The sequence below is a fragment of the Lagenorhynchus albirostris genome, chromosome 2, assembly GCF_949774975.1.
Source record: "Lagenorhynchus albirostris chromosome 2, mLagAlb1.1, whole genome shotgun sequence".
Taxonomy (NCBI): Eukaryota; Metazoa; Chordata; class Mammalia; order Artiodactyla; family Delphinidae; genus Lagenorhynchus; species Lagenorhynchus albirostris.
The window spans coordinates 97781700-98070057 of NC_083096.1; the positions used below are offsets into that span (position 1 = coordinate 97781700).

Genomic DNA, 288358 nt, shown 5'->3' on the forward strand with positions numbered 1-288358 from the left:
TTATTCTGGGTCTTTTGCATTTCCATGTAAACTTGATAGTTTTTGTCAGTATTCACAAAATAACGTGCCTGGGATTTTGATTGGGATTACATTGAATCTATAGACCAAGCTGGGAAGAACTGACATCTTGAGTTTTCACATCCATGAACATGGACTATCTTTCCATTTACTTAGATCTTTTTAAATTTCTTTCATCAAAGTTTTGTAGTTTTCCTCATATAGATCTTGTGTATATTTTGCTACATTTATACCTAAGAATTTGTCTTTTTTTGTATTAATATAAATGGTGTTCTGTTTTTAATTTCAAGTTCCAACTGCTCATTTTTGGTACATAGGAAAGCAATTGACTTTTGTATATTAACCTTGTATCCTACAACCTTGGTATAATCCTTTTTAGTTTCAGGAGGTTTTTATTTGTTTGTGGTGAGGGGTTGTCAATCTATGAGATTTTCTGCATAAACAATCATGTCATCTGCAAACAAAAACAGTTTTGTTTCTTCTTGCCCAATCTGTATATATTTTATTTCCTTTTCTTGTGTTATTGCACATCATATTCATGTATTGTTTACTTCTTTCTGAATATTTTTAATAGCCATGTCTTTATTTTGATTATTGGTTACTGTCTATGAACAATTTGATTTAATTCAATTTGACTTGATTTAATGTGTTTAGTTTGACTTAATGGGTTTATAAAGCTACTCTTACACTTTAGTAACTGAGTTTCAATAACTGTAGTAAACCAGCATCTCTGAGGGTGAGTGATGTGCCAGGAAAATTACAAACTGAAATTCTCACATTCCTGTAAGATTGGTCCAAAAGATAGCTGGAGAGGCACATTTGTAAAAGAGATTCAGTTCTATGAGAAACATTTTATACTTTATCGAGATAAATAATTTATTGTTTATTTATTCTAAATATGGGGTTGGCCAAAAAGTTCATTCTGGCTTTTCCATAAGATGTTACAGAACTTTTGGCCAACCCAGCATATAATCTGATAACTAATGATATCTGATAATCACTTTCTGCAGGTGAAAATCCCAGAACACAATGTCTCCCCTTTAAAAATAATTGCAAATTTTACTTTTACTTATATGATAAAATTCAACAAAATTGTATTCATGTGAATGAAATACCACATGTCTACAGGCAACAATCAAAAGTCAACTTTTCCATATTAGAGGAAGTGAGTGTTCTTAAGGTCCAGCAAGATCTGGTATAGGCAACTGCTTAATCTGCTTTAACCTAGGACTGCCTCTGTGTGTGTGTGTGTGTGTGTGTGTGTGTGTGTGTGTGTGTGTGTGTGTGTGTGTGTGTGTAGCCATCTTAATAAACTTCTCTATAAGACTCTTCCTCTACACAGAGAATCTGACTAACCTTCTGCATCCTTCAAAGCTACAAGCTAATGCTTATTTTTATACATCTGTAAAATGCACAAATTTTCTCTTCCTAAAGTGAGATAGTTAATAGAGGCATTTTACTACTAAGGCTGTATGTAAGACAGAACTTATGATAAACAGCACAGTTGAAAAAAATGCATGTAGTTGTTAAGGAGAGTACAGCTACTCCTGAAATCAGAAAAAGGAAGTAAACTGTGTTTCTTCCTCAAAGGGACAGATCTGGAGAGTCCTGCTACTATCTCAAATAATCTACTTGCAAATTTCAAAACAAAGGACACAAGGAAATTACAGGCTGTCTCTTTGATTTACAACTTCCCCCCAACCAGAGCTGGTACTTACACTGCTACGTCTGAAATTGATCTGTGTGGGAAGGTTTCAGAGGGATGGCCAGCCAACTGGTACACTGCTGCCAAGTCAGCTGATGCCACAGCCTGGTATGGGACCCTGGCCAAGTAACCCATAGTGTCTACCTGAAGGAGTTATTGTGCAGAGGTGGAGAGCAGTGCGGGGAGAAGGGGGGAGGAGGAGAAAGTTATGGAAATACATTTTGAAAATCCAAAGTGCAGTTGAAATTCCAGTCTTAATGAAAAACAGTAACAGGCTCCGCTAAATACCCACAAAGCCCTGCTAAAAATATGTGAAGTTCATCCAGAGTTCAAACCTCAGAATTATTTTTATTTCCCAGTTTAGGCCTATCAAAACTGCCATGAAGCCTTTAGCTGTTTTAGTGAGAAAACAGTCTGTCCTTGCAAACTAACCAACATGTTCTTACATCACAAAATGAAGCCAGAAGTGAAAGAAACTTGACAAATCTCTCCTTGCCGTTTTACTGAGGTTTAAGAGCACTGAGTTTGGAGTCAGCGAATATAAATTTGAACTTATTAGCTTCTTGACAACCTCACTGAGCTTCAATTTCTTAACCTTTAAAGTGGATTAGGCATAGGCCACTATGCTGCGTGGAATAGGAAAAATTCAAAATCTCTTTCTTTCCACTGTTACGTTACTGATTTGAATCATGTGTAAGTCCTCTCTATGGTCAGAATTACAATGTAGCTGAACCATAGCTGCTTCCCACTGACCCACAACACACGAAAGCTAAGACATTGAAAGGGAAGAATATGTTTAATTTGGAAACCAAATATCTTTGAGACACTAATCCAGATGTAAACTGAAATCACACTGTCCTCTGAAGTTGATATGAAAGTATGTCGAGCCCTGCCCCTCATTCAGTGGGAAGTTTATTGCTCTACTTCACATTTCTACAGAAGCTCAGGGGCTTGTGTTTATTTCTGGCTTCAAGTCCCTGCTTTCGCCACACATCGAAACTCACTTGAGGCTCACCTCCCCTCCTCTTCACCCATCCCCAATGAAACTACCCCACACACACTCCCCCATTCAGAGTTCTTAAACAAAACCACTCACATAAACAATTGAGTAGATGGCAAACGTTACTGAAAGTTTGAAGATGCAGAAAATTTTACAGTAACAAAAGCAACTGAATGTACACTACAAGGCATCCTGTGCTGAAAGGCATCTTGCCCCTTGCCTTTTCCCAAAGGAACCAGCCTCCTTCCTACAGCCCAGCTCACTCTCCCTGTCCATACCCTCCTGCATCAAGAGTCCCCTCACCTGATTTGCAGAGAGATTTCTCTCTCTACACCCTACTTGGTGCTGGTCCTTCTTTGGCTCATCCAGAGACACCGTGATGGGCTCTGTTAGGCAGAGAGCCATCCACTTGGAGCCCCAGTGCCACTAGTAGAGGCTGTGAGATTTTATTCTTTCCTTCTCTGCACTGCTCCCTCCAGCAGTCTCTGTAAATTGAAGGAAGTAGTATAGAGATTTATTTTCCCACTAATACATGTTATTATTCCCCAAACACCTAAGACAGACCTGACAATTTAAGGATTTTTTTAATGAGTATGTACTTTGAGCAGCTTTAGGTTTATAGAAAAGTTAATCAGAGTGTACAGAGAGTTTACATACACCCCTCCACCCTCTCCCCTTCACACAACCACACTTTCTTGTTCTTAACGTCTTGCATTAGTGTGCGAAACATGTTACAATTGATGAACCAATACTGATACATTATTATTAACTGAAGTCTATAGTTTACATTAGGGTTTACTTTGTTTTATACATTCTATGAGTTTTCACAATGTACAATGACATGTGTCCATCAATACTGTATCACACTCTCCTACATTTCATTGTCCTAAAAATACCTTGTGCTCCATCTATCCATCCCTTCCTTCCTTCCCCACAAAGCCCCTGACAAACACTGATAACAAGGTAACATAGCTAGTAAGGGGTGAAGTCAGTGACTATTGGACTCAAAAGTTAGTGCTTTTAACCACTGTCCCACCTGTCCTTTTTCTTTAGGCATCCCTCACAGAAGAAAGGAAAATGGCTTTCTCAAATTCAATTTTAACTTGCATTTCATATGAAACCATTCTGTGTTAATTATCTTCACTGTCAGACATGGTATCTTTATGTGCTGAGGCAGTTTGTGCTAATCAGTGTCAAAAGGAATAAATGATAGCAACTTTGCTCAATGAAGTATTATTTTCTGGTCACCAGTGCTCAGAAAGAACCCTTGAGATCAACAACCAAATAAATGTACAAAAGTTGTAAACATTCAGAAAAGATTATGTTTGAAATTTAACCCACTATCTGGGGGGTGGGGTGGAAAGCATATAAGACTTTAACTCCACATTAATATAAACTACAAATAAAGCACATTAAATTAGAATTTCCAGTTCAATAGTAGATACGAATGGTAAATAAGGGAGAGTAAGTAACTGTAAATAAAGAAAGCCCTCCACTGCATACCACTTGCTTGGTACAGCCAGATGCCTCCAATCATCATCTTTAATTTTTGAGAGCAAATTTCTGCTGCCCTATCAATCATTGACTGTAATGTTTGCATGTGGCTGGCTTGGTTACTCTTTGGGCATTTGTTTTCCTACTTCTCAGTCATTATTTTGCAGAGATGATCTGCAAATGGTGCACCCAGTCAAGTCTGGTCTCTGAGGATTGCAGTCTACAGGGCCCAGCACTGACCATGGAAACTTTGACAAGAGTGGTATTAGAGGAATAGTGGAGGCCAGACTGGAAAGGGTTAGGAGAGGTAAAGGACTGAGAAAATAGGTTCATGGAGGACAGACTGTTTAATGAATAAATTTGGCTGTGAAGGACCTGAGCGTGTCTGTAGAACAGAAGCCAGTAAACAAAAGCCAGTAAGTTTTTCAGCCAGTAAAATTCTGTAGAACAGAGCCAGTAAGAGAGAGCAACAAAAGGTAAAGGAGTAAGAAAAAAATAGCTACAGTTCCTGGGGTCCAAGGAGGTGGGAGGGAATGTTGCTCTTAGGGCGCTGCTGAAAACCCATCGCAGCTGGAGAAGGTTATAGGAAAACTCTCTACTCCAGGGGGAAGGGAAGGGATACATGATGGAGCTAGAACTACAACTGGGGGGGGGGGGGGAGGAGCCCTGGAAAGGAGACATCCCGAGACCCAGGGATATAGTACCTGCTGAGACTGAAGCTGAATCAGAGGAACAGAAAGCTCCCCTCACCTTCCCTACAAGGCTGGCAAATACTGAATAACAAGGAAACAGGCCCTCTGTGAGTACAGTACAAAGGGAAAACCTAAGGCAGAGGTTGGAGCAGACATTGTGAAAACCCTCTGACAAACCAGTCCCACCAGAAACACAAGGGATCCCTAGAGGCATTTGAAACCTGGTGCAGAGGGTAACTATAGCAAAAGCAAACCTCAAATCTTAATTCCTAACTAGATTAATTCAAATCTCCACACTAAAGGCCCAGCAGAAGAAAAGATATGCCCATTTCCAGGTATAAAACTCTCTGCCTCAGCATCTTCTGTCTTGTAGCTTTCAACAGAAAATTATAGAAAAGGCATGAGAAAAACAACACACTGCCAAGAGACAAGCAGTATTGGAACTGGAAATTTAACGATTAAGATGTTAAAACCTCTACTAGAAAAGATGGTAAACATGCAAGATCAGATGGGGACTTCACTGGAGACGTAGAAACCATAAAAAATAAAAGAGAGAATTCTGGGGGGCGTGGGGGGCATAAATCCTGGGGATTGTTTGTAGGAACAAAAGTAAAAGGTGAGGAAGAACAAGAAGTCAGATGACTGACTTCCGGGACGATGGTGAAGAGTAAGACGTGGAGATCACCTTCCTCCCCACAGATACACCAGAAATACATCTGCACGTGAAACAACTCCTACAGAACACCTACTGAACACTGGCAGAAGACCTCAGACCTCCCAAAAGGCAAGAAACCCCCCACGTACCTGGGTAGGGCAAAAGAAAAAAGAAAACACAGAGACAAAAGAATAGGGACGGGGCCTGCACCAGTGGGAGGGAGCTGTGAAGAAGGAAAGCTTTCCACACACTAGGAAGCCCCTTCGCGGGCGGAGACTGCGGGTGGCGGAGGCGGAAAGCTTCAGAGCCACGGAGGAGAGCACAGCAACAGGGGTTCGGAGGGCAAAGCGGGGAGATTCCCGCACAGAGGATCAGGGCCGACCAGCACTCACCAGCCGAGAGGCTTGTCTGCTTACCCACCGGGCCGGGCGGGGCTGGGAGCTGAGGCTCGGGCTTCGGTCGGAGCGCAGGGAGAGGACTGGGGTTGGCGGCGTGAACACAGCCTGCAGGGGGCTAGTGCGCCACGGCTGGCCGGGAGGGAGTCCGAGGAAAAGTCTGGAACTGCCGAAGAGGCAAGAGACTTTTTCTTCCCTCTTTGTTTCCTGCTGCGCGATGAGAGGGGATTCAGAGCGCTGCTTAAAGGAGCTCCAGAGACAGGCGCGAGCCGCGGCTAAAACTGCGGACCCCAGAGACAGGCATGAGACGCTAAGGCTGTTGCTGCCGCCACCAAGAAGCCTGTGTGCGAACACAGCTCACTATCCACACCCCCTTCCGGGGAGCCTGTGCAGCCCACCACTGCCAGGGTCCCGGGATCCAGGGACAACTCCCCCGGGAGAACGCACGGCACGCCTCAGGCTGCTGCAACATCACGCCGGCCTCTGCCGCCGCAGGCCCGCCCCGCACTCCGTGCCCCTCCCTCCCCCCTGGCCTGAGTGAGCCAGAGCCCCCGAATCAGCGGCTCCTTTAACCCCATCCTGTCTGAGCGAAGAACAAACGCCCTCCAGCGACCTACATGCAGAGGCGGGGCCAAATCCAAAGCTGAGCCCCTGGGAGCTGTGAGAACGAAGAAGAGAAAGGGAAATTTCTCCCAGCAGCCTCAGAAGCAGCGGATTAAAGCTCTACAATCAACTTGATGTACCCTGCATCTGTGGAATACATGAATAGACAACGAATCATCCCAAATTAAGGAGCCATGTGGATGAAAGGCTCTTGGTGCTCCAGCCAGGAGTCAGGGCTCTGCCTCTGAGGTGGGAGAGCCAACTTCAGAACACTGGTCAACAAGAGACCTCCCAGCTCCACATAATATCAAACAGCGAAAATCTCCCAGAGATCTCCATCTCAACACCAGCACCCAGCTTCACTCAACTACCAGCAAGCATTAGTGCTGGACAACCTATGCCAAACAACTAGCAAAACAGGAACACAACCCCACCCATTAGCAGAGAGGCTGCCTAAAATCATAATAAGGCCACAGACACCCCAAAACACACCACCAGACGTGGACCTGCCCACCAGAAAGACAAGACCAGCCTCATCCACCAAAACACAGGCACTAGTCCCCCCCACCAGGAAACCTACACAACCCACTGAACCAACCTTAGCCACTGGGGACAGACACCAAAAACAATGGGAACTATGAACCATCAGCCTGCAAAAAGGAGACCCCAAACACAGTAAGATAAGCAAAATGAGAAGACAGAAAAACACACAGCAGATGAAGGAGCAAGATAAAAACTCACCAGACTTAACAAATGAAAAGGAAATAGGCAGTCCACCTGAAAAAGAATTCAGAATAATGATAGTAAAGATGATCCAAATCTTGGAAATAGAATGGAGAAAATACAAGAAGCATTTAACAAGGACCTAGAAGAACTAAAGATGAAACAAACAATGATGAACAAAACAATAAATGAAATGAAAAATGCTCTAGATAGGATCAATAGCAGAATAAATGAGGCAGAAGAACGGATAAGTGACCTGGAAGATAAAATAGTGGAAATAACTACTGCAGAGCAGAACAAAGAAAAAAGAATGAAAAGAACTGAGGACAGTCTCAGAGACCTCTGGGACAACATTAAACGCACCAACGTTCAAATTATAGGGGTTCCAGAAGAAGAAGAGAAAAAGAAAGGGACTGAGAAAATATATGAAGAGATTATAGTTGAAAACTTCCCTAATATGGGAAAGGAAATAGTTAATCAAGTCCAGGAAGCACAGAGAGTCCCATACAGGATAAATCCAAGGAGAAATACGCCAAGACACATATTAATCAAACTGTCAAAAATTCAATACAAACAAAACATATTAAAAGCAGCAAGGGAACAAATAACACACAAGGGAATCCCCATAAGGTTAACAGCTGATCTTTCAGCAGAAACTCTGCAAGCCAGAAGGGAGTGGCAGGACATATTTAAAGTGATGAAGGAGAAAAACCTGCAACCAAGACTACTCTACCCAGCAAGGATCTCATTCAGATTTGATGGAGAAATTAAAACCTTTACAGACAAGCAAAAGCTGAGAGAGTTCAGCACCACCAAACCAGCTCTACAACAACTGCTAAAGGAAATTCTCTAGGCAAGAAAGACAAGAGAAGGAAAAGACCTACAATAACGAACCCAAAACAATTAAGAAAATGGGAATAGGAACATATGTATCGATAATTACCTTAAATGTAAATGGACTAAATGCTCCCACCAAAACACACAGATTGGCTGAATGGATACAAAAGCAGGACCCATATATTTGCTGTCTACAAGAGACCCACTTCAGACCTAGAGACACATACAGACTGAAAGTAAGGGGATGGAAAAAGATATTTCATGCAAATGGAAACCAAAAGAAAGCTGGAGTAGCAATTCTCGTATCAGACAAAATATACTTTAAAATAAAGACTATTAGAAGAGACAAAGAAGGACACTACATAATGAACAAGGGATCGATCCAAGAAGAAGATATAACAATTGTAAATATTTATGCACCCAACATAGGAGCACCTCAATACATAAGGCAAATACTAACAGCCGTAAAAGGGGAAATCGACAGTAACACATTCATAGTAGGGGACTTTAACAGCCCACTTTCACCAATGGACAGATCATCCAAAATGAAAATAAATAAGGAAACACAAGCTTTAAATGATATGTTAAACAAGGTAGACTTAATTGATATTTATAGGACATTCCATTCAAAAACAACAGAATACACATTTTTCTCTAGTGCTCATGGAACATTCTCCAGGATAGATCATATCTTGGGTCACAAATCAAGCCTTGGTAAATTTAAGAAAATTGAAATTGTATCAAGTATCTTTTCTGACCACAACACTATAAGACTAGATATCAATTACGGGAAAAGATCTGTAAAAAATACAAAAACATGGAGGCTAAACAATACACTACTTAATAACGAAGTGATCACTGAAGAAATCAAAGAAGAAATTAAAAAATACCTAGAAACAAGTGACAATGGAGACACGACGACCCAAAATGTATGGGATGCAGCAAAAGCAGTTCTAAGAGGGAAGTTTATAGCAATACAATCCTACCTTAAGAAACAGGAAACATCTCAAATAAACAACTTAACCCTACACCTAAAGCAATTAGAGAAAGAAGAACAAAAAACCCCCAAAGTTAGCAGAAGGAAAGCAATCATAAAAATCAGATCAGAAATAAATGAAAAAGAAATGAAGGAAATGATAGCAAAGATCAATAAAACTAAAAGCTGGTTCTTTGAGAAGATAAACAAAATTGATAAACCATTAGCCAGACTCATCAAGATAAAAAGGGAGAAGACTCAAATCAATAGAATTAGAAATAAGGAGAAGTAACAACTGACACTGCAGAAATACAAAACATCATGAGAGATTACTACAAGCAACTCTGTGCCAATAAAATGGACAACCTGAAAGAAATGGACAAATTCTTAGAAATGCACAACCTGCCAAGACTGAATCAGGAAGAAATAGAAAATATGAACAGACCAATCACAAGAACTGAAATTGAAACTGTGATTAAAAATCTTCCAACAGGGCTTCCCTGGTGGCGCAGTGGTTGAGAGTCCGCCTGCCGTTGCAGAGGATGTGGGTACATGCCCCGGTCCATGCCGCGGAGCGGCTGGGCCTGTGAGCCATGGCCGCTGAGCCTGTGCATCCAGAGCTTGTGCTCCGCCACGGGAGAGGCCACAGCAGTGAGAGGCCCGCGTACCGCAAAAAAAAAAAAAAAAAAGAAATCTTCCAACAAACAAAAGCCCAGGACCAGATGGCTTCACAGGCGAATTCCATCAAACATTTAGAGAAGAGCTAACACCTATCCTTCTCAAACTCTTCCAACATATAGCAGAGGGAGGAACACTCCCAAACTCATTCTATGAGGCCACTGTCACCCTGATACCAAAACCAGACAGGGATGTCACAAAGAAAGAAAACTACAGGCCAATATCACTGATGAACATAGATGCAAAAATCCTCAACAAAATACTAGCAAACAGAATCCAACAGCACATTAAACATATCATACACCATGATCAAGTGGGGTTTATTCCAGGAATGCAAGGATTCTTCAATATATGCAAATCAATCAACGTGATACACCATATTAACAAATTGAAGGAGAAAAACCATATGATCATCTCAATAGATGCAGAGAAAGCTTTCGACAAAACTCAACGCCCATTTATGATAAAAACCCTCCTGAAAGCAGGCATAGAGGGAACTTTCCTCAACATAATAAAGGCCATATATGACAAACCCACAGCCAACATCGTCCTCAATGGTGAAAAACTGAAAGCATTTCCACTAAGATCAGGAACAAGACAAGGTTGCCCACTCTCACCACTCTTATTCAACATAGTTTTGGAAGTTTTAGCCACAGCAATCAGAGAAGAAAAGGAAATAAAAGGAATCCAAATCAGAAAAGAAGAAGTAAAGCTGTCACTGTGTGCAGATGACATGATACTATACATAGAGCATCCTAAAAATGCTACCAGAACACTACTAGAGCTAATCAATGAATTTGGTAAAGTAGCAGGATACAAAATTAATGCACAGAAATCTCTGGCATTCCTATACACTAATGATGAAAAATCTGAAATGGAAATCAAGAAAACACTCCCATTTACCATTGCAACAAAAAGAATAAAATATCTAGGAATAAACCTACCTAAGGACACAAAAGACCTGAATGCAGAAAATTATAAAACACTAATGAAAGAAATTAAAGATGATACAAATAGATGGAGATATATACCATGTTCTTGGATTGGAAGAATCAACATTGTGAAAATGACTCTACTACCCAAAGCAATCTACAGATTCAGTGCAATCCCTATCAAACTACCACTGGCGTTTTTCACAGAACTAGAACAAAAAATTTCACAATTTGTCTGGAAACACAAAAGATCCCAAATAGCCAAAGCAATCTTGAGAATGAAAAACGGAGCTGGAGGAATCAGGCTCCCTGACTTCAGGCTATACTACAAAGCTACAGTAATCAAGACAGTATGGTACTGGCACAAAAACAGAAAGATAGATCAATGGAACAGGATAGAAAGCCCAGAGATAAACCCACGCACATATGGTCACCTTATCTTTGATAAAGGAGGCAGGAATATACAGTGGAAAAAGGACAGCCTCTTCAATAAGTGGTGCTGAGAAAACTGGGCAGGCACATGTAAAAGTATGAGATTAGATCACTCCCTAACACCATACACAAAAATAAGCTCAAAATGGATTAAAGACCTAAATATAAGGCCAGAAACTATCAAACTCTTAGAGGACAACATAGGCAGGACACTCTATGACATAAATCACAGCAAGATCCTTTTTGACCCACCTCCTAGAGAAAAGGAAATAAAAACAAACAAATGGGACCTAATGAAACTTAAAAGCTTTTGCACAGCAAAGGAAACCATAAGCAAGACCAAAAGAGAACCCTCAGAATGGGAGAAAATATTTGCAAATGAAGCAACTGACAAAGGATTATTCTCCAAAATTTATAAGCAGCTCATGCAGCTTAATAACAAAAAAACAAACAATCCAATCCAAAAATGGGCCGAAGACCTAAATAGACATTTCTCCAAAGAATATATACAGACTGCCAGCAAACACATGAAAGAATGCTCAACATCACTTATCATTAGAGAAATGCAAATCAAAACTACAATGAGATATCATCTCACACCAGTCAGAATGGCCATCATCAAAAAATCTACAAACAATAAATGCTGGAGAGGGTGTGGAGAAAAGGGAACCCTCCTTCATTGTTGGTGGGAATGTAAATTGATACAGCCACTGTGGAGAACGCTATGGAGGTTCCTTAAAAATCTACAAATAGAACTACCATATGACCCAGCAATCCCACTACTGGGCATATACCCTGAGAAAACCATAATTCAAAAAGAGTCATGTACCAAAATGTTCATTGCAGCTCTATTTACAATAGCTCGGAGATGGAAACAACCTAAGTGTCCATCATCGGATGAATGGATAAAGAAGATATGGCACATATATACAATGGAATATTACTCAGCCATAAAAAGAAACGAAATTGAGCTATTTGTAATGAGGTGGATAGACCTAGAGTCTGTCATACAGAGTGAAGTAAGTCAGAAAGAGAGAGACAAATACCGTATGCTAACACATATATATGGAATTTAAGGGGAAAAAATGTCATGAAGAACCTAGGGGTAAAACAGGAATAAAGACATAGACCTACTAGAGAATGGACTTGAGGATATGGGGAGGGGGAAGGGTAAGCTGTGACAAAGCGAGAGAGGCATGGACATATATACACTACCAAACGTAAGGTAGATAGCTAGTGGGAAGCAGCCGCATAGCACAGGGAGATCAGCTCGGTGCTTTGTGACCGCCTGGAGTGGTGGGATAGGGAGGGTGGGAGGGGCGGAGACGCAAGAGGGAAGAGATTTGGGAACATATGTGTATATATAACTGATTGATTTTGTTGTAAAGCAGAAATTAACACACCATTGTAAAGCAATTATACTCCAATAAAGATGTTTTTAAAAAATAAAATAAATAAACAAATAAGAAGTCAGATGACTGTGATACTATTTACTGAGGTAGAAAACATAGAAATTGTAATTTGGGGAGGAATGTTCATTATTTCAGATTTGGACAATTTGAGTTGAAGGAATTGGTGGAACATCCACGTGTGTATATTCAATCAAGGGTAAACAGAGATGTAGAGTTCATGAGAGACATCTGGGCTGGATCAGCAGGATACAGATTGTTGTTTGAATCATTGGAATGGATAACCTCTCTCAAACAGATTGTGTGCATTGAGAATAGAAGAGAGTCAAGACTGAAAACACTGGGAAAACCAGCCTTTGAGGAGTGGGCAGAGGAAGAGGAGCCCACCAAGGAGACCAGGAATGAGCAGGAAGAACAGCAACGAAGGATGCCCACAGTGCAAAATGCTGCAGAGAAGTCAGTAAGATAAGAGACTACTCTATCTGGCAACAGCGATGTCACTGATAAGCTAGAGAGTGTGGTAAAATGAGAGATAGAAAGTGAGTTGGGTGAACAAATGGAAGTAGAGACAGCAAGAGAAAATACCTCTTTCAAGAAGCTGGGCTATAAAGGTAAGGAGAGAAATAAGGTGGTACCTGGATGGAGATAGCTCATCCTCCATAGGGAGGATTTCTTTGCAGAGGAATCAGCTTGAACATATTGAAGTGCTGATGTGAAGGATCCAGTTTGAAGAAACAGGGGAAAGAGAGGGAACTTAACTGATAAATGGCTTCACTGAAGAGATCAGTGTCAACTGGCTCATTTTCACACTCTCAGCATTTATCTGGTGTATATTATGTAGTAGGAAATATGTCACTGAATAAGACACTGTCCTTGCCTTTAAGGAATTTATGGCCTACATAGGCATACAGACCAAAAACTAAACAAAACAATTGCTATATCGCGAGATACGAGCTACAGGTTAATCATAAGGGGTTATGAGAGCATGTAGGGAGGCTACCTAATTCAGTTTTAGGAGGTCAAAGACAATTTCCAAAAGCCAGAAAAATGTAAGGTAGTAGGAAGGAATCACCTGATTTCTAAACAAAGGACACAGTTTATGATGTTCAAGAGGCTACAGAGAGCACTGATCATTCTAGAAAACAAATTTAGTGCTTCCTTTCATAAGTGTTCATTGCACTTACCATTTTTGCTTCTTGTCAATTATCCCAACTGTAATGAATGAATAATGTGTGTAATCATTTGTTTGATGTTTCTCTCCCCTATGGACCTAAGTCCCCAAAAGGCAGGGACCACAACTTTATTTTTTGCACAGGTATATAGTAGTCTTACGATAAACGATTGGAACCAAAAATGTAATAAGTATGTCTCCCCTTATCTCTGTGGGGAGAGTCAGAAGAAGAAATCATTGGAATGTGTTCCACTTGGAAGCAAAGCACGTTAAAACCAACTGTATCTGATTCTGACTGCAGGCTCTGACATGGTCTCTTTGCAGATGAAGGCTGGACCCGCTGCCAACAACCCACGTGATGCAAATGCATCAAGGTGGGGTCTATTTTTAGCTACAGCAAATTACCATTCCTTTATGCTTTTAGATTTTTATCTCTGCAAATGAGTTCTCTTGTTCTTACATTTTTTCAGCATCAAGACTGACTTCTTTCATGAAGAGAGAAGATAGTCTTTAAGACAAAGAGCATTTCTCCTTTCATCACCCCAGCTTGGAAGTTCAAAGAGATTTTGGAGAGCTGCTTGTTGCTATTCCTGAGAGTAAGGATGGTCCTTCCATACTTTTTGTAATGACACTGCAGACTCAAACTGGGGTGGGGGAAACTCAGTCCAAAGAAAATAATTGAAGATTTGACTGTGAGTCTAGTCAGAGACATAGTGTTCCATGCAATTCTATCCAACTGGTTAATAAGAAACTGACATTGTATAATTATAGATTGTAAGGTCGGGTCTTAACAAACGGCACCACGAAACAGAGGAAAGCTTCAAGTGAGCTTTATTAGGGAGTGCTCCCGGGCGAGGTTCACTGGTCCGAGAGAAAGGGGCCAGAGAAGTCGCACCCGGGAGAGGGTTGGGCAAGATTTTATAGGGGAAGAAGGGAAAGGGGTGTGGTGAATCTGGGAGGATGCAGGGTATTCCTTATTTGGTGGTCTTTTCGGGTATCCTGGGGGACCGTTGGTCCCGCCCCTCGAAAGGCGGGAAGGCTGGGCTGGGTTCAAAGTCCCCAAGTCAGTTCCTGGAACTGGGTGGTCCGGAATGTCTCCAGGGCAGTTTCTGGAACTGGGTGGTCTGGAGAATTTCGGTCTGATGCAACCTGTGAATCTGATTGTGTTCCCCTGCCTCGGGCCAGTTGGCCTTACATAGATTTTTTTACTTTATTTGTAAAAAGGTCATGTCATATAAAAATGAGCTACAAGCTCCCACAAACAAATACAGTTTATATAATGTCTTGAAGATGTCTTCAAGGTCAGGTAGCTTTCTGGGTTAACAGATGCAGTGCTGTTGGCAAAATTGTCAGCTGAAAGGTGGTGTCAGCACAGAGGAGGGATCTCATTGTGAGAATCCCGTTTCTTGTGGGGGGCAGGGAGTAGAAGACAACAGGGGACCTGAATATCAGGTAGGCTGAGGTGGGGAGAGGACATGTAGCTTTTTAAGTATTTTTGAGGTATAATTTTATATTTTTAAAAATATTGTTTTGTAATACAACATTAAAAATTAAAACTTGGTATACATTTCTTGATTAATAAGCATATGGAGAAAAGGTTTTGGAATCACTAAGAGGCCAAAGATTTTTATCTTTGGTCAAGGAGGGCAAAAGTCTAAAAAACCCAGTCATAAGATTGGCCCCAGGCTTCCCTGGTGGCACAGTTGTTGGGAGTCCACCTGCCAATGCGGGGTATGCGGGTTCATGCCCCAGGCCGGGAGGATCCCACATGCCACGGAGCGGATTGACCTGTGAGCCATGGCCGCTGGGCCTGCACGTCCGGAACCTGTGCTCTGCAACGGGAGAGGCCACATCAGTGAGAGGCCCGCGTACCGCAAAAAAACAAAAACAAAACAAAACAAAAGAAGATTGGTCCCAAGTAAGAAAAGAAATATGTTTGGTTCAGTACCACCTTCCCTTCGTTTTTTACCTCGCTTTACCTTACCTTGTCTCCTTTTCCCTATGTTAATTTTTTCTTTGTAGTCAAACACACCATACACAGTCCTGCTTCCATGTCTGTGGTAGGCAGAATAATGCCCCCTCCAAATATGTCATGTCCTAATCCCCAGAACCTATGATCATGTTACTTTATGTGATAAAAAGGACTTTGTATTAAGGTTAAAATTAAGGACCTTGAGATGGGCGATTATCCTGGATTATCTGGATGGATCCAATCTAGTCTCATAAATCCTTGAAAAGTGCAAGAAGGCTGAAAGGTCAGAAGACACAGAAAAGATTCACCCCACCATTGATGGCTTTGAAGTTGGAGGGAGAAGACCATGAGCCTGGAAATGCAGCAGATTCTACGAGCTGGGAATCATCCTTAATTTATAGCCAGCAAGAAAACATGGACCCCAGTCCTACAACCAAACGGAGCTGAATCCTGCCAACAACCCAAATAAGCAGGAAATAGATACTCCCTTACAACCTCCAGAAAGAAACACAGCCTGCCAACGTTTTGGAGGATCCGGTTTGAAGAAACAGGGGAGAGAGAGGGAACTTAACTGATAAATGGTGAAAGACCATAATGAACTTCTGACCTACAGAACTGTAAAATAATAAATTTTTGTTACTTTAAGCCATAAATTTTCTTGCAATTTATGATACAACAATAAAAACCTAATACAATGTCTTTGCTCCTATCTTTCTCTGTGTTTACAATGCCCTTTCCTCTCCTACATTCTTCCAAATCCCACATCCTCAGTGAAGCAATCCTGACTTCACTCCCTACTCTGTTCTATGTGTTGGCACATATATTTATGTAGGGCAACTAGTTATTTCTTCATGCTTATGCTCTAACTCTATAATGAGATTGTAAGAACCTTAGGAACATGAATGATGTATTAATAATTGCAGTCCATTGCAAAAATGACCACAAATCCTTTCCTTCCACAGTCTTACAATGTGACTTTGAAGATATTCCCATCAAAAGATGGATTACATTCCTCCACACCTTGAATCTGGGTTGGTCCTGTAACCTGCTTTGATCAATGTAGATTAGCAAATGTAGAAGAAGAAAGTTGACTCTGAGACCACCATCAAATGAATGAGCCTGGACTAGCCCAGTCAACTAATCCAACTGCTAGCCCAGCCAAGAGCTGATCAAATGTCAGACAGGTGTGTATGAACCATGGACCACCACTCACTGCAGACTCAAGGGTGGGTTCAGCAGAAATCAGCAGAAGAACCATCCAGATGACCCCATCCAAATTTCTGACCCACTGATTCCTGAGCTAATTAATGATTGTTGTTTAAAGTCAATGGTTGGGGGTAGTTTATTAAACAGCAAAAGCTAATACATATAACTCAGTGCTCTGCATTGACCTATTTGTGAATAATTTTTGATGGTACTCACAATGATGATGATGATAATGACAATGACAATAACAACAATGACAAAGATTAAAGAAAGCCACGTTCATTCCTAGTAAAACAAGAAGGTAAGTGGCATCGTTTCCATATCTCAATACCAGGAAATTTCAGTGCTTATAAATTGAGTTTCAAAATTTTTTTTCAAGTAAATTGGAAAACACAGTGTCTATAGATTTTAGGTTTATTGGTCTGTTATTGATCTCCAACAAATCCAAAAGAGCTCTTAACTTAGCTTTTGTATTGGTAACTTTTAGTGTTTCAATCTATTTCCCATTTTGTCAGAACATTGGAAGGGGCCATAGAGTCACTTTGCTGCCCCAGTTCTGAACGTACAAGCAGACTTTGGTTAAAATCTGCAGGGGACTTTGTCACATGAGAAAAACTCAACCAGGAATTTTCATCAAAGGTAGCTTTTACCCAGTAGACAATAAATAGCTTATTTCTCATCCAAGTAGTGTTCTCTAAAATCTGTTCAACTCCCAACAAAGTCTTCGAAAGTATTGTGTTTATAAAAGTTCTTAAGTGAATTAGGTAGTACATAAAACTCTAATATTTAGCCTAAGAAATCTTAAATATGATGCACTTCTTTCAGCCTATATTCCATTAAAAAAATGTTTGGGAATGAAGTGGGAACAAAAAAGAAACAAACAAAAAAAGCATCAGAAAGGAGATGGGTTAAAGATGGCGGACTAGAAGGATGTGCTCTCACTGCCTCCTGTGAGAACAACAGAATCACAACTAACTGCTGAACAATCGTTGACAGGAAGACATTGGAACTCACCAAAAAACATACCCCACACCCAAAGACAAAGGAGAAGCCACAGTGAGATGGTAGGAGGGGCACAATCACAATAAAATCAAATCCCATGACTGCTGGGTGGGTGACTCACAAACTGGAATATACTTATCCCACAGAAGTCCACTCACTTGAGTGAAGGTTCTGAGCCCCACGTCAGGCTTCCGAACCTGGGGGTCTGGCAACAGGAGGAGGAATTCCTAGAGAATCAGACTTTGAAGGCTGGGGGATATGATTGCAGGACTTTGACAGGACTGGGGGAAACAGCGACTCCACTCTTGGAGGGTACACACAAAGTAGTGTGCAATTCAGGACCCAGGGGAAGGAACAGTGACCCCATAGGAGACTGAACCAGACCTACCTGCTAGAGTTAGAGGGTCTCCTGCAGAGGTGGGGGGTGGCTCTGTCTCACAGTGAGGACAAGGACACTGGCAGCAGAAGTTCTGGGAAGTACTCCTTGGTGTGAGCCCTCCCAGAGTCCACCATTAGCACCGCCAAAGATTACAGGTAGGCTCCAGTGTTGGGTTGCCTCAGGCCAAACAACGAACAGGAAGTGAATGCAGCCCCACCCATTAGCAGTCAAGTAGATTAAAGTTTTACTGAGCTATGCCCACCAGAGCAACAGCCAACTCTACCCACCACCAGTCCCTCCCAGCAGAAAACTTGCACAAGCCTCTTACATAACCTCATCCACCAGAGGGCAGACAGCAGAAGCAAGAAGAACTACAATCCTGCAGCCTGTTGAACAAAACCCACATTCACAGAAAGATAGACAAAATGAAAAGGCAGAGAACTATGTACCAGATGAAGGAACAAGCCAAAACCCCAGAAAAACAACTAAATGAAGTGGAGATAGGGAACCTTCCGGGAAAAGAATTGAGAATAATGATAGTGAAGATGATCTAGGACCTCGGAAAAAGAATGGAGGCAAAGATCGAGAAGATGCAAGAAATGTTTAACAAAGACCTAGAAGAATTAAACAACAATCAAACAGAGATGAACAATATGATAACTGAAATGAAAACTACACTAGAAGGAATCAATAGCAGAATAACTGAGGCAGAAGAATGGATAAGTGACCTGGAAGACAGAATGGTGGAATTCACTGCTGCGAAACAGAATAACGAAAAAAGAATGAGAGGAGATGAAGACAGCCTAAGAGACTTCTGGGACAACATTAAATGCAACAACATTCTCATTATAGGGGTCCCAGAAGGAGAACAGAGAGAGAAAGGACCAGAGAAAATATTTGAAGAGATTATAGTCAAAAACTTCCCTAACATGGGAAAGGAAATAGCCACTCAAGTCCAGGAAGTGCAGAGAGTCCCATACAGGATAAATCCAAGGAGAAACATACCGAGACACATAGAAATCAAATTGGCAAAAATTAAAGACAAAGAAAAATTATTGAAAGCAACAAGGGAAAAAAAACAAATAACATATAAGGGAACTCCCATAAGGTTAACAGCTAATTTCTCAGCAGAAACTCTACAAGCCAGAAGGGAGTGGCATGATAGACTTAAAGTGATGAAAGGGAAGATCCTACAACCAAGATTACTCTACCCAGCAAGGATCTCATTCAGATTTGATGGAGAAATCAAAAGCTTTACAGACAAGCAAAAGCTAAGAGAATTCAGCATCACCAAACCACTTCTACAACAAATGCTAAAGGAACTTCTCTAAGTGAGAAACACAAGAGAAGAAAAGGACCTACAAAAAAAAACCCCAAAACAATTAAGGAAATGGTAATAGGAACATACATATTGATAATTACCTTAAACGTGAATGGATTAAATGCTCCAACCAAAAGACACAGCCTTGCTGAATGGATACAAAAACAAGACCTAGGGCTTCCTTGGTGGCGCAGTGGTTCAGAATCCACCTGCCGATGCAGGGGAAACGGGTTCGTGCCCCAGTCCAGGAAGATCCCATGTGCCATGGAGCGGCTAAGCCCATGAGCCATGGCTGTTGAGCCTGCGCAGCTGGAGCCTGTGCTCCGCAACGGGAGAGGCCACAACAGTGAGAGGCCCACAACCCAAAAAAAAAAAAAAAAATCAAGACCTATATATATGCTGTGTACAAGAGACCCATTTCAGACCTAGGGACACATACAGACTGAAAGTGAGGGGATGGAAAAAGATATTCTATGCAAATGGAAATCAAAAGAAAGCTGGAGTAGCAATACTCATATCAGATAAAATAGATGTTAAAATAAAGAATGTTACAAGAGACAAGGGGGGACACTACATAATGATCAAGGGATCGATCCAAGAAGAAGATATAACAATTATAAATGTATATGCACCCAACACAGGAGCACTTCAATACATAAGGCAACTGTTAACAGCTATAAAAGAGGATATTGACAGTAACACAATAATAGTGGAGGACTTTAACACCTAAATTACACCAATCGACAGATCATTCAAACAGATAATTAATAAGGAAACACAAGCTTTAAATGACACAATAGACCAGAGAGATTTAATTGACATTTATAGGACATTTCATCCAAAAACAGCAGATTACACTTTCTTCTCAAGTGTGCACAGAACATTCTCCAGGATAGATCACCTCTTGGGCCACAAATCAAGCCTCAGTAAATTTAAGAAAGTTGAAATCATAACAAGCATCTTTGCAGACCACAATGCTAAGAGATTAGAAATCAACTACAGGGAAAAAAAAACGTAAAAAGCACAAACATATGGAGGCTAAACAATACATTACTAAATAACCAAGAGATCCCTGAAGAAATCAAAGAGGAAATCAAAAAATACCTAGAGACAAATGACAAAGAAAATACTATGATCCAAAACCTATGGGATGCAGCAAAAGCAGTTCTAAGAGGGAAGTTTATAGCTATACAAGCCTACCTCAAGAAACAAGAAAAACCCCAAATAAACAATGTAACCTTACACCAAAAGGAACTAGAGAAAGAAGAACAAATAAAACTCAAAGTTAGCAGAAGGAAAGAAATCATAAAGATCAGAGCAGAAATAAATGAAATAGAAACAAAGAAAACAATAGCACAGAGCAATAAAACTAAAAGCTTGTTCTTAGACAAGATAAACAAAATTGATAAACCATTAGCCAGACTCACCAAGAAAAAGGGGGGAGAGAACTCAAATCAATAAAATTAGAAATGAAAAAGAAGTTACAACAGACACTGCAGAAATACAAAGCATCTTAAGAGACTACTATAAGCAACTCTATGCCAATAAAATGGACAACCTGGAAGAAATGGACAAATTCTTAGAAAGGTATAGCCTCCTAAGACTGAACCAGTAAGAAATAGAAAATATGAACTGACAAATCACAAGTAATGAAATTGAAACTGTGATAAAAATCTTCCAACAAACAAAAGTCCAGGACCAGATGGCTTCACAGGTGAATTCTATCAAACATTTAGAGAAGAGCTAACACCCATCCTTCTCAAACTCTTCCAAAAAATTGCAGAGGAAGGCACACTCCCAAACTCATTCTATGAGACCACCATTACCCTGATACCAAACCCAGACAAAGATACTACAAAAAAGGAAAGTTACAGACCAATATCACTCATGAATATAGATGCAAAAGTCCTCAACAAAATACTAGCAAACAGAATCCAACAACACATTAAAAGGATTATACACCATGATCAAGTGGGATTTATCCCAGAGATGCAAGGATTCTGCAATACACACAAACCAATCAATGTGATACACCATATTAACAAATTGAAGAAGAAAAATCATATGATCATCTCAATAGATGCAGACAAAGCTTTTGACAAAATTCAACACCGATTTATGATAAAAACTCTCCAGAAAGTGGGCATAGAGGGAACCTACCTCAACATAACAAAGGCCATATATGAGAAATACACAGCAAACATTATTCTCAATAGTGAAAATCTGAAAGCATTTCCTCTAAGATCAGGAACAAGACAAGGATGTCCACTCTCACCACTATTATTCAACATAGTTTTGGAAGTCCTAGCCATGGCAATGAGAGAAGAAAAAAGAAATAAAAGGAATACAAATTGGAAAGAAGAAGTAAAACTGTCACTGTTTGCAGATGACATGATACTATATACATAGAGAATCCTAAAGATGCCACCAGAATACTACTAGAGCTAATCAATGAATTTGGTAATGTTGCAGGATACAAAATTAATACACAGAAATCTCTTGCATTCCTATATACTAATGATGAAAAATCTGAAAGAGAAATTAAGGAAACACTTTCATTTACCATTGCAACAAAAAATATAAAATACCTAGGAATAAACCTACCTAGGGAGACCAAAGAACTGTACGCAGAGAACTATAAGACAGTGATGAAAGAAATTAAAGATGAGACCAACAGATGGAGAGATATACTATGTTCTTGGATTGGAAGAATCAATATTGTGAAAATGACTATACTCCCCAAAGCAATCTACAGAGCCAATGCAATCCCTATCAAATTACCAATGGCATTTTTTACAGAACTAGAACAAAGAATCTTAAAATTTGTATGGAGACACAAAAGACCCCTAATAGCCAAAGCAGTCTTGAGGGAAAAAGTAGGAGCTGGAGGAATCAGACTCCCTGACTTCAAACTATACTACAAAGCTACAGTCATCAAGACAATATGGTACTGGCACAAAAACAGAAATATAGATCAATGGAACAAGATAGAAAGCCCAGAGATAAACCCACACACCTATGAACAACTAGTCTATGACAAATGAGGCAATGGAGAAAAGATAGTCTCTTCAATAAGTGATGCTGGGAAAACTGGACAGCTACATGTAAAAGAATGAAATTAGAGCACTCCCTAACCCCATACACAAAACTAAACTCAAACTGGATTAGAGACCTTAATGTAAGACTGGACACTATAAAGTTCTTAGAGGAAAATATAGGAAGAACACTCTTTGACATAAATCACAGCAAGATCTTTTTTGATCCACCTCCTGCAGTAATGGAAATAAAAACGAAAGTAAACAAATGGGACCTAATGAAACTTAAAAGCTTTTGCACAACAAAGGAAACCATAAACAAGACCAAAAGACAACCCTCAGAATGGGAGAAAGTATTTGCAAAAGAATCAACGGACAAAGGATTAATCTCTAAAATATATAAATAGCGCAGGCAGCTCAATATTAAAGAAACAAACAACCCAATCCAAAAATGGGCAGAAGACCTAAGTAAACATTTCTCCAAAGAAGACATACAGATGGCCAAGAAGCACATGAATATCTGCTCAACATCACTAATTTTTAGAGAAATGCAAATCAAAACCACAATGAGGTATCACCTCACACCAGTTAGAATGTGCATCATCAGAAAATCTGCAAACAAGAAATGCTGGAGAGGGTGTGCAGAAAAGGGAACCCTCTTGTACTGTTGGTGGGAATGTAAATTGATACAGCCACTATGGAGAACAGTATGTAGGTTCCTTAAAAAACTAAAAATAGAACCACCACATGACCCAGGAATCCCACCACTGGGCATATACCCAGAGAAAAGCATAATTCAAAAAGACACATGCACCCCAATGTTCATTTCAGCACTATTTACAATAGCCAGGTCATGGAAGCAACCTAAATACCTATCGACAGACAACTGGATAAAGAAGATTTGGTACATATATACAATGGAATATTACTCAGACATAAAAAGGAACGAAATTGGGTCATTTGTAGAGATGTGGATGGGTCTAGAGACTGTCATACAGAGTGAAGTAAGTCAGAAAGAGAAAAACGAATATCACATATTAACGCATATATGTGGAACCTAGAAAAATGGTACAGATGAACCGGTTTGCAGGGCAGAAATTGAGACACAGATGTAGAGAACAGACGTATGGACACCAAGGGGGGAAAGCGGTGTGCGGGTGGGGGTGGGGGTGTGATGAATTGGAAGATTGAGATTGACATGTAAACACTGATGTGTATAAAATGGATGACAAATAAGAACCTGCTGTATAAAAAAATAAATTCAAAAAATTCAAAAAATAAATAAAGTGAGACTGAAAAAAAAAAAACAACCAAGTAGGACTTGCACTTTTTTAAGAAACATTATATTTGTGAGGGAAATCTCTGTTTGTAAGGGCATCTCCCTCTCTGACTCTGGAATAGGTGGATGACCAAACCTCTAGAAACTTATCAATGGAATAGGCAAAGATTTAAATCTGTAACAAAATCATCCTTGTTTACTGTGCTTTTCCTGCAACCTCTCTTAACCAACTCTCCTCATGCTTGACTTCCTTTTATCTTTAGCTGAGTATGGTATTTAAGGTAAGGGCTTCAGCCATTTTGACAGGTTACTCAGTTTTCCTAGGTCTATCCCATGTACGTATACATGTTAGTAAACTTTGATCTTCTCATGTTTAAAAAAAAAAAAGCATCAGAAACAAGGCAGAAACACCAAGAATGTCTTTGTTGCATATTGTTGCATAGAGGCAAAGAATGTTGCATATTCATGTCCCTGTGCCCAAGGAGGGACATCCCTGGTCACCTAGGCTTGCTTCTCTGCTAGCTGGTGTGGGTAAGGTTTTTGGCAAAGGCAGTCCTTCTCACTAATTATTTAAAATGTTATAAGCCCAGAGCAAGAAAGATTTTGTCACCTCCAAGTAGAAGAAGAGATATTATATAATCTTAGAAATTAGATTTCAAGGCAATCTCAGAGTTGCTCTGATAAAACTTCCCACACAGTACAGACATTCTTTCCAGAGCTAGTCCTCCACACCCTACTTGAATTCCTCAAGTGTTAAGAAAGTCACAATTTCCTGAGACAGCCCATTCTATTTTAAGCACCTATTGAGACAAAGTTCTTTCTCATAATAAGCTGAAATCTATCTCCCACCCACTGAGCCAGATTTTCCCTCTAGAACCACACCCCTCACCTGTTTTCTCCTTCCTCTACGGTTGGGTGCTGTGTTTGTTTACAAGGCCAGGCTTTAGAATCAGCTGGACTTGAATTCAACTGTCAGCTGTTTCCCTTGCCAGCTGCATAAACTTAGGCAAGCCTAACTCTCGAAGAATCAAAATTTTCAACTATAATACTGGAGTCATCGTACCTGCCTTATAGGGTTGTGAAAATCAGAGAAGGTAATATACATAAAGTGCATGGCACAGCGTCTGACACATAGTATGTTACCAATAAATGGGATCTGGCTTTATTATTTTGCTTGACAGCCTTTCAGACATTTGCAAGCATCTAATTTTTCCGTATAGTCTTCTCCAAGCTGAGCATCTCCTTCAACTGTACTTCAGAATATGGCAAAAATTATTCTTTCCCAGATCTGGATACTGCATTGGTTTACAGCTTAAGTTTGCATTTAGGGGCTAGTTTAAATTATACCTGGTTAACACTTCCTGATACAACTGGCAGTTTACCTATTCTCAGAAACTGGGAGCCATTTCCTCTAATAAATAAAACTGGATAGAAAAGCAGCTCATCTGAGCAACTCTACCGGAAGTCTGCCTGTTCCTCCTGACTGCACCCTGGTTCAATATCACAGGTCTACACTTTTAGAAGAGAACGCCTTTTTCTCATTCGTCTGGTCTCCAGAGAAGTCACTTTTGCTAGTATTGCCCCATCTTTTAGTCTACCTCTTGGAGGTGAAGTGAGTTACCTAGTGGATAGGCAACATCCACTAGCCAAGTTTCTCATCAGAGTGGAACTAATCTAGCAAGGTCTTGAGCCCAAGAGATGTGGTATCTTTCTCCTTCCTCTCCACTTGGACTAGAGAGAGCCAGTTGACCTGCTTATTCCAAGGACTAGACTGGTAGGGAGGGCATTAGTAAGCCCATCTCGGCCCTCACATTAAGTTACATCCTCTAACTTAGCCTTTATCAATATAGAAGTGGTATTGTGGTTCACCGTTTGCACACTTTATGTTCTTATGTATCACATGGTCCAAAACTCAGTGAGTGAAGAGGGGAGCTATTTCCTGGCCACCTCCAGACCTCAGTATGTTCTGACCATGATCTGGAAATAGTCCTACCGCATGAGTGCTGATGTGCAAGGAAGACTGAGGGCTGCTCTCACCTCTGCCCGCTCCACCCGCAGCAGGAGTTCTCTTTCTACAACCAACCAGAGAGCAACTATGAGAGGGACAGAAACAGAAAGAGACCTGGTAGATTGTAGATTTTTACATGCTCCATCTTTTCACTGTCAAGAAGCTAAGTAATAGGGGTCAGAGGAGATCCTATTTCAGTGCAACAGACTTAACAATAAATGACTTGTAGACACTAGAAATTGCACAAGGACCTACTCATTTTAACCTGCAGTCCAGCTGTAAGTTCTGAAAAAGAGATAAAATCCACCAAGTAAGTAGAGAGCAGCACAAATGGCAAACAATGAATCCTGTACATTGACAAGCACTGGATAGATTTCTCATGATAATATTTTTTTAATGCCAGATGTTCACAGCTCAGCTTCCTTTAGGGGTAGCTATGTGACCTACTTCTGACCTATGAGATGGGAGACATCTTTAGGGGAGTTCTTAGACTTTCCTCTCTCATGAAAAAGAGAGGCAAGCAAGCAGAAGCTTTTTCCCTCTCTTCTGCTCTGGGTGCTGTCGTGTGATTATAGCAGACATCTTGGAACTATCACCCAACAACATTGAGGCTGATGAAGCAGAAGGATGCAAAGAACCTGGGCACTTGATGACATCAAGATGCTACTGAACAGGGATTCCCTGGTGGCGCAGTGGTTGAGAGTCCCCCTGCCGATGCAGGGGACACGGGTTCGTGCCCTGGTCCGGGAGGATCCCACATGCCGTGGAGCGGCTAAGCCCGTGAGCCATGGCCGCTGAGCCTGCGCGTCCGGAGCTTGTGCTCCGCAACGGGAGAGGCCACAGCAGTGAGAGGCCTGCATACCGCAAAAAAAAAAAAAAAAAAAAGATGCTACTGAACAAATTCTGGAAACTACCTACAGACTTCTCAATTGTGTGATGATGAAACGTCATCATTGTTTAAGCATTTTTAGTTAGGTAGTCTATTACTTGTAGTTGAACATATTCTAATTGTTACAAGGCCTAGGCCCCTCTTTGTAACATCTTTCTTTTGCTTACACTTTTTAAATATAGGTGAGTGTACTATTTACAATAGCCAGGACATGGAAGCAACCTAAGTGTCCAGATGAATGGATAAAGAAGATGTGGCACATATATACAATGGAATATTACTCAACCATAAAAAGAAACGAAATTGAGTTATTTGTAGTGAGGTGGATGGACCTGGAGTCCGTCATACATAGTGAAGTAAGTCAGAAAGAGAAAAACAAATACTGTATGGTAACACACATATATGGAATCTAAAAAAAAATTAAAAATGGTTCTGAAGAACCTAGGGGCAGGATAGGAATAAATACATAGACATAGATAATGAACTTGAGGACATGGGGAGGGGGAAGTGTAAGCTGGGACGAAGTGAGAGATTGGCATGGACATACATACACTACCAAATGTCAAATAGATAGCTAGTGGGAAGCAGCTGCATAGCACAGGGAGATCAGCTCAGTGCTTCGTGACCACCTAGAGGGGTGGGATAGGGAGGGTGGGAGGGAGATACAAGAGGGAGGGGATATGAGGATACATGTATACGTATAGCTGATTCACTTTGTTATACAAGCAACTAACACAACAATGTAAAGCAATTATACTCCAATAAAGATGTTTCAAAAATTAAAAAAAAAAACATAGGTGATGTATAAATACACATACATATAAATGTATGTCAATATATACTTTCTGGCTATAATTATGTACAATCAAATATACATAGGAAAAGAAATTTTTAAAAGTAGATGAGTACAGTAAAATGCTAAGAGTGGTAATGAATGATATAATTTCTTCTACGTTTCTATATTTTACAAATTTGCTATGAAAACAGACATTAATCTGCACATAGAAAAACACCCTTTATTTTCAAGAAATAAAACTTTCATAGGGGCAGATTTTTTTGTAGTAATACCAGAATTCAACCATGCCAACATTTCATAGAACTTTCATTTGGCTAAAAGCAGAGTATCCACTATAGCATTACTATACAAAGGAGGCTATGTACTTATCTACTACATGAGAATAGAAAAATGGGAAGGGGGCCTAATTTATACCAGGAAAGATTAAAAACTAAAGCACTTTCTGTTGAATAAAAATAGCAGGGGGCTGGGCTGGCTAGCTGATCTTCAGGGCTACCATCCAGTGAACTGACCCGAAGTAAAGACATTCCCACAGTTGTTCCTCCCAGGATTTTAGCAAAATTGCATGACCATTGATTAGCAGTTTAAGGCTTTTAGAAATCAAAATCACACAGCTTTACTATACAAGACCCTGACCAAAAAAGTATATGTGTAATTACTGAATATATGTTCAGTAATTTGACCTTGAATTTAAAGTAGTATTTAGGACTGAAACTTATTGTTGCTTTTGTCAGTGTGAACAGAGCTTGGATAACAGGAATATAAATCTCCCCCAAATGACAGCCTGTGATTTATACACATGGCTCATAATCCCATACATTAGTACTCTGGGATATCCTTTAGCAAGATATGAGTTGGGAGATAGGATTTATTCTCAGTCTGTTTCATTAAGAGGAAAATATATGTGCAAGGAAAGGATCAAATATTTTTTCTCTCAAAATTACTGTCTTCAACTATAAACATATATTAATTATTTAGTATATTTCAGGTAACTGGTTACTAAAAGATAAAAGGCAGTATTTGCTCTACAAAAATAAAGAAATAAACCAAAAAAATCTTTCCTATCTAGTTTTGAAGATGACACACACAGTAAAACAGAGGGAATACAAGGGAGTATGTGGTACGATCAAAGAGGTGCAGTTCTGGGCTTCACTGGTGGCGCAGTGGTTGAGAGTCCACCTGCCGATGCAGGGGACACGGGGCCCCGGTCTGGGAAGATCCCACATGCTGCGGAGCGGCTGGGCCCGTGAGCCATGGCTGCTGAGCCTGCGCGTCCAGAGCCTGTGCTCCTGTGCAACAGGAGAGGCCACAACAGTGAGAGGCCCGCGTACCACAAAAAAAAAAAAAAAAAAAAAAAAGAGGCGCAGTTCTATTGGGGCAGAGCTTATGGCTGGGGGAGCTCTGATGAGCAGGGGAGAAACAAAGTGAGCCTTTCTGGAAGGAAGGATGAGGGTTGGGTAAGTGATGAGACACGAAGGGACTCCAGGAAGGTCCTTGAATGAACAAATTACAGACACAGAACATGGGCCATGTTTAGAAGGCAGTGTAGAGACCAACTAGGCTATAGTGAAGGATGCAAGTAGGGGAGAGAGAGATTGGGGAAATTAGGGAACAGTCCCGTCATGGAGGGAATTCCACACTTAACTAAAAACTCCGATTTTGTCCTACAGTACAGTAGTTACCATCTCATTCTCTGGAGTCAGACAAAGGTTTGAATCCCAGCCCCACCATTTAAGTTGCCACATGACCTTAGGCACATTAATTACGTTTTTTCCTTTACTTTTTCTCTTCCTTCTTTCTTTCCTTCCTTCTCTCCTTCCTTCCTTCTCTCCTCCCTTCCTTCTTTTCTTTTCAAGTTTGACTTCACTTTTTTTAACTTTTCATTGTGATAAATTTCAAAGATACGTACAAGTGAAATGTGCAATACATCCCATGTACCCATTGTTCCCCTTCAATAACCTTCGACATCTGACCTCCCTTCTCTCATCTACACCCTTCCCACTCCCTCCCCACTATCCTCCTTACCTATAGCACTAGGCCTGATGTGATTAAGCATCTGGGGAAACTCTATGTGTGGCGCCTGTTTAAGGAGTCCTGCAGGTGGGAAGAGTTAGGAAAGGATACCCAACGAGGACCCATGTGAAAGCAGCATTGCCCTTAGGTTGGAGATACTGGGGTCCCAAGCTGTGTCTCATGCTTCAAAGGGCCTGCTCCCACCTGCCTCTGGTGTCTCCCCTTCCCACACAAAAATGGGTCCCAAGGAAATGTGCAAATCCAAAGTCTGTGACTCCTTCAACAGGCCTGGTTCCTGGATCGCCAGAATTCCCTGCCTAAATGGCTTGAGGTCACTACCAGGACATGCTCTACCCTCTACGTGCACCACTAGGCACTGGCAAGGTGGCTGGTTGAGAGGTGGATGTGGGCAGAGCTTGGACCTGTGGGCTGAGTCCACGCACACATGTGGAGGCCCCTCAGCACGCTGACTGCGAGAGGAAAGGCAGAAAGGCCTTGTTTCTGCAGACCAAGAGCTCTCGTCCGGAGATCCATTCTTGCCCCCATGCCCCACAAACAATAAGGGCAGCGCTTTAAAAGTGAGGAACGTCTATAATTTTCCTCAACGTTCTTGAATTTAAATTTATGCTACTGATGCCCTTTGTCAGGTCAGCCCCTAAGACTGCCAAAGACCCAGACGAGCAGCGTCTGAGTACCTGGAAGAATGGAATAAATGGTCACATGTGAAACAAGAAAGTTGGCCAATACAGTTGTCATCAGAAGAACAGAGTTGCATTAAACCAGGGGGCCAGGGCAGACCAACATTTCCTTGGTAAGCAGATCTTTTCAAGGGCTTTCTCTATTAGAGAGTCAAAACCCTATAGTATTTAAAAAACAAAACAAAACAAACAAACCTGTGGATGCTTCTGTACCTCTGTACAAAACAGAATTATTGTTTAAGCACATATTTCATTTTGGAAGAAGGAAAGTGCTACAAGTAATACCTATTACTTCCTAGAATTTAGCCATTAAAGTACAAGGGTGGTGCAGGGGGAGAGTGTGCTATATGTCTTAACAGGCATATACCTAAAGAAAAAAAGTAGAAAAGGCAAAGTAGGGCAGCCCAAAACAGCAATTAGGATTTTTCTTGAGTGGATAATGTGTAGTTTCATTTAAATAGGAACACAATCTTCATTAACTTAATCTGTAAAAGCAGTAACTCCAACTCCCAGCTATTGCCCGAGTAAGGCAGTTTTATTGTTTTCTTTTTTTTTTTTTGCGGTACGTGGGCCTCTCACCGTTGTGGCCTCTCCCGTTGCGGAGCACAGGCTCCGGACGCGCAGGCTCAGTGGCCATGGCTCACGGGCTCACGGGCTCAGCCGCTCCGCGGCATGTGGGATCCTCCCAGACCGGGGTACAAACCCGTGTCCCCTGCATCGGCAGGCGGACTCTCAGCCACTGCGCCACCAGGGAAGCCCGCGAGTAAGGCATTTTTAGAAACATCATTGCTACTTCGAAATTTAAAGTGAATCAGTCCTGTGGAGTTAATTACCGGTAAATACAACCTGAAGTAGGTCTCCCACTTGGCACTGAACCAGCATAAGGTGTTCTCAGTGTTAGCCAGAAACACTGCAAGGTATCAGATGCTTGAAAAGCTAAGTCTATAAGCTTGGCAACAGTTTATAGGAATAGCGGGAAAAATCGTCAGTAGCATCCACAGTGAGAAACATGGATAAAGGCCTAATTAAAAGAAGACCTTTTTGATAGAGATTTTGATAGAGATTTAGACAAGCGTCCCCTAGCCCCCCCAAAATAAATTCAGCTCTCTGTTGTTGCAGCCTATTCCCCAAATCAGTTATACTTACAAAAAGGAAATTACACCTATTTCTTTTCAATGCTGGCATGTGGATCCTATTTAGTTATAAAAGGTAGAAATAATTTTAGAAACTAAAAGTAAAATTAAATAAAGCCAGAACAAAGAAATTACTTTCATCACCAATGCTTCGGGATACAGTGTCATCTGCTTCAGCGTTCTCGAGGAGGTATGCAAGAAGATCAGAGACCGAAGAAAAAAACTCGGAGGAATAGTTGTCTGAACTTTAATTAAATATTTGAATCAAGAAAAATGGGAACAGATGAAACCTTAGTAAGAGAGAAATGGTGCATGCACAAAGGGGATAGATTAATAAAATGACTGCTGATCTATTATTGGTAATAAACACATTTGTTTTGTTTTGTTTTTCTACAAACATGTCAAAGTTTCCTGCAACTCCCATAATTATTCAAACACACAAGTGTTCCCACTATCCTGGCTTACAAATGTCCAGGAGGCCAACAAAGCAAGCTGTTTTGGTTCCTGAATTACACAGTTAATTGAGGCTGTTCAGCCCCAGATCTGATGTAGTGAACAGTCAGAATTGCTGATAGCTGAGTATCTTATTACTTTACTCTCATTTTTATTTGCTAAAGTGATTTCACACAATTTTGCATTTCAAATATTTCTAAATAAATTTAGTAAACCAGAGATGAAAATGGCAAGCCTCAAATCATATGTTTTAGAACGGATTCCCATTTGAACTGTTCATTTTATATAACCGAGTTTATTACACCTTCTTTAACAGATATTATATTAATGGTAAGTGTCGTGGTAATACATAAAAAAAACACTGTTACTTTCTAATGTGTGACTTGTCTAAACCCTAAAAAGAGCACAGTTGGCTTTGCAGAGCCAAATCATATTATTGATCCATCTTGACTGTGGTTCATTTGCAAGATAAAGTCCCACCTGGGAGTCTTCTCATAAATTGGGTCAAGACAAGAAGAACTCTAGGTAGCCAGAGGTGTCTCTGTGTCTCTTTTCAAATAATTGATGGCCACTTCTTCTGGTGTGTGGAAGAAGTAAAATGTCCTTGTCAAATGGGTATTGCTTTAGTACCACATGCCCAATAAGTTCTAGCATCTAGGAGAGCATGCAATAGAGGTTAATATTAGCTATGCAGTCATGGTATTATTAGTGTTTAATTATTTCATGTGCATTGAGATATTTTAAATGTTAAAGAGAAAACAGAAGGACTTATTCTCCTTAGCAACCATTAGAGTACAGAATGTTCACAGCTGCAATCACACTCATAAGGCAGGTAAATTGATGACAAAATGAGGGTAGCAACTAATGTGCATGCTATAGAAAACCTGAAAGTGGTACCTAAAATAGATAGCCCCCTTATGTTTTCCAAAATTCCATAGCTGGCTCAGACCATCAATCAGCACAATGGAAATCTGTCACTTTAACACTCAATGCCGATTTTCAGTCTTAGAAGTGCAAAGGGCGGGGGGGGGGTGTAAAATAATAAATCTGGGGGTTTTCCCCCTCACTGGCTAAGATGCTATCTCATTCGCGAATGATTTTACTTTATAAAAACCCTTTTAAAAATAAAGGGCTTAAGGTCTTAATGGCAACTCATACTGGTGTGCACATCTGTGGCTTCATTCTTCAGGTTAATATACAAAGGCTAAGTTATAGCAGAAGCATTATCGAAGGTAGGTTACTTTCTAAAATGCTTCATAAATATTATTTCCTTCAATATTATTTCCTTTGGCTCATGCACACTCAACGCGCTTCATATATATTATAAGATGATGAAGGTGGGAATGGTAATTATGTTATCAAAGCTGTTTTTCCAAAACTGTGTTGAAAGAAATTAACCGGTTCTTTCAAAATGTCAGTGTGCAAGTTCCTGAAGTTTCCCGGTGTTCTGACTTTAGGATTTCTCCAAAACACGCAAACAAAGGGTAAAAATCAGGTGGCCGTCGAAAATGACTTCGCGGACCCCATGTATACGGAAACCTCGGTTCAGGTATCCCACTGGGGTCGAAGGCGAAATCTTCGCACCGATATATTATTGAGCTTCACCCGCAGGAGTCTTCGTTCAGGCAGGGGATGCTTTCCAAGATCAGGAGGCGGTGGTGCCCAAGGGCAATGGAAGCTGGGAATCTCCGCTTCCCGCCCGCCCTGCCCGGGTCACCAGTGCTGGCCTGCGGCGCGAGTGCCCAGCTGCGCCTGGGACACCGCAGGCATAGCCGTGGCGGCGGCGGCGGCAGCAGCCGCCGCGTCGCCGATGCCGGGCAGGACGGAGCGCACGGAGCGGCGGAACTCCTCGTTCCTCCACGTGTAGAGCAGCGGGTTGAGCGCGGACAGAGCGCAGCACAGGAGCCAGCTGGCCGCCTGCACACCCCAGGGCACGGGCAGCGAGAAGCCGCTGGCCAGGCTCACCCACACCAGCGGCTGCGTGGCCAGCAAGAAGACGCAGCAGAGCAGCAGCACCGACAGGCCGCTGAGACGCCGCTGCGCCCGCCGCGGGTGCAGCGCTGGGGGCAGCGGCTGGGCCTGAGCCGGGTGCGCGGCACCACCCGGGCCTGGCGCGTGAGGGGCTCCCGGGAAGGCGGCGGCGGCGGCGCAGCCGGGCAGCTGGTGCAGTAGGTGGAAGTTGAGGACGCTGACCCGCTTGACGCTGACGCGCACGCGGCGCACGATGCCCAGGTAGCAGTGCAGCAGCAGCGCCGTCTGCGCCAGCAGCGCCGCGGCGGCCAGCAGCGCCGGGTAGTGGACGCGCGGGGGCGCGGCGCCGGGACGCGGCGCCCAGGGCGGGAGCAGCAGCACGAGGCCCAGGGCTAGTGCCCAGGACAGCGCCAGCATGCCCGCCGTGTGGCGCCGCTGGTACAGCGCCTGGTAGGTGGCGGGCGCCCGGGTGATGAGTAGGTAGCGGTTCAGGGCCACCAGGCAGTGGGACAAGAGGGACACGGTGAGCCCGAGGCCCAGCAGCCCGCCCCGCAGCAGACGGTAGCTCCCCCCGGCGCCGTCCCAGTCCCCAGGGGGCTCCGCAGAGCCCGCGGGCAGGAGCCCGAGCACCGCCTCCTGCGGCATCCAGAGGGCGCAGACGCTGAGGTCGGCGGCACAGCCGTTCACGATGAAGGCGTTGCTCGTAGTCTGCAGCTTTCGGAAGGACGACACGAGATAGATGACCATGCCGTTGGCCAGCGTGCCCCCGATGGCCAGGCCTGAGTACAGGAGGGACACGGGGATGCGCCGGCCCGCCCACGACTCCTCTTCCTCGCAGAGCAGCAACAGCGATCCCCCGGTGGCGGAGGAAGTGGACGTGGAAGAGTTGGTCATTCTGGCCAACTCTTCACACCTCTCTGGCTAGCGTCGGCTTCTCGCAGCGCGGCGCATCCTGACACCCGCCTGCAGAGAGGGCAGAGACATCCCTTCAGCCCTCTGCCACCGACACAAAAGGCTGAAGCAGAATAATGGGCTGGGGGAGGGGGAGAGAGGGAGCTCTAGGAGAACGGGGGTGGCAAACGACAGGTGCCTGCCTGGGAAGTGTCTCTAGTGCCAGGCGAAGGGCCTCTTTACATTCAGCAAGCACCAGGGAAGCCCTAGGACAGAGCAATACAGAGAACAGTTTCCTCTTCTCCCCCTAAACACACACATAGACACACACACGGGAATAGCAGATGGAGCCCCCAGTTTCCAGGAGAAAGCAGAGATATCCCACCTGAGGAAAATACCAGGGGAAAGGGGTTGGGGGTATCTTACTTTCGGGCTGGTCCTTAGCTGGCAGTAGCAGAGGGAGGGATGCCAGGAAATACCTCCTCAGCAGCAGCATCTGTGGTCCCGAAATCAATAGGAGAAACTCATCTGGGATCAGTGCCAGGAGCCAAGTGCCTCCTTCTCCAATGCAGCATCCACGCACATGGCCCTAGGCAGAAACCAGCAGCTGCAGGGAGACTTCTCAGCTGGCAGCAGGGCTGGAGAAAGTGAAGTGGCAGGCTGCAAGCCCAGGCAGGTGGGCAGGTAGTCAGGCGGCAGCAGCAAGGATGCTTGGCTGCAAAAGCAGAAGCTCAGCTCAAGAGGAGAGCAAGCACTCCGTGCTCAGAAGCAAGAGTGGTGGCTGATGAGGGGAACCCACTCGAAGCGCTCTCCTGCTCAGTTATACATCACGCAGGGAAAAGGCAGCCTTTCCACACTTGCATGAATTATTCAATAGCTTCTAACTTGTGAAAGGGAAGAAAAATATCTTGCTCAGAAAGTGCTGTCATTAAACAAGTTTCTCTGTTTTTTCTCAGTCTCTCAATCACCCTATTTTTCACTTTGCTTCGTTTTTCTTTTCTTCTTTTTTTTTTCCTTCCATCAATGCTAGAATTAAATTTAATATACCCCCAATGTATTTCATCCCAGTCTGATGCATCCTGGGGGTGAGTTTTTCTGAGAGATACATATACTCCTAATACCTACGACTGATCTCTTCCATCCCACATTTTCAGGGAGAACTTACATTCTAATTGAAATTCACTTTTTCTTCGGTAAGGTGGAACATGGGTCATTATCCACACAAAATCTCCAAGTCTTAATTTCAATCATAATTTCAGTTTTTTCTCATCACCAAACTCCTTTCTAGAGGGTGGCTTCTGTTTCAGTAATGAAATAGAGGGTAAAAATGAAATGGTCAGAAGTTTAAATGCAAGTGGGTATCTGGGGGAAAGCAAGCGCCCTGAATGATATACAGTTTAAGGGGCAAAGTTGTCTCTTTACTGCAGAACTTTTAATCTTGTGGTCTGTCTTAGATAGAGATTTGCAGTCTGAAGTTGGAATCTTCCACATGGGAAATTTTTCATAAAAGTCATCACCTCCCACAAATCATTTTTCACTGGGAAAATCATTTATTTGAAAGTGTAACTCAATATAGAATATGGTAATATGGCATAATAGAAGAAAATGCTGGGTGGGGTTTCAGGACACCTGGGTTCTAAGCTGGATGTCCACCGAATAAATGGCCTTGGGATGGATCATTTCACTCTTGTCAAATAAGAAGTTTCACTCAGTGACTTCCAAGGCCCTTTCTGTTCGAACTTTCTATGAATCCTCATGCATAAATGTGACATTTCTCCACCCTAGTCTGACACCTGAAATATACCTACTCTGTCTAACATGTAATGTAGTCAGTCTCAGGTCACACGGCAGCAGTTTTTTTCCAGTCTGTCCCTAAGGGTGTCTATTCAGGATGAAGCACAAAGCGCACCTCCTCTGCTCTCTGCTTCCCTCTCTCTCTTTCAGAAACAGGGTTAGTTAATGACAACTCTGAGGAGGTAGGACTAAAGCAGGACTTGATGGATTTGGTCCATTTAAGTGGTATCTGATAGTTGAGTCGGGGGATTTTTTGCCAGTGTCTTTTATCTGTTGTTATTTGTCTTAAGGCTTTGAGTACATCAAGCACAGCAAGCCTGCAAGAGATCCCTCTAATCATTTATAGTTAAAACTTGTTGAAATAAAAATTTCCTCTCACGTGGTGGGGGAGGATTCAAGTTTCAGGTCCTTGGTCCCAGCTGCTGCCTTGCGTGGAATGAGCGAAGCCCCTGCTGGGGAACTCCGATGCCTTGCAGTCAGACACTTCTGCCAAGACCCTCCCTTCTTTAGCCCTGGCCTGGAAAGGGACAAACTTTTGTTTGTTTGGGGGTTTGTTTTTGTTTTAAGCTACTGCATTTACATAATATAGGGTGGGAATTTTTTCTATCTTATTCCCAGCATCAAAACAGTACTCAATTATAATTAATATACTTGTTAGTGAATCAACGAATGGATGTGTGTATAAATGGTTTCATTTCTTTCCATGGTGAGTCAGTAAATAGTTTTCATTAGCATCTCTTTCCTCCTACCCCCGCAGGAACTTGCTCTGTGAACTATGCCCTCTGATGCTGAGCCAATCTCTCTACTCTCCACTGCTTGCTTTCCATTGGCCTTACAAAAATGCTGATTTCACTGCAATCCGATAAAGTTTCCCTGCACTTCACCTCCTTCTCAAGGTGCCTACACAGCTCACTCCCTTTCCTGGCAAAAGTGCTCGCTTTCTGTTTCTACTTCCTTTGCTCGCATTGAATGCCCACCCCACACTGCTTTTGGCTCTCACCACTGAGACACTTTCCACCTGATCAAAGGTCTGCCCATATATAAAACTGCCTACTGGACATCTCCACATGGCTATCCTATGGGTATCTCAAACCCCAGATGTCCAAAACTGATCCCTTCCTCTTCTTTCCAAATCAGTTCCTCCTTCTCCTGTGTTCTCAGTGACCAGTATCGCCAGTATCCTGGTGCCTAAGTCAGAATCCTAGCTATTACCCTTGATTCCTTATTTTCTCTCTTACTCCTGATATCCATCAATCACCAAGTGTCATCATTCTACCATATTAATTTTTTTTTATCTTTTCACTGATCTCTATTCACTTTGCCACTACCTGGCATCAGACAAACATCATCTCTTCTTTAAATTATCCCAACAAGGGCTTCCCTGGTGGCACAGTGGTTGAGAGTCCGCCTGCCGATTCAGGGGACATGGGTTCGTGCCCTGGTCCAGGAGGATCCCACATGCCGCAGAGCGGCTGGGTCCATGAGCCATGGCCGCTGAGCCTGCGTGTCCAGAGCCTGTGCTCCGCAATGGGAGAGGCCACAGCAGTGAGAGGCCCGCGTACCAAAAAAAAAAAAAAAAAAAAAAAAAAATTATTCCAACAAGCTCTAACTCTATGTGCAATCTTACCTTCCTCCAGACAATATGATCTTTCTAAAACCAAAAGACATCACTTGACATATTAAATATATTTATTTTTATCTGTTTCCTACCCTCTACTCTAATATACATTCCTTGGAAAAAGGAGGTTTACTTTGTTCACTACTATTATTGGCAGCTCCCAGAACAGTACCAGGCACATAGTAGACCCTTAATCAATATTTGTAGGAAAACTAGCAAGAAAATGTCACATTCTGCTTAAAACCTTTCACTGGGTCACCTGTTGCCCTCAGGAGACTCATAAATATCATCATTGCTAATGATGTACACATACCATATGTACCAAGCATTGTTTTGAGTATTTTTCATCTCTTGTTTTATTCAGTCCTCGTGCCAGACCTACAAGGTAGCCAGGCCAGGGCAGGAGTCCAGATAAAAGTCCATAGGTCACATGTCTAAATATTTTAAAATCATAAATCAAGCTATCAAACTGTTAAATAAAACATGTTCTATTCCCCTATCTTGACAAATATGCTAGAAAGCCAGGCTCAAATTTAGAATTCTCAGATTTATAAATTGTTTCATGCCACTGGAATGTGACAACTCAGAGAGTTTGCCTCTGGCCCACAGTTCACCCCAGTTTTTCCCCACTCTCTGTTCGACCATCACATGCCAGAGGGGCCTTATTTTAACATAGGACACGCCAGCCTGCCCTTTCAAGTTTCATTCACATCCTTGTCACACAGCCACTCCTTGGCAACACCTCAGACCTAGGGTGGTACCTGGAAAGCATAGTCGGTCATCAGAAGGGCAAAGCCAGAGAGGAGGTCCACACAGGTCATGGAAGTGCGTTCATGGCCACCAGGCACAGAATTCTGGGTTCCTGGTAATGAACATGGTCTAGAAAGGGATGTAAGGTGTAGGGAAACTTGTCCCCTTAAATCCATTTAATAGATAAGAAAACAGAGTCACAAAGGGGTTAAATAACTTGCCCAAGTTCAGCTAGGAAGTGACATAACTAAGATTCAAACCCACTAGCCCATACTCAACCACTACACTATACCACCTCCTTTGGTGAAGTTTAATGTTCTTAACGTGGATTAGCTGAGGTAGATTAAGCTATGTAACAAGGAGACCCAAAACTATAGAGGTTTAAAAAGATAATGAGCAGTCCAGATGGAAGACAGATCAACCGCCCAGGACCACTGAGAAACCCAGGTATCTTCTCAGTGCTCTACCACCCCTTAGGGTGATGATAGTATTCAAGGTGTGCTCCCTGGCCAGCAGTATTAGCATCACTTAGAAACTTGTGAATCACCAGGAATCATAATTCCTGGTGATGGGGCCCAGTGATCTGTGTTTTAACGAGCCCTCCAGGTAACTCTGATGCATGCTACAGTACAAGAGCCAGTGCCCTGGGATGTTATCCTTGTCTACATGGCTGACATTGTTTCCCTGCTACCGTGTCCACATTCCAGCTGGCAGGGACTGGATAAAAAGAAAGCGGGGTAGCCAGCTTTCTACATAAGGATGTGAACTGAAAATTCCACTTATCACTTTTGCATACACCCCAGTGGCCAAAACCCCAGCAGTCACATGGCTGCTCCTTGCTGCAAGAGAAGCTGGGACCACTCTAGCTCACGTGCCCTACTAAAACTCGGGAGGGGCAGGAGAACGGAGAGAATGGACGCTGGGCAGTGGAGGGGGGCAGTTCTCAGGTTTACGCAGGTTTAAACCTGCAAGTTTAAAGCAAGACATTATGATTAGGGCCCCATAAACACAGTGCCTAGAGCATACCAGCTTTTTAGTTTTTTCATTTTTATTTTATTTTATTGTTTATTGAAGTACAGTTGATTTACAATGTTGTATTAATTTCTCCTGTACAGAAAATTTTATTTGGCTATACATACATTCTTTTTTATGTTCTTTTCCATTATGGTTTATCTCAGGATATTGAATACTGCTGCCTGTGTTATACAGTAGGACCTTGTTGTTTATCCATTCTATATGTAGTAATTTGCATCTGCTGACCCCAACCTCCCATTCCCTCCCTCTCCCCCCGCCCCACAACCACAGGTCTGTTCTCTATGTCTGTGAGTCTGTTTCTATTTCATAGTTAGGTTCATTTGTGTCGTATTTTAGATTCCACATATTGGTGATGTCGTATGGTATTTGTCTTTCTCTTTCTGACTTACTTCACTTAGTATGATAATCTCTAGGTCCATCCACGTTGCTGTATATGGCATTATTTCATTCTTCTTTATGGCTGAGTAGTATTCCATTGTGTATATGTACCACATCTTCTTTATCCACTCATCTGTCGATGGACATTTAGGTTGTTTCTGTGTCTTGGCTATTGTGAATAGTGCTGCTATGAACATAGGGGTGCATGTATCTTTTTGAATTATAGTTTCATGCCAGCTTTTTAATACCCTTTGAAAAGGTTTGGTATCTGAAAGAAAGAATTACTGGCTCTGAAAAACAAAAAGGAAACTTTGAAATAGAAAGGGACATGCTATTAAATAGTCAACTGCAATTCAATTCATTGTTATTCATAACTTAGTTTAAGGTGGAATCAGGATACATTTTCATGTTTGATATGACCTGTGATGGGGCCTCCAAAAGTGTTGAGGTCTGCAGAAGTCTTAAAATGGTCCCACATAAATCCCCATGTGACCTCATACATCCACACCTCTCCACCGCATCCTCACTCCTCACCTGTGCTCCAGCCATGCTGTGGGCGTGCCCTTCCTGAGTGTGGCCCAGCCTCTCCTCTCCTTCCCATCCGGGCATCTCTATTTGTTCAGCACATGCTTTCCTCATGGCTGTCTCTCCACAATCTGCCCCCCTCCTGCCCAGCTAAGTCCTACGCAGCTTCCAGGTATGAGCTCAGGCTTCACCTCGTGCAAGGAGTCTTTCTTGATCTCCACAAGCGAGTGTCCAGCCTGGGTGCCCCCAAAGCCCCCGAGTGTATCCCAGCCACAGCCAGGCTTCCCGGCTGTGTTTATTCCCTCTCCAAACCGTAAGCTAGTCCAGGGCCAGGCTCTGTTTTTGATCAGAGTGCCTGACACATTGGAAATACTTAAACATTTGTTGACTGAATAGGTCCCTTGGGAACCTTTGATATGTGGGATCAAAATTTCTATCTCAATTTGCTTCTCAAGAGATACAACCAGCCTCAGTCATGCTGCAAAGCGTTGCGATTTTTCTCAAACACTTTAAAAGCTTCATGTAACCATATCTTCATGCTTTATGCCACCAGATTTTCTTTAAATAGAACTTTTGTTCCTAACAACCCCTCCTCATATAACCCCACCCGTGACAGGATCCAGTGTGGACTTTTCTAGTACTCAATTTCATAATCCACCAAAACAAGATCTAGCAACTGTCTCAAGTGCTTTGCGAAATCAAGGGGTAAGTGGCAGAACTGACAAAGTGCTCATTTCCTGTGGTCTGCCGTCAGCCAAGCCACAGAGCAGCTTCTCTAAGCACAACACTGAGGCAGTCTAAAATCCCATTTCAAATCCCAGCTGTACTTCCTCAGATCTTGGTCTCTCAGAAGTAACACAACTGGGAATCGTGGGGTATGGGCCAGTTTGGACCATAGAAGAGCAACAGCTTTTGATGTTTCACAGCCAAACTTAGGAATAATTCAACTGCGTGTGAGCATTCTACCATTACCACAAAGCTCAATGGTCGAGTTTTTAGAAATTGAGAATTTAGAGAATTATGAAGCTGAAAACGACCTATAGTTTGTTCTATCCTGAAGCCCTTTACCTGGGGTCCGTGAGACCTTGCCATGATGGCCCTCAACTTTTCTCCTGCCTTCAGAAAGATTCTCTATTTCCTCCTCAGTGACGTCAGCTCACTATAGTAAAGTGATCAAGGGGGTGTACCGTGGAGCATGGTTCTCAGCTAGGGGCTAGTTTGCCCGCCAGGGTACATTTGGCAATGTCTAGAGACATTTTTGGTTGTCACAACTTGGGTGGGGCAATGTTATTGGCATCTAATGGGTAGAGCCAGGGATGCTGCTAAACATCTCCCAAGGCACAGGACAGACCCCCCCTGCGACAAAGAATTATCCAGCCAGAGAGGTTAAGAGCTCAGGGTCAAATCCAAAGCCTGTTTGTTATTAGCATGTGACCTCAGGCAAGTGATTGCACCTTTACAAACCTCAGTTTTCTCATTTGTAAATTGAAGATCCTGTCAACTGCCTCTGAGGAGTCACATAATGATTAAATGTATGCCAACAGCTTCATGAAGTGGTCATCTTATAAGTGTGCCACACCTATTGGTGACAAAGGTGGTTCCCTGCAGGGGGCGGAGAGTGGAGGATGCCCCTTAATGGAACAAATCTGAATGGGAGGGGGTATGAAACATAGTTTAGATGAGCCAGTTCTCTAGCTCTGAGCGTCACTGCCATAGGAAGTCCCTGTGAGGTTGTTAAGGGAACTGTCACCCTCCCTAAATTTGTGTGCAAACATGTATGTGTATATTTGTGTATTTTTCTGGAGAAAAGATAAAAGAATTTTATTAGCTGCTCAAAGGAGACTGTAATCTCAAAATGGTTAAGGACCATTGATGTCATCCAGTCTCCTCACTTTACAAAAAAGAAAATTGAAACCCAAAGAGGGTGAATGACTTACACACATAGTGACGGATCTGTGCCTCAAGCCAAGTTGTCCCATGACACGAAGACAGGTGGCTCCACTGAGGGGCGCCAAGAGATAAATTGTGTTTACCTCATAACAAAATAACTTCATAGCAAAACAACATAATAAACACAATTCCTCCTTCTAGTCCTATCAACTTATAATTCTCTCTGTTTGTCTTTTCAGTTAATTGAACTGTGACCTTCAAATCTCCTGTACCAAAACCACCCGGGTCTGGGTCAGAGTTACCGTCTGGGCCCGGAAATCTGCATTTTAACAAGCTCCCCAGGAGATTCTTTCCTACACCAGTATTTGAGAATCACTGCAGTGGAGGATATGTAGACTGATCTTGTTAGTTTCTGAGTGTTGATTTGTAAAGTTGCCAAGGCATTGCTTTTCTGAACTACATTTTCAGCTTTTCCAGGAAAACCAATTTGAGCTAAAATTGCTTTGGCTTGGTCTCTGTCCAGAAGTGACTTTTTTCCAGTAAGCGGTTTAATATAGTTTATTTTTTAAATCTGCTTAAAAAATATTTCTGTCTGAAAGAGATAGGAACTGGATGGAGAGAGTTTCATGTTGTCAAGTGTTTAGGAATTATTTTAGGTAGTTTTAGTGATGAGATCAAATTACTTTAAGAGAGCGCTGTGTGTGTGTGTTTTCACATATCACTGAAAAGAAAAAAAAATCATACACTTTTGGATGTCTGATCACAATTATCACCATCCTTAATGATGACGGTAAGCAAGATTGACAAGATCAGGAAAGAAATAACAAGAAAAATCTAAGAAATTTCCTTATAATTTTAAAGTCTAAATTAGATTAGGGAGCAAGATGACCAGAAGCTGCTACCCTATTTCTGCCTCATCTAGGCAATCAGTGGTGGTTAGAAAAACTAATATTTTCTATTTTCCTCATCTCAGAAATAAGGCACCCAATCCCCATCAATTTCCAGAAGCCCTTTTCTCAGCATATTCCTTTATTTTCTAATCCTTGAAGAATTCCTCTGGATACCGGGCCAGCCCTGTGAGCCCTGGTGAAAGCAGCTGCTAAGTATTAGTGAGAAGCCTCCCTGTTCTGGAATTTAAAAGTCGGGGACTTTGCCCCATTTCTGACTGTAACACACACATCTCCACTTAGGTGTCCCTCAAACACTGTAGATAAAACTAACCCCTCCCGTGTTGCTGTCCATTGGGTGTGGAGTAGGTGGCGATTCCCTGCGCGCAAACACCCTATTGCACCGCCTCGTTTCTTCCCAAACACCTCCATACCCCACACGCAGTGGGGAACCTAAGCGTGTACATGGACCCAACCCTGCCAAGAGGCTGCTCCAAAGGTCCGGCTTTTCTTCAGGTGGGGCTAGCAGTACTCGGTACTATTCCTTTGCTCATTACATCTGCACCACACTGTCCTTCAGGGTTGTCCTGTAACTTTCTTGTCCTGTAACAGTGTAGTGGACGCTTGTTTTGATGGCCACTCCCTCCACCTGCTCTTCTGGGACTAGAACACCCGTTGTTCAGAAATCTATCCTTCACTTGATTTCAACGGGAGGTGACCTGTTCTTCTGTGAGCCCAATCCCAACCGACTAGATATGGTTTGTAAGTCCAGAGGTGAATGTGAGTCCCTCCCCAGAGGTGTGGGCTTGAGTCTGAGAGGCAGCCAGTATCTCTCCGGGTGACTGAAGCTGAACTTGCGATAAAGCAGCAGCTCCCAGCAGCCCTGTTGTCTGCCGTGCAGAGAAAGGGATAGGGCACACCTGCTGGTTACCAGATCCTGGGTCCAGCTTTACCTTAAGTCCAGCCACTTCCTAGTCCTTGGGCTCTATAAGCTCCTTGTGTCCTAAGCTGGTTAAAGTTGGGTATCTCTCACAATCCAAAAAACAAACAAACAAACAAAAAACCCAACCAATACATGATTAGATAATTTCCCCAACTGTATTGTGAACGCCTTGAAGACTTAGATAAAGGCGGGGAGAAGATACCTTCTTACCCTTTTCCCCCTTGTTTTTATTCCCTTATTCCCTTGGGTTCTGAGCACAAGCCCTTGAGCAACATATTTGTTAACTGATAGATGGGGGAGGGGCCCTATTTAGCTTATTATTTCTCAATCTAAATCTTGAGTTTGAAAGCCACTCTGAACAATTAAATATCTTATTTTAAAAAGACAGTGTTAAATATTTGGAAATGTTGGCTTTCTCCCCTCAATTCCTTAATCCTACTGTGTACCAGTAATTAATGAAGAAGTTTTTGTTTTTGTTTAATTTTAAAGCCTAAAAAAGCAATTTCAGGCCCCATGCACCACTTTCTGGTATAATTACTCTGAGGTAAGACCTTGGCGTCACTGGTTTTAAAACACTCCCCAAGTGATTCTCACGCAGCCAGAATTTAGAATCACAGTTCCATATGAATCTCACTTTACAGTCATTTTAATGTTACATTTATATACATCCTTTAAAGCAGCCAGTTGAGGAAATTGAGTGTCAGGAAAGTCACATTCCAATAAAGTTAAAGTGTTTTCATGCCTCTATTCCTGCAGTCCCTCTATGACCCCCTCCAACACACAACCCTGCCCCCCTCCCTTAGTCGATTTTGTACATTTGTGGAAAAGCAGGAAGGATGGAGCAGGCAGTTCATTTGTCCCACAGACCACTTCATCTCCTCTGGGGCCCACCTTAAAGTCTCAAAAGTATGGATCCTGCTAGGGCAGAGAGCTGGTGGGAATCACCACAGCAGGTGACTCCACCGGTCTCAAGATTATTGTTTCTTTGAGTTCCTTGCTGGGTGAACACATTCAGGTTTTTAACTAGGAAAAAAAAGACCAACATTAATTCTACACCTCCTGCTGTCCTCAAAACCATCTCAACAAATGCTTGCTGCTCTGGGAAGCCTCCTCTTTTACCCACACACTCTCCTCGGGACTACCAGCATTTCCCAAGAAAAAGGTGTCATCACACTGCATGGGCATTATTTAGGTGTCTGTGTTCTTCCCAAGACTGTGAACTTGAGCACAGGGACTTTTACTTTATATCTGTAGCTGCTTGGCAGCCTCTCATAAACTTTGTTGAATGAATGAATGAAATATTAATTTACGGTCAACTTTCCAATCTCTGTGGGTCAGTATGAGTTATTTTTTTTTATGCCTTTCTCATCATCTCCATTCTTTCTAGACCAGCAAAGACACCAGAGCCAGCAGCACATTAAACTTTCCTAAATCTTTTCTGATAAAGCCTCTTCAAAGTTCTGCTCCCAGCAGGAAGACGTCCTGAACCAGATTTCACTCAAACTTCTGGATCTAATGACTAAGAGTCTCCCCTAGAAAATAAAACCTATGTAGCACTTAATTTCTGAAGCACTCAGAGAAAATATGAAAAAAAGCAAAGTGAAATAAAAGGGTCCAAACTATCCTATTATGAGTCGGGTACCTGGGATAAGCAACAAAGGGCCTACAGACTTAATCAAAGATGTCACAGCGCAGTGAGGGGCAAAAAAATGACAGTTCGCCGAATCCAAAGTAGGAAAAGGCTTTTTGAAGAAGGTAAAAAGTATGCTAACCACTAAAAGGGTTGACTGTATGTGGCACGTAAAAATATGTAAGAAGAAGCCTTAAAGCATAACTCACAAGAGGGGACAGGGCCTACTTTTATCCAGCACATGGTTTGGAACACTGAGTATATTTGTGCAGGAACAAGAAAACACATAACATTTTGGGTGTTCGGATAGAGTCATTATTTAAGTACAGAACATGCTTTAGAAAAATATTCTGGAAGTCTAATCTGTGATCACAATTACTTCAGGTTAGCAGATTTGAGGGAAAGGAGGATTTGAATCTTTTACTCTGTACAGCTCTGATTGTTTTTACAAGAATCATATATTTTTTTAATTAATTATTTTATTTTTGGCTGCTTTGGGTCTTTGTTGCTGTGCAAGGGCTTTCTCTAGTTGTGGCGAGTGGGGGCTACCCTTTGTTGCGGTGCATGGGCTTCTCATTGCAATGGCTTCTCTTGTTGCGGAGCACAGGCTCTAGGCGCGTGGCCTCCAGTAGTTGTGGCTCGCGGGCTCTAGAGTGCAGGCTCCGTAGTTGTGGCGCACGGGCTTAGTTGCTCCGGGGCATGTGGGATCTCCCCGGACCAGGGCTTGAACCCGTGTCCCCTACACTGGCAGGCGTATTCTTAACCACTGTGCCACCAGGGAAGCCCTACTTTTTATTTTTTATTTTTCAGGGAAGCCCTACTTTTAAAAATAACATATTAACTTAAATCTACAATGTATGCTTTCAATGAAATATTTTATTAAACAGGACTCTAATTCTGATATGTCAGGTATATTAATGCACAGTGTTTGAGCCCATTAAAACCAAGAGAACAATATGTTTTGGAAAAGAATTGCCCAGGGTTTGTTATTAGGACAATGTAAAAATTTATATTAAAAATTCCTTAAATGGCCTGTTTATTAGACATCGCTCATTGTTGTGTGAGATTTCACTCAGGCATGTCAAAAAGATGCACAGCCACGTGGCTGTGGAAACTTCAAGCCTGAACCCTCTGCTTTTTGGCCAGCTAATTTTTTCAACACTGTATTAAAACAACTTTTTAAAATTTCAAGAATTTAATTTTCATCCATTAGATTCCAGCGCATGAATTCTTAGCCTTTTTAGATTTTTCATGCCAGTTGAGACTCAGCAAGAGATGATTAATTTATATACGTGTCTCTGACTCCCTGCCTCGAAACATGCTCTATTTTCAAAGTAATAATACCTGGTGTGTCTGGTATTTTATTTTGATGTGTTCTTTCACAGCAATCAGGCCATATTTAAAAGAGGCTCTTTGGCTACGTGTAATATAGCAAAAAAGCTTACGTGATGGGCTTCGGCATTAATTAAGTCTGTGTCTAAATCTGGGCTGTCCCTCTTGCTAGCCATATGACCTTGGACAAGTCACTTCACTTCTCCACCTCTGTTTTGTCCACCTAAAACCTCTCAGGTCTACATAGTAAGATAGCTTATAGATTTACTTATAGATTTATGGCACTTAGCACAATGTCTGGCTTAAAGCAATGACTCAATAAAAATAATGTATTCTTAATATTCCCCCAAGGCTTAACAGCTTTTGCAGGTCTGCACACACCAGCCTGGAAATCTAACTGAGAGAATCTGAGCCGACAAAACGTCTTGTTCGTAAGTCTTTTCCTTGGAATATTCTGCCTGGGGCTTTTGACTCTCACACCTGTCCAGGGTAGCACAACCTTGGGATAAGGCTTAATGGGAGGCCTGTGGGCATCTGTAAATCTCTCTGCTCAAGCAGCCCTGTTGCTTTGTTAAGAGTGTTTTAAATTTATCTTTATTTTTTATGTTTTGATTTTTTTCAATCCAGGTCATTTTTGTTTGATTTATTTTTAATTTATTTTAGATTATTCTCCTCATTCTTTTAAATCTTCAGTTCCTTAATGGTATTATTCCACTGCATATTTTATTATTTAGATTTGCCTTTTATTTTAAGCAGTTTATCAACTTATATAAATCTTTTATCATTTTTATTTAATTATATTTTATATTTAATTTTTCAATACTTTTTATCTTACTATTGTAAAACTTGCAATATTTTAAAATTATATTTCTGGGGTTTTTTTCATACTAGGTGAAGTAAGTCAGACAGAGAAAGACAAATATCATATGATTTCGCTTATATGTGGAATCTAAGAAAATGACACAAATAAACTTATTTACAAAACAGAAATAGAGTCACAGATGTAGATAATAAACTTATGGTTATGGGGTGGGGGAAGGCAGGGAGAGGGATATTTTGGGAGATCGGGAATGACATATACACACTACTATACATAAAATAGATAACTAATAAGGACCTACTGTATAGCACAGGGAACTCTACTCAATACTCTGTAATGACCTATATGGGAAAAGAATCTAAAAAAGAGTGGATATATGTATATCTATAACTGATTCACTTTGCTATACAGCAGAAACTAACACAACATTGTAAATCAAGTATACTCCAATAAAATTTTTTTTTAAAAAAGGAAAGAAAAAAATATTAACCCATATTTTTATTTCTTTTTACATATTAAATAATGGGTAAATATTAGGAGAAAAAATTAGACTAGTTCATCTCTTAAAGCAAAGAAACTCAGAGAGTTTTTCCTACTCTAGTTTGCCCTGAAAGGGATTAGAATATTGGAGACATTGGGTGGTGGCATGTCTACTATAACCAGTAGTGTTTAGGAAGGGGAAGCTGTAGCACTTCCAAATTTATCCATTTAAAAACAAAGCAGAAACAGGAACTCTGGCCCATCTGGAGCAGTGGAGACTCCAAGGATAGATCCCCTGTCTCCTGGATCACAACTCCTCCCCTCCACAAAGAAGTCTTTTGAAAACAGGGATTTTGGGTCAGTCCTGTTAAGATAAAGCTAACTGCACATTAATTTAAATGTGCTTTAGTTACTACAAATCAGTTGGCTAAGATACAGTGTGCAAAAAAGGGTTTATGTAGCAGGCCTGAGACAGGTGTCCTAGGAAAAGCCTGCTTTCAAGGTTGGCCTTGGCTTGCACCTGGGAACTTGACTGGTAAACAGATCCCTGGGCTGTTATCAGACTTCCCCTAATGATAAGGGTGGTTCACTGTCCTTAGACCATGCAAACAATAAAGTTTATGCAGAATGCCTGCTTTCCTTCTTCGAGCCTGGAATTTTGGTTCATGCTGGGTGGTGGGTGCTTACATGACCAGCCCCGATAAAAAAAACCTTGGGTGCTTAGGGTCTAATGAGCTTCACTGGGAGACAACACTTCACATGTGTTGCCACTACTGGTTGCTGGAGAATTAAGCATATCCTGTGTGACTTTCTGGGAGAGGACTCTTGGAAGCTTGCACCTGGTTTCCTCCAGACCTCACTCCATGCAACTTTGCTGATTTTGCTTTGCATCAAACTGTAATAAGTCTTAGCTGTCAGTGCAAACATGTGCTGAGTCTTATGAGTCCTTCTAGCAAACATCAAACCTGGGGGTGGTCCTGGGGACACCGACAAACAGGGCTTCTCCTATCTCCAGACTGGCTGATAAATAATTAGTTCCTGGTTTAGTTCCTATCTTGGTATCTCTCCTCCAGACCAGATGGATGAACTTCCCTCTTTCGGTTTACTCTAAAAATTAACAATCCTAACCACCTGTCACTTAAACTGGAATCCTTAATTAAGGATAATTTTCCCCATGACTTGACTTTAAAAAGGAGATCAAACTTTCTAAAGTCTCAGTTTGTCAGCTTGGTGGATGATCAAGGTCTCTCTCAGCAGTTCCACTTCTTGTCGTGACAGTACAGTCATCTCAGGACCAGCGTCCCTCTTTCGGCCACTGGTGCAGTATCTGAGAAAGAGAACTCCATGGAGGTGCTCTCTGGTGAGGGGACACGAAAATCTCTGAGTACAGTGATTCTGCCACCTGTGTCTCTGCTCTGTCTTATGGTTTCTGCAGTGTTCCCCTTCAACATGGCCCTGGGCATTTATTCTTTGATCATTGAAGGCCTGTGATCTAAGTGGTAATGTAAGCTCCTGGCTAGGCCTCAAGCAGCAGGAAAAGTCTGGAATCGGCTGCTATGCTTGTGAAAGAAATTGGTATGGAAAGTGGCCAAGGGAGAAAGAGGAAGTGCATTTTATATATTTCCTCACATCAGGAAAAACTAGGTCTATCCAACCCTGCTGGTCACTGTCAGCAGATGCCATATTACTTTACAACCCAAGCTACATGAGAGGTGAATTTGTTACACCCTTCTAGAATTGAAAAAAAAAAAACTGCGTGGAACTTGCCTCTTGGAGTATGGGATCTCTCTTAGTATGTGCAGTATGGTGCTAAAATTCTCTCTGCCTGCAAGGAACCTAGATTTTTAAAAATGGTTCCATTTCCTCCAGAGTTTTAATTTTTTTTGTTTTTTTTAAAACAAAGACAAAATGAACGGGGCTTCCCTGGTGGCTCAGTGGTTAAGAATCCGCCTGCCAATGCAGGGGACATGGGTTCAAGCCTTGGTCCAGGACGATCCCACATGCTGTGGAGCAACTAAGCCCGTGCACCACAACTACTGAGCCTGCATGCTGCAACTACTGAAGCCCACACGCCCAGAGCACCCACAACAAGAGAAGCCACAGCAATAAGAAGCCCGCACACCACAAGGAAGAGTAGCCCCCAGCTTGCCGCAACTAGAGAAAGCCCACGCGCAGCAATGAAGACCCAACAAATCCAAAAATAAATTAAGACAAAATGGACTGGCTTCTTTAATCTCAAGGCTCTGGGACCCCTGTATCCTCCAAATTTTACTTCTCAAGACAAAAAGGCACAAGTTACATTTTACAGCTTAGTGTACACTAGCTCTCAGTAAAGGTCAGATAAATTCTAGATAGATGATAGATAGATAGATAGATGATAGATGATAGATAGACAGATACTTACATAGACTATTATTATCCTATTCTGATCTCTGGTTTCAATTTGTCCTTTGAACTTCCTATGCCATGTACCTGACGTAATCATTTTGGGGGATCTGGATATCAAGACTGACAATCTCACTTGGAGATAACCTCTTCTTTAAAAAAAATTTTGAACTACTTTATTGAGGTATGACTGACATACAAAAAGCTGTACATATTTAATGTATACAACTTGATGAGTTTGGAGGTAAGTATACTTCCATGAAAACATCACCACAATCCATGCCATAAACATATCCATCACCTCTAAAAGTTTCCTCCCATCTTCTTTATTATTATCATTATTATTTTGTGATAACTTAAGATCTACCCTCTTAGCACATTAGTCAAACAAATAACAAAGTTTCAGTTCCACAAGATGAGTTCTAGAGATCCACTGTACAGCATAGAGCTTATAACTAACAATCATGTATTATATTATTCTTAAAGTTTTGAGTAAAATAAATACCAATAAGGAGCTCTGGAACCGACCAGAGGTGTGCATTTAGTATAAATGTGCCCAACCTAAGAGTAGACCATACCCTATGACATCTGAGAGGCTGTTCATCTCAGCTTTAAGTCTCAGCATCAGTTTCCTCAAAATTTGGTGTCCAAAGCCCCTTCCTTCTCACTCCTCTATGATATGCCCTCTCCAATCTTTGAAGCCACCTTAAATCCTTTTGGAAGAGAACCATAATATAAATAAACAAAACACATTTGATAGATCGTTACCCCTGATTCTGAAGTTTAATGTAAATGTAAACGTTTGCAGTCCAGCTTCTCATAAAAGCTTTGATCAACTTGATTCAAACCAAAGTAGGCTTTGTGAGTCATCTCCATTTTGGTGGTATGCAGGTTAAATAAAGCGAGGTATGGTGAGTGAAAAGTCAATTTATGTTCGTCCATTTAAAACCAATTCCAAATAATTTGAATTTTGTATTAAAAGCAGTCTTCCAATATAAGTTTCTACTTGTACTCACCAAAAAAAGTTTTAAATTCTCTAGAAAAGCTATTTTTCTCCTTCTTGAGATGATTATCATAATTCAATCCATAGAGAAGGAACTGGGTGGGAATATATTAACATATCAATCCAGCTCAAAATAACTTAATGCAGTTATTTTCTGCTTTCCTTTCTCTGCCAGAGGTGCCACCTCTACACAACCTATGTGTAAATAAAAAAGTTTTCTGTTATGCTGTAGATTGTGTCTCGCTGTAATTGGAAACCTCCCTAATTAATCTTCTGAGCAGATACACAGCGAGCAGTCTTGCTGTGCTGAGTGTTGCGAAGAGGACTGCAAGGCTTTCGCAGGCAACTCTGCCTTAGGAGGGCACTTTGGGAAAGAGCACAGTCTTCTTATATGATATGAAACACCACAGAGTACTGTTCAGCTTACACACTGACAACTGGTTTAAGTAGAAACTTTTTAACACAGTGATGGTTTAACACATGTCACCAAGGAAAGCATACAAGTGAGAACAATTTTGAAAACACATTTGTAGAGCTTACCGTTGGTCAACTCATGTTCCTGCTGTTATTTGAATCACAGCTGAATACATACATAGGGTAGCCTCTCCAGGTGTGTTTGGAGATCTAGAAATCATTTGACAGGGACTTCCCTGGTGGCGCAGTCGTTAAGAATCGCCTGCCAATGCAGGGGACACGGCTTCGAACCCTCATCCGGGAAGATCCCACATGCTGCAGAGCAACTAAGCCTGTGCGCCACAGCTACTGAGCCTGCACTCTAGAGCCCACAGGCCACAACTACAGAGCCGGCACGCTGCAACTACTGAAGCCCACGCGCCTAGAGCCCGTGCTCCACAGCAAGAGAAGCCACCACAAGGAGAAGCCCGCGCACCGCGACGAAGAGTAGCCCCTGCTCGCCACAACTAGAGAGAAAGCCCACGCGCAGCAACAAAGACCCAGTGCAGCCAAAAAAAAAAAAGAAAGAAAGAAAGAAATCATTTGACATCTAAGGGTAACAAAACCATGTGAACTCAATGACTGGTAGGTGAGAAATTTATTGGAACTAGTTAACTGATTTTTCTACTATGTTTTTTGTAAGAACTAAATCTGATTTTCTGCCCTTCTAGACAGGTTGATGAATTCATAAGAAATCTCCTTCTCTAAGATGTGGTCCCATGACAACCTCGGTACTCCAACTGTCTCATGCAGTGTTGTGAGAACAGCTAATTGGCAGATTCCCAACTCAAGAAGTGAAACTATCTTCCCACCCACAATCTTTCCTATGTGTTCTGAAAAATTTCAGAAGACAAAAGAGAAGGGGAAAACCTCAGAAACATCACAACCCAAAGAGATCTAGTTGAATACATAAAATATCTCCAATAAATAATGCAGCTTCTCCCTCCCACGCCAGCTCTTCAGGGCATAGATCCAACAGTGGCGAGGTTTGTGCCATCGGATTTATTTCTATAATTTCTCCTTTAAAAAAAAGCAGCTATTCTTTCTCAAAAGGAACTGATGACCAGTGTATCATACAATAGTCATAAATGATCAAGCAGGCCCAAAACACTGATATGAACAGTATTTTATTAACAAAAAGGAAAATTATATAGCGAGGAAGACAGTAAGAGCCTGACATTACCTGACTCTTGTGAAATTCAAAGTATAAGATTTCTTTGTGCTCACTGTCACTTATTTCAGGAAATGACCACAACCTGGAAAGTCTATAAACTAAAAACCTGCAACAGAGAATTTCAGAAGCTCGAAAGGCACCAACCAGAGTGGATTAAATATAAAATTATAAAAATACTTCAGTACATTGATAACTCCAAATCCAAATTACAAAAGCCAGGGAGAATATAAATTGCATAAAACTTTTATTATTTATTAGCAGTGTATTATTCTACACTTTAAAATAGAACAAAATATCTTTTTGAAGGTAAACTATTCATAACAAAATACATGTCAAACAATTTTTATTATTGGAGTAGAATCACTTTGCTATATACTTTCTATATTATACACATATACTTCTCGGTTTGTCTATGTATGCACATGTGTATAAATAATTTTAAGACATACCCATGTAGATACATATGACTAAATACACACATAATTATGAAAAATTTACAGTAGTCAATTTTACAATCATTTAGTAGCTGCACATAAGTTAGTATTCACAGAACTAAAACTGTCAATATGGTTCCCTTTCCCCCACTTCTCAAATATCATCTGAATTACTCTTCACTGATAATTTTGAAAAAATACATCATTTTCCTATACAATTAACCAATCATTTTTTACAATAACTCATAATAAAATATTTTACTATTTTAGCTTTAGAAAAGGTATACAGTTTAATTCCACTTAGTTTAAGTTTTGATTCCTAAAACATACAATTCCTTTTTTTCATCAGTTTAGTGCAATTGTTTGGTACTTCAGTTTTTGAAGGTTAAATTAACGAACCTGAGTCAAACATTCATTCAAATGCCTTTTTTAAAATGTAAAACATAAACAAGATGTTTTGATGAAGCATGTATAATAGTCTCAATGTACCCCCTTCTAATAAATATATGATAAATAACTCAATGGTTGAGAGTAAAGCGCTTCATATGAATCCACTGAACTGTCTCTGAGTAGTCCATTCTTAAGCAGCATGGAAAACAAACAGGATCAAAGACTCCCCAACTCCCCAAGGAAAAGAAGCTTACAGGCTTCTGGAGCCTAAATATAAGATTACATTTACATGAAAGGGCTGTGAAGTACCTAGGAGTCCTTTCATTTTCATGTTAGGTTTCAGATATGCCAGCTTGTGTGTCAGGGGTTTGTGATCTGTTTTAAACTTATCTCCTCTATTAATACATTGAACTACTTAGCAGCATCTTTTTCAGTTTTTTTTTCTCTTCATTGATTTAGAACTGGTGCCAGACCATGTGTGAATACAGGCAAAAACCTCGTACCAAAAACCAGAATACTCTAATTGGGTTACAAACTCTTTTGAGAGGAGGAAAGAAAAGCATTTGGACTGTAGAGTCATTTCATAGAGCAAAACCATTCTTTCAGAAGAAATATTCGATGAATTCTGATCTTCAGCTGGATGTTAAATTTTGTTAAAACCCCCAAAGATGCAAAACTAAATGGCTCAGCAACAAAAACAAAGGGAAATGAAATGGTCTAAATAAGCCATATCAAATGACTGTACTCTTGCTAGAGATAAACTCGGATAAACTTAAGTTAGACTGACTTCCCAAAAGAATGAACTGTTCTGCCATATTCATAGTGGGAACAGAAAAATCACTTTCTAAAAACTTTCTCCCGTACTTTTTCTTAATAAAGAGGAATTATTTATTCATTGTAGATAAAACCATACTAAACAAATTCAAAATACAAATTTTTGGTAGCAAACAGGAAGAAAACCTAAGTCAAAATATAGTCTAGTTTTTACATAATTTTATATATTTATAAATTTATCAAAATAGTCTTTTAAAGTTCACAATACATACATAACATAACACTGTACATGTAAATGTAATAACAAATGTATTATGAAATACATTAAAAAATAACCTTTCAAAATACCAAATTCAACATGAAAACTGTCTTAAAAAGGGTTGACATCTTCATAAACATAGTTTCAGTGCATTTATAGTAGTCATTAACCAGAGTTTTCTGGTTTCAAGTCTCATGAAGGTGTTATCTTAGTGCTCTCTTTAATTTAAGGTAAGAAGGCAGAGATATTCTTCTGGCAAAAGCAGCTGCTTTCTCTCTACATTGCTCGTCCAGATGAAGCAATTGTGTCTAAGAGTAGAACAGCTTTCACCGGAGTGGCAAGGCCTTAGTAATGAACATATTCAGACTGAAGGGACTGTGCAGGGGAGAGACATAAACTGAGGTTAAATTCCATCACACACAAAATTTCTTGTACATTATGCAGCTTCTTCCTTCAACACAAGGCAATTTGGGTCTATTATGTAAAAGATAAATGAATAAACTAGAAAAGAATAGAAAAAGATGAGGGAAACAAAGTATTTGCTAAGAATGAGATATTCCATTAGGTAAAGTAATTGCAAGAAAACTTTATATTTTAAAAGGCTTACTAATTTAATACTAGTGATTAAAAATTAAGTATTATTTGGAAATTGGTAGGTAGAACTAAACTTGCTTTTAAGCTTTTGTACAATACTATTGAGTTTTACTCAAAAGTACTAAATGACATTTGTCACTAAATAGAAGATTATTAGAGTATACTTTAAGGAATATATATACTTTTTATTTAATGCAATGCATAGCAAATGAATGTTAATGCTTCTAATGCAGGAGAATTAGCCGTCATTTAAATAGATTCCTTAAGGATGTATGGATATAATAAATACCTTATAAATCCTTTCCACTTAGGGGGGACACAAAGCACTTACAGCTTTGAAATCTGATCTTAAGACCCAAAAAGCTTTTGTGTAGAAGAGTCTTGCAGTCATAACATAATAAACAGTGGGCAACTTTCAAGAAAAATAAATAATGCAACATCCCACATCACATTAGATAAGAACATATAAAAGGAGCATGCTTCAGATATGTAATCAGAATGCATTGACAATAGACATAAACCAGGAAAAGATAAAGACAGGTAGAGAAAATCTGCCAAACAGTTATTTTTGAGCAGCAAACAGCAGTTAGAAAGAAGAAACATAAATCAGCCTAAACATTAACAATTTCTTTGCATAATTCTTCTAGTCAAATACCTTAGAAAAATAAAGTTTACTTGATTTGCTACCAAATGCCCTTTTCTCTTCCTCCAATAATTATTTTTCAGATTTATCTGCAGCATTTTATTAATAGGTCATCAATTCTGAGAATGGTCCATTTTATTGATAGTATGGGTATCAGTAAAAAAGAATCTGTCCATTTTGCATATAATTTACAAAAGGATTCAAACTATCTTTGAACAGCTTCAAAATCCCAGTGAACTTTATACCCTATCAACAGCCATTTACTACATAAGTATCTATCAACACCGTGAGTCAAAAGTTATGGTCCTTGCCCTCAAAGGGCAAAAGACCACACTGTCACACAGACACAAAGTGAAAAGACAAAGGTGCCAACATTAAATAATAATATACATAGGGTGAGAGTAACATTGTGCACAAGCAAAAGATTAGGCAAGGGGCGGAAAAGGAAGGTCGTGGCAGGGAGGTGCGTTCTTGAGGCTGCAAGTTTCAAGGAAGAGGTTAAATGTTAAGAGCAGGAAGAAAAAAGGAAAAGGTTTGGCAAACTGGCTTTCTCACTATAGGATGTAGTTTATGTCAAGGCTTCAAAACAGGAGAGATGATCAAGACTTAGGGTACTATAATGTAAATATACCTGAACTCACAGAGAGAATAAGAGGTAAAACTCTGAGAAAGTCCAGTGAAACTGGTCCAGTGCCTTGAAGCCCATTTAACTTGTGGGACATCAGCTACCATCCTAGCAGTTAGAGCTTGAAAGTGGACTATCATTTTTCTAGGTGGTTTTTCCCAGTTTCTTCTGAAATCTCTGCAGAGAGGGCAGAGCCACGAGGTCTCCCCAGCAGCAAAAATGCCACACATGCATGCTATACACTGGCCAATGCTTTCTTGGGAATATTTTAACTTTCGCTTTTGTTCTAATTAGAAAAGTTATTCATACTAACATAAATTATAAAGCTCCTCTGATTGCTTGAAAATTCACAACAAAGTTGTTTTTGCAAGCACCTCTAAAGTTCCATCAACTCTCAATAAACAGAAATACAGCAGATGAACAGACACTAGACAAGCGACCTTTGTTAAACTAACTTTCTTCCAGGTTGAAGTGTTTTACATTATGCATCAATATATAGGGGGTAAATATGTGTGTACATGTATTTATTTATTTTATGGAATCATGATACCCACTGAACTAGAAAATGGAAATAGTTTAGAATATTAGACTAAGGATTTCAATCATTCATGTGAAGTATATATTCATTAGTCTCTGGCAGACAGCCTTTCCTTGCACACAGCAGAGGTCAGAAACTCTGGCTGGTGTTTAATCCAGCCTTCAGATTCAGAGGACCACAGTCTTTACTGCTTCCTCTGCCACTCACCCAGTTTGCTCACTTACATTGCCTAATTCTCTCTGCAGGCCTCTGTAAACGAATGAAGACATGATTTGGCCAAAGAATGAAACTTCTGTCATGCTGATTAATTCATTCAACAATTATTGAACATCAATAGTATGTATATATTAGGTACTGTGGGATAAAAATATGATACCAAAGTTCTCGAAACCAAACATGTCCCATGGTTTCTTTATATGGTGTAAAGAAAATTAAAGAAAATAAGAGATCAGTAAAACGGGTTTAGCAAATTATTCCGACATCAGTGTTTTGTAACAAATTAACCCCTTTTCATTTTCAGTCTAAAACAAAAATCTTAATGTAACTGGACTTAGGGAAGAAAGAGAATTGTTAAAATCTACAAGACCTATCATTTTTGAAAAGTATAACTAATATTTCGAGGTCTTTTCACTGGGGAAACAATAGTGACAGAAATTCAGATTTCAGGCACCACGTGTTTATATAATGGGGTTGTACTCAGGGTATCTGGTTCATTTGTTTTCCAAATGTACATGTATCCTCAAGTTATTAATATCCCAGTTATTGGCACTTTTAATTTTTATAGTAAAAATGAAAATGCACTGTGTACTCCATAAACAATATCATTATTGCTATTGATTTTATTATTCAAAAAATAGATTAACTGAAGTACAACTAACTGGAATTTTTGTTACATTAGATATACTACTTAACAGGTCAATTATTCTGTAAAAGATGCTTATTGAGTACTTTCTACATACCGGGCACAGTTGTAAACATCTTATATGTATTAACTCATTAAACGCTCTGAACAACTCATTTTACAGATGGGGAAATTGAGGCACAAAGCAGTAAAGTTACTTGCCCAAGATCATGCAACTAGAAAGGAATTTGAACTCCAGCAGTCTGGCTGTAAAGCCCAAACTCTTAGCCACCACAATATAATGCCTCAAGACGCTTCCAGCATTTGTCCTGTGATTCACTACATATTCAAATAAACATTCTCTACCACATGACACAGACAAATAATGAGCAGGGTATGATCCTGAGCGAGCAAAGAAATACTAACATACAAAAGAGAGTGTACTATTTATTACTGCAAAGGAGATATGATTTTTAAATGATTTTCAATAGAACTGAATCCAAAAGAATTTTCAGGAATATTCTATAAGGAAATTTTCTTTATAAGAACACCCATGTTTAAATATTCTGATTAAAGTTTTAATTCTGCTTAGCCAATTTGTTTTATCATTACCATAGAATTGATACCTAATGTATCTGAAAAAAGAAACAAAAAAAACCCTCAGCAATGACAATGATATGGTTATGAAGGAAGCGAGACCTGAGGTGTAAATATTATTTTACAAAGTAGCACTTATTTATATAACCAAGAGATTTTAATTTCTTTAATAGAAAATTCAAGTTCATGTGGCCATTAGGTTCAACTGGGTCACAGTGAGTTAAGACCAGATCAAGTTTATCATGATCATACGGTATTTTTACAGTATGAATACCCTAAACTAGTAACACAGCAATATTCAGCCTGCAAATGAAGGATAAAATTACCTTACATTGCAGCCCCCAAAATTTTTATGTCAAAATATAAGCTTCCAGCAAGAATTCTTGCTCTGAAAGCAGCTGGATTTGACACAAAACACAGTGTTAGGTAAGGAGATCAAGACAATTTGTTCTGTTCTGGAAATGTGCTACTAATCTGTTTTGGCAGATGTAGGTAGTGACATTAAAAATTTAGGTATTCTGGGGGTGTTTCTTTTTTAAACAGCCCAGTTACCTAATCATGATAGAAAAATGTCTAATAATTATTGATATAAATACTGTACAAATAGTTAATAAATAAAACTATAAACTGACTATCAGAAACAGCAAATTGTAAAGAATAATGAAAGTTAAGGTCTTTGCGAGCAAATGAATGCAATAATGTCTTAGTGTTCAAACAACTTGGACCAAAGGACTCTACGATCTGGAGTGTTGGTTTCCTAGTAGGTCAAAATCACCGTGTGCTTTTGTCACACTGACTTTTTCTTTCCTGCATTTCCCCATTTTCCCAAGTCCCTTAGGAAGAAAAAAATAGTCTACTAGTTACCTTGGTTTGAGTTCTAACTACAGAAGCAAAAAGCACCTACAGAGGCAAAAAGTGATTTGTTTTACACTTTGCTGTACATCTGAAACTAACACAATATTGTAAATTAACTATACTTCAATTTTTAAAAAGTGATTTGTTTTAATGGCATCACTGATAGTTAAAGGAAAGAAACACATGTTTGGTAATATGGTATCTTATATATAACTCCAGTGTTTTTAAGTTTTAATGAACAAATGAGGAAAAAATAAACACTGGGGAAAAATAAATTTATCTATAACTGCCTCTATACTCCTGGGTCTTTTATGGCTTTGCAATGGAGTCTCCAGTTGTAATGTTTGTAAGTTAAAAACACACAAACTGCGTGCATTGATACATACTTCCACAAATGTGGTTTCACAATACTATTGAAAGTATCTGCCTCTGCTAACATGATAATACTTCTGCAATAACACTAGTAGAAGCATAGCTGGATAAGGTTTTATTGGCATCATATTAGGTTAAGGTTTGTGATAAAATCAGGTTTGTGATAAAATCAGCTTCAAAAGAGGTATAAGCATTTTTCTACAGTGCTCTCTAAGCATTTCAGGGACCCTAAGATTTAACAATGCAATTTTGGTTAACTAAAATGCTATACAAACTATTCTTTCACCTTCCTGCATAACTTTTAATAGATTCTTTTTTCTAGGGGAACTTAATATGTGCTCTTCAACAATCACAAAGAGCTCAATTGTTAGATGACAGATTGTTGACACTCAATTTGACTCAGCCAACCATTACATGCGTGTTTTCAGTTCATCTGAACACCAAACTTATACTGATGCAAGCTTGGTTGAAATGTATTTTCTTTTATTTTAGTAAAGCCACATTTGTAGAAAAAAACAAAACAAAACTCTCAGATTGCTGTATATTAAAGTTAAAGCTGAGAAGTTGTTTGCTTTTTATTAGTGCTTCCTGCACTTGCAATGATTATGGGCCCCTAATTAGCCATTTGCTTAACTTTCATGAACCTAGATAGATTATACAACGTTTAGTTCAATAAATATTTATTAGGTGCTTTCCACACTTTGGAACCTGAGAAAACAAAGATGCCTCTGAGGAGCTTAAAAGCCAGCAGAGGAGAGGGAGAATCACATACAGCTGACTATACTATGAGAGAAACCAGAGGGTGAGAACAAAGTCCCACGAGAGATGAGAAGGACAAGGCTTTCTGCCTGGATGGGTCACAAATGCCTCATCAAAAAGATAACTAGTGAGCCAGGCCAGGAAATAAAAAACCAAGCAGAAACAGGAGGAAAAGCAGAGTAAACTGCTTGTGCTAGAGGCTCGGCACGAGGCAGAACGCCAGTCAGGATGCCGGGTGGAGCTGCTGGAGAAGACAGGGCGGGAGGCACGTGGTCTGATGGGGAAGGGCGCTGAGGGGCGGGGAAGGGATCCAGACCAGACCCTGTGTGCAAAGTGGAGACGATGAATGACTCTTAACACAGGAATGATTTAATCAGCTGTGCCTTAGACATCCAGCGCTGGCAGCAGTACAGAGGAAAGTTTAAAGGCAAGAGATACTGAGGGCAGGGAGGAAATTTAAAATGCTAACCCAATAGTCCACGAAGACCTCAATGAAGGCAGCAGTGATAAGAATGGAGAAACAAAATACGGACATTTCAAAGGGAAAACTGCTAGGACTTAGTGGCTGGATGTGGCACAGGGAAGGCAGAAGTAACGTCAAAGACCATTCCAAATTTCTAGCTTGGATGACTGGATGTATAAAGATCGCAATCAGTAAGCCAGGAAACAAAAGGAGGAGTAGACAACTGAAAAAGCATGTATTCTTTCCCAGGACTGCCCACAGGAAGTTAGAAATGCAAGTTCAATGCTCAGGAGATGATTACCCAGAGAGAGAAGTAGACCAAGATCAGAGCCTTAGGAAAAATCATTAAGGGGCGGGTGGAGGAAGACAAACAGGTAACTATTTAATGGGGGGAAAAAGAGAAATGGGAAAATAATATTCCAAAACTCAAGAGACCAAAAATAACAGGAGAAAACAGTGGTCAACAGAGTCAAATGCTGTAGGAAGACTAAGAAGAGTGAAGACTAACAAGAGATCATCAGATCTGGCTGAAGGAAGTCAGTGGCAGCCTGTGCGACAGACTTTCACCATACTGTGGTGCCACCTCCCTTGTCCAAGTTTGTCCATAAAGGAGACACTATGATAGGTGACAGAACTGAGGGGAGAAATTGGTAAGACCACTCTGTACCTGTTCACAGGTGAGGAGATAGCCAAATGGACGGTAAGACACTGAAGATCTAGCAGAGAAAGGATGTGGATGGGGCAACTCCCAGGAACAGTTTGGAAAGAATAGTTCAGGCAGGTAGGGTTACCACTGGAAAACAGTAGGCCTCCTTTTTTAAAAAAGGAATAAAAGGACACGTCAGATGCAGATACACTCTGAGGTAGAGAAGAGGACAGTGAAGAGGAATTATTCCTGAAAAATTCTATGTTCTCAGGAGAACTCAGGACCAGGTTAACTAAGGTTGGAGGAGCTGTGTTGATGAAGAGCGTGAAAAAGCTTCGGAACAGCCAATGTGGGGAAGAGAAAGGGAGCCAAAATGGGATAAGTAAACTACTTATGAGCACTTAAGGGTCAGGGTAAATTAGAAATTCATTTGAAATGGAGTCAGTTGGCAAAATTGGGATTTTCTCCAGCAGAGCTCAGAAGAGAGAGACTAGAAACAGACATGAGATGGCTGAACTGATCTAATTTGGGAGGCTAGTGATAAAGTGGCTACAGAAAAAAGGTCCAAGTGGAACAGAGAAAGTTGGAAAAGGAAGCAGAAATGACTATGGGGCTACAGAAGGAAGTAAACTGTGAAGGGAAACAGGCAAGGGTCATAAAGAGGTCACGGGGAAGAGTCAGTAGGGTGCGGGGGCGGGCGGGGGCGGTATGTTTGATATGGGCCTTATAGAATTCAAGACATCAGAAGCAATGCTCTAAGCAATAAGAAGATCCATGAAATGGATTTCCATGTGAATAAAAGCAAAGATCACTGAAGTTAAGGAAGTTTAAAATACAGTAGCTGTGAGACTGAGCAAGTCACTGCCTCTCTGAGTCTTAATTTCCTCATCTGTCAATTACGGATTAAATAAATAAGATGATGTATAAATATTGCACCTGATACAATGTGAGGCACATAGGAGGTATTCAGTAAATCATTGATGAGGATGATGATAAGGATTAGAAAAATGTTACAGTTGTCACACATGCGGGCAGTAGCTTGGTAGCTAAAAAGTAAAGCCAAAGTCCTCAGTATAATGGTATTAGGCGGCAGATGCTTTGGGAGGTAATTAGGTCATGAGAGTAGAGACTTCATGAATGAGATTGGTGTTCCTTTTTTTTTTTAATTTATTTATTTTATTTATTTATGTTTGGCTGTGTTGGGTCTTCATTGCTGCTCATGGGCTTTCTCTAGTTGTGGCGAGCGAGGGCTACTCCTTGTTGTGGTGCGCGGGCTTCTCATTGCAATGGCTTCTCTTGTTGAGGAGCACAGGCTCTAGGCACATGGGCTTCAGTAGTTGTGGCATGCGGGCTCTAGAGTACAGGCTCAGTAGTTGTGGCGCACAGGCTTAGTTGCTCCACGGCATGTGGGATCTTCCCAGACCAGGGCTCAAACCCATGTCCCCTGCATTGGCAGGTGGATTCTTAACCACTGTGCCACCAGGGAAGCCCCAGGATTGGTATTCTTATAAAAGGGACCCAGAGAGCTCTCTCGCCCTCTTACAGCTATGTGAGGATACAATGAGAAGATGGCAGCCTGCAACCCGGAAGACAGCCCTCACCTGAACCTGACCATGCTGGCACCTGATCTCTGGCTTCCAGCCCCCAGAATGGTGAGAAATAAATTTGTTGTTTATAAGCTGCTAGTCTAGGGTATTTTGTTATAGCAGCTGAGCTCACTAACATACTGTTTTTTTATGTCCTTTCTTTTCACTCTAATAACTTTCAATCAGAGACTGAACCTGAGGATGCCAAAGCCCACACAGATGATGAACTCATTAATATTACGGAACTGAGGGTTTCACAATAGTCTGACCAAGAGAGAGAAATATCTGCTTCTATGGATAAACAGTTCTCTCACACACATATCAGCCCTGTGGGTTCAGATATTCAACAGCAAACAGCCTGTGTTGTTTACCAAAGATTTCTTCCGTGAGGGGCAGATTCAATGACTTTACAAGTAACATGCATGGGGCATCTGTGCTTGTTTGCACATGCATGCACACCTGCATGTACGTGTGTCTGTGTGTAATAGGGGGTTGCAATAAAAACATGCCTTTCTGGGTTAAACGCCTTACACACATACAGTAAATTTCAAATTTTTGGAAGAAATAAATGACCTACTCAATATTAGAAAAGACAAAAACATGGAATAAATAAACCAATAATCAAATAAGTAAGCAGAATCCAATGCTAGATACTATGAAGTTAATAAAAGTAAGATGCCACGGTTTCTAACCTCAAGTTTACCAACCAACTCAGTGGGGATCCAAGGCGTATACCCATGGGAAAGGTGACTCTCAATACGAAACAGAAATGATAAAGGCCAAATGACCAATACAGAGAGGACAAATTAAGAAAAAGTCAAGACTGCTATAGTTGGGTGAGGCCAAGGAAGGCTTCACAGAGGAGGAAGTAGGATTTAGGCTAACTTCTGAAGGGAAGGAGTCTGAAAGCAAAGGTGAACCAGGTTGGGAGCATAGCATGTAAGAAAAGGATGAAGGCCCTTGGAGCAGGGAATATTCAAGTTCCACATAGAAGAAGTAAAAGGATCATGCTCAGGAGTGAAGGGAAATGAGTTTGAAATGAGGGTGGGGGGAAGACTCAAAAAGACCCTGAATGGTTAACCCCAGAGACTGAACCTACTTCATATCAAGATGGAGCTGAAAGTTATGCTCCAAATGACCACTCTGGGTATAAATCAAATATTTTTAAAATGTGAGGAAGAAAAGCACAACAGGACACAAAAGTAAGATCAACATGTTCATGGCCCAGAAACGAACTAAGACACAGTGGCAGGCCACTGGCTACAGAGCTGGAAGCTGGCAGAGGTGGCCAGGTATCCCATTCCTGGGGGTACACAGGCTAAAAGCTGCTGGCCTGAATCTGAGGCTGGGGTCAGGCTCTCCCACCTGTGAAAGGGGCCAAGGGAAGCCACAAACAATGCCTTGGGCCAGGTTTGTGCACAGCTGCATCCTTGCCTGAGAAGTCAGCCTCCCGAGCTCACCACAGGAGAAGAAGCTGGGACATGAAGAATCTGTTTCTAGACTGGAACACCTAGGGCGTCAAGTGGAGCCAAGAAGAAAGCCAATAGGTGAGGCAGGGAAAACAAAGAGAGAGGGGAGAGAAACAAAAACCTCTCATCCAGAGTGAATCTACAAATGAAAATTCTAAAGCACACAAGGAACGTGAACACCAAGAGAACTGACAAAGTCTGCAATCAGGAGACAAATTCTCACAGGCTGAAGCAACAGGCAAATCACAAAGCAATCTCAAAACAACTTATCATCTGAGATCCTCAAGGTGAGAAAATGAAGAATAGCCATAAAAAGAATAAGAATTTATTAAATGAAATAGGCAGAAGGAGAACATTAAAGTAGTACACAATATTTCATTTCAATCTTCCTTTCACCTTTAAACCAAATGAGTATTTTTAATACTTTTCTGTGTTTAGAACTGCATTGGAAACCGTAAGATAGAAAAGAATTTTACAAAATGTCTACACAAAGTTTAAAATTTGGAGACTTGCAAATAAAAATTGCATGTATAAAGTCTTGCATGTATAGACAATATGTAAACAAATACAGATGCTTGTGTATGCAAAGCAACACTACATATTGATAAAGTAGTAAATAGTCATCATGAATAGAAACAGAGGTTAAAAAGTAAAACATTTGGTGGGTTCGATTTCTTGAGAAGAGTTTCAGAGCGTATATGGAAGATGATATGTCTTCTCATAATGAGAAATTAGTGAAGAAGGAAGGGGGCTTCCAAGAAAGAGCTTCCCAAAGGCCAAGAGGTAGGGGAGGAAACCACCCTCAGGGTCAAGCAGGGGAAAGCTGGTACAAAGATACAATAAGGAGAACAAAGGACAGAGAGCCTGAAAGCTCAGCAAAGGAATTCAGGATCAATGTTCTACAATTAGGGGATCACTGGTCACTTTCAAATGATGATGAGATCAGTATCTATTGCCTGGCTATGCTCTCAAGCGGGGATCGGCAAACTATAGCCCAGGGGACAAATCCAGCTCACCACCTGTTTCCGTAAATAAAGCTTCATTGGAACACAGCCACACCCTCCATACACATATATAAAAGAGTTGGGACACAGAGCCAAAAATTTACTCTCTGGTCCTTTACAGAAAGAGTTTGTGACTCCAGTTTAATGTATAAATTAAGATTGAGTTAAGAAGATTATCAACAAGGCTAACACAACAAAGAAGATGAGAAAGCAGCAGAATAGAGAAGAATGGGGAAATTCCAAGAGACAATGAATGGCCTCACTGACATAACCTGCAACATCACTAAGAGAATATTCTTGAAAATGTTTGAAGATCAATATATGAGTGAATAACAAAGCTTAGTATAAGCTACTACTTAATAATTTTAAAAGTCACAAAAAAGATTTTAATAGGTGATACCTGAAGAAGCTTTCAGAAGAACCTTATTACAGGACTGCTTGTCTTATTTATGTTTATATTCCCCACAGGTCAATACAATAAAATCTTGTTATAAAAGGCTGTTCCCATCAAGCAAAGATTAATTTCTGACACAGAAGTCACAAAAAATTCTTTGTAGCCAACCTGGCTATATATATGTATTTTTATAATAAAGCACATTATTTTACAACTCCTCATATCAAATGTTGTAAAAAATATGTTTTCTAAGGACCATATTTTTTTTCAATAGCTAAGTTTCCATTTATAAAAATAAATATATCATTTAAAATTTCAGAGTAAAAATATGTTAGAGCTATTGGTCATATACGATTATTTAATAGTATCTATACTACTACGTATGTGCATTGAAACACGGCGTAATTGTTGAAAAGCATAGAATTTACCGAAAGAAACCTGCTGAGGTAGGGTTGGGAGACAGCAGACAGGGCTCAAACTGGTCTCCTGCCTTCAGGGTTTCTAGCAAGAGCTCCCATCCCCATGAATGCCAGGATTATCTTCATCAAATCAGATCTGATCAAGCCACTCCTGCTGACAAGATTCCAGTAGTCACACTGCACCTCCTAGTTTGGCTTCAGCTTAATTTTCCAGCCTTATCTTTAGGTAACCACCCTGGCTTTAGCTACACTGGAACACTCACTGCTCTTAAAACAATAATAGCTAAAATTATTGAGCATTATCTATAGGCACTGTGTAAACTATTTCATATGATTTATCTCAATTAATCATCACAACCACCCTATTACAAAGATTATTATCATTACCACATAGGCTTTAAGGCCTCACAGTCACACAAATCCCTTTCAAAGCACACAGTCATATGTTTGTATACAATTTACAAAAATAGTTTGTACTCTTTATCTTAAACAGATCCCACCAAACTGTATAAGTTTCAGGTGCACAAAACCTAAATATGCTCCTGAAAATTATTATTCCCACCTCCTGAGGCTTGGAGAGGTTAAATAACTTGCCAAAGTACTCACCACAAGGAAATGGTTGAGACAGTATTTGAACCCAGGTCTACTCGTCTTTAGAAACTAAGAACTTAACTATGGTACTAAGGCTGTACCTCTGTTCTTGTAGCTCCCATTGTCTGAAATGACCATTCCCCATCTTCCTATTTTCATCACTAGATTTCTAGAAGGCTCCTATTCATCCTCCAAAGCCCAACTAAAATGTTATGCCTTCTTCACAGCTTTCCCTAACCCTTCTTGGAAAAAAAGGCACATCCTTTAGATATCCCTCTATTTTAAACACATATCACAGCATATCTATGACATGATGTAATCAAAAGAATATGCTTTCTTGGAGTCAAACTGACCCAGGTACAAATTATGGCTCTGCTACATATTTGTGGTACAATCTAAGGCAAAATATTTAAACTCTCAAACCCTCAAGTTATTTATCTTTAAAATGGAAGCAATAATTCTTACCACATTCATTCATTTAAATACCCAGCCATCCATAATATACCCATTCAAGAAATACTTAATGAATGCCTACTACATGCAAGGCACAGAGCATACAACCGTGAAAAACAGACACTGGTCCTGCCGCCACAGAGCTTACAGTCTAGCGGAGGATACAGACTAGTGAACTGATGATTAAAATGCAGAGCGAGAATCTGAGTATTGCAATTAAGACCAAGGCAGGGTGTAGAAGAGCTTATGGGGGAAGCATTGTGACCTAACCCAGACTTGCAGGGTCAGGTAAGGACAATGCAGATGAATAGCAATTCAGTGGTAAGTCTCTTAAAAATAACACAGAGCAAATATTCAAGACAGATACCGCAAGTAATTTCAATTTAATAAAATACTTCCACCCCACCCACGCCGTAATCACACGTCCCTCATCTCTTAAGATTTGAAAACGCCTCTGAATGTCAGGGAGGGAAAACTGATTTTTTACAGTAGGTGGGTCGGCCAAAATGAAACCTGGTGCATTGCACTGGTCAGTAGAAACCTCAAGGTTAACAGAACAGTCCAATTAAAAATAAAATCTGCTTCTCAGAATTCTGTCACAACCATAAGGATTCCTTAACATCTGTTCTTGTTATCTGTGTTAAAGCATTTAATGACAGAACAAGGAAATCATTTCCACATTTTTCTGGGGGCTGAACTGCTGCACAAAGTGAGAAGCAATTGCAGCTTTCAAGAGAGATGCTAATTGCAGCTTTTAAAATATTAGACGCCCTCTAAACACCCAGCAACCCCCGTCCCCTAGGAGTTTCTGGGCCTTTCTTAAAGGTGCGAGGAGGATATTGCCATCTAGACTTCATTCCCTACCTAAGGATTTAAAAACATTTTTGTTGAGTGATTTATTCCTAGTTCTTCAAGGATCATATGTCTCACATCTTCAGAAGCATTGGGAAAAAAGGACCATCTTATTTAGACAAGAAACCTGTAACAATTAGAAAAGCTTCATTGAACCGATAAAGGAAAAAACTCCCAACCTCCTACTTTATTCCACATAAAACGGGAATTTCCATCTTAATTTAGACCTTCTGCCGGCGAGCCAGCAGGGGTAAGGACTTGGAACCCTCCCTCTCACAGACGTTGTCTAGGCAAAGATGAAGGAGGGAAAATCGGCTACAAGACACCTGGCTATTCTTACTTCCTGGGAGGGTGAGAGGGAGGAAAATGTTGTCTTGATGGCAATTCTATTTATAAATGCTTTTCTTTACAATAAGATGACAAATTTAAGGAGAAGGGGAAGAAGCAGCAGCTGCCCACACAGAGTATTACTTTAAATTTAATTATTGGAAAATCACTGTATTCAGGCCAGGAGAGGGAAAATATGGAAGGAAACCAAAATCAAGTTACATAAACATGGTGGCCAGGGGACTAACAATCATCTAAAGGAAGCTCCCATGCTGCCACTAGCAAAGAGGAAAACTGAGATCCAGAACAAGTAGAATGTCATTCTTATCAAGCTACCAATCCTTCTGGTATTGAGCTATAAATGTGGATCACACAAAACCTTTAGCCATGAAATCTACAAGGTATTCATATAATTATCTATCTATATATATAACACTTTTTCTGAAAATGGAGAGATCTGTACTCTGGTCTAAAAAAGAGGCTGACCCACAATCAGTATATGAAAATATTGACTGAACTCAATTCCTGCTGTGAAGTATAATGACTTGTAAAACTAGTTATAAAAATGTATAATAAATACACTTCATTTTCCATCTAATCCCAGTTACTAGGATTTAAGTTTTACTGATACATATGTACCCATAACTTAGTGGGATTAGAGTCAAATTAAGGGGTAGAGTGGGCCTAGGCTATAATCTCTACAGGAATCTAAAATAATGTTGAGAAACATCACTGGGAACAAAATCAGATTGGGGGAAATCATAGGTGCCAGAAAGGACTGTGTGTGGATAGAGCGGAAAAAAAACTTTGAAAGAGGCCTGAGGTAGGGATGGGAGTAGTAATGAGTCCAACCAACACACACACACACACACACACACGCTGCATCTTCACATCCACAAAGTGGTTTCTAAACTGCCTTCTAGGGAAAGTGGGTCCCATTAGCTTTTACCATGGGGTATGGATTTGCTGAGAGGCGGTGAGAGGCACGCTGCCACCCGCACTCCTCCTCCCCTCCCCTCCCCTGCAGAGACCTGCTTCTTCCAGGATAATGGCTGAGGAAGTGTTTGAAGAACAGTGGACATGAAGGGGTGCCAGACCACAGCCTTCCCAGAACACCTGGGGCTTGCTTGTGCCTGAGTGGAGTCAATGTCGCGTTTTAACCTTGACTGACATTGCCTTGATCTGTGGCATCTATTTCTATTTCTCCTTCCTATTTTGTCCTTGTTCTCTCACATCAAAACTCACATTCCCATAGATCTCAATTCCTTTTGAGGCAATCAAAATATGTGATTAAAGTGATTCACGGTGCGGGGGGGGGGGTGGACCAACAAGATTTTACCCTAATAGGGATTACTGGTCACAAAGGGGGCTTGGTAACCAAAATGAAGCGCTCATGGGTAAAATGTGTTTGGAGATCTTCCATCCTGTCTCTAGAAGAGTGACAGCTAATTTTAAATGTCTTCCTGTTACCCTGCCTTCCTGTCCCCTACATCCCGAGTACCTACCATAAACCTGCCATATAAGCACCCTCCATTTGCCATTTAATAATTCTGGGTCAGTTCCCTGCAGGTGACCTAGTCAAGGGCTTGATGGTTAGTTCTGAGAAGACACTATTCATTCAACACCTTCCACATTTAAATACTCCAAATTCATCCACTGATAAATGATGTAGAAAAAGCCAGGATAAAAAAAAGCCACTACAACCAAAGCAGATGCTGTCTGTCGTATGACTCGACCCCTGACTTTGCTGAGTGATTCGAAACTTCAGTGAAAAGTAACTGAAGACAACGGTGTCCATGATGAAGGGAACGAAAGCTGCTACCCTTCCTAGAGAAATCATTTTAAAAGGAGTGGGAAAAGGAGAAGAAAAAGAAGGAAGGAAGAAAACTGGGTCGACACTTGGCATTTACTTGAAGAAGAGCCAGCAGATGTACGTGCAGAGACAGTTTCACAGCACAGAGGGAAGGCATCGATCAGAAGGCTTCCTTGGCGCAATTAAATTTCTTTGGTGGCAGCCTCGGCTGGGAAGGCAAGGCACAAAAGTTGTGTTCAGGGTTCTGAGGGCCAAGAGGTGGTGTCTGTGAACTTACAGGGATTGATCGGCTCAGGAATCTCGCTGAGGAAGAAGAAAGGCCGGTGTAGGAGGGCCGCAGGGCGGTGGCGTGATCCTCGGTCTTGGCGCTGTGAGGGCCTGGCTGACTGTTCAGGGCACTCCCACTGCTGCTGTTGCTTCTGCTGTACTGGTTGTTGTTGAGCTCAGGGTAATTTCTGGCAGGCAGCTGGGAGCTGCCATTCAAGAGGCTGGTGAACGGGTTGCCTACGAAACCCACCTTGGAGGGTGAGGCAGTCTTTTTGTTCTCTGGATCGTCTGCTGCAGCGTTCAAGTTCCCTAGAGAACTGGCTAGCCGGGAGTTCATGGAAAAGCTGAACGAAAAACACAGGTGGGGCGGGGGGGGAACATAGACAGCCATGTATACTCACACAGGGTTCACGTTTCTAAAACACATGATTACGACATTAGGGGAATGGGATGAAGACAGTTCTGATCAACGCAAATGGTGACAGAATTGCTCTTGGTGATATTATAATATGTGGCCTTTAGTTATACATGGTAAGTTCCTCTGTCAAAAGTAGTTAAGACTCAAGAAGCTGGCTAAAACAGTTTGACCAGAGATCCTGAAATAGAATATGTGCGGGTTTCTACTTGCCCTGTGGCAGGAAGTAAATGAAAAGGACTATATAAGGGGAGAGTACAAACCAGACCTAAGTACAAGATTTAACTTCTATATATTCGATCATATGACTACATCAAACATCCCTACCCATTTTAGTTCGGCCCATACACATCAGGGGAGAAAATGACTATGTCGTATATTATTAGTCTGCGCCACTGAGCTCTGTTCCCTGGATCATGTTGGGCAAGCTCTGGAAAGGGATGCCGTACAGCATTCCCTCCATGGCCATGTCCCCACAATTCAAGACAGGAACAGAAGCCTAGAGGGTCGCAGTGCTTTTTGTGGTTTCTCCCCTTCCCCCAGTCCCCTCCTCTCACAAACTTCAGCCAAACCCATTGTCTGCTGCTGCCTTCCTTTACCTCCTGCCAGTGCCTCAGAAGGAGGAGAGAAAAATTACCTTCTTACACTGGTGCCTGAGGACAAAGAGCCTCTGTTTATCCTCTTGGCCATCACCGAAGGGGACAAAGCCACTTTTGAGGTCTTCAAAGGAGATGCAGATCCTTGTGGGGAAGAACTCAATCTTTGTGGAGAAAAATGGGCAAAGCGTCACACAAAAGCTGTGTTATCTTAATATTCACCAATAGACTAGGACAAGATAAACTAATAAACGTTAAAGAGATCATGGCAGGTCCTAGTAACAGTAGCCAACACGGCCGCAGCCCTCACTCTGTGCTGAGCGCTCATCTAAGAACCTGACGGGCATTAACTCAGCTTCTCCTCACAGCAACCCCACGAGGTAGCGAAGACTGCACTTGCAAGTGAGCAAATGGAGGCACAAAGGAAAAGCTCCTCGTCCAAAGTCACTCAGCGAGCGAGAGGCAAAGCTGGGATTCAAATCCAGGATCCAAAGTCCTGGGGGTGACTACCATCCTGCCATCCTTGATCACTTCCCTTCCTTGACACTGGCATTCATTCCTTCCAAGTCCTGAGATTCTACCTCTCTATATTTCAAATCTATCCTTACCTTTCCACTCTGCAACTGCCCTAGGAGAGGCCATCATTATTTCTTATCCTTGACACCTAGCAGCACCTTTTAATCTGGTCCCTTAAAACTCACATTCCGAATAGCCTCCAACAAAATCTAAAATATCTAATTATGTTGCTTCACTGTTTAAACCATCTAATTTGTCTTCAGTGCCCAGAAAGCCTAAACTTCTTGGCTTGGCTTTAAAACCCTCCAAAATCTGGCATTTGCCAATTCTCCACATTTTCCCACCAGACACCTCTTCTCCAGCTACAGAAAATGCCCTGAGATGCCTGGATAGACGGCGTCCACACCTCTGTCCAGTTTGCATACGCTATTTTTCCTGCCAAGGCATCTTCTCCTGTCCTTACCTCACCTCTACACACACCTTTTTCTTCCACCTCCATCTGACTCACTCCCATTGCTTATCCTTTAATGGTCCAATCAGCTGTTACCTCTTACAGCAAGCCTTCACTGAATTCCCAGGCGGGGTAAGCATCAAGTTTCATCATATATTCTCATAGTAAATCACAGCTCTTGTACCACATTTCATTGTCTAATATTGTCTACTTCCCTCGAAATTAGCTCCATTACGAGCAAAGAACTGCTTCTCATTTCAATTCCCAGACTAGCACAGTGCCAGACTCAGAGTAGGTGTTCAGGAAATATTTGCTGAGTGAACAAAAAGGGAAAAGTGACTCAAATCTGGACTACCAGGGCCCAGTCATGGTTTTAATACCAAATGTGTTTTGTCCTGGATAAATCTTTTGATGTAGCTGGACCCTGTTTTCCTATCTGCTATAGAAAAGCTGATTTACTTGTAGACTCTTTTCTTCATCATCTTCCCTCCAAACAGCAGCTTACAACATGGTTTGCCTCTAAATCAAGAACAGGAAAAGTTGTACAAGGAAGCAGCTCAAGCTTCTGGAGAAGTCTGGGCCATCTCAGAGCTGCCCTCACTAAACAACCCTAAAACCTAGAGCTGAATAAGAACAGAGCTGAGGAATGACTCAGCTTTTTTTCCCCATCTGTTGATGACAGTTTTGGGCAAACATTTCTACAGCCCTCACTAAGACCTACCCTTGATCCTGATATCACTTAGACCACCAGGGAGTGTTCAGGGAACATTTTTCCAGAGAAAAACACTAATGTTTCCTCCTCAAATGGAGAATAGGGGAGGAAATAAAACTAGAAAACAAAGGAAGGGAACAAATACATGCAAAAATAGGAGGAAAGAAGAATAACAGAAATGTTAAAAATTCAAGGCAAAATCTATCACTGGCTTGAAAGGCATGTTGCAGAGCCACTGTAGTTTATTAGAGATCCCACCATGCACTGGGCACACCAAGTACATTGGCATCATTCCCACAGCCATACGGCCCTGTAGACACCTCAGGAAAATAACATTTTTGCAGGGTGAGCATTAAATACAAAGCATATTGTAACAATCTAGAACAGAAAGGAAGGAATTTTAAAAGTGAAAAGCTGTGGGCAGTTTATTTCTATGGGCTTAAGGGTTGGGAAATGTATCTAAAGGGTAGCATTTGTTTATAAGCTACTGGAAATTCAACCTGGTTGACAGTACCTGGAAGGCTGGGACACTGCTCTTGGATGCCCTTTCATATCCTCCAACCTACAGAAACCAAAGACAAATGTTCACACAACACCAGGGTCACACATTTAAGCCAAGACCAAAAGTCACATCATCTGGAGTCAGACCAGCAAAATTATTAAACGGGCAAGAGGGATAAACCTTGCAAATGGATATTAGTATTTATTCACTTCATAAAATAAATCCTAGAATCAGCAGGAAATCTATTTTAGTCATTTTGTTTCCTCTTGAATTTCATTTACAGCAAAATGCTTTTTCATCAGAAGGTGGTATTGCATCTACTCAGGTTAAAAATGTTTGATCATGGTGCCATGATGCTTTTAAGAAAAACTAAATTCCAAAAAATGAGAATATTTCTGAGGATAAAAAGAAAAAGAAAAACACCATGTTGGAACGAACCTTCAAAAGTTTTGTGTAGTGAAGATTCTCTGGCTTCTTTCGCCTTTTTATTTGTCAAGTTACACCCCAACTTACCCTTTCCTCCCCCTATGATTTCTTAAAAATCAAACATAAATCTGCTTGAAGTTAATTTTAATCAATATGATGCAATTTCTTAGAGTTTCAAACAAAAAATGGTGAATAAAAAAAAAAAAATATTGGTGGGCTTCCCTGGTGGTGCAGTGGTTGAGAGTCCGCCTGCCGATGCAGGGGACGTGGGTTCGTGTCCCAGTCCGGGAAGATCCCACATGCCATGGAGTGGCTGGGCCCGTGAGCCATGGCCGCTGAGCCTGCGCGTCCGGAGACTGTGCTCCGCAACAGGAGAGGCCACAACAGTGAGAGGCCCACGTACCGCAAAAAAAAAAAAAAAAAATTGGTAATGTAAACTGATCTTGAAGAAACTTCCACTGACTTAGACAATATATATAGTGAAAAGAGCATGAACTTTGAACAGTGCTGGGTTTGAATAACAGCTAGGGAGTGATTTAACCTCTCTGACCTCAAGCAACCAACACAAATGTGGGTAATGGTGCACACCTTTTGTGTTAACTCGGTTAATCCTCATGTCCAAACTAGGCACCTAACAAGATTCCTGGCCCATAGCAGCTGCTCAGTAAATGGTACATTTCCTCAACTTCCTAGTGGTAGTTGGTGATTATTACTAAGTACCAAACTTGCTATCCCACCTTTCCATTTTACTATAGAAAACAATCACCTCAACTTTGAGCTATACGAACCTTCATTTTTCAGGGCAGGAAACCAGTACCCAAGGCACAGATAATGGTATGACCAGACCCAACCTGACTTAAGTGTTATAATCCTCCCAGATAATACATGAAACTAAATTCCCTGTGAGGAGTCTGTTTGACATTTATCACAGTAGCAAAACATCTCTCTTGCTATGCATTTCTCTCACTTAAAAATCAAAGGAAAGTAGCCACTTCTGGTTATATTCATTTGTGGACTTGCCATTCCTTATATTACAATAAAGAATCTTGATATTTACAGATTTTTGTACCTACACTGATTCTGAAGTCTTTTTTTTTCACTTAATCTGAATTATCAGAAGATTTCAAAGGTTGTGGTCAGAAGTTAAGTCCCATCAATTGATTCTGATGAGTAATTTCAGACCTCCAAACCAAGATGGTTTATAACTTTACAGGCAAGAATTGCTTATTCAATTCTCAAAAATAGAAAGTAAGGCTAAGGAGTTAGGATATAACAAAAGCTTGGCATACTATACTTATCTGCACACTCTAGATTAAATACAAATGCTTGGCACATCTCTGAGAATTCACCATAGGACAGGAAACCCATTCACAGGAGAAGAGTCCATTCCAAGTGGAATTTTGAAGAGTCCCAAAGACAACCAACTGCTTAGCAGTTTAAGGTGGAATTCCAGAGATTAAGATGCAGCAGCTGCTTTCAATAAGCTTCTAAAATTTAGCTACTCCCCGCAGTGATAAAATAATTTAAAAAATGACACAAAATAGTAATAAACCAAAAAATGAGAGGTAAACATAGTACTTGTAGAATGATATTCAAAAGAGAAGATTAAATATTCTATCCACAAATGGAGGTACAATATAAATTTAAAAGTTTCAAACAGATCTACCTAAATGCACACGATGGTGAGGAGCGTGGCTGTCTCTGACTTTTTAAGGCACGTAGTTTGTCTCCCTGGGTTATATTATTTTTCATTTCCACATCTTCATCCTCTTCTAAATTATTCTGGAAAAAAATTCATGTTCCACAGAAAGGTCATTACGAGTAGTTCTACTTTATATAGATTTCTTAACAGTTTATAGATTATCTCGGTATATGGATATGTTTTATACAGATTATCTTAAATAGTTTTAACGCACTATGAATTCAGCATTGGCCACATATATACTAAAGAACGCTGGACTAATCACCAATTAAATATACTGGTCGAATTCCAAATCAAAGAAGCATGGGTATGGATGTGGTAGAATTTATTAAAAGGAGCTCTGTTACAACGGACCACAACCATGGAGACGTTCTTGCAGACAAAATTATGCTTTTGAATATAGCTTAGACATAGGTTGGCTCAATAGATACAGTACAAATATTTTTCCAGTAGCTACCAGCACCCATCACTGCAAATTCCATAGCTTGTTTACATAAGTGAAAGATAAAACAATTTAGGATATCTATACAGTAACTTATTAACATCATTTAACACTATTAAAAGAACTCAAGATTTTTCCAAGCTTACTAGACTGGGAAAGTGTGTTTCCTGCTGAACCAAGTCTTATAGTTGGAAAAATATATATAAGTACCACACCAGGTCTTTTTTGCATACCAGGTCACATTTAATTCTCACAACCCAGGGAGCGGTGGTGGGGAGGGCACCATTACCCTTAATTTAAAGATGAAAAAAGAGGTGCTTGTGGAAGATAAGACTATTGCCTAAGCTCCCCTAAACTCTTCATGACAGAGCTATGATTTTAAAACTGATTTTGTCCTCAGATACAATGTTCTTTCTAAAATATATGCCACGGCACACTAACATTCCACCATAAAGATTGTATTTTTCCTCACCTGAAAATAAATCAAAAGGTTTGAATTTGCTAAGATCATTTCTAGCAGTAAGAGTCTCCTCTCTTCTTTAAAGCCAGAAGTCTTATTTGATGAAGAATGTACAAAAACGCACTTCCCTCAGTGACCTTTTAGTCATTTTTGACAGCCATTCCTGAATCAAAACACTTTTTTGTTCCTTGCCATCTATTTTGGGGTCCATGGATTCATCTGGGGCTCAGTAGGCATGTCCTGGGTAAAAAGACCACACCTCACCACTACAGCTCTGATTTAAAAAAAAATAAAAGACATACAAAATACACAGCTAATAGGAAAGAAAAAGAAATGAAGATGAACGCTTCCCAGAGGAGACAATCCCTTAGCTGAGTCTTAAAGAATGAGTACAAGTGAAGCAAGCCAAGCCAAGGTCACAGGAAGGGCCATGCCGGCAAAGAACTCCGATCTAACAGTCACAGGATCGTGGAACCCCAAAGTCAGGCGTTCTCTTAGAGTTATTAAGAGATGCCCACCTATAAAGTCCCGAGGAATCAATTATATCATTCATCTTTGTCCATACAATCCCAGTGGGGGGAAATCTACTACCACCCAAGGAAGCCTGTAGGAACAGAAATCAGGCACGCCTGAAGGCTAGGCTTGCAAGCAGGATAGTAACACCTGAGAAGCTGAGCTTAGCTTCATCTAGCACCCAACGTGCTGGGTTGGTCGCAGTTACGTGTGCCTGACAGAAGGACAAGCACATAGCCAAGAGGCTCCAAAATATGAGGGGGTCTCAAGAAGTATATAAGCCTTCATAAGGTTGGCAAGGAGAGCTTCTTGAAGGTCGGACCGGATCCACACCACAATCCGTTTCACTGTCTAATGAGTGCCTTAGTGAGAAAGCCAGGAAAGCATGTTTGTCTATTCAACTAGGAGGATCTTTGCGTTCTCAGCTCTAAAATGCCTTCAAAATTCTAAGGAAAAGTAATTCTCAACTTGAAATTGCAATATTCAACCTATCTGTCAAGTGTAAAAGTAGAATAAAAGTACAAAAATTTACCTCTCTGACAATCTTTCTGCGAAAACTATTATAGGATATGCTTCAAGAGAAGGAAAGAAGACAACATGAGATCCAGGAAAATTAGGGATCCAACTGAGAAGTGTGAAGAGAAGGCCTTGGGTCAGAACTCTATATTTGGGCTGTAGAACAATTAGTTCAGGTTGGAAGGCAGAAGTGTCTTCAGGAAAACAACGGACTTGGTAAGATTTTTTTGCTGTGTTGAGATTTTGAAAAAAATTTTAATTGCTTGGCACAATTTGGGGAGGAGGGGAGAGTAGCATTCTCTTTTCCCAGATATGTAGAAAACTACACGAATAATCCCAGATATGTAGAAAACTACACGAATAAAAAGAGCAAATAACTCTAGGGGGAAAAAAGGAGCTTCAACAAAGAAATCAGTCATAGTGGGCTACTAAGCTCAACAGTGAGCAATATTTGTAATAATGTATACGTTATTTGGGTTTAACCAAAAATTATAATATAGCTATATTGGGAAGCTAGGGGAAGTAGAGGTGATAGCAAGGTAGGAGAACTAATCCTATCTACCATAACCAGGAGGCAATAGAAAAATGTCCGAAATTGATAAGCTTTTAAAAGTAGCATTATAGCAAGATATTTAGGGCTTCCCTGGTGGCGCAGTGGTTGAGAGTCTGCCTGCCAATGCAGGGGACACGGGTTTGTGCCCCCGTCCGGGAAGATCCCACATGCCGCGGAGCGGCTAAGCCCGTGAGCCATGGCCGCTGAGCCTGCGAATCCAGAGCCTGTGCTCCGCAGCGGGAGAGGCCACAACAGTGAGAGGCCCGCATACCGCAAAAAAAGATATTTAGAAATTTGGCAGTTAATTTGCTTACACGTTTCTCCCGTTTGAGAATGGGTCTGGGGATACAGAAAGGTGGGATAGGGAACTGATTTTTTATTAGAATTCAATACTTTTGCTATTTCTAAAACTGCGGTCATATATTATTTTCTAAAATAAAAATTAATTTTAAAATATACAGTTAAAGAAAGTAACAGTATATTTATATTATAGTTACTTTACATGTGTTTATTTCTCCCACTTTATTGTAAATCTTAAAGGTGAAAAAATTTTAAATTATAATACATTTCAAACACGTAGAAAACAACAAAATGATGTAACAGCCAGCCACGTACCTAACTACCCAGAATTAATATATTTTTTCTTAAGCTCCTTAAGGAGTTTACTTAGGTACACTGGCTCTCAAAGAAAATGAAAACATTATATATTAAGTCCCAGCTCTCAACCTCTGGAGAAGGAAACCATGTCTTTTCCAAAGAAAAAATATATATATTTTACCATATAATACTTGTTTGTCATAGGTAACAACAAACTACAGAAAAGAGATAAAAAAAAATATTAAAGCCACCTACATACTTACCATCAAAGTAAAACACATTAGCATTCTGTCATATAGTCTTCCAGACTTTCCCCTGTGCTATCTATACATACCCCACCAACACATTTCTTCCTCTCAAAAGGAGGTTGAATTATACATGCTGCTTTGTAACCTACTTTTTCACTTAAATATACTACAGAAGTGTTTCAGGGTAAATTTTAAAAATCTTCTACATTATCATGTTTTATTGCTCCATAAAATTCCATTGTTGAGATGTATCAAATTTTATATATTTTGCCCTAAGTCAGGCTGTTTGCTGTCTTTCATCACTATAAACAGTTCCAACAAACATCCTTCTATAAACACATGGTTTCTGAGCACTGTCCTATTATTATTGCCTTAAGATAAATGCATAGAAGTGGAATTGCTAGATTAAAGTCTCCTGCTACATGTTATCAAACCGCCCTCCAGAAAGGCTACACCATTTTAAACTCCAACTAGCAATGTTTAAGAGCTTTTTAATCCCCAAACCCTTGCTAATACTGCATACATTTCTTTAATCTCATACAAGTTGATAGGCATAAATAGCATCTGTGTTTCTTTCATTCCTAGAGAAGTAGCACATTTTTTTATATTTACCAACCATAAGGGCCCCCATTTTGTTTTATTTGTGTACATGGAGTTTTCACATTGTTTTTTTTTATAAATTTATTTATTTTCTTTCTTTATTTTTGGGTGCATTGGGTCTTCATTGCCGTGCACGGGCTTTCTCTAGTTGAGGCAAGCAGGGGCTACTCTTCGTTGTGGTGCGCGGTCTTCTCATTGCGGTAGCTTCTCTTGTGGAGCACAGGCTCTCGGCATGTGGGCTCAGTAGTTGTGGCTCGTGGGCTCTAGAGCACAAGCTCAGTAGTTGTGGCACACGGGCTTACTTGCTCCACGGCATGTGGGATCTTCCCGGACCAGGGCTCAAACCCATGTCCCCTGCATTGGTAGGTGGATTCTTAACCACTGAGCCACCAGGGAAGCCGCACATTGATTTCTTAAGAGCTCTTTACATTAAAATAAAAAAAACTTTCATTTGAATGTGTTGTAAATATTTCCTCCCAGTTGATTAATGTGAGGAGAATAACTCAGAGAGATCAAGACTGGGGGCGGGGGGCACAGCAGTGGTCTGGTGAGAGAGGACAGATTGGATTAAGGTAGGAGAAACTGCCTGGAACTCAGGACCTGGGGAAGGAGGAGGGAGGGGAAAAGATCTGGACACACAGTACAGGTCTGAAGAATATCTGCTAAAATATAAATCATGGGTTTTTTTGTCTCAACCTATCTCCCTATATTTTATTTCTGTGGCTACTGTAAGAAGTTTTAGCCATTTTTAGGACTAAGAATATAAAATATATGAGTTATAAAATTCTTAGTAAATGATTAACAGCCTTCAAACTCTTGACAAAAATAGTTATATACAATGTTATTCAAAACACATTTAAATTACAAAATTAAGAAACAAAAAGCCCCACACACCTATGGTCAATTAACCTTTGACAAAGGAGGCAAGAATATACAATGGGAAAGAGACAGTCTCTTCAGCAAGTGGTGTTGGAAAAGTTGGATAGCCGCATGTAAATCAATGAACACACCCTCTCACCACACACAAAAATAAACTCAAAATGGCTTAAAGACTTAAACATAAGACAGGGCACCATAAAACTCCTAGAAAAGACCACAGGCAAAACATTCTCTGACAGAAATCATACCAATGTTTTCTTAGATCAGTCTCCCAAGGCAACAGAAATAAAAACAAAAATAAACAAGTGGGACCTAATCAAACTTACAAGCTTTTGCACAGCAAAGGAAACCATAAAAAGAAAAGACAACCTACAGAATGGGAGAAAACATTTGCAAATGATGAACCAACATGGGCTTAATTTCCAAAATACACAGCTCATACAACTCAACAACAAAAAAACAAACAACCCAATCGAAAAATGGGCAGAAGACCTAAATACACATTTCTCCAAAGAAGAAATACAGATGGCCAATAGGCACAGGAAAAGGTGCTCAACATCACTAATTATTAGAGAAATGCAAATCAAAACTACAATGAGGTTCCACCTCACACTGGTCAGAATGGCCATCATTAAAAAGTCTACAAATAACAAATGCTAGAGAGGATGTGGAGAAAAGGGAACCCTCCTACACTGTTGGTGGGAATGTAAGTTGGTGCAGCCACGGTGGAAAACAGTATGGAGGTTCCTCAGAAAACTAAAAATAGAATTACCATATGATCCAGCGAGCCCACTCCTGGGCATATATCAACAAAACTATAATTCAAAAAGATACATGCACCCCTATGTTCACAGTAGCACTATTCACAATAGCTAAGACATGGAAACAACCTAGATGTCCATCAACAGATGAATGAATAAAGAAAATGTGGTACATATATACAATGGAATACTACTCAGTCATAAAAAAAGAACAAAATAATGCCATTTGCAGCAACATGGATGCAACTAGAGCTTATCACACTAAATGAAGTCAGAAAGAGAAAGACAAATACCATATGATATCACTTATGTGTGGAATCTAAAATGTGACACAAATGAACCTATCTATGAAATAGAAACAGACTCACAGACATAGAGAACAGACTGGTGGTTGCCAAGTGAGAGGGGGTTGGGGAGGGATGGAATGGGAAGTTGGGGTTAGCAGATGCAAGCTTTTATATATAGAATGGATAAACAACGAGGTCCTACTGTATAGCACAGGGAACTATATTCAATATCCTATGATAAACCATAATAGAAAAGAATATTAAAAAAAGAATGTGTATATATATATATATATATATATAACTGAATCACTTTTCTGTACAGCAGAAATTAACACAACATTGTAAATCAACTATACTTCAATAAAAAATATTTTTATAAAAAGAAAAAAAACTATATAGAAGAGGACTTTGGTCTCCTGGGATCCTGAATAAGTCACGCAGACAGGAATATAACCAACCCCTGTATTTATTAGGGCACTTATAATATATACTAGGTCACAAGCGCCTGCGTGGGGAAAAGTATATTAGAAAATAGAGTTCCATTTGTCATGAGGCATAAATCAATCCCAAGAACTGGGGGACCGAGGGCAGTCTGAAGATGTTTCTCATCAGGTACTGTTATACCGCATTCTTTATACCAAATTCATTCCTCATGATGACTAACGATGAACAAAGTCACAAACGATAAATGCCGAGAATTTAACCCAGGCCTCCGTGTGCTCTTGGGCTCCAGCCCCTTTCCCCAGAGTCCCAGCGTAGCCCCCCTCTTGCTCTCAGCTACTCTGGAAGCAGCAGATCCCCTGAAACAAAGCCACACGATTGCTGGCAATGGTGAAGAAGCCTAGTTCAGGGAAGACCCTGATATCTTGGCTCCCCCAAGGACGGGGGTCTGTTCTCAGACACCCTGTCGCCCTCTGGAGGGTCTGAGCATCAGTGCGTTTTCTTCTGGATACAAGCCTGCCCTACATAAAGACAGGAAAATAGAGCCAACTAAAACACATAAAGAAGGAGAATTTTTAAAGATATTGTTATTTATAGGTGATGGTCTAGCTAAAGAACAAATAGCATAAAATATGAAGATGTATTTTATTCCACCAGTTGTTCTCTATATGCAGACAAGATGAAAACCAAAATCAAATAAATTAAATTGTGCCCACAGATTTCAGTTGGATAAATTACTGACCAACACATTAATAAATTTATTTACTAATGTTACCATTAATAAAATGGTAACAGAGAAAACTACTAGGGAGGCCATTGTGTATGCCATTAAGAAAAGATATTTTAGATGAAATATAGCACACTATGGAATAAAGATGGAAGAGTTATAATAGAAAAATGACATAAAAGGAGAGTTTGAAATAGAAACAAGTAAAAATAGAAGTCTAAGGACTGAAAGAAAAAGACAAAAATGGAATTTTTAGCAGATTTAAATGATTTGGCAAGGAAAAATGACTGGGTCATCTCTAAAATTCTTTTCATCTCTCAGATGTTAAACCTATGAGATGTAAAAGTTGGAGAAAGGCAAAGAGGTCACCTTCATAAATTGTTTCTGATCAATAAAAAGTTTGGATTTATCAGAGCTCCCCAAATTCGTCTCCTCTTCCTTTTCCCTGCCACTGGTTCAGACCTCGTCACCTGGACCACTGCCTCATGACCAACTCCCTGGCCTTCCAACCCCGGGCCACACACAGACACCAGCACCCCTTCCACAGCATAGCCAGGGTGAGCTCCTCAAAGGGTGAATCTGTGTACTGTCACTCCCCTTACTGATAGCCTCTGGTGGATTCCTGCGGCTTTCAGATTGGACCTGGAATGCCTTAGTGGGCCTAAGAGTGGAAAGAAAGGTGCTTAAAAGTAGGGCCTTAGAGATTTAATTTTTACTTCATAGATTTTTTTAAGGATGTACCCTGCTCATGGGCAAAGGATTTTATAAATCATGGTAACTCATGGCTAAACGTCAGCAGCACCTGTATCTAATTAATATCTCTAACTCAAGAGTACACACTGACTGGTGTGCTAATACTGGACTATCACCCTAGAGTAGGAAAAAGATAAAAGCAATTGCAGTTCCAGGAGAAATTTATGAGGACACATTGGCTAAGGTTATGTCCAAAATGACTGTATGCAATGCACTAGAGCCACAAAGAGGACCCAGTGGAGAGGCAGCATAGTACAGTGAGAGGCCTCAGGGTCAGAGGCCAACGCTGGAGCCAGAGTGCCTGGATTCAAATGACAACTCCACTCTGTACTTTGTGATCTTGGGCAGGCAGCTTAACTTCCTCTACCTCAGTTATGTCATCTGTGAAATGGACCTTGTAAAGGTGCCTATTTCATACAGCTCTTCTAGGGCCTAAAATTAATCCATGTAATAAAGTGCTTAGGACAGTGCCGGGCACATAGTAGGTGCCATTTAGGTGGTTGTTGTTGCCCCGTAAGCTCCTCATTTAACTCCTTATACATCTGGCACTTTAAATAAAGTGCATTCGATTCCATTTAAAGCCATTTTTTAATAACCCCAATACAGAATGGATCCTAAGGCCACTCAATGTCAAAATGAGCACTTATTGCTGGTACTATTTTATATTTGAGCATATGCTACCCTTGGATAGCTTGGATTATTACCAGTTTCATGTCTGTATTCTCGTTTGTTTTCTGTGAAACTGTCAGCCTTCACTCATTCAGGTAATATTTACGAAGGCCCTGTGGGCTAGGAATAGACTTATGATGAGGGCAGATAGAAGCCTCCATCCTTACAAAGCGTATTGCCCAGCAAGGAAGGCGAGGTAAGGACCATGGAGGAAAAGGACAGTGCAAGGCAGGGCCGTGAAGCAGGGAGCCCCCTCCAGACCCACAGGATGGGCTGTGTACATTTCATAGTTCCTAGCCCAGCACTGAAGACCAGGTTCAATAAAGGAAAAGCCTCTATTTTTAAAAGATTTCTCATAACTCTAAGTGGGCGAAGAGAATTCATTACAGCCACAACCTACTCCATTACTATGGCCTGAATCATTCTGGTTCGTACTTTTGATTATTTTCCTTTTACCCACCCCGTAAGCACTGAAAAACTATACATTCAAGCTCCCCAAATCAGGTAACTACAGAGCTTCCCAAGCTTCCTAATAACCAATCACAGGAAAATTCCTATAGGCATAGAAATCAAAAACTAATTTGCTATCTCTGCTTTTGACTTAAAAAAAAAAAAACTACCTCTAGAAGAACACTGGCTTTTTGCACTTTCTCTGTATATAAACTAAATAAATCCAGGATTTCCATGGGCTTCTATCCTGAACATTGGTATAGAACTTGAAACATTAAAACCCTTGCAGCATTCTTGACGTATTTTCCCAACTGGAATTCACAAGAATGATAAAGGAATCACTAACTCTGTTATACTCACTTGAGTAAACTAACTCCCCATATTCATGGAGACAGCACCAGATAAGCATAGCAATAAAAAGGCTCAGAATCAGAAGAGGTACTTGCACAAAGCATCACCTAACTATAAAGTCGTCCAAAACCCATAGATATGTCACTGTCTACAATCTTAACCACACCATCATTCTCTAGTATTTCTGAACTCTTTCATTTCTGTCCTCTAATTTCAAAAATAATAGCACTTCTGAATGAGAGCTAAGTAATTAATTTGGGGGGTGGGAAATAGGAACGAGGTAAAACAGCCAACATCTGAATATATGCTCATGTTTCAAACTGACTTATTTTAAATTTCAATCATATTGCATTCATCACCCTTCCAGTGATAAATAAATGTTAATCAGTCTCAAGTTCAACAAACTGGGATCTAAAAAAGTATGAGAATGAAATGTTCTAAATACCAGATGTTAATTTAATACAGATTATGATATAAAAAGCATTATGTTCCTGCAAGATAAATATATTTCTCAGATAGATGGATGGGTTTCATATGTGTCTCTTCAGAGGTCATAACTCAAAAGCCTTATTTACTTGAACTCAAACCTGGGGAGGAAATGCTGACCAGAGCAACAAAGTGTTCTTGTTTAGCTACATTATCTCATTAAAATGTCAGTCCAGATCCTTTTTGTTTGCTTTGAAAAGGCCAAACCATAACACAGAGACAAGAAAAGGTCTACAAGGGCTCTGAACATCAACACGACCTTGGCTAATAAGATTTATGCTTGGTCTGGACAGATGACTCAAACCAGTAAACTTAGCCACTTCATCAGTGGCTGTCCTGCAGAACATACCACAGGGTTGAAAACTCAGTTCCTCCAGCAGTCCCCATCCTTCCTCTTGAAGAAAACACTCCCTATCTCCGAGCACTCTTGTTATCTTTCCTGGTGAAAAAAAATCTGTTTGGGATGCCAATTGTTGACCTAACAGAGCTATGATGCATTCTTTCCATCCTTGAGGGCTAAGCTTGTTCAAGGTCCTTGTCCATGTCTAATGGGTCACTGCCTAATTGAATGTAAACCTACACTTGCTACTTAAATATTTTAATAGCTTTTTTGCCCCTTTAGTGACATAAAAATATAAATATAAACTAGGTGCTTAGCTTCACCTCACGCATATTGTGGTAGACCAGAGCTAAACTAGGAGTCAGAATACCAGCTCTTAAGGTGGCCCCACTACTTGAAAACACTGCAAACTTGGGCAAGTAAAAAATTTTGTGCGACCCGGGTTTCTGATCCACATAAGAGAGGAAACTAGAACAAATTATTTCAAGGTTGCTTCTACCTCCAAAAATGCCCATGATCTTAATTCTTAGTGAATCACTGTCATTTTTATTGAGGTAGCAAGTATAATAGAAAAAAATATGGGTTTGAAATCAGATAGACCTGGACTGAATCATGTTTCTGACACTGAGAACTTCTCTAATATTCAATTTCCTTATTATAAAATAGAGATAATATTGACTAACTCACCAGGTAGTTATGGAGATTAAATCAGACGATGTATGTCAATTGTTTAAAGTGGTTTGTTTATAATGGAGTCTCAATTTAAAAAAAAAAAAAAGTTGCCCCTGATTATGTTTTCAACTCTGGACTTACTTTAGAAATCATGAATTTGAGGCTTCAATGTACCACTTGTGGTATATAATATCCAACTGTCCCATTAAGATTTTTCTTGTTGATATCTATTTCCATTTTAAAAGAGAAAGTTTGCTTTTCTATTTCTTTTTTGTAAGTATTTTCCAAACCAGAGTAGACTCCTTTATAATTGTACTCTTTAAATTACAGCTTTTTTCTTTTTAAGGATAATTGCTTTCTTTGCTTTTATTATTGCTTTATAGGTGTTGACTCCATGCCTAAAAATTTAGTACTGCAGCATTCAGAGAAGAGATGTGGCTATGTTATATGTGTTCAATTGGGAAACAAAGAAATGCAGAACGTTAGTCTTAAGGAGACACGAAAATCTTCCTGGAAAAAACTCACCTCTCCAAATCTCTCCACGTTTTGTATTTTAGATAAGTTTCCACCAATAGACATATCATCCAAGCTAGAAAGAATTTTATTAATACTTCCTTCACTGGATGGTCTATTTTTCAGTTTGGATCGGAAAATGTCTCCTTGGACCCACAACGATGCCTGTTTCCTGTATAAAGGAGAAAAAAACAAAATAATCTTTGAAATAAATGAGTATCACCTCCTCAAAAGTATATCTTATAGACAAAAAGATTAGCAGATAGACATTTGCAGATCAGACTAGAAAGATTATGAAGTCTTAAAGAAAAATAAAGTCATTTTCTGAATGCCAAAATAAATTATTTAAAGTTGTACAGATGAACTGGTTTGCAGGGCAGAAATTGAGACACAGATGTAGAGAACAACCAAGGCGGGAAAGCCGCAGGGGGGTGGGGATGGTGGTGTGCTGAATTGGGCGATTGGGATTATAAAATGGATAACTAATAAGAACCTGCTGTATAAGAAAATAAAATAAAATTCAAAAAATAAATAAATAAAGTTATATATTAAATACAAAACCCTTCTTCCAATATATGTCTATATAGCCCTACATAGGTTGACTATTAAGGTTCCCAGTGCTTAAGACAAATTCCACAGCCATAAAGACAGTGAGCCAATTTGTCTTTTAAACATGAATTTGAAATCTGTAATATAGTTCTCAAATAGCAATTTGATACATCTGTAAAAATAGCTGGAGTGAAATGGACTCAAAGATGTAGGTGAATAAACTTAAGTTAGATGGAGATAGTACCTTAAAAAAGTACCAAACACCTAATTGTATGTGGTATCATGAAAAGCCATGAACATATAACTTTACAAACCCACTCTTATAACCTAAAAATAACGTTTATAGCCTCAATTAGATGATCCTTTTGGAAAAAGAAAATGTATTTGACGTTCATCTATAAGCTTTCCTTTATTCAAACGACATATTTACAACTGTTTTCAAGGTTATAAGAAAAGAACTTAAATGTGTAAGTAAAATGACAATCTGGGGCTACTATTTTTATTGATCGAGTCACCTTCATGTATTTCTTTTAAGATAAATTACCCCACAGAACAGTTTTTGTTCTGTACTATACCATACTGTACAGATTAGAATTCAACCAAAAACAGTATTGTTCATCAGAAGGAATACCAACATGCAATGAAATAATAGCATTATCAGGGAGATGCCACCAATAAGAACATAGATTTCTTTTGTAAAGCAGCAGGGAGACCGAGTAATACTTTCTCTCAAAGGTTTTACATATCACAGATAATCCAGGTTAAAACATGAGGAGAAAAACAAATAACCCTCCCTGAAATGTACTGTCTCATTGAGCCCTCAGGAAAGGAATCCATCTTTCCTCTTAAACAGGAATCCGTCTTTCCTTTTAAACCATGTTTATTCTCAAATCAGAACTTTATTGTTTACAGTTAAAAATTGTTGAAAGTCTTGAAGAAGAGTTTATCCTTTAAATTACAGCAAAACTTTACATATGCAATCCCTCCAACCAAGCAAATCCATATCTAGGTATTACACTACAGAAATACACGCTTGTGTACAAGATACAAACATGCTTGTTACAATGTTATTTCTAATAGCAAAATAATGGAGACACCCTAATGGACAACAGCTTATTAAATTACAGTAGCTCTATTCCGTGAAATATTATGTAGTCAGTAAAAAGCCTGGGATGGACTCACATGTGGTGACAGGGAAGAGTAGCTATGAAATAAAGCATTAGTGAATGAATAATATAAGTGACAGAGTGTGGAAAGTGTGACCCTGTTATTAAAAAACAAAAACAAAAGGGAAAAAGGTTACAATTCACAGTTCACAGTTATTTAGAAGATTATATGCCAAAATATTAATGAGTTACCCCGAAGAACAGTGACAAAGGAAAATTTTGCTTTCTACTACATAATGTCTACACTTTTTTACTCTTTTTAAAAACAATGTGCTTTGGGCTTCCCTGGTGGCGCAGTGGTTGAGAGTCCGCCTGCCAATGCAGGGGACACGGGTTCGTGCCCCAGTCCAGGAAGATGCCACATGCCATGCCGCGGAGCGGCTGGGCCCGTGAGCCATGGCCGCTGAGCCTGCGCGTCCAGAGCCTGTGCTCCACAAACGGGAGAGGCCACAACAGTGAGAGGCCCACATACCACAAAAAAAAAAAAAAAAAAAAATGTGCTTTGTTTGCTTTTGTAAAAAATAAATGATCTCAAAATAAATAAATACAAATATAGCTCAAAGCAGAACAAAGATAGAGTAATTCTGAAAAGGAACCTTTAAAGTTGCTATCATAAAAGATAGCATGCAGCACATGACTACACTGTGTTAACAAGAGCATCTTTAGAAGTCAGGAGAAGAAGTGCCCAAATGTTAACAGCATAGGGTAGAAATGAATGGTTGAGGGGCTTTCTTTATTTTAAATATAATATCCTACCCTACTTTCAAATAAGAAACTTTGTTTTTCTTTTACTTTTTGCTCATTTTTCAATATTTTCCAAATAAAGCAAAAGAGAAAAAGAAATACCTTTAGATATAATTTCTGAGACAGCCTGTATGGATACAGATATATAGATATAGATGGAGAGATAGATATGATACAGAAAAGATAGCCACTATAGATATAAAACGCTGTCCACATACAAGACTGACTTTTCATTCCTAACATTGTTCTAAAATTGAAACTAGATTAAAGAATGTTTCTAAATACATTAAATTTTAAAATAAAAATTTGGTGAATTTTTAAATATATGAATAAAATTAAAATTCCAGAAATCCACACACACCAATTCACTAAGGAGTATGGCAGTATCTACCTTCTATCATGGCAGATTTTTTTTGCTTCTTGGAAGCAAACTACTGAGGAGTGTTTTCTGAGCTTAGGATACATAAATTGATGAGGTAATTTTTCTATACCAGTTGTAAAAATATGTATTCAAAACGAACTCTTCTTAACTTTTTCTCCCCTTGTGGAAATCTTCATAAAACAATGGAATAGCCTTCCTGATACTTTGTATCTTCAAAAATACTTGCTTTAATTTTTTGCTCCTCCAAACTTTTTTCACTTACTGTTACATCTAGCATAACCTTTTATATGATGCTTGAATCTATACCCTTCCAGTAGTAGTAAACAAAAGCACAGCCCTTGGCACAGTATGGATACTTCAAAAAAATAACTGTTAAATTTATAAATAATAGAGGTCTTGGGCCTCTGGTCAAAACCCCCCAGTAATAAAGAACTACTTTTTCACAAGGAAAGAAAACTCAGCCCTGTCACAGATAATGAAAAAATCAGCTACATGAAACACCCAGAAAGGACAGGGATAAACAGATAAGACAGAATTCCTGTCCCTCAAGAAATTCCCAGGACTTCTCTGGTGGCGCAGTGGTTAAGAATCCACCTGCCAGTGCAGGGGACACAGGTTCGATCCCTGGTCCAGGAAGGTTCCACATGCCGTGGAGCAACTAACCCTGTGCACCACAACTACTGAGCCTGTGCTCTAGAGCCCACGAGCCACAACTACTGAAGCCCGTGTGCCTAGGGCCTGTGCTCTGCAACAAGAGAAGCCACCACAATGAGAAGCCCATGCACCGCAATGAAGAGCAGCCCCCACTCGCTGCAACTAGAGAAAGCCCACGAGCAGCAACGAAGACCCAATGCAGCCAAAAATAAATAAATGAATAAAAAATAAATAAATAAAATAAAAATAAATTAAAAAAAAAGAAATTCCCAGGTTAGTATGAGAAAAGTAAACAACTGAAATCCAATATTAAAGCCCTATGACCAAGATTTGCTTAGGAGCCTAGGAGAAGGGGCCCTTAACTCAAACTGAAAGAATCAGACTGAAGTTGTCTGAGAAGCCAGACATTATCTAGAAAGATGAGCAGGGCTTAGTCAGCAAGAGTATTCCCCAACAAAAAAAACAATGTGGGCTTGAAGAAACCGTGATATCAAAGAACACAGCATGTATGGAAAACTGTTGTTTGGCTTGGCTGAAGCCCTTCTGCTTCATAGAAGAGGAGAAGGGAAGCAGCTCCTGGCAAGCTCTGCGCACCATGCTAAGGGGCTTACCTTAGATCTCAGGACTGAAGAGAAGACCCTGTAAGGATATTTAGGTATAAAAAACATGAAGAGGGAACAGAAGCTGAGAAGCTGGAGGCCCAAGAGGATAAATTGAAAAAAATTCTAAATCCAAAATGTTATAAGCTTGCTGCCAACCTAAAGATGAAGATGACAACATGACACCTTTCACTTGTTCAGTTTAAAAGACTCAATCTGTCCCATCACTGGAAAGACTTCATTTAAACCTGAATATACAGATGATAAGGTGTCAAAGTTGATTTATGTGTTGCTGAGCGACGCTGTACTCAAGTGCTCCTTAAGAAAAAGCAACACTTCACGCAAATACCTTTTTTAATGACAGTGGAAACCACGTTAGCTTTTATTGTGGTGTCTATTACTCCTTAAAAGCCTCATCTCAAACAGAAGAAGTAAAACATGTATTTTAAAGTATTCAGCATTTAAAAATCAAATCCTGTGACGCTAACACACCAACTCAAAGTAAATCCCCCAGTAAAGTAGTGCATTTTCTAAGAGAGCGTGACATAACTGACCCTCTACCAAAAAAGAACAAGTGCTTTGAAGTAACTTTGAACGGAGTCTTGTTGAGAAAAGTAGCCTGTGCTAGGGTCATTATTTTTGGCCATGTCCTGGCCCTAGGTTAGTCAGGTTTGGGCTAGCCAAGCCTGGGACATAAGAAAAAAACTAATTAACTTCGCCTCATTACGAGCCAAGTCATAGCTAATTCTGACATAAAACCTTCATGAGTCTTTAAAAAAAAAAAAAAAACTGCTTTTAAAATTCCTCTAAAGAAAGTCAGGTCAGTTGCATTGTTACAAATATTCCTGGTTTTGAATTCAGAACACAGTGGCAGCCACAGTGCAGCAGCTTCTGTTTGCGGCTGATCTCTTCTCTCTCACTTTCCTGACTGTAACCGAATCCCATCTCCACACCATCCTAACTCTTCCTCTTCATCACTTCTTCCATCCTCAACGCATATTTTTTCTAGTATGACCTAATCCTGACCCCAGTGTCCATCCAAAGCCACCATTTGGTCATTTCATATAGAAACCCAACCAACTCTCTAGCTCAACCTAGGCCTCCTCTAGCTGTGACTTGAGCACCAATCTGCCCTGTGTGCCTCCTTCCACTGCCCCAGGGCTCTTTCGGAAACAGAGTAGTTCCTGGTTTAAAGAACTGGACTAATGAAATGGTCTAACCTGATATCAAAGGAAGACAGACTAGACAGCAGTACCCAAGATTCAGGGGGTGGGAAGGAGACAGGTATTCAAGGAGTTCTACTCTTTCTTTGGAGAGTAAGAATGGAAGATTTAATAGGAAGATGCTTAGAAAGAATTTATGAGGGTGTAGGGAAAAGTTCTTGATTCTGAAATACACAAGGAGAGAAAAAAATGACTTAGGGAATTCCCAAAAAGATTCAACTAGCTAATTCTCATTTAGGGATAGAACCCCACAATTAGGACCTAGATCACTGGTATCATACCAAAGTACAAACTTTATAAGTAAACCTAATGCTTTATGGCTTACATTTTGTTTTTCCAACTCTAACCCTTTTACACAGGAAACATAGAACTAGCATTATTCAGTAAACAAATAACACATTTTAATAAGAAAAAAAAGGAAACAAAACAAAAACCATTCAATCTTCTATATTCAGTAACTGATATGAGTATTTCAAGATAAATTTCTGATGCCATCATTGCCAAAAATTCTTACATATACCTTATCCTTTTTACTTAGACCCATATTAGAATTTTATTTTTGCTTAGCCAATAGATTCAATGCCAACTGAGAGTCAATAAATGGATCAAATGATGCAACAGTAAATACTGAAAAGCAATATAACTGAGTGTTACTGCAAAAATATGACTGTCAAATAAACAGTGCAAACTCAAAACCTATGCAATGTGCTTGTTAGTTTAATAAACAAATCACAATATTGTCTATTATTAAGTTCTTTTGTTCACAATATTTCAAAATTTAAGTACTGTATTTTAGGAAAGACAAGTTCTTAAATCTTCAAAAAAGATTATTAAAAAAATTTAATCCGTATTTCTTGACCTAGCCCATGTATCTTAAAAAAAATACTATAAATAAATTATAATTTAAAACCCAAGCAGTTATTGTTAGACATTTTTAAGCACTTTTCCATTTTCTTGAACAGGTTTTCTTCATCTTATTTTTAGTAATTTCCTGAAATAAAAACCAGTGGTTGAACTATTAATTTCTATTGTTGTTCAATCCAATTGTGAAACTAACCAAATGCCATAAGCACCAAACTAAATGTTGTATAAGCTGATATCTACAAGTAAAAATGAGCCACAGACTCTTGTTACACAGTGTGATTGGTGGACCAGTAGCATAGTTATCACCTGGGAGCTTGTTGGAAAGTGCATTTCACAAAATCCCCAAATGAATGTTACACACTTTAATAGCTGAGAAGTACTGCAGATAACCGAAGGCTTATAACTAAATTATAATGCTGAAAAATATCCAACTTACTGGAAGTTGATGAAAAGATCTACGATAATAAAGCAGAATGGGGCAATTTCTGATTTATGGGTTTAGGAACAAAAGAGTTCAGCCACAACACTGCTTTCTTAAAGATAACTTCGAAGTGAAAGCTCTACTTTGCAAATACAGAACTCCCTGCAGAATCCAGATTTAAGCTCTGAGTTCTTACTGCCTCAGGAGGATTTTAAAAAATAAAAACAATAACAACATCATATCAGTTCCCGTAAGTAAAGGATCTCTGTGAGCTGAAAGTCCCCATGGGAACTGCATACCTGTCCCTCAAGGATCCCTTTCTAATGAATGAAAGCTTCAATGGATCATGATCCAGAGGTCAGCATAGTATCACACAGTGAATATTCAATAAAACAAATCATAAAAGCAGCCCGGGGCTTCCCTGGTGGCGCAGTGGTTGAGAGTCCGCCTGCCGATGCCAGGGACACAGGTTCGTGCCCCGGTCCGGGAAGATCCCACATGCTGCGGAGCGGCTAGGCCCATAAGCCATGGCCGCTGAGCCTGGGCGTCCGGAGCCTGTGCTCCGCAATGGGAGAGGCCACAACAGCAAGAGGCCCGCGTACTGCAAAAAAAAAAAAAAAAAAAAAAAAAAAAAGCAGCCTGATCCCGTCTATATACTATATATATTCTACAGGCTCTCTCTGAGAAGGATGAGTTTAGACTTGCCTCAGTAATAAAAGAGGCATGGTTGTGCAGCATTTTAAGAACTTTGAGGATATTTGGTAGAAGACATATTTTGGGTGCAGAATGGTATTTTTAGCTTAAGAATATGAATTTCAAGTAGAAGAAAAACACCTGATGGTTGTTTTGCAAATAGCTTTATTTATATCCTAGAAAAAATGTAAATATAAAATGTCAGTCCGTTATAAAAGAGATGTCTTGATCAGCCAATACATAAATTCATCAGCTCACAAGGATTTTAATAAACATCTCTCTTACTGCTGGTGACATTAAGAGGAAGATTTCTTCAAGGCATAGAAATCAACACCTGGGTACACTTTGGTGTTCAAGGACTAGCACGATGTGACGAACCAGCTTTCCTAAAGTCACAGATTTAGAATTAACATTATCTAAAAAGCACTGACTGGATTTTTCACTTCTGAAAGAATGCAATCCCTCTAACTTGTTCAGTCATTTTCGACAGATGAAAACCTATTAGAAAACTTTTTAATCCTCTTTCTTTCCTAATGAACCTGTTACTTATTCATGCTTCTACGTCATCACTGACATCACGCTCTTCATTTCTCATATCATTAGTCAGTCTTCAAAGCCTGAGATTTATTTCCTTGAAATGACCTGGTGTCCATCTCTAATTCTTCGGTCTAACTTCCAGCCCCTTTGACAAGTCCCCGTCCCCTAGATTTTAGTAGTAGTCTCCTTTTTAGCCTCTCTGACTACAATCTCCCTCCATTCTATTCATCTTATACATTGCTGCAGCCCAATCTTCCTTAAATAACATGTCAATCATGCAACTCTACTACATCAAATACTCCAAAGTAGAAATATGATGAATAAGAGAAGTCTGGAATATACATGTTCAAATTAGGATCTGTGTATCTTACTGTACATATTTACTGACTATCTACCCAAATGTATACAATGTACACAGATGTATTAGTTTCTTCTCTAAACAAAGCTGCTATCACAAATTACCACAAGCTTAGTGGCTTAGAAGAACACATATTTACTTTCATACAGCTGTGGAGGTCAGGAGTCCATCATCAGCTTCACTGAGCTAAAGTCAAATTGTTGGCAGGGTTGGTTCGTTCTGGAGGCTATGAAGGGAGAATCTGTTTCCTTGCCTTTTTCAGCCACCAGTGGCTGCCCATACTCCTTGGTGTATGGTCCCGTCCTCCAGCTTCAATCCAATCTCTGTTTCTATCATCACATCACCTTCTTGTCTAGTTGACTCCTCCTGTGTCCCTGTGATTACACTGAACCCACCAGAATAATCCAGAATAATCTCTTCACTCTGAGATCTTTTACTTGATCATATTTGCAAACTTCCCATTTATAAGATCAAGTGGGGTTTATTCCAGAGATGTAGGTCTCATTCAATATTTTTTAAAAAATCAGTGTAATCCACCATATTAACAGGCTAAAGAAGAAAATCACATGATCATATCAATCAGTGCAGAAAAAGCATTTGACAAAATTCAACACCTGCTCATAATAAGAACTCTCAGAAATACAGAAATAGAGGGGAACTTCCTCAACTTGATAAACCTCCAATTAATATTTCATGGTGAATGCCTGGATATTTTCCCCCACCAAGCCTGGGAACAAGGGAAGTGTGTCTATTTTCACCACAATTATTCAAGTTCTAGCTGGTGCACCAAGGGAAAAAAGGGAAGTAAAAGACATAGAGACTGGAAAGGTAACAAAATTTTCCCTATTTGTAGATGACATGATTGTCTATGCAGCAATCCCCAGGAATTCACACACATTTCTTTCTCTCTCTCTCTTAAATTTCAGGATACAAAATAAGTATAGATAGAAAGTCAATTGTATTTCTACGTATGAGCAATTAATACATGGACACTGAAATTTAAAGAACACTCAAAAAATTTGAAATACTTAGGTATAAATCTAACAAAACAGGACTTATATGATGAAAGCTAAACAATGATGATGAAAGAAATCAAAGAAGATATAAATAAATGAAAAGACATATTGTGTTTATGGATTAGAAGACTCAACAACAGTAAAGACGTCAATTCTCCCAAAACTGATATAGCGATTTAACACATTTGCATCAAAATTGCAGAATGATATTTTTGTAGATGTGGACAAGATTATTCTAAAATTTATATGGAAAAGAAAATAAACTGGCATTGCTAAGACAATTTTGTTAAAGAATGAAAAATGGGAGGAGTCATTCTTCTGTTAAGGCTCTCTACATAAGCACAGTATCAAGAGAGTACAGTATTGGAGGAAGAATAGAAAAATACATCAATGGAACAGAATAAAGAACAAAGAAATATGCCCATCTAATTGTTGACAGAGATGTAAAAGTAATTCAATGGAGAAAAAATAACTTTTTCAACAAATGGTGCCACAGCAACTGGACATCTATAGGCAAAAAAAAAAAAGAACCTTGACCTAAGTCTCACATCTTACACAAAAGTAACTCAAAAGGAGTCACAAACTTATGGGGATCTATGGCTAAGCAAAGAGATCTTAGATCTGATACTAAAAGCATGATCTAAAAAAGGAAAAAACTGATAAATTTGACTTCATCAAAATTTAAAACTTTTGCTCTGTGAAAGATTCTATTAAGAGGATGAAAGACAAGTTACAGACTGAGAGAAAATATCTGCAAACCATTTATCAGACAAAGGACTAGTATCTAGAACATTAAAGAACTCTCAAAACTCAATAATAAGAAAACAAATCACTCAAAGAATAAACAAAAGATTTGAACAGATGCTTCATCAAAAAGTTATAGGGATGGCAAATAAGTACATGAAAAGTTGTTCATTATTACTTACAATTACAATTTCAATGTAAACCAAACCCACAAAAATATATCATTACACACCTAGCAGAATGGCTGAAAAAAAATGCTGGCAAATATGAAGAGAAACTCTACCACTCAAACACTGCTGGTGAAAATGTAAAATGGTACAGCCACTCTGGAAAACAGTTTGACATTTCTTATAAAACTAAACACGTACCATACAATCCAGCAATTGCACTTTTGGGCACTTAACCCACAGAAATGAAAACTTATGTTTGAACAAACCTGTACATGAACATTTATAGCATCTTTATTCATAATAGCTGAAAACTGGAAACAGTTCAGCTGTCCTTCAACAGGTGAATGGTTAACAAACAGCAGTACATTCATACCTTGGAATGCTACTCAGCCACAAAAAGGAACAATTATTGCTACATGCAACACCCTGGAGGAATCTCCAGAGAATTATACTGAGTGAAAAACACCAAGCCCGAAAGGTTACATGCTCTATAATTCCATATATATAACACTCTTGAAATGACAAAATATATAAAGGAAGGACAGATTGGCAGTTGTCAGGAGTCAAGGAGGGGATGTGGGCAGGGAGGAAGTGAGAGTAGCTATAAAAAGGCAATGTGAGGGATTCTTGCAGTGATGGAAATGCTATATCTTAACTGTATCAATGTCAATATCCTGATTGTGATATTATACTATAGTTTTGCTAGATGGTAGCATTAGGAGAAAGTGGGTAGAGGGTACACAAGAGTTCTTTCTGTCATTTCTTACAACTGCATGTTAATCTACAATTATCCCAAAGTAAAAATTTTAATTAAAAAAGTGTGTGTGTGTGTGTGTGTGTGTGTGTGTGTGTGTGTGTGTATTATAGTTGGATCACTTCACTCCTCTGCTCAAAACCCTCTGCTGACTTTTCATCTCATGCAAAGAAAAGCCAAACTCCTACAAAGGCCTAGAAGGATGCCTGATCTGACCTTTTTCCTCTTGGTCTCACCTCCCTTGCTCTCCCCATCAGCCATGGTGTCCTCAGGCACATTCCCACTCAGAGCCTCAGCAGCTGTTCCCTCAGAGGAAAACCCTCTTCTCCAAAACACCCACGATTTATTCTATCAGTTCTTCGAGATCTTTGCTCAAAAGTCTTCAATGAGCCCCACCACTACCATGCTATTTAAAACTGCCTTCTCTTCCTTCCCCTATTCTTCTGTGCTTCATTTTTCTGCATCACACCAATCATGGTCAGATAAACTATATAATTTATGCATTTGTTTATTAACCACACAACCAATCAACCCTCCCGCACCTTCTTCTTCCTCCCCTCCCCCTTCCCCCCTCCTCCTCCTCTTTCTTTTTCTTCCATCTCTGTAGGTCAGAAATTACTCTTTCACTGCAGCTTACCAGGTGCAAAGAACACTGCCTACCAGTGGCTTTCAACAAATAGTTGCTGAAGGAAGGAAGGCAGGAAATGAGAAAAGGAGGCATCCCTGCAATCTGGGACAAGAATGATATGGACAGGTATATTAAAGACCACTGAAAAAAACTTAAAACCAACAGAAAATTGTAACAGTAATGTTCAAGATGGAAAATTATTTTAAAGTTTTATCATTAGGAGCTTGTTAAAAGAAAGTAGAACCATAAATGAACCCTTTCCCTCTCACGGTTTATATGTAACAGAGGAAGTAAATTTTTATCAGCTAATAGGAGCAACATGAGAAAGGTAAGAGAAAAATCATTACTGGCATAAAATGTAGCTTGGAAGAAGGCTTGAGGTCATGTTTGGAATGGTTAGAGAAAGGCATGTTAAATAATCTTGCCCAGCAGGATGGTTAGAAAAAGTCAGGGAAGGAACTGAGCAGAAGTGCTTGACCACCAGAGCCCCCCAGGCTCCCTGTGACCCAGCACCTCCTCCAGCAGACCACAGCACCGCTCTGCAGAGGAGCAGAGACTACCTTGGCATCTCATGCTACCCACCTAAGCAAGTGGTCCCTCATCCCCTTGGTTACCATACCCCAGAAGTTGCTGGGTAGAAAGTCATCAGAGGACTCGTACCCTCTGGCCTCTACTGATGACCCACCTGGCTCTAAAAGCTTTTCAGAACAAAACCCATCATGGCTCACATCCTGGGCTACCAGACGATCAACACTTCCAGGTAGTCCAACGATCAACACTTCCAGGTAATCCAACATCAACCAGGCCCTTACTTCCAAATGACTCTCTTGCCCCCTAATTTCCCATCCCACCCCCTCAAATCCAATATTGTCTAATACATAGATTCTTTGTAGAAAATAGAAAAGGAAATGCTTCACAACTTGTTTTATGAAGCCAGCATAACCCTGATACCAAAACTTAACCAAAGTATTACAAGAAAAGAAAATTACATACCAATGTCCTTCATGAATACAGACACAGAAATCCTTAACAAATATTAGCATATTGAATCCAGCCATATGAAAAAATAATAGCACATCATGCACATCATAGCTCCACATTCAAAAATCAATGTAATTCACATTAGAAGATTATGATTATCTTGATAAATGTAGGAAAAAACTGACACAATTCAATACCCATTATTAATAAAAATTCTCAAACTAAAAAGAGAAGGTAATTTCCTCATTCAGATAAAGGTCATCTATGAAAACCCCACAGCTAACGTCATACTTAACGATGAAAGACTGAATGCCTTCCCCCTAAGACTGAGAACAAGACAAGGATGTCCATTTTCACCACTTCTAACTAACACTGTAATGGAAATCTTAGCAACGAGGAAAAAGGAAAAAAAAAAATTACCAGAACTAATGAATGAAAATAGTAAGGTTGCAGGATAAGAAGTTAATTTTTAAAAATCAGTTTCAGCAAAAATTTTAATTTTGCTCATTAAAAAACATACAGCACATACATCTGACAAAGAACTCATATCTAAAATATATATACAAATGTTGAATCATTATGTTGTATACCTGAAACTAATATAATGTTTTATGTCCATCATGCCTCAATTAAAAAAAAAATCTCACTGAAAAGCAAAAGTGCTCTTGTAAAGCTGCCAGATACAACCTTAACTGCTTTCCCTAATATTAAATAATTTGTAGAATAACAACATCAGCTCTGTACATAGTACTGTGAAAAATAATGGTTTTATATTAACTTCAACAAATATTTTTAATTAAAAAATAAAGAACTACCACAGAAAAAATTTTTTACTGGGTAAAGACTTGGTCCAAACACCTCACAAAGGACATACATATATAAAAGGTGTTCAAGATCATGAGTCATCAGGAAAATACAAATTAAGATACTATTTCACACCAACCAGAACGGCTTTCCCCCACCAGTCATCCCCCTCCCCTGCTGCTGGCCTCTATTGTCATGTCTCTGTCAGAAATCATCTTGTATATAAATTTATACACTTGTTTATTGTGTGTTCCTTCCACTAGAGATACTGACACCCTGGGAGGAAAGGACCTTATCTGTTGCATTCACTGTTGCAGCCCCAGGATCAGGAGCATTGCCTGGCAGAGAGTGTGCACCTGACATACATCTGTTGAAAGAATGAATGTCACTAACACAGTAAAGTATGTCTTCTGCCATGAGGTACATCAAGACATAGTCTCTTTTTACTTTTTTAGTGAGTTGGGCTTTTTTTAATCTTTATTGGAATATAATTGCTTCACAATACTGTGTTAGTTTCTGTTGTACAACAAATCAGCCATATGCATACATATGTCCCCACATCCCCTCCCTCTTGAGCCGCCCTCCCACCCTCCTTATCCCACCCCTCTAGGTCATCGCAAAGCATGAAAAGACAGCCCTCAGAATGGGAGAAAATATTTGCAAAAGACATAGTCTTGAATAAGGAAAATAGGAGAGAAGGAGAAAACAAAATAAGTGTACACAATTAAGTAAAGCAAAATACTACGTCTGGTGCCACTTAGAGGCATAAAGTAAATTAGGCCATAGGCCGATACCTAGAAGGAGGCAATCAGAAAAGCCTGTGAAAGCCCATGAGTAATGCAGACATTTCTCCATAGAAATGGCTCTATAGGAAATACTGCAAAATGTAGAAGGTATAGTGCCTCAGATCGAGAACCTGCCTTCAGGAAGGTTCTGACCTAAACATCAGTAATAACTGATTTTAATATCTCGTTATATAAGGAAGTCATTCCTGCACCTCAGATTCACAGATAGTAGAAAACTACAGTATTGACTCACACCTAAGTAAATAACCTAAGTTTTGCCGCTTAAGTATCTATAAATGAAAAAGCCTTCAACTTAGAATGCCTTTGCCTCATAACCCTAATTTCTTCTGTTATTATTTTGAGACATGGCAGAGAGAGAAGGCAGAGTAGGGAGTAGGAAGGAGGAGTATGCAGGCATGAAGTGGGAGAGTTGTGGCATCTGGTGGCCTGAGACATTTAGGTGAATTTGACCAGTGGTGTTCTCAGGAAAATCTCCTCACCTTGTGAACTGTACCTAGCAGAGAGCCAGGGGCAAGGTGAGTATTCGGTAGGTACCTAATGAATGAACATTCTTCCAAACAATGATCTTAAGAGATGGCTTAAAGACCCAGGTTTAGGAATGTTTTTTGTTTTCTAACCCTAAGGCCATTTATCCAACTTTAGTAAGTAATTAGTACAACAAGCCCCTGGCAGATACACAGCACAAAGTCCCATGCTGTAGGCACACATAATGCAAAATAATGGAAACCTCTGGCAGAGAATCTGACAAGAAGAAAGCTCTAAAATAATATAATTATTTTATTTGTATCTCACAGGACAAAAACCTAGGAACTTGTCTTCTTAATGATCCTGTTCTTGGGTATTTTTTCCTTGTGTATTCATTACACTTCCACCTCATTCTTTTAAGCTAAGGTATAACTGCACATATTTCAGCATGTCTTTTCCTATCACTTATTCCCTCTGGGATTGACAATTAAAGTAGCTGCTCAGTAGGCTCAAATTCTTTCACCCATTTCAGATGCTTAAAGCTTGCTTACAGCATCTTTCTATGAAATTCATGATCATTTGTTTCTCACCGACATAAAATGATTTAAATGGGAAAGGAATTATCTGGAAAAGAATGCTATTCCATATAGATCCACACCAGAATAAAAAGAAAGAAGTGAAATTTCAGTATAAAACATCACCAATTGATTTTAGAGCTGGGCCTAAATCAGCTAGTGCTTATTTCATCTCTTCATTTTCTTAATGGGTAAATTAATGGTAATTTCTGAAATTTTAAGGGGAAATCAGAAAGGATTGTACTCTTACAGGTTAAACCTCTCCGCCTTGCGGGCTGGGGTTTGACAAACAGTTAATGAATGAGTACGTGAACAGATGAAGGAAGGAATTTATAAGTATTCTTCTAAATAATGGTCATAAAGCTAGTTAGCGGTATAGCCAGGACTAAAACCCAGTCTTCTTTATTTCTTCCTTGGTAACTCATAAGCTGCAGCTACATGAGCAGCTTAGTTAGTTGTCAGAGGAGCAGCAATGTCATCGAAATCCTGGACTGACCTCTGTAGTGTGTTTTTTCTCATTCTGCTTTTAGATGTGCAAACAAAAAAAAAGAATGAAAAGTGCCAAGTGGGCTGACATAAGAAAATTGCACTGTAGCCAGATCACACATAGAAAATGACAGAAAAAAGGTAGGCAGAGATGGCTCTGTGATTTTCTCCTCACTCTCACCTGATCTAAGAAATATAAAAGGTACAAAGTTAGAATGCATTAGCTGTCAAATCAACAACGTTCCATTAGAGGTACAGCCTTCTCTAACAATGCAGCCATTTCACAACCACGGGCTTGACATAGTCCACAACCAGGGAACAAGCGGCAGAAATAATCAGGAACAAGAACATCATGTGATAATGGAGACACTATACTTACTCTTCCAGGAAGTGCTGCTGGGGTCCTATAATAGAGCCGGGCCGGCATATTCTGATCCAAGCAATTATTTCTGCGTGTGTAAACCTGTAGTGTTTCATGACATAACAGGCTATCAAGGTCCCTGTTCTTCCAAGACCAGCTGTAAGAGAGGGAAACACAACAAGAAATACAAAATACAGCAAATGTACCCACAAAAACTCTGAAATTAAACCCTGTCCAGAAGATGCTATGGTTTCAAATATAATACAAAATTTTTAAACCCAGGCAATAAGGTAATGCTTTTTCATGATGGTGGGGGGGGGGGGTTGAAAGATAATTCTAACTCAAGAAATTTTTAAAAAATAGATCATAGGATCAAAATAAACATATGTAAAAATATATATAAATATCAGAGCAAGTATCTTGAAAATTATGGAGAGTTCAACCCCCGAGGGCCTTTGAGAATGACCGTCACTGTGAACATTGTTAAGGCAATACTGGTTCTAGACAAGCACTTGCAAAATATCAGCTGTCAGGGACTTCCCTGGCAGTCCAGTGGTTAAGACTCCACGCTCCCAATGCAGGGGGGCCCGGGTTCGATCCCTGGTTGGGGAACTAAGATCCCACATTTCGCTGCAACTAAGTCCACGTACCGCAACTAGAGAAGCCCGTGCACCACACCAAAGAGCCAGTTCAGCCAAAAGTAAATAAATAAATTTTTTTAAATATATAAACTAACTTAAAAAAAAAAACCAGCTGTCAGGTGTCCCCATGCTCCCCATCCTTAGCTCCAGCCCAGGCTGAGATGAACCTTCAGTTAACAGTTTGTGGACTTCCCTGGTAGTGCAGTGGTTAAGAATCTGCCTTCCAACGCAGGGGACGTGGGCTCAAGCCCTGGCCTGGGAAGATCCCACATGCCGCGGAGCAACTAAGCCCATGCACCACAACTACTGAGCCCACGTGCCACAACTACTGAAGCCCATGCGCCTAGAGCCTGTGCTCTGCTACAAGGGAAGCCACCTCAACAAGAAGCCTGTGCACTGCAACAAAGAGTAGCCCCCGCTCGCTGCAACTAGATAAAGCCCACACACAGCAAGACCCAAGGCAACAAAAAATGAATTAATTAATTTAAAAAAAAACACTTTGTGTGTGTGACTCTGAGTCAGTAGCGTAACTGATTATATTATCATGGTCATTCTTTTAAGCCTATGTAAATGGTGAGGTTTTTTTAAACTTATCGTAGAATAAGGAATTATAGAATCAAAGTAAGAAGACACCATAAGTATCATCAGGCCCCATTAGCTGCCTAACTCATGACTGTTTCAATACTATCTCCACCAGGTGGTCCTAACCTCTATGTAACTCCTTCAGAGACCAGGATTTCATTATTTCCTCAGCCAATGGGTATTGATGGAGCAGCTACTACCTGCCAGGTACTGTGCTAGAAGCTGGGGATAAGGTGACGAATAAAACAGACATGGTCCTGGCCCTTATGAGAACACACAATCCACTAAGAACCAAGCCAACAGAAGTGCTCAAGTTTCCTTTCTTGAGGCTCTTAAATTTTTTGGAAACTTTTGTGTGAACATATTTCTTATGTTGAACCCAATTTCTGTTATGTAGGAGAAATTAATATAATTAGAAATGATTTTCAAGGATGTATTGGTTACTATCATGATCAAAATGTTCTTCAAAGGGTTTTTACAAATGGCGATTTCTTTTTCCTCTCTCCACAGAAACAAAAGTGATAGGATGAAGATGGCAGTGTGGGAAGACGCGGAGTTAGCATCTCCCCACGATTAGGGCACCTGCCAGCCACCAGTGGGGGACTCTGACGCCCAAGGAGATGGGAGGAACCCCCAAGTGAACCAGTAGGATGTGAGGGGACTGAGGGGGGAGCAGAAGTGGAGGCCAGACAGGATCGGTGCCCCTGAGGCCAGGGAGATCAGGAGAGGCAGGCAGGAGGGACTCTCCAGGAAGAGCAGGAGAGGAGTGGAGGGCGATCGCCTGGCCCTCCAGGGAGCCTGCTGAGCTCCCAAGCCGGTACCCCCTCTCCAAAGCCCCATCAAGGCCACGTGGGTCCTGGGGCCATAAGAAGGAGGCTGGGGAGATCAAGAGAGGCAGGTGGGAGGAGGCATCCGGGAGGAGTGGGAGAGGTGCAGAGGGCAATTGCCCTGCCCACTCGGGCCTGGGGAGCCTGCTGAGCTCCTAGGCCGGTTCCCTGCACTCCAAGGCTGCCCCCCACCACTGGGGGCATAGGAGGGAGGCCAGGGAGATCAGGAGAGGCAGGCAGGAGGAGCCCTCCCAGACCGGAGGAGCAGGAGAGGAGAGGAGGGCGTTTGCCCCACCCACTGAGGCCCAGGAAGCCTGCTGGCCTCCCAGGTGAGGTCCCCTGCTCTCTGAGACCAGGGATGGGGGGCACACCTGGGCCCCTTCTGTTCCTTGAGCCTAAGCCCCACCCTCCACAGCCCCCAGGGCCTTTTCCAGCCCTGTGGGTCCTGAGCATTGGCCCTACCCACCACCCAAACCTTGCCCTTGCTTAGGCCCTGCCCTCCACAGCCAAGGCCTTTTCCTTTATTTATTTTTTTCTCTTTTCCCTCCTCCTCTTTTTTACTATTGTGGTACTGATGTACCTTCCGGTTGTTGATTCATCTCTATTTTTATTTTTATATTCTTTCTAACATATCTGTCAGTTTCCTAATCTATTTTTTTTTTACTTTGTTATTGTTCTATTTTTTTTTTTTTTTGCCATCCCACGCAACTTGCAGGATCTTAGTTCACGAGCCGGGGGTCAGGCTGAAGCTCCTGCGGTGGGAGCTCCGAGTCCGAACCACTGGACAAACAGAGAACCTCAGAGCCCAAGGAATAGTCATCAGAATGAGGTCTCACAAAGTTCCTCATCTCAGCACCAAAACTTAGCTCTACACAATAGCCTACAAACTCCACTGTTGGAAGCCTCAGCCCAAACAATCAGTAAGACAGGAACAAAATCTCACTCATAACAAAAAAAAAGAGACAGAAAAAAGGATGTCACAGATGAAGGAGCAAGGTAGAAACCTACAAGACTAAATAAATGAAGAGAAAATAGGCAATCTACCTGAAAAAGAATTCAGAGCAATGATAGTAAAGATGATCCAGAATCTTGGAAATAGAATGGAGGCACGGATTGAGAAAATACAAGAAATGTTTAACAAGATCTAGAAGAACTAAAGAACAAACAAACAGAGATAAACAACACAATGACTGAAATGAAAAATACACTAGAAGGAATCAATAGCAGAATAACTGAGGCAGAAGAACGGATAAGTGAGCTGGAAGACAAAATGATGGAAATACCTGCAAGGAGCAGAATAAAGAAAAAAGGATGAAAAGAATTGAGGACAATCTCAGAGACCTCTAAGCAGCACTAGATGCACGAACATTTGAACTAGAGGGGTCCCAGAAGAAGAAGAGAAAAAGAAAGGGTCTGAGAAAATATTTGAAGAGATTATAGTTGAAAACTTCCCTAACATGGGAAAGGAAATAGTCACCCAAGTCCAGGGAGCACAGAGAGTCCCATACAGGATAAACCCTAGGAAAAACACACCAAGACACATACTAATCAAACTAACAAAAATTAAATTCAAAGAAAAACTATTAAAAGCAGAAAGGGAAAAACAAAAAATAACACACAAAGGAATTCCCATAGGTTATCAACCAATTTTTCAAAGGAAACTCTGCAGTCCAGAAGGCAGTGGCAGAATATACGTAAGGAGAATGAGGAGAGGAGCTTCAAGATGGCCCAAGAGTAAGATGCGGAGATCACCTTCCTCCCCACAGATACATCAGAAATACATCTACACGTGGAACAACTCCTACAGAACACCTACTGAACGCTGGCAGAAGACCTCAGACCTCCCAAAAGGCAAGAAACTCCCCACATACCTGAGTAGGGCAAAAGAAAAAAGAATAAACAGAGACAAAAGGATAGGGATGGGACCTGCACCAGTGGGAGGGAGCTGTGAAGGTGGAAAGGTTTCCACACACTAGGAAGCCCCTTCGCGGGCGGAGACTGTGGGTGGCAGAGGGGGAAAGCTTCAGAGCCATGGAGGGCAACGCAGCAACAGGGGTGCTGAGGGCAAAGCGGAGAGATTCCTGCACAGACGATCGGTGCTGACCGGCACTCACCAGCCCGAGAGGCTTGTCTGCTCACCCGCCAGGATGGACGGGGGCTGGGAGCTGAGGCTCGGGCTTCAGTTGGATACCAGGGAGAGGATTGGGGCTGGCGGCGTGAAGACAGCCTAAAGGGGGCTAGTGCACCACAGCTAGCAGGGAGGGAGTCCGGAAAATGTCTGGAGCTGCTGAAGAGGCAAGAGACTTTCTCTTTCCTCTTTGTTTCCTGGTGCGTGAGGAGAGGGGATTAAGAGCGCCGCTTAAAGGAGCTCCAGAGATGGGCGCGAGCCGCGGCTAACAGCAAGGACCCCAGAGACGGGCATGAGACGCTCAGGCTGCTGCTGCCGCCACCAAGAAGCCTGTGTGCAAGCACAGGTCATTATCCATACCTCCACTCCCAGGAGCCTGTGCAGCCCGCCACTGCCAGGGTCCCGTGATCCAGGGACAACTTCCCCGGGAGAACACACGGCACGCCTCGGGCTGGTGCAACATCACGCCGGCCTCTGCTGCCGCAGGCTCGCCCAACATTGCGTACCCTTCCCTCCCCCCGGCTTGAGTGAGCCAGAGCCCCCGAATCAGCGGCTCCTTTAACGCTGTCCTGTCTGAGCGAAGAACAGACTCCCTCAGGCGACCTACACGCAGAGGCAGGTCCAAATCCAAGGCTGAACCCCAGGAACTGTGTGAACAAAGGAGAGAAAGGGAAATTTCTCCCAGCAGCCTCAGAAGCAGTGGATTAAACCTCCACATTCAACTTGATATACCCTGCATCTGTGGAATACCTGAATAGACAACAAATCATTCCAAATTGAGGAGATAGACTTTGGGAGAAATGATATACGTATTTTTTTCCCCTTTTTCTCTTTTTGTGAGGGTGTATGTGTATGCTTCTGTCCGTGATTTTGTCTGTATAGCTTTGTTTTTACCATTTGTCCTGGGTTCTGTGTGTCCATTTCTTTTTTTTTTAGTATAGTTTTTAGCACTTGTTATCATTGGTGGATTTGTTTTTTGGTTTGGTTGCTCTCTACTTTCTTTTTTTATGTTTTTATTACTTAACAAAATTATTTTAATAATTATTTTTTATTTTAATTATTTTATTTTATTTTATTTTATTTTATCTTCTTCTTTCTTTCTCTTTTTTCCCCCTTTTATTCTGAGCCGTGTGGATGACAGGCTCTTGGTGCTCCAGCCAGACGTCAGGGCTGTGTCTCTGAGGTGGGAGAGCCAAGTTCAGGACACTGGTCCACAACAGACCTCCCAGCTCCACATAATATCAAACCGCAGAAATCTCCAAGAGATCTCCATCTCAACACCAAGACCGAGCTCCACTCAATGACCAACAAGCTACAGTGCTGGACCCTATGCCAAACAACTAGCTAGACAGGAACACAACCCCATCCATTAGCAGACAGGCTGCCTAAAATCATACTAAGGCCACAGACACCCCAAAACACACCACCAGACGTGGACCTGCCCACCAGAAAGACAAGATCCAGCCTCATCCACCAGAACACAGGCACTAGTCCCCTCCACAAGGAAGCCTACAAAACCCACTAAACCAACCTTAGCCACTGGGGACAGACACCAAAAACAACAGGAACTACGAACTTGCAGCCTGCCAAAAGGAGACCCCAAACACAGTCAGTTAAGCAAAATGAGAAGACAGAGAAACACACAGAAGATGAAGGAGCAAGGTAAAAACCCACCAGACCTAACAAGTAAAGAGGAAATAAGCAGTGTACCTGAAAAAGAATTCAGAATAATGATAGTAAAGATGATCCAAATCTTGGAAATACAATGGAGAAAATACAAGACACGTATAACAAAGACCTAGAAGAACTACAGAGCAAACAAACAGTGATGAACAACAAAATACATGAAATTAAAAATTCTCTAGAAGTGATCAATAGCAGAATAACTGAGGCAGAAAAACGGATAAGTGACCTGGAAAGTAAAATAGTGGAAATAACTACTGCAGAGCAGAATAAAGAAAAAAGAATGAAAAGAATTGATGACAGTCTCAGAGACCTCTGGGACAACATAAACGCACCAACATTCGAATTATACGGGTCTGAGAAGAAGAGAAAAAGAAAGGGACTGAGAAAATATTTGAAGAGAGTATAGTTGAAAATTTCCCTAACGCGAAAGGAAATAGTTAATCAAGTCCATGAAGCATAGAGAGTCCCATGCAGGATAAATACAAGGAGAAACATGCCAAGACACATATTAATCAAACTATCAAAAATTAAATACAAATAAAACATGCTAAAAGCAGCAAGGGAAAAACTACAAATTGCATACAAGGGAATCCCCATAAGGTTAACAGCTGATCTTTCAGCAGAAACTCTACAAGCCAGACGGAGTGGTATGACATATTTAAAGGGATGAAGGAGAAAAACCTACCACCAAGATTACTCTACCCAGCAAGGATCTCATTCAGATTTGACGGAGAAATTAAAACATTTACAGACAAGCAAAAGCTGAGAGAATTCAGCACCACCAAACCAGCTTTACAACAAATGCTAAAGGAACTTCTCTAGGCAGGAAACAAAAGAGAAGGAAAAGACCTACAATAACAAAGCCAAAACAATTAAGAAAATAGTAATAGGAACGTACATATCGACAATTACCTTAGATGTAAATGGATTAAATCCTCCAACCAAAAGACATACACTGGCTGAATGAATACAAAAACAAGACCTCTATATATGCTGTCTACAAGAGACCCACTTCAGACCTAGAGACACATACAGACTGAAAGTGAGGGGATGGAAAAAGATAATCAATGCAAATGGAAATCAAAGAAAGCTGGAGTAGCAATTCTCATATCAGACAAAATAGACTTTAAAACAAAGACTATTACAAGAGACAAAGAAGGACATTACATAATGATCATGGGATAAATCTAAGAAGATATAACAATTGTAAATATTTATGCACCCAACATAGGGGCACCTCAGTACATAAGGCATGTACAAACAGCCGTAAAAGGGAAAATCGACAGTAACATAATCATAGTAGGGGACTGTAACACCCATTTTCACCAATCGACAGATCATCCGAAATGAAAATAAATAAGGAAACACAAGCTTTAAATGATACATTAAACAACATGGACTTAATTGATATTTATAGGACATTCCATCCAAAAACAACAGAATACACAATCTTCTCAAGTGCTCCTGAAACATTCTCTAGGATAGATCATATCTTGGGTCACAAATCAAGCCTTGGCAAATTTAAGAAAATTGAAATCGTATCAAGTATCTTTTCCAAACACACCCTATGAGACTAGATATCAATTACTGGAAAAAATCTGTAAAAACTACAAACACATGGAGGCTAAACAATACACTACTTAATAACCAAGAGATCACTGAAGAAATCAAAGAGGAAATCAGAAAATACCTAGAAACAAATGACAATGAAAACATGATGACCCAATACCTATAGGATGCAGCAAAAGCAGTTCTAAGAGGGAAATTTATAGCAATACAATCCTACCTTAAGAAACAAGAAATGTCTCAAATAAACAACTTAACCTTACCCCTAAAGCAAACAGAGAAAGAAGAACAAAAAAAACCCAAAGTTAGCAGAAGGAAAGAAATCATAAAGATCAAATCAGAAATAAATGAAAAAGAAATGAAGAAAACAACAGCAAAGATCAATAAAACTAAAAGCTGGTTCTTTGAGAAGACAAACAAAATTAATAAACCATTAGCCAGACTCATAAAGAAAAAAGGGAGACTCAAATCAATAGAATTAGAAATAAAAAAGGAGAAGTAACAACGGACACTGCAGAAATACAAACGACCATGAGAGATTACTACAAGTAAGTATATGCCAATAAAATGGACAACCTGGAAGAAATGGACAAATTCTTAGAAATGCACAACCTTCCGAGATTGAACCAGGAAGAAATAGAAAGTGTGAACAGACCAATCACAAGCACTGAAATTGAAACTGTGATTTAAAGTCTTCCAACAAACAAAAGCCCAGGACCAGATGGCTTCACAGGCGAATTCTATCAAACATTTAGAGAAGAGCTAACACCTATCCTTCTCAAACTCTTCCAAAATATAGCAGAGGGAGGAACACTCCCAAACTCTTTCTACAAGGCCACCATCACCCTGATACCAAAACCAGACACAGATGTCACAAAGAAAGAAAACTACAGGCCAATATCACTGATGAACATAGATGTAAAAATCCTCAACAAAATACTAGCAAACAGAATATCCAACAGCACATTAAAAGGATCATACACCATGATCAAGTGGGGTTTATCCCAGGAATGCAAGGTTTCTTCAACATACACAAATCAATCAATGTGATATACCATATTAACAAATTGAAGGAGAAAAACCATATGATCATCTCAATAGATGCAGAGAAAGCTTTTGACAAAATTCAACACTCATTTATGATAAAAAACCTCCAGAAAACAGTCATAGAGGGAACTTTCCTCAACATAATAAAGGTCATATATGACAAACCTACAGCCAACATCATCCTCAATGGTGAGAAACTGAAACCATTTCTTCTAAGATCAGGAACAAGACAAGGTTGCCCACTCTCACCGCTATTATTCAACATAGTTTTGGAAGTTTTAGCCACAGCAATCAGAGAAGAAAAAGAAATAAAAGGAATCCAAATCGGAAAAGAAGAGGTAAAGCTGTCACTGTTTGCAGATGACATGATACTATACATAGAGAATCCTAAAGATGCTACCAGAAAACTACTAGAGCTAATCAATGAATCTGGTAAAGTAGCGGGATACAAAATTAATGCACAGAAATATTTTGCATTCCTATACACTAAGGATGAAAAATCTGAAAGGGAAATTAAGAAAACACTCCCATTTACCACTGCAACAAAAATAATAAAATATCTAGGAATAAACCTACCTAAGGAGACAAAAGACCTCTATGCAGAAAATTATAAGACACTGATGAAAGAAATTAAAGATGATACAAATAGATGGACAGATATACCATGTTCTTGTAGTGGAATAATCAACATTGTGAAAATGACTCTACTACCTAAAGCAATCTACAGATTCAGTGCAATCCCTATCAAACTACCACTGGCATTTTTCACAGAACTAAAACAAAAAATTTCACAATTTGTATAGAAACACAAAAGACCACGAATAGCCAAAGCAATCTTGAGAACAAAAAATGGAGCTGGAGGAATCAGGCTCCCTGACTTCAGACTATACTACAAAGCTACAGTAATCAAGACAGTATGGTACTGTCACAAAAACAGAAATATAGATCAATGGAACAGGATAGAAAGCCCAGAGATAAACCCACACACATATGGTCACCTTATCTTTGATAAAGGAGGCAGGAATGTACAGTGGAGAAAGGACAGCCTCTTCAATAAGTGGTGCTGGGAAAACTGGACAGGTACATGTAAAAGTAGGGAATTAGAACACTCCCTAACACCATATACAAAAATAAACTCAAAATGGATTAAAGACCTAAATATAAGGCCAGACACTATCAAAATCTTAGAGGAAAACATAGGCAGGACACTCTATGACATAAATCACAGCAAGATCCTTTTTGACCCACCTCCTAGAGAAGTGTAAATAAGAACAAAAATAAACAAATGGGGCCTAATGAAACTTAAAATCTTTTGCACAGCAAAGGAAACCATAAACAAGACCAAAAGACAACCCTCAGAATGGGAGAAAATATTTGCAAATGAAGCAACCGACAAAGGATTATTCTCCAAAATTTACAAGCAGCTCATGCAGCTCAATAACAAAAAAACAAACAACCCAATCCAAAAATGGGCAGAAGACCTAAATAGACATTTCTCTAAAGAAGGTATACAGATTGCCAACAAACACATGAAAGAATGCTCAACATCACTTATCATTAGAAAAATGCAAATCAAAACTACAATGAGATATCATCTCACACCAGTCAGAATGGCCATCATCAAAAAATCTACAAACAATAAATGCTGGAGAGGGTGTGGAGAAAACGGAACACTCTTGCACTGTTGGTGGGAATGTAAATTGATACAGCCACTGTAGAGAATGGTATGGAGTTTCCTTAAAAAACTAAAAACAGAACTACCATACTACCCAGCAATCCCACTACTGGGCATATACCCTGAGAAAACCATAATTCAAAAAGAGACATGTACCAAAATGTTCATTGCAGCTCTATTTACAATAGCCAGAACATGGAAGAAACCTAAGTGTCCATCAACAGATGAATGGATAAAGAAGATATGGCACATATATACAATGGAACATTACTCAGCCATGAAAAGAAACAAAATTGAGTTATTTGTAGTGAGGTGGATGGACCTAGAGTCCATTATACAGAGTGAAGTAAATCAGAAAGAGAAAAAGAAATACTGTATGCTGACACATATATATGGAATCTAAGAAAAAAAAAATAGGTCATGAAGAACCTAGGGGCAAGATGGGAATAAAGACACGGACCTACTAGAGAATGGACTTGAGGATATAGGGAGGGGGAAGGGTAAGCTGTGACAAAGTGAAAGGTGGCATGGACATATATACACTACCAAACGTAAAATAGATAGCTAGTGGGAAACAGCCGCATAGCACAGGGAGATCAGCTCGGTGCTTTGTGACCACCTAGAGAGGTGGGATAGGGAGGGTGGGAGGGAGGGATACGCAAGAGGGAAGACTATGGGGACATATGCATATGTATATCTGATTCACTTTGTTAAAAAGCAGAAACTAACACACCAGTGTAAAGCAATTAAACTGCAATAAAGATGTTAAAAAAAAAATGAATGCAGTTCTCTCTTAGCCTGTTCATTGAAACAAATTCTCCCAAAACGTAAATTAAGGAAGATTTGCTTGAAATTTTCATTAATAGGTTTATAGCTTTAATATGTTAATAAATCACACAGTTTTTTTTCACTTAAGTAAAACAAAAAGAATATACTTAAGGTGAGGAAAGAGAAAAACCTACAATCAAGATTACTCTACCCAGCAAGGATCTCATTCAGATTTGATGGAGAAGTCAAAAGCTATTCAGACAAGCAAAAGCTAAGAGAAATCAGCACCACCAAACCAGCTTTACAACAAATGGTAAAGAAACTTCTCTAGGCAGGTAACACAAGAGAAGAAAAAGACCCACAAAAACAAACCCAAAAGAATTAAGAAAATGGTAATAGGAACATACGTATCGATAATAACCTTGAATGTGAATGGATTAAATGCCCCAACCAAAAGACACAGACTGGCTGAATGGATACAAAAACAAGACACATATATATGCTGTCTACAAGAGATCCACTTCAGACCTAGAGACTCATACGACTGAAAGTGAAGTGATAAAAAAAGATATTCCAGGCAAATGGAAATCAAAAGAAAGCTGGAGTAGCAATACTTGTATCAGATAAAATAGACTTTAAAATAAAAACTGTTACCAGAGATAAGGAGGGACACTGCATAATGATCAAAGGATCAATCCAAGAAAAAGATATAACAATTATAAATGTTTATGCACCCAACATAGGAGCACCTCAATACATAAGGCAAATGCTAACACCATGAAAGGAGAAATCAACACTAACACAATAATAGTAGGGGACTTTAACACCCCACTTAAACCAATGGACAGATCATCCAGACAGAAAATAAATAAGGAAACACAAGCTTTACATTATACAATAAACCAGATAGATTTAATTGATATTTATAGAACAATCCACCCAAAAGTGACAGAATACACTTTCTTCTTAAGTGCACACAGAACATTATCCAGGATAGATCACATCCTGGGTCACAAATCAAGCCTCAGAAAATTTAAGAGAACTGAAATCATATCAAACATCTTTTCTGACCACAGCGCTATGAGATTGGAAATCAACTGCAGGAAATAAACTGTAAAAAACACAAATACGTGGAGGCTAAACAATGCACTACTAAATAATCAAGAGATCGCTGAAGAAATCAAAGAAGAAATTTAAAAATACATAGAAACAAATGACAACAAAACAAAATGAACAAAACCTACAGGACGCAGCAAAAGCAGTTCTAAGAGAGACGTTTATAGCAATTCAATCTCACCTCAAGAAACAAGAAAAATCTCAAATAAACAATCAAACCCTACACTTAAAACCACTAGAGAAAGAAGAACAAAGAAAACCCAAAGTCAGTGGAAGGAAAGAAATCATAAAGATCAAATCAGAAATAAATGAGAAAGAAATGAAGAAAACAATAGCAAAGATCAATAAAACTAAAAGCTGGTTCTTTTTGATAAAGAACTGATAAAGCCTTAGCCAGACTCATCAAGAAAAAAAGGGAGAGGATGCAAATCAACAAAATTAGAAATGAAAAAGGAGAAATCACAACAGACACTGCAGAAATACAAAGGATTATACGAGACTACTACAAACAACAATATGCCAATAAAATGGACAACCATGAAGAAATGGACAAATTCTTGGAAAGGTACAAGTTTCCAAGACTGAACCAGGAAGAATTAGAAAATATAAACAGACCTATCACAAATAATGAAATTGAAACCGTAATTAAAAATCTTCCAACAAACAAAAGTCCAGGACCAGATGGCTTCACAGGTGAATTCTATCAAACATTTACAGAAGAGCTAACACTGATCCTTCTCAAACGCTTCCAAAAAATTGCAGAGGGAGAAACACTCCCAAATTCTTTCTACAAAGCCACCATCACCCTGATACCAAAACCAGAAAAAGGTATCACAAAAAAAAGAAAATTATAGACCAGTATCACTGATGAACGTAGATGCAAAAATCCTGAACAAAATACTAGAAAACAGAATCCAACAGCACATTAAAAAGATCATACACCATGATCAAGTGGGATTTATCCCAGGGATGAAAGGATTCTTCAACATACACAAATCAATCAATGTGACACACCATATTAACAAGTTAAGCAATAAAAACCATATGATCATCTCAATAGATGCAAAAGAAGCTTTCAACAAAATTCAACACCCATTTATGATAAAAACTCTCCAGAAAATGGGCAGAGAGGGAACCTACCTCAACATAATAAAGGCCATATATGATAAACCCACAGCAAGCATCATACTCAATGGTGAAAAACTGAAAGCATTTCCACTAAGATCAGGAACAAGGCAAGTATGTCCACTCTCACCACTCTTATTCAACATAGTTTTGGAAGTCCTAGCCACAGCAATCAGAAAAGAAAAAGACATAAAAGGAATACAAATTGGAAAAGAAGAAGTAAAACTGTCACTGTTTGCAGATGACATGATACTATACATAGAAAAACCTAAAGATGCCACCAGGAAACTACTAGAACTAATCAATGAATTTGGTAAGGTTGCAGGATAAAAAATTAATGCACAGAAATCTCTGGCATTCCTACACACCAACAACGAAAAATCAGAAAGAGAAATTAAGGAAACACTCCCATTTACCATTGCAACAAAAAGAATAAAATACCTAGGAATAAACCTGCCTAAGGAGGCAAAAGACTTGTACTCAGAAAACTATAAAACACTGATGAAAGAAATCAAAGATGACGTAAACAGATGGAGAAATATACCATGTTCTTGGATTGGAAGAATCAATATTGTGAAAATGACTATACTACCCAAAGCAATCTACAAATTCAGTGCAATCCCTAGCAAACTACCAATGGCATTCTTCACAGAATTAGAACAAAATATTTTACAATTCGTATGGAAACACAGAAGACCCCGAAGAGCCAAAGCAATCTTGAGAAAGAAAAACAGAGTTGGAGGAATCAGGCTCCCTGATTTCAATCTATACTACAAAGCTACAGTAATGAAGGCAGTATGGTACTGGCACAAAAACAGAAATATAGATCAATGGAACAGGATAGAAAGCCCAGAGTTAAACCCATGCACATATGGGCACCTAATTTACGACAAAGAAGGTGAGAATATACAATGGAGAAAAGACATCCTCTTCAAAAAGTTGTGCTGGGAAAGCTGAACAGCTACATGTAAAAGAATGAAATTAGAACACTCCCTAACATCATACACAAAAATAAACTCCAAAAGGATTAAAGACTTAAATGTAAGACCAGACACTATAAAACTCTTAGAGGAAAACATAGGAAAAACACTCTTTGACATAAACCACAGGAAGATCTTTTTTGACCCACCTCCTAGAGTAACGGAAATAAAAACAAAAATAAACAGATGGGACTTAATTAAACTTAAAAGCTTTTGCACAGCAAAGGAAGCCATAAAAAAGGCAACCCTCAGAATGGGAAATAATATTTGCAAATGAAACAACAAACAAAGGATTAATCTCCAAATATACAAACAGCTCATGGAGCTCATTATCAAAGAAACAAACAATCCAGTTAAAAATGGGCAGACGACCTAAACAGACATTTCACCAAGGAAGACATAGAGATGGCCAAGAGGTACATGAAAAAATGCTCAACATCACTAATTATTAGAGAAAGGCAAATCAAAACTACAATGAGGTATCACCTCACACCAGTCAGAATGGCCATTATCAAAAGATCTAGACACAATAACTGCTGGAAAGGGTGTGGTGAAAAGGGAACCCTCCTGCACTGTAGGTGGGAATGTAAATTGATACAGCCACTATGGAAAACAGTATGGAGGTTCCTTAAAAAACTAAAAGTAGAACTACCATATGACCCAGCAATCCCACTACTCAGCATATACCCTGAGAAAACCATAATTCAAAAAGAGACATGTACCACAATGTTCATTGCAGCAGTATTTACAATAGCCAGGACATGGAAGCAACCTAAGTGTCCATCGACAGATGAATGGATAAAGAAGATGTGGCATGTATATACAATGGACTATTTCTCAGACATAAAAAAAAACTGAAATTGAGTTATTTGCAGTGAGGTGGATGGACCTAGAGTCTGCCATACAGAGTGAAGTAAGTCAGAAAGAGAAAAACAAATACCGTATGCTAACGCATATATATGGAATCTAAAAAAAAAAAAAAAAAAGGTTATGAATAACCTAGGGGCAGGACAGGAATAAAGACGCAGATGTCGAGAATGGACTTGAGGACACGGGGAAGGGGAAGGATAAGCTGGGACAAAGTAAGAGAGTGGCATGGACATATATACACTACCAAATGTAAAACAGATAGCTAGTGGGAAGCAGCCGCATAGCACAGGGAGATCAGCTCGGTGCTTTGTGACCACCTAGAAGGGTGGGATAGGGAGGGTGCGAGGGAGGCTCAAGAGGGTGGGGATATGGGGACATATGTATGCATATGGCTGATTCACTTTGTTGTACAACAGAAACTAACACGGTATTGTGAAGCAATTATATTGCAATAAAAATCTATTTTTAAAAAGTGATAGGATTTTACATTTTAGACATTTTTTTAAAATCTACACTGGCTTCCTCTTTTCCCAAAATATTCAAAAATTTGATCAAGCTGTAGGGTCTTCAAATATGGTGATTGTTGTTCACACACCAGAACTGAAGCCCAAAGATACTAACCAGTTCACTCACATTAGCATAACAAGTGAATATGGAATTCAGGACTAAAATCCCCAGGGGTCCTGTGAGTGTCCCAGAGTTCTTTCCAGTCTCGGCTCATCCATTCAGTCACTCCATTCTACAAATACTAAGACCAGCTGAACATGCGGTGCTGTGACAGACGCTGGGGCCAGAAACATGAAGACAAGCAGGACGCCTGCCCTCATGAGATATACAGTACTGAGCCACTAATGCTTATTTACAAGCATTTTCTAAATCTTTCCATATCTGCCTTCTTGGAATTAAATTCAGTACTATAAACTTTTATTTGTTAAGTACCACCCATGAGCAAGGCACTGTGCTGAGTTATTTTTCCACTACTTAATCTCTTCCTATCGTATACTCTTCTTCTTAGAAACGACAAAGTGGCTCTTTGCTTTTAATCCTTTGATTCAGCTAGTCCAATGTTTATTTGCTGTCTACAAGCTACCCAGGACAGGGTTTTGCTCAGAGGATAAGGAGATAAGCAAGTAGAGGATATAATTTTGACCAGGATACGTTATCAAAGAAGTTGTAGACACAAGAATATTAACCAAGAAGCAAAGAAATTAGGTTTAAACTGAAACTGGGCTCTCAAAGAAAGGGACTGTGTGAGCTGTTGGTGTCTTCAAAGAATGTGTCATTGATGACAAGGACTACAACAGACTCTAAAGAATAGGAAGGTCACGGAACATTTTCAGCAAAGGGTCCAGTGATGGAAAGCCTGGCTGGTCTGGAGAATGTGTCAGTGTGTGCTGAGTAGAAAATAAGAGCAGATGGGTGTAGAGGAGGCAGATTAAAGGGCACCTCTGATTTAAGTGGAGGAACCTGTACTTAGCAGAAGCAGGTTATCAACTGTGGGCCAAAGACACCAAAGACTGCTGAGTTATTTGGGAATCCCCAAACCCAGATGCAAAGTTCTCTGAGCACTGATTAGGGCACATCTCCTGCATATATGTGTTATTACTCCTCAAACATGTAGATGAGCCTCTGATGAACGAAATTCAACTCATTTTAAGAGTATTATGGGGGCTTCCCTGGTGGCGCAGTGGTTGAGAGTCCGCCTGCCGATGCAGGGGACGCGGGTTCGTGCCCCAATCCGGGAGGATCCTACATGCCGCAGAGCGGCTGGGCCCGTGAGCCATGGCCGCTGACCCTGTGCGTCCGGAGCCTGTGCTCCACAACGGGAAAGGCCACAACAGTGAGAGGTCCCGCGTACCGCAAAAAAAAAAAAAAAAAAAGTATTATGAAATTCATGATATTATCAACAACTAATAAACATACAATTGGTATCATGCAAAAATCTGATTTTGCCTTTAATCAATGTAAAGGGCAAAATAAAGCTGTCATGTATTTGGGATCAAAGAATGTGACATGATAAAGCATGTGGATGAGGCAGCAGCATACCTCTGGATTGGAAAGGACAGAGACGGGAGCCAGAGAGAGGAGCTGGAAGGCTGGGGCAGGAGCAAGGCTGGCTGACAGGCATGGACGGGGGAGACAGTGGTAACAATGAAGAGCTGAATTAGAAAGACATTTTGATTGGGTCACAGAGAAAGCTAAAGACAACGGATATTTCTAGCCTGGAAAATTGGTACAATGTCATCCATGAAAACATTTAGTTAGAAAAGGACATAGGAAAGTGTTGGTGCCTTTGTTTTTTATATGTTTTGGAATCTCCCCCCTCCCTCAAAAGGAGGAGGCCTTTTGTCAGCTTTTTCTAGTCAAATAATAAAGAGAATCTTCTCTAATTTCCTCACTACTTGGAAATACACAATTTTTCAGCAAATCTAAGATACCATGTCATCTAACGGTGTAACATACACCATTATTTAAGTTCCACTAAGAAAAAATTAAACTATGGTATGCGATCAATTTTAAGATCCATCCTAGTTTCATAAATGTGAAAATTTTAAAAACGCACGTCTCTAAGTCAGTGTTTCTCAACCTTCTCTTCATTATTGTCCTCCCCCCCAACCAAGAGCCCCTCTAGGCATTTTCTTCCTAACTGTCCCCCATGAAATTTTACTGTCACAGACAGACCACATATTTCTTTATGTGCCGTGTATAAATCTACACTGTATACAGAAAAAGAAAATGTTTTTTACCACCCAAAAACAATTTTTCCCCCTTGAGGGCAGTATCACCTGAGGTTGAGAATACATACCAAAAATGTAAATGAAATTACAATCAAGCTCATGTTTACGGATGCCTGGCATTTCCTTCCCATTCACTCTTCCTTTTTAAAAATTATATTTACACTATTTTATTAGATGAGGGGTGTGTGTGTGTGTGTGTGTGTGTGTGTGTGTGTGTCCTGTTTTCATCTGAAGTACATTTTACCCCAGATAAAACATCGACATTCTTTAGAAAAGAGTGAAGCTTAATCATGGTCTCAGTAGGACTCTCTTCCTTTAATACGAGTTATTTGCCTTCATGTTTGTGCCCAGAGCAAATATTTTCTGTTTCTGCAGAGCTGTTAAGTCCTTAGACATCTGAGGAGACTACAGGCAATCATGTTGATACAACACAGCTGGACAGCCTGAAGCAGGAAGCCCAGTTGGTTTCCAGTGTCCTCCTTCAAGTCACAAATTTGGGTCTCTATCTGGGAAGAAAACGGCCTTCCCTACGGAGACAACACTGTCTCTCCCTGAACCCCTCCCTGTGCAGGAGGCTGCCCGTTCCCTTGGTTGCGTTCCTCATCACACACACTCACCACCAAGGAAAAAAGGTGGTGCAGAAATTTTTCAACTTTCTCTAAAACTAAAGTTGCTTCCCCCTTTTAAAAAGAGTCTATAATTTAGATCTATAAAAAGAACCTACTTAGCACTCAATAGTTAGGAGCTCTTACCACAGTTCAACAGAATAGGAACAGTTCACTAAGTTTCTATAAAAACTTTAACAAATTTTTTAAAGCATTCATAATTAAAGGGCTCCCTGGCACAGCAAGAGAAGACTTTGAAACGTCTTCTATTTATACCAAGTTAAGCACTGATTGCCTTACAGTTCCAGGCGTTTTCTGAAACTCCCATAGAACATCAAAAATCACATACTGGAACATCACAATGTTGCTGTTGTTTAATGATTATTTGTGCTAGAGAATGTCACGAAATCATAGCCATTCCTTTTATCAACCAGAAGGCAAACTGCAGATATTGAATCATTGTAAGATTTCACACATTCCCAGAAAATTAGTTTCCAGTTTGTCTCTATTTTTAGCACTTTAGGTTGAGGCAGGAAATAGTCATTTTTTTCAGCAGCTACCAAAGTTCATTTGACATTGGATAAGGGTCTCTCTCCCTCCTCCTTATAGTTCAATTAAAATGCTCAGTGCTGTTAATTCCCAGGAAACTAAGCTGACTTAATTAGCGCAGATGTCGAAATAATTAACAGGCCTATAGTAGCTAACCACGCTATTTAAAACAATACAGCTGTAATTAAATCAAAAGTGTAATCCTTATGAAAGAATCCTACATGTGTGTACAAGTGGAAGCAAATGAAATAACACTCTCAAAAAGATGTCACCACCTGTAATTGTGACCTTCCTATAAAAGAACTGACTTCGATGCTAAAGGTTCTGATTAAAATATAAAAACCTTTGCAACATAAAATATATGAATTTCTTAAAATATTCTTTACAAGGTCAACATTCACAAGTCAAGGATATAATAAACAGAATACCCGTAACAAGAATGTTTAACACCAGAGCGGTTCATTTTCCCAATGTTTGTCAGGTGAGGAATAATATCAAGAGAGATGCTGAGCTTCAGGGAAAGCTTTGCATTTCTCCTCCCCTGAATTTGTCAATCCAAGACAATGACAGGCAGAGAAACTATATGCCTTGGTAACCATAAAACTAATTGATTAGGAAATAAGGCCAAATTAATCCCAGGAAAAATACTGATTTTTATGACACAAAAATAAGCTTTGAAACAGAACATACGAATAGCTCCTACTAAACGTTAGCAGCTGCCATATTCCCATTAGCTTTCAAGTTCCACTTATAGCTGAAATACAATGGTCTCTTGGTATGCGCGAGGGATTGGTTCCAGGACCCCAGCGTATTCCAAAATCTGGGGATACTCAAGTCCCTTATAGTCACTTCGGCGGATGCGGAAACCCCGGATACCACGGAGGGCCGACTGCGTGTGAAATGCAGGCTTTTCCTTGGGTCTGGGCAATCTTTAACAAAATGGGATGGAGAGGCAAAGCCAGGGCGCCTACGGATCGCTCGGGGGCAAGGCAGACACCGCCAACCCCACAGTGACCTGGGCAGAACCGAAAGCAGCAGTCCTTCCTAACAGACCCACGCCCCCCACACCCCCAAGACAGGAAGTCCAGGAAGTCGGGGCCCCGTCCTGCTGAGAAACGCGGAGGGGCGGGAGGGGGCTCTGTCAACGTGGACGAAGCTTGACTGAGGAGCCCTCCGCTGAACCAGGGGCCACGTGCAGCTCGTTTCCCTCGCCGGGGCTCCCGCAAAATGCAGCTTCCAGTTACTGCTCACATGTTCAGCAAAGTACCTCCACCTACTCAAATCTTAAACATAGAAACAAGGGCCTACAAAATGGTATTTTAATTTCTGTTAGAACCAAAGCCACCTCGTCTGAGTAAGTCAGTTACAGCAGCACTAGGCACATGAAAAGAACAGTACAATTCCCAACACCTACCAGACAATTAGCATAAAACGCGACAGAAACCGGTTCTCAGACTCAACACCGGAGAACAGCACCACCCAGTGGCGATATGAAAAGCTGCATGTGAGGAACTAGAGGCTCCATCCCTGGTGGCCAAAGTGATTTCTGCTCACTGAAAAGAAAGACCCCTGTAAAATACCTTCCACCGTGCTGGAAAATCTTACCATGCGAGCCTCCTCAGAGTCTATAACAACTAGGCTTAGAGCAAATGGTATTTCATATTTTCTGAGTAGCTGACGCAAGGTTGCCAGGTAAAATACAGAATGTATGTTTGGTGCACTATTTGAGACATGCTAAAAAAGTACTCACTGTTTATCTAAAATTCAAATTTAACTGGGCATCTTGTATTTTTATTTGCTAAATCTGGCGACTCCTGTTCCAAAGTACCCACTCCTGGAGACCACAGATGCATTTACATAAGTCTTTCAATCTTTCAAAGAGGCAGTAACAGACCTGTGGCAAGGAAGCTAGCGATGAGCCGGGTATGCTGCCGCCCCTAGGGTTAGGGTCAGGGTTAGGGTTAGGTATGCTGCCGCCCCCTTGCAATGGTCAAGTAAGACACTCTGTTCCACGATGCAAATGGCTAATAGGGGAGAGGAAGGGGGGGTGCGAAATGGGGCTCCAGATAGCTGGGTCACGAAATAGGAGCATTAAATATCAGATGGGTGGAGGAGGATGGAAAAAGGATGGGCAGTTATGGAAGAGAAGGAGAAAGGGGAACAAACAACCCTTGCCTCCTGACAACTGTGCCAGCCTACCGACGGTCCTGCTGCGATTTCCCCTCCTCATGGCACCTGGTGTCAGCGATTGTGAATTGGGGAAGGTAAGGCCAGAACAACTGCCTTGTCCAGAAAGCCGCACACCACCGACTGTCCACATCCAAGCGATCCTTTCTTTAGGAAGGGGTCATTTAAATGGGTTTGTGTTCCAGTTTTCTCAAACTAAAAACAACTCATCTGTTTCCTAAGCCGCTAACTGGTTTTGTTTCATGTTTTGCTGTCTTTTGGCTCACCCCCTCTCAGAAACCCAGTGCCCACCGAGGCCTCCTCGCTCGCACCTTTGCAGTGAACCGCGATCGCCCCCTCCGTGTTCTCGCAGATATTCAGGAACCTTCGCACGATGTTGTCGCTGGGTGTGCTGCCATCGATGAAGAAGAGGTCATAGTGCTCGAAGCCAGCATCGGTGAAGCGCTTCGCCTCGTAAATCTTTTTGTTCAGCCTCACGATTGCAGTCACGTTATGCTTTTTGAAATAAGGAAAGTAGGCTTCGGGGGCATGAAGAGGATAACCTAAAGGAAAGCAGGGGCTGTAAGCAAAAGGCACGCATTTTGTCTTACGTAACCCAGGAACACGAAAACCCTTCACAATAAAGACGATCAATCTCAACAGAGCTTAGGAGAAAAGCACATTTCAGGAGAGAGTAAGGTCGAAGCAATGTTCCTAAAAGCAGCAGTCTGAAAAACTGAGAAAAACACCATAGGAGGGGGAAAAAAAAACCTCTTCTGAGTATTGGAAATAGCTCGTGAACGTTCAAAACCTCAAGCTTTAGGCTTCAAATCCTGGGAGCACACTCCTCCCACGCCAAAACAAAGGCATTCCTGAGGCCCTCAGATGTGTACAGTAGGCCTGGAAGGACTCTGTCCTTTTTACTCCTCTTGACAAATACTTTTGAAACACAGCCTTTTTGCCAGGTGTACAGTTTTAATCTACAATGCAGTCCCCCACAAGAGAGACTGATTATTAAGCACCTACCATGTACAAGTCACAATTGCATAAATTTCTTTTAATTCTCAAAACAGCCTATTAAGATAAAAATAGTAAACCCCATGTAACAGTTAAGAAACTACAGAGGGCTTCCCTGGTGGCACAGTGGTTGAGAGTCCGCCTGCCGATGCAGGGGACACGGGTTCGTGCCCCGGTCCGGGAGGATCCCACATGCCGCGGAGCAGCTGGGCCCATGAGCCATGGCCGCTGAGCCTGCGCGTCCGGAGCCTGCGCTCCGCAACGGGAGAGGCCACAACAGTGAGAGGCCCGCGTACCGCAAAAAAAAAAAAAAAAAAGAAACTAGAGGTTGAGCGGTCACTTTTGTAGACATTTTCTTTTTTGAGAAGAACAAGTAGTCGGGCTCTAACCACCGTTCTACTGTGAGTGGGTCCAGCATCACGTGGAGCTGCAGTCAGCTGGGTTACAGACATATGACCTCGACTTGGCCAATCAACCAAGGTGACCACTGGGGGCTTTGACCACTGCAAGCCTTGCCTAGTGGCCCCAGGGTTTAAAAGGACTAATTTCTCAGTCCGTTGATTACCACATCTGTAAGCCATTCAGGGCATACCAGGTGAGGGGATCTCGCTCAGAACTCGTGCATGATGGTGGGCTCCGAGTGGGGCGGGCAGCAGCAGCCAGCAAAGTGAACCAGCAGTTTCTGCACTGTGGCTGTACTTCCTGCTGCCTCGAATCTTGCATAGCCTGGTCATTTCCTATTTTCTCTCAGTTGCAAGCCAACTCATATGCCGGGGCTGGGGTGTACATACAACATTTCCCAAGCTACCTTTCCCACTGGGTTCCCGTCCATCTGAAAAGTGGGAGTCACTAAAGCACTGCCGGAGCAACTGGAGGCCAGAAGAGGGAGAAGGGATGTCTTCTGTTTTCCTGCCAGCATGGCTTCAGCAGCAGAAGAGAGGAATTCCCAGCTTAGTTTGGCACTCCTGGCACCAGCCTGCAGCCCAGCCTCAGGGTCCCCACTCCTCAGGCTCCAGATGCAAGCACCAGCCCTTCGGAGCTCCCAGCACCTGCCAAGGTCCCAGGTCCTGCTAACCCCACGTTTTCCTTTCTGTCCCTCGTTGCCTTAAAGGCAATAGCTATTTCTTCCTTAATATGCTGTTTTTTTCAGAGGTGCCCTTTTACTTTTTAGCCTTCTTTCTAACAAATTCCTTATATTGCATTCCCTCTGTTTGAAATAAAGTGGTTTCCGTTCCTGCCTGGATCCTGCTGATACATGACCTCCCTTAGACCCTGTTCATTTTCTAAGCCTCATTTTCCAGCCTTCGCTTGGAGACTGTGAGCTCCCCAGCATAATTCCAATATCTGCTGCGTGCAACCAAGAACCCTCACTGGCAGCCTTAGCCAAGGTCGCACAAGGGGTGAAGGCAGCATTGGCAGGCGGGCCTAACTAATCCGCAGCCCACATACACGATTTCCACAAGCCAGGCTGCTTTTGAGCAAACAGGTAAGACAGAGCTTACTTACGATCTTCTGTGTAGAAACAGTGACTTATACACATTTAGAGAAAACAGATCCTTTCCACTTGGAAAAAAATCAAATCTGTTTTCCTAGTTGGTTTGTGTGCTCAAATCATTTTCCAGCCTAAAGGGGAAAAGAACTGTGGTTGGCATAAGGAAACAAGAGCTTTTCTATCATGTAAGGAGTGGGAAGGAGAGGGCTTAGGGACACATGGGATGGGGCGTGGTGTGACAGTCTGACAGGCACTTCTAACCCTGGGCTCCTAGTGATCACTGGCACCTGTATGATGGCACCTGTCAGGAAGCACGCTCATGGTTCTTTTGGTGTCTGTCCCTTCCCTCCTCCACCAAGGCTGTAAGAGCTTCTCTTTACGTATATGAATTCCCATCATGAGTAAATGGCATTACAGATAATATACCTAAATCTACTATCAAGAGAAACTGCTTATATCTTTTGAGAAAAGAACACTGAACAGTTATCCAAATATGGTAATAGGGCACTGAAATAATAACAGTAATGGTAATCATAGCACCTAACATTTATTGAGCGCTTACTATGTGCCAGGCACTAAGCTAAGTGTTTCATGTATATCATCTCATTAAACCTTACAATTATCAGTCACTGATGCCTGGGAAAGTGAACTGGCCCAGGCACACACTGCTGGGAAGAGACAGAGGCAGCATTTGAACCCTGACAGTCAGATTCTAGGGCCAGTGCTGGGGATGATTTAAGGTAAAATCCAACTCAATTCTATTTGTTAGATCTCCAAAACAGGGACATTACGTGAACACTAGGGGCTGCACTTCCTGGATTTGTGAGGAAGTTTCTTAAAAATCCTCAAAAGCGTTTCAAATGAGTTATAACCAACAATGACAATATCTTCTGACCTCTGAACAACTGTTTTCGATGTATTTGGTTGCTTCTGATGGAGGACTGGTTTTAGCAACGTGCACGGAGCTGACCGAGCTTTCATGCGACCCTTACTCCATCTGGCCACTAGATGGTGCCCTGGCATCAGTAAAGCACAGGCAGAGCCCTGGCGCTGACCAATTTCAAAGCAAAGAGAGATTGTAAAATTCATCTCTTCCCAGAACCTCATTTAAAGGAAACAGAAGAACAGCAGAGTCAAATGATTAGCCCACCCATTCATTATTAAAAGTAAAAACTGCAAAACAGGCAGGCAAATGTGGAAAGCAATAAAATATGTTTATCAGGTTCATTAATGATAAAAATGTAATCAGAATATCTGCTACCTAATAAGCACCTACTAATGTGCCCGACACTGTGCAAGGCACTCACTTCCTATATTATCCCTAATCTTCACCAAATGCCTGCAATGTGCATCCTATTTCCCCGTTTGATGATGAGAGAAGTTGAGGAACTCAACGAAGTTCACACAGCCAGTTAGGGGCAGAGCCAGACTTCAAGCAGCCCAGGCTCTTCACACCTAGCTTCTCTCATTAAATTTGAGCAGGCTGATGCTTCAAACTGTTTGGATTCCCTGTCTCAAGCTGTCTTTCCCTGTTCTTTCTTTCCTTTTTCTTTCTGAAGTAGAGATGAGGACATTGCCACCTAAGAGTTTGAGGGTTTTTGGGGAAAATCTGAAATCCAATTTGTTCTGCTGTATTATTCATTTATCAAGTCACACTTGTTTAATCAAAAAAGGGTTAGGGCTCCTCTTCTCCCCCCTGTCAAAACAATGTGAACAAAGATGGCTGAAAGGAACTCCTAGTTGGTCTCTGTTGACAACACACACTTAAGACTGCTATAATGCATTCTGCCAGACCCCAAGGTTTTAGTGCTTCCTTTTGCTACATCCTAGCAACAGCTATCTCAGTGCTAACTCCTTAAAAAATCTACCTTTTTCTACTAACAGACCCCTAAAATGACTTTCAGCCACCTCAGAAAATACAGGGGTTTCTCAACTAAAAAAAAAAAAAAAAGTCTTAAGTTCAAAAAGAATTTACAGAGTTAAACCACTTTACAAAAAAAATGACACTTCTAGTGAATATCAGATCTTAAAATGGGGATTCCAGTAAAATATCAATATTTTACCAACAACAGCCTTAAATGAAATTATTCTAGACATAAAAACTGGCAAGTATTAGGTAAGCAGCACTTTCACACCTTTTTTTCTCAATGTGAGAGGGCACAGTATATGCATAGAAAAAAAAGATATAGAGAGAACGATATCTCAACAGTGGTTATTTCTAGATTATATAATTACAGGTGACTTTTTATCTAGATTGCTTACAGTTCTGTAGTGAACATGTTCTTTCTCTGCAGTAAAATTAAAAAGGACACAGAATTTGGAATCAAAGAGACCTGTGTTTGAATCCACACACTGCCACTTTCTGGCTATGTCAACCTGGGCAAGTTAGGTTACCAAGTCTCCATCTTCTCTTCCACAAAATAACTACCACCTGTTCCAGGGGGTGTTTCTGCTTATTAAATAGATGAGGTGTGCACAAAAGGCTTATTAGCACCACTCCCAGCATATAAGCAAATGGTGGATAATTATTTCCCTATATTGTAATATAGGACCAAAAATAATTTTTTTAAGACTTTTGACAAGTAACAATTGACACACAAAATATGTCCTTTTATCTTGTGATTCTACTTCCAAGAATTTAGAAAAGAAACCAGGGCTGCAAAACAGATGTATGGACATGTATACCAACCACTGTAGTTTTTAAAAAGTGAAAAATTGAACAACTTAGATCTCATTCAAAAATTAAGTGATTGATTAGTAAAATTATGGCATAGTCATTGAATGCAGTCATGGAAAATTATAACGAAGATCTACATTTATTGCCATGGAAAGGAGTATGTGATATATTAAGTGAAAAAAAAGCTGCTATAAGACAGTAATCATGTTATGACTCCATGCTAGTTAAAAAAAAAGGAATATTTTTGTAAGTCTGTGTGTGTGTATATATATATTCTTTAAGAGAGAAAAAAATATGTGCAAATAAAAAATACAGAGAAGCAGATGGAAAGAAAATTAAAATTCCCAATAATCCCACCACCAATTAGTAAACCTAGAAAACGTGGGTAGAATTATAGGTCACTTTAATGCTGTTTTTATGAATTCATCTGCATTTTCTTTTTTAAAAAAAAATCATGCATTACCTCTATAAAAATATTTTAAATGGGTTTTTTAAATTACACCTCTCATCTTCTCTTTAAGAAAATTTCATTTAAAAAGTGAATCCTATATGGCAAATTTCTTTCAGTTTCACCAAATGAACACCCAACAACAAAGCCACTACTGAAACCATACACCTACTAAGGTTTTCTGGGTCTGAGTCAGATCATTTTGCACAGAAGGCTAAAGGGAGGTTTAATCAATCCTGTCTTGAAAGACCAACGGTAGAAAGCAGTTTCCTCAGGCACTTAACAAGTTATTCCTAACAAGCCAACATAACAGGTTATTCAGTCAATGTCTGTAGTGAACCGGATTCATGAGCAAATGTGTAAATGAGAAGATCTAATTATGGCTTCAGTACAGAGACATCCTATTTGTTAGGGTAACTCTGTAGACCTGGATTACCCATCCCCAGAGCGGATGATTCAATCCCCATGATTTAAGCAGAGTTCCCTGTGAGATATGTCATAGGTATAAAATGATAAGCACATGTGTGGAAACTCAAAAAAAATTATCAAATCTAAATGCATGAATAACCATATACAATGACACTAGATTTTAGAATAAATACTTATGATGATGATGATGATGGTTATGAAAGAATAATAAACTTATAAATCTAGACTAAGGGTTTCAAATTATGTTCCTCCAAGGACTAGTGCTCCAGCTCTAAGACTAGAGAGGGAGCAAAAAGGAGCTATTATGTTCATGGGTGATATTTTTTTAATTTTATGTACTTCTCCCATAAACCTTTGGTACCTATCATTACTTGTCTTCTGGGAATCTGAGGTTAAAAAAAATAATTAAGTAAAAAATATATGTTAATGGGAAAACACACATAGCCTATCATGTTTCATTCAAGAGGCTTATTTTTTTGTCATGCTTTTTTTTCCTGAATATGTATGCCCCTGGCTCTACATATACTGCAAGTAAGTAATTTAATTATTGTCAGCTAGAAAATTGTTCCTAGTTGCCATGATGGAACTAAACAGATCAGTGTAGTGGCAACGCTTAGGAGCCCCGCTCTTGGCTGGAGTATCACCAGTTCTGCATATTACTTTGTGAACTTGGGCAAATCTCCTACTTATATGCCTCGGTTTCCTCCTCTGTGAAACAGAGGTAATAGTTCCTACACCTCATAGAGTTGTGTGTGCACTAAATGAGATGATGCTGTGATTAGCTAGTAACTAGCACTTAATAAATGACACCTGTTGTCACCATCATCGTCATTATTCAACATGGTGTTACCAAAGAATACCTTGAGGTATAGCATGCCACCACCACCAAATAAATCTGAGAACCACTGATAGAATTCAGCAATCTGCTTACTGTTTTGACCAGTTGGTTTCTCAGATTCTTCTTTAATAATTGGGTCAAGGTAAAGTGAACACCCTATTTATGGCAACCTAAAAATTTGATAGTCTTAAAACAGTGATTATAGTTCCACTTACTAAACTCTAATATTTAACACACTAATTACTGTTCAATTAGTAATTTAACAATTGAAATACTGTTCAATTTTTTTAATTAATAAATATTCTTTGGAGAATATTACCAATAGAAAGGATTATCTGAGGATATTAAGAACTCAAAGAAGATGAATTGAAATAAATTTTTGGAGGGTAAAGTAAATAAAAACCTACCATTTTCAATTTTGCTTTTTGGATGTGGTCCACTAAATGCTAAAAATTTTCCTGGAACAATCCAGTTGAAGTCACCATTTTCAACTCGCTGGGAGAATTTTGTGAGAAAAGAGAAGAAAAATATTTTATAATTCTTATACAATTTAGGAAACCCTTACAAATATAACCGTTTTTCACTCTATTAGTACTAGACTAGTTGGACATACATGAAGACAAAATAATATAGCTTAAAATAAAAACATGCATCTGATTCTCAAAATGGTTATGAATTCAATCCACTTCAAAAAATTTTTATCTAGACCATAAGAAAAGTTTAGAAAACTTTACTTAAAGTGGAGGTACTTTGCTGAAAATAATTTTGTCTCTTGGCCACTCTGCAATGGAATGAAATGAAAACAAACATTGCTTGCCCCAGCAAGAAATAATGGGAAATAAGAGAAGACAGAAAATATAAGCACTTTCCATGAACATGGTAAACATACTTTAAACAATGAAAAAATCTATAAATATCAGGGTCATGATGAACACACCTCCATTTTTTGTTTGTTTTTACAGGTTTCTATCTGTTGTCGGTGCTGATTTTTAGACGGGGAAACAGAAGACAGGAGTGAGGAATAGAGGCTCATCAAACCCTCAGGGTGTACCACAAACTGGAGACTGCCACAGTCTCCTGCAGGAGCTGCAAACCAAACAGCTACAAGGGTCAGGCAAGAGACATAAATAAAGGCAAATGCTCCTCAGCTCTGGCCAACTGACCACAGGAAAACTTGACTGAATGTAGCTGATCTTCCAATTGGATGTTCATGTAAAATCTCTCTATATTTGAAATGTTGACTGTTTTAAATTGTTTTTTAATACTAGGAAAGCAAATAAAACACATCTGTGGGCTGACTTTGATCACCAGCCGTCAGCCTCTGGTCCACACACTCCAGGATCCTCAGAGAAGGCCTGAAGACCAGGCAAGGGGCCAAGCATCCTCCCACTGCTCCATTACCTTCTTCATTTCCTTCCCTTCCTGGTGTGCCTCTGAATCCAGGGAACACTGGGGCAGGGCTGAGGGGACCCAAACTTTGCAGGCGACTGGGACACAGCTGTGCAATGCATCACAAACTATATGCATCTCTTCTTCCCCTAAGCATTCTTTCACCCACCCCCAACACCAGTCCTACTCCCATCCTCCACCACCAGGCACAGCTTTTAGTCTCCAAGTCTCCACCCTCTATAGCACTGCATAGATACCTCCCCAGGCAGGGAAGGAAGGCAGTTCTCTTTGCTGGGCCAAGGTTATCCACAGAAAAGGCTCTCTGCTCCACTACATGGCACAGACCTCAGTGGTAGGAATCTGTGTCAATACGGAGTCTGCACTCTGCTGTAAGAGCTCGTAAGTATTTGTTAAAATAAACTGGAGTAATCCCACCAAGGAAACCTGGAGCCTCTACTTTAATTACTTATACTACCCATTAGATTTGATTTCCACAAAAATCATAACTTGGCTGTATAATTTTCATGTTTAAAATGCAGATGTTTCTTCCCAGTTATAAAAAGTTACAAATGAAACTTGACATGACACCTTGTAAATGTCTGAATTGCATTAATCTAATCATAATAAACATAAAATCTCCATAATGCCCTAAATAGAATCTTAGAGATGCCGAGTGTTATGATTACACATGCCAAATTAAATCTCAAGCATAGCTATCTATTTAGAACAATTTGGATAAAGAATTTAACATCCATCTCAAGTAATACTTAAGCTTAAAACATTATTTAAAAATTCAAAAATAAGGGTATGCTCTAAGCATCAAAAGGCTAAAACCAATTATTTATGAACAGTAGAAGAAAACAGGTTTCTATGTTCACTATTCCTGTATCCTTGACCATGAAGTTGGCCTAGATAAATATATACATTGTGCTATGTCTGTTTATTTGGATTATAGACATCCATTTGATTAAACAGTAACCTTTTATAACCAATCATATGGAGAGAAGCAATGAACTCACTCACAGAACCAAAAGAATATGTTTGCAAATCTGCCTACCCAAAACGATAAACATTAGATAATATTGGGCTATATTCAGTAACCTGGATAAGGTTGATGGAGTAAACAAAAAGATTTATGTCTTAGATCCAAATCTGAAAAAAAATGAATAAGAAAGTTACAGCTTTTAACTGAATAATATAACATAACCTTACTGGTAAGCTTCCAAAATTAGTATCTGTGCCTTCTTTCACAGTGGATTATACAAATGTCAATATTTATCAATAATAAAATATTTAAGATAACACAAGCTGGTTTTTCTAATTAAATGTGTTTGTGCACAAGTGCGAGTGCACACACATACACACACACACACACACACTTCCAAGAAACCTAGATCAGATAGGAACTTAAGGTACTTTCCAACATTACCACATTTTATAAACAAATGTCTAGGCAAAGATGAGGTGAGAGAATAATTTTACCTCTTCCAATCCAAAGCCTACAACCTACCAAGTACTATGTAGAGAAACTGCAGATGTTCTTCACTACAAGAAAACCCCAAAATGAAAATGTGAATTCTTGAAACTGATACATTTAGTTGTTAATATTCACGTTACTATAAGATCCTTCAGCTTACATATAAGACTCACCAGATTTCTTTGGAATAGCTAACTCTCCTGGTGCATTTAAAATAAAATTTGAAAAAATAAAAAGAAATCAAAGTGTCTTACAAAGTAAAACTAAACTGTATTAAAACTGAAAAAAGATTAAAAATTAAATAAAATCTAATTTGACTTGAAAACATGAATTTTTATAACTTCTAAGAAATAAATCTGTGCCAGTAAGGCATGCCTCTGTTCTAATGGTCACAGAGATATTTTTCAGTTAAAACACTGAAAAAACATTTGGCCTTTTTACCAAATGTTAAACAGACTGTAAGAGAGAAAAGACAGACCTTCGGGTTGACAATTATTGGATTGGTTCCCTTTATCAACAGATGTGTTTTCTAAGACAACATGGATAAACAGTTTTGAAGCACAATTCAACATTCATTAAAACATTTGCTGAGCTTTTATTATATATCAAGGACTATAACTTGGTGTCACACATAAAATAATAAAAAGCATTCCCTCTGTGCCCTTAAGGAGTCTGAAAACAAGTAACAAAAAACGTTAATAATAATAGCAGCTAACAGATATACCACGGACTCTCTGCTAGGCACTACTCTATGACATGCAACTCATTCCATCTTTAGGGCAACCCTGTGAGGTAGGTGTTATTACCATCTCCATTTTACCCATTGCGATAGACTGAATGTTTGTGTCCCCCACAAAATTCATATGTTGAAACCGAATCCCCAACGTGATGGTATTAGGAAGTGGGCCCTTTGGGAGGTGATTAGGTCATGAAGATGGAGCCCTTATGAATGGGATTAGTGACCTTATAAAAGAAACCCCCAGAGAGCTCCCTCTATGAGGATACAGGGAGGACATGGAAGAATTTGGCCATCTACGAACCAGGAAGAGGGCCATCTCCAGACAACAGTTCTGCTGGTGCCTTGACCTTGGACTTCCCAGCCTCCAGAACTGTGAGAAATAAATGTCTATTGTTTAAGCCACACAGTCTATGATATTTTGTTATATCAGCCTGAACTAAGATACCCATTAAAGAAAAAGTTGCATTAAACTTTGATAAATGTTATAATACAAGTACATAAGAGGTTTAATGGTGGCACAAAGATAATTTTAAAAATAAAGACAGAACTACAGAGTCTTTTTTATTCATTAAAAGCACCTTCTTTATATTTCCTTACTTCTGAAACAATAAAATAGCGTTGATAGTATAGTTGTATTACGTAAACAGCAAATATGCTGTCAAATCTGGTACTTTATGAGCTTAAAGCAAAGTAAATATTTGAGGTATTTGGTTTAAATTAAGTTCCCTTGCCATTTGGCTTTAAATAATAGTCAAACTCTAGATTATTACTTAGGATTTACTTTTGAGAGAAACAGTGTGGTAGAGGGAAAGAGGAGCCCCAGGTGGACGACTGCTTCACCTCTAAACATAGAAAACATTTGGCGGCCTGCTTTCGCAGCCCCACCCAGTGAACGCCATGCTAATGCAACCACAGGGAGCAAGAATCTAGTGCACGTGTGCAGGTACCTTTCCAGTGCTCAAGACATGAAGATTTGAGGCCAGCAGCACATACATGGTTGTTGAAATTTGGAAACAGTCCCCTCACTCATGGAGAATGTATTTAACCAGAAATCACATGGCCCTAGAGACCAGCACATTTCAGGTGGGCAAGGGAAGAGAAAGGACTTGCAGGGGATCCTGAGACACACGGCCAGAGATGGAAGGAGGAGAAAAGTACGAGACAGAATTTTTTTTTTTTTTTTTTATTTTGCGGTACGCAGGCCTCTCACTGTTGTGGCCTCTCCCGTTGCGGAGCACAGGCTCTGGACACACAGGCTCAGTGGCCATGGCTCACGGGCCCAGCCGCTCCGCGGCATGTGGGATCTTCCCGGATCGGGGCACGAACCCGTGTCCCCTGCATAGGCAGGCGGACTCTCAACCACTGCGCCACCAGGGAAACCCGAGACAGAACTTTTGAGGTTAGGGAAAGAAAGTGAGTTTCTAGAATTAGAGAGCGGCCACAGAGTAAATCAAGTAGGAAGAAGACCAAGCACAACAATTCGGTTTGGCTAAGTCTTGCCATTAAGCAAGAACAGTTTCCGTTGAGTCACGAGAGTAAAGGCCAGACCATCACTTTGACTGACTGCGTGAAAACAGAGTCAAGATTGCTCTCTTAAGAAGTGGAGGTAAAAGAAGGGACAGAGAACAAACAGTAATTAAAGAGGAAGGGAAAAACATGGGAAATTTCTTAGACCTCAAAACATTTTATAGATTTAACCAACATAATCTCTGAACCAGCAGTGGGTGCACTGTATTAGAAGATGTGGAAACACTGGGTCCAGGAAGGATTGAATCTTGCTTCCTTAAACTTGTGGCCTTTGAGGGGTATAATCAACACTACAGGACAGCTCCAGGGAAATGCTTCTAATAGTTCTTTGAACAGTCAAATCACCGTGGGATGCACAGCTCCCCAGTTCCTCCAGGTGTGAGGACATGCCCACATCCCTGCATTCTGGAGCTTGCCTGATCCCAGTCTTATGGCAGGAATTCACAATTACGGTGGCAGAAATTCACATTTTTCCAGTTCTATAATTCATGAACAAGTCGAGGGCAAATCAAGCAGAATCCAGGTTACATTCTAAATTGCTGTACAAATTCTAATCCAAAGCAAAGCCTTGAAACATCATCCCCTAGATGTTCAATTATTCCTGCTGTTGACCTGAGGTGACACACTGAGAGATAAGAGGCCTAACAAACCTTATTAGTTCTCAATGTGTACGCAAAAGGGCAATGTTGGGAGTCTACACCACCTTATCACTTGACAATTTACTTATTAACTGCAATGAAGGATGACATAGTCAACCTGGAGACAGTCTCTCCAGGTTTAGTAATATTAAACTAAACTGGCCTTACACGCAAGCCCTGGTTGAAGATTACAATATCTAGCGATCTGTGCTGCAAATAACTGGTTGGAAAAAAAACAACAACAACTCACTCTTGCTGCATAGATTGGCTGGTAATGAAAAAACAGAAACAGCATTTCAGGAAGTTGTCTACCATAGTCAATACATTTTCCCCCTAGAGTGTTACTACAAAATCAGAATGGATTCTTAATTAATATGTCTTGGTCATTTTCCATTGAAAAGTAGTTACTTTTAACAGATTATATAAAGTATCTTGAAATGTGCTATACTCCTTTTTTTTTTAGAACTTATTGACTCATTTATTCATTAGTTCTTTCATTCTACAAACATTTAATGACTGCCCACTACAAGTATACTGTGCCAGTGGGTTACTTATTGACACAAAGATGAGAGAGACACATTCTTTTTTTTTTTTACGTTTTCCACAGGGGCTGTACCAATTTACATTCACACCAACAGTGCACTAAGGTTCCCTTTTCTCTGCATCCTTGCCAACATTTGTTATTTGTGTTCTTTTTTTTTACATCTTTATTAGAGTATAATTGCTTCACAATGGTGTGTTAGTTTCTGCTTTGTAACAAAGTGAATCAGTTATACATGTACATATATCCCCATATCTCTTCCCTCTTGGGTCTCCCTCGCTCCCACCCTCCCTATCCCACCCCTCCAGGCGGTCACAAAGCACCAAGCTGATCTCCCTGTGCTATGCGGCTGCTTCCCACTAGCTATCTACCTTACATTTGGTAGTGTACATATGTCCAGAGAGACATATTCTTGACTTCAAGTTCTTGACTTCAAGTACCCAGAGTGCAGGGAAGACACAGGTGTGTAAACAGAGCATCACACACACTGTGTGAGAAGAGCTCCCATTGAGCTAAAAATGCCTTAGACATGTAAATACATGAATTCGGTGGGCAGAGGAGGAAGGACCACAGGGAAGAGGAGGAGGGAACGAGCATGTCTGAAGGCACAACAGCATGAAGATGCACTGCTGCATGGACTTGGGTATGAGGAGGGAAGGGAAAAGGACGAAAATGGGGAAGATGGCAAAGCCCATGTCCAGAAGGGCTTTTTGCGCTGCATTCAGGAGTTGGCATTTCCTCCACTTTCAGTCAGGATGGAGCCCATGAAAGACTTAAAGTAGGGGAGTGATGTAATCAGACTTACTTAATTTCTAAAACATAGACTCTGAGAGTTATGTGGAGACTTGATGGAAGCGGCCCAAGGGCCAAGAAAGACCCAGTCCCAAGCATCCAGAATTGACCAACACTTTCTCACAAACAGTTCCCAGATGGGCTACATTGCAATGTGGCCAAGATAATGTGAAATCACCTTCTAGAACAGCAATGCTCTTTTCCCAAAAGAGCATCCTTTAGTGATAACAGGAATAATGATGGATTATGAATTGCTGAATTTCTCACTGATTCTCACTATGACATTCAGCCTGTCATAGATCAGTGAGAAGTTCTGTGTAGACAATTAATCTGATAAACATGAAGATGGAAGTATAACATATGAGAAGGGTCAAACATGATAACATCTGCAGAATGAGGCACAAGGATATATGGAATCTACGGCAGCAGGTGATAAGAAGAAAGGCTCTAACCCCACCCATGAAGAGACAAAATTACAGGAGGCCTTCCAAAAAAAATATATTAGCCTAGTAAATATACTGAGCAAACAGGAAGTACTTAATAAACAACTATTCAATAAATTAACTGAAAAGTTACCAAATTGAGGCCGTAAAGAGTGTGATACATCTTCTTGGCTCACAACAGATAGAATGGGCATCATCAGAAAATCTACAAACAACAAATGCTGGAGAGAGTGTGGAGAAAAGGGAACCCTCTTGCACTGTTGGTGGGAATGTACATTGTTACGGCCACTATGGAGAACAGTATGGAGGTTCCTTAAAAAACTAAAAATAGAATTACCATATGACCCAGCAATCCCACTACTGGGCATATACCCAGAGAAAACCGTAACTCAAAAAGACACATGCACCCCAATGTTCATTGCAGCACTGTTTGCAATAGCCAGGTCATGGAAGCAACCTCAATGCCCATCGACAGATGAATGGATAAAGAAGATGTGGTATATATATACAATGGAATATTACTCAGCCATAAAAAGAACGAAACTAGGCCATTTGTAGAGATGTGGATGAATCTAGAGACTGTCATACAGAGTGAAGTAAGTCAGAAAGAGAAAAACAAATACCATATATTAACACATATATGTGGAACCTAGAAAAATGGTACAGATGAACCAGTTTGCAGGGCAGAAATTGAGACACAGATGTAGAGAACAAACGTATGGACACCAAGGCGGGGAAGCGGCAGGGGGTTGGGGGTGGTGGTGGGATGAACCAGGCGATTGGGATTGACATGTATACACTGATGTGTATAAAATGGATGACTAATAAGAACCTGCTGTATAAAAAAATAAATTAAATAAAATAGAAAAAATATATATTTTAAAGGGTAGAAATACAACATTCACTTGAAATATTTTTTGTACTTAAGTGACAGATAATAAACCTTTTAAAAATGAAAAAAAAAGGGCTTCCCTGGTGGCACAGTGGTTAAGAATCCGCCTGCCAGTGCAGGGGACACAGGTTCGAGCCCTGGTCCGGGAAGGTCCCACATGCCACGGAGCAACTAAGCCCGTGTGCCACAACTACTGAGCCTGCGCTCTGGAGCCCGTGCTCCGCACCAAGAGAAGCCACTGCAATGAAGAGTAGCCCCTGCTCGCCGCAACTAGAGAAAGCCCGCCTGCAGCAACAAAGACCCAATGCAGTCAAAAATAAATTTAAAAATGAGAAAAAAAAAGAAAAACAAACGTTGACCTGTACACCGTTATTTCTGTAGAACAGAGCTTCCCAACTGGTGTAACAGAATGGAGTTTCCTGGGCAGGTGCTGGGGCAGCCAGAGTTCCCCAGCCAGCTGCCGTAAGCTGTGAGCTATGATCACACAGTGCTGATCAAATACTGTCACATTTTCCACGTGTGCCGTGACGGGAGAAACAAGAGGAAGCCTTGTGCTGTGACTCCACTCTCAAATAGGCAGGAACCAATTTGTCTGTCACCAGGCCTACAGAAGCCAAGCCCAGCTCTAACCACTTCCATCAAGTAACCCATGGTGAAGAAGTGTCCCAGGTTTGCCAGCATGTAAAAGCACAGGGGCAAGTCAGTAATAACTTGATATTCTGGGAAAATATCCTCATATTGACAAAATTATTTCATAGAAAGCATTTTTTTCTCAAAATAAAGGAATGATTTATGGAGAAAAAAAATAATGGCGGATATGAAATAGCTCAAAGAAAGAAGTCAAAGTAATTTCTTAGCGTTGGAAGTAGGTTTTACGTGAACTTTAAGCTCCAGATGATTCCCAAAAGGGTATTTAAGGCAGCTCCTCAAAGTTGCATGGACCAAATTCTGGATGCGGTAATTAATGTAAGCCACACTGATAAGGCATCTCCAAATGCTGCCACTGAAGCTGCATTTCTTTGCATTTCTCTCCCTCTCCCCTCCCCTCAACTAGGCACACGGTACTGCTCTGTGAGCTCATCTCTGCATGGCCAACACAGGGACATCATCAAATATGGCAAGCCTTCTGGTAAACAGTGGAAAGTCCCATTTTGCTTTGCTTAGGGGACACCCAATATAAGGAACTGAAGACACAACTTCAAATTCTCTTTGATGAATAATGACTGCTTAAGAGTAGCATCATTAGTGATCGGTGGTGTTTAGACAAGGTCTTACTTGGTAAGGACAGTTTCCCAAAAGAACAGGAGTTGACTGAAGGCAGCCTCTATATGGGTGCCACTTCAGGGTCTTACAAGCAGAATATTGTCCTATATTAGCAATAAACCACTAAGCTTTACTACTAGAGAGGATACAGTTCCTCACATACCTACAGGTACATAACTCGATTGAATACTCAAACTCTTTCATCTTCATTGTTTTTCCTGAGGGCAAAAGGTCTATTTCTATTTTTCAAATGTACTGATCAATGGTTAGATTTCTCAAGTTCTTGGAAAATACCTTAAGAAGCCTGTTGGAAAAGGTGACACTGATTCCTAGCAGAAGCTTCTGGGCCACCATCTTGCAGTTACTTTACTGGACCTTCCCAGCATAGCTCCCAGGCTTATATCTATTTGATCAGTGCAAAATGAAGAATGTACAGTTCCACATCGGCTTGGCAAAGAACCTGAGAGACCATATTTTAGAAGATACATTTGTTTATCAATAATTAATACAGTGGACTATTTGGAAGCCACAAGAAAATTAAGCAAGATATCTGAGATATCTTACCCCAAGCCTTCTAAATAGAACAGAGCCTTGAAATTAATTCTTATGTGAACAATTAGATCACCTGAAGCTAGAAGGTGCAACCTGTACTGCTCATCCTAGGCTTCATGTCATTCTGAGGGGCTATGATAGTTCATCGGCAAGCCTGTCCTTGCAGAATCTTCACTTTAGCTACGTGTGGCTACCAAGCACTTGAAATGTGGCTGGTCCAAACTGAGATGTGCCGTAGTATAAACTACACGCTGGGTTTCAAAGGCTCAGTTCAAAGTTAGAAACATAAAATACCTCATTAATAATTTTTATATTGATTACATGTTGAAATAATACTTCTGGTATATTGCATTAAATATATATCATTAAAATTAATTTCATCATTCCTCTTTACTTTTTCTAAATATGGCTGCTAGAATTTTAAAATATATATAGATATACTCTCATATAATTCTATTGGACAGCACTGCTCTAGACCCTTTTGCAGAATGAGCAGAGTGGTTCTTGTGCTGACCTTGTCATTAACAGCATTTATAAGCAGCACTGTTATCATAAAGACTCTCTTTTTTTTTCTTCCATAAGACTCCCTTTTAATCTCACATAGAACTGCCACATCATTACTTTAGGTTTTTTCTTGAGTCATATTATATATTAAATGTGGTTTAGTCCAGAAGTGCCTTTTTAAAAAGCTTTAACTTGAGCATTGCCATATTATCTAAGACTTACATTCTCATAATTTGCTATCAGTGATAAAATTTTACTTTGAAAACTACAAACAACATTGGAATACTGACACTGTTGGAGCTAATGAAGCCTATGAACTTAGCTATTCCACAAGTTTACCAAATGTCCAGACACCGAAGCAGAGCAAACAGTGGGAGAAGTTATGACAAGGAATGAATGGTCCACAGTTTGTCGGGAAGAGAGTTCCTTTACTTATATCCATTTATTCCTTAAGCAGCGTTTATGAAATGCCCACCACCTGCCGATCACGCTTCGACTTGTGCTTTTCTATTTTTTGGCTTTATGACAGAATGGATATATCGTTCTCAAAGAGGAAGTTATCTGACGGAAAACTTTTCAAATGCTCACCAACTGCCTCCTCTCCCTCCTGCCATTACCTGAGCGGTGGTGCTGGTGGTAGTGGTGCTGGTGGTGCTGGTGGTGGTGGTGGTGGTGGTGGTGGTGGTGGTACTGGTGATGGTGGTGGGCGTGGTGGTGCTCGTGGTGGTGGTGGTGGTGGTGGTGCTGGTGGTGCTGGTGGTGGTGGTGGTGGTACTGGTGATGGTGGTGGGCGTGGTGGTGGTGGTGCTGGTGGTGGTGCTGGTGCTGGTGGTACTGGTGATGGTGGTGGGCGTGGTGGTGCTCGTGGTGGTGGTAGTGATGGTAGTAGTTATTTATTCAGGTTACAGTGTGACCACATTCTTACCAGATGTTTGGTTTGTTGGTTGGTTCTCAAGAATGAAATTGTACTATGTTTCAGGTTTTTCAATCGCTTTTTCAACTAACTCTCAACATCACCATTAAAGTTTTTAAGAAGATAAAGGAATAAGTAAGACATTGACAAGTTTTCTTTCTTTACTGTGGCATGTCCTCCCCCTCCTCCCTCTCTAGCCTCCACTGTAATCTCTCCTTTCACTGAAATGGCTTTAGAGTTCCACCATATATTTTTCTCCAGGTTCATATACGTGGGACAGAGATTCAGGTTTGGGCAGCAACTGAAATTTATCTAATGTGGAGGCCCATTTTAAGAAAAGAATACAATGTTAAGAACACAAAAAAGGCGCCCATGCAAGTGGGGCCCTCTAAAATTTAAGCTTCGTTCGCTTCACAGGAAATTACCTTTGCTCATACAACACAGATACACATATACATGTACAGGGTGGAGGGGGTCTTGTCATTGTTTGTTAAAAAGGGGGGATTATACTATAAGCACTCTTCTGTATCAACTTTTTCCCGTCAATATATAATAGAAATCATTCCAAGACAAGTGGTATAGCTCACATCAATTTTTTCAAATGACTGTGTAACATTCCATGGTGTATCTGCACTACAGGTTATTTATTCAACCTTTCCCTTATAAGTACATAGTCTTTTTGTTTCTAGTTCTTTTTTTCTGGGGGGGGGAGGATTTTTTTTCTTTTGACACTACTAGAAATGCCACAATAACGATGCTTTTGGAGTTTAAAAAGAAGAAGAAATTCTTTGGAGATTTTTAATAAATTGTACTACATGTATTAATTTGGGGAGAAGTGGCAGTTTTATGATGTTAAATCTTTCTACCCAAGAACACAATACATATTTTCCATTTAGTCATGTCCCACCCACAAGGAATTTACAATCTAATAAGGAAAATAAGGCTTGTGTGCAAATAGCCAGGATGTAAGAAAAATGGAAAGCACAAATTGTGACACATGAAATTGAGGGGGAGAGAATTCTGTAGAGAGTGAGAGCTGACCTGTGGAGGACTTTACACACACAAGTGGAGGAGGGAGATGTTAAAGGAGACAGGTATCTGGAGAAAGAAAGCTCAGCCAGGGTGCAGAGACATTCAAGAAACAGTAACTAAGCAGCTCGGTGCGGCTGGAACAGAGAGTGCATACAGGGGAGAAACAGGAGACAGGCTAGCAAGGTGGGCTGGACCTCATCCAAAGCTAACAATACGAGGACAGGGGAGTTTATCCTCATTTGAGCCGAGTAATGAGAGCAGCACCCAGTTTGGGGCCAAGACAAGACGAGAGCTCTGTTTTAAGACCACTCAGTCAAGTGTGTGAAAGACCAAGAGGAGAAGGGCCTGGGCTGCTTGAAGAGCAGTTGTAATAGTCTACCGGATGGGACACAAGACCTGAGCCAGGGGAAGGAAGTGAGAACAGAAAGGAAGAAAGAGATGAAAAATACACCCTGGGTCCCTAGCAATGGGAACTCAAATACTCATTAGACTGGGGGGGCGAGAAAAAAGAAATGTTTCTAGTCTTGAGCCTGGGTGAACAGTACAATGGTGATGCCATTAATACAGAGGAACAAAGCAGAAGCCCATGTTTGGGTGAAAGATGATTAATTTCTTCTCAGATGTGTTAAGTTTAACACGGAAGCAGGATATCCAAATAGACACATCCTGAACTAGAGCCCAGAATGGGAGGGCTACCCTTGTCTTGCTAAGGAGAGTGATAAATGTTATAACTCCTCAGGAGAGCCACGACAGACGAGCTCAGTTTCATGGAGTGGTCAGACTACTCAGAGTCTACAGATGTCTCATCTTTAGGAAAAGTTAACTACTTCTAGACTCCTCTACTACCCAGCAAGTGCTCTTCCTCAACGTCTCCTTATAGCACAATGTAACTTGGACAGCCTTTGCCTAAATTGCTTCACTGAACAGGCAAGATACTATTCGAAAGCTTTGTAATGGCACCATGGGGAAAAAATGCAGCCAACTCTTAGAACTGAGTACATTCAGATGTATTTCAAAATAAAATATATGCAGTCAAAAATATTATACGGCATAAATCCGGTTTTGTTTTAACCAAAACATAAATTTAAAAAAATAAAAGTAACAAAATTTTATTACCAAAATGTAGTTTTAAATTATTTTTTCTTACAAACTGAAGGTTCAAAGTAATTGTCAATAAAGGTTTGATGAAAGAATATAGAGAGGTATGGCATTTTCCCAACGAAAATTTTGATAAGTCCTGGTTCAAAGGCAATAACCAAAGCTGAAAGGATTAAACTGACAACTATAGAAAACTGCAGAATGCTTTTATTTAGCAGCCAATCAATTTGCAATACCTGAGTGCTAGGAAAAAAAGAACAATTTAATCAATGTGAAATTATATCTTGCAAAAAGATAAAGTGTACAAACCTCATAATGTTCATATTCATCCACATCAAAGGTCTCAAAGTCAAAAAATCCATGTTGTAATCCCTAAAATAAGAATTTGAATTAGTTTTTGCATGTGAAATTGGTAACGACTTCTAGCCGTTTCTGGAATTCCTGCTCACAAATGATCCTGCCTGATCTGAAGGAGAAAGCTTGAAACCTTTATTTGTAATGCATACCAAGCAATCATCTAACATCTAATTTTGCTTTGAGATTTTCTTGCCAGTGGGACTAAACACTTAGAAAAACATGAAAATATGTCCCACAAAATATGTCTCTTAAGGTCTAATATACATTAGTTTTGTATGTAAAATTACTTATGTATATCAAATGGAACATACTAGCAAATGTATAGTTAAAACCTATTGGGAACTATGCAATTAATTTATACCTAACTATGACAGAGTATATAATAGTGATTAAATTTTCAGTTAGAAGAAAAAACAATTATTCTTAGGTTTTATTTTCCTTTTATCATTAGTGAGATACTTAGTAAAAAGAGCATTTTAGGCCCTTATTTGTTCCTAAAACTCTACATTGAGAGAATTTGTTTTATGGTGATAGTTTCTGACAGAGTAAAAATGTACTTGATTACTCTTACAATTTAGAAGGAAGAATTGATCTGTTTTAACAACATGAAGAAAAATTTCATACTCCTTTTTGTAACCAATGACTTAGAACTAAAAACTATCTGGCTTACTCAGATAAAATATTTTGAAGAGGACAGTCTTTTTTTTTGTATGTCATGAAGCTATACAGATTACAATAGAATACCAAACCACAGTTACTTTTGAAAGTTACATGATCAAGTCATTAAAAACAGAAGAAACTGTTAAACCAAGTTTAGTACATCTATCTTTGAAAATACCTTAGAGACCAGTGTTTTCCAAAGTATAGAACATGGACCACCTGCATTTAAGGTAATTTATATTTAAAATCCAGACCGTTAGGCCCCATCCCAGAACTATGAAATCAGGTTCTTTGGGGGTGGGATCATCATTTTTAAAATGCCTTGCTAGGTGATTCTTATAAATTCTGACAACAGTGATTTAGACAACCTCTACAGGATAAGCAGAACAAGCTATTTAAATTATTCCACATCGAAACAAAGACGCTTACTTCAGCCATATGTACCATTTCAGAGAAAATGGTGAGAATATAATGCCCTGAAGTATCCCTTTCCTTCCTCTTTTTTTAAATGTGTTTGTGTTTGTGTATGCCTCTGTGTGCGGTTCACACATATATAACTGATGCTTATAATGACGCTGATACATCAAAATCAGAAAGATATGCTTCTTACAAAGGGAAAAATGTGGCCATAGTCTGTCTACCTTCTTAGGAGGTATGGTGCTCATTGCCACAAAAATAGCCCAGCACACGATGCTTTATAGAAGAATGTACAGAGGGAAAGTGTGTCCCAGTCGCTTAAAGACATGTTGAACAATCTATCAGATCCTCTAAAATCTCATCTTCATTTGGGTAAAATAAACCCAGCATCTGATGAAACAAGAAATTTACAGAAGACCTTAATGAACAAAGTCGTGCCTTTCCTTTGTAACAGGAAGGATGTCATAAATGTCTATATCAAGTTACCAGTTACCATAATAACAGGCAAGGATATTCCAGTGTGAACTCTTTTTCAATTTCGTAAGTTTTATAAAAGAAACAGCCTGTACCAGATGGCAGGATAGGCAAAATAATAATAATGTAACAATAAGTAAATTACTTTTTTAAATGCTACAATTTTAGGTTGTATACTGGGTGATATATCCAGTATACATAAGGGTATACTGGATGTAGAAGGGTTCTTAACTGGTGTTACTGGAAGTGTGTGTTGGTGATATTATTTGCAGGGGATAGGCTAGATTATCTTGATAGTTTTTAAGTGAAAAGAGAACTAAAGTTTTACAGAGTCTATATTCATTTCTAGATGAAATATCAAAGTCAAAAATATACATACAGAAAACAAGTACCATATTTTACCATAGCAATTTTCTCAAATTAAAACAGGGCCAAAGCAATGTTATATTACATCAGAGAAAAGAAACTAGAACAAGACTCACTACTGATACTATATTTACAGTCCACGATGACCCTTGCCAATGGGTTCTGAAACACGTACATTCCTGACTCATAAGTCTTGACTATATGTTCTAGATGGAATGATGTACCTTGAACCTTCATTAGAATTCACAGTATAGCATGCATGACTTCTCAGCTTGTAAATCAATGTTTCTAAAACATGTTCCAAAATTCTCAAAGATCTTTTAGATTAACTTCTCCATAATATATATATAAATAACTAAATAATTATGACTCTAAACTTCAGAGTGCATCAAATCACATGGAGGGATTATACAAACACAGACAGCAGGGCACCACTCCCAGAATTTATGGTTCAATCAGTCTCGGATAAGGTCTGAGAATTTGCATCTCTCCACAAGTCCCCACCATTTGACAACCATTGATTTATGACATACCTGGATAGGATATGAGCAAGAACTCCATATTGATATGGAAATCTGAGTTAGAACGAGCCCTCCTAATAACTCCCTGTGGCCCTGAGAGTGACTTAACCTCGCTGGGGTTGTTTCCTCAACTGTAAAAATGAGATAATAATATCTGACCTGCTTACTACTTCATGTTCATGGGCATGTAATACTATCCAGTTAGAAAAACAATGTGGAAATGTTCTCCACATTAACAGAGGAGACTTAGATAACTTCCTGTCCCTCCCACACCAAGATCTAGCTTGATAATGAAGCTGAGCAGGTGACAAAGCAACATCACAGGCACAGCAGCAGACAGAAGTGATAACACAAATTGTTTAAGTGAGAAAGGGAGACCCCTTCCACTTCTATAAGAAGAGTTATCCCTTGAAACACCGCCCCTATTTGCCCTGTGGTCTGTGTATTACAGATCCATCATTGTTTAAGAAGTGGAAAGCTGCCTTCTTATTCCCTCCCCTCTCTTCTCTCCAACAACAAACAAGGATATAGACATAATTCTTTCTTCATATTGTTAAACTACAATGTCGACCACAGCAAGGAGATTGTTATTACCTTTCTGATTCCGTGCAAACAGTCGAGGATGGTGAGATTGTAAGTGCAATTTCCAAAGGAAGCATCCCTGTGAACACAAAAAAACTTAACATTAAAAACATGCATTTAGAACACTCAAATAATAAAATACCAAAGTCAGTTGGAGACATGCTTATTTGGATTCACAGCTGTCAACATGGTAAACTTATGTAACACATCAGATCCTACTAGCTTAACTCCAGAACTTCTGAAATTGCTTTAATCCAACTAGCTGAATTAATAAGAAAGCAGATTTAGGAACCTGAGCTCTGGAATCAGGCTGTCTTCAAATTCCAACACTGCCACGAATTGGCTGGGACCTCAAGCAAGTTATTTTACCTCTATGAGTCTTGGTTTCCTCATCTGTGAAATGAAGGTACTGATAGCAGCTACTGTTCACAGGATTGTTGTCAGATTACATTTAAAAAATATAAAGTCCTTCCTATAGTGCCTAGCACAAAGGAAACAATAAATATTATGACTATTCTTATTATTATTAACAGTGAGTATTTCATTAACGAAAACATGCATCATCATGAGAAGTATTCAGACAGAGAAACAACCATCTGTCAGGAATATGGCAAATACTAGCGTAAAAATTTAAATGGGACAATGCATGCAGGTCAACAGAACCTGGCAGTTGTTTTCATGGATTATACGCCACTACCTCTATTTTGCCCCCCGCCCCACCCTCATTCCCCCACCCCCCCCACAAAAAAAAATGCCAAGGAAAATGCTTCCAAACAATCTCCTCTCAGGATCCAGGAGAGCTTCTAATGCACCATGAAGTGTTCTATCAAAAGGAGTGGAGACCTACTGCACCGAAAACTGAGTGCTTCATCCTTTATTTAAATTTTTAGAGCAACTTAGCAGGCCTGCTTTAGGCAACATAAAACTGAAGTATCAAGTTCAGGTCAGTTAGCAAGAACTGGCACTGGAGCTTTAACACTAACAATGTTCCAAGGTGTCCAAGGCAAGAAACTTGACCTCAAGGCTCTCAGTCGCTCTTCCCAGCCCCCACTGCTGACCTGAAGGAATAGAGCTGTCAGGCACCTGCCAATCACAAAGTCAAATGTACCACACAGAGTTGGTCCAAGGTGGGGAGGAAGGGGGCAGCCACAGAAGATGATCCATGAGGAGAAAATGACCCTTAAAGGCTTTAACACATAATTAACATAAAACTGAATCTTGTATCACAACCATCTAAGGTAACTTGAAACTATGGCTGCTAAGCCACGAATTTAAATGCAATGTCAACATCACTGAGTTTCAGCATCCTAATAACCTAATTTAAAAATAGTAGGTTAGCAAAGCAGCCTAACAGAAATGTTTAAGTCCTGAAACATCAAAGTTAACCTATGTTAAGGAAGGGTTATTCTAGATATTTAATCGTGACTTCAAGAGTTCTTTTTTTAATGCCATCTGAACTCATGGGTCAGTGAAAAACAAATAACCCCATTTCAAATATCTTGTAAAGATATAAGCCATATATTAAGAAGCAAACTTTAAGGGATTAAACCAGAGAAAGGAGTAGCTGGGGATCTAAGACAAAATACTAGTTTATATAAATAACCACACATTCCTTTGTAGGAACTTGTCTTTTTAGGACAAGAGTTCAGAATCTTTTGTGTGTCATGGACCCCCCTTCAGCAGGACGCCCCTTCATCATTCTGATGAAGCCTGTGAATGTCTATTCTCAGAATGTTTTTAAATGCATAAAATAAAATACATAGAAATAACAGAACAGTCATCAAAATGTAACAAATTATTGTTAATATTGATATATAACAAGATCTAGTAGCAGGTCTGATAACAACTATAATTTTAAAGAAGAAATGAACATAAATATCTTAAGATATATGCAACAACTGCAATGGGATATAAAAATGTAGTTTCTATTGTGAAAAAGTCACTTATATTGCTAATACTACTATAGTTTATTTCCAACATTTATAATTGGATGCAATCTTATAACTTACATGGCTAGTGAAAATAAAGATATTTTTGTGGGCTTCCCTGGTGGCGCAGTGGTTGGGAGTCCGCCTGCCGATGCAGGGGACACAGGTTCGTGGGAAGATCCCACGTGCCGCGGAGCAGCTGGGCCCGTGAGCCACGGCCGCTGAGCCTGCGCGTCCGGAGCCTGTGCTCCGCGGTGGGAGGGGCCGCGGTGGTGAGAGGCCCGCGTACCGCAAAAAAATAAAAATAAAAAGAATCTGCCTGCCAATGCAGAGGACACGGCTTCAGGCCCTGGTATGGGAAGATCCCACATGCCGCGGAGCAACTAGGCCCGGGAGCAACTAGGCCCGGGAGCAACTAAGCCCGTGAGCCACAGCCACTGAGCATACGCACCTAGAGCCTGTGCTCTGCAACAAGAGAGGCCGCGATAGTGAGAGGCCCGCGCACCACGATGAAGGGTGGCCCCCGCTGGCCGCAACTAGAGAAAGCCCTCGCACAGAAACGAAGACCCAACACAGCCAAGAATAAATAAATAATTAATTAATTTTTAAAAAAAGATATTTTTGTCATCTGAATTCTCTCTATAGACTCTAGTTTAAAAACTACTGCTTTGGTAGAGAAAAGAAAAACTTAGGGAAAAAACTTATCTGTATTTAAAAAGAGTAAAAGAAATGATAAGAATTGAAGGTGCTCCTTACTTCCCTCAAGTGTATCTTCCCACCTAGACGCAGCTAAACCGATCCACAAATGTAAGTTATCAGAAAAGCTCCAGATCCAGTCTCTCGTACTGTCTGCAAAGCATGGTGAGATTATCATGATATCTCTTGTCTTAGCATAGCCACAGTTTTTACCAACAACTGAAAAGAGAGCTCTGGTGACTTGGTGATCAAATGTGCAGACCTGAGAGCGAGGGTGCGTTAACAGGCCATCTGACAAAATTAGGATACAAAGCAGTTACAGCAGGCTAGAAAGACAGGCTGACATTCACAAATTGAAATATAATAAGGGATGCAATAAAATTAAGTCACATCCTCAGGACTGGGGAAAGTTGATGACATACCTTTTTCCAACACTTACTATGCTGGGTAATTTAGATGCATTAACACATTTAATCCTCATGAAGGCAACAGGTTCCCAAAACCTGCCCTCATAACTACGCAAGAGAGAAATGGCTTATTAGTGGCACCTGGCTCATACACAGTCAAAGGAAAGTAACCATAAAAGTGAAGGGACACAAAAACATGTTACATATTCTCTGGGGGAAAAAAAGGGAGAAAGATAAAGGTGGCAGAGTAAATCCATGTTATCTACAAAAACCCCACTAAAAAGAGAATTTTAAAAGGCTTTTTAAATGGAATCCAACAAGGTCAGGGAGAATGAGAACAGACAACAGCAATAAAATTCTGAAAGCTGGAAGTCAGATACATGAGTGATAATAAATTAGAAGACCAAGAAAACTGAATACTAAGGTGACAGGGGAAAAATCAGAGCATCAACCCAATTAATACCAGATAATTTGCAAAAGGCTCAGGAAGTGGCAGCACTGGGTTCTTCTGGAAATAAGAACGAAGGAAATGACTATAATAAGTTTGAAAGTACTTTAAGAAGCTGAAAAATTTTACTCTATAAAAGCAATATTATCTCCTACTTTATAAATAAATCTTACCTGTTGAGTTTCCTCAACCACCCAATGTAGTTAGAACCATCTAAAAATAAAATGGTTGGTCCTGGAAGGCAGCAAGATAACCTGCCCCACACGACGTTCAAGTTTGAATTGGCAGATGGCTTGCAAGAAATATTTTTCACCTACATTGTTATAGGAAATGGAGGTGAAGATTAGGAAAACACCAGGCTCTATTAAACTCAAAAGTCCTTTCCTACCCTGCAACTGCATCATTATTCAACACAGTGGATGATTTCTTTCCTCTCCGTATCTCTCTCTTGGATCCTTCCCAATAGCAGTCGAACATTTTCAAGTCCGTACCATCTTTAAAAGAAAAAAAATATCTGAAATTTTCTTAACTTCAGCCACCACCCTCTCTTTGGCCTCCTCTTTAAAACAGGGCTTCTCTGAGAAACTATTCATCTTCCTGCCCCCACTTTCTCTTCTCTCACATCTTAACCTCCTCTGTTCTGCTTCCACCCTCATCCATGCCATGAACATTTCTCACTAAGGTCACCAATGACCTCCATATGGCTAAGCCCAGGGGACTTTTTTTTTAATTGAGATAAAATTCACCATTTTAGCCTTTCTAAAATGTACAATTCAGTGATTTTTAATGTATTCATAATGCTGTGATTTTTACTATAGTCACAGTGCACACCACTAATTCGAAACCATTTTACCACCAGAAAGAAACTCTATATCCATTTGCAATAACTCCTCATTCATTCCCCGTCCCCACTCCAACCCTGGCGATCACTAATCTACTTTCTGTCTCTAGATTTGCTTATTCTAAGTTCAGGGAACATTCTGCAAGCATCATTTTATTTACTCGGTCAAGAACAAGTAATTCCCTCTGAATATTCTCTTCACTGTTCCTGGATTTTGCTTTGACCTCTCTAAACACTACTCCTTCCCAATCTCCTCTGCAAAGTCATCCTTCACCTCCCAGTCTCTTCAAGATTCAATTCCAGACTCAAATTCTCCGCACTCCATGCTCTCTTCTGAGACCAGGTGCTCTCAAACTTTAGCATTCATCAGCATCAGCATCACCGAGATGGCTTCTTAAAACACAGAATGCTGGGCCCCACCCGAGTTTCTGATTCAGTAGGTATGGAACGGGGTCTGAGAATCTGCATTTCTAACAAGTTTCCAGGTGGTATCAGTGCTGCTGGTAGGAGGGACCACATTTTGAAAATCCCTGCCCTACACAATCTCATCTATGTAAGGTACCATCTATCTGTCAATAACCCTCAAATTTATCTCCCTAGCACAAAGTCCTTAAAACTCCAAGGCAGGACAGCCAACCACATACATGACATTTCCATTTGGGTGTCTTAAGGCATCTCAAACTCATTGTGGAAGAAGAATCTCTTGAATCTGCCCCTACCTCAAAACAACAACAATAATCTGATCCTCCAACCCTCTGTAACTTGGTAAAAGACACAGCTTCCACAATCACTCAAGCTACAGCCAGAAGTCCTTCTGTCTCTCTCATTTCCCATACCCTACTGCACCGTGCCCCACTGTGTTTCCCTCCTAAACATCTTGTGAACGCATTTACTTCTCCTCGGTTCTGCTGCCTCTCACGTAGCACCTCTCCACACACTACAAGAGCCTCCCCACATCCACCCCTCGCCTTTCTAATCAGTTCTCTTCACTGCAGCCAGAGTGATTTCTTTAACAGGCAAGTCTGATCCAGCCACTCTTCTGCTGTAGCCCTTCTCTGATTCCCACTGCTCTCTCGAGGGAAGGTTCAAATTCTAAAATGGATGCAAGGCCTGTGGTATCTGGCCCTGCCCGCCTCTCCAGTCTCCTCCTCACATCATGCTCCCTCATTCTCTGTGCCCATCACAACCCCCTTCCCTGAGCTCCTCAGAGGGGCACTCTGAACCTTTGCTCCCCTGGTCACATGTTCTCCAATCGCCTTGCCTAGGTCACCCTACTCACCCTTCAGATCCCAGCTCAAAGATGACTTGTCTCAGGGAAAATCCTCCAACCCCACTCCGGCTAGATCAGGTCCCCATTGTTTTCCACTGGACTTAACTACAGTTTGACATTATATCATGATGTGCTTATTTGATTCCCTGACTCTCTCTCTACAATAGTCCCTAAGAAGACGGGATCTATATGTTTTTTTACTCACCATTGTCTCTTTAGTACCTAATACAGTGCCTGGCATGAAATAGATAGTCAATAAATGTTTGTCAATAAATGTTTAAATTAAGTAAAGGAACTTGGGAGATCATCCCAAGAAAATGTTCGATGATCTCCTATGGCCACTTTTGTTAACTCGAGAGCCTGACACCTCCATCCTCACTAGCAAGAAGAGCTTTCTTTGCATTAACCCCAAATCCCTTCTGTCCATTTAAGATCATTTCTTTCTGTTCTCTTTGCCAAAGAGTATTAACTGAATAAAGCTAAAAAGCAGTGACACTCAAAGTAGTTTTCTCTTTCTTTGTCAAGTGGTATTAAACACACTTTTATTTTAACCCAGACACTTTAGAGAGGCTACACAGAGCTTTCAGGATTTAAATCACTATACCAATGTGCTACAAAGTTTTATACTCCCACAGTTTTTATTGCAGTTTTGGTTCCCAATTGTTTATTTAACTCCTGGTTTGCTTTTTTACTCATTCATCCATGCATTCATTTATATTTATTGAGCCAAATAGTTACTGAGCTGAATAAGAGGACATGTATTTTTCCACCTCCCTCATAAAGGACCACTGAAATCCCATAGACGTCAATTGAGGGAAAACGCTTGCACATCCTGTGCTGCCTGGGAAAACTACAGCTCTAACACTTATATACCATGACAGTTTTACCATATATTGCATTAGTCTCTTAAACAGGTAAACACAAGGCTGCTCTTCATTCAGGACATAAGGTAATAATACCCCAAACACCCAGGATTTCTAATCATTCATCCCTGCTGAAGAATACATCATGTGTCTCTAACCCCCAATACAGAAGACTAATGTTACAACCAACAGCTATCTAGAGACAACCAAATACAAATTTAGCTCAACCTCATGCTTGACCATCCAAATTCTATCCATCCCGGCAATTCTATCTTTCTAAATGTGATTTCTGGCATAATAGTCAACTGAACCATAAAACTATTATGAAATGGTTATAAAAATCACTGGCAGTCAATAAATATTTGTTGAATGAAATACTGAATTATGAATATTTTATCGGTGAAGCAACTGGGATTTTTGTTTATTTTTACACTTATTTTGCAGAGAAGCAGTAGAAGAAAAATTAAATTTAAGAAAACTAGAATCACCATCCACAAAGAGATACAAAGAGAAAGGGCTTGATTCCCTATTGTACTAAAGCTGTCTTTCTACAGGCTCTCAAGAGTAGACTGTTAGATATTCAAAAATTTTGAGAGCCCAAATCAGCACTGGAGGGAAAATTTACACCACACAAATCAGCAAATGCTCTTTAATTACAGAGCCGGTTTACCAACACACCACTGTTTGCAACCTACGAATCTAAGAAACCACTCAGAATGAAGCAACCCTGTAAATGTTAATAATGAGCAGATGAAAGAACATATTTACACAATAAGAAAGCATTTCTGGTAATGAAGTTGTTTGAAATGAAGAATAAATGAAAAACAGAGTCACAGCGTTTACAATGTGGAGACTACATTAAAGAATAAAACAGAGCTATAGTAAATGGACTGAGAAATAACAGAAATGACTATGATTTACACATCTTGATTCTGATTCTCTGTAAATTCTCCAGATAGCAAGTAGTTACGAGGCAGGCAAATATCTGCAGAGCAATGGGTTAGAAAGGATCTCAAAGGTCATCTGAGCACCCTTCCAATCACTGAACTGAATCCCATCTACACAACCAGCACAAGATCAAGAGCTTCCTAAGGACAGGGAATGTGCCCTTTACGTTGTATGCCCAGAATCTAGTACAGTGTTGGGCACATTACTCTCTTGTAGCTGTTGAATGAATGAATGAATGAATAACCATTACAAGGAGACCATTCAACATATGCCTGAACAACTCTAAGTGGCTGGGAACTATGGACATTTCAAAGCAAAACTTATATAAAAAATCTGTAATCGTAAACTATGTACAATCACAAAAATGTAATCTAGATCACTGCTTTCCAATGGAAATATAATGAAAGCCACAAAAGAGAGCCACATGTGTAATTTTAATTTTTTTCATAACCATATTAAAATAAAAAGAAATAATATTAATTTTAATAATATATTTTGTTTAATCCAATATATCTGAAATATTTCAGCATGTAATCAACACAATTATAAATAAGATATTTTACTTTTCTTATACTAAACCTTTGAAATCCAATGTGTATTTTATAGGCTTGTAGTCTATTTCAGTTTGGACTAAACAAATTGCAAGTGCTGAATAGCACATGTAGGTAATAGCTACTGTACTAGACAATTCAGCCCTAATTTGTATGGATACTTGGGAATTAGACAATGTCCAAAAATACTTTACACAATTGTCCAAATTACACCTGGTTTCCAGTCTCTGAACACATCCACGATATATATGCACCAGCTCCAGGGAAAAGAGCAAGCCAATGGTTTATATTATCTAGACCTACAAGATAAAAAGGTATTTGCTAAGAATTAGTGGGGAGAACGAAGCTATTTCCCACTTACAAAAGAACAAAAATCAAATGGCTTCACGGGGCAGAGCCAAAAATTGAACATGACCAGTACCTAACAAAAACACAGGACACAGAATCTCCTGCTTTTCAGATTTAACATAAAGCTATACACTAATCATTTTGCTCATCTAAAGAAACAGAGATTTGTGAAAATTCATTTCAAAGTCATGGCTTAAAACGTCATAAGTCAGCAGAATAGAATCCCTAGCAATAACAGATAGCAGAAAAACAGGCCAAGGGCTGTGCTCTGGGCCTTTTATCAACACCTGACTATCCCCTATTTAACCACAGTAATTTTGTTTTAAAGATAAAAATAAAAGTAAATTATCTTTGACTCCAATATTGAAAATAAGAGCTTCATATACGAGGCATTCAACAAAATAACTATGTTCACCAACATAAATGATTGCAAACTTATTCCAAACCACCTTTATCAACTAAGGCTGGCTATCGGAAAAGTACTGTGAAGAGTACAAAAATTTGGCACTTACCCTTCTACAGAAAGTTTGGTACACTGGTCTGAAACCATAAAAACAGGAAAAACAAAAAAAGTAATCTGAGCCAATTTTCACAACTCAAACCACTGAAGCACTGCCATGTCCCCCCCCCCAAAAAAAGAATACATATTACTCACTTCCTTCTGCGTATTATTGGGTCCTAGAAACCTTGACAGTTGTTTCTGTCCTCAGATCCTGAATAGTGGTGCTTATTTAACACTTTAACAAGAAAACCGGATAAAGAGTCTGCTTTTCATAGTGGCCTCAGTTATTCAATATGCCCCAGCTGTTGAAAATAGATTCCACAGTTCGGACTGGATAATTTATTTTGTTCTATTTTCAAGACTCAGGAAACTGGCCCATCCTCACTAATCAAAACTAATGCAGATTCTTTCCCAACACATCAAGCATCAAAAGTAAAGGTTTATTAAAGATCCATGGAGGTAGAAATGACCCCAAAGATCAACACTGAGAAGCAGAGAGTTAGCCATTATAAAGAAAAGTTGAGAATGAAAGTCTTAAGAGAGCATAAAATAAATTTTGTTTCTACATTTTTGATACTCAGGGAAAAAATATGGTAAAGAGAACTTCCCTTTGAAGTACAAAGTTAATGCTAAATAAACTTTAACAAAAATCACAGTATCATATTTAAACTAACAAATATCTGGTTCAACATTTTATGTAAAGAGATACATTTTATAATTGCATCTAACATCTACCCGCACGTGTTTACTTTGCTTTAGAAGAAAGAAGGCAGCCTAATGCCAAGTTCTAAGTAGTTGACCCCTCTGGGCCTTTGTTAAGAGACCTGCAGGTTCTGGCATGCCCAGGTGACATTTCCCATTAAGACTCAGCTGCATTAACACTAGCTCAGCAACCGGGATATCACTAGGGGTCATCCCCAAAACACAACAAACCCATCCCTGAACACAAACAGTATGGGTTCATTTTAATGACAAACGTCATTAAAGGATTGATAGAGGGAGGTTTGTGGGTTCTCCGTTAAGGAAGGTTTTCTGGCGTCAAGTCTGCTTTAAGAGAAAATTCGTTATTCCTGTTCATATTAGATAAAATATCATTATTTGATAAGCCATCTATTTCTAAAACTCAGGAAACCACGCAAAAACATTTCCCCGAATGGAAGCTTATTATTCTAATCCCAAGAGATCTATTCTGTTCCACACAGGTGTGGATCAGGAAATGTATCCTAGAGTTTCAGAAAGCTAGTTCTGCTGGATGTTAATAGAAGTGGGAGGGGGATGGGGACCGATTTCAGGCTGAAGTACTTGGGAAAATTCTGAGTTAAACAGGTTACTTTATTACTCAGAACCATGCAGAATCTTTAAAATGGGAATGTGCTCTGTAAAATCTCCAAGATGGAGAGTTCTAAACTTATTTGACTGTTGAATTTTTTTTTTTTTTTTTTTTTTTTTGCCACGATAAACCTTACAGAGCAGTAGTGCACAACCTTGGCAGCATATTGCAATCATGTAGGTAGTTTTTAAAAATCCCAACACCCAGACTTCACCCCAAGCCAATTATATCAGAATTTCTGGGAGTAGAACCTGGCATCAATATTTTTTAAAGCTTCCCAGACTTTTTTTGGCTGCGTAGGGTCTTTGTTGCCGTGCGCAGGCTTTCTCTAGTTGCAGAGAGCGGGGGCTACTCTTTGTTGCGGTGCGCGGGCTTCTCATTGCGGTGGCTTCTCTTGTTGCAAAGCATGGGCTCTAGGCGCACGGGTTTCAGTAGCTGTGGCTCGTGGGCTCTAGAGCACCGGCTCAGTAGCTGTGGCGCAGGGGCTTAGCTGCTCCACGGCATGCCGGATCTTCCCAGACCAGGGATTGAACCTGTGTCCCCTGCATTGGCAGGCGGATTCTTAACCACTGCACCACCAGGCAAATCCCCTTCCCAGGCTTTTTAAAACCAAGTATGAGAACCAATGTAACTTTGGGAAACACTGACCTATAAGCCTCTTCTCCAAACTAAAATAAAATAGCCACACAAAAATATGTTCCTGGGGCTTCCCTGGTGGCGCAGTGGTTGGGAGCCCGCCTGCCGATGCAGGGGACGCGGGTTCGTGCCCCGGTCTGGGAGGATCCCACATGCCGCGGAGCGGCTGGGCCCGTGAGCCACGGCCGCTGAGCCTGCGCGTCCGGAGCCTGTGCTCCGCAGCGGGAGAGGCCACAGCAGTGAGAGGCCCGCGTACCGTAAAAAAAAAAAAAAAAATATGTTCCTGGACCTAAACAGGAAGAGACCCACCAAAAAAATAAAACACACTAAACTAAAAACTGGTGATGATAGGACATCCAACATTCAACCAGCTTTATTCCACTGGATATCAGCACAGCACCCTACCTCAACCTCACCTCTGCACCTAGTCATTATTTTTTAAGTCATGCTTTCTATATTTGTCTTCGAAACTGGGCCCCTAGATGTTATTTATTGTCTGTAGAGTTGTATTCTCCATTTAATTTTATATGTCCTAGAAAAATTGGGTTTTAGCAGACTTATGAATCATTAACACCAAAAAAGTTACCAAGTTAATACATATGGACAAATAAAAAAAGAAGTAAGCACAAAGTGAATTTGAAAGCACAAAAAAAGATCTAAAAGCAGAGTTGTGCAATTTAGATGGGTTACCTTTTCAGTGTTCTGTGAGATTTAGAAAGTTTTCACAAACACCTGTTTTATGAACGCCCAAAAATGCAGATTTAAAAACCACTGCCATTGACTGCCAAGAAAATAATCTAAGAATTCCAATAAGGGTTGGTGGTCTCGTGGGACTGTAGAGAGGCTGCAATTAATATGACCTTGTAGAATGACTGGTCAACAGTATGGACTATCAATTTGGTAGTACACTGACTGACAGGAAGAGAACCTAAAAAGATTCATACTGGGCTTGCCAATTCAAACTCCGACTCTGGCCCCAGAACTGAAAAGCCCCTTGTTCCCTTGAAGGCCAACTGCCAAGCAAGCCTACAGTAAAGATGGATGGACTTAAAGAATTAAAATAGGTGAAAAATACCCTCTTTCCCTAGTTTTGAGATAAAGTCACTGTTGATAAAACACATTGGCTATCCTTAGTACAAGTGAAAAGTACAGTTTTCGACAGACCTACTTTACCATTAAATGGAACACCCTAAAACTGACTTGCAGACAGTAACATCACAACAAATACTCCTTGAGTGTCACACCAAGCCAGAAATTCAAATGCCTCCAAAGTCTACTATACTTCATGTAATCAAGAATAGACAGTAGGGACTTCCCTGGTGGCGCAGTGGTTAAGAATCCACCTGCCAATGCAGGGGACACGAGTTCGATCCCTGGTCGAGGAAGATCCCACATGCCACGGAACAAATAAGCCTGTGCACCACAACTACTGAGCCTGCGCTCTAGAGCCACAACTACTGAGCCTGCATGCCACAACTACTGAAGCCCGTGCGCCTAGAGCCTGTGCTCCGCCACAAGAGAAGCCACTGCAATGAGAAGCCAGCTCACTGCAATGAAGACTAGCCCCCGCTCGCCGCAACTAGAGAAAGCCTGCGCCCAGCAATGAAGACCCAACGCAGCCAAAAATAAAATGAATTAATTAAAAACAAAAGAAAAAAAAAAGAAAATGGAATAAAATGGGAAAAAATCTTTAAAAAAATAGGCAGTAAATGGGGGTGGGGGGAGGAATTGAGTGAAAGTGGTCAAAAGGTACAAACCTCCAGTTATAAGGTAAATAAGTACTGGGGATGTAATATGCAACGTGATGACTATAGTTAACACTGCTCTATGGGGTATCTGAATGTTGCTAAGGGAGTAGATCCTAAAGGTTCTCATCATAAGAAAAAAAATTGTAACTATATGAGGTGATAAGTGTTAACTAAACTTATTGTGGTAATCATTTCACAATATATGAAAGTCAAGTCATTGAGCGGTACACCTTAAATTTATAGTGTTGTATATCAACTATATCTCAATAGAACTGACAGAAAAAAAAGAATAAGCAGTAAATCTACCCAAATCTTTTTTTTTTAATTTGCTTCATCTTTAGTGAATTTTTAACTAGGTTAATAGAAAACTATTAATTTAAAATTTTTAAGATAAATCCAAATAGAAAAACTCAATTAGACGGTACTTGTGGTTATAGTAATACACTGCAAGCATCATATTATATAGTATCCTACCTAACCTACCATTATAAAAAACAACCTATGCCATACAAATGAAAACTTACAGCACCTAAAGCCAGTACCTGGATTGTTATTCTCCATTTTCATCGTAATGTGAAAGGCATTCATGATGCCTACCCCTAACAGCTCCTCCAATCTCCAGTTCCAGTGTTAAATCTCCTTCCTCCTGGAGAAGGTACCTAGTTGTCCTAATAATCTTTAGATCCATAAGTCTAACATAGTGACTGGCACAGAAAAAGCAATAAACTAATTATGTATTCCCTGGCACACAAATAAGGAAAGAACCCAATCCCAGCCCTTGAGAGAAGAGTCAGCCATATTTGGTGGAAAGTCAGCCATGCAAACAAATAATTACAATATAAGACATTTGTTTTAATGGTGTATGTAGCAAATGTAATGGGGCATGAACAAAATGTAATAGGAAATTATAGGCACAGGACATGCCAACCCTCTCTAGAAAAATGAGCAAAGGTGCTACGGAAGAGACTGCTCCAATAAATGTTTGTTAAATCAATAAATCTTGAAGAACAGCATTATTTAAATTAAAACCTTAAAACACTTTTATTAGAAAGACTAAAACCCTATAGCACAAATGGTAAATAGGCATTTCAGTAAAGAGGGCATGTAAAGATACCAACCACACGTCAACAAGCCTTCAAAACTGTCCTCATTTTTCTTAATTTTTAGACAATAAAACAATCACATTTAAATAGAAGTTCCTTTGAGGCTTCCTATTTTATAAATAAAAGTATTAATGCAGAAGTGGGATAAAAAAATCTAGACAATGAAGATAAAGATGTAATTTAACAATAAATGGGGTGGAAAACCTAGTGGATGATAGAATCCAGATTATCAAAGGAAGGCAAAGGCAATGATGACTGACTAGGACTAGTATGAAGATGATTCTTGATAATACTGCATTAGCTTTAGTTGATCTGGGCAGTAGACTAAAATCAACTCACATCTTATCTCAGCATTAGGAAAAAAATTGTTTCTGTAGCAAAATTCCAGAAAACTAGTAGTATTCTATCAACTAAATTTTCCACTGAATTATAAATGCACACTGTGTGGTATTTTCTCCTTCAAATGTAGGATTTATGAAGAGTCTGGATTTAGAAATGCAACTTAATGTAAATACATTAAGTTGTACACCAACTCTTGGTGTCACATTATCAGAGAAATACAGCTTAGTTATATTCAAGGTCAAACTTTTAGTTGGAAATAGGTGCCTAAACTAAGGGGAAAAAATGCCTGACGTCTGTGTTAAGCATTCTTTTTTTCAGGTAAACAAATAACTAAAATTCTCTATGTCTAACAACACTACAATATTCTCCAGAGTATTGTCTCAATTTCTTTCTTCTAAAATACATTTGAGACCATGTGACTTAAAAAGCTACAGTTAAAAAGATAGGAAATGACCTAAATGTCTACCTGTCAGAGACCAATTAAATGCATTCTTGTACATTATACAGCAGTAAGACAGAATGAGGAAGGACGCTCTCTATTTACTGATGTGAAAAGATATATCCAAGATGAGTTAAGTGAAAAAAAAATCAAGATGCAGAATAGTACATACAGTATGTTACATTTTGTGATAAAATGGGGAAAATAAGACTGTACATCTTTATTTGCTTATATATGCATAAAGAAACTCTAGAAGGATATAGAATAAACTAATACCAGAAGTTATTTGGAAAGGACTGGACAGATAAGAATCAAGGGTGGGAGAGAGAGTTTTCACTATAAACTATATATATTTTAAAATATTTGAACCATGTTAATGTATTTATATTTTCAAATATTTAAATAAAAACAGTTTGGAAAAATAAGCTACAATTATAACAATCATGATTTAATTCTATGTTAAGTAGTAATAATCTTTTATATCTTTTCTTCCATTCCAATCTTATCAATTATTCAAAGATTCTAGTTCTCAGGAAACAATTACCTATCACATATAAGCTAAAATATAATTATGATTAAAGGGAAAATTCATTCTTTCCTTCTCCTTCTCCAGTATCTTCATCTAAATTCACAATTAAGGTTAGCAAGGCTCACCTGGCTTGTGAAACAAATACATCTCCCATGACTTCTGAGTGGATACTATCACAAGCATAAAAATTAGTATATATTTTCCACTTAAAATGTCTGAATAGCCACAATGTCCACTGGGCCTATTGACTGGAATTACAAGTTTACAAATGTTACAGCATTACAATCCCCAGGTGCATGTGTTGTTTTCAAAATAACAACAAAAAATTGTAAACATTTTTCTGATTTAAAAAACAAATTTAATGAGTCCTCACTGCCTCAAGGAAAAGTACACCTATGATCCCTTCACAGTTGCTGGCCCCTCTCTCACCACGGATCCTATGGCTCCTACCACAGAGGATGTTGGAAGTTGCCTCAGACACAATCCCTTCCAGGGCTTTCCAGTAGGGTACACAGATGCCTAACTTTTCCTCCCCTACCTGCGAAACCCTTTAAAAGTTTAGTTTAAATGAGTCTGATACTTTCTCGTATTTCTGTCAGAATCTTTTCTTCTATTTTTATAAAACCCAACTTTTTAACAATTAATTACGTGCCTATAGAGCTACCTGCCCCTACTAGAATGTGTGATCATTAGAAATACTTCCTATTCATATTTATATCCTTGTGGATAATCCTTATTTCTTATGAATAATAGTAAAAGTACTAACAACAACAAGAAAAACAAAAACGAGGTACTGTACCAGGCACGGTGATATTTGTATTACCTCATTTAATCCTCAGGATAGCTCTGAAGCCATTGTACAGAAAAGGAAGCTGAAGCTCAGAGAGGATAAGTAATTTGCCCAAGTTACATATACTTACTTATTACATATAGAAAAGAGCAGAATGAACCTTCGAACCCAGGCAGTGTCTCTGCCTCCAAATCATGTACTCTTAACCACTTTGCTTAAAATTTAGAAAGTGATTAATATTATTATTACTGCAATGAAACGGAAGTTTGTGTCCCCCCCCCAAAGTCATATGTTGAAAGTCTAATCCCCAATGGGATCGTATTAGGAGGTGGGACCTTGGGAAGTAGTTAGGTCATGAGGGTAGAGCCCTCATGAATGCTATTAGTGCCCTTATAAGAGGTACCCCAGAGCGTTTTTCTGCCCTCTTTCCACTATGTGAGGACACAGCGAGAAATAAGCAGTCTACAGCCCTGAAGAGAGCCCTCACCAGAACTTGACCATGCTGGCACCTAATCAGTCTGCAGAACTGTGAGAAACACATTTCTGTTGTTTACAACCCACCCAGTCTATGGTACTTTGTTACAACAGCCCAAATTAACTAAAACAATTACCCTTTTCTAAAAAATAGAATTGTACAAAGAGCTTTCAAATTATAGAAGCCATTAGAAGTGGGAGAAAAAAAGCTCTGTCCTCACCATTAAAACTCTCTTCTACGTAATCTGTAACCTTTTATCTGTCCTTCAATGGCTAATTAGCTCATCCTCTAGGTTGCTTGAGGATATTTTCCTCTCACTGTCCCAACTCCAGTACTTTACCCCTTGCTTTCACTGAGAGGATCAAGCATACTAGCTGTTGTTGTCCCTATATCCTCCTCACCTGACACCCACCCTGTGCCTAATAACTCTCCCTCTTGTGGTCTGAGAAACAGATGTGGGAATCCTTTGGATCTTAGGGGATTTAGTCTTAACTTATTCATTAAAATAAATATTTACAAAAAGCACTTTTAAGTGTCAGGCACTGGGACCTGCCCACTGTGAGTTTACAGGAGAGTAATGAAGACAAAGAGGCCTCCTCATTCTTTCCTGTTCCTTTCTTTCATTATTGTTGGTAATTTTGATATTAGTAACAATAAGAAGCAATCCATGTGCTTGTAGATTTGGACACACAAGTAAACAAAAAGGCAAAAATATTAGAATCATTCACAATTCTGTTGATGACTGTTATGGAAGTTCTTCTGAACTAGAAGTAGTACATTTCCTTCTACTCTTTAAATAAGCTCAAGTTTACATGAAATTTTTAAAATATCTTCTTCAGGTGTCACTTACAAAACATTCTTTTCCAGCACTGTAATGAGAGACAGGCTTCCTCAGGATGGAAGCTAGATTTGTCTGCTAAACAGGTGATTAGGGTCCCCACTAAATATGTACTTCTGGGAAGGTGCTTTGAGGCTCTTATTGTATATTCCCAGCCCCTGACATTTGGTCAGAGCTCAATCAATGCTCACAAAATGAAAGAATGAATGGATGAATCAGTGATGTAGATGACTGAAATCTAACAAATCTTGACACGGTTATTAGGTCATAAATCAGGCACTGTTTGTGCTTAAACTGTCAAGGTATAGAAAGAATTCAAGGAAAAAAATTAATTCCTAAAAAGGGAAAGCTATTTTATTCTTACTAGACGGGGGAGGGGGTCTCTACAAAAACAAAATAATAAAAACTACTGTCTCATTTCATTCCATGTAATATCATGGTCACACTCTTCATACAATTAAAAAACACAATTCTCCAATTCTAAAGTAGCGAGCTGTCTAGCAAAGTTGCCATAGCTCAAGTCTCACAAGCAGTTATACCTGAATGGAAGATAGGGGGGATTTGAGCCAGATAGGAGTGCTCTGTAGGCTTCTTCTGGTGTCTTCTTTAAATAGATTACCTAAGACAAATAAATAGCAACATTTAGAACACCACCAAAGAATGACACAAAACTAACTTAATTACTCACCAAATTTGCATTTCCCTTCTTCCACTTTGAAAGTGACAACTGTCATGGTGATAATGTTGATCTTTAGACAGCAAGCAAGCTGCCAAAATTTCCTTTTCAGCTTGAAGCAGAACAACAGCCTTTGGCTTAAGGATGAGTAAGAGCTTAAAGACACAGGGCAAATCCATAAAGGGGCCATCCAGGGCTGTTTACAAGGCACATTGAACAGATACAATGGCAAGGTTTTCCCTTTTGGGAGCAGAATAATTGTACCTCCATTACTGAACTGTGTGTTCACCAAAGACCAATACAGACTTCCCTGTCCTTCGTAGAAGATCTGCTGCGAGGTAATTTAGTTCCTGGTGAATTCTGAAAGACATCTCAGGGCACAATACCCTTGGGAGATCTACAGAGTTCTCTGTCTCCTCTGAGGAAAGCGCATGTTGCTCTCCAAACAATCAATAAAATCACAATGAAATGGGGGGAAATGCATGCAGGTAAGAGCACTGGAAAGCATATTGGCTTGGCTCTTGATGTCAAGGATACTTAAATCCCTCCAGTCCAGCATGATAAACTAATCATAAATAAAGAAACAAACAAAAAAGAGCTCTTAAAACCAGTAAATAACTTCCATTTAATCAACTTATTGACTATATACTAGCTGCTAGGCACTTTATCAGGTACTGGCACCTCTCTTAATTGAATTTACATTTTGGGGCAAAACAAAGTAATTAACAAAAAGAAATACAGTCTGAGATAAGTGCTGGAAAGGAAATAAGCAGAGTATTGGAAAGAGAGTAGACTTACTTAATACCTTGACGTGGTCAGGGAGGGGTCTCTTGGAGACATTCAGGAGGAGAGCCATGGGAACAGCTAAGGGAAAGGAGGAACAACAAGGGCCAGGGTCCTTGAGGGGGGAAGAGCTTGGTGAGTTGGACAGAGGAGATGAGTGTGACTAGAGCAGCGGGCAAAGGGAAAGCCAGGTAGTGTTCAGATTGTGAAGAGCACTGCAAACCATGAGGAGAGGTTGGTTTTATTCTAAGAGCAATTTAATATTTTAATTCTCAGACAGGAGCACTGATCATTTTCCTCTACAGTTTGAATCAACTTTCATCCCTAAAATCCTCTCTACCTAGAAAGAATGACATTATTTCCTTAATATGTTCCAACATCAAAACCCTATGCATTAGTACATATAGTAGTATTACATATAATTTTTTATATATTTATATAAATAAATACATATAATGTATATGTATATATACATGTATGCATATATATATTTAGAAGCTTGTAAAGACAAGAGAGAAATAATTTTTGAAATGGCTGACTAGGCACTGTAGACTAAAATGGTTTTCCATAAATATCAGTTATTCCTATAGATATACAGATATCAAAAAAAAAAAAAAGAAACCCTATGGGGCTTCCCTGGTGGCGCAGTGGTTGAGAGTCCACCTGCCGATGCAGGGGACACGGGTTCGTGCCCCAGTCCGGTAAGATCCCACATGCCGCAGAGCGGCTAGGCCCGTGAGCCATGGCCGCTGGGCCTGCGCGTCCGGAGCCTGTGCCCCGCAACGGGAGAGGCCACAACAGTAAGAGGCCCGCATACCACAAAAAAAAAAAAACCTATGCATTTCAACAAGAATGACAGAGTCCCAGTTCTTAAAAAGTAGGGTTTTCTTCTCTACTTACAAAGTTTCTTTGAGCTTTACACTGTTCCACTAGCAATATATTACATGTACTTAATTATTAATAATTTCAGGACTAGAAAACACTTCAATTCTCTAAAGAAAGAAAGCTAAAATAAATACATAAAAAGATACTTCTAACTTTATTAAGAAAGCTCCATATTCCTGTGACAAGTAAACAAGAAGGTCTGATAAAGCACACACCAAACAAAGCAAATTGAATATGAAACAAAAACAGCACAGAAAATGAAACCACAGTAAAACAATGATCGAGACATGAGACACAGATTCCACCAACGGAGAACCATATCTCAAGCTGCAGCTCAAATAATTACAAAAATCCACGTAAACCAACCCTAGCTTTAAAGACCATTTTCAGTAACCAATATTAAAACAGGACTTTGTTGTTCCCTAACGAGTAGGTTATATAATATACTCAACAGAGTTGGTTATGATGCAGTGATTTTTCAAACCTAAAGATGCAGCAGTATTTGCAAGCTGACTATGCCTGCTAAAAGGGAAAGCTGCTTGTAGAAAGCTCCTGTGTTTGGATTAGATAATTAAAGCTTATACAACCACCTTTGAAAAGCAAAAATACATTTCCCTCTTCAGGAGCAATTACATTAATTCTCTTTAATTCTAAGGCAATCATTCTACAGGAGGGACACAACAGCCCACATGAAAGACCTCTTTAGACCGGATACCCCACTGAGTTTTGCTACTCATCTTACCTGCATGACTTAGCACACATGACCCATGTTCTCACACTGTAAGATGAGAGTCTTTGTTTTTTATTTTTATCCCAATGTTAAATTATTAATAAGTGCAAAGTGAAACCCAACAGAGGCCATCTAAATTCCAGGAAGATTCCAGGGGCAGGTAAATACAATGTCCTTTTACAACCTGATGATAGGTACTTGGGAGGGTGGTGAAATGTTCTAATAAAGGAGTGTATTACTGAATGCATGCACATTGTGGTCATTAAAATACCAAATTCCATTTCTCCAGGAGAAAAAATGTCATGGATTCTTATGCCAGGTCTTCTTAGATATGTTTCCTATTAAAAAGAGACAGAGAGACAGACTAGGCCAGATCAGAGGCTGGAAATAAAACAACATTAAGCCTTTGCTGTTGAGGAACCTAAAGCTCAGAGAGGTAAGGAACTTCCCACTCAGAAAGCTAAGGAACTTCCCAAACTCGCATTGCTACTCTGTGATGCAGTTAGAATTCGAACACAGATCTGACTCCAAAGCCCACAGTAATTCCATACATCATATCTGCTTAAAAGTATAGACGCAGGTAATGGAAGCAGAATCTGGAACAACAACAACAAAAAGATTCCTACTCTTCCAATTTCTAAATGCCATTACACTTGACTTTTAAAATTAAGTGACTTCAGGGCTTCCCTGGTGGCACAGTGGTTGAGAGTCCTCCTGCCGATGCAAGAGACACAGGTTCGTGCCCCAGTCCGGTAAGATCCCACATGCCGCAGAGCGGCTAGGCCCATGAGCCATGGCCGCTGGGCCTGCGCGTCCGGAGCCTGTGCCCCGCAACGGGAGAGGCCACAACAGTTGAGAGGCCTGCATACCGCAAAAAAAAAAAAAAAAAAAATTAGGTGACTTCAGGGCGTCCCTGGTGGCACAGTGGTTAAGAATCCACCTGCCAACACAGGGGACACGGGTTCTATCCCTGGTCTGGGAAGATCCCACATGCCACAGAGCAACTAAGCCTGTGAGCCACAACTACTGAGCCTGCGCTCTAGAGCCACAACTACTGAGCTGCGTGCCACAACTACCAAAGCCCACACACCTACAGACCATGCTCCACAACAAAAGAAGCCACCGCAATAAGCAACCAAGAGTAGCCCCCGCTCGCCACAACTAGAGAAAGCCCGTGTGCAGCAACGAGGACCAACACAGCCAAAAATTTTTAAAAATACATTTATAAAAAAAATATAGGTGACTTCAGGGGAATTCCCTGGCAGCCATGGGTTCCCTGTGGCCCGTGTTCAATCCCTGGTCGGGGAACTAAGATCCCACAAACCGCATGGCACAGTCAAAAATATAAATAAATAAAATAAAATTAAGGTGACTTCAAACTGTTAACAGTAGTTGTGCCTAAGGAATAGGGCTGGGGGAATATTAGTAGAAGAAGAAGGAATTTCTACTTATGTTTTCTACTATCTCCACATTTCTTGTATTTTGTAGTAAGGTGTATTAATTTGTTTTTTAAATGTGGAGTAGCTAAATCAGTTATGAAATGTTAAATAAAAATAAAATCTATATTTAACTATTACTCAAAGATTTGTTCCCAGATATTCTAATATTTCTAAAAATACTTTCTGGATAAAATTAACTTCAAAGCATCTTCTAAAGATCCTGGTTTTCCTTTTCTGCTTCTCAGGGAAAAAATAATATGCTGTCTACTCTTCTCACTAAATATTAGCATATATGAACCCAAACCAAAAGAATCTTCCCCAACTTTTGATTGATAAAATTAAACAAAAGCCCTTTGCATAGTGCTTGGTTTGCCATGCCAATTTATCCTTGAAATTAGTGAGTATATGTATGACTTTTATAAAATTGCCCTACTCTTTGCCAGGAAGTCCTATAAACCTTCTCAATAGAACAGCATTTGACATATATGTTCTTACTTTTAACTAAGTAAGAGTCAAACAATTAAAATGATTATGAGGTTTTTATTTAACAATTAATTAAAATTACAGTACTACAAGCTAGTATAACATGTTATTTACAAATAAGCCAATGTTTCCCAAACTTCAATTAATCATGCATCAACTTTCTCAACTTCTGCCACCACACGTAGCACCATGTATTACCATTTCTCTTTAAAGACATACCCTTTTAACTTAAATCAATGTATTCTAAAGTGGTTTATATCATTGCTATAAATGGAAAACCAGTATCACTTGCCACAGAGTCTACACATAAATGAATTTTAAAATACATAACTCTTAAAACTGTAAAATGTTTGTGAAGATTAATTGCACATACAAGTGTGGGTTCATATCTGGGCTCTCTATTCTATTCTGTTGATCTATGTGTCTGTTTTTGTGCCAGTACCATACTGCTTTGATGACTGTAGCTTTGTAGTATAGTTTGAAATCAGGGAGCATGATACCTCTAGCTCTTCTTTCTCAAGATTGTTTTGGTTATTCGAAGTCTTTGTGTTTCCATACACAGTTAAGCATTATTCTAGTTCTGTGAAAAATGCCATTGGGCAATTAATCTACAACAAAGGAGGTAAGAATATACAATGTGAGAAAGACAGGTTCTTCAATAAATGATATTGGAAAAACTGGACAGCTACATGCATAAGTATCAAACTGGACCACTCTCTCACATTATGCACAAAAATAAATTCAAAATTAATTAAAGATTTAAATATAAAACTTGAAACCATAAAACTTCTGGAAGAAAATATAGTCAGTACTCTCTTTGACAACAATCTCAATATTTTTCTGGATATGTCTTTTCAGGCAAGGGAAACAAAAGCAAAAGTAAAGGGGACTATATCAAACTAAGAAGCTATGCACAGTGAAGGAAACTATCAGAAAAACAAAAAGAACACCTACTGAATGGAAGAAGATATTTGTAAATGATATATCTGATGAGGGGTTAATATCCAAAATATACAAAGAACTCATAAAACTCAACATCAAAAAAATAAACAACCCAGGCTTCCCTGGTGGCGCAGTGGTTGAGAGTCCGCCTGCCGATGCAGGGCACACGGGTTCGTGCCCCAGTCTGGGAAGATCCCACATGCCACGGAGCAGCTAGGCCCGTGAGCCATGGCCGCTGAGCCTGTGCATCCGGAGCCTGTGCTCCGTTGCAACGGGAGAGGCCACAACAGTGAGAGGCCCGCATACCGCAAAAAAATAAAAAAATAAAAATAATAAACAACCCAATTAAAAGATGGGCAGAGGATCTGAATAGACTCTTTTCCAAAGAAGACATACAGATGACCAACAGCCACATGAAAAGATGCCCAACATCACTAACCAACAGGGAAATGCAAATCAAAACCCCAATGAGATATCACCTCACACCTGTCAGAATGGCTATTATCAAAAAAGACAACGAACAGCAAATGAAGAAAACAAAACCCTTCTGCACTGCACTGGGAATGTAAATTGGTACCGCTGCTATGGAAAAAAGTAGGGAGACTCCTCAAAAAATTAAAAATAAAACTACCATAGGATCCAGAAATTCCACCCCTGGGTATTTATTCAAAGAAAACAAAAACACTAATTTGAAAAGATATATGCCCCCCTATATTTGTTGCAGCATTATTTACAAAAATAGCCAAGATATGCAAGCAACCCAAGTGCCCATCAATAGATGAATAGATAAAGAAGATGTAACACACAATGGAATATTACTGAGCCATGAAAAAGAATGAAATCTTGCCATTTGCAACAACATGGACGGACCTAGAGAGTATTATGCTAAGTGAAATAGAGAAAGACAAATACTGTATGATTTTACATATATGTGAAATCTAAAAAACAAATGAACAAACATAAAACAGAATGGTTGCCAAAGGTGAGGGAGGTGAGGGGAGGAAAGAAATAGGTAAGGGAGATTAAGAGGTACAAACTTCCAGGTGCAAACTTCCAGATGGGTATGAAATGCACCATGTGGGGAATATAGTCAATAACTATACAGTATCTTGAATGGTGAAATATCACAACTGGACTATTACCATGTTGATAATTTTGAAATGTACAGAAATACCAAATCACTATGTTATGTAACAGGAACTAACATAGTATTGTAAGTATTATACCTCAAAAACAAATAAACTCATAGAAAGATCAGATTTGTGGTAACCAGACGTAGGGGCTCACAGGAGAGGGAATTGAATGAAGGTGGTCAAAAGGTACAAACTTCCAGTTATAAGATAAATAAGTACTAGGGATGTAATGTACAACATGATAAATATAATTAGCACTGTTGTATGTTATATATGAAAGCTGTTAAGAGTGTAAATCCTAAGAATTCTCATCATAAAAAAATTGTTTCAGGCTTCCCTGGTGGCGCAGTGGTTGAAAGTCCGCCTGCCGATGCAGGGGACACGGGTTTGTACCCCGGTTCAGGAAGATCCCACATGCCGCACAGCGGCTGGGCCCGTGAGCCATGGCCGCTGAGCCTGTGCGTCCAGAGCCTGTGCTCCGCAACGGGAGAGGCCACAACAGTGAGAGGCCCGCGTACCGCAAAAAAAAAGAAAAGAAAAATTCTGTTTCTTTAATTTTGTATCTGAGATGATGGATGTTCACTAAACTTATAGTGATAATATTTCATGATGTATGTGACTCAAATCATTGTTACACACCTTAAACTTACACAATGCTGTATGTCAATAGTTAAACTTATACAATGTTGTATGTCAATTGTATCTCAATAAATGTGGAAGAAAAAAGTAAAATAAAATAAAACAAAATGTTTGTGCACACCACACATTGAGAAACAATGTAACAAATATAAAGGTTGGACCAATTCTACAGAACAGCAGACCAACCTGATACATTAAAATCCTCTTAGGTGAGACGGGCGCGAGCCGCGGCTAAAAGCACGGACCCCAGGGACGGGCGGGAGACGCTAAGGCTGCTGCTGCCGCCACCAAGGGGCCTGTGTGCGAGCACAGGTCACTATCCACACCTCTCTTCCGCGGAGCCTGTGCCGCCCGCCACTGCCAGGTTCCCGGGATCCAGGGACAACTTCCCCGGGAGAACGCACGGCGGGCCTTACGCTGGTGAAACGTCACGCCGGCCTCTGCCGCCGCAGGCCCGCCCCGCACTCCGTGCCCCTCCCTCCCCCCGGCCTGAGTGCGCCAGAGCCCCCGAATCAGCGGCTCCTTTAACCCCATCCTGTCTGAGCAAAAAACAGACACCCTCCAGCGACCTACACGCAGAGGCAGGGCAAAATCCAAAGCTGAGCCCCTGGGAGCTGTGAGAACAAAGAAGAGAAAGGGAAATCTCTCCCAGCAGTTTCAGAAACACCGGATTAAAGCTCCACAATCAACTTGATATACCCTGCATCTGTGGAATACATGAATAGACAACGAGTCATCCCAAATTAAGGAGGTGGGCTTCGAGAGCAACATCTATGATTTTTTCCCCTTTTCCTCTTTTTGTGACTGTGTATGTGTATGCTTCTGTGTGAGATCTTGTCTGTATAGTTTTGCTTCCACCATTTGTCCTAGGGTTCTATCCGTTCATGGTTTTTTTTTTTTAACTTTTTTCTTAATAATTAATTTTAATAATTTTATTATACCTTTCTTTCTTTCTTTCTTTCTTTCTTTCCTTCCTTCCCTCCTTTAGACAACGAATCATCCCAAATTGAGGAGGTGGTCTCTGAGAGCAAGATTTATGATTTTTTCCCCTTTCCCTCTCTTTGTGAGGGTGTATGTGTATGCTTCTGTGTAAGATTTTGTCTGTATAGCTTTGCTTCCAACATTTGTCCTAAGGTTCTATCCATCCCTTTTTTTTTTCTAAATAATTACTTTTTAATTCAATAACTTTATTATACTTTATTTTATTTTACTCTATCTTCTCACTTTCTGTCTTCCTTCCTTCCCTCCTTCCTTCCTTCCTCCCTCCCTCCCTCCCTCCTTTGTTTCCTTCTTGCCTTCTTTCCTTCTTTGCTTCTTTCTTTCTTTCTTTCTTCCTTCCTTCCTTCCTTCCCTCCTTTCTTTCTTTCTTTCTTCATACTTCTACTAATTCTCTCTACTTTTTCTCCCTTTTATTCTGAGCCATGTGGATGAAAGGCTCTTGGTGCTCCAGCCAGGAGTCAGGGCTCTGCCTCTGAAGTGGGAGAGCCAACTTCAGGACACTGGTCCACAACAGACCTCCCAGCTCCACATAATATCAAACAGCGAAAATCTCCCAAAGACCTCTATCTTAACACCAGCACCCAGCTTCACTCAATGACCAGCAAGCTATAGTGCTGGACAACCTATGCCAAACAACTAGCAAAACAGGAACACAACCCCACCCATTAGCAGACAGGCTGCCTAAAATCATAATAAGGCCACAGACGCCCCAAAACACACCACCAGACGTGAACCTGCCCACTAGAGAGACAAGATCCAGCCTCATCCACCACAACACAGGCACTAGTCCCCTCCAACAGGAAGCCTACACAACCCACTGAACCAACCTTAGCCACTGGAGACAGACATCAAAAACAGTGGGAACTACGAACCTGCAGCCTGCAAAAAGGAGACCCCAAACACAGTAAGATAAGCAAAATGAGAAGACAGAAAAACACACAGCAGATAAAGGAGCAAGATAAAAATGCACCAGGCCTAACAAATGAAGACGAAATAGGCAGTCTACCTGAAAAAGAATTCAGAATAATGATAGTAAGGATGATCCAAAAACTTGGAAATAGAATGGACAAAATGCAAGAAACAGTTAACAAGGACCTAGAAGAAATAAAGATGAAACAAGCAACGATGAACAACACAATAAATGAAATTAAAAGTACTCTAGATGAGATCAATAGCAGAATAACTGAGGCAGAAGAACGGATAAGTGACCTGGAAGATAAAATAGTGGAAATAACTACTGCAGAGCAGAATAAAGAGAAAAGAATGAAAAGAACTGAGGACAGTCTCAGAGACCTCTGGGACAACATTAAACGCACCAACATTCGAATTATAGGGGTTCCAGAAGAAGAAGAGAAAAAGAAAGGGACTGAGAAAATATTTGAAGAGATTATAGTTGAAAACGTCCCTAATATGGGAAAGGAAATAGTTAATCAAGTCCAGGAAGCACAGAGCGTCCCATACAGGATAAATCCAAGGAGAAATACGCCAAGACACATATTAATCAAACTGTCAAAAATTAAATACAAAGAAAGCATATTAAAAGCAGCAAGGGAAAAACAACAAATAACACACAAGGGAATCCCCATAAGGTTAACAGCTGATCTTTCAGCAGAAACCCTACAAGCCAGAAGGGAGTGGCAGGACATACTGAAAGTGATGAAGGAGAAGAAACTGCAACCAAGACTACTCTACCCAGCAAGGATCTCATTCAGATTTGATGGAGAAATTAAAACCTTTACAGACAAGCAAAAGCTGAGAGAGTTCAGCACCACCAAACCAGCTTTACAACAAATGCTAAAGGAACTTCTCTAGACAAAAAACACAAGAGAAGGAAAAGACCTATAATAACGAACCCAAAACAATTTAGAAAATGGGAATAGGAACATACATATCGATAATTACCTTAAATGTAAATGGACTAAATGCTCCCACCAAAAGACACAGATTGGCTGAATGGATACAAAAACAATACCCTTATATATGCTGTCTACAAGAGACCGACTTCAGACCTAGAGACACATACAGACTGAAAGTAAGGGGATGGAAAAAGATATTCCATGCAAATGGAAAGCAAAAGAGAGCTGGTGTAGCAATTCTCATATCAGAAAAAATAGACTTTAGACTAGGACTAAAGGACTTTAGGACTATTAGAAGAGACAAAGAAGGACACTACATAATGATCAAGGGATCGATCCAAGAAGAAGATATAACAATTGTAAACATTTATGCACCCAACATAGGAGCACCCCAATACATAAGGCAAATACTAACAGCCATAAAAGGGGAAATCGACAGTAACACATTCATAGTAGGAGATTAACACCCCACTTTCACCCATGGACAGATCATACAAAATGAAAATAAATAAGGAAACACAAGCTTTAAATGATACATTAAAAAAGATGGACTTAATTGATATTTATAGGACACTCCATCCAAAAACAACAGAATACACATTTTTCTCAAGTGCTCATGGAACATTCTCCAGGATAGATCATATCTTGGGTCACAAATCAAGCCTTGGTAAATTTAAGAAAATTGAAATTGTATCAAGCATCTTTTCTGACCACAACGCCATGAGACTAGATGTCAATTATAGGAAAAGATCTGTAAAAAATACAAACACATGGAGGCTAAACAATACACTACTTAATAATGAAGTGATCACTGAAGAAATCAAAGAGGAAATTAAAAAATATCTAGAAACAAATGGCAATGGAGACACAACGACCCAAAGCCTATGGAATGCAGCAAAAGCAGTTCTAAGGGGGAAGTTTATAGCAATACAAGCCCACCTTAAGAAGCAGGAAACATCTCGAATAAACAACCTAACCTTGCACCTCAAGCAAGTAGAGAAAGAAGAACAAAAAAACCCCAAAGCTAGCAGAAGGAAAGAAATCATACAAATCAATCAGAAATAAATGAAAAAGAAATGAAGGAAACAATAGCAAAGATCAATACAACTAAAAGCTGGTTCTTTGAGAAGATAAACAAAATAGATACACCACTAGCCAGACTCATCAAGAAAAAAAGGGAGAAGACTCAAATCAATAGAATTAGAAATGAAAAAGGAGAAGTAACAACGGACACTGCAGAAATACAAAAGATCATGAGAAATTACTACAAGCAACTCTATGCCAATAAAATGGACAATCTGGAAGAAATGGACAAATTCTTAGAAATGCACAACCTGCCAAGACTGAATCAGGAAGAAATAGAAAATATGAACAGACCAATCACAAGCACTGAAATTGAAACTGTGATTAAAAATCTTCCAACAAAGAAAAGCCCAGGACCAGATGGCTTCACAGGCGAATTCTATCAAACATTTAGAGAAGAGCTAACACCTATCCTTCTTAAACTCTTCCAAAATATAGCAGAGGGAGGAACACTCCCAAATTCCTTCTACGAGGCCACCATCACCTTGATACCAAAACCAGACAAGGATGTCACAAAGAAAGAAAACTACAGGCCAATATCACTGATGAACATAGATGCAAAAATCCTCCACAAAATACTAGCAAACAGAATCCAACAGCACATTAAAAGGATCATACACCATGATCAAGTGGGGTTTATTCCAGGAATGCAAGGATTCTTCAATATACGCAAATCTATCAATGTGATAAACCATATTAACAAATTGAAGGAGAAAAACCATATGATCATCTCAATAGATGCAGAGAAAGCTTTTGACAAAATTCAACACCCATTTATGATAAAAACCCTGCAGAAAGTAGGCATAGAGGGAACTTTCCTCAACATAATAAAGGCCATATATGACAAACCCGCAGCCAACACCATCCTCAATGGTGAAAAACTGAAAGCATTTCCACTAAGATCAGGAACAAGACAAAGCTGCCCACTCTCACCACTCTTATTCAACATAGTTTTGGAAGTTTTAGCCACAGCAATCAGAGAAGAAAAGGAAATAAAAGGAATCCAAATCGGAAAAGAAGTAAAGCTGTCACTGTTTGCAGATGACATGATACTATACATAGAGAATCCTAAAGTTGCTACCAGAACACTACTAGAGCTAATCAATGAATTTGGTAAAGTAGCAGGATACAAAATTAATGCACAGAAATCTCTGGCATTCCTATATACTAATGATGAAAAATTTGAAATTGAAATCAAGAAAACACTCCCATTTACCATTGCAACAAAAAGAATAAAATATCTAGGAATAAACCTACCTAAGGAGACAAAAGACCTGTATGCAGAAAATTATAAGACACTGATGAAAGAAATTAAAGATGATACAAATAGATGGAGAGATATACCATGTTCTTGGATTGGAAGAATCAACATTGTGAAAATGACTCTACTACCCAAAGCAATCTATAGATTCAATGCAATCCCTATCAAACTACCACTGGCATTTTTCACGGAACTAGAACAAAAAATTTCGCAATTTGTCTGGAAACACGAAAGACCCCGAATAGCCAAAGCAATCTTGAGAACGAAAAAAGGAGCTGGAGGAATCAGGCTCCCTGGCTTCAGACTATACTACAAAGCTACAGTAATCAAGACTGTATGGTACTGGCACAAAAACAGAAAGATAGATCAATGGAACAGGATAGAAAGCCCAGAGCACATATGGACAACTTATCTTTGATAAAGGTGGCAGGAATGTACAGTGGAGAAAGGACAGCCTCTTCAATAAGTAGTGCTGGGAAAACTGGACAGGTACATGTAAAAGTATGAGATTAGATCACTCCCTAATACCATACATAAAAATAAGCTCCAAATGGATTAAAGACCTAAATGTAAGGCCAGAAACTATCAAACTCTTAGAGGAAAACATAGGCAGAACACTCTATGACATAAATCATAGCAAGATTCTTTCTGACCCACCTCCTAGAGTAATGGACATAAAAACAAAAATAAACAAATGGGACCTAATGAAACTTCAAAGCTTTTGCACAGCAAAGGAAACCATAAACAAGACCAAAAGACAACCCTCAGAATGGGCGAAAAATATTTGCAAATGAAGCAACTGACAAAGGATTAATCTCCAAAATTTACAAGCAGCTCATGCAGCTCAAGAACAAAAAAACAAACAACCCAATCCAAAAATGGGCAGAAGACCTAAATAGACATCTCTCCAAAGAAGATATACAGACTGCCAACAAACACATGAAAGAATGCTCAACATCATTAATCATTAGAGAAATGCAAATCAAAACTACAATGAGATATCATCTCACACCAGTCAGAATGGCCATCATCAAAAAATCTAGAAACAATAAATGCTGGAGAGGGTGTGGAGAAAAGGGAACACTCTTGCACTGCTGGTAGGAATGTGAATTGGTTCAGCCACTATGGAGAACAGTATGGAGGTTCCTTAAAAAACTACAAATAGAACTACCAGATGACCCAGCAATCCCACTACTGGGCCTATACCCCGAGAAAACCAAAATTCAAAAAGAGTCATGTACCAAAATGTTCACTGCAGCTCTATTTACAATAGCCCAGAGATGGAAACAACCTAAGTGCCCATCATCGGATGAATGGATAAAGAAGATGTGGCACATATATACAATGGAATAGTACTCAGCCATAAAAAGAAACGAAATTGAGCTATTTGTAATGAGGTGGATAGACCTAGAGTCTGTCATACAGAGTGAAGTAAGTCAGAAAGAAAAAGACAAATACCGTATGCTAACACATATATATGGAATTTAAGAAGAAAAAAAAAATGTCATGAAGAACCTAGGGGTAAGACAGGAATAAAGACACAGACCTACTGGAGAACGGACTTGAGGATATGGGGAGGGGGAAGGGTGAGCTGTGACAGGGCGAGAGAGAGTCATGGACATATACACACTAACAAACTAAGGTAGATAGCTAGTGGGAAGCAGCCGCATGGCACAGGGATATCGGCTCCGTGCTTTGTGATCGCCTGGAGGGGTGGGATAGGGAGGGTGGGAGGGCGGGAGACGCAAGAGGGAAGAGATATGGGAACATATGTATATGTATAACTGATTCACTTTGTTATAAAGCAGAAACTAACACCATTGTAAAGCAATTATACCCCAATAAAGATGTTTAAAAAAATAAATATAAAATAAAAATAAAATAAAATCCTCTTAGAATTGATCTGCAAATACTTCTAAATCATTTCTTTAAACTAAATCCTATGGTCATTAAATTCTTAAAGCCTGTCAAAAAATAATATATGTGAATTTCAGAAGCAGTTTGAAATTTTCAACTGTATTTCTCTACTCAGATAATTTAATCTCTCTGATACACAAGGGATGATTCTTTAAACAACACATGGTTTAATATAGAAGTCTAAACCAGACTCTGAGTCATGAATTTGCTAATGGTCTTTCCCTGGGGACATTTGCCTCAGATCTTACTATGTTTTTAGCTTTGTTTTTAGGTGTTATTATTTCCCACAAAAAGCCTGATGGCAAAGCCAACACACACCCATAATATATTTAAAAATGAAGCCTGAGCCCCTATGTCAATTCTATTTATATTTTGTGATCTAGAAAGTAAAAATACTCTTGAAGATTCTATTTGGCCATCTGAGAGAGTATTCTTCAATTTTGGCTTTTGATTTCCTGTTATTTAATATTTTACTTGTTTATGAAGGAGGTAACAAAGGCTGAGAACAGCCTTTCCCAGTCAGGTACTGCTATAGGAACACTGACATGATAGCTATGAAATCAGCATTACCAACCACTTCTGAGTCAATTAAATTTCTTCAAAATAGAAGTTTCCAGAAAACAGATGTTATAACTTGAAAATAGTCTAGAAGCACTAAAATTTGCTGAACATAGAAGAATCTCTACCAAAGATATACCAAAAAAGGAGAGACTTTCTTTAAAGGTTTTAGAAAACTAGGCTTAGCATACACAGAGTACTAAATGTAGACATTACAAAGATGTCCCTAAGACATGTGCTTTGGGTTCTAGCCCACTAATCAGCAGTCATCTTTGGACCCCTTTCTCCAGCCCCCATATAACTTAAAATTATCACACTTGCGAGACAGCAATTGAGGATAGGGATGGGCAGAGGTTTAAAGAAAAGAAAATGTTCTTTCCCTGGTGAAGCTAACCAGTCTAGAACACTCGCTCGGTTTGAAACCACTGCTCCCTACTTGGCTTCTCCCATCATCCCCCTTTCCTATCAGGTCCCTCCCCATCACCCAGACAAAATCTCACAAGTCGTCTTTAACTCTGGCCTCTCTGCTTGACTCTATCTACCCTCACCAAATCAATATACAGACTGATTCTTTCTCCACAGTCTCTTTCAATTATGGCGTGGAACCAGGTTTGGGGGTCTGAAACATACCATTTAGAGAAAGAAGCAAAGGATACAAATAGCTTTTCAAATTTTACAAAACCACCACTAGGATTCTGAGCATGTGAGGGGCCCTGAATTTTTAAGTTTCATTAGTTCTCCAGCAGATATGCACTTGACCTTTCTTTTCATGACTATCATCATCACCTTTTTTCAAGCCCTATCATCACATGCTAAGACTCACACCATTTCTCTCAGCCTCCATTTCCTGCCTACTCCAAGAATTCTAGAGCAGGGCTCTGAGAGACCCAATCTTGCTCAAAAAGCCTGGCCAGATTGCCAACTCTTCACCAAGATAAGGTCCTAATCCACCTTTCCAGGTGAATTTGTCATTGTTTCTTGAAAGAACTTCATCCACTAGCCTGGACTCCTCACCATTCCCTAATCATAGGTGATACTTTCTAGCACCTGAGGTTTCTTGGAATCCTCTCCACACCCTCTCTGCCTATTAAAATTCTTCCTATTTCATTTGAGACCTAACTCAAATACCACCTCCACGATGTCTTTCTCCTTTAGTTCAGAAACCCTTCCCCTTACCTTTAGGCTTGACCATAAGAGTGATAGTGACCATGATAATGATGATAATAATAATAATAAAAAGATATATAGTATATACTATGTGCCAGGCACTATTCTAAGCACTTTACATAATTTGGCTCATTAATCCTCACAATCACAATTTCCATTTTACGTGTGAAATGCAGAGAACCCGTTGCCTCAAGGCCACAAAGCTAGGGTGCAGTGGAGTCAGGCAGTCTAGCTCCCACAGGACCTCCAGTCCACTTCCTGATGGGCCCCTCACAACTCTGTTGCAATTATTTTCCTTTAGGCTAAAGTAGGAAGCTCCTTAAGTGCAGTAACCAAGTGCTCCATACTTCTATAAGCCTTACAAGGCCTCGTTTGAAGATGCTCAGTAAATATGTATATGTTTAGTGAATGACTACATTAACCTGGTAAGATACAACGAGTGCACCTGCCCTAGAGGGTTAATTCAGCTCATTTAATAATTAGTGAATGAGATTTTTTAAATGTGTCGCTACAACTTTAGTGGTAATGCCCAGAGGACCTAGTGAAATTAACTTTCTGATCCCAGTTGTATGAAAACATCACACTACGTACTTAGAGACAATACTTCAATGGTGTGCTAAAAGAGAAAGTAAGAAAGAAACTGATTTCAAACATAGGGGCACAAGATCAAATGATCTGTATAAGCTTACAGAAAGTATTTCGAGAGCCAAGGCAGGCTACCCGACCCAGACATTCCCTCTCCCACTTCCCCGTGTCTGTTCTGAAGCAACACTCGGCCACTCCCAAAACGTGATAAAAGGCAGGAAGCAAGAAGTGGAACAGAACACAGTCACCAAAGACCAGCATGTATTTACTTCATGCTTATAATCTGCATAGGAACCTGCACACATACGAGGGCACAAGGAAAAGTCTGCAACGTCATTATGTACTTAAAGCTATTGAGAGCAAGGGCTCTAAAGGGGGCTGGGGAATGGTCCACAAAGGGACCAGACTCCACCTGAGTCTTCCTTGCATCACGGTAGCATTTGGATGGCCTCCTGGCACCACAGCTCTAAGCCACTTTGGCAGGGCAGCCTTCTTTGGCAACTTGATGAGATCAGGCCCCTGCCTTATGTTCTCAAAGCTCCCTGCCCTTCTCCTTCCAACTCTTACCCTTGTTTGTCATCACACGTTTCTGTGGTTATTTTAGTCTATCTCCCTGGCTAGGCTTGTATCTCTGAGAGCAGGATTTCTATCTCTTCTGTATCTACAAGACTCACCACTGTGCCTGGCACACAACACACACTCAAAAAGTGTTTAACGGCTGCAGGATAAAACAGCGGAGAGAAAGAGAGCGTTTTATGTGAGAACAAGCATGACAGGGTCACAGAATACTGAGCACCTCTCCAGAGAGTAGGTGACAGTGTGGAGTGGTTAGGCACCCCAAGTCCACAGCCAAACTGCCATGCTCTTCACTTATGAGCTGTATTACTGTGCTTCCATATTCTTACCTATGAAGTGGGGATAATACTGTAATTGCCTCATTAGGCTGCTTGTTGGGAAGATTAAGTGAATTAATAATGTATGTAAAGTGCTCAGAATTGTACCTGACACATGGCTCTTCTATAGCAAGAGACCACAGGAAAAAGATAAACTTTGATCCCAAAATATTTTTTTCTTCTCTTTTTCACCACCTGTATCCATGTGAATCAGGATCCACAACTGCTATTACTTCTGACACCTTAGCCCTAAAGCCTGCCTATACATATAAACATCAGAACATGAGGATGTAAACATCCCTCATGATTGCTATATACCAAAGGTGCAACATACAGACCCTCATTTAGTTCAACCCTCTCATTTTAACATGCAGATATCGATCCTACTCTCAGTTTTGCCTGTTCAAAGGGTCTCCTGAGTCTCCTGGTGCCTTAGTATCAACAACCACAAAATAAATGCACTGGTCCCTGTTTTATCAACCCATTGTCAAAATATCAGAAGATCGCTGATGTGGCCCACATCTCTCTCTAACAAAGTAACCAGAAGAGAGTGGATGTTGTACTCATTTTTCCTTATGTGAACTTCTCACGAGCTAAAGAATAAGATTACCAGGTTGGGTTTGTTTTTAGGAGAGGAGAGCAATTACCAGTTATCTACAAAACATAAACCACAGAAGTCCATGGAATGAACATCTATAAAAACACATGATGAGGTAAGAAACTGCAAAGGGATGAAACAAAACTTTTAAAGTCCCTTCCTTGCCTCCCAAGACTTGGTTCTCAGACTTCTTAAGTGTCAGGGCACTTAATTTATAAACTGCTTTTTCCTGAAGACAGCATTAAGTCTTAACTGTCATACACAAGCACAAATAAAATGCTTAATTTTTTATTTTTAGCAACATTTTTCTTCTTTATCATTTCCTCCCATTATAACCAGAGACTGAGAAAACAATATCTGCATTCAACTTTAAAATAAAATTTTAAAATAAGAAAAAGGCAAACATTTCCCAAACGCACAGCTGATTCTACTTTTGTTCTAACTGCTTACAGAAATAAAAATATTCAGTGTTAAACAATCACAAATTAGATAGGTAAGACTAATTACAAATCAGAAATGCAACTGTATAGTTAAAACAACTTGCATTATTCAGTCTATTTTAAGTTTATTCTACTGGTCTAATTAAAACAGAACAAGAATGAATGCATCTTGAGTCTTTGAACACGTTGTTAAAGAAAGTCATTCTTCCTGTTCTTCAAGTTTTGAGTCTATTATAAACCACAGATTACAAGGCCCGCAGAGTGTTAGACAATGCATCTGCTTAAAAAATATGGAGGCAACACTAATTATAGAAGAAAGGCAGAACCTCACGTTAGGTCTCTATCTCCATCACTTATTTCTGCCCAAAAAATACTTAAAAATCATCTGGCATCCTCTTCAGAACAAGGTCTAGAAATGACTGTGCTTTTTGGTAAGGTGATGTCTGCTCTGTAATACTCTCATGTGTTGTTGCTTCACATTTGAATTTGAATTTGGGATTTGATATTCAGTGAGTAGGGAGCAGACTTTATTTATGTGAGAATTAGTTTAAAATAGAAATCCTCTCTCCATCACTCTCATGGGTGTAATCAGAGTGAAACCACTGGGAGCTCTTTGATGGGTAATTTAGGAATATTGCAGACAACATCAGCCATGTGTATCTTTCCGTCTAATTTGACGGGAAACAGAACTGTCAGAATCAGCCTGAAAAGATGTCCTTCCAGAACTGACAGCTATAGCCACGACAAATATACATCTCTTGCTAGTAGTGTCTCAGTACCACAGCCTTCTCCTGCCTGAGGAGAGATCATGTCCCAAAACAGATATTGTTGAGCTGGTTGTATCTCATTGAACTAGTTCAGCCCCTTGTTAAGCAAACCAAGGAAACACTAAGCCAATATTCTCAGCACACAGAAGTCTAAAGGGACACCTTTAAAGGGGAAAAGGAGAAAATATTTGGTCCCAAGAAAACCTGAGTCCCTAGTCTCACATAAGCTGAGTACAGGGCTGTTATGTTATAACACACAGATAAATACACACAGATAAATGATACACCTTGTATATCATCTATCATTCATCATCAGAAGGCAGTCTCTGCATAAAGCACAAAAATAGACTCACTCCAGAATACCACTTGAATAATACATACTCTCAAATGAAATGGTTTCATATTAAAAACTCCTCATACTGACATTCACTGTTTAATTCTGGGTATAATATGAGCTTTATTTCATAAAACCTTTCAAATTAAAAAAGAAAAGTAAAAAAAAAAAAAAGTGAGAAGAGTAGTTCCTTAAACCGAGAACTGAATTCGATCAAGCTTTGAAGGCAAGAATCATAACTTCATTTATTATGAAGATGCAGATGGCAGATCCACTGTAATAGACCAAGAATCAGTGTTTAAATCCTCTTAATACCTATGACCAATTACAGAAAGCCCTTAACTTGCAAATGAATTCTATTCCAAAAGCTTATTTGAATTCTATTCCAAAAGCTAATATTTAGATTTCTGGAAATAGTTTCCCAAAGATAAAATCTTATGGTTGTTAGTCTTGTAGCCTAGTCCAAAAATGATGATATATTCCATATTATCATTGAAATCAGATATCTGAAATAAAATGTAGTAGAAAACATATTTCAAAAACTAAAACAAAATAATTAAATTAAATAAGTATGTTTGCTTTTTAAATTATTTTCTCTCAATGCTAGTACTTGAGGAAAGGCTAGGTTAGAAAAACATGAGATCAATGAACATGTTTACAATGACTCTAAAGTAAACCTTGAATTATTTCAAATGTGTGACTGGTACTTTATTACATCTAATTCCACTTCAAAATGCATAGCTTTCCTCAATATTTGGCATTATGATTAGGACTAATTTCAAATCTGAGGCAATGGGAGGCAGGGAAAATATGAGAGGAAAAAGATTTTCTCAATGTAAATAGAGCAAAATAATTGGAAGAAAAACGAATGAGAAAGGTCAAAAACTTTCTGGACACACACAAGAGGAATATGGCCAAACTTGGCAGGTATGGAACCCAACCCAGGCTCCATAAGACAAAAGTGTGGCTCGCTTCCCATGACTTAAGGCAACTTACAGCTGCCTAAGATTTCCTAGGAAGGAAGGAGGTAGACCAGACAATCCATTGTATTCATGTTCGTAACTAGAGCATGCACCTGAGGGACCAAAAACAAAAAAGCTTTTTCCTTTTTGAATATAGTCACCTTATGCTTTTTCAATCTGAAAACTTCTAAGACAGAAGCCACACAGCATGTGAACTAAATCTCAGATCTAGAATCTCATAGTAACTTGTAAGCTACTGTTCTTTGAATTGACTCAAGAATAGAAAGCCAACAATGAACACAAATGAGGAACTGGTTGTTCTCTTCCAGTATTTACAAAGAGTTGTTGCTTAGAGAAAGCAGAGAAGCAAGAGCTTTGCCCATCAGGCAGGTGTTTGCAGAAAGGATTCAGTGGCAATTTTACTGTGCATTATCCCAAACTGTTCAAATAGATGCCACATGACAAATGTATCCTACAAGAACATAATATGGTTTATCATTCTTAAATGTATATACTTTTTTTAAGAAGTAACCACGTTCCTTAAATACTTTAGTTTACTAATTTCCCAACAGTAGAACTGAAACAAGTGAAGGAAACTTCAACTTAAATAAAAATAATTTAAATCCAACCCACAGATCTATCTATTGCATACATACCCAATATGTAATATATAGAAGTCCATCCACCTTCCCTGCAGCTACTGGAAATTTCCCTCTCATTCCAGCTCACTACTGCAGGTAGACAGACCTCACTACTTCCAGAAAACACCCCCTTCACCCCTGGCCAGCAATTTCTCACCACCATCTTTTCATCAGCATCAAGACTTGCACTGCAAAAAAAAAAAAAGACTTGCATTGCAGATTTACTCATAGTAAGGAAAATTAGGAAGAGGAAGAAGAAAGGAAAAGGAGATGAGCAGAGAATTCTCCAAAGTTCTACACACAGGTAATTAATTTCTTCATACAGCAGTTACTGGTACCAGGCACCATGGATAATATGCAAGAACAGGCAAATATATTCCTGACCTCAGGGAGCATCCTTTGTATGTTACTTCAGATCTTCCAAGCCAGGGGATCACAACTTCAAATATTCCTCAGAAAAACCCTTAAAGCTGTTTAAGATATAGATATCTTAGCTTCTCCCACCTGAGATTCTGATTTGCCAGATATGACAGGTCAGGCCCACAGGTATTTCTGATACATAATTATAGTTGACGACCAATATTAGAAATGTTATTCTTATAGAAGTCGGAAGGCTCAGTACGTGAATTACATCACAGTACTACAAATATTATTCCCTTAGCTTTAAGTGATAGTTAATATAAGAAAGGAGGTCTCCATTCTCAATGAAATTCCAACGGCACAATAGGCTTTGCCAATGCCCGTAACAACCATGTGACAAATGCACCTCTTCTTTCACTGTCTACTTGTAGACACTGAGCTATATTTTAGGGATATAAAAATGCAGATGACAGGGAAGGCAGACACATAAATACTCAGACCATCGTGGCACAGTAGCATAAGAGAAATTTGATACCCACAGATAACTGGTATCATGGAGAGCTTTGAGTAGGTTTCTAAAGGATGAGTTTTAAAAGTCCTTTTAAGTGCAAATCAGATCATTTCAACTCTCTAACAGCTTCCCAAGTCATGGAGAATAAAATCCGAACTCTTCCCCTCACACACAAACACTGGCAGAGACCCCACGCTTCACCGCTGCGTCAGCCTTTTCACCCGCTGTGCTCCAGCCACATCGGCTTTCTCTTGGCTCCTCAGTCATCCACAAGTTCATGCCCACCTTAAAGCCTTTGTACTTGCTATTACCTCTGCCTAGAACGTTCTTCCTCTTTATCAGCTTAACTGTTATCACCTCAAAGACAAAGTTCAGCTTCTCTGAACTTCCAATCTGAACTAGCCAAACATTAGCACACCACCACAAAGCCATTATCACTGACCTTTTATTTCTTTGTCTCCCCCAGCAGAATATAAGCTCTATGAGGACAGGGATTTTTACCTCTCTCGTTCATTGCTATATCCTTAGAGCCTAGAAGAGTATCTGGCACAGCTGCTCAATAATTATTTGCTCAATGACAGAATGAACAAATGAACCAGATAGAAGGGGAGAGGGAAAGGCTATTTCCCATTAAAATGAATAAAGAGTTTTTATTAAACAGTGAAGGCTACAGGAGCCCTCTACTTCCCCCTTTTGACTAAACTACAAGGAAATTCAGTCTAAAGTTTTGAGCTTAAGCAAGTCAGAGCCAGTTTCTGTTACACGTAACAAAAAAACTCCAATTATTACAATATTGCTATTCTATATACCAGCCAATTAAGACAGAAGGAGGGGCGAAAGGAAGGGAACAGAGCAATGGGAGAGATGTGATCAGAAACAGAGGAAGGAGAAAGAGATGGAAATAGTAGGGAAAAAAAAAGATGAAGTGGAGAGCTACACAGAGATAACAAGGAATGTGAAAGAGTAACAGGCATAAAGGAAAGCCAAGAGCAAAGTGTGAGAAAAGAGGTAACTGGTTACTTCACACATGGTGTTAACTTGGCTATGGGTGTCTACCTGAACAGGGGGTGCTGCTAACGAAGAGGGGAAGAAATGGAATGCCAATGATATAGGGGGTTCTTGTCCCTCCCTGTTCTGCCTCTTGTGACGGTTACTTAATTTCTCTAGGTCTCCTAGTACAATGAGGCAGAGGAGGAGGGAAGGGTACGGGTGGGCAGGCAGGGTGAGGGGAGAGCCTATCTAAGGTCCGTCTATTTCTGTAACTTAGGGGAGAATCACTGTATACAGCTCCACTGGAGCAGTTCTTCAGAGGAGGAATTACTCTCTGGATTGCTAGAGTAGACAACTCCCACCACCATCTCACCCTGTAGTCTTTGTGTTTAACTCAAGGTCTAGGTCAACTACTGTTCCTTTAAAAAAAAAAAAAAGTAAGATAAAGTTTATCAAGGAAATCCACTTGCCCACATTCTGGGTAAATCCCCCAATTTTTAACTGTAATAGAATGATCTTAATCAACAACTAAAATCTAACTTCCTCTTCCATGAATTCAGAAGTAAAATACTGTCATTAGCCAGTACACATATATAAAATTTAATATCTAATATATTTTTTAAACTTTGTGTTAATAATGTCATAGCCCAATGTCAGGGTGTTCTAAAAGTTGTTGTTGTTTTTTAATTCAAATATCTGACTTGGAGACAAGTAAACAAAATGATTTTAGAAACTGTTTTAAAATATTAAGCACATTTTGTCACTGTTTCCATTATTTTACAGATGTGTTTCCAGAAAGACAATAAAACTTAAAATTTGGCTCCTGGCAAAATACGCAGCTTGCTGCCAAAACTACAACTCCCTTACAGACACTGAGAATTTCTCCAAATTTCACACATTTCTGAAGGGAACATAATACCACCTTCAAACTAATGGGATTTAAGGCTTTCCCAACTCCAAGACAGACAATACCCTGCAATGCTATTAAGAGAGTTACAGCATAACCCTAAATTCTTTGTACGGGATGGGTCCATTCCCATAAGTTTTAATAAGCAGTGGATTTCAAATTGAAAGCACTGCAGCTGAGACCTGGGTTACAGAAGTCAACTGCAGGACCTGGGGGTAGGAGTGGTGTGATGAAGACCTCGAGCTTGGAGTCTGCATTATTTCTCACACACTGTTAACACAAGATCAGTCACCTTGGGAAGCTGAATTCCCTCCACGGTTGTCTCCTATCTTGTTCATTCCTTATTCCTTAAAACAACACAGACAGGCACTATGTTAGGTACCGAGGATATAAATGTGAGTAACAGTCATTCCTCTACTCAAGGAGCTCATTCTAGTAGGAGAGAGATGGCAAAGCAAGTAATAGCAAAGAGCTCATTCTAGTGGATTATATCACACGTAATTAATTACAAGACAAGGTGAGAAAAGCTATAATTAAGCCAGGTTCTGGGTCAGATAATAAGAAATGACAAAATAAACAGTTGGGAGGAGAGGAGAGGAGACTGGACCAATTACGGAAAAAACATCAGAAAGTTTCTCTGAGAAAGGAATTATGGGGTGTTTTTTTAATCAATTTACAAATTTCCCAAAGTAGGCCCCACTAATTGACTCACACACCCACTCATGAAAGAACTTTAAAGTCTGATTCATCCTACAGTATGTATCTTCACACGGAAAGGCTTGTCTGTCTGCTCCTTAATTTGAAACTATGAACCACAAATGTTACTCCCCTATTAAATAATTCTCTGAGGTACTACAGCAACTCTAAATATCTCTTTCAGGCTGAACTTACACTTACCTAGCCCGACTATTTACTTTAACCGTGAATTTGCTGACTAACTACATCCCTCGCTTTAGGTTCTCATCATAAGAGCCTGGTTTTCCATAATGAAAATTCAGAAGCCCTCTAAGCATTTATTATGGAAGGTGAGAGGGGGTGGACACCAGGAAGCAAGGCTGAGGCAGAGGCACAGTGAAGGAGAGAACTAAGAAAGATGCAGGGGCAGAGTGGCGCTGACATGGGACCTAGTAGCCAGCATGGGCACGGTCTGAGTTTATTGCCGTGGTGACCATATTTGGGGCACTAAGAGTCTTAGGAATAACTCAACACACAGCAACCTCAACGGAGCTGCAGTTAGCTCCTGCTTTATTTAAAATTTCAGAAAGTACATATGGAGAGGGCTTTTCATTTATTAGTTCACTGTTCATAATGGGGAAATGGCCACTATTTTATTCACTATGTCAAATAGAAAAGAAAGACTTGAAATAAAATTTACATAGATTAAAAGTATGCATTCAAAAACCCTTACAAACCTAAGGTTTAAGATGAGATGTCGTGAGGTCAATAGGGCATCACATATCATGAGCACAAATTTAGAAACTAAACTGGACAGGCACTCACATAACAGAGGCAGGCTCAGCGCTGGCTCCTCAGGGCCCCCAGTGCTGACCCAAGCACAGACGTTTCTCATTCAAGGTTGTCCCCAAATGAATAAATGCACATTTGGGCTGCCAGGAAGAAGGGGATACGTAGGAGAGGAGTTTGAGGGAAACACAGTGATTTAAATGGAAGTGCGATGTGCAAAGATAAATTGTATTATTCGAGGGCTTAAAACAAACTCAGCTTTTTCTAATAATCAAGTAGCAAATGAATGAAAATCATGTGGGAGCCAGCTGTACATCTTGATATTTAGAGAGAGGCACCTCTGAGGAGTTCAGGACACTTAAAATTTACTTAAGCTGTTTGCGTTAATTGTAGACTAACCCAGATGGGCCAAACAATCACCTGCACGTTCAGTGTCAAAATCGATGCCCTAAAAAACATGCAAATACATTTCAGATCTAAGCACAGCAAGCAGATTCTCCAATGACTGTGAGCAGCAAAATCAATTTCATGGATAAAGACTTTTCTTTAATAAAATAGGACAGAATATAAAACGTCAGTATACCTCACCCACTGTAAGGTAAAAATTGTTTCATGAACCTTTTGTTTCAATTATTCATGTGAATGGTATGTGCATGTCTGTGTGTGTGTGTGTGTGTGTGTATGAGTATGGGAACTAAGCTGCAATGTAAAATATGTTTCTTACTGTGGATTATAGTGAAAAAACTTGGAAAACCCAGTCCTAAGATAAACTACTTCACGTCACTCCTTGGTTCTCCTGTTTTTCTATCTCCTGTTTTCTATCACTCCTGACACTTAGAACCACTTTAGGACATTCACAGACATCACTGAGGCGAATGTGAGGAAAACTGCCATTTCACCTGGTTGCTACACAAACTTATTGGGGTGTTAGCTCCATCAGCCAGAATTAAAGCTTAGATGCTGCCTGGAAGAGAAACAGCATGACCAGTGTATTGGAAACATTGCTTTCCAACTGGAACATCCTACCCTTTCACACTACATGCTGTTTTGAATCTTCTGCAGAATATTGTGGTTTAGACACAGTATTATTACAAGACTAGCACTGCTCAGGTATGTGCTGTGGGTGGATATACCTCCAACTGAGAACTTGGCGGAGGGTTCTAGTCTCTCTCTTTCACTAACTGGATTTGACCCTGGGCAAGACACTTGACCACTCTGGTCTCAGATTCTCCATCTGAGAAAGCAGGACTGGAGCAGGATTTTTTCTTCCTAGTCAGTTTCTTACAGAGATACTTCAGTCATTCTGCAAAAGTGAGTCTTTTGGGTTTTTTTAGCACCAAGTCACATGATGATAATGAATAATGTCTTCAGGGCTTTCAGTGTCTCTTTTCTAATTTTTTTCCATAAAAAATGAATACAGTTGGGCTTCCCTGGTGGTGCAGTAGTTGAGAGTCCGCCTGCCGATGCAGGGGACACGGGTTCGTGCCCCGGTCTGGGAAGATCCCGCATGCTGCGGAGCGGCTGGGCCCGTGAGCCATGGCCGCTGAGCCTGCGCGTCCGGAGCCTGTGCTCCGCAACGGGAGAGGCCACAACAGAGAGAGGCCCGCGTACCGCAAAAAAAAACACAAAACAACAACAACAACAACAAAAAATGAATACAGTTAAATCTTTTTAATGCAACTGATGGAAAATTTTTCCAGTATTCTCCTTTTTTTTGAGCATTTGAATTAGTTCTTATTGAAAAGTATATGGAGAGTATAAGGACAACTGTTAAAAAAGTAGTTGACATTTTTAAACAACACCTTATATGCATAAATAAGGATTTTCCCCTACTGAGAAAAACAGAAATAATGCTGGGGCTAAAATGAAGACTATCATCCATAATACTGATTTCAAATGTTTATATATATTAACAAAGTCCATTTCAGTTCTAAAATTTTAGAGAGCTATTTAAAACACCTTATTTTACTCCGTAAATTTAAAAAAGTAATGCCTCAAAACACTGTGATTCTTGTTGTTATTTCTATAATTAGTACTGACTTCCTAATTTATTTTTAAGCACTCCAGCTTTTTAATTACCCCATATCAAACTTTCAAGAATCGTGGAAGATAACTTATTTATCAATGTTTTTATCAATGTTACTAATGTTTATTTATCAAATAAACATTCGGTCATTCATGCAAGTATTCCCTGAGCACTTAGGATGCGTCAGACACTGTTCTAGATGCTGGGGCTGCTGTGGGGAACAAAACGAAATTTCCCATTCCAAGCATTAAGTAGGTACATCCCTGGCTTCCCTGGGGTCGCGGTGGTTGGGAGTCCGCCTGCCAATGAGGGGGACACGGGTTCGAGCCCTGATCCGGGAAGATCCCGCGTGCCGCGGAGCAACTAAGCCCGTGCGCCACAACTACTGAGCCTGCGCTCTGGAGCCCCGTGCTCCACAACGGGACAGGCCACCACAACGAGAAGCCTGCGCGCCGCAACAAGGAGTTAGACCCCGCTCACCGCAACTGGAGAAAGCCCGCGTGCAGCAAGGAAGACCCAATGCAGCCAAAAATAAAATAAATAAATTTTTTAAAAAAAGTACATCCCCTGAATTCAGTATGGAAATGAAACAAACGGACATAAGCTTTTCACATAGAAAGTATATGCCTTTTCAAGGCTACTAATGAGATTCAAAACTGTGTGAGCAGACACAGTATCACCCTTGAAATATACTGTCCTAAATACAGTGTGTGTGTGTCTGTGTGTGTGTGTGTGTTTACAGCACAGAGGAAACTTGTTAGCAGGAAGAAGGGGGGAAGAAAAGACAGTTAAACTTGAGAAACAAACCTTCCACAAGTGAAAAGCAAACAGCTGATTTCTCTAGCCCACAGCTAAATGAAACATGCAAGGAGAGTTGAAAAAGATAATATCGCTCTATCCATATGCAGAAGATTAACAGAATTTCCAAATTCAAAGAGTTTGAAATTGAAAATGCTATATGATTTTAGGGAGACTGACCTGCTTAAAGACACCAAAAATGCAAGCCTGCGAGGATAAAAGCCTCTCTGGCCCACTTGCAGGCACTAGCATTCTTACCTATCAAGCTATAAAAGGAAGGAACTGCAAACAGGAAATTGCCCTGCCCCAGCCATAAGCCACTCCTCCCTTCCTCTCCACAATTTCTATAAGCAGAAGCAAACGCTACCTGGTAGGTTTACCAAGAAGCCACAGAGGTTGACAGAACACTGGTAGCTGACATCCACTTTATTACTATTTTAATAAATATTTAAGGTAAACACCTTTATTATTTTGAACCAACTATTTTCTTGATAATTTTACCTACATTTTAAATAACATTTGTTTAACCTATAGTTTTTTTAACAATTTAAAGCAGTTCTGAAATTGCAATTTATGGATGAACTGTGAGTCAGAAATAAGACAAATTCAGAGTCAGTTGGCCTCGTTTACCATTTTCCAATGATTTAAACACACACACACACACACATTAACCACTTTTAAATAATACTGTCCCAAATATAATTTTTTGTAAAATTCAGTAAGCCACTCAGTGTTAAATAATCAATAAGTCCATTATCAGCAGTTCCAATCAACCATCTCTGTATTCAACCACACAGAAGTACTTATTAATACAGCATTTTGATAAGTAACAGAACTTAAGGTATACGGACTTCCTAATTTCTTACAGAAACTTGGACTGGTGGATGTGATTTCTAGGGGTCTACATCTATTGAGACAAATTAGACACAGGGAAATGACTTCTTTTTTTAAAGGAAAGAGACTGATAGTAACTTTTCAACTTTTAATGGTCCAAATACAGTAATAAACAAATTTAAAAAACACAAGCTATTCAAAAAGTTAATAAACCCACAAATAAAACTACAGGAATAATCAACCTAGGTACTAATCATTAAAAAATGATTAGTAAAACAATGAAATATTTTCACCAATTAAATTTTTATTTTTTTTATTTTACTGAAGTATAGTTGATTTACAACGTGTTAATTTCTGCTGTACCAAAGTGATTCAGTTATACATATATATTCTTTTTCATATTCTTTTCCATTATGGTTTATCACAGAATATTGAATAGAGTTCCCTGTGCTATACAGTAGGACAGTGTTGTTTATCCGTCCTATATATACTAGTTTGCATCTGCAATTCCCAAACTCCCAATCCTTCCCTCCCCCAGCCCCACCAAGTAAATTTTTAAATCTTTAGTGTTTATCCCCATTATGCAAAGGTATATAACACTGAAGAGTGCACATGATACCAAATTTAGTGGAAATTGGCTGAAATATGGTAATATACTCCAAGAGCCTAAAGTTATGCTGATTTTTTTTTAATCTATTAATCACACTTCTGGCAATCTAAAGGCAAAAATCCACAGAAAGAAGCATTTACAGTGCAGAAAGTTGTTTGTCACATTATAAAAAATTTTGAAAAGAATCTAAAATGTTAAACAATGGTATGTACTCTAAAGGGAATATTATTTGGTCACGTAGGTAACAAAAAGGCAAAACATATGTAGGCCAAGGGAAAAAAGGTTCACAAAACTACACTGCAATTATACCTAAGTAAATAGTTCAAACTTAGAGAGATATAATTACAAGAGAAACTTTCTACTTTTCTTCTATAATGTGGTTATGCCAATTTGTTAGATTAAATTCATTAAATTATCCTCTTTTCAAACTAGATGTTTAAAATAATTTAATCATTTCCCAACCCCTCCTATCCTCCCCAAAATGCATCCTCCCCTCCATGCCATGCCCCCCATCTGATATTCCCTTCCCAACTTGGCCTACTGGGGTTGGTCATCCTTGATCCCTTTCAAATCTCTCTAGGTTTGACCCTGGTCCCCCAACACCAACACCAGAAGGCAGGGAGCTATTCACCTTAGTATCCTCAACTCCTAGAACAAGCCCTCATGTATGACAAGGACTGGAAAAACACTTGTTGAATGAATTTTTATCCAAATTTGGCACTTATTACTACACACTTTTCCCAAATTACTTGTTGCTCATCTGTTCCCCTATTCTAAAGCTAGGCATTCATCCTTTCTTCGTTTTTTCTTTCTTTCTTTTTTTAAAAATTTTTATTTTATTTCCCAGAGCCCACCACAATGCTGAGTAGAGCTCATGTGAGCTAAATAAATACTCACTGAACTAATGAATACCTGAATACACATCTGAAAAATGAGAAATTCATTTGCTTTAGACAGGTTCTTCCTTTAGAATGCAGATAACGTCCTGGGAAGGGGAAAAAAACTCATACACACACCTTCACACCTTCCAGTGAATTATCCCAAGCAATCATCACATTAACAACCTTCTGAGTGTTACTGAGTCAAGGGAGGATCTAAGTGTGAAAAGGGATGGAAAGGAGGGAAGACAAGCAGAGAAAAAGAGGCGAGCAGCCTTCGGCTCTTCAGGCGAAGTAAGACAATGGCTCAGAAAGAGATTTGGAAGGCCACACAACTTTCCTGCCTAGAGCACCAGCCACTCCTAAGTGCTTAAAATGCCAGGCACTGCTCTGACACCTTCATGAGCATGACCTCCTTCAGTCCTCACTGCAACTATGTTAGGCGGAGTGTTATTATCTCTGTTTTAAAGATGGAAAAAAGAGGAGTTTGGATGAGTTAAATAAGTTGGTCAAGACACACAAAAAACAAGTGAATTCAAGGCCAAGCCTGTGGCTCTGCTGAAGTCTTTGCTCTCAACCACTACACCAGATGGAGAATGGCTTCTCTGCAATTAGTAGTAGACTTAGAGGTATAATATAACTGCTAAGGCCTTAAGTATGGTCTACAAAACAAATAGCAGACATAGATATGGTTAGAAAGTCTACAAACCTTAGCCTTGTCATCCCTGATTCAGACATGACATCTGGTTCAGGCCAGTCCCAGTTAATCCATAATTAGACCCCTTATTTAGCAATATGAGGCCTTAACAAGTGCGTTAAGGAACACACAATGTGGTAACCAGAATCCTCCACATAGCTGAAAAAATTCTTAATTCTTTAACTCTGAATTATTTTCCAATCCTTCAATCATCATGGCCTGCTCCAAATTCTCCTTGATCTCTTTACCATAGTTCTGTGAACCGAAAACAATACAGAAACAAGTGAGGATTTGGTCTCTAAGCATGTGGCAAGAGCCTAATTAATTCATGATTTTAATTTTTTAAAAGTTATCTTCTTCAAATTCATATGGGAGTATTTTGGATGCTATGATAATCTAAGCATCCTAACTCTAAAACAGAAACTGCACTGAGTATTGTCCTGGAAGGGAAACAGCTTTCCAACAAAGTTGGTCTGTTCTTAAAATCTGAGCCCTCCATCTCAAGGAGCACAACGTCACAGCTTAGGGATAAAGAGATGCTTCATGAGTGGGGACTGCCCTGAAATGGGTGCCTGTCATCTGCTGAGCGTCACTGTGATCTCCAGTGGCCACATCATTCCAGCAACTCTGGCTTTCAGATCACCCACAGAGAAGGGTTTGTGGATTTCTTACTGAACATGACGTTCTGTATTTTATCTCCTTTTTGATACTCATGACACCTCTAGGAGATAAAACATAAAAAGGCTCTCCCTCACTTACAGATAAGGAAATAGAAACACAAAAGCTTCTGTGACATACTTAAAGTCATGATCTAACAGAGAAACCACAGGCAAAGCCCTGACTCTAGGTACATAGTGTCTGCACAAGATGTCACACTCAAAAGCAAGGGATGATAGTTGTACAACAATATGAACGTACCTAATACTACTGAACTATACCCTTAAAAATGCTTAAGATGCATCAAAGAAAAAAAGATTTTTGGTAACTATGTATGGTGACAGATGTTAACTGGATTTGTTGTAGTGGTCATTTTGCAATTATTTGCAGATATTGAATCATTTTGTTGTACCTCTGAAACTAATACGTTATGCCAGTTATACCTCAATAAAAAATAATAAAAAATAAAGAAAAATTATTAAGATAGTAAATTTTACATATAGTATTTTACCATAATAAAAATAATTGAAAACAAAGTTTATCAAAAAAGAAAAAAAGAAAGCAGCAAGATAGTGATGTGACTTTGTATACAGGTACTGTCCTTGGTCTATAACCTTTGCTTTGATTCTGCATCTTTAAAGATCATGGTTGAGGGACTTCCCTGGTGGTGCAGTGGTTAAGAATCCGCCTGCCAATGCAGGGGACACAGGTTCGAGCACTGGTCCAGGAAGATCCCACATGCCGCGGAGCAACTAAGCCCCTGCGCCACAACTACTGAGCCTGCTCTCTACAGCCCGCAAGCCACAACTACGGAGCCCAAGTGCCACAACTACTGAAGCCCGCACGCCTAGAGCCCGTGCTCCACAACAGAGAAGCCACCGCAATGAGAAGCCCGCACATCACAACGAAGAGTAGCCCTCACTCACCACAACTAGAGAAAGCCCTTGTGCAGCAACGAAGACCCAACGCAGCCAAAAATTTTTTTTAAATAAATAAATTTTTTAAAAAAAAACAACATGGTTGGCTCAATCATTACTGCAAATATTTCTGGTAATGAGGAAGACATGACTTTAAACTTTATGTCCAATTTGATCCAATTTGATCATTTTCAGTTTCTCTCTGAAGTTACCCAAAGAAAGTCACCTTCCTTCTTTCTTTCATATTTTATCATTCCATTATTCATTCATTCAGTAGATATTTATGGAGCACCTACCATAGGCCAGGCACAGTTCTAAACTGATGCTCAGTGTTCAAGCACCGAAATAGTTCCATTCCAGTTGGTAAATCCTCCAGTCCCCTCCAGGCTGGCCACCTCGTCTCTTCCCTGAGGCCCTGCCCCCGACCCTGGACTTTCCCATGATTCAGCACAGCAGAAAGGCCCCACTGTGGCCAGTTTCCAGTTCAACTGGTGAATGCCTGGGCCTAACCCCTGATTAAATAGTTTATCACCTTCTAGACACAGCAATGAACAAAACAGACAAGGTCCCTACCCTCTAGCCTAGGAAAGAAATAACAAACAAGTAAATACACAAATGAACCAGATAATTTCAAGTAGTAGAGTACTACAAAACAATGACTAAAACAGCAAAGGGCTAGAGGGTGACTGGAGGTGGAGGAAGCAAGGTAAAACTCAAGAGAAAGTCTCTCTGAGGAGGTGACATCAGATCAGAAGGAAGAAGCAATGCAAGGGTCTGAGGTAAAAACCTGAGGTGAGAGAGAGAACAGAAATATCAAGGCCTTCCGGCAGGAGCACACTTGCGATTCCACGGCTAGAAGGCCAGCGTGATGGGAACATCTTTGAGTAAGGTGATCACAGAGGGAGAAAGGGCCAGATCAGGGAGGACCTTCATGGCATTGGTAAGGAGGCTGAATTTCATGCCAAGAAGAGCGAGCGATCATTAGACAGATTTGAAAGAGGGCAATGATCTAATTTATAGTTTTAAAACATTACTCTGACAATTGTGTAGCAACTGGATTAAAGGGAAGCAAGGGTGTGAAAAGGAGACAATGTATGAAGCTGTGGTGGGCATTCAGGTGAACGGTGACAGTGGCTTGGACTAGGTGATAGCAACAGAGAGGGAAAGAAGTATTCTGACTCAATATGTGTTTTAGAGTTAGAAATTACTGATGAGTATAATGTGGGAAGAGGAAACAACAGGAATCAAAATGACTACTATCCTTTGATTCAGTAAGTTGCTGATGGTAGCTCATTTACTAAAAAGGCAATGAGTAGGGGAATAAATAGGTTTGTGGAGAGAAGGAATAAAAAATTCTGCCACAGTAAATGTGACATATCATTTAGATATATTATGTGGTGCTATCAGACAGGCAGTTAGATATTTGACCTTGATAATAATCCTGTGAAGTAGACCAGAAAACCCTGGTATTAACCAAATTTTACAAATGAGAAGAATAAGGCTCAGGGAAAAAGGCTTGTCTTAGTACAAATTAGTCGTCAGTGCCCCTTGATAGAGGGCTGATACCACATATTAAAAAGAGGAACACCTTCACAGCTGGGGATTCTGAAAAATACACATGTACAAAGCTCACCCCGTTTGGCTACACGGCTACTCCAAAAGTAAAAGTCTTTTATGTCCAAGAAGATTCCCCCAGGAGATTATGACTTACCCAAATAGCAATATGTAATACATATGAATCTTAGCTGAGATGTATGTATAATGCCATTACTGTCTTCTTAAAATACTTGAGTCAACTATTAAATGCATACATATAATACAAAGTAAGGCACAAAATTTTCTTTAAGGAAAGTTTACAATTCCTGGTTCTCATTTTTATTAAGGGTTGTGTCAAAAAGCTTTCTGGGGAACACATTTCTAAAATTTGAAAAGAAAATCAACTGGGAAATGACTAGTAAAATAATAATTACACTGCCTCTCAGGACCGTAATCAGCATTTAAGACAAGCTCATGCTGCCCTCAGCATTTCCTCAGACTGCTTTTCTTTCATTTGGCTGCTTTAAAGTGGTGGAAACTTCTGCATTAGAAGATATATTTTATCCCCAAGCTCAACGCATCTATTAGAACTAAACTTCCATTCAAAATTCCAAAGGTGCCATGCTGAAATTAAGGAAGACACTAAAAACAGGAAAGATGGGCATTAAGAAAGAAAATAAGAGAAAGAAGGGGTGAAGGAGGGGAAGAGCGGGGAAGGAGCGAGTAGCAAATGACCTCTTCCTGATGGCAATCCCTGTGACAAAGGACTCTCGAATAACATGCTCAAAAACATCACAAAACCCCTCAGGAAGACAGGCTTGTTTATGTGGCTTGAATCCAGAGGTTATTACAGACTCTCCATAATTTAAACACGGTGTCAATTATCAGTTTCAAATAAATAGTAATTATCAAAGTGAAAAATAAGCATGCCTCCTGCTTAATTCAGCTTAAACCAGCACTTCACTGAACCTTCATGCCAACAGCCAGCTTTTCATGCATGCTCTTAAAATAAAAGCAAGAGCCTGGCTGGCGCTACAAATAATCCTAGTATCCTCAGAATTGGAAGGAAACTTAGAGGTCATTATATCCAACCCTCTCATTTTACAGATAAGGAAACTAAGTAAAGCTAAGAAAGATAAAGTGGCTTACCCCTCATCACAGAGCCACTTTAGGATGAAAAACTGTGCTTCTGATTCTTAGTCATGATTCCAAATAATATAGCATGCTGTCTATGGAGCAGGAAAGAAAAGTACCACAAGGGATGGCCCAAGGCTTTACTGTAGCCACATCCTGATGAGAAAAGGTGGACAGAGCTGGGCATCTCAGTTCTGGAAAAAAGGCCCCGGGCTGCGGTCTGGCTGTCAGCCTGCCACTATCCTCAGCCTACACCCTGCAACAGCTGACAGTCTTTTCAACAGCACAGCTGGGCTTTTTCCCCCAAAGCTTTTGGGTTGATGTGGCAGAGTTTGATGTCTAGTAGCTGGTGCCTCCTTCCATCAAGGTCTTCAGAAGGAAGCCGCTGAAAGGTCATGCAGCAGTGAGCTTCCAGGCTTTAGAGAAACACCGACCTTCCTGAAGGATGAGAGGGAAAAGGACACCTCTCTCCCCTGCCTGCCCAATCCCAGTATATATAGAAAATTCTAGAAGTATTCACAACAAAATTGTGTAGCACATGGGCTTCCCTGGTGGCACAGTGGTTGAGAGTCCACCTGCCGATGCAGGGGACACGGGTTCGTGCCCCGGTCCGGGAGGATCCCGCATGCCACGGAGCGGCTGGGCCTGTGAGCCATGGCCGCTGAGCCTGCGCGTCCGGAGCCTGTGCTCCGCAACGGGAGAGGCCACAACAGTGAGAGGCCTGCGTACCGCAGAAGAAAAAAAAAGTTAAAAAAAAAAAATTGTGTAGCACATTCATGTGGAACTCACATTTACATTTTAGTGCCTACAGAGAACAAAATTTCTAATCAAAATTATTTTTGAAAAGTCATGTCTAGTCATTAGGGAAGTTGCAATATAAGCAGGATTTATATTCAGTGTGCTTACTGCAAACACTTGTATAGATAAATAAATGGACTGATAATAATAATAATGATGATCCTCCCCCATGCGATCAAGGATTTCCTCTTATCCCCAAAAAAAGGAAACCATTAAGTCTTTAATAATCTTCCACTATATATTTTTTTCCTGTAAATATCCTTTCTGGGTATTCTTTTTATTAAAAACACCTATACAACTGTGGAATACAAGCTACACATTGCAGTCCCAAGATTCTCTCATTAGCTAATGGAAAATAAGATCCAAGAGTAAACAGATGATCAATACTGGTCCACACTTTCCATTCCAGATCAATTCCCAAGCTGCTAATAATCTTCACCATCTCCCAATTCCACTGAAAAAGTGGCCTGGATTTTATCTGACAGTGTTAGCATTCCATTGGCCTGATTATAGAAAATAATCATGAAAAAAGTACTTACGGCATAAGCACCTATCAAAAATGCTGCATTTGCTCTTTTCCGTTGGTCAAAACAGGTGTAGTGCACAATTTTCTTTCGTGATAAACTGTATGACTAGAAAGAGGGAATAAAAAGAGTTTGTGTAACCACAGAGACAATTCACAATCAGTGAAATTTAACAACTTTCGACTTCAATTTCTATGGCATTCATACATAAGTTGTATGGGATGAAGGGATACTAGCTCATACTTTTTACAGCTCAATCATAATGTAAGAATTAGAGCATACCAAATATATTTCTCTCCAAGAAAGGAGACTGATACAATGGGAGATAAATTATTGGCATCTTTATTATAGCAGGAATCATTTTTGAAGATTTACTCTTGATCTTATATGTAAAGTCTATTCATCCTTTTTCATTCCCTAACACACCACACCCACTCCCAGAAAATTTATCTATGCTTTTCATATTATGCCATTTGTTTTTAAATGTGTCAACCAATCTATTTTCCTCTCTAAAAATATTTAAATGTCTATATGAACCAGAGCACCAATATTAATATTTTCTTTTTATAATGTTCTATTAAAAAATCTCCTTTTAATTACCTGAAAATAAATGGTTAATGGAAAAAAATGAACCATCAAAAGGATTATGTCAGCCAACATCTTAATACAATAGCCATATATTAAATTCATGGACGCAAATGAACAGTTATTAAGCACCAGCTGCTATTCGCCAGGCAATATACTGCATGCTCAACTAAATCCAAAATAAGCGACATAGTATATTGTACACATGCTAAACATGAAAAGAAGGTAAAAACAAAAAGATCTGTTAAAATGAAATCAAATTATTAGTAAAAGTTCAAACATAAGACAATGAGAACATGATACAACTCAATGAAATCCACTCCATTTCCTCATATTTCAAAACAGTTATATGGTTTTCCTCATATTTCAAAACAAATGGTTTTCAAAATACAGACACATAAGTACATTTTCATATTTATCTATAAATTCATACCGACTAGACAAAGGCAGCTGTTTATACTCTACACACTAACCACAACCCGCAGAATATCTGCTTTTAGAGCCCCCTTAAAAATGTAAGAACTCAACTATATACCTTTCTTTACCCTGCTGTTTTCTACAAGGAAAAGAAACTCTTCTAAAACTCTGAAGTCCATTCTAAGATGAAACAGCAACATTCTGGCTTTAATGTGTAACCACAGAAAACAGTTCTATGCATCATGGCTGTAAGCCTAGAAACCCTCACCGTCCCAAGTCAGGCGTTTCTTTGATAACCAAGAATCATGTTCTGAAAATGGCACTGCTCTTTTATTTTATTTATTTATTTATTTATTTATCTTTGGCTGTATTGGGTCTTCACTGCTGCACACGGGCTTTCTCTAGTTGAGGTGCGCGGGCTTCTCACTGTGGTGGCTTCTCTTGTTGCGGAGCACGGGCTCTAGGAGCACAGGCTTCAGTAGCTGTGGCATGCAGGCTCCGTAGTTGTGGCTCGTGGGCTCTAAGGCACAGGCTCAGTAGTTGTGGCACACAGGGTTAGGTGCTCTGCAGCATGTGAGATCTTCCCAGACCTGGGCTCAAACCTGTGTCCCCTGCATTGGCAGGCGGATTCTTAACCACTGCGCCACCAGGGAAGTCCAGCACTGCCCTTTTAAGTTGAACTTTGAAAAATAAGTGTTTGCCTCAAACCTCCTTGAGGTTTGGTCTCTTATTACCAAAGTCCTTATTTCCAGACAAGCTTACTAAAATACCCCTATGATATAAAGTTTAAAAGAGTACATTTAAAAACAATAATAATAAATTTTTTTTAAACAGTACATTTTATTCAATTCAGGTCAGTGGAGTTAAAGCACACAAGTTATCTAAAGACTTCAAGGTCACTATCAGTGGTGTTGACACTTGTCTACTTGCTTTCTCAATTTGGAATTGTTACCTGCTGGACATTTCTCATTTGTTTGTTTTTGCCAGTGATTTATCTCCATCAATAAGTTATGTTTGATTTATTGAAAGAAGAATCAAGGCTCTTAAGACCTAAGCTTCTTCTACGGTCTCTAAATCCTACACTACCTAAAGACTGCCTTACAGAGGCCATGACCCCGTTAACATGAGTCAGATGGAACACAGGGACACAGCTCTTCTGGCTCTCAGCCTCTCACTATTTTCATTTCCTGGATCCCTGACACACCTCTGAGGAAGTTTAAATTATCTGTTTCGATGCCCTTTTCTACTAAGAGTTTAGGTTTCATAACAAGCTACTCTTATCATTAAATAATGTGGAATTAAATTTATTTTACAAATTTACTCACCAACAGTGACAAACTCCTATTGCTGTTTTTTCATCGCCAATGGTCTTTACTGTTGGATTGTTTTTGAACTTTTTGTGTTTGCTTCTTTTTTGTTTTTCTCTCTAATTCTAAAGTATACGGAATGCAGAGAACCATCCTACAATGGGAACCATGAGGACAGAATTCTGAAGGAAACTTTCTTTTCACTGTATACTTATACATTTTTTAAAGTAAACATAATACAAATTAAAATTTTAAGGGAAGAATTTTTTTTACCTTTACAAGCTTTCAGAAATTATATCAGATAAAGAATATTCTTCACAAAATCTACCTAGAAATTTTAACTATTTTAAAATACCTGGACTTCCCTGGTGGCATAGTGGTTAAGCATCCGCCTGCCAATGCAGGGGACACAGGTTCGAGCCCTGGTCCAGGAAGATCCCACATGCCGCGGAGCAACTAAGCCCGTGCGCCACAACTACTGAGCCTGCGCTCTAGAGTCCGCGAGCCACAACTACTGAAGCCTGTGCGCCTAGAGCCCGTGCTCCACAACAAGAGAAGCCACCACAATGAGAAGCCCGCGCACCGCAACCAAGAGCAGCCCCCACTCACCAAAACTAGAGAAAGCCCACGCGCAGCAACAAAGACCCAACACAGACAAAAATAAAAATAATAAATTAAAAAATAAAATAAAATGGAATACCTCCTGTTGGAAGCTGCCTACAGGATGCAAACATAATTGACTTCTTTTAAAACATCTGTCACCCTACCTAATCACAAAATTTTTTTTCTTGTGATGAGAACTTTCAGGACTTACTCTCTCAGCAGCTTTCACACATGCAATACAGTGTTATTAACTGTAGTCACCATGCTGTACGTTACAATAACTGACTTTTTAAAATGAGAGTTCTCTATCTGACTTTCAGGAAAGCTTTTAAAACTCCTAGCATTTACCTTGCTTAGGGTTAGATATTTTGGAATTCAAGTGTTTTTCTCAGCACTGCAAGTCAAGAAATGATCTTCTGTTTAGTTAAGCTTGGCCAATATCTCCTAGGTCAGATCACAGAGAGGTGAGTTCTCACTCAAGGAACCAAAACTAATTCAAAGTGAAGGATAACAGAGAAAAATCTTATATATTACAAGCCTTGTCCTAATTTCCCTCCCTGTCACAGCCAGGCCTTCCTCTTATGGGTCAGCATATCCCAGTCTTGCAGCAGTAACGCTGTTCAACAGGGGAGATATTCTGGTACTAGGATGAAAAATTTCAGGGATAACAAAACATTTTGCCAATCGTTTAGCTGGTGCTTTATATGATTCAGTTGATCTACACAACCTCTTTAACGTTTTCTCCTTCCAAATATTAAACATGTCCTTATCTTAAAAACAAAAACTACCTATTACATATCAAAGCACACTGATGACTAAAGTGCCTTTAGAGGAACATTTGGCTCATCCTTTGAGATCTTTCATATGGAAGAACTTTACCATGCAAGAAAAGAAAGTCCTGCAGACAATAGGACTCTATTTTATAAATGAGCCCCGTAGATATTTTTTCAAGTTTTGCTGTAATATCAGGAGAATTCCATGCCTCCAAACTGGACAGTTGCCTCTTCCTTACCTGGCTGCCACCCCTACAGTCCAGTGTACCGGCCACACCCTTCATGGAGATTACTTGCTAAACCATACCATCACCTCTGGCTTTTAGTGAGCTCCTTGCTCTAATACAGATTCTTTCTGCTTTACACGAAAAGCTTAGAGATTACAAAAACACTGTGTATAATAGCAAAGTAAAGTTAGAAACTGGTAAAACAAATGAATATAGTCTTAAATATAAAGAGGAGGATGTCACAGAAGGAATACTAAGACCTCTGGACTATTTGTCTGCTCTGCAGCAAGGCTGCACATGACCCATTGCAAATTATAACATGCAGCCACTATCCACACTATATTGTAGATTTCTATCTGGAAACTGGAGTATACAGCCTTGTGAATCTTCTTAACCTAAGTGGACACAGCCAGCCCTCTATAATAACAACAACAACAGTAACATTTATTAGTCACTTGCTACACGCCATTATTTCTCAAAGCAGTAGGACAGTGCCAAAGGGGTCCAGTTTGACCAGACACAGAGTGACTCCCAAACCAGAGGTCCTGGGCAAGGCTGAAGTATAATGAGCATGCTGTGTCTCTCTCTTACCAAGAGAACATAAGCCTGGAGCCATGGAGGGCCTGGCTTAACACACTTGGCCAATGGCTCCCAGGCCAGATGAGAGAGTTGAGTGCTCTCCACAACTGTGGTAGACGGGAGGAATCCAGAACTCTCTCACTGAGCTTGATAACTTGTGTGAACCTTAATTCTCAATTATAAGGCCATAACAAGTTTCACGGTTCAAAATTTAAATAATTCTCAGGTTGAATTGGTCAATAATTTAAAAACTTTTCAGAAATAAAAAACAAACTAAATTTCTATCTAAATTATATTTTATTATATTACCATATTGTATTTCATCCTCTTAACAGACTGATTCAGAGTCACCTAGAGAGCTTATTAAACCACAGATTGCTGGGCCCCACCCCTAGAGTTTCTGACTCAGCAGGGAAGAGCCAGAGAATATGCATTTCTAACAATTCCTTGGTAATTAATACTGATGCTGCTGGTCCAGGGACCACACACTGAAATCCACTGTGCTAAGATATTGCTAAATTTTGGAAAAGAGTGCATGAAAATGTGGGAAAAGGCCCCATTCCTGGAAATGCTCTATATGGATCCTAAAATACCATCCATCTGGTCAAGTAGCCCCAAAAGACACTTAAATTCTTTTAGGAACTCCAAATCATGCCATGTGACTTTTAAAGGCATGTTATAGAAAACATATTTCCCCAGATTCCTCAGAAAACTTTATTACAATTTGTAAATTCTTGCATTCCAGCTGATAACACCTAAGGAAAAAGTTCCTTTAATGTTTCAGTAACTAAGCTGCTTTAAATGGTGTTATTCCAGGGCTTCCCTGCTGGTTGCAGTGATTGAGAATCCGCCTGCCAATGCAGGAGACACGGGTTTGAGCCCTGGCCCAGGAAGATCCCACATGCCGCAGAGCAACTAAGCCCACGCGCCACAACTACTGAGCCTGCGTTCTAGAGCCTGCGAGCCACAACTACTGAAGCCCACGTGCCTAGAGCCCATGCTCCGCAACAAGAGAAGCCACGACAATAAGAAGCCGGCGCACCGCAACGAAGAGTAACCCCCGCTCGCCGCAACTAGAGGAAGCCCACGCACAGCAACGAAGACCCAACTCAGCCAAAAATAAATAAATAAATAAATAATGGTGTTATTCCAGAGGTTCCAAATTCAGATGCTCTCAGGGGCCAAGAATTTAAAGTGGGTCAGCTGGGAAACTAGAAAAGCATGCCCTACCCAATGCAGACCTAGGTCTCATGCAGGAATCTGGGCTCAAATAAGATACCACAATATATAAAAGAAGCCAGAAATCGAAAATTTTCATAAATTACAGATGTTGACCATAAATTCAAAATTTTTAAACAGCATTCATGCCAAAAAAAACCATGTCTGTGGACTGAACGCAGCCCATAGGCAATCAGTTTGCTGAATCTGAGTGCTGGGATACTGCAGCTGAAGAAAGTTCTAATGATCCAATCAGCATGAATTGAGCACCTGTTGTGTGTCAAGCACAGTGCTGAGCAACATGGTAACAAGGGAAGCAGAACCCCAGTCTCTAGCCTTCTAAGTGCTCAAAGTCTAATGAATATTTGATGCTAAACCAGGGGAAAATATTAGCCAAGGCTTATTACAAATGGAAGAGAATAACTACCTAGGGAGGCATTCACAGCACAGCAAGGTCCAATGGAATGATCTTAATTACAGGTACAATAATTGTTTCATTTAACAAGGTTAAAAAAATAGTAACTAAAAGATGGGATTTAGTAATGAATATCTATCAATTAACATAAGCAAACCTATGGAAATTTCCAGACCTGTACTGCTTACCTGAGTGAGAATTAAAGTTCTACCACTCTTACGTAAATCATGACAAGTGTGTAATATAGCATATAAATGTTTGATGGTACTTGTAAACCCAAGTACAATGCCTGCCATTTTAGAAAAATACAAACTAAGATGAGGATATTGACCCCAGACAGACATTTTCTATCTCAGAAAGGAAAGCTATGTGAAAAGTTGCATTCTAATGGGATCATTCCTGGTGAAAAACAAGCCACGGCAACTCAGACAGAGAGAGAAAATGATGACATGCTACACAAATCACAAATACCCCAGGCTATCCTTGAGTTATGGTGACAGACACAAATCATGCACTTGTTCAGTTTAGGTCAGGAGACCACAAACTCCTTAACCATTCAAAATTAAACGGTGATGCAATTAAGCTCAAAGCCAAAAAACAAAAGAGTTAATGGCCAATTTAAAAAAAAACAGATTTGGGGGGCAGCCTTTCGGTAAAGTTGTTTGCCATGCTTAAAAGTAAAATCTTCAAGTCGAGTGGTTAGAATGGGATGTTTAAGCTGTGTCATTCGGCCTGATTAAGCTAAGGAAGACATTAGTGCAGCCTGGATTATATGCCCTTTAATAAAAAACAAACTGAGCCCATGCACTTCCCTAAACAAGCAAGCTCTGCCAATGATGGTGGTCAGATTAAGTAGATTACAGCACAGGGACCGTGGTGACCAAGGCATCATTCTCTTACAGTGACTAGGCTAGCCAGTAACGGCCGCAGCAATCAGCGTCTCCAGAGCAATCAGTGGTCATTCCATTGCAAAAGCGATAAAATGAACAGGTCTTCCTGTGAGCAGCCGTGACCTCTACATGTTTTACCTCCAACTTCCCCAGGAAAGGGATATTCTTGAAAATTTTCTTTGGCTGTACAAAACAAAATACGGTTTATGTTTTCATTTAAAGCTAAAATAAAACAGATCAAAGAGTTTATTTAAAAAGAAAACGGTGTCTCTTTATGGTCCATTTTGTTTCAAACCCAGTATGTTTCAAATGAAATAGCACCTTTGATCAAAATAGAAGTCAAAACATCAAGAAAAGTTGCTCATAAAGGTTAATCGATCAGGCTGATAATATAGTTGAAGGTATTTGGGGATTCTCTATAAAAGGGGGTTTTCTTGCCTGAGGCTTCTGAATGGGCATAAGGGCTCCAGGCCTTGCAAACTCTAGGTAAGCTCACTCCTGTGGGAATTAACACTTTTAGCACCCCTGAAACCTCTTTAAACTACATGAACACTCTCCAGAATGTAGCTTGCTCTTCTTCCCCCAAAAGCCCATGAACCTGCAACAGAAGATAACCTCATGAAGAAATCTTCAACATGTTTTTGTAGTTATAATAAGAGGGTGGTCTGATCACTGTATCAAAAGAGTGCTTGTGTACAACCACCTGATACCGTGGCAGGTACCTGGTTACCAGATAGGATTACTGCACTGATTCATTCAGCAACAAGGACATTCCCTGAGCCCCACCATCTGCCAGGTACTTTCAGTGCTTTAATATAATCATCCATTTCACCATGCCCCCCTCCCTTTTTTGCTTTTACCCTGAAAGGGCCATGTGGGATGTTTTGTACATTTAAAATTACCTTTCTGGCAATATTCTTTTAAATCTTTCTAAATTGTCCCCAAGATTACTGTGATTGTCCTGTTGATTCATAAGAGCAGGTATTAAAAAAAAAAAAAATCACTGCCCTAGAAAACGTCCCCTTTTTTCAGAGACACTCTTTTTTCCCGCAGGCTGGGGTTTTATTTTTCTCAGAGGAAAAGTGAAATCAACAGTTAAAACTGTGTTGATTATTTTAGAAAAAGCCAGTTCAATCATATTATGTTTATAAAACTGTCAAATTATTGAATCAGTAATTGAAAGATTTTCTTAACTGATTAACTTTGAAAAAGGTACTCTGCTTTTCAAAATACCACTACCTTGTCTTTAATTACTACAGTCTTCTCTTTTAGAAGCTCATATATTCCAGCCCAGTGTTCTTAGCATTGTCTGTGCCAAAAATCCCTTTGAGAACCTATTAAAAAGTTATGAATCCTCTCAGAAGAAAAATGTAAATACATACAAAATTTTATATATAATTTCAGAAGTTTATGGATTCTTTGAAGTATAAGATTACAATAATGGGTCTAGCCTATCAATCATTGATGACATTTTAAATTAAATAACATACACAGTTTTGCAAACTGTCCTCACTTCATTAAATCTTCTTCCTTTGACTGATTCCCTTATTATGGTAACTCTTGACCAGAAATAGCAAACTACTACCTATTACTGTATAACTCTTAATACTTGCATTTTTTAAAGTATAGTTTAAAATGAGAAACAGGGTTTTTGCTGGTGGTAGTGGTTTCTGATTTTCGTTTTTTAATCTAAGTAAATGTGTAATGGATAATTTTAATTCATATAATTAAAATGAAGGCCATTGGGAAAAGAATGAATACAAATACACACAAAAAAAAAATCAGTAAATCATCACCTCAAATCATCAACTTTAAAAAAAAACCTTTTAACATATAAAAAATAAGAAATTTGGGTTTGGAATAGAATGTACTGTAAAATATTACCTATCAAATAAAGGGGAAAAAATAATAAGAGGTTTACTGGAAGAAATAAAAATTTCCAAAGTAGAAAATAAAATGCGCCTCAAAGAGTTAGGAAACCACACAGAAAAAGAATTCTAAGAAGTTCTTTGTTAAAAGAACAGAAGTTATTTAAGTTATTTTAACAAAAGTTATTTGTTAAAATAATGCCAATTATTCAGAGAAGCAAAGGAGTTTGAGGACCAAGTCAATGGCATCAGATTGGGTATTTAAGATGTCACTAGAGCAGTTTCAGCACAGTTAGGAGGACAAAGGTGGGAGAGCAAATGATAAGAAATCAGTGCGAAGTAAGGATGTAATCATGCTGAGGGCAGGATATTGAAACCTCTAGAGGCAAAAGGATGGAAGAGGATCTGTAAGTCATGGGGATCATGATAAGGCCAAAGCAGTTTCTGTGTGTTTAGTGACCCTGTGCTGGACACTTGGAGACAAAAGTCTCCATCTTTTGATAAGGCATGCCTCCATCCTCTAGGAGCTCAAAGTCTAGTGAGAAAGATAGATGCAATTGAAAATTGCAAATTATAACTGAAATTATTATTTCAATTAAAATTAAAATTACAACTCATCAGTAACAGAGATCTGCACAAAGAATTACAGGAAAACAAAGGAGGCACCTCCCACTTTGTCCAGCAGCACAAGGAGATGCTTACTAGATGTGGTGGTGCTTGCACAAGGTCTTAAAGAATGAGGAGTTATCAAACCAGAGGGCAAGGGCACTCCAGCCATACTGGATGTCACACGCAATTGTGTGGAGCAGCGCTGTGGTTCGGGGTAAAGTTCAAGGCTAGGAGCAGCAGGGGTACTGCAATCTTCAGTAACTCAGTAAGTTAGTGCATGAAATCACCCACTGGGAAGATGCCAAGGGTGGGAGTTGTCAAAGTGAGCAAGACAAAAGGCATGGAAGTATGGTGCCAAAGGTCTTACCAAAATGAGTGACCGTGGGCTGCAGACAAGAGACATCGGAAGGGAGCTGAGAGCCTAAAAGAATAGGGAAACTGAAGGCCTGGAGATTACACAAGGGTGAGAGAGACGATGTGGGAGGCGTGTAACAAGGAGGGTACATTCAAAATCCGAAAGGCTAGAGTCTGGGTTCCAGGAGGCAAAGCAGCCGGAGTGGCAGGAACGGTCACTGGAGTAAAAAAGAAGCAGAGGAGCTATGAGGCCACCACGGGACAACAAGGGGAAGTCAGTCAGGGCAGTGCTGTGGGTGAGTGCAGGAAGATGATAAACCAGAGGCTGCAGTTACCAGTGAAGGTGGAGAGAAGTGTATGAATGATGCAGTCAAGGGCCTGAGAACCGGCCCCGACCTTACCCTGCAGCGTTGGGCAAGTCACATGCCTCTCCTGGGCTTCCCTTTCTGCACCTATGAAATCAGGAGCCTGGACTAAATGGTTATTTGGATTCCTAAAATGATATCGCATAGCTTTCGCATATGGAAATGATAGCTATGAGGCTGAGAAGGTGTTCGTAAACTTTGTTGAAGAACTGTCTTTATTGTATCTATCAGAATTCACGAATGTTACCTTAGTAACTTTCTTTTGTATAGGACTTCAAAATTTACAAAGCTCTCTTACACATATTTTCTAACCTCTGTACATACATAATCCTAACCACCTTTCTGTGAGAGCTCTATAAACCCTATTTTAGAGCTGAAGAAACAGATTCTACAAGGCTGAAGCTACGGCAGCTTTGAATTGGTAATGTAAGTCTTTTTCTCCTGATAAAGAGATTCTACTTGGTATGTTTTATTGAGATAACCCATGGCTTACTAACATTTAAAATTCATTCCCTCAGCAAGTAACAAGGGTCCCACTAATTGTACTAAAGCTAAAAAGGTCATTCATTCCAGGCATCCATCAGATTACCTGATCACTGAAATGAACAGAGGGGACTGTCTGAACTTTATTAAATTTGTATAATGTTGAAAGAAAGCTTTGTAAATGAAAAATATCAAAACAAGTCCTTGTATATGCTTACCCATACTGTTTAGTATAGACCATGATAGTAAAATAGTCTTAATTCAATCCATCTACTCTTATGTACTTGTTATATAGAGCACTGAGTCAGACCAGAAAATTTGTTTTCCTGATAATGATTCCTTTCTCTTCAATCATTCCAGATAGCAGACAGGTTCCACACTGTTGATTATAATACCCAGTTCATACCAACTACATACTAACAGGACTAATCAAGAAAGTGAAGAAATTCCTAGGTCCTCAAAAGGAAGAAATGGCTTTTAATTATTTATGAATTATCCTTTCCTTGTTCATTCATCCATAAAAAGTCCATTTAATATTTTTTATTAAATCATTTTGGGGATATTATTTGCTTCCTTGGTGATTACAAAAATTTTAACTTTATCTTTTAAATGATAGGCAGTAGCTTCTTTTCTGAAAAATGTAAGTAGGTTTAGAAATTGAGTTATTTGTAGTGAGGTGGATGGACCTAGAGTCTGTCATACAGAGTGAAGTAAGTCAGAAAGAGAAAAACAAATACCATATGCTAACACATACATATGGAATCTAAAAAATGGTTCTGAAGAACCTAGGGGCAGGATAGGAAGAAAGACGCAGACGTAGAAAATGGACTTGAGGACACAGGGAAGGGGAAGGGTAAGCTGGGACGAAGTGAGAGAGTGGCATGGACATATATACACTACCAAATGTAAAACAGATAGCTAGTGGGAAGCAGCCGCATAGTACAGGGATATCAGCTCGGTGCTTTGTGACCACCTAGAGGGGTGGGATAGGGAGGGTGGGAGGGAGACGCAAGAGGGAGGAGATATGGGGATATATGTATATGTATAGCTGATTCACTTTGTTATGAAGCAGAAACTAACACACAATTGTAAAGCAATTCTATTCCAATAAAGATGTTAAAAAAAATAGAAAATGAAATTTAAAAATTTAGTATGAATAAAAAATAAAATTTTTTAAAAATGTAAGTAGGTTTTACATACTATGTATTTCTGAGTCAGACACTACTTTAGAAATTAATCCCCTAAAAAGTTGATTACAACAGATCTTATGTGATTTTTGACTTTAAAAATCTCTCTTTGGTATCATTCCATGTCCATTTAGCATTTTGAGATCAATGGCAAAAATCTGTGAATTCATATTTTACAGGAAATTCTCCATGATAGACTGTCTTTTATACCTAAGTACAATAAAAATCAATCAAATCAAAAGATTATCATTAAGCAGGTAATATATACAAGGCACTGCACTATGTCATGCCAGAAACATTTTACCCAGCAGAAAGATTAAACTATCCAAGCATTATAATTTAGTGGTTATCCTCAAGAGCATGCTGTGTAGATTTCACCTTGCAAACTGAAACATTTAAGATCCCCATTTAGAAAATTGAGAGAAAAAGATAAATATTTCTTTCTTGTGATGAAGTAAGTTTACCAAAACTAGGAATATAGATGTCACTCTTCCTCATATATGCTTAGAATTTAAGAGGGAAAAAAAGCCACATGTAAAATTTAAAAAATAGAGATGAATAGTGAATGTATGACCCAAATTTTGTCATAACAGGTAAAATCCATGCTCTATTGCTGCTAGTTGATCAATCTCACTTGGCTGTTAACTCTACAGAGGTGACATTCAAGAAATACACAAAAATTTCAATCTTGATCAGATAGAAAAAGCTTATGCTCCAGAGCTCCTGCCGTGCAATGATGAGCCAGCCCCCTTCATCGCCTGGTAACAGTGTCCAGAAGTGGACCTGAAGGTTTCAGAAAATTCATCCTAGGAGGGAATTTGATAAACTCATTAATAACAACCTGAAAGGATTTGTGTTTTCTTTCTTAGATCACTATTTCAATGACTTCATTCAGCTCGTGTTTCCATTGATCCTGAAAAATGAAAGAGGTTAACATATCCTTTGTGGGGTAATCAGGTAGATCAATTTCAACTTCTAGGTGAACTACTCACTTAAATTTCCAAAGATCAAGATTACCTAACTAAATGGTATATGCACAGCAACCCCACTGGTTAGATTTCACAGTTCAAATTTTTAATACCAAAATATAAACATCACCACAATACTCACTTTTAGTTTCTTGTTTAGTTTACAGCAGTATCTGTACACCATTGCCAAGTTCAGAGGTCCAAAATCTGCATAGAAACTGAGATTTTTTTTTTAAGTAGTATTTAGTAAAGATATTTTCAGTAACATCAATGTTCATTTTTATTTTCATTAAAGTTACAATCAAGTTTCAATTATCTTTGGGAATAAAGGTTAGTATACGACTGAATCATAATAATCCAAATAACTAGTGATTTCACCCTGCCAATGCCCTCCAGTTACTATAACCAGTCTCGTAACAGGGAACTATTTGGACAGTTTTGAGTTCCACCTCCTTTCATCTCCCTGCCAGGACATTAAGTAAAAGAATTAAAAAGCAAGCACTGAAAGAACCAACATGAACAAAATATATATGTGGCCTATACTTCCTGGTTTTATTTATCACCTACTTAGTCATAAAGCACATGTACCCTAAGTTCTAATTCCAACTATTCCACTCAAACCTTGCTCTCAATTTTCAAGTATCTTAAATCCAGTAGTCTTATTTTCAGTTTCATTCTCCTTAGACTTTCTGTATTATATAACACCCTGGCTCGTCTCCTTCTCTCCACCCCTTTACATCTCCAGGATACACGCATCAGTCTGCAGATCATTTGCTGTCATGAATTAAACGATAACACTATGGAAAACAGATGGCTCCTAACCCAAGACCCAACATCAGTTTTTCCCATCTTCAACTACCTGCTGGACTTCCCATCTATGGGTCCTTCCATCACCTGGAACTCAACCCATCTTTCCTTCAAATCAGCCCTCCAGGCTGAAAACATTTTGTTTCTCCCAGTTGCTCAGACATGAAACTTCCTATTAATTTAGTTCAAATAAATATTAATTTAGTTATTATATATCAAATAAGCTACTACTCTAAGTCATCCCTTCCTTTTCTATTCCTACTTTAGCAACAAAAGTCCAGATCTTTCTTCATCTCACATCTTTAGTGTTTTAATTCTCTCTCTCCTGCCCAGTCAACCTATATTCCACACTAGAAATTAATCTTTATAAAACCTCACTTCTCACATATCCTCTCACTGTTCAAAAATGTTTAACGGCTCTTTACTCCCTTCAGAATAATTCCTTGGCTCAGAAATCAAAGCCCTAACCATCACACCCCTAGCTTCCAGGCTGATCTCTCCTAATAGTTCCCATATGGAATCTTCATTCCAACAAATATGTCCATTCCTCATTCTCGAATACTCCATGCATATTCTTTATCCAAGCCACTGCTCAGATTGGTCTCCTTGCCTGGAATGCTCTCCTTTTCTCTTTCTACTATCCTCTAGTTTCCTCAAAATCCAGTTCAAGTCCTACCTCCTGCACTCACCCTAAGAGAAAACTAACCACCCTTCTCTCAAAGTTCCCAAAACTTATCATCTGAGCCACTGTTTTGGCCCACGACACATACCGTCACATACTATGAATTATCTTTTTAAGTGTAGATCCTACCTGGCCAACTACAGTGTAAGCTTCTCACTCAGGGACTGGACATCTTGAGAATGTCCTGCTCATAATAAACTTCAACAAATAAGTCTTCATTATGACTATTTTGCTCATTAATGCCCAAATTCAATTTAGCCTAGACTATAAATTTACTAAATATCAACACGTTTCCAAAAAAAGCATCCCCCAAAGACATTTAATTTTTTAAATAAAAATTAGGATTTAATTTTTTCTGCTACCCGAATTACACTACCATAGATATGTCATTACAAATCTGCCAAAAGCCTCTTGCCTTACTTAAGAATACTGTACTTGGGCTTCCCTGGTGGCACAGTGGTTGAGAGTACGCCTGCCGATGCAGGGGACAGGGTTCGTGCCCTGGTCCGGGAGGATCCCACATGCCGCGGAGCAGCTGGGCCCGTGAGCCATGGCCTCTGAGCCTGCGCATCCGGAGCCTGTACTCCGCAATGGGAGAGGCCACAACAGTGAGAGGCCCGCATACCGTGAAAAAAAAAAAAAAAGAATACTATACTTGTATATTTTATCCATCTTAAACAAGTAGACAATATTTTGGCCCTTATATTCAAGGTAACATGAAAATTAGCCGTTCCTGCACACAGGTTTCATGAGAGTAAGAGTAGACTTGCCAAAAAAGGAAACCTGCAAGAATTTGAAATTAAAAGTTCTTCTATTTCTAGTCCCCAGTGTGATGCTGTGCTCTAAGTATAAAAAAATACCCATGAATCCAAAATGAACTATGCCTACAACAATTACCGACCAGTTCAAGCCCTGTCGACAAGAATCCACTCAAAAGAACCAAAATGAAAAGACTGTACAAATAAGTATGTACCAGCACTGATTAAGGCAGCCTTGTTTCTATCACAGAGATTTCCTTATCCTTGGGTTATTGTAAGCAAAACTCAACTAATATATCTTATTTTGCTACTTGAACATGAATTTTTTTTTTTTTTTTTTGCGGTACACGGGCCTCTCACTGTTGTGGCCTCTCCCATTGCGGAGCACAGGCTCTGGACGCGCAGGCTCAGCGGCCATGGCTCACGGGCCCAGCCGCTCCGCGGCATGTGGGATCTTCCCAGACCGGGGCACGAACCCGTGTCCCCTGCATCGGCAGGTGGACTCTCAACCACTGCGCCACCAGGGAAGCCCTGAACATGAATATTGAGACATAGAACTTTAAGGTAAATCTGGAATTTTTAGTTAAGATTATTTCAGCTTTTTTAACTCACTGTGAACAAATTTTAGGAAAGCATATAGAATTCAGGTCATCTAATTCCAGTTTCATACTAACCATTATAAGCCGACTTCAATTCCAGACTCAAAGCTATTCCTAACAATAGAGCCAGCTTAGCCACACGTACTTTTGCAAGCAACATGGTTAATGAACACACCTATTTCACCAAACAACATGAAAATAAATTGGTATACTCCAACAGCACAGGAAAAAGTAAATCAAATACAAACCTCGTCCTTAAGTTGATCTGCACTCTCCAATATGGCAGCCACTAGCCACACGTGGCTATGTAAATTTAAATTAATTGAAGTTAAATAAATTAAAAATTTAGTTCTCCCATCATATTAGCCCATTTCAAGAGTTCAAAAGCCACATGCGGCTAATGGCTACCAAGATGTACAATACAGATATATAACATTTCCATCACTGCAGAAAATGTTATGTGCTGATAGACAACACTGATCAAGATTTTAAAAAAAAGAAACAAAAAATAACAAACAACTAGAGAAATATAAATAAATAACTTATTTAAAATAACTAGAGAAATAATGAAGCACCATGAGTGAGGTATAGATGAAATGTTTAAGGACAATGTCCTTTCCTTTCAGGGGCCCACATTTTTTCCCAACAGTGAGACTAGGCTCTGGTAATTCTTGTCCCTTCCTGTTCAATGGGGTCATAGTTCCAGAAAGCCAGTTTGGGACCTAGGACAGGAGAGGGTGGAAAAATAGAAGAGGACCTAGTCCCCACTACCCTTCACAGTCCCTCAAAGAGACAATTAGCTCAGAGCATCAGATAGCTACAATGAAAGATGTATACCTCTATCTTGACCACAGCCCCAGGTTAAGGGTAGAAGAAAAACAAGCAATCTTAACCTAGAAGGTTTCTAACCTCACAATACCTTGAAGTTCAATGAGCCAGCGTTTATATCCTACAAAAGGAGGGATGGCTTTCAAGTCACACTAAGAAATTCAGTCAAAAATTTTGCACAGCCAAGAGCAATTTAGAACATGTCTTCAAAAGTCAGAATTGTCACAGACAAATATAAAGCCAACAAACTCTATCTTAAGGTCATTTTATATATCCTTTCCTTACAGTGCTTACAGTTCTAAAAATATATATGTATTTATAATATAGTTTTATATACATATAATTTTCTAACAAGCTAAATATATTTCTGAAAATGTCAAGAGCATTGAAGAAAAAATGGTCACAGCTGCTCACACCATGCTAGGTTATCACTGACTTAGATATAATAAAATGCCATGAACAGAGAAGACACCTTCCAACAACATGCCTCTTTGTAAGAAACTTCCTCACCAGAGGTGGGGAAAATGGAAACACATTTACAGGCCAGACCATTAGCTAGAGGGAAATGTTAAAATACAAAAATCAACTGATAACAATTGAAATAACTCAAATATGCTAAGAGGTATAAAATATGTACTTGAGCAACTTGGAACCAAGGCAGGAGAATAAAAGAATTGGGCTCAGGGCAGAAGAGGAGAACTGGAAAGTCATCAACCTGGGGACAGTGAAAATGGAGAGGAGAAATGGCAGAGATAAGCCGTGTAGAGACACAATAAAGAAACCCGAAGGCTGAGTGGGCTCCTAAACCTGAGGTTAATGATACATGATAGTGTCTTCTCCATTGTGGCAATTCCCAGGAAGAGGCCTCCAGAGCCACAGTCAAGCAAGGGCCCCCGCTTTTTCTAGGGTCGGGGGGAAACTCGTCTCATTTGGACAAGGAAAACCATGGATATATTATTTTATTATTGCAGAGTACCCTGAGCTTCCCCTCTAAATGAATGCACGAATGAACAAATGAATAAGTATCCCTTATGTATATATAAATTTCCCCTTGTAAGGTTGGTAAATTATGGGTCAATACCTAGAATGAAACTCATGAATTAAGTGAAAAACAGTCAATCTGTCTTTTTTATTCAGTAAGTGTAAATAGCTAAAATCAAATTCTTCCCTGTTTTGATAGGAAAGAAATGAAAAGAATTGGAGTCCTGCAAGTGGGGAGGGAAGGAAAGATAGGGTTATCTTCTGGGGAGAATGAAGAAATGGGACCAGAGCAAATGTTTACCAGGGTCACCCACTACCCACAGAATTTAGGGAAATAGAACTTGGGCCTAGAAGCCTTTCTGTTATACCCTACATGTCTAGCTCTTCTCACGAGATTTATGAAGTTTATGATGTATCATTCTTTTGTGTTTGGTTTTTCTAACAAACTCTAATTTAAGTGGGTCCATTCCTAGAGGAATCATTATTTAAAGCACAGTTGTACCTTATTCTATATATCAGAAGTTTCCTCTGAAAACTGTCAACTCCTCAGCAAAAAGATAAACTATATTCCAAGCAATACTCACTGAACAAAATTTATGACCACCTACTCTGAGCAAGGCACTACAAGTTAACATAATAATCAAAGAGTGCTGACAATACAAAAAAAAATATGAAAAAATTCTGTAAGATCATTATAACGCATGCCAACTCTTCAAACTTTTTACCAGCACTGCTGACATGTTTCGTCTATTCATTCATTCACTCACTCACTCAAATATTACTGAAAACCTGCTGACTACCAGTCCCTACCCATAAGGAGCTCACCACCCAAAAATAGACAAGTAAACATAATTACCATTGATAAATGCTAAGATAGCGGTATCCTCCAAAGCACAGTGAGATGTGTGTATATGTGTGTGTATGTACATATGTGCAAAATTTTGGTGAAATTAATCAGCACTGATCTCTGGGCTATACACTTCACCTAATATTTTCCCTATCACTAAAATATTATCAGCACCCCTCCAGTCTGATGATAAAGATCCTGTACATGGCTGAAACTCACAATGATCACATTTCAAAAAGGTCTCAAATGCTCAGCAAACATTAATCTAAGATCAAAGTACAAGTCTGAGTTTTTGCTCAAGTATAACAAACCACAGTCACATTGATGCCTACCTCCTAGGGAAGAGAGGCTAGACATCTAAGAAGCTTCCCGCTCCACATCAGTCACCTAGAGACTGATGGAAAACTAAAGACCATTGGGAAGCAAGGGGTTCGTGTCTCAACTTGATCCCTCAAAGTCCCTGGGCTGATGCCTTAGCCTCTCTGGGACTCCACATCCTCATCTATCAATAAAAATGCTGAATTAGATGGCTTCCAAAGTTCTTTCCAGCTATTATATTATATTATATTATCCTATCATATCACATTCCTAGCCATTATATATGACTATTATATATATTATATATTATATAGTGTGTATATATATTACACATATTATATATATTATATGTAATATAATATAATAATATATTGTAGTATATATAATATATAATATTGTATATATATTATATATATTGTAGTGTGTGTGTGTGTATATATATATATATATATATAAATAAAATAGTCTAGATTGTCTATGACTCTAGTTGTCCATACTAGACAAACCATTCAACAGTTCAAATGTCTCTCAAGGGCTGCTCGCCCTGTCTGATGCACTCTGCCCTCTCAATGTGTTGGGTCTAGGTACAGAAGGCATTTTCCTCAGTGTCTCCTCAGAGAATAGAAAGATCCTCACAGCTTTCTTCCTTATATTCACTATGCTTTCTACATAGCCAGAAAACAAAGCCACAGTCCAGAGAGCGGCTTCATAAGGTAGGAACCTTCACATCAGTACTATTTACTTACCTACGTAAGGTAAGTAAATACCTTACCTTACGTAGGTAAGTAAATTTGTTGAGATCACAAAGGAAGGAGAGGATCCCAATATCAACTCTCACGCCTGCCCTTTGGTACATTATCTAGGTTTTTAGGAAAGTCCAGGTACACAACTGGGAATATGAGGAACCCTTCTCCACTCACCACCTTATTAACCTGGGGCAAGTAGCAGGGCCACCTAAGCCTTCAGCTGCTGCTTCTGTAAAATGGGTTGCTGCTTTGCCTTAAAGCCAAAAGACAGACTAAATGATATCAAGGAATCTTCAGCACCAGGGTCTGTAATGCTGTAACTTCCCTCTTTGGAGCAGGTCAATTAATTAAAAACCCCATTGACTCTCAAACTAAGGTAAACAAAAGAAGACTTTTTCAGGAATGCACTGGCAAGATTAAAATTCACTCCCACAGAAACACTCTCAAGCAGTGGAAATTAACCCCTTTGTTTAATGGCAGGTATTGAAGGCAAGAGGGCCATGCAGACAGTATGCATGTGACTTTGGTAAAAAACAGAATGGGGACTGATCCCCTTTACACAAAAGACTAACCTTCCTCACATGTCATAAAGCAAGTGAGGTCCTGAAAAGGAAAATAATTACTCTAAAACCCAGCAATGATCACATTACCTCTCTAAGCTCTTGGAAATAAAACCAAAACCCTCAAACTTGTCTGTGAGGCCCAGGGTGATGCAGCCCCTACCTATCTCTCTTTGGGGCCTCATTTTGCACCATTTCCCCCATTTTAGTACTAGCAAGCTCCAACCAAGCTGTTTCTTTTAATTCTTGCCTCAGGCCCTTGGCACTTTACCCTCCCTGGCCTAATTAACACCCACTTATCCTCTAGGTCTCAGCTCCAGTCATACTTCCTCAGTGAATTCTTCTCTGATCCCTCCCCCACCTCTACCTCCACCTCCGTTGTCACCCCACTTCACACACATACACACACGCACGCGCCCACGCACACGCACCCCTTCACCCTGCAGGCCACTTTTCGTTGTTATGTGCTTCCAAAACCACAGGTCTTTCCTTCAGAGAACTTACAAAACAGTCCTATGTCTCAATATTTGATTAATGGCCTCCCAAAGCCTCACTGGACTATAAACTCGATGAGAACAGGGTTGGGTTAAAATTTGCTCATTAATGTCTCCCTAGGACCTGGCACAGAGATGACTGAGTAAATGAATGAAAGATTGACGTGGTTGGTTCATCTGCAAAAATACCGCCTTCTTCCATTTAATCCTAAACTATACACCAGGTCAAATCTGGGGAAAGATATCCGACATCACATTTTACTAGCTTTGGGTACAAAATTGAACTAAGTAGACAAAATTGACAAAAATAACCTAAAAAGGAAAGGGCAGTGAGGGGGATGGAGAATGGCGAGGTCATCCACCTCTCTAGAGCAGGGAAAGGTTGGGAGCACCCATCTCCACAGTCTCCCCCCGACCCGGCCTGCATCTTTATTACTGGCTTGCTCCCAATGTGACCTCCTCCGGAAGTAACCCCCAATCTAAAAAGACTCACCCCAACTAAGCACCATCCCAACTCCTTTTTTGCTTAGCAGCCCCTTCAATTCTATCTGAGAGTTTTGCCAAGTTAAAATCATTCTAAACCTTTACTTTTGGGTTTTCTAGAGCTGTAGGCAATCTGCTATAGGCCATATAAAATAAAACACATTTGACACTAGTTAAAGCATCTGGCAGAACATGAAAGACGCTATTTTCAAGCCCACTATTCACAGCTCCCTAGAAAAGACCTTTTAACCCTTTTCTTTATCACACACTTAGAAAAAAATAAAATGTTTTTAGCATTTCAGATTAATTCAGCTGCAGACGATCAATAATTTGACTACCAGGACTAATGTAAATGCTGCATATATTCCACACTCTCTTAAAAGGACGATAAATGTATAGAATAAGAAATCAGTTATACAAGGATCCCCAACTCAGAAATCTCAATCTGGAATATAAGTGAGAATCACAAGTAAGCCAAAAAACAAAGTCACATTGCTTTTTCTAAAGCCTGTCACAAACCCATGCCCTTTAGCGATGTCTATAAAACACTCTCAGACTCGCTTGGAGTCTATTTAGCCTTATTTTGTATAAAATGTGATATCTAGTTCCTATGCCCATAGTATATTAGACTCATCAGACAGATCATAGGCAGAAGGCAGCTATTGGCAGCTGGTACATTGATAATAATGTCAAAAGCTAACCCAACAGTATGCAACACCTAGAAAGTACTCATGGTAGTCATCATCAAAAACTGACTGAATAAATTAAAACCACTAAAAGACAAAAAACATTTAGCAAGCAAGCACCATCTGCTACATAAGCAGAGATCCCTTTATTCCTTAGGAGCTCCTAAAACTATCCCTGAATTACAGTGAAACTATACAACCAATGTATTCATAATAATAGAGTCTGAGTATTACAGAAAAAAAAGCAAATCATAATCAGTAAATTCTTTAACAAGGCAAAAATGTACATTCATTTTAGGAAGGTTTCCATAAATTACAAAAATGCTTTGATATTTTAAGATGTGATTTTCTAACTCTTTGTAAAAGCTGCCCCAGTGAAATGCCACATTCTCAGACAAGATAAATGCATTACAAGAGTATATCCATCAAGGAGAGCAAATCTGAAATAAACCATCTTTTCCGGTTCTCAAAAGAAAATTAAATTTTATAAGAAAAGAAGAAGTCCAAACTAGCAAATTCTTTAATTTGTCAATAGGACGTGACCGTCTTTAAGACCAAAATATTAAACTAATAAATTAATAAATGAAACATTTTATTCAAAAACTCTAGTTCACACAAACTATTTTCCATAAAGGAATTCTCTATTAATCACAAGTAATCGTGATCCTTTATCAGATGTTTCCAAGTTGTCGAGGACCAGGAGTGTTACATCCTTTAATAAATACGGCAATATATTTGATGGTTCTCATTCAACATCTGATTCTTTGGTGGTCCTGGAAATATTTAGGTGATTAACAAAACCAACTTTTTTTTTTTTTCTTTGTGGTATGCGGGCCTCTCACTGTTGTGGCCTCTCCCTTTGCGGGGCACAGGCTCCGGACGCGCAGGCCCAGCAGCCATGGCTCACGGGCCTAGCCGCTCCGCGGCATGTGGGATCTTCCCGGACCGGGGCACAAACCCGTGTCCCCTGCATCGGCAGGCGGACTCTCAACCACTGCGCCACCAGGGAAGCCCAAAACCAACTTTTTAAATGTAAAAAAATTTTTTAAAGAAACAATGAATTCCACGCTTAAGCCCAACTCAAATCAGTGAGCCAGAAAGGAACTTGAGATCAGCTGTCCCACCCACCTCCCCAGATTTTAAACAAGTAAATATCTAAATATCCAGAGCAGACATTGTCTATTTTCTGCTGAAAGATCACAAAACACAAAGACTCCTCGTCCATTTTCATTATAGACCCCCTTTATAGACCACTTTCATTATAGACCCCCCTTTTTTACTTCTCTTCGCCATCCCCAAAATAAAACAAGGCAACAAAAAAGGCAGCTCTTCCATCTGATTTACAGACATGGCCTACTTTAAGGTGTCCCTTTCTCCCAATCACCCAAGTCAGAAACCTTGAACTTAACCTTCAATTCCCCCACCCCCTCATCTGGTCAGTCCCAAATACAGTCACTCCATCCTCTCTAGCCTCTCCCCCACCGGGCCTTTCTGTTCCCATTGCTACAACCATAAACCAGCCTGGCCACAGACAACAGACACCCCACCTCCCAGCCATGGGAGTATCTGTCCTAAGCAGAGCTCTGCTCCGTCTCCCTGTCATTCATAAACCAGCAGAAGTGAGATCCAAACAGCTTTCCATAGGCCAGTCCCCAACCATGTTTCCAGCCTCCCCTGTGACCTCTCTGCACTGCAAGTATTTTGCCTCACCTGACAGAATCTTGCTATTCCCCAACACTGAAATCTTTCTTTCTTTCCTCCTTCTTCACTCACTCATTCATTCAGCTAAAATTTCTTGTACACCATCTCTATGCCAGGCACTGTGCTGGGTATAGGGATACAGTGGTGAGCAAAAATAGGCAGTACTTGTCCTCACGGAGATCATAAAATTTACTCTTTTGCTCTTACACACCCTTCAAAAGCTAGTTCAAATATCATAGCCTTTATATCTCTTCCTTTCTTAGATTTCTAATATGTACATTTACAGCTTTTGTCATATATTGCCTTGCAATGTATTGTTTCCACTTCCTTCTTTATGTATCTGTGTATCCCCAAAGCATTAGCACAGTGCTCTGCACCAAAATCTATCCCATCTAAATGTTAAGTTTTCTCTATTTCCAACCGCTTACAACTTTCTTTTAAATTTTGCTTTTTTCACTTCCCATAAAAATGTGTCGAGTCTTTTTTTCTTTTTCTTTGTTTTTTAAGCACGAAGGTGTATTAAGCTGTGGCTAAGTAAAGGTCATTTAATTTCAGCTTTGGAATGTGTTTATGAACTTACAAATGAGAACATCTGATGTCTTAGGGATCTACTTCAAACACAATAATGAAGCTGCCCTGTGGTGACTTGGCTGACAAAGAACTTGGACGGCAGACAGCTCCTCATTGGACTCTCGTACAGTCTATTCGGATCCCTCTCTCAGGCTGCCCTTTTAAGACTAGCCCTGTCAGTTTTAACCGAGTCCTCAGCACCTCCGTTAAATTTTGCATTTTCACCAGGCTTATCTCAAGCAAACTGAAAGAACTGAGTAACAATTTGTCCTTATGAAGAGCAGAGACTGACTACCCACTGTGAATGCCTAGGAGGTCAAAACAGCAACTATTTAATAAATCAATATCCTGAAAATAACAGTTGACTCCAGTGGGTCACAGAATTAAGAACTGACCAGTGAATGTATACAGATATGTCTATTTCCTCATCACATACACAGCATAGTACTCCTGTTTATGTGCACAGGTGTACACATACACAAGCACACGCCTAAAACTCATGCGTTCAAAACAGAGAGTGGAAAAAGTGGCCCTGAACAATACTGGGTTATTTCTGCAAGGTTAGGATGGGAGGAAGGAGAACAGGGGAAGAAAGTAGAAACCTATACCATCTTTTAAAAGCTAAAGAGTTTTCCAAGTTTTTAGGAGAATTCTATACAGAAATCATTACATCTTATGTTACACCAGTTAAGCAGCAAGAACATTTCACCAGACAGTCTGCAAAAAGTTTTCACCGGCTTATAAAAACTGGGCTTTTGTTCTCATCTCTCCTATTAATATATAATGATAATTAACTCAATTTACTTTCTCTCTCCTTTTTAGACAGGGCAGTCTACTGAAAGGAGAAAAAGCAAAATTACACCCACAAAAGTGGAGCCGTGGAAAAACATTTTAATTACTATCACACATTCCCAGATACAGCCTGCACACAAATTTGTGCACACAACGTCAGCAGCACATTTACTGCCAAAGCCATCACCACCCAAGTTAGAAGGGCCACGTGAGCCAGGGAGGGGCAAAGCTGTTCTGCACCCTCCCCCCAACCAGGCTCAGGACAACTGGGAACTTGCTGGAAGCATAAGAGCAAGACTTCAGGGCAAATTTACTAGCTCAATGACCTTAAGCTCTACATAACCCTCTCTGGGCCTCAGTTTCCTTATCTATAAAGTGGTGATAATAATAGCACCTAACTCCTAGGGTTGCTCTGAAGATTGAGTTAATGTGTATAAAGGATATAGAACATTGCCTGTCACAGGACTATAAATATCTGTCTATATCATTGCAATTTATAATGAAAGCTAAGGTACCAAATGATGGCCCTAAGGCTCTTACAAGATCACATATCTGTGTATGTATATATGTGCTTAGATGGCATTCAGCTGTCCGTTAAATAAACCTACTTGTTACACATTAAATTTAAAATAAAAATTGAAAAACCAAAAGTGTTTCTTCCTACCTCTATCTAACCTAAATATCCATTCCCACAAGTATTTCCGGGCAAGAGAAGTTTTTCTGTATTTCTCTCAAAGATGTCCTAGGCTCACATTTCAACTCAAACCTATGCTACAGGCTACATAAAAGAAATAATTCTTCTATAAATTACTTATCCAAAAATTCCCGGTTGTATTAATATCAGGCTGCTTTAATAAAGTTTAAATGAAAATTGAACATTTTAAATTATTTAAATCTTCAAGTTAGCTAATTAGTCCTCATTAGAGGCTGCTCATTCTTCCATGCTAAAACATTTGGTGAAATCCTTTGAATCGTTTCAGAAACTGCTTAATATTCAGTCCCCAGAGTATGACCATGAAGGGTTCTCTCCTGCATTTTCAATACCTTTCCTTTGCAAACACAAGGAGAGAAGAAATGAAAATGGACAAGACCTCTACACTCTCCTTTATAGCAAACTGGCTTTCTATGCATAAACATCCAACCCTACACCCATCACCATTAAGAGGGGCACACCAAGGTTATAATAATTAAAATATTTGATTTTGCTAACTTTTGAGCCAAAAACAATTTGAGCCAAGTAATAAAAAGTAAGCCTCTCTTTAGATTACATGGCCCAATTCCAAAACCAAAGAACTAGCCTTTCTGGAGGGTTGTACATTATTTGCAGCTTAATCACATACAGACAAATCTTTGAAAGGCTCCCTTTTTATGGGGCTACTTTTTTCCCACAAGTGTGTTAGTCTACACACTGATGTTAATTCTGATCTGTGAAATCATAAACCAAGGACAAATGTATGTTTATTATCAACCACATTTTACTAAAACTGCTCAGGCCTTTATATCAATGTGATAAATTCTGTTTAAAAATCAAGGAGAGGGCTTCCCCGGTGGCGCAGTGGTTGGGAGTCCGCCTGCTGATGCAGGGGACACAGGTTCGTTCCCCGGTCTGGGAAGAACCCACATGCCGCGGAGTAGCTGGGCCCGTGAGCCATGGCCGCTGAACCTGCGCGTCCGGAGCCTGTGCTCCGCAACGGGAGAGGCCACAACAGTGAGACGCCCGCGTACCGCAAAAAAAAAAAAAAAAAAAATCAAGGAGAAAATTCATACTTTCATTTCTAATAAACAGCCTGACCTCATAAGGCCACTTGGTTAAATTTTCTCCACCAGCTTCTCAGAAGGTTGCCATTTCAATCATAATGCACTAATGTCTCTCCATAGCTAAATAAACATCTGCACAAAACACAGCTGTGTCCAGAATGCCCACAGCCTAATATTTAAAGAGTCTACTTCCTGATTCAAAAATAATAGTTGCATTTCCAGGGTGATAATTTAGTCAGAAAGGCAGTATTTCACTTATACATTCAGCAAATAACTACACAGATACAGGGCTGTACAAGGCCCTGTGTGATTATGTATACTAATATTCCCCTTTCCTTAAAGACATGTACAATCTGATATGATAGTCAAGGTTTTCCTCACCATAAGCCGTCCTCCATAGAAGAACCCAGATATTACTCATCCTTCAGGGGCTTTACAGTCTCTCTCATTCAATACCTCCCTGAAGTGGAGCTGAAGAGATGGATTGCACCACTTCTGTCCCTCTCCCCTTTCTTCTCTCTCCTTCGGCATTTGTCCACCTCTTTGGCTGCTTATTTCCACCTCTTTCCCTTGCTCCTCTCATCCTGGTCATGCCTATGAAATACAGGCCTTGATATTTTTTCTTTCTTCCCAGAAATCACATCATTCTCAAGGCTTTATCATCTCTTTGTGGAAAATTCCCAAATTTAAGGACTTCAAATTTATGTGATATCCAACACTGACGTGCACATCCCTTAAATTCCTTAATTCCAACCTGACCAACACAGAATGCCTGATCTCCCCACTAAAGCCAATTCTTCTGCCCTACTTCTTATTTCAGTCAATGGTCCCAGCAGGTTCACCATGACCCAGGCTGTCTTAAAGACTTCTTTGACCCCTCTTTTTCCTCAGCACCCCACCAACCCACCCACCTGATGTGTTCCCAAGTCACATGGATTCAGAGCCCTTCTTCCCACCACCATTGCCACCAGTCCTAATCTAGACACTTATTTCTCCCCACTGAACATTTCAGAATTTTTCTAGGTGGGCTCTACCTCCTCTCTAATCCATCTTAAGTGACGATAGCATCATATTAATTTTTTTAGAGAGGATATATGTACTCTGGAACCAGAGGGCTTGGTTTTAAATTCCAGGTCTGCTACTTCTTACTTCTGTGACCGTGGGCAAGTTACCTAACCTCTCTGTACCTTACTCTCATCGTTTGCACACTAAGGATGGTAATAGTAGCTGCCTCAAAACTGTTGTGAACATAAAATAAATTAATAGTTATGGGGCACCTAGAACAGCATCTGGCATGCATTTAAATGCTCAATAAATGTTTGCCATTATTTGCAGTTAGCATAGGTCCAGTCATACCCTGGACTGCCCCCAGATCCTCAAGAGAGTCCCATGGCATACCATGCTGCATTCAATCTGCCCAGCTGACCTTTCAGCTTCCTATCACACAGCCCCACTTGAACCTGTACACACACCAGGCAAATCAGAGGTCTTACTATTCCCTGAACACACGCCAGAGCCTCCCTCCTCATCCTCACTGTTCCCACTTCTGGGATCTCTCATCTCATATCTCTGTCCATCCTTCAAGCCAGTCTTAACTCCTTCATGAAGCCTTTTCTGAACCCCTCAACCAGAAGTGCTCCCCAATGCCCATGAATTCCCCCCAGCACAGGGGTTATGTTACTCTATGGCAGTCATCTTTTCTCTCCGTCTCACTGCAGTCCTGTCTTTCTCCCTGCAGGTTTGGAGCTCCTTGAAGGTAACATATGCATCCATCATCCGTGTATTCACTACATCCTCTAGCCCTGTGAAATATGTTGAGGTGACAAAAAAATGGAGGTGTGGGTGATCAGAACCATAGCCACTACTGTGGCATAGTAGTTAGGCACCTCAAATAAAAAGAAATACACACTCTGCCCAGACTGGAGTCCTCATCATAGTTTTGAATGACATCAAAACTCACAATATAAATTGGATGGTCTCTCCAGCAAGTCTTTCTTTACAGGACACCAGAAATACAGTAGAATCAATATAAGAAGAATGTGGTTTGTAGCCCCATCCTAAAATACTAACATCAAAATCACACAAAAAATTTTCCTCATATATTAATAGTAGAATCAAAAAACCACTGACTACGGACTGTGTTTAGTTGACTAAATGTAATTTTCTGCTAGATCTACCATCTAGCAATCCCAAGAGAAGCAACTTAGACCTCAAGGCCTGGAGCTTGTTCAGTGACATATTAACTTCTGGCACATCACTGAAGAATTAAACATAATGGCATATACACAGTCCCTACCCTCGGACTCATGAGAGGTCCCCAAACCCTACACGCAGAAAAAGAGGGCGACAACAATGCACATTCCCAACAATAGAATGAACACTCCATAAACACTGCTGGCAGTGACATCATCCAGGTACCAGAGGTCAGAGAGCAGGCAGTGCAGTACTCCATGCTATCTAGGAGCAGAGCTGTAATCTGACACCAGGGATTTAGACCTCTTTGCCCAGCAACTCTGGGCATTCAGGAGCCGCAGCAAAGGGCTCTTTCTTTCCCACTTTCACTTCAGCCATTCAAGGAGCATCCTGCTCCCAGCACCACTGAGAGAAATGTCCCGAAGACATCAGTTTCAAGAATCCCTATGATTAAGTGAAATTAAAGAATGTTTTCCCTCAAATAAAAGATATGCTCTTGAAGTCTGAGAATACTCTCACTCTTCCAATACCCGGTGGTACCCACAAATCCTTTGGCAGAACTGCCAAAATCCCTCTTAACATGACAAGTCCTAGGAAGCTTACTAAGTAACTATGGTTCATTTAACTATGTTCATTTAATTGCACGTTTGGTTAAGAAAACAAGGAAGTAAAATTAAATGTTTGTTAGAATATGCTGGACAACTCTGAAACACTAGCTCTTTTAATAAAAGGACATAATTATGTCAACTCAGCCTTCTTATTCCTTATTATATGTTGCTTTTATTAAGTAGAGATTTATCTCTCTTTAAGTTTTTACTATACTATACGATATCTTTTTCCTGTAGATCAATGGTCTTTCACAGAAAACAGTTCCCTACTTGTATCTTACACTCTCAAATCCTAATCCCACAGAGGCAGAGTAAACAAAGAATGTAAATTAGCACTCCTATACCACTTCCTCAAAGGCAAAAATAATAATACTGTGAAGCTTGGGGCACCCAAATAAAATAACTCAGTAATTTACCACACAGATAAACTCAATACACACACTGCCCTGTACTCTGTAGGTGCTCCAATAAATACTCCATGAACTGATTCACAGGCCTACTACAGAATCTGGCAAGGACAGAGGGTGCGTCTCCCTGGTCCTGCTCTGGGGAGTGTTAGGAATCTACGGTTGCAGTTTATTGTGGTGGTAGGAAGAACTAATATAGATAGAGGTCTAAAAGAAATGAGGTGACGATAGGTTCAAATTATGTTAACTTTCCCTGCACCTCTCCCCAAGCATCTGAGCCTAAAGAAATTGGATTTGTTGCTTGCACCACGGGGGGAAGGTGAATAAAACTGCCATAAAGGTGCACTGCATTTCCTCACCAAAGAGCCAACAAACTAAATGGTTGAGAAAAAAAAGAAAAAAAGAAAGAAAGAAAGAAACTTACTTTTCATAGACCAGCTCCTCATCGATGGAGAAATAGTGGGTATTTACTGTGCTTTTTGGTCTATTCCTTAAAGTAGCAAAATATAACCGATCTGAAAGACAAGTTTAAAAGACAGGAGAAAACATATGAGAAGTAGGGAAGCTGGGGCAGGGGGGGTTGCTAATGCAACAAGATCAAAATAACAACCGCCACCCATTATTTAAAGACCCCATTAACACATGGAATTCTTGCAGAGCCCTGATCTCTCCCACAAAGCGACAGAGATCCAAGAGCATACCAGTTAGAGAAGCGAGAAGAGGGCCCGACTGAGAACTCAGCGGTGGGCAGAGCTCCCATATCCCCCTTGTTCAGGCCAGCGGGAGCAGGTAGAAGCTGAGGGTACCCGTAGCACTGGAGATGCAAGTTTGGTTCAGAAATGTCCAGACCTCAGCAGCTGCGGAAGGGGAAGGGAGAGGCCAGAGGCGAGCCTCTCCCCTGCAGCTCCGGAGACTTCAAGAAGAGGAAGGGAGGAGAGACGGGGTTTGTGTCTGGAGATGTCCCGAAAACCGAGTCCAGCAGTAGAAGGATAAAGGCAACCGAAAGGATCCGCACGAGCCGCTGCATGCAGGAGCCCGGGAGAGGCCGGCGCCGTCCCATTATCGGGCGGGGAGGCCTTCCGAGCGTGCTGCAGAGGGAACGAGGGACGCAAGAAAGACAGAGAAGCCGGAAGCAGGGGGTCCTCGGGGAGAGGATAGCACCGAGAGGGGACGAGAGCCCACGCAGCGACCGCAATACGCTGGGGGCCCAGGAAGAAGCCGGAGACAGTGGTTGGGACGTTGGGGCGAGAAGTGAAAAGAGTTGGGGGCGACGGAGGGTTGGAGGATGCGGGGCGGCTGCTCCTCACCTTTCAGGAACTCGCAAGCCCCGATTAGTTCCCCTGACTCCGCTGCCATCTTAAGCGAGATACGCACGGGGGAGGGCTGGGTCCTGGCCAGCTGAGGTCACCCGCCCCCGGGGGCTTCCCCACTGCCCAGGAGCCGGGAAGCTTGCTGTCCCGAACACCAAGCCCGCCCGAGAGAGGCAGCAGGCGCCGAGGGCGGAGGCAGCTGGGGGGTCAGCGCGCAGGGCGCCCCGGGGACATTCCGTGGGGAACCCGAGCACCCTCCGAGCGGGGCGCACACGCCCCGGTCTGTGGCCACTCCGCTTCGGACCCGGCTGCTGCCGCTGCTCCGCCGCCGCCGCCGCGCCTGGGAAACGCAGACCAGCTCTCACGGCCGGGCAAAGTCTTCCCCCGGCTCCCAAAGGGATCATGGAGGAGGAGACTTCTGGCCCCGCTCGCGCCCGTGGCTACTCGTGCGGCAGCGGGCAGGACTCTGGTGCCCGCCGGCTGGCAGCAGCTGCTCCGGCTCCTCCTTCGCCACCTTCTTTCAGCAGCAACTCTTCCTCCTCCTCCTGCCCCTGGGTCCGCCCCCAGACCTTCTTCCCCGCCCTCCTTCAGCCCCCTCCACTTTCACGGCTCCGCGGCCATCCCTTAAAGGGACAGCGCCGCTCCTTTCTCCGCGCCCGCACCGCGCCCCAGTTACCAAGCGCCCCGCGGATCACTAAGAGCCGGTTGCTAAGGCTTTGTTGTCGTCCACCAATTGCTGTACAGGAAACGCGGTCCCGGACTCTGAGGAGCCGGGCGGGGCCTCCAGACCAGAAAGTTATGAATGAAACGGTGGAGTTGGGAGTGGTCCCGGAGGGCACTGAAGCGGCTTCGCAGGCAAGAATGAGCCCGCGCCCCTCCGTTTTCTGCACGCACTTAGTCTTCTTCCTATTCCAGATTTTTTGTCTGTCTCTCTCATTCTCTACCTCTCTCTCCCCACTCACCCTTGTTCTTCTAAACTCTTGCATGCGCGCGTGGACACACACACACACACACACACACACACACACACACACTCTTAAAGCTCTCAGAACTCCGTGCCCCACCTTACCTATAGCTAATCTTTCAACCAACCCCCATCCTCACCACTGACAGACCTCTATCTTTACTAAAAAAAAGAAGCCCTACCTCCTAGCTCAGAAGAACACCTACTGGTTTCCTCTACACATATTGGACTCTGAATTAACTTGTGCTTTGTTCTCACTGGGTAAAAGGTTCCCAGCCGGTTCCCCACGTCCTCTAATTTGGGTCGCCGCTGTGGGCGCAAAATCATCACAAATACCTAACCTTTATGTGGCTCTGGTCCTGGAGGGGGGCGGGGCGGAGGAGCGAGGCCAGCCGGGGGGCAGGGGAGGGAATAGGGGAGAGGGAAGAGGGCCACTTGTCCACGGGGAAAATTATCACAAAAGAATATCTTTACACAGTCTTAGCTGAAGCGCTGCAGAGAGTGGTTCATCTCAAAGAAGCCCTTGACTTGTTTCCGTGAGGCTTCTCGTACAGCTCGAACAACTTTAAAGCAGGGTGTCCTACCGGTGTGCCTAATTAGAGAGCAGTCCCTTCCATATGAAAATGGCGCTACAGACCCATCACCGGAAGAGCATGCGCTCTGAGTGGTTTCTCCAGAAACAGACAGGGATTTGTGCCAGCCTTCGGTTTCGCAGTCGTTTGTTTACCTCTTGGAGAAAGGGGGCGCGCAAGAGAAAGAGTCCACTGACTTTGAAGGACCGCTCTGAGGTCAGCAAGTAAAGCTCAATCTCTTGGTCTCAACCCGTTAGCTTTGCTGGCTCTCCAAAAAGCTAAAGAGCCCACAGAAAAATGATAAACGAATATTACTTAGATATTCAGAAAAAATATTCTGAACATATCAGTAATTCTAACAGAACATGCCCTTGCAAGACAGTTAAAAGAAAACCTATCCTAACATCCAAATCTTTAAACTCTAAGGTAAGAACCATATAAATTTAAAGCTGGAAGAATCACTAAAGACGACCTCCTACCATCCCCTAATCTTCCCACGAGGAAAGACTATCTCAAAAGAGTTTTTAAAACCGTAAAAGTCCTGAAAATATGAGTTGTCATGAGTGTTCCACTCTGCTGAGATGCAGTCCATGTTTTCCAGGCCCCTGGCCATGGCTATGGAATTCTAAAGAATGTACCTCTAAATGTATTGTCCACACTCAACAATTCTTCGAATTTTTTCTGATATTTACTCCCACAAATCGTGTGTCAACAATCATGTTAGCCAATTCATATTATTTTGTTGAAAATTTCCAACTGAGACTTTATATGTGACAGTTATGGAAAAGCAAAGTGTATGCATGTCTCAGTAAACTTACCCACTTTGTTTAAAAAAGCTAATTCAATGATGGCAATCTATTTCCAAATTTTATGATGTGAAATTCGTGTAGAACCTAATTTCTCTTAACAAATTTCCTAACAACTTTTCATCCAAGTGTTGTATTAGAAAAATTGCTTTAGAAAAAGAAGCCCAGGTTCTCATTCAACGCAAAAACTTTTAATTTTACTAAGTAAATAGACTAATGAAAAGAACTCTAAATCTATACGTTCAGAGAAGTCAGATTGAATTAAACACCTCTTGTTATTTTCTGAAATGAATTTACAAAAACATTTTCTTTCATATAATTCTCCTGCTTAGAAATTTTGGTCATGAGGAATGAATTATGACCTGAACAAACAGAAGTCCTTAAAATTAAGAACTCAAAATGAAAAAGTTTATTTTTCCTTAGCATATTTACAGTATGAGTATTACAATGAAATTTTTGAAGTTGTTAAGACTTTATAATGTTTTTTTGAAGCTCAATGAAAGGAAAATAAGTGATTGTCAGTATAATCAAATCTCTCTAAACCAAAATCTGCACAACCTAAATGGTATAAAAAAAATCCTACAAGAAAAATTATGAACAAGATAGTGCGCATACAGCACACATACATGTCAAGGTTCTAATGAGATCATAAAATACTATATTGTCTCAATTATCATGAGGTCAGAGTTCTTATTGGTTGTAGTTTCATAATAAAGGCATGACTTCACAGTCTATGGAAGAAGATATGGAAAAAACTTTCCAATCACTCAGAATAAATGTTAGGAACTGACTTTTATCTTAAACAACAATAAAGAATGGTGTTGCACACATAAAGAAAATACTAGGAGAATAAAGATTTCACTCAACTGCAGAATGGGAAGGTAATGTTATACAGAGAAATTTAGTTAAGTATAGGGCTTCCCTGGTGGCGCAGGGGTTAAGAATTCACCTGCCAACGCAGGGGACACGGGTTGGAGCCCTGGTCCGGGAAGATCCCACGTGCCGCGGGGCAACCAAACCCGTGAGCCACAACTACTGAGCCTGCGCTCTAGAGCCTGCGAGCCACAACTACTGAAGCCTCCTCACCTAGAGCCCGTGCTCCGCAGCAAGAGAAGATACCGCAATGAGAATCCTGCCCACCGCAACGAAGAGTAACCCCCGCTCACCGCAACTAGAGAAAGCCCGTGCGCAGCAACGAAGACCCAACGGAGCCTAAATTAAATAAATAAATTTTTTTTAAAAAAAGAAATTTAGTAAGTATAGAAGTGCCTCAAGTTTGAAAATGACAACATTTATTCTAACTCTGCAAACGTAGCTTGAATCCTGCCTCCAGTGCCCTGAGGGTCGTCTGCAGCCTATGCTCATGCACCTGGAGAGCTAGAAAACTCACTGCTAGAGGCAGCTCTAAAATATGTTGTCACCTTCTGGTTCTAATTCTGCTCCTTAAGGCTGTGCTGAACTCCCTTAGTTACTCTTGCATATGACAACTCTTCAAAAATACAAAGGCACCTCCCTTGGGCCACTTCTTCCCCCTTGGTATTTCCCAGATTAAAATCTCCATTTTCTTCAACCTTTTCTTAAATTACATGGCTTCAAGCCCTGCTGTCCAGTCACTCTCTTTTCCAATTTGTCTGCATCCCTCATAAAGTGTGTCCCAGAACTGAATGCAGGCCTGTGGTGACCTGGTGTGACTAGTTCTGAGATCAGAAAAAAAAGCACCGATGAAAATTCAGATGGGAACAAAAGCACTGAAAAACATAAAAGAACTAAGTTTTATTATTTAGTTGCAAAAAAGGAAATATTCTCTCGTTGGAAGAGGGGGGGAAAAAGTTGCTCAGGATAGTCAAAGGCCTGACAGCTGTGATATTTACATACTCTATTCTTTTACAATTATTTTCATTTCTCAGAATATCAGATTTTAACATGTGCTTTTAGTTGTTTGTTCAGTCGTGATTATGTTATCTAAGCAAATAAAAGGGAATATATAATACATACTTTGAATTCTTTCTAAAAATCAATTTTCAGTTTAACTATGAACCAAGGGGCTGTAGAAACCTACACTGCTGAGTAATTTGAAATTCAAAGTAATTTGAATTGTTTAAATATTTTGATAAATTGCTTATATAATGCCAAAAATAATTTAAAGCAGCTTTTAGTAAAATATATATGCCAAAAAAGTCATTACAAGCCTGTCCCAATCTGATGAGAATGTATACAAAAGTGAATAATGGCAGAAAACAATTGAGGTTTATTATTACAGAATATTATTATATTATTATATATTTTATATTATTATATATTATATATTAATATATATTATGTTGTATATTATTATATAGAGTATTATTATTATTATGGAGTATTATAATAGTATTTTTTAAATGATCATTCTTTAGTTTTCTTTTACAATTAAAGATACAGGGCTTCCCTGGTGGAGCAGTGGTTGGGGGTCCGCCTGCCGATGCAGGGGGCGCGGGTTCGTGCCCCGGTCCGGGAGGACCCCGCGTGCCGCGGAGCGGCTGGGCCCATGGGCCATGGCCGTTGGGCCTGCGCGTCCGGAGCCTGTGCTCTGCAATGGGAGAGGCCGCAGCAGTGGGAGGCCCGCGTACCACAAAAAAAAAAAAAAAAGATTCAAATCCAGAATGAGAATTCTGCCCTTGCTTTTCAGCTCATCTACTCTGCACTCATCCTGTTTGTAAAAACAACCTTCCCAGGACATTATTGTTCTCCCCTGTTCCTGTCAGTATCTGATTCAAGAAGCTTCCTTGAAAAATGGGGAAGAATGGGGTTTTCTACTTTATTATCATCACTGCCAAATATGTTATACATGGATTGTTGAAAATCTGAGTGCAATAAAAGGAATAGTAACCCCCCCCCCGCAAAAAAAAAAGTCATTACAGTACAAAAAGAATACCAAAAATTTGTATACAACATGACTGCCCACAGATGCTAAGATCTTGGCCTGACCCAGCCATATTCTGCATCACACTAATTCTGTTTAAGGATTTCAAGCCAGAATCAAAGACAGTAAAAACCAGAAGGGACCTGGAAGATCAGCTAGGTCCAGTTTTCACAAAGACTCCATGGAGTCTAAGGTAGCAAGAGACCCCACATGGGGTTGGGGGTGGAGAGGGAAAGATGAGCAGGCAGGGCTTTTACAAAATATTTCATTTGTAAAAGAGTATGTGTCAAAACAGAGGAAAGAAAAGAGAAGAAACTGAGGTCCACAGTTGGTAATCAATTTTCCAAAGTTATGTAGCTTATTGGTGGTAGACTCAAGACCAGTATCCATTATTTTCTCTAATACCAGCAATCTTTTCTCTGTTTTCCTCTAACTTAGCTTATCGAACATTGTTTAGTTCATAGGTTCTGAAACTTTTGAGATGATAAAGTATCAAGCAATATAATGTATATTAATAAATTTTTTCTTCAAAATTTTAGAGAAAATGATTTAAACTCAGAATGAAAAAATAAAAGATGCTTCATTATCTGCCACTGCTATTATTGTCATGTGGCTTCTATAAAAATCTGAATTATTTTTCCACTCCTGTGATTTATTAATAGTATACCAGCATTCTACAGAACATAGCTTAATAAATACTGTTTTAGTGAACATCAAATAAAATAATTTGATAATCATCTCATCCTTGACTAGTGCAGCCAGGAAAGAATGATGTAGTTTTAGAAAGTAAAAGAAAGTTCCATGGGCAGGTCAGTATACATACGATTGCTCAAGTTATTAACCACTTTGCTACATTTTTCAAATAGGCTAAAATGCGGTTTTTAAATTTACATAGCTTATCCATCTACATTTATCTGTCATTTCTATACTCTTTTCGGAGAAGAAATGAAGAAGTGAACATTTTTTTCTCCAAAAATATATAAAATAATATTCCTCACACCACTCCCTGCCCTCATCACCACTGCTTCAACTTACCACCACCCTTTTACCATCGTCCTGTTAAGAAATATCATTAGTGAGCTCACGTTTTAATCTTGTTTCCATGTTCACTCCCACATGCACATTTAATACATGCCCCTACTATACTCTGTATATGTTTCTATCAGGAAAATAATAGTTAAGTTTTATCGAAAACCAAGCAGAGCAATTTATACCTCAGGTCTCACATCAGTTGCCTATGAGGTAGGTACTATGATTACTCCCATTTTACAGTTGAGGAAACTGCCACAAAACAGATGCTCATGGAATATTTGGAGAATAAATAAATAAATGAGTAATTAAAATGTTGGGAGTTGATCTCTACTACCAGGCTCTATTCACATTGTCATTTCTTACCTATCTTTCCTGCAGTTAATCTTATAATTGTATTTTTGTCCATAATTGTGAAAATAAAAATGAATTTCATATTTTAAGAAAAAAAGGTTGGGAGGTGAAATTATGTGAATCGCTTGGATATGTAAATTAGTTATATCTGTAGCCTAGAGTAGTGGAAAAAATACTGGATTTAAAATCAGAAGCCTGGGTTTCAGGCACTGCTCTATCACCAACTGTATGCATTATCTTAGACTATTTCCTCTGGTGTTAAATGGGAATTATAATAATTTCTAACTCACAGGAATAAGAGTAGAATTAAATAAGACTACCATGCTGTGATGCCATTGTATACAAATATTTGTTATTAGTGTTAAAGCCGATATTAAATACTAAATTATTACCAAAATATGATGATCAGAAGCCTCAAATTATATCAGTTTGGATCTAGGTATCGTTACTTAATTTACTCCTAGATTAAAAACACAAGCAAAGTATTTATAATAGCCAGGACATGGAAGCAACCTAAGTGTCCATTGGCAGATGAATGGATAAAGAAGATGTGGCACATATATACAATGGAATATTACTGAGCCATAAAAAGAAACGAAATTGAGTTATTTGTAGTGAGGTGGATGGACCTAGAGACTGTCATACAGAGTGAAGTAAGTCAGAAAGAGAAAGACAAATACCGTATGCTAACACATATATATGGAATCTAAAAACAACAAAAAAAATGGTTCTGAAGAACCTAGGGGCAGGACAGGAATAAAGACGTAGACATAGAGAATGGACTTGAGGACACGGGGAGGGGGAAGGGTAAATTGGGACGAAGTGAGAGAGTGCCATGGACATATATACACTACCAAATGTAAAACAGATAGCTAGTGGGAAGCAGCCGCATAGCACAGGGAGATCAGCTCAGTGCTTTGTGACCACATAGAGGGGTGCGGTAGGGAGGGTGGGAGGGAGATGCAAGAGGGAGGAGATACGGGAAAATATGTATATGTATAGCTGATTCACTTTGTTATAAAGCAGAAACTAACACACCATCGTAAAGCAATTATACTCCAATAAAGATGTTAAAAACAAACAAAAAACACAAGCAAAATATACACTCACAGAGAAGCTCTTTTTATCAACTGAAGACAATTCCACAGGATAAAAGTTAATGTTGTCTTTCATTTCTGATTGCCTGAAGCATGGTACTGTCCCTAGAATGTGACTGGGGCCAACGACCTCATTCAGGCATCCTCCATGGATTCCTAAATTCCCCTGCTCTGGCTCACGTTCTTTCAAGCGTTCTGCTCCAGAAGCCTGGAACACAAATGTTGTTCCCTCCGGTTCCCATGGTGACCCTTGGTGCCCCTTTGGAATCCCAGGTTTTCTGGTACCTACCCCTGTGCAGAAACTCCAGGAGAAAATAATTTCAACAAACTAATGGGAGATCCTTGGTTTTCATTTTTCCAATCACAAAATACTATACAATTACTGAACAGACTCCTGGTGGTTGTTCTTGCTGCTGTTGCTGTTATTAACACCTATAGTTGTATTGGTTCCAATGGGAAAAAACACACAATATCTTCTGTGTACCAAGCTTTCCTGCATGAAGATTCTATGTTATTCTTCAGGGTCTATCTAAAGTATAATTTGGACTTGTTAGTGTAGGATAATAACGATATGAATAATGTACACACAAACAAAAATAATTTCTGCTTATCCTAAAATATTTCTCTTCATAACCGTGTTTTATTTCCCATAATATCAAACATATATTTTCTTTTTATATTTATGCAGTCATTCATTCAGCAAATATCTGCTGTTTACTATTTGCCTGGCACTGTACTAGGTGCTAGGATAACAATCAAGAACAAGGCAGATTGTTTTCTTAAGGAATTTACATTCTATAAAGTGATATAGATAAGGAAGCAGTCTCCATAAGCAAGAGACATATGATAGTCTGGAGTAAGTACAGAGCATTAGGAAGATTTTGTGGAAAACATTAGCGCTGAGAAGTGAGGAAAGCGTTCCCTGCAGAATCCTAGACTTGAGTTTGAACAGGCATTAGCCAGGTGGAGATAGCCAGATTGAGAAGGGAGCAAAGTAGCAGGGGAGGTGGGAAGGAGGAAGACGCAAGGAGAGAGTCCCAGGCTGAGAAAACACGATGTACACTGGCTGGGAAACAATCATGAGAAAGGCTAATTCAGGGATCTGAAATAGTTCCATTTGGCTCCAGCACAGAGTGTGAAGTGGGAGGAGAGGGGAAAGGATCTTGGTAAGAAAGGTTAAAAATGTGGACGTTATCCAGAGGGCAATAGGTCACCAAAATGAAATATATTAAATAGAAAAAGCCTAGTCAGGTGGGGATTTAAAAATTGCTGGAAATAGTCTACAAAGGAGTTACGCTAATTGTAAATAGATTGGAGCTTACCCCATTAATCCCTAAAGAAGCAGAATTATAATAAGAATATAGACTAATCTCCACTTAATAGGCTCTTTCATTCTCTCCTTTTCCTCTCACTATTAAAAAGACAAAGTTAGGCTTCCCTGGTGGCTCAGTGGTTGAAAGTCCACCTGCCGATGCAGGGGACATGGGTTCGTGCCCCAGTCCAGGAAGATCCCACATGCCGCGGAGTGGCTGGGCCCGTGAGCCATGGCCACTGAGCCTGCGCATCCGGAGCCTGTGCTCCGCAACAGGAGAGGCCACAACAGTGAGAGGCCCATGTACCGCAAAAAAAAAAAAAAAAAAAAAAACCTCCAGAAAATAGGCATAGAGGCAAATTACCTCAACATAATAAAGGCCATATATGACAAACACACAGCCAACATCGTTCTCAATGGTGAAAAACTGAAATCATTTCCTGTAAGATCAGGAATAAGACAAGGTTGTCCACTCTCACCACTATTATTCAACATAGTTTTGGAAGTTTTAGCCACAGCAATCAGAGAAGAAAAAGAAATAAAAGGAATCCAAATTGGAAAAGAAGAAGTAAAGCCGTTACTGTTTGCAGAAGACATGATACTATACATAGAGAATCCTAAAGATGCTACCAGAAAACTACTAGAGCTAATCAATGAATCTGGTAAAGTAGCAGGATACAAAATTAATGCACAGAAATCTCTTGCATTCCTATACACTAATGATGAAAAATCTGAAAGAGAAATTAAGGAAACACTCCCATTTACCATTCCAACAAAAAGGATAAAATACCTAGGAATAAACCTACCTAAGGAGACAAACGACCTGTATACAGAAAACTTTAAGACACTGATGAAAGAAATGAAGGATGATACAAACAGGTGGAGAGATATACCATGTGCTTGGATTAGAAGAATCAACATTATGAAAATGACTCTACTACCCAAAGCAATCTACAGATTCAATGCAATCCCTATCAAACTACCAATGGCATTTTTCACAGAACTAGAACAAAAATTTTCACAGTCTGTATGGAAACACAGAAGACCCCAAATAACCAAAGCAATCTTAAGAAAGAAAAACGGAGCTGGAGGAATCAGGCTCCCAGACTTCAGACTATACTACAAAGCTACAGTAATCAAGACAGTATGGTACTGGCACAGAAAGAGACATATAGATCAATGGAACAGGATAGAAACCGCAGAGATAAACCTGCGCACCTATGGTCAACTTATTTCTGATAAAGGAGGCAAGAATATACAATGGAGAAAAGACAGTCTCTTCAATAAGTGATGCTGAGAAAACTGGACAGCTACATGTAAAAGAATGAAATTAGAACACTCCCTAACACCATACACAAAAATAAACTCCAAATGGATTAGAGACCTTAATGTAAGACTGGACACTATAAAACTCTTATAGGGAAACATAGAATACTCCATGACATAAATCACAGTAAGATCCTTTTTGACCCACCTCTTAAAGAAATGGAAATAAAAACAAAAATAAACAAATGGGACCTAATGAAACTTAAAAGCTTTTGCACAGCAAAGGGGAACATAAACAAGACGAAAAGACAACGCTCAGAATGGGAGAAAATATTTGCAAATGAAGCAACTGACAAAGGCTTAATCTCCAAAATATACAAGCAGCTCATGCAGCTCAATATCAAAAAAAAAACAACCCAATCCAAAAATGGGCAGAAGACCTAAATAGACATCTCTCCAAAGAAGATATACAGATTGACAACAAACACATGAAAGGATGCTCAACATCACTAATCATTTGAGAAATGCAAATCAAACTACAATGAGGTATCACCTCACACCAGTCAGAATGGGCATCATCAGAAAATCTACAAGCAACAAGTAGTGGAGAGGGTGTGGAGAAAAGGGTACCCTCTTGCACTGTTGGTGGGAATGTAAATTGATACAGCCACTATGGAGAACAGTATGGAGCTTCCTTAAAAGACTAAAAATAGCAATCCCACTACTGGGCATAAGCCCAGAGAAAAACATAATTCAAAAAGACACATGCACCCCAATGTTCATTGCAGCACTATTTACAATAGCCAGGTCATGGAAGCAACCTAAATGCCCATCAACAGACGAATGGATAAAGAAGATGTGGTATACATATACAATGGAATATTACTCAGCCATAAAAAGGAACAAAATTGGGTCTTTTGTAGAGATGTGGATGGACCTAGAGACTGTCATACAGAGTGAAGTAAGTCAGAAAGAGAAAAACAAGTATTGTATATTAACGCATACATGTGGAATCTAGAAAAATGGTACAGATGAACCGGTTTACAAGGCAGAAATAGAGACTCAGATTTGGAGAACAAACGTATGGACACCAAGGGGGGAAAGCAGTGGCAGGGGTGGTGGCGGTGGGATGAACTGGGAGATTGGCATTGACATGTATACACTAATATGTATAAAATAGATAACTAATAAGAACCTGATGTATAAAAAGTAAGTTAATTAAATTAAATTTTTTAACAAAGATGAAACCAGTTTGTTTCCTTAGAATAGTGCACAGCACACAGTAAACATTCATACACATATTTTTCAAATAAAAATGGTCTCCAAGAAAGAGTATATGAAATCAACTATACCCCAATATAAAATAAAACTTAAATTTAAAAAGAAGGAAAGAGTGTATGGAACAAAAGTTGAAGAAAACCAGAATTAGCCGTGAGGAATATTAACACTTTAAGGTGTGGGTAAAGAAATAGATACTCTTGAAAGAAAATGAGAAAAAACTTCAATAGTTTTTTTTCCTCCAAAGACATCAAAACTGAGACATTGAGACATAGAGGTAATAAGAGAATTGGGGCTTAACTCCTCCTGCCAGATGCTCTACAACTTTAACAGGCAGGCTCTCAGATGGTTTTAGAAGTATAACGTTTACAGGTTCCACAAGAGAGAAGGAAAGTCTTTAGCTACATTGAACGGGAAGTGTCTAGTATCCTTTTTCCAGTTATAAAGAAGCCTCACATTTTAAAAGCTTTTGAGTGTGCTGTATTAGGAAAAAGCACAGGCTCTCAAGAGGAATAAAGCTACTCTGACCATAAAATAATGTCTTTCACAGATTCTAGGTTGAATAATTAACATTCATAAAGTGTTCCAAAAGGAAAATCACTTAAGAGCACTGAGTATTATTGTCTAATTAATAGTTTCCTAGACTTTACGTGATTAGATACCACAGATACAAAATTAATTCACCTGGCATGAAATCAGACTTTTACTCTCATCCCCATATCCGGCAATGCTCATAGTGTGGTGATGCCTTTAAAATGCAGGAAATGTACCTTTTAAAAATAGTTTTTGATAGTTCTGTACTATTTCTACTCACAGTACTTCTGACACCAAATATGTGGGGTTTTTTCACACCAAGCAATTCTCCAATTCTCTGTGGACGTTAACTAGGTGTTCTACAATTCAATTCAATTCTAACACTGTCTACCTAGAGATAGCACAAACCCCATAGCTTTGTCCCACAAGACTGCCCCTACATCAGATGCCTGTCACAAGTCCCAGGTTGCCATCTGTATTTCTGACCAACCAGCTGTAAATCAGGGATTCCCATGACTCCCTCCTCAGGTTCAATAATTTGCTAGAATAGCTCACAAGACTAAGGAAAATATTTTATTTACTAACACAAGTTTATTACAAAGGATACAAATCAGGAAAAGCCAAATGGAAGAGATGCCTAAGGCAACGTCTGGGGGAGAGAGGGGCTCAGAGCACCCATGTCCTTCCTATCTGGGCATGTCACCCTCCCAGCACCTTGATGTGTTCACCAACTCTGAAGCTCTCCAAATCCTTTCTTTTAATCATTGGCCATTAGGGAACTCAGTCTCAAGCCTCTCTCCCCTTCTCGGCTGTCTGGGAGTGAGGCTGAAAGTTCCAACCTTCTAATTACAAGGTTCGTTCCTCTGGTAACCAACACCTATGCCCTCCAGGAGGTAACTGTGGGCCCACCAGGCATCACCTCATTAGCATAAACTCAGGTAAGATTTGTTGCAAATAACAGAAGATGCTCCTCTCACCCCTTCCACTCAGGAAATTCCAAGGGTTTTAGAAGCTCTGTGTCAGGAACAGAAAAAGACCAAATATATCTTATTTTTTCTACCTTATTCCCAAATAATCCCTAGCCACTCCTACCTCCTTTCCCAAATAATCCCACATGCCGCGGAGCAACTAGGCTGTGGACCACAACTAATGAGCCTGTGCTCTAGAGCCCGCGAGCCACAACTACTGAGCTCACGTGCCAGAACTACTGAAGCCCACGCGCCTAGAGCCCGTGCTCCGCAACGAGAAGACACCACAGTAAGAAGCCCGCACACCGCAACGAAGGGTAGCCCCCGCTCGCTGCAACTAAAGAAAGCCGGCATGAAGCAACAAAGACTCAATGCAGCCAAAAATCAATTAATTAATTAAACTGTAAAAAATAAAATAAAAATTAAAAGGTGAAGTATGCCTGGGGTAAGATGAGTAATCCGATGTGACTGGAGCAAAGGGCACATGAAAGGAAGTTCTGGGATATAAAACTAGAAAAATAATGGAGACTTTCTAACACCAGCTGAGGCATAGGGAGTGTTACAGCACAAACCTGTGCCTCCTGACGCCTTGCTCTTCCATTTACAGTAAATAAGACTAATAGTGTTTTTTAAAATTATAAGTCTGTGTCAGCATTCAAAAATAGAGCACTCAGATTTTTAGCAGACAATGAAAGAAAAAAATGTTCTCATACATATTACCTTCATGAGTCTGAAACTCAGACACCACTGAGGCAAAATTGAAAATATTGACTTTGGAGTCAGACCTATGATTGAGCCTAGGCTCTGTCACTAACTGTGCTAGTTTCCAAACCTCTCAGAACTTCAGTTTTATCATCTGTAAAAGGGATGACACTGGTACCTATACATTGGGTTGTGAGGATGAATGACATAGTGTGATGTAAAGTACCTAGCCTTAGCACAGGGCCAGATAGTTGAGTGCCCAATAAACATTAGCTATTATTAGACGTTACAGTGAAGTACCGGCTTATTTAACTACCACTCTATAACCATCTTTTGCAGATGAATCGGGTGAAAATTTTGCAGGTATGACAGTTGAGTCAAAAGCAGGTAAGAATCAAGAAGTATTGGAAAACATTCAAAAAGAACCTACATTTCCTACTTTCCCCTAAAGATTCACAGTCTGTGCAAAGACTGCAAAGCTTAAGTATTGGGAAACGTCCTTCTAAAGACATACAGACTTTTGGATAGAAATTATAACTAAACGTATTACATCTCTGATCAAATGACTACTACACTTGTAGTACCTTCTTAACTAAGAGACTTATTTAAGCTTCTATTTGCCTCTTAAAGGGAAAAGAGCAGGGTGGGAAATTCTGAAGTAAGCCTGAGATCTGTAACACTAGGAAAATGTATTAAGTGTGTGCCCCTAAAAATGATGTTCATGAAATATTGTGTTACCTATCTGGAAGGTGACATCAGTTTTCCTAGAGCACTTTGCCACTTTTTAGAACTGTTGTGGAATATAGAAGCAGAAGCTGGCTGAGAAAAATAGAAACAAACTGATATCCAGTCTCCTGGAAGAGAGTTCCACTCCTTTACCCCCACTCTATTCTTTCACTTCTTATTCTATTATCTCTATGTTCTATAATCCTTTAGCTAAACCCTGAGCCCAAGAAGGGTGCCCAGTGCAGGAGAGTGTTTAATCACGGGAACCTCGGTACCGGCAGACCTGCATTCAAATCCCAGCCTAGTTGCCTTCTTAACAGCTGCCTTCTTACCAGACTTAATCTAAAATGTATTGCTTAATATAAGCTTCACTTTTCTCCTCTATAAAATGGGGATGAATAAATAAAAGGGCTGTTATGCAGATGAAGAGAATGCAGCACATTCAAGCCAGTCCGTACTGTGCTTAGCACATTGCCATCAATAAATGATAGCTGCTATTATCACTACTATATTATCGCTCAGTTTAAGATATTTAACCTTTCTATAACTTTTAAAGGACAAGAAAAAAGAAACCCACCAGGCAGTAGCCCCAGGAATTCTGAGAGGTGATTAATGAAATAGTGTCTATGAGACCTATTGAATGATATGGGGGAAAGGTAATACAACAGTCTTGATAACAAACAAGAAAAAAGGTGCTCACCCACCAAAAGTCTTCACCTGCCAACCTCCCCTCTACATGATAACAGTTCATACTACAGATATAATAAAGAAGAAAACATCCTTAACATTCAGCCCACTGGAAGCTGTTACTGGCCCTGAGTACAAAGGTGTTTTCACAGTCAGCCAAACAGATAGGAATTCTAGGGAAGTTACTCTCTCTAAAAATTCCTAGGACCTCAAAATGAAACACACATATACTGTTCTCAGAGCGTCATTTCAGAAACTTACTGGGACCGAAACCACACTCGGTTCACACTAACCTGAGATCTGTAGGGCCCATACTTCCTCTTCTTCACAAGGATATCCGCTTGGGCTATAAGGACCCCACATATTCTGAGTTACCTTTTCATTCTTCTGGGTGGCACAAGCCTGTTGTACTCAGGTGAGAAGACAGAAGAATTCTGCCCTATCACATGGGCAGACGTGGTGTTCGATTACCTTCTATCAGTTAGATTATGGGGTTAAGGAACTAGATCAAATTACAGTCCAGGAGTGTTCAGGCATTGTAATGCAAGTAAAGGTATGGATGACAGTGGACTGCTGCTTTGCCCTCGGAAAACACCAAACTGACAAAAAGTGCAGTCTGAGCTTAAGATTTTACTAAAAACTGCCCAGAAGCTCTTAGTATAGCAGAAGTGTAAAATAATGAAAAGTAAAGCTAAAGTGTAAGATAATGAAAGCTGACTGCATCAGAGCCTGTTAGCTCCATTCTGCTATTTATAGTGCTGTGGCTCGCTCTGTATCAACACAATCATTGCTGAATTAGATATGACTAACGGTTTGGGTTGATCCTGTTTAATTGGGTCAGATTAATGAGCCAGCTGCACACCCATGTGAGAGAACCATTCATCATAAACGAGATGCTGATGTTTAAAGTAATATGAGATTCTCTTCTCCCAAAATTGGTTTGAATTATACTGTTAAATTAACCTCTCTTTCCCCTCAGGCCTCCAAGAGTAGCCTATAGCCAATAAAGGACTGAGCTAGCTCAGCCTGTCATTAAAGCAACTTCTCAGGAGCTAAGTCCCAGCTGAAGGGAGGGTCTGGCCTCTGAGTTAGAGATGCTAACTGTTTGTGGTGGTGAAGAGTGAAGAGCCAGGCATCCTGGATTCAACTCCCCACTCTACCACTTGTTAGCAATGAGATCTTGGCCAAGTTTCTCAACACCCCTAAACCTGTTTCTCCATTTGTAAAACAGAGCTAATAGTAATACCTACTCAATAGAGTTTTTGATGATTAAATGGGATAATCCATTTAAAGTGTTTACCATAAATGCCTGGCATATAGTAAGCCCTCAACGAATGTCAGCTACAGCTAATAATAATACATTTCAGGCTAAAGAAAGCTTTCCTGATAGTGGCTCTCTCAGAAACACACAATCGACACATACACTCGTCAAGGATTCTCAATCAGTACTGCTGGCATTTTAGACTCAATAATTCTGTTAGGGGGACTGTCCTAAGCACTGTAGGACGTTTAGCAGCATCCTTGACATCTAACCACTATGGGGCACTGCCTCAGTTGTGACATCCAATAATGTCTCTAGACATTGCTGAATGTCTCTGGGGGAGGAAAGGAAAGCAAAATCACATCAGTCTGAGAACCACTGTGGTAGAACAATTAATAGCTGCTGTTAAGGACATTACCATCTTTGTCTTATCACTCTTGCCTAAATGTCCCATCAACTACGTCTACTAGGTAACTAAATGATAAATAAATCACATACATAGAAGGCTGCCTTAAAATTACTTCCTCCTTTGCTATTAATTCAACTCTGTGAAGATGAACAGCGTGTCATTTTTACCTCAGTGTTCTCAGGACCCAGCACACAAAGGACAATGAATGAATGAATGATGAATGAATGAATGAATATACCCTTGAGCTTTTTTGTTTTTTAAACAACTCAGAGCAGCACTTAGGTTTCCTCACTCTTGACTCTAGTCAACACACAAAGGAGATACCCCGACACACTCCCATACCATGAGGAAGCATGGTAAGCTGGGCCAAGCCAGGTCACGGTTGCAGGAGCAGGGGAAGGCAGGGGCAACCTTGCCACAGAGCTTCAGGGCACAGAGCCAAAGGCTGAACACCAGCCCATCTCCAGCAGACAGCACCAAGGGCCTAGCTGGAGAAGTGGGTCCAAATAGGTCAATGAGCAAAAGACCTGCAGAAAATCCTAGGATGAGAGAGGCTGAGCCAGCAGAGCCACAGAGCAGAGCAGGGAACAGCTCAGAAGGAGAAGTGGTCTGAAAAATCCCACAGACAGGCAGAAATGTTTCTGGCTGGATGTAAACATGTTTCAGACAACTTGTGATATGGTCACTTACGGACCCAAGATGAAATGAGACCCAGATTCTGTCATCCATGGTTCCAATTCACCCTGCCAGCTTCATGTCAACTACAGTTTTGTTTCATTTTTTAATCTATTCTTTTTCAAATTCTTTTCCCAATTAGGTTGTTACAGAATATTGAGCAGAGTTTCCTGTGCTGTACAGTAGGTCCTTGTTGGTTATCCATTTTAAATATAACAGTGTGTACATGTCAATCCCAAACTCCCTATCCTTTCCCTCCCACCCTTCCCCCGCTGGCAACCATAAGTTTGTTCTCTAAGTCTGTGAGTCTGTTTCTCAGAACAGTTTTAATCAATATATTCTCTCTTCATCCAGGTCAACGATAAACATGCTGGACAAAACTTTTCCTTAGAAACTACGATTATTTCCCCAGTGGCCCATTAAATAAAGGTATTTAATTCTGTAGAGAACAACTTAAATATGCTATAAAACAATGACATGTATCACAAAGTTCAGCAAACAAAATTTTCAAGTGAACATCACTTCAACTGTTTTCATATGAACCCCCAAAATGATCCAACTGTACCAGGTGGTCGCATGATATTTCTGAAGCACACGAATGAGGATTCTTAAATCCCTGGTTATTTGATACTGAGATATAAACTGGTAAACAAATACACAGCTCTCTGAAGTCATGTCAGCTATACCTACTTTCCCTTCATTGTCCAGTGCTCAGCTAAAATTTATTTTCTCTTTGGTTTTGTGTCCTTTATTTTGCAAAGGTATGTGGATTTGAATGTGGTAATAAAAGCTTATAGCCCAGGTGAGAAATTTCTTCTAGGGTCATGTGTAGGAAAAGCTATATACTTCCCTTAAGGAAATAGTGGGCTTTGGGGGGGATGGCAGTGGGAGGGGGAGGGAATAACTAGTAACATATCACGTCTCCTTTTTCACTTTCGCCAGGAATCCTAGACCATACTTGAAACTCAATTCTAGTGGTTCATTTGTGTTCTACTTATATACCAGGGCACGACTTTCTACTCTAGTTTTTATTTTTCTGAGCCTGATTTTTAATTTATCTGTAGCTCACCACTTTATGGTATGTGCTTATTACAAGTCTCTGAAAATATTTTGTGAAATGAGGTAAAGTATGAATAAAAATTAAACAATGATCAAAATTTTTATATTATGTAAATGACATTATAAAATGAGAGGCAAGATTAGCCTTAGTAATTAGTCAAATAGTATAAAGGAAAAGGCATAAATATTAGAAAGTGTACAACAACATTTTTTTTTTAGTTTTGAGGGGTTTTTTTATTTTTAGGATTTCTGATAAAAATGCAGAACCCTCTTGAGGGGTTAATACCTTAAGACTTTATCAGTAAGTTAGCAGCTTACTGAGGACTAGCTAACATGTGTGCAAGATTATATGCAGGAGAGGATCATGACCAGGAAAAAGATACAGAAAGATAGTGTCAAGGCTCAACCTCAGCTCATAGTTTTTAAATGGTGCTGCTAGCCACAAGGATCCACCTGGGAATATTTTATAGTTTCTTTGTGCTGTTATGCTAAACATGTCAATCATGGTGACAGCCCCGCCCATTGCCCTACTGAAGGGGCAACCCTGGGACCCGCATTTTACCTCAGCAAGAGTCAGCGCTTGACCAGAGCACAGTCAACCCTGACTCCCATCCTAGCCTATGATAAACACAAAAGATTTGCTATTTAGCCTAATTTAGCAGCAGATCACCAAACACAGGTGAAGTCATTTCCATAATCATATTGCTACTACCAAAATTTTCCCAACATTAAATTAGAGCAGCCATATCTGAGCTAAACAAAAGTCTCTACTCTTTAATTTTGCTTTCCATTTTTTGTGTAATTAATACACAAACACGGTTCAGATTTCAAGAGACACCCTGCCTCCTGGGCCTGGAACTATTCTGTTCTCCAATGAAAGCAACAATGTTGCCAGTTTATAGTTAGCCTTTCAGAAATTTTCTATTAATTCATAAAAATGTATAGTCTCAGGGACTTCCCGAGCGGTCCAGTGTAAGACTCCCTGCTTCCACTGCAGGGGGCGCAGTTTCAATCCCTGGTTGGGGAACTAAGATCCCACCTGCCGCGCGGAGCCGCCAATCAATCAAGTCTACAAGCTAGGAAACTGAAAAAAAACCTCATTTTTTTCCTTTAACCTACAGCATCCACTTAATTAACAAGTCCTAAATTATATTTCAACAGACTTGTGAGCTTTGTTGTCCTTTCCCATTTTATCACTACTGCATGAGCGGCTTTAATTTTCTCCCTGACTCTGTTAATCTCCCTTCTTCCACATGGCTACCAGAGTAATCTTTTCTGTTATTAAATATGTTATGAAATGTGTATATTACACATATGTACAATATAAATATACATACAAAATGGCATATATGTGTGTGCTTTTTAGAACAATATAACATCCCACATGCCTACCACCAGCTCGAGTCATAGACTATCACCAGCACTTTGGAAACTTGCTTTGTGCCTTTTGTTGCCTGTTTGTCTCGCCCTCCCCCTACCCTAGAGTAATTTCTTTTCTAAATATTGAGTTTTCGCATTATCTTGGGATTTATTGCACCCCAATAAAATAAACGTATAGTTTTGCATGTTTTTGAAGTTTTCATAAGGGGAATTACACTGGATGGATGTCTCTGTGACATGTCAGATATCATTGTTTTCATCTCTCAAAGTTCTATTGTATCTTTTAAAATATCTTCTATGTCTCTAATTAGCATATTTAATCTTTCCTCTAGCTTTTTGAACATATGGAATATAGTCATAATATTTTAAATTTGTCATGTATAATTACATCTTTGTCAGTTTTGGGTGAGTTTCTATTGATGTATTTTTCCTATAGTTATGGTTCATATTTCCTGCAGCATTGATTGCCTTGTAATTTTTTTTTTTTTTTTTTTTTGTGGTATGCGGGCCTCTCGCTGTTGTGGCCTCTCCCATTGCAGAGCACAGTCTCCGGACGTGCAGGCTCAGCGGCCATGGCTCACGGGCCCAGCCGCTCCGCGGCATGTGGGATCCTCCCGGACTGGGGCACGAACCCGTGCATCGGCAGGCAGACTCTCAACCACTGCGCCACCAGGGAAGCCCTGCCTGGTAAATTTTGATTGGATGCCAAACATTGTTTTTTCCCTTGTTAGAAGCTAGATATTTTTGTATTCTTGCAAATAGCCTGGAGATTGGTTCTGGGCCATAGATAAGTTAGTAGGAGACAGTTGGCCCTTTTAGATCTGTCTTTCAAGATTGTTAGGTGCGCCCAATTCAGCATTTATTCTAGGGCTAATTATTCCTCACTTCTGAGCCATGACTGTTCTGAGTTTTCTATACAATGTCCTATGAATTATGAGGTTTTCTACTTTGGCAGGAGGTGGGGAGAGGGCGGGAATGGGCAGCGGACAGGTAATTTTCTTAGCCCTGTGAGAACACCAAGTGTTAGTTCCTCTAATCCTCTTGCATGACTCTTTCACGGCCTCAGTTAGTTTCCTCATGTGCACACACTCTTCAGTACCCTGCTGAATACTTGAGGGGAACCCTCTGCAGGTCTTTGGACTTCTCCGTGATGCTCACTCTCTCTCCTCCCCAGTACTCTGTCCTGCAAACTCTAGCCATCCAGGTTACCTCAAGATCTCAGTCAGTATCTTCAAATCAGAGTGTTCACCAGGCTCCACCTGGGTTTTCCCTCCCTGTGCCATGGCCTGAAAACTTTCTCTTGGCAGTCAGCTGGGGCAATTACAGGGCGCTGTTTTCTATCTCTCAAAGAACACTATCCCTCATTGACTGATGCTTAATATCTTGAAAATTATTGTTCCATATATATTTTTTTCACTTTTTAAGTTGTCTCAGGCAGAAGGGTAAATTTATTCCATCTTGGCGGAAGCCCGATAAATTGGGTTTTTTATTGTTATGTAAATATCCTCAAATTAAAAAGTTATAAGCCTCTTATACATATAACTCTTATACAACTAAAAAGTCTGAAAATTTTACAAGTTAATTATCATCAAATCCAGAAGTGAATTAATAACATTAATTTCAGGTAATTAATGATGTGATTTGGTTTAAACAAGGCATAGTATTAACTGCCAAAGCATAGGTTTGCTTTAGTTTGGCTGTGGTAACTCACTTCTCCCACTGGTTCTCTGTATTTCAATCACTGAAAAATATTCATCTCATTCAGCCTTCACTTTGTTCAAACACGTCACTTATATGTTAGGTCTACTTCTGTTCTCTTTGGTGTCTATATGTGCAACTGTGAATACTGAACTTTCATAGCATTATTTGGCTGCTATGATGATCCTGAATATGCTTATATTAATTCTTAGATAATCACTGAATTGAAAAAACAAAAATGTTTAAATTCTTGTATAAAACGTCCTATTTGATATACATTGTTTCAGTGCAAGACAATAAAACTTCTATCAAGTTGGTAGCCACACTGAAAAAGCTAAAGATATATTTCAACCAAGAGAATTCCTACAAGATAATCTCTACTTTATCTAAGATGATTGACAATGAGGAGAAACTGGGACTGAAGTTATGATGAGCTAAAAAATATCTGCAAGAGAAAGGTGGGGAAACTCTATGAGAATAACCAAAATACCTGCCAGAAAAAAGCACAGGGTATAAAAGTGAATGTGACCGCAGATCATCGACAAAGGAGGAAAATAAGAAGAGAGAGAAACTCAAGAGGAAGAATCCAAAGACTATCACTGTCTGATAGAAAAAAACAAACCAAAAAAATGAGACAGGGAAAAATAGATTATCTAGAATCTTTATGGATAAGACAGGAGTGACAGAAAAAGCAGCATCTCTGGGGCAGAAGAGAAGCTACACCAGCCAAACTGACAAAGAAAAATCATTGCCACTTTTGCCAAAAGCCAGAGTATAGATCTGGATTACACCCCGAATGGAATAAAGTTCTTTCATCAAAGGCGAGGTGAGTTTTTCAACCCTGCATTGGACCAGCCTGTCTGGGAAAGTAAGTCACCTGCATCCGTCATGCAACAAGAATTCAGCAAGACAGCAAAAAGAGAACCCTACATAGTGCTTCCTTTCTCAGCTCAGTTTCAAGGTCTTATTTGCGTTGCTCTATATCTGCTTCTGGTTTCCTGAGTGCTCCCCTGGTTTGACCTATAACTTCTACATGACCCCGGACTCTCATGAAATTTTTCTCGCAGGGTGACTTGAGAGTAGCCCTTCTGTTTTCTCTTGTGCTTCACTCTTGGGCTTTTCACTGGCTTTCTTGAACCTGGTTTATTTACTTACTCTTGTTTCTCCTTGATTCAGTGATGCTGCCTGCTCCCTCTCAGGGTGAGGGAAAGTCCTCCAGGGAACAGAAAGACCCAGAGTATGGAAAAGGGAGAAAGAGCCATCAGAGTAACTATACTCCCAGTGGTGAGGTCCCCATAGAGACCTAAAAGCTAGGTGGAATTCCAAGAAGAGTATCTGCTTAGCACTTTAAACCTGCAAGACTGTTTGGCAAGTATGCCTACCTAGGAGATTTAGTAACTGTGTAAACCAACTGAATGATATGAAGTGCACTTGAGAAAAAAACTCCCAACTAGGGAGTACTCATGTCTCAGAAGCCCCACTGTGAAGCAGAGGTCAGTTGTCTACACAAACCTAGACAATGTGTGTTGGAGTAGACAGGTGGGTGCCAGGAAAATGAGAGAAAGTGGGGAAAAGGCAGGATTCCAGGATCCTGGTCTTTGATAGGAAAACCCTTCCCCTTTGTATTCTCTGGTGGTGACAGAGAGGGGGGAAATCTGAGACACATCAGAGGTGAGATGAGATGCCATGCCCTATTTTAGCTCAAAGGCTCCTTAGGAATTTAGCATCATCTACTCTCCATATACTCCACTTTGGAGCTGGTAACGTCAGGATCAGTGTAACGGAACTTCAGGTTGTCATCAGTAGGCACGCTTTTTCATGATAGAGAGTCCACTGAGGACATTCACAGGATTTGTCTGATAACGCAGCACTTAGGGGGCAGGTCCAAAGACTGCCTGTAATTCAGGAGACCCTATGGCTTCACCATGTAGTCTCGTTTCACCTGAAGTAATCACTGCCTTATCCTTCATTATTCTATTTAGGAGTATACTGATTATTAAAAAAAAAAAAAAATCTGCCCAAGGAACCAGATTTTAACAGCTTTCATCTCTACATTGTGATTTTTTGTTTTCTGCAAGTATCTGAATGTTTTCACTTAGTTTATAATAAAAATAGGATCCTAGTAAAATATACAAAGAATTTTAGAGCTGGAAAGAATATCAGATTCTAGTCCTCTTTATTTTATAGAAGAACTGAGGTCTACAATGATTAAGTCTTTCAACAGAACTCATACTCTGTAAGCGCTCAAAAATATTATTCCCATGAAACATCCAAGGTTCCAAGGGCTTAGTTAATTCACCCAAAATCAACAACTAATAAATGATGAAGCTCGTATTCAAATTCAGATGTCTCCACTGGCTTTGGAGGCGGCTGTGATATGGTCGTGAAAGAGCAATCGGATACCAGCACCCATTATGCTGTGTAGCCTTTCTCATGCAGATAGAGAACTGTTCTGCATACCTAGATTGGTAATGTGAGTGCAATGACGTGCTACATTTTGAATCAATGCTAAGCAAAGGAAAAAGGATTTGGGGTTGTCTTTCTACTTGTATTTCTGGAATCTGATCCTACTGTAAACAGAATAACAACTTACACCTGTTTTTTTCCCCAGTCTTATTTGAATTCTTCCTAGCTTTTCCCCAGCCCTGGAGCCTCCTGGAGTAGTGTTCCTTTAAGGATGTTATGTGGACCACCTCAACAAGGGTGGACTCCTTTTTAAAATATACAGATTCCTACATCCCACCCAGAGCCACCCAGTCAGTATTTCCAGGACAGAGAGGTGGACTGAGAGTTTTCATGTTTATGCCTCCCTGGAGGCTTATGTACACTGAAGTTCTGAGATTATACAGAAATATCATTGACTGAGACTGCAACAGTCTTTGCCTGAAAATAGCCAAACTGAAATCATGATTAAAATAGAGTAGCCTTGGAATATTACTCAGCCATAAAAAGGAACGAAACTGGGTCATTTGTAGAGACGTGGATGGACTTAGAGAGTGTCATACAGAGTGAAGTAAGTCAGAAAAACAAACATCGCGTATTAACGCATATATGTGGAATCTAGAAAAATGGTACAGATGATCTTATTTGCAAAGCAGAAATAGAGACACAGACATAGAGAACAAATGTATGGATACCAAGGGGGAAAGGGGGTGGGAGGAATTGGGAGATTGGGATTGACACATATACACTATTGATACTATGTATAAGATAGATAACTAATGAGAACATAGTGTACAGCAAGAGAACTCTACTTAATGCAATGGGGTGACCTAAATGAGAAGGAAATCCAAAAAAGAGGGGATATATTTATACGTAGAGCTGATTCGTTTTGCTGTACAGTAGGAACTAACACAACATTGTAAAGCAACTATACTCCAATAAAAATTAATTTAAAAAAAAAAAAGAGTAGCCTTCAGGAAATCCTGAGTCAGGAAACTGAACTTTTTTAGGAGTGCAGTTTAAAAACTATCTTCAATTGCCTTCATAATTTATTTTAATATATTACTCCAGATACATGCTAATTTGGAAAAAAGGGAAAAATGGAAACAGCAATTCCCACTAGACAGCTACTTTTAACATTTTGATATATTACCTTCCTACCTTCTCTTTTTCTTTTCTTCCAAGAAAGCTGCCTTTTTGTAACATAAGGATGACTTAAAAATGAACTCCTTAGTCAAAAGCAATATTGTGTCAAATCTCCATTAGTACAAGGATAGTCATATTGGCAGAACCATTGTGGTCAGGAGTGGCAAACCCATATCCTGAGGAAGTTCTTTCCAGTGAGGACAAACTGCTGCCCCCTCCATTGTGATCGACCTGCCACGAGGTAGCCTTCTGGTCTTTCTTGGGGAAAGGGCTGTGTAAAGGGCACAGCATCAGTCTCTGCTGTTGGCAGGTTAGGCACTCAGCAATGAGGATAGCCACACCAGCCCTGGGGGAGCGGGGTGGGTACATGTTGTCGGGCCCACATATAACCTTTACCCCCACCACTGTGGCTGGTGAGCAAGCACTGAGGTAACTGCAGAAGGAGGCTGCCTGTCACTCACAGAGCAGGTCATTTTGTCCACCTGTTTACTGAAAGTCTCCTCTACATGGATGCCCTTTGCTGAGTATTACGGGACCCAATTTTTTTTCACACTCTATATTCATTGTGAAAGTTTCATGCACATACCTCTTTCCCATCTTCTTTGTCACCAACCTGCCAAAACTTTTTTCTGAGTCTCCAACTTTTAGACAAACTGCCAGCCAGTATCCATGAATCAGTATATTTGCATTTTTGACCATCTCTCAACGCAGACACAGTGGACAAATGCATTGCTCAAAGTTCTACTCGCTGAGAGGATTTCCCACCACAACTGTCTTGCAGGGACACCCCTGAATGGAGTTGTAATGCTGCAGCCATCTGCTTCCAGTTGATGCCAACACACTGTGAAAACCAGCTATAAACTAGGCCTTAGCTTTTTTCTTCCTCAGTCAGATGCTTATGTCTTCAGGAGCTGCTTGCACTTAATCTTATTTATACCATTTCCACTTGATGGTGGATTGCTGATGACTTCAACCAACCTTGTATCTTGGTGGATGAGAAAACATCCAGTTCATCCTAGGAAGCTCAGGTCATATGGTCTCTTAGATGTCCCAGATCAGAAGTTCAGTTGGTACCAGGATCCAGTAGCAAACCAAGAGCTGTTTCTTAAAAGGGTAGTTATCTATTCCAAAACCCTAGTGGCCTGTGCTTTTGCTAGCATGACTGTTGCAGCCAGCCTTTAAAATGGTTCTCAATGATCCCCACCTCTGTTACTCATGCCCTTAATCCCATTCCCTTGGGTATGAGCTGCACTAGCGGCTTGCTACTTAATAGAATATGCAAAATGATGGGATGTAACTTGAGATTAGGTTATAAAAAGACTGTGGCTTCCATTTTCAGGTCAATATCTCTCTGCCTGTCTGTCTGTCTGTCTGTCTCTCTCTCTCTCTCTCCACTCACACTAGGGAAAGCAAGCAAGCTGCCTTGCTGTGAGAAGCCTATGGAAAGGCCCACAGTTTATCAGCCTGGAAGGAACTGAATGAAGCCTGCCAACAACTATGAGTGAGGTTGGAAGTAGATCCTTCAACCCTACTCAAGCCTTAAGGTGACTGTAACTCCGCCCAGTGGCTTGGCTAGATTGCAACCTCAGGAGATGCCATGAGCCAGAACCACTGAGCTAAGCTGGTCCTGTACACCTGACCAACAGAAACTGTGAAATAATAAATGTTTGCTGTTTTAAGCTGCTAAATTTTGAAGCAATCTGTTATGCAATAATGGATAAATAAATATAATGACTATCTGTGGACTTACGGCTGTTCTACACAATATTGCTTCTGACCAAGGAACTCATTTCTCAACTAAAAAAGTGTGCCAGTAAGCTCATGCCCACTGGGTTTACTGGTCTTGCCAGGTAGGAAGGATATCCCTCAGAAGCAGGAGAGCTGATAAAAGAGCCTAGTCAATCAGTCACAGTGCCGGCTGAGAAACAACACACTGAAAGGTTAGGGCGCTATCCTGTAGGATGTAGGCTATTCTTGGGATCAGAAACTAATATATTCTTTTCTCCCATAGCCTGAATACATGAACCAAGGGGTAGAAGTGGGAGAGGCTCCTTCAATATAATAGTTAATTACAACCACCCCGCCCAAATTTTGTTTTCCATCCTTGCAAGTTTGATTGCTCTTGGTTTAGAGGTTTTAATTCCCAAAGGCAGAATGCTCCCACCAGAGAACGTGACAATACCTCCAATGAACTGGAAGATAAGACTTCCACTGGCAATGCTGAGCTTCTCATGCTATTGAAATAACAAAGAAGAGATCATTGCTTTTCCTGGGGCAATTGCTCCCAATTACTAAGGGTAAACTGAGTAGCTGCTATAACAGTCCAGGAGGACTATGTCTAGAGCCCAAGGCATTCTCTGAGTTCTCTCAAATCTGGTTGTACAAGTTAAGGCAAAACTACAGCAACACATTAAAGACAGACCACTAAGAACAGATTTAGGGTGTTTAGGTGTTTTTAAATTATACAATGATATAAAAATATAGAAAAATACATGTGGGTTTACCTCCTGAAATAATGTTATATTAGAATACTTTTTTTAGGTATTAGAAATAAAGCACTGTTTCATTTGCCTATGTTAAAAAAAACACAAAACACAGACCACTAAGATTTAGACCCTTTGGGAGTGAAGTTTTGGATTGCCTCCATCAGGAAAAGAACGCTGACTGGCTGTGGTGCCAGTCAGAGAAAACAGAGAATTTACAGCAGATATGAGTGTGCACGACTGCAGCAGTTATGCAAATTTTCTTCCTTCCTCCTTATGTATATATTAATATATATTTACTTATTTTTTCCTTGCCCTTCATTGTCCCTCTTTATTTTCTATGAGGACTATTACTGGTGATTAACTTTACAATTTGGTCTGTACGCTACAGAATATTTATTTAGTTGGGATTGAGTAAAACAGATAATAACATCCCCCAGAGATGGCTATGGTGACTGTTGGGACTTTAGATTTCTTTTGAAGAAGAGGACGGAAATATCTTTGTTTGTAAAAAGGACAGTTGCATCGTGTGAAGCAAAAGCAAAGAATGTTATTGTTGTAAGATAGAAACATGTAAATGGATACTGAACAACCAAAAAAAAAAATAGATTCTGCTATAGCTATTCACTGTCTCCCAGCTCCAAGCACACCTTTCAAGACTCTGTTCATGATGTTTGGGTGTACAAACTAAAACTTCCAGACTCCCTTGCCAATTGGTTTCTGGTTAGATTCTGCAAAAGGGAAGCCCAAGGTGGAACTTGGAAAGAGGAGAGAAGAAAGGACTCTTCCTGCTTTCAGCTCCTGTCAGGGATGCTCCAGCAGCAGCAACAACAGCAGCCGCCAGCTATGGCTCCAACCAAGCTTTCTTCAGCTGGCCCTGCCACATACCCTGCTACGCTCCCTTGGCAGTAAGGATATTAGTTCCGCTGTGCTCCCTCACCTGCTGGGCCATACCACCTGAACCATCTAAGCACCTGCCAGGTTGCATCCCTCTCCTTTAAAAGTCTGAGTACCAACCACAATGCTCCTGAGGTCTGATAACCAGCTAAAGAGCACCCTTTCTTGAGAGACATGATCAGTCCCAGAGAGCCCCTCCTTCAAAGTTGTAGGTTCTGATAAAATCACTTGTATTAGTCATGGGGTCTTCAAAGAAATAGAACCAATAGGAGGAAGATATACAGAAAGACATATAGACAGACAGAGAGCGACTTACAAGGTATTGGCTCATGTGATTATGGAGGCTGAGAAGTCCCACATCTGCAAACTGGGGACCCAGGAAGGCCAGAAGTGTTGTTCAAAAGTCTGAGAGCCAGAGAGCCAATGGTGTAGGTTCTAGTCTGAGTCTGAAGGCCTGAGAATGGGGAGCACAAAGGGCAGGGAAAAATTGATGCCCCAGCTCCAGCAATCAGGCAAAGGGCAAATTCAACCTTCCTCTACCTTTTTGTTCTATTCAGGCCCTCAAAGGATTATATGAAGTACACCTGCATTTGGGAGGGCAATCTACTTTACTCAGTTCACCAATTCAGCTGCTAATCTCTTCCGGAAACATCCTCACGGACACACAAATAAATACTGTTTAAACAGATCTGGGATTCAAAATTTTTCATCATAAGTTTCAACAGTTCTAGGAAAGAAGGTAATCAATGTTATAAATATTGTCATTTTAAAATAAAACTATTCCATCACTCTCAAATTTATCCACTAGACTCTAAAAACCATAGCTGTTTAATATCTACCATCTCCATTAAAAAAATACATTCCCTTCCCCCACAATTTTATAGTTTTATGCTTAAAAGTTCACCTTGTTATATTTCTCTATGTATTTTAATTTACATTGTTTTAAAATTTTCAGTGAACACAAGACTCTTAAATTTTTTAAAAATTTCTTCTGGCTTGATTAATTACTATCAGCATTATTATACAATGGAGCATAACAAACATATGCTTTGATATGCCACTAAATATAAAAGTAAAATTTATGGAAATACATCTCTTGGGACTTCCCTGGCGGTGCAGTGGTTAAGATGCCGCACTTCCATTGCAGGGCGCACGGGTTTGATCCTTGGTAGGGGAACTAAGATCCTGAATGCCATGCACTGTGGTGAAAAAATAGGGGAAAAAAAAATGAAAAAAATGAAATATATCTCTTAATGAGACTGATGTTCTTTTTTAAAAAATTAGATCATGTATCTATGGACAGATAATGTTAATTACTGGGATGAGACAGAGCTCAATGGAAATCAATAACAAAAAGTTATCAAGTGTGGGGCTTAAAAATATATAATTGTTGTGTGTATTATTTACAAAATATTAATAATATAGATTATAGAAGCTACAACACACTCCACATGGTAGGGGTGAACAGATACCAGAGAAGTAACTCACAATTCTTACTAAGTGGTAATCTACCAAAGTTTAAAAAGAAACGGATTTAGGGCCTCCCTCGTGGCACAGTGGTTAAGAATCCACCTGCCAATGCAGGGGACACGGGTTCGAGCCCTGGTCCAGGAAGATCCCACATGCCGTGGAGCAGCTAAGCCCGTGCGCCACAACTACTGAGCCTGCACTCTAGAGACCGTGAGCCACAACTGCTGAAACCTGCAAGCCTAGAAGCCCGTGCTCCGCAACAAGAGAAGCCACCGCAATGAGAAGCCCGCGCACCACAACGAAGAGTAGCCCCTGCTCACTGCAACCAGAGAAATGCCCGTGCACAGCAATGAAGACCCAACGCAGTCAAAAATAAAATAAATTAATTTAAAAAAAAGATTTACATTTTCTAGTAGCCTTTCAGCAAAGCTACTGAAAATGTTTCTCCTAATAATCAGAAAAATAAGCTTTATTTAAAGGTGTCATGTTGATCTGTGGAAAGGAACATTGGAGCTTTCATCTCCTTACTTAAAATCATGCAAATATATATAATAAGGTACAGGTTTATCTCTTAGTTTGAGAAGACTTTTCAGAGACTAATATTTCAGTTTGTCCCTTTATTTGGTGCCTTTGAGATTTTCTTATATTCCGGGGGAATACACCATAGGAAAATTAGACTGGGTAAAAAATAAGCTTTCCTTTTGTAGAGAGGAAAAATGGAGATTGTGAAAGAGAAGCTAAAAAGGAGAAACTGCAAAGTCCTACTTTGACTGCCAGCAACTCTATTTTAGAAAGAAGTACATATTTAAGTAGAGAAATTTGGAAACATATTCTCTAAAAACTACTGACATCTGAAAACTTGAAGTTCATGGGAAGGCTCTGTGAAACTCAAGTGGTATGAATACCCTTGCTTGAAAGTCACTAAAGAATATTTTTAAAGAATATCAAAATATTAAATGTACCCATTGTGCACATAGGGTCCAATCAACAGAATTACTTGGATTAGGTCGTTATTAAAAAATGAAGACGCATACTGAAATATCAATACAATTTCAGGTATAGAAGTAGGAACAGAAGTACAATTTTGTTTGAGGAAAATAAACATCTTCTTCAAGAACTTCACAAAAATTTCTTTGCAGTAGTCCCACCTTTATTTTACCCAAGCTGAGACTAACAGTAGTGACACACCCAAGCCAAGATTAATCATAAACCCATCATGTACACTGTTGACCTTAAATCTCTTGCTCCAAAATTCCCAATCTCTGCATTCCAACCTACCTCGTTAACACTGCCACACGCCTCATCAGAAGCAGCAGATATCATCACTAGTCTTAAAAGCCCCAAACTTATCACAGCCCCTCCAACAGCTATACTAAAAGTGTAGCTTGACTGTAAAATAGAAAGACATTTCATGCCTTATGTATTATAGAAATTAACTTATAAAATTTACTCCCTGAAAATACAAATAGCAAGCAATACTATCATCATCATATTTAAAACAAACTGAACTCAACTGTCCAAGGCCACAGAAATCACTGACAAGAATTACGATTATGTACGTGGAGTAGTTATTTTCATTACACCTTTTTATACAGACTAATTCTGCACTTTCTGAATGTTTTATAATATCTTCTGGATCTGTATCTTGTACTATGTTTTTTTTGTTTGGGTGTTTTTTGAATTTTATTTTTTTATATATCAGGTTCTTATTAGTTAACGATTTTATACATATTAGTGTATATATGTCAATCCCAATCTTGTACTACGTTTTAATCATTACCAGATTAAGTCCAAGACAGAACTAAGTCTGAATGAATTCCTCACTATACTACAATATGGCATATTTAGCTGTTACATAAAACTAGTTTCATTTGAGTCACAACCTCAACTGCCTACAGGGACCAGGAAGTAATCTAAATGTGGAACAGGCTAGGTGTAAGACAATAGAGAGTAATGAAAAGAATTCTGTTCTAAAGGCAATTATTTTTTTAATACTATAAGCCAAACAAAAACATACCTGGGGCTGATTTGGCCAAATTTACTAGGGTTGAAAATTTGCAATTCTCATTGTTTGGCTTTCACAACAGATTCAAAATCAATATCTACCAAATACCCACTAGAAAGAAGATACATATAATGAGACAATGCTTATTAAATGTTATTGTTGACACAGCAAGTACATGTGTACAAAGTTGTCTCATTAAATTTTACATGAGATTCTAGTAGTGATTAGAATCATACACAAATTACAGATCAAATCTACATCCATAACTTAATATACTATATCAAAAATAAAAACACACTTCAGGTGAAAAGAATATTTTATTTCAATACTTTAATACTGAAATCAGCTATCATACATATTCACCAACTCTTAAACTTCGCTGTCCCTATCTATCTCAGAAGACAGTCAAAGTGAGATTAATAGGACGAAGCAGTCTCAGCAAATCTAGAACTTTCTGTATTTCATCTCTAAATTTAAGTCAGGTCCTTTAATAAGTTACTGCTTATTCATTGTTCTATATAATATTTATGAAATGATTAGTGCAATACATCATTGAGGTATCATTTAAGAGGCAAATACCCTATAGATTTGGATTTGTCATCCCGATTCCTTGGCACTCAATAATGTAAGTATCTTTAGAAGCATCTTCTTCATCTTCTGATTTCTTCACAGTAAATTTAGCCTGAAACCAGAAGAGCATTTAGTATATAAATAATATGAAAAGCGATAGAGGGACGAGCCCACAACTCCAGCTTAAATAGGCAGTAGTTAATACCAAACTCATTTTATTGAAGCTAGAGATACAAAGATCAAATGACTCATGAGAAATTCAATGGCCTATATATAAAATATTCTGTTCCAGAAGGATGGTCCTTGTTCAGATGTATACATACCTGTGGAGTTCTGTCAGAATATACAGCCTGGGCCCTACTCCATACCCACTGAATCAGAACCCCCCAGGAGTACAGCTTAAGCAAATATAAATTTTTAAATCTCAACTGTTAATAATAATGCATCTCTACTACCTACTTCCTAAAATTTTTCTAAAACATGGCACTGAAGCATTTATACTTCTTTTATCTTGTCAAGTACAGAAATACCCTTTAATTCCCTCAAATTTTCTTGCTAATTTAATTCCCTAAATATACTATTTAAAATACCTAGTTCAGAGCAGAAAGGTAGAGGGAGGTAACAATTAACATCTTCATTCATCTTTATTGGGCTTAACGTATTTTTCACTTAACTAATTCAAGTTTGGCTTTGAAACATTTGACCTCTATCATTATTTGTGGAAACATGAGTTTTTAAAAAGCAAATGTATTCATTCTAAGAAAACTGAATTAAAATCAAAACAACTAAGTAGGCTGACTGAATTTGTGACAAAGGGATTTCAAGTATGCCTAAAACCTTTTGATTCTCTGAAATACAATTTGAAAACCACTACTCCGAAGCCCTGTTGAACTGTAATATTTACAAATTATTCCAGTTTCAGTATTATGTGGCAGTGCGCTGACACACTGGACACTGAAAATTACTGTTGAATGAATAAACACTGAATCTGAATTCTGAGCTAGACAAACAATTTATACAGTATATATATTTTTCTCAAATTATAAGCACTATATAAATATGAAACACAGGTAACAATTATGGAAATCATTTCTAGCCTATATATAAACCTACTGAAAACTACAAAAATTTAGAGTTGGAAGGAGCCATAGGGACTACAGCACACTCTCTGACCTTACTGATGAATTATCTGCACTGAGACACAGAATGATGAAGCACCTTTGCCCCAAATCACTGAGTTAAAACACAACAAAGCTGAACAAGAAACCAGAGCTAAAAATTCCAGTTCACGGCACTTTCCACTGTGTATTCACTTCAAATAACATGTGAGTGTCTACTATGTGCAAAGTACTGTAGAAAGAATGAATACAGGGCTTCCATGGTGGCACAGTGGTTAAGAATCTGCCTGCCAATGTAGGGGACACAGGTTCGATCCCTGGTCCGGGAAGATCCCACATGACGTGGAGCAACTAAGCCCATGTGCCACAACTACTGAGCCTGTGCTCTAGAGCTCACGAGCCACAACTACTGAGCCTGCATGCTACAACTACCAAAGCCCACACGCCTAGAGCTCATGCTCCTCAACAAGAGAAGCCACCGCAATGAGAAGCCCGTGTACCGCAATGAAGAGTAGCCCCGCTCGCCCCAACTAGAAAAAGCCCATGTGCAGCAACGAAGACCCAATGCAGCAAAAAATAAATTAATTAAATAAATAAATTTATTTAAAAAAAAAGAAAAGAATGAATACAGCCTTGTCTCTGCTATCAAGGAGATCACAGTCTACGTGGGGAGACAAATAGTAGTTACAAAATACAGCATAAGTAGAATAATAAAAAATACAATTAACTATCTTTTGACATCAAATATAATTTGCCTTTGCCTCCTATCAAGCCTTTTCCCACAATTTAACCAAAATCTACCTATCCTTTCTAATAACAACAAAAAAAGTACATATTATTAAGAATCATACAAATAACATGTTAGGAGTAGGGCAACCGTGGCTTTGAGCTTGGTACACCTCTGTAATGCTTAATTTCTTAATACTACTATACATTATTTTTATAACTTTTTAAAATACTTAAGGTCAGCACCTTCCTTCATAAAATTCTGAGTTATAAATTTCATAGTATTTTACAAAATTACATTATAAAGACTATGGCAAAATGGAAATATGCCACACATTACTGAAAAAAGCAAGAAATGAAGCTGTATGCATTAACTGCAAAAAAATGCAAAGAGAAACAATTTTAAGAGAGGAGGAGAATACCTAAACGTCAAGAGTGGTTTTACTGGCAAGGGGGAGTTAGGGACAGCTTTTTTCCTCTATTTTCTAAATTATAAATCTAGGGAATTCCCTGGTGGTCCAGTGGTTAAGACTCAGTGCTTTCACTGTGAGGGCCCGGGTTCGATCCCTAGTCGGGGAACTAAGATCCCACAAGCCATGCAGTGCAGCCAAATTTAAAAAAAAAAAAATTATAAATCTACTTTTCTGAAGCTAAAAGGACTGGTAAGTGTTAGAAGTCCAGCAAATACTCTAGTCTACCCCAATAAAATCACAAGAAAATAAAATAAAACATTTAAAATTTTTATATAAATAATTTAAGTTTATAGCCCACTGCAAACCCCTTGTGATTTGATTTTATAGTTCCCATTAAAACATCTTCACTTACTGGAAGGCAGTACCTACCACACATGAGCTTAGATGTATGCTCTCCCAGTTTGCTCAAAGCTCAGTCCTGCCACTAAGAAACTATCTTGAGCAATTAATTCCTCTGCCTCACTAGACTCATAAGTAAAATGGGATTAATAATAAATAGCCACCTAAAATGGTCATGCAGAGTGAGACAACTCAGCTTCACTGCTGAGCGAGCTCAGTGCCTGCCACATAGGAAGTGTTCACCGAATGAGAGCAATTACAATTACTATTAAGTTTTCTGTTGATTAAAATGTGACTCCAAATTGGCCAAAATGAAAATCAATTACTCTTTCTGATAGAATACTCACCTTTGCTAGTTGTTCAGCAAAATGTATAGCCGTTTGGGTATGGAGTGTAACTGGTCCTGTTTTTATTCTGGAAATTCCACTGGCTAATGCCATGAAAATGATCAGCTGTTAAAAAAAGAAGAAGAAGAAAATTCTCACACATTTACTAATATTTGGGGTTAAAATTCTACTGCTTTCCATATGAAAATACTATTGATACTAGAAATCAACATAGCTAAAAAAGAATTTCTATTTCTTTAGGTTTCCAAAAGTCTTAAGATGATACAAAACCTGTGTTACCAAAAGTTTGTGGTATAGCACAGAAATGCTTAGTAGCAGACCTCAATATAGATTTTTAAAATTAATGTTTAAGAATATAGAGTTAAAAGTTAATAAATTTAATCAGACCAACTATCTTTGCAAGCTATTATATATAATATGAAAGTTTCTTCCATACTCTAGAATTACAACATTTTAACACATAAATAAATACACTAATACAGAATTACTGGAGTGTAGACTAGTAAGAAGGAAGAGACTAGAAATAAGGAAAACTGTCTTAAGAAACTGGTCAAGAAATCTTGAGTAATACATTTCTAAACACAGACATCTGATTTGCTACTAAGGAGAAAAAACTATGGTAGAAAGGAAAATCTATCAAGACAGTGCACCATAAAAAGACTGTATTTGGAAATATTCACTAGCACTTCTCAATGTGAGTAGATATATTAAGTTTGAGAGGTGTATGACACATCCAAGCAGAGATGTTGACAGGCATAAGAAATATTATGAGCATGCAGTTAAGGAGAAAGGTCTGGGCTAGTGATATAAATTTAGGAGCTGTCAGCATACAGATGGTACTAAAGCCATGAGACTGTACAAAATAACTGAGGGACTGAATACAGATAAACAAAAGAGCCTAAGCCAAGGGCTCTCCAACATTTACAAGCTGAGAAGAGGCAAAAAACAATAACAAACTTGCAAAGAGACTAGAATGTAAGGTTAGCGAGATACAAAGATAATAACAGTATTTCAGAAAGCAAGCGAAGAAAGTATTTCAAGAAGGAAGGAGTGCTCGATTGTGCCAAATGCCGTAGCCAGGTCAAGTAAGATGAGAACTGAAATTTATGGTATATAAATTCCAGAAAAATACCTAAAAAATGGATTGAACTAGGACATACCAATCAGTGTCTGAAAGTCAGTGACTAAAATTTATATTCAATCTAATTGCCCAATATTTGAATCTAATAGGCTTGATGGTTTTTATCCTAAAAGTGTCATTACCTGGTCTTGCAGATACTCATCCACAGCACCGCCATGTCTAAGATTTGCTAACAGCATTTCAGCAGCTTCAATTCCAACCTTGTCTGCATTAACACCTACAACAGGCACAATGTAAAAAAAACTAAATTAATTACTAAGAGGCAAAAAGTTTAATATATCCCCGTTAGCACTGGTGTAATATCTTTTAGGCCTCTGAACTCACCCAATGCAACCTTTAGGATAAGATCTTCATGTATATTTAATCTTCTGAGAGCTTAGCATATGCAAATATTTTATTAAATGCACAAGTGGAAGAAAAAACAGGCTGCTTTGGCCCTGTTTAAGAAGTACTAATTATAGGGGGACTTCCCTGGAGGTCCAGTGGTTAAGACTCCGTGCTTCCACTGCAGGGGGCACGGGTTCTATCCCTGGTCAGAGAAGTAAGATCCCGAATGCCACACGGCGTGGCCAAAGAAAAAAAAAAGAAGTACTAATTATAAAACCAATTTACAACTAAGTTATGACCCTATAACACTACACCTTGATTTCAAAATTTTAAATTTGCAATTCATATATGCTACAATTAGTCGGCAGCCGATTCCATTAGAATTAAAGGATTTTTTTTTAAAGTCAGATAATTTTCATCTAAGGAAGAACAGATAAAAATTCTCAGATCAAATATCATAAAGTTTTATTCCTTTAAGATTTGAACTATTTATTTATTTATTTACTGTGCCACGCAGCTTACAGCAACTTAGTTCCCCGACCAGGGATTAAACCTGTCCCCTGGCAGTGAGAGCACGGAGTCCTAACCACTGGACCACCAGGGAATTTGCCGGTATCACCTAACTTTGAAAGTAAGTCAGAAAATTTATTCCCATGTTCTACTTCCTACTTCTCTACACATACCACAAGTATTTGGTACAATGCTGAATACAAAATAAGTCCATCAGAAGTAGTGGAATGTCAAATGATTCTTTTTATTTACTTTAAACTAAATGAAACCTTGGCTACAAATGAAAATGTCCTTTGAAAAATGAGAATGTAGTTATTTTTTATTTTATATTTGGAAATTCATTTGACTATATGTATGTCTTGATAAAATTTACCAGAATAGGGGAAATCAAATTTTAACCATTTTTTCCCTTACAGCAATTATTATAATAATATAACAAATTAAACTATCTTCACAACATCAATCAGGCAAGTATTTACATGACTGAATGAAGTGGTTTGGAATATGTATGAATCTTGACTTCTTGGGTAAACCACTTTGCCTTTTCCATTTCTTCTTCCAGATGGAGATGGAGATGATAATTCCTAAGTTGCAAACTTGCTAAAATTAGAGATAATATTTATAAAGCTTCTATTACCAAGACTGGTTTATAATAAGCTATTAATAAAAATAGTTAATATTGAGTACCTACTATGTGTGTACCATACTAAGTGATAGAAACTGGTTCCTTTGCTAAGGAGACATCAGAAAATACTCATATATAAGAGTATTTGAGGATAAGTGCTAAGCTCTATGGTATAAACTATATATCCAATGAGATTTCAGAAAAGGAAATTATAGGTTCTAGAATAACTTGAGAAGGTTTCATGGAACATGAAGGACTTAGGTGAGACCTTGAAGAATGGCTAAAATTTGCATGGAGGATGTGAAGGAGAAGGAAGGAATTCCTGGCTTTGTATCAATAGTATCAGAGAACAGTAGACACACTAAGGTTTCTCTGTGTAGGGGCAAAGTATTTCTCAGAGCCATTCACATTCCTTCCTACCCAGCCGCCTTGAGAGCGAATAATGGTATGAATGGATCTAACATAATTACCACCTATTACTAGCGGTCTGTGGCAACTGAACAAAATGAAGTAATTATGAGAATTTTTCTTATTAGTATTATATTCTAAACAAAAGAGCAAAATCCTAGTTTCTTCTGAAAACTTAAGGCTTTTCTGACAAATACTCTTCTGATATTCTAGAGGTTTCTTAAAATGGTCTCAATTTTGATGGTTTATAACAAATTAAAATGAATATTCAATGATTCGGGGTGTCTTCTAGCTTATTAAAAGGACAAAACTATAAAATAGTTATCAGGCTGAACAGAGAAAGCTAAAGGACTGATTATAGCATCAGAGAGATGCCATGAATTACCACATATACTGAAGGAGGAAAAAAAGTGCTTACTACAAGCTAGGCAGTTTCCATACATAAGAAATAGGATTGATAAACCAGAGTCATAATTCATCTTAGCAAATTGATTTGTCCCATAGTAAAGAACACTAACTGAAAGATGAGAAATCAACGAATACACAGATATTCAACTATGTAAACACAAATACATTCTGTACATATAGCAATCATATAAAGTTGGAAGGGATTCTTATACATAGATAATGGTCCAATCTCATTTTTCAGGTAAGGAAAGCGCAGTCACCATGTAAGATAATGACAGACATAGGACCAAAACTTAGGTCTTCTTGCTCTCAGTTTAGTGTTCTCTGTTATAATACACTGCCTCCATCTAAAACTGCAAGATTCTCTCAAAAAAAAAAAAAAACACAAACAAACCTCACCTTTGCAACAGGATTAAAGAATGTTATAACTGGAAGGATTTCAGATATTCTTCAGGCTAACTCTCTCACTCAATAGATAAGGAAACTAAGGTCAAAATAGTTTTAGTAACTGAGACAATGACAAAAACATGACTAGTTACAACCTACTGCTTCTAATACATATGGTGGTGTGCACAACCAGCCAATGTTGCTTCTGATAATAACGCTTAAACATTAGGATTCAGAGTCTAGTAATTTTCTAGTTAATTTAAATCAGAAATAAAAAGGGGATCTGGATATTGGGATCCATGACATTCTCTGAGATGCTTAATATATAGACTACCTAGACTAAGAGAGAAGACCCCAAGGTCTTTGCAATTGCTAATGACATCTCCTTTGACTTAAGTGCCTGACAGGAAACAAGGGCAGGCACCAGAAGGAGTCAGGCAACCTCAGTAAGTGTTGCTGCTCTATCCTCTATTCCCTCCTACCACTATAAGTCTAAAAATAAGTACTGTGCATTCTACATGAGTGTTGTCCAAAGACAACTTCAAAGTAAAAACTCTCCTATGACAAAGTGAAAAAAAATGTTTATGGAATATTAGGAAAGAAACGTTTTCAGGGCTGTCAGTAAAGTTAATTCCAAGTACTGCTCTTAACAGAGTAACGGTCCCTTTATGATGTCAATACAACATATCCAAAACTATCTTCTACCCTGGCAAACTAACTCTACCTCCCATATTCACAAGTTTTAAGTACTTCCAGTTACCCAAGTTAGAAATCTAGAAGGTCATTACACTGCATCCCTCACCCCCCATTTCCAGCTAATCACCAAATTGTCTATTCACCCTCCTAAATACCCTTATATCAGTACTCATCTCTCTAGACTCAGTCCCTGCATTTCCTTGGTGTAGGTCCTCACCATTTCTGACCTGGATTGCCGTTAACAGACTCTTGTCTTCCTGCCTCCACTATGGTTTTCCTCTAATCCTCTACACAGCTATCAGACTAACTTCCAAAGACCTGGAATTACATCCCTCCTTAAAATCTTTATGTTTTCAGGATGAAATCCAAACTCCTTTATAAGGCCTATAAAGCCCTTCAACTATCTGTTGACCTCTCTAACCTCATTCTCTGCATTGACCCAGATCCTGTACTCATCACATATGGTTCTAGTTGCCCAAACACAGAACTACACTTTTATGTCAGCACTTTCCTTTGTCCTTCTTCCTTAGCTCTCACTTTTCTATCTGGCTAACTTCTACTTATCTACAGAACCCACGGGAGGATCACTGAATGGCACAAGACAGATTTGGGGTCAATCAGCCCCCAAAGAATAAGCTGTTCTTCTCCTGTGCTCCTATGGTGCCCTGGGGATAGAACAATCACAGCACTGGTCTGTCTCCTCTGCCAGACTAAGCCAGGAGACAGAAATGGTGACTCTTACTTCTGAATCCTTCATACATAGTACCTGGCACATCTTGGTACCCAACGATAATACAAACAAACTAAACTCACATTCCACCCAATGCCTGCCAAGCACTTACTACTTGTAACATAGGGTCCTAGTCTCTGCTTTATATTTTGCATTATCTTTGCCCTCTCAAGGCTTAAAGACATTGCATGTAGCGGCTCACTGATCCATGCTGATTCCTCACTGCACCTAACAAGTAATGAGTACACACTAAATATATGTTTTTGATCACTATTTCTCAAATTTTATAATACCTTAGAGAGCTTGTTCAAACAGATTCCTGGACCCCACTCTCAAAGATTCTGATCTGATACATGAGGTGGGCCCCAAAATTGGTATTTTCAGCAAACTCTCAGATGATACCCATATGCTACCTGTCCGCCAACCACACATTGAACAGCACGGTTTTAAACAGAATTCATTTATGTCCAGTCAACCAAAGGTGTTGATTTTACCTATTCTATTAACACTGGTTAGATTTGACACCCAACTGTATCTAGATCAACCAACTGAGCAGACTAAAATTACCTGAAGTTTTGTATTCAGCAGTAATAATGTGGTTAAATGGCATAGCGAGAGTAAGCATCTTTTAAAGATGCTACAAAGTAGGAATAAAGCAATCAACTGCCACACAGTGAAAAGTTCAATTAGAAGTTGCCTCAATGGCAAAAGTAACTTTAAATACTAACCAACAGATGCATACATGTATCTACTCTCCCAAATATACCAAATACTACAGAAATTTCCCTTTCACAAAAACATTCAGTATTTTGAAATCAACACTGTAATAACTGATGCAGGGAAGAACCATCAACAGATACTAAAACCACTGGATGAAAGTCGTATTGAGACAGGATGATCAGATGGTGTCAAAGTACTATCCCAGAGTATTTATTAATTATAATGGGAAAAGGGGGAATTCCCTGGTGGTCCAGTGGCTAGAGCTCCATGCTTCTACTGCAAGGGGCACGGGTTCAATCCCTGGTCGAGGAACTAAGATCCCACATGCTGCGAAGCATGGTAGAGACAGGCAGGCAGACAGACAGATAGGTAGGTAGATAAATAAATAAATAAGGAACCTTTATAGCAGACATACCTGGAGAACACCACCTTAACCAAGTGATCAGTGAGCTGTACTGATAAAGGGTATACTGACATTACATGCACCCTGATGTGATACAACAGAATGTACACAAAGTCACCTGTGCAATATTCTCACTAAAAATGTTTAACCTGAATAAATCTAATCATGAGATAATCAGACAAATTCAAATTATGGAAAATCCTATGAGAAAATGGCCTGGACTTTTCAAAATGTAAATATCATGAAAGGAAAAAAAGGTGAAGAGACTATTCTGTGGTTTAAAAAAAAAAAAACTAAACAGACATGACAAACAAATGCTGTGTGTGCTCAAAAACAAACAAACAAGCAAACAAAAAACCCCATACTGCTCTAAAGAATATTTTGGAGGTATCTGGTTATGTCTGAATATAACAAGGAACTTCCCTGGCAGTCCAGTGGTTAAGACTTCACCTTCCAATGCAGGGGGTGCGGGATCAATCCCTGGTCAGGGAGCTAAGATCCCACATGCCTCACTGCCAAAAAGCCAAAAAATAAAAACAGAAGCAATATTGTAACAAATTCAATAGAGACTTTAAAAATGGTCCACATCAAAAAAAAAATCTTAAAAAAATACATATATAATAGATTCTCTGGGTATAAAAATGGTAATGTGATTATGCAGATACTATTCTTTGGATGGACACGCTGCAGTATTCAGGGGTGAGACTTCGTACCTGCAACTTGCATAGAGATGGTTCAGAAACACACACAACACGTAGCTAAACGTTCATAACCAGTGAATCTAGTGTATGGATATTCACTAATCATTCACCTTCTCTATAAGTTTGAAAATTTTAAAAGCATAAAGTTGGGGGAAAGACTGAAAATTTAATTGACTCTAAAATAGAATCAGTTAACCATATCCTTTCAAACTTGTTATCCATCATTCTACAACATCCTAATCCTGACAGATAATTAAAGAATTGTACAGTAGCACTGAGAACAGTGGACCCCCTTCATTTAGCTATACCTCGTTTACCAAGCGATGATCCAGCGAACAAACAGCCAGTGGATGTCTCAGCAATAATGCTATATAGGGAAAAAAAAGTATTACTATCTATGCTATAAATATTCCAAAATTACATGCAAATACAACACAGGAGAACAGTGACTATTAAATAAGCAGAATTAGATCTGGCTAGTATATTACAAAAGTGAAAGTCTTCATATAGAGAGCAGCATGATTAGCATTCTCCATCTTCATCAGGGTATGAGTATCTTTCAGCACTTTGGACAAGAAGTCACACTAGATTCTAATCCACTCATAGGTAAGGAATGGCCCTCCCAGAAGTCTTGTCATCAGCACTAAGGGGTACCATTTCAAAGGCATACTGCACTCATTATCTTAAATGAAAAGGTCTTTCTACAGAGATGTTTGGTTTTGTTTTATAGTTTTTAGATAGTATTATCATACAAAGAAAATGCATTTACTTTAAACCCTTTAATAGAAAATCTGAAAAAGAAAGCTTAAATTTAAATATCCACAAAAGATACTTTTATTCTTCAAAAATATTAATTAAAGCATTTTTATAACACATAAATCAATAACTACTAAATGGATTAATATACTATATTTCTTTTTTAAATAGATCTTTGCCGTATCTAATATTTACTTGTAAACTGATTTCACATTTGAGATATAGAAAAGCAACTGGAAATATTTCTCTTAGGATCATCTTCAAAGGCTAACTTTTTTTTTTTTTTTTTGCGGTATGCGGGCCTCTCACTGTTGTGACCTCTCCCGTTTGCTGAGCACAGGCTCCAGACGCACAGGCTCAGCGGCCATGGCTCACGGGCCCAGCCGCTCCGCGGCATGTGGGATCTTCCCGGACCAGGGCACGAACCCGTGTCCCCTGCATCGGCAGGCGGACTCTCAACCACTGCGCCACCAGGGAAGCCCAAAGGCTAACTTCTGATTAGCTTAAACATTTAAGTTCGCTATATAAACAAAAAGGCTCTTATAATGTAATAAAAGGTAAACCATCCTCAGAAAAGAAATTCAGAATAAAATAATCATCATAATTCATCATACTGTTGTTTTAGGTAGGAATGCCCTTAAAAATATATCTTCTTAAAACTACAAATTTAAACAAACAAAAAAAAAAGACAAATCTTTAATTAAAATAGAATAATTATTTCAGGGCTCTCTCAACCAACATCTAGGAAAAAGTATATTGTCTCACATTATTCCATTTCCATTGCCAAAAGCTTGGTCTTTAGTTTCCTGAACAGGCTGGATGTTAACATACAGATCCCTAATCTCCTTTCTGATGCATCTTACGGCTGCTGCTGCCATATCTTTTGCTACCTATTTTGGCAAGACAAAAAAATAGAATAAAATAAATTAATGATTATTTTGACAATTGCTTTCAAGCCTTCAAAGATATATAATTAATAACTTTTACATACATCTTATAAAAACACAATTTTCAACAGTAGAGAACACAGAATTTTAAGAAAAATTTTTAATGAAAAGATTTATTTAAAAATTAAGTTCTTTCAATAATTTCAAAATTTAGATGATATAATACTTATCAAGACATACATACACTTCTAAGATCATCTAGACAACTTTATTTTTTATTACTTTATTTTATTTTTTTTAAATTTTTATTGGAGTATAGTTGATTTACAATGTTGTGTTAGTTTCAGGTATACAGTAAAGTGAATTAGATAGCTTACTTTAAATGGCAAAACACCAGCAACAAAAGCTCTTCCATATATCTTAGTCACAGAGCCACGGTCAGTTAAATTTATTGGGTTCAACTGTTTAACTGGCGACATTCGGATAATCACTTCACCTCCTCCTTTCGGGTAGTAGCCCCTATGAAAAGTATCATGAATACTTACATAAACTGATTGCACGACAAAAATAAAGCTCAATATTTACAATAAAATAACATGTGAGTGATATCCAACTATATAATTCATGTTTGAAACTTCCAAATAATGTTTTAGATCTGTGTTGTCCAATATGGTAGACTCAAGCTACATGTGAATAAATGAATATTAATTAATTAATTAATCTATTTATTTATTTATTTAGGACACACAGCTTGCAGGATCTTAGTTCCCCAACCAGGGATTGAACCCACACCCTCAGCAGTGAAAGTGCAGAGTCCTAACCACTGGACCACCTGGGAATTCTCTATTTAAATTTAAATTTAATAAAATTTAAAACTTAACTCCCCAATCCTACTAGCCACATTTCAAGTGCTCAATAGTCATATGTATCAAGTGACTACCATCCTGGACAGATAAGGAACATTTCCCTCAGTACAGAAAGTTCTATTCAACAGTGCTGTTTCAGACTTAAGCTACTTAATGGTGGGAGCTTGGTCTATTTTGTTCCTGCTATATTCCAGTGCCTAAAACAATGTCTGGCACATAGTAGGTGCTCAATAAATATATGATGAATACTTAGTAGCTGAACCACTAATAAAATTTCAACTCAAATATTTAGTGTCACTTATTCTATAAGAGATGCTGAGAACACGCAGATGAGAATGACAATGCTCTTATCCACAAAGAACTCCCCATCTGGTAAGATGGGGCTCCACATATAATCTACTAGGACACAAGCCAGGCTGTAAGGAGGACTACAAGAGAGATGTAAATAGGAACTCCAACTGAGGCACAGTCACTGACAATTCACATAAGAAATTACAAGTTTCACTTTCAGAAAATGTAGGATTTCCAATTTTTAGGAGAGCAGGGGAAGAAAAACATGAAAAAAGATATGGAAGTCTGAAGGCACAAAGTATGTTTAGGGAATGGCAGCAATCATGTAGTTAGAATATATGGAGGGGAGGGAGGATAAAGCTAGAAAAGTAAATTGGAATAAGATTGCAAATCACTTAAATGCCACAACAAGAAATATGGCCTTTTTACTATGTGGCCTTACAGAGGGAAGGGAAGCCTTACAGAGAAATAACCTGAATGCCCAACATGTCTCTTAGAAAAATAATTCTGGTTGCTCTATGGAAGAGAATTCCTTTTATGACCCTGCAGTGCCCATTCCAGTTGTCTGCACACAGTGGGCATTCTGTCTGTGGTGAGCATGGATAATTCCAGATATGAAGGTACCTCAGTGTAGCAATTCCCTTTCAAGTCCCCATGCCTCTGCTGCTTACTGTTTTTAAGCCACGAAGTACTATTATTTCCTATAAGATACGTATTAAGTGGGTTACGGAATGACAGTTCTCCAAGATCTAACTTTTCCACTATTTTTAGCACAAGTAGTGGGTCAAAGGGTTAAGAAATAAGTAACTTACCTCATTTTAATGTCACAATTAAATGTGAAACCAAATTTTTCAACAATTGGCTTGAAAACCTGAAAAAATCAGTTTACTGTTACTTTAATCATCAATATTCATTGTCAGCAAGTATATTTAGTAAACAAAAGTGCTCTGCACTGAAGTAGTAAAGAAGTACCATGGATAAACAGTGATATAAAAATGTGTAGGCTAGTTCTATTTTTCAAATAAAATAACTGACGTAGCTAAAATCAAAAGTTTAACATTTAATTAATCAGAGCTGTGCAAGTCTATCTAATGAAAAAAAAAAAATCAGAACTCAGGAAACTTGATCCTAGCAGTTTTTAACTCCAGAGGCCAGTATTTCCTAACCTTCTCAATATAGTGTACCGTAAGAAATTAGGGGGTGTTGAATAGCATTCCATTCTGCGTTCTCGGTTATTTTTTATATAGTTGAAATCTCACCGCATACACAACGTTTTATACATTTTCCCCCATTTAACATTATAAACAAAAGCATTTTCCCAACATTATAAAATTCCTCCTACAAAATATCTGAACGACTTCATGGCATTCTAGCATAATTTACCTAACCATTGTCCAAGTTTTCATTATTACATAATTATGTATATTATATAACAATAATTAAAGTATATAATGCTATGCTCCAATACGTTTAACATTATCTTTTGCTGCATTTCGCAATATTTAATTAGGGTCATTTCCTTGAAGTGGTATTACTAGGTGAAGAGAGATTAACTTTAACTTTCATTATACATCCTATCAAACTGAATTTTAAAAGACTGTACCACCTATTAAAATAGCAAAAAAATTTTTAACTGAAACCTGAGACTATCAAGCGCTGGGGAGGATGAAGAAGAACTGAAACTCTCCTACAGCGCTGGTGAAAATGCGAAACAATGCAGCCACGTTGTATGCCAAAACAATTTGGTAGTTTCTCAATAAAGTTAGACATAAACTTACGATTACAACTGAGCAACCCCTCTGTAGGTATTTACCCAAGACAAATAAAAACTTACGTTCAGACAGAAAAACCTGTATGTGTTTATAGCGGCTTTACTCATACTTGCCAAAAACTGGAGACAGTCCAAATGTCCTTCAACTGATGAATGGATAAACTGGTACTGATAAACAAACATCCATATAATAGAACACTACTTAGCTTTTATTGCTGATACAAGCAACATGGATGACTCTCAGATGTATTTTTTTTTACTTTATTTATTTTTTGGCTGTGCTGGGTCTTCGTTTCTGTGCGACAGCCTTCTCTAGTTGCAGCAAGCGGGGGCCACTCTTCATCGCGGTGCATGGGCCTCTCACTGTCACGGCCTCTCTTGTTGCAGAGCACAGGCTCCAGACGCGCAGGCTCAGCAGTTGTGGCTCACAGGCCTAGTTGCTCCGTGGCATGTGGGATCTTCCCAGACCAGGGCTCGAACCCGTGTCCCCTGCATTGACAGGCAGATTCTCAACCACTGCGCCACCAGGGAAACCCTGAGATGTATTTTTTTTAATTTATTTTATTACAGTATAGTTGATTTACAATGTTGTGTTAATTTCTAGTATACAGCAAAATGATGCAGTTATGGGACTTCCCTGGTGGCGCGGTGGTCCGGGAAGATCCCACATGCCGCAGAGCAACAAAGCCCATGCACCACAACTACTGCACCTGTGCTCTAGAGCCCGCAAGCCACAACTACTGAGCCCACGTGCCACAACTACTGAAGCCCGCAGGCCTAGAGCCTGTGCTCCACTACGAGAGAAGCCACCGTAATGAGAAGCCTGCACACCACAACAAAAAGTAGCCCCTGCTCACCACAACTAGAGAAAGCCTGCGTGTAGCAACAAAGACCCAAGGAGGCAAGAATAAAATAAATAAATAAATAAATTTATTTATTTATTTAAAAAAATGATTCAGTTATACATATATATGAATTCTTTTTCATATTCTTTTCCATTATGGTCTATCACAGTAGGACCTTGTTGTTTATTCATTCTATTATATAATAGTTTGCATCTGCTAATTCCAAACTACCAATCCATCCCTCCCCCATCCTACTCCCCCTAATCAGATGTATTTTAAGGGAAAAAAACAAGACTCAACAGGCTATATACAGTATTATTCTTTTATATGACATTCTGAAAAAAAGGCAGAACTATTAGAGAAAACAGATAACTGATTGCCAGGGGTGGAGGGGTGGGATTGACTACAAAGAGGGATAACGGAATTTTCTACAGTAATTCTCTATCTTGATTGTGGTGGCTGGTTCACAATCATACATCAGAAATCACAGAACTGTATGCTACAAAGGGTGAATTTTAGTATGAATAACCGCACCTCAATAAACCTGGAGAAAAAAAGATGATACCACTTTTCTCTCCCACTAGTTGTATAAGCATGCCAATACTGAATTTTATCATTCTAAAAATTTATAGTCAAATCATGGTATTTAATTATTTTTTAAAATTTTATTTTATTGTGGTAAGAATATTTAACATGAGATTTATTTTAAGAGTACAACACAATGTTGTTGACTATAGTTACAATGTGTACAACAGATCTCTAGAGCTCATTTATTTATCTTACTGTACTGAAAAGTTATGTCCGATGAATATGAACTCCCCAATTTCCCCCTTCCCCTAACTAGCATTCCATTCTTTGATTCCATGAATTTGACTACTTTAGATATCTTATATAAGTGGAATCATGCCAGTACTGTCTTTATGTGACTGGCTCATTTCACTTAGCACAATGTCCTCAAAGTTCAACTGTGTTGTCACATATTCTAGAATTTCTTTTATTTTTTTTAAGGCTAAATAGTAATCCACTGTATGTATATACCACATTTTCTTTATCCTTTCACCCATCAATGGACATTTAGGTTGTTTCCACATGTTGGCTATTATGAATAGTGTTGCAATGAACATGGGAATGCTAATTTCTCTTGGAGATTCTGATTTCAACTCTTTAGGATAATACCGAGAAGTGGGATTGCTGGATTATATCGTAGTTGTATTTTTAATTTTTTTGAGGAACCTCCATACTGTTTTCCATAGTTGTTGCACCGTTTTGCATTCCCATCAACAGTGTGCAAGCGTTCCAATTTCTCCACATCCTCGCCAATCCTGTCAAACATAGTATTTAATTCTTACTTTGAGTTTTTCTTCCAAATCATAATCCCTGTATTCAGAAACTAACAGACTTATATAAGTAATATAATACACATACAAGTAATATAATGTATACAATAACTGAGGCTTTTTAAAGCATTCACTATGAGCACAGTTCTAAGATACAACACGCAATCTAAAATAATTATCCTCTCCCACAACGGAACGAGACACCATTAAGAAATTAAACAGCTATGTACACAAAAACACTCAGGATATATTTAAATAGAGAATGGAGATTCAGAAGACTATGTGAGATCATCTTAGTTTATCAGTAGCAACAAAAGCCCTTACCATGGCTGTGTAATCAATCTGTGGTGCCATTTCAGCATTAGTTCCACCTTTCAAACGAAGTTCTGATGGACAAGCAGCAAAGAGAGCACAGGGCATTGAGACCTGCATCAAGAGGCATACACTCCTAAGGAGAAGGCAGAACAGGCTTAGCTGCATTTTCTTTTTAAAGTCTCAAGAGAGAGACATAACTACATATCACCATCACTGAAGCACAGACAACTGAGAAGGCAGGTACACGCCCTCAAGTTTAAAGTTAAAAAACACTCCAGTGACTGAATGATAACATCCGATTAGTATTTCGCAGTAGAAGGAACTGGCCTTAAATGATAAGCAAATCTGGGTTTGAATCCAATACTAAATACATTAGCTGTGTGATCTTAGGTTAAGTCCTAACACTTTTATCTTACAAAGAAGTAAAAAAAAAAAAATTAATTAAAGCATCTTTACAACGTTTTTACAAAAGGATTCTTAAAAGTAACAGTTTATGAAAATGCATTCAAAACCATCAAGGTCTAGAAATATTCTAATGATTGTATCTGAGTCTCCACCATGCACAAGGCATCATTCCAGATATTAAGATACAGTTCCTCTTTGTTATAAAGCACAAACTAACACACCATTGTAAAGCAATTATACCCCAATAAAGATGTTTAAAAAAAAGAAAAAAGGGCTTCCCTGGTGGCGCAGTGGTTGAGAGTCCGCCTGCCGATGCAGGGGACAGGGGTTCGTGCCCCGGTCCGGGAAGATCCCACATGCCGCGCAGCGGCTAGGCCCCGTGACCCATGGACACTGAGCCTGCGCGTCCGGAGCCTGTGCTCCGCAACGGGAGAGACCACAACAGTGAGAGGCCCGCGTACCACAAAAAAAAAAAAAAAAAAAAAAAAAAGATATAGTTCCTACCATGTTGGCATCTGTGGTATGATAGAGTAATGTTTTACAAAGACTGATAGCCAAATATTTTACATGGAAAAAACTGTTAAGGAGATAATCCCTACCATAACTCACCTCTGTTTGGTCTTTATAGTCAAATAATGTGAGAAATCACAAGAAATAATTATAGAATATGTAGCATTTTATAAAATGAAACGGTCAGATTTTCTAATTGAGCTGTTATCGCCCTTCTCCAAAGTCAAGGGAAAACAATCATATTAATACATAGACTGTAGCTTGAAAAGGAGCGCAACATAGCCTCTACATACCAAAAGATAGCCTTTACTTAACTGTCTTATAGCAATGATGCAGGTGTACTGAGTTAGACAGTCTCTATCACTGATAATGCATGTCATTAATTCAGTAAATATTTATTGACTGTATAATGTGTTAGGCATTATAAGAGAAAATGCATGCAATATAATCCCTGTTCTCAGGAATTGAGCCTAGGAGCAAGTGAAAAAAACGTGGAAATGTTCAGTTTACTATAAACCATAGGTTTACAACTACTGAACTTCTGTTTATTCCCTGAGAAACCCAACACAGCTAAAGTGTCTCTCTTCCATTCAATAAAATCAGACCAAAGAAAACCTTAATATTAGAAGAGTAAGGAATTGCAAAGACAAAGGTAGACATGAGAAAACACATGGTACTGTAATCACAGTTAGGGATGAAAATGTTAGAATTCAAATAAATAAGATGTGTTTTCTGACTAGGAACAAGCTTGTTTGAGTCTACTGAATGGAGCTGGATTATCAACCTTCAGCTCACTGCCCATACGTTCTAGTGGATTAGAAGCCAGAAGGCCTAGATTCTAATTCTAGCTCTGACCCTTACTCTATGACCTCTGGTTAATCACTTAACACCAGAGGGTCTTCACTCTCTCATTCACAAAGTGGAGGAAGGGTTGGAACACATGGTTTCTATCTTCTCTCCTGTAGCTTCAAAATTCTATGATTCTGTGTTAATTTTTAGATAGCTGATTAACTATAACTCTTTCCCCCCTTTTGTACCAGAGAATGCCCAAAATAATAAGCTGACTATAAAGATATCTCAAAATGCTTTAATCCCCTTAAGAAAGTTCTCATTTGGCAAACTTCACTTTAGGCCTAGCAGCAAGCCCCTTTTAGCAGAAGTCTATTCACATCATAATTCAAATCTCAATCATCACTAAACATTTTAAGCTAAAAAAAAAAAAATCATAATTTTTTGAAACAGTCATTTCTGAAACAAACTGGCATTGGGTTTACAGTACTATTTCTTATTTTACCAGATTTCCTAGTAAATGGATAGGATGTTGATAAAGGATGCTGCTTACAATAACAATCAGCCAATAACACAGAAAACACAAAAACTGCTCTCCATGTTTTATCAATAAAAGGAGGGGTTCTTGGAAAGGGATAAAGGCTCAATTTAATTGTTAAATATCCAGTTTTCAATGGGGAGAAAAAGCCAAGATCATATATAAAAATTTCTAAATAGGGCTGTATAAGTATCTAGTAAACGATAACAAAAATACCTAGTCTAAAAGTAGAAGATGGCTCATAATTTGCTGTAAGCCAAGAACTAAATATGCTACACCACAAAGACTATCACTATAGAGCATGAAACTACAGTTGTTTTCAGATATTCATTTTCTAAGTAATAAAACTAAAGAAACAAATACGCTATACTACACATGTGAGAAAATTCTAGATAGGTATAGCAACAGCTACAATTAGGAAGCAATTAGGTATCTGAGACTTTACACAGTCTCTAACCCTAAAAGGTAAGTGTTTTATCTCCATTTTAAAAGTGAGGAAACTAAAGCTTCAAAGAGGTTAAGCAACTTGTCCAGTAAGTGGTAGTACCTGCGTGTGCATCCAGGTCTAATTCCAAAACCCACACTTAAATGGAATGTAAGTGACACATACCCTGCTGTCTTGGTATCTGCTGTGTGGACTCCACCTTTGATCTTCTCTGGCGTAAACATTATTTCTGTTGAGCCGATTTCTGCCCCCTCCAGTTGCCCATCACAGAAATCTCGAATCATTTCCAGTCCAGATAAATGCTGAGGCCTTCAGGTCATAATACTGCATCAAAACGTGTGCATTCAGACTGCCTATATCCCCACTTTTTATGACACATTTACAAAACTTCAATGGCGAGAAAACAGCAAGCTCTAACCATAGTAAGTGCCAGAGCTTCCTTTTGGCTTTTTATGCACGTAGACTACCTGCTGGTAGGCATTATTTTAAGGGTTCCTTCCAGAGCAGTTATTTTAACTATGAACATATATGCTGATAATATTGTTGCAAATTGTAAGTATGCAAAAGAGGAAAACTAATAAAACTATCTAAGTGCCACCAGTCTCACTTGCATTTCACTGAATAATCTATGATACCTGCATGGGCTGAACTGTGTTCCTCTAAAATTCATATGTTGAAGTACCTCACAATGTGACTGTATTTAGAAATAAGGCCTCTGAAGAGATGATTAAATTAAAAAAGGCAGTCAGGAGTGAGCTGTAACCCACTCTCACTGTTGTCCTTACAAAAAGAGAAGATTAGGACATACCAGGGGTGCGCATGCACAGAGGGATGAGCATGGGAATAGGGGGCAAGAGGGTGGTCACCTCCAAGCCAAGGAGAGAGGCCTGAAACAGAAT

General features: G+C 39.6%; 3 protein-coding genes across 9 annotated transcripts in view; all 3 read right to left on the reverse strand.

Moving 5' to 3' along the window:
* Positions 1 to 31720: 31720 nt before the first annotated feature.
* On the reverse strand, positions 31721 to 34856 carry GPR88 (G protein-coupled receptor 88). Its single transcript, XM_060142448.1, has one exon. It carries the CDS (start codon positions 34767 to 34769, stop codon positions 33618 to 33620), a length of 1152 nt encoding a protein of 383 aa, XP_059998431.1. The 5' UTR covers positions 34770 to 34856; the 3' UTR covers positions 31721 to 33617.
* Positions 34857 to 54102: 19246 nt separating this feature from the next.
* On the reverse strand, positions 54103 to 235414 carry CDC14A (cell division cycle 14A). 6 transcript variants are annotated; one of them, XM_060142450.1, is made up of 16 exons: positions 234951 to 235401; positions 234068 to 234158; positions 216968 to 217043; positions 203993 to 204085; positions 167105 to 167184; positions 149546 to 149612; positions 146466 to 146528; positions 132764 to 132851; positions 125788 to 126018; positions 104405 to 104543; positions 88419 to 88578; positions 77113 to 77228; positions 75033 to 75080; positions 72881 to 73003; positions 71839 to 72172; positions 54103 to 56095 (listed from the first exon to the last, which is right to left on the reverse strand). In XM_060142450.1, exons 1-16 carry the CDS (start codon positions 234997 to 234999, stop codon positions 56066 to 56068), a joined length of 1788 nt encoding a protein of 595 aa, XP_059998433.1. In that variant the 5' UTR covers positions 235000 to 235401; the 3' UTR covers positions 54103 to 56065. The 6 variants fall into 6 exon arrangements, with proteins under 6 accessions (XP_059998433.1, XP_059998432.1, XP_059998434.1 ...); XM_060142449.1 differs by lacking the exon at positions 54103 to 56095 and having other exon boundaries at positions 71722 to 72172; positions 234951 to 235409; XM_060142451.1 differs by lacking the exon at positions 54103 to 56095 and having other exon boundaries at positions 71722 to 72172; positions 216968 to 217032; positions 234951 to 235408.
* A 31959-nt stretch (positions 235415 to 267373) lies between these two features.
* The window catches only part of RTCA (RNA 3'-terminal phosphate cyclase), a 22407-nt gene continuing 1422 nt past the window's right edge, over positions 267374 to 288358 (reverse strand). Inside the window, exons 3-11 of one of the 2 annotated variants that reach the window (XM_060139505.1) lie at positions 287625 to 287768; positions 284782 to 284905; positions 281317 to 281375; positions 279725 to 279866; positions 279226 to 279350; positions 278013 to 278071; positions 271912 to 272006; positions 270649 to 270753; positions 267374 to 267757 (exon numbers count right to left, since the gene is read on the reverse strand). In XM_060139505.1, coding sequence (XP_059995488.1) covers positions 267656 to 267757; positions 270649 to 270753; positions 271912 to 272006; positions 278013 to 278071; positions 279226 to 279350; positions 279725 to 279866; positions 281317 to 281375; positions 284782 to 284905; positions 287625 to 287768 — 955 coding nt within the window. In that variant the 3' untranslated portion in view covers positions 267374 to 267655. Of the gene's footprint in view, positions 267758 to 270648; positions 270754 to 271911; positions 272007 to 278012; positions 278072 to 279225; positions 279351 to 279724; positions 279867 to 281316; positions 281376 to 284781; positions 284906 to 287624; positions 287784 to 288358 lie in introns of both variants that reach the window. The other variant, XM_060139506.1, reaches the window with a different exon arrangement.

Coding starts and splice junctions, on each gene's coding strand:
- GPR88 (XM_060142448.1), bottom strand. CDS start 34,769: ATGACCAACTCTTCCACGTCCACTTCCTCCGCCACCGGGGGATCGCTG.
- CDC14A (XM_060142449.1), bottom strand. CDS start 234,999: ATGGCAGCGGAGTCAGGGGAACTAATCGGGGCTTGCGAGTTCCTGAAA. Junction 204,086..216,967: donor AACTAAACAAGAAACTAAAA/GTGAGTATTGTG, acceptor CCCTCTTTCTAG/TCATACAGTTTATCACGAAA. Junction 72,173..72,880: donor TCAGGCACCAGTGTAAGAAG/GTAATTTTTCTC, acceptor TTTTTCGTTCAG/CTTTTCCATGAACTCCCGGC.